Source organism: Rattus norvegicus, chromosome 10 (genome assembly GCF_021556685.1).
Source record: "Rattus norvegicus strain SHRSP/BbbUtx chromosome 10, alternate assembly SHRSP_T2T, whole genome shotgun sequence".
Classification (NCBI taxonomy): Eukaryota; Metazoa; Chordata; class Mammalia; order Rodentia; family Muridae; genus Rattus; species Rattus norvegicus.
This window is the reverse complement of record NC_141543.1, coordinates 85,915,001-86,122,006: the sequence shown is the minus strand read 5'-3', so window position 1 is coordinate 86,122,006 and position 207,006 is coordinate 85,915,001. Positions and strand designations below refer to the sequence as shown.

Here is a 207,006-nt window from a genome sequence, read left to right as displayed (position 1 = left end):
AAAGGATGCCCACTCCCTAACAGTGGACGGGGATGGTGTACATCAGAGGGAATAGGTGTTCAAGGCAGTTGTCTAGGGTAGGGTTCCACGAAGCACTACACAGTGTGATCTGCCCACTCTTTGTTGGGTTTTGTATTGGGAAAAGCACTTATCCAAAGCTACTTTTCCCTGCTCCTGATCTAGCACCCCCCCCCGCCCCCCAGGCTCATCTGGAAGAAGAGACAAGAGCCTAACAGGTGTGGACTGGTGACTGCCACATCAAGGGTCTGGGGTTCTGGTGGAGGCTAGGAGACTACTAGAATTGGGGGGGGGGTGCTTGACGTGTCTGTGCCGTGTGACAGCCTTCACCCCATGTCTGACTCCAGGTTTTTGCCCCAGGAGTTGTGGGCAGTGGGTTCCAAGCTTCCTTTACACGTGGCATGGAGCTGAAGCTCGGGACCTCCTCTGCCACTTCTCAACTTGAAACGATTGGCGGGTACCCAGCTCAGAGATGTGTCTTTAATTTCTGCAGCATGACAGCGAGAGGAAGAATGTGCTTGGGGTCTCCTCCCAGCCTGGCGGGGCCTCCCTGGCCAGGCTGAGGGCTGGAGACTGGGGGAGGGGGAGTTGGAGCTGGGAGAGGGAGGAGACTCGCCACGCCACCTCATCTTTAGGAAACTCTGAAGCCCTGGCTTCTTGTGGAATGTAGGGCTTTGTCCGGCACTTGGAGTGTAGGGGGAGCAAAAGCCAGAATCTCCACCCCCCCACCCCCAAGAATGGTAAAGTCATCAGCAGTTGGGGGAAAAAATTCCTCAAGAAGAAAAACAGAAAGAGGAAAGTGCTGAGCTCTGAGTTCTGTCTCTCTCCAAATTTCCCCAAATGTTTCCCCTCATGAGGGAGGGAGAGGACCCGTCTGGGCTCTGAAGTCTGGAACAGGAGCAGAGGCTGCCCAGGTATAAATGTACCAGGTAGGGCACATACCCGGGTCTCCTCTGCACTCCCTTCCCAGAGGTTCCAGTCCCTACTTGAGGCTCTCTTGCTTTTCTCACTCAAATCCTCCAGAAAGTTCTTCTGCCCCCAGCCTTGGCTGCAGACCAGGGATGGAGAACTGGTCTCTTGGGAGAAGGGCAGGGGAGAGAGAGAGCGAGCAGCTGTATGTGGGGGTGGGCATTTACGTCTGGAGTAAAGGGCACGGGGCATGAAGCATACCCCACCCTCCATCACAAAGCCCTACAGTCTCCAGACAGGGGTACCCAGAGCAAAATCTGTGGGTGGATCCTAGGTGTGTGGGTGGCTTTCTTCTTCCTTGTCTTCTGCACGGCTCAGTCTGGGTTCCCCCAGCTCACCTCCAGTCCTACTCCTTCCTTCTGAGCATTTTCTTCCTGTCTCCCTCTCTGCTTTCCTGGTTAGTCCAGTCAGAAGTGTGTAAGAAATCCCTGGTCGGGTAGTGGTGGTTCACGCCTTGAATCCTGAGCACCCAAGAGGCAGAGGCAGGCAGATCACTAAGTGTGAGGCTAGCCTGGTCTATAGAGTGAATTCCAGGACAGTCAGGGCTACAAAAGGAAACTCCATCTCAGGAAAAAGAAAAAGAAAAAAAGAAGAAGAAGAGAGAAAAGGAAACCCTTGAAATCCTTGGCTTCTATATTCTAGATTTTGGAGAAGAAATGATATGAGGGGACCCCAAGAACATGGAGACTGAAGTGTGTGTGTGTGTGTGTACACATGGAGTTGTCCCCAGAGAAAGCATGGGGGCGGGGGAGCTGAGGGCTAGAGTCAAGCCTTGAGCACCATCTTGATTTACTCCCTAGAGGACCCCTTCTACCCCAGCTCTATCTTTCTTCTTCCCCCTTCCCTTCCCTTTTGCATATCTTTTCCCCCTACCCTCCGCTCCTCTCCCTCAAACTCTCCTCATGCATTTTTCTCAGTGTCCTCTCTTTCCCTCTGCCCATTGTCCACACCTCTGCCCACACATTTTTTTCTCCTTGGTCTTCCCTTCTAGCAACCCCGTTTGGCGTCTCTGCTCTCAAGTCTCTAGTTCTCCAGTATCTGCATCCTTTCTCAAAAGGATTCCAGTTCAAACTACAAGGATATAAATGCAAAGAATCCAATGAGGCTTGATTTTCAAGTTTTAGAGTATGTGTATGAAGAGCTAGGTAGGGAGATAATGTTTGATAAATGTCAGGGGCTCCTATCCAGGTATTGTCCCATTCTCCACAGATGCCTTCAGTCTTACACTTATGTACCAGCTGCCAATGATCCCTCATTAGGGGTCTGGAGTTTTTCAGGTGAGGGGCCATCTTAGGGGTAAGAGAAAAACTCGGTCTACTCCCCTGTGTCAGCTCTGAGGAGAGGACCGGCTGGACAGAATCTGTCTTGCAGCAGAAAGAATCCAGTATAAAGGACGATGTCATGGTCCCATCTTCTTCCTCATAGCCTCCCCAACCCCTGCCACTTCCTCTGCTGAGGACTCAGGGTTCCCTTTCTGATGTAGTCACCCCACAGCGCTTAAACATCAAGGGTTTATCATCTTGGGAGTCAGTGAGCTGCAGAGACCCTGTGGCTGCCCCTCACGCATCTTACGTCTGGTAATGAGACAGACATAAATCTCATAACCAAAGACTTGCAACAGACCAGGTTGTGAATGAGGGTCTGCCCTAATCTTGGGACTCTGGGCAGGTACATGGCTGAATAGAGATGGGTTAGGTAAGGAACAGATGCAAGTGGGGAGTTGAGTTGGTAGATGTGGCAATATAGTCAAAGGTTCTGGTACAGGCAGGTTTCAGCTACTCAGGGAATCTCAAGAAGGCTACTGCAGTCATGTTGACTGTTTTTAATCCCAGCACTCAGGAGGCAGAGGCAGGTGGATCTGAGTTCGAGGCCAGCCTCCTTGCTCTATGGATAGCCAGGGGTATACATTGAAAGCCTATCTTGGGGGTGCAGGGGAAGCTAGGCTAGTAGGCTAGTGCTGAGCATGGTAAGCAGATCAGGCAGCCAAGTGCATTCAGTCCCCTATAGAGGCTCTGAGACTGGAGGGATCACAATTAAGCCTGTATCTGTGAAAAGTCACCACGGTCCCTGGATGGAGTGGGCTCCAAGCAGGCACCGTAGAGGAGTGGCTGAGAGGTGCCAGCGTGGCCCAAGTGAGGAGACGTGTACCAGGTTGGTGAGAGAAGGAACAAACCAGAGGAAGATGGCTAACAGACAGGCGTTAGGTTCCACCTAGAGCAGATGTGGGGTTGAGAGATGAGGGGTGGGAATGACTGGTTCCTGGGTCTGTCTGGGACACAACAGTGAGGCAAGAAGACCCTGAGTTGGGTGTCTTCTGGCAGACACTCTAGCTGATTCTATTCAACTGAACGATTCTGCAGGCCTCTGGGGATCAGCCCTGTGCTGGGAGAGTATTGGGACCAACAGCTTGTACCCTTAAGGGAAGGGAAGCAGGGAGGTCTGGGAAATGTAAACAAAAGTGCATCTGGCCAAACCCACTGGCTGTGTATTATTGACTGCTTCATGCTCTGAACTTTCTCTCCCCATTGGTAATATGGGGTAAGTGATTATGCCTCATACTCACTGGTCTTGAAAGGTAAAGATAAGCCTCCTGAGAGACCCAGGGATTAAGGACAATGCCCTGGGGGTGGAGGGTGGAGGATGGAGGGGGTAGGCTTCAGGAGGAGCAGGAGAGGCTTTAGAGCCAGCCTGGGAGTGCAGGCAATGATGCTGAATGCACCATTTGGAGAGGGAGGTACAGTCAGTTCAGAAAGGGAGGGGATGGGGTATGAATGATGACAAGCGGACAAGGGGTTGGACAAGGCTAGACGAGTCAGCTGGAGCTGATGTCTAGAGACCCGGAACTCTGGATTCTTCGTCCTAAGCGTCTCAGAGAGTTGGCGACCACTTCTGAGCAGGGCCTGGCTGTGACTTTTGACAGAGACTTGTCCAAAGCACTTTGACCTCCATGACATCAAAAAGACTCAGATATAAAGCTGGCGTCCTTGAACCCGGGAGGGGAGTTCTGAGAGTGGGAATGTGTGTTTGGGACTAACAGGAAGACCCAGCAGGAGAGTAGACAGGAGTTTGCCCCGCCCCGGCAAAATTACTGTCCAGCCTTTGCTGAGTTCCAGGGTTTTTAGGGTCTGGAGGTTGAAGTATCAAAATAAGTAAGACATGTTGCTGGGAAAAAAGTGTGTGTTCACGCCCCCACCCCCACCTCCTTAGTGGCGCGGAGGGGACCTCTGAGGTCCAGAGTAGGCAACTGACTCTCCGTGGCCACACAGCTGAGACCCAGGGCTCTCTCTGAGATCCAGTCTTTGTCATCTTTTTCAGGCCTTCCAGAGTTCACTCTGCCCATCTACAGAAGCAGCTGAGGTGGGAGAGGACGGCATGAGAGACAAGACCACCGTATCATTCCAGCCCCAATCGGAGAGTCCCAGACAACAGCTCCAGGCTCTCAGCTGGGCCCTGTGGCCCGAGGGGGAAGGGAGCATGGTGGGCAGGGAGGAACTGCCACCTGGAAGGGCTTGATGGGAACCAGCTGGCTGGGGTGGGGCCTTGGGAGTGTGGGTTGCGGGGAGGGCGGGGCCGGAGGCCACAGTGGGCGGGCAACTGACAGCTCAGGGCTGGGAGTGGCTGCTGGAGGCCCCCACCTTCCCTGAGGCTGGAGTCCAGATGCCTCCACAGCCGTCCAGGCTCTTCCAACCCGCTGACCTCATTCCCAGCTCCCTCCCGTGCAGCCCCCCTCAATTGTCTGCCACGTAGACTGGAGCCTCAGCAACAATCTCCGTAGGGGTGGCTGCGAGAGGAGCCAGGCACACTTAGCCCAGGAAACCTGCTAAGCCGGAGGGAGCTAGGGAAGGTAGCTGTGACCACTCGGTGCCTCAGTTTCCCCTCCCCAAACACGAGTCCCAGTGAATGGAGAAGAGCGAGGTGTGAAGCGGGTTACAGTTGCTAAACAAGACTCAAGGTGTTGGGGGACCCTAGAGGTCACCCCAACCATCCCTCAGTGTCTTGGGTCTGGAGTGTATTGCTCTCAAGAAGGGGCAGAGGTGCGTGCGCAGGCTGGGGGTGTGTGTGTGGGGTCCCTCCTTTGTCAAAGGAAGTTCCCAGAAAGTTTGAAATCCTTTGTGAAATCTAGCCCCCCCCCCCCCCCCCCCCCGCCACCTCAGGCTGCATTAGGCTACAATTTGCCATTTTATAGCAGAGATATAGTGAGACGAATGTAGTGTCCTCTCCCTAGGCACCTTAGGGACCTCACCGTGAGTCCCTGGACTGAGCTCTCTCTACCTCTGACCTCTGTTTCTCCCTTGCCTCCCTGTCTCAGAGTGAGTGTCCCAGTTGACCCTGACTGACCAGGAAGCCATCCCCATTCCTGCTGGCCCACAGAGTTCCAGGCTTGTGAGTCATCGGGGAATGTCTGTTCTGCCTGCAGCTCCCAAACTCTAAGCCAGGGACCCTCTTGTTTGACAGGAGTCCTGGAAGCAGAGAGGAAGTCTTGCTTAAAGGAAATCCACAAGTGAGCCAGAGGGCTTGGCCTCTCCCAGAGACGGTCCCTGCCTAATGGCCGGCTTCATCCAAGGTGGGGGAGCGGCAGGTATAGAGGGGCTTAGGACACTTTAGTGTCTGACCTGGCTGGGGGGGGGGGAAGCCATGAGCCTGGACCCTTCTAAAAGAATCCCTGAGCCCTGTGAGGTCACCTCCCAGCCCTCCTGCCCCTCTCCACAGCAGTGAGTCCTGTCTTCTTCAGGCAGACTGGAAGACATCTGGTTGGTGCAGTTCAGCGGCAAAGGGGGTTGGCTTTAGGGGAGTTCCCGATCCCAGGGCCTTCAAGGGACTCAGGAGCTTCACCCCTTACTCCCCTCTCCTTCCCAACCACGGCCAGGATGAGTTGGCTCTCTAGCTGTCAGCCTAGTGCTAGACTGACCTGGTAACTCTAGAGGGATTCATTTCTCTGCGCCTCCGTTTCCTTATCTGAAAAATATGAATACTGAACAGAAAAGTTCCTCCCCTCAAGTTGGACTGTTACTTGAGGAGCAGACAACAGACAGGCATAGTGGCCCATGCCTTTAGTCCCAGCACTTGAGAAGTAGAGGCAGATGGATCTCTGTGAGTTTGAGGCCAGCCTGGTCTACATAGTGAGTTCCAAGCCAGCCAGCTTCATGATGAGGCCCCATTTCAAACAAACAAAATAAGCAAACAGAAAAACAAAAGAGAACCAGACATACACTGGCTCTCTCTTCCTTCCTCCACTCTGCCCTTCTCCCCCCCATCCACAGTCCTCATCAGTAAGGACGTACAATCTCTGTTTCTACCTCTGACAGTGCTCCTTATCTTCTTATCCAATCACCTTCTCTCCCTTTATCACCCACCTCCTCCGGGGGTTACTGACAGATCATTGACAAGGGCAAGGAAAGGGGAGGGGGTGAGGAGAGGTGTGTAGGGGGTGGGAGGTGGGGGGAGGCTCAAGTTTGAACTCCAGTGTCAGCTCTGGTCAGGACCACTCCCCAACTTCAAGAGCCTTCAGGCTCCTCTGAGGTTTGTGAGGACAACACAGAGAGATGGGGTGCTTTTCCCTACGTACTGGGGGCATCAAAGCATCAGCCCTTACTTTTTCTTCCCTGCAAACCATTAGTGAAAAAACCTGTCCCCTTTGCCTCCCGGGGCTTAAGCATGACCATTGGAGCAGCTTGCCTTGGCTACTGCCTGAAGCTGCTCCCTTCTAGGAACTTCTGCCTCAGGGAGCCCATCCCGTCAGCTCTGAGAAGGGGTGTTCCAGAGGATGAGCTATCTGCTGGCTCCGAAAGGCGTGGGAATTGGGCGGCCAGCACAGCTAAAACCAAACATCTGTACCAGGCTGTGCTACAAGCACTTCACACGTTTATATTCCCGTTTGTACTCACACAAAGTCCCCGGGGAGGGTGTGCTTACTGTCTGCAATGTCAGAGAAAAGAAAGGCCCAGAGAGGCTAAGCCAGCTGTCCCAAGTCACAAAGCCAAGAGTCAAAATTCAAACTCTGACGGCCCGGCTCCAGAACCCTCCCACTTAACTGCTACTCTTGGTAGGGTCCCACAGACCCAGGATAGACAGTGAAGGGCACCATTGCACCTACTTGGAAGAGGCTGCTATGTCGGCAGACAGGCTCTCCTGTGCACACTCACCCAGGGAGATTGCAACTTAGAACCGTTAGAAATGGACAGACATTTCCTAGCTGCAGCGGCTAGAAGAGTCTGCCTCTCTCTCATCATGGAGGATGGCTGTAAAAAAAAAATGACACATTGGGCTGGAGGTATGGCTCAGTGGTTAAGAACACTGACTGCTCTTCCAGAGGGTCTGAATTCAATTCCCAGCAACCATATGGTGACTCACAACCATCCTTAATGGGGTCCGATGCCCTTTTCTTGTGTGTCTGACGAAGAAAGCAACAGTGTGCTCACATAAAATAAATAATACAAAAAACAAATCAAACAACAACAAAAAAAAAAAATCCCAGGACACATCCCGAAGCATCTCCGTGAATCCTCACAGCCCTGACATACCTTAATGTAGCCTTAATAGCTCTGTGGCATACAGAGACTAAGGGAGGCCTAGCGGGACTTAGGCAAACCCATGACAGCCCAGGGCTGTCTGAGGCAGGACATAGTCACGACCATTTGGGCCATGGTCTCCTGTGTTCCTTGCTTGCACATCTATCTACACAATTCCTGCTGCGGAATGTGTCTATGTGAGGAGACTGACAGCTTGCAGCTGGGGTGCAAGCAACCTTTTCTTCCTTCTCACTGAAGACTCCCCAGGAAAGTCATAGGCTTGCCTTATACATGCCAGGAAGCCCCCTGCTGGGGTCAACCCAGACGGGTAGTGATAGATGTTCTTCCCCTTTTGCCATCAGCCTAGCTACTCTGGCCGCCTACCGCACATGGGCACCTCAGTTAAGGGTTCTTGAGTGTTTTCTGGTGCCAGGCACCATTGGTAGGTCAGTGAAAGTCACAGCAATCCTGTGGTGTGGGTTTTATTTGCATTTTTATAGAAGAGTCAGTCTCAGAGGAATGAAGTGCTTCAGGTCACACAGCTAGGGAGCTGCACAGCTGAGACCAGAGCATAATACTATTATGTAATAGTTATTATAATATAATATATAAATATATTATAATTAAATCATAGAAACATAATACATAACATATAATAGTGTGCTAGTATAATCTCATTCTCTGATGCTGATGGGGTGTTTATGTTGCAGAGCCCACAACTGCTGACTGTTTTTTTTCTGTGTCCTTCGTTAGGCACACACAGGTGAGGGCCTCTCTTTCTCTGTCTTCTCCTGACTAGCAGGCTTCACGGTGGATGGGCTGGGCTTGCTCTTACCCTCCTCAGTAGCAAGTCTCCCTCGTAAGAGCCTAGGACCTATGAGTCTCTGGTTCCCAAACATTTGACACCTAGTGAGGGAAAACTTTGAGTGGTGCCTGAGCGGGAAGCTGGAGACCAGGAAATGTAACGGGGTGAGTTTCTAGAGACGAGGGCTGGGATCAGGGAGCCGGGACACATCTCTCAGCTTCTGGCTCCATTATGAACTTATGCTATCGTCTGGTCTGTATCCTCCTGAGACAATGTCTGTGGAAGCCAAAAGAGAGTATCTGATTTTCTGGAGCCCGGAAGTGCAGGCGGTTGTGAGTTGCCTGATGTGGGGGTCTGGAAACCAAGCTCATGTCTTCTGCAAGAGCAGCAACTCCTTTTAACTGCTGCCGAGCCCGTCTCTCCAGCTTCTGTGCAGTTCGTTTTGGTTGTCCATTTGATGGACCTGGAGATTCCCCAGCGGTTAGTAGTATAGCTTATTTCTGGGCATGTCTGTGAGGGTATTTCCAGAGAGAATTATCCGGAAGTTGGGAGACTTCTCCTGAAAGTAGACAACACCATCCCATAGGCTGGGAGCGTGGATGAAAGAAAAAGGAAGCCCAATGTGGCAGGCATTCCCTCTCTGCTGCCTGGCTGCTCTGTCCCCTCACATCCACCTCCTGCCCTGTCACCCCAGACCTGCAGCGATGGGACAGTTGATCGTGGAAGGAATCGGTGAGCCCAAGCAGATCTTCCCTCCTTCAAACCTTTTCAGGTATTTGCAGTATGGCGGACACATGTCCTCCATAGACCGTCTCTTCAAATTTGTTGTTCTGTTGATGCCCGCCATCTGTCTTGACTCCCTCTTGTCTTCCAGGGTACCCTCATCACTTACCAGTTTCTCTGTGCCCTGTGGGAACAGGAGAAGTTGGAAGTGCAGCCACCTATAATCAGAATGGACATCTATGCCTGAGTGGGGCCCATTCCTTGTGGGGCGGGTCAGAGGGTCTAGGTCAGCCCCAGGAAAGATCAGGGCCCCTGCGTGCTCACGTGTGCGCAATGTACTGTAGTATATATACAAGTATACACGTGTATAGGCGAGTGGGGGTGTCACCTGCCCATATATGTGTATGTGAAGGCCAGGGGTCAATGTTGGTTGTCTTTCTCACTTGCTTGTCACTGGGGAGATTGGCTGTCTAATAAAAAGCACCCAGAATCTTCTTGTGTCTGTCTCCCAGCACCGAGATGTAGCCACAGTGCCCTGCTTTTTCCATGGATGCTGGGGAATTTAAGCTCGGTTCTTTGTGCTTCATGCTACCCTCTGAGCTACCCCACCCCCACCCCCCAGTCATCCACTCTTAGCTTTTTTTGAGGTAGCTTCTCTCTATGTATTCTTTGCTGGACTACATATTCCACGATGTAGACCAGGCTGGGGTCAAATATGGGAATGCTCCTGCCTCTGCCTTGGGTATACCTACCACCATCCTTGGATCAATCTGTATGTCAGTTGGTGCTAGAGCGAGAGGCGCCAGGAGCCCTGACATGTGCAGTCTGGAAGGTATGGGGAAAACACTACAACTGTTTAAAAGCTCATAAAGTTTGTGAAATCTTTGGTAGTCTGGGGCATTTCCGGACATTCCCCTTAAAAGAAAGAAGAAATGATTTCATCGTGCTTTCCTCCACAAACCAGAAAGTGCATCTGACTAGTCTTCTCTAGCTCTGGGGCAAGGGTGGTCTACACTGGAAAATAGATTTACAGGGACACAAGTGTGCCACCACCTACCTGAGTGGTAGCCAGAGCAGGAAGGCACTCTGCCAGACTTTCAGGCAAGGTGGGATGGCTCTGCCACTTGGGCTGTATACTGCAGACCCTGCTGGGACATTTGTTTCGTCAAAATAAATAAATAAACAAATATTTAAAAAAGCATTTGAAGCCCACATGGTTAAATATACCTGTAGTCTCGAGACTCAAAAGATAGATGCAGGAGGATGGTGAATTCACGGTCACATACATCGTGAGGAAAAAATAAATACAGCAATGGGAGAGTTTCAGTGTAGTCCCCAAGTGCCAGTCAGTCAATACACGCGTCTAGCTGTATGTGGCCAGAAATCAGGGTAAGAGGAAAACTCTTCTCCATTGATGACCTCACTTCACGATGTAATCAGCAGTACATATAGATTTTTTTTCTAATATGGAGACTACACACCATGGTGTGCTCGGGGGGCATGTGTTCTCAAAATCTACAAACGGCCCACAGGTATTGGATATCTCCAAAGAAGAAATGAGTAACATAACCATGCATAAACCTGAAAGGCAATATGGATGACAATTTTAGAGTAGTCCCATTATGTTTTAAATAACTGCAATATCCTTTGACAGTACGCAGGCATTTATATGGATTCAATTGCTCTATCTTGCCAGTTTGTCTCAGGCAATCTATTTTCACGTAACTTATGAGGTTTTAGTGATTGGTGCCTTTTGTGCGGCAGAATATCCTCTGTCTAGTGAGCCAGTGACTCAGAAGTGCTTCATGAAGGCTTGGCACAGGGGACAATTCAAGATCTGGGACTGAAAGAAAGTACTAGTAAACTCTGATCAAGAATCCAGTTTCCAGGCAGGAGATGGTGGCACACACCTTTGAGCCTAGCACTCAGGAAGCAGAGGCAGGAGTTATCTCTGTGAGTTCCAGGACAGTCAGGCTACACAGAAAAACTCTGTCTCAAAAAACAAACAATCAAAAACAAAGCAAAAAAAAAAAAAAATCCAGTTCCTCACAAAGCCAATTGCTAAGAACTGGGACACCTTGGTTGGTTTCACACAGGCAGTAGTGGCAGAGAAAGGGTGATGGGGATGCTAAACAGCCAAGAGCAAGGCTCTCTGGAAGGGTGAGCCATGCCATCTGAGTCCCCAGGGTGCTGTGTGTTATGAAACTTTGTCAAGTAGCGGCAGAGAGCCCCTGAGTTTCTCAGATTCTCACATGGTTTTCAAACACAGCATAATGATCTTGCTGGTGAGTCACGGGAGTGCTTCCCCCCACCCCCAGAACAAAAGCAAAATAAACTTTCCAGGACAAAAATTAATGGATTTTTTTCTTCACCACTCCCGCCCCCAGAGGCTGGAAGAAAAACAAATCCCGGAGACTGGACTGAAAATCCACATCCTTTCAGTTGAACGGATACTAAGTAACTCGCTCCACAAAACTTGAGAGCGTCTGTGTTCGTTATCACACACATGAGAGAGCCGGAAGCCAGTTTTTGTTAATCCTTTATCAGGTGGCAGCATCGGATGTAAAGGGAATGAGTTAATTAGAATAACTCTCGCTATTGTTTATTTTATCTTTTGTCTGAGACAGGGTTTCTGTGTAGCCCTGGCTGACCAGGAACTTGCTGTGCAGACCAGGCTTGCCTTTAGATCTCAGAGATCTGCCTGCCTCTGCCTCCTAGTTGGTTGATAGTGTGTTCTTCCTATGGGGTTGCAAACCCCTTCAGCTACCTCAGTCCTTTCTCTAACTCCTCCATTGGGGACCCTGTTCTCAGTTCAATGTTTGGCTGCGAGCATCCGCCTCTGTATTTGTCAGGCTCTGGTAGAGAAATACTCCTGTCAGCAAGTATTTCTCGGCATCTGCAATATTGTCTGGGTTTGGTGGCTGTATGTGGGATGCATCCCCAGTTGGAGAAATCTCTGGATGGCCTTTCCTTCAGTCTCTGCTCCACACTTTGTTTCCGTATTTCCTCCTATGAGTATTTTTGTTCCCCCGTCTAAGAAGTTCTGAAGTATCCGCACTTTGGTTATTCTTCTTCTTGAGCTTCATGTGGTCTGTGAATTGGGTATTCCGAGCTTTTGGGCTAATATCTGCTTATCAGTGAGTGCATACTATGTGTGTTGCTATTTCAGGTCTTAAAGCTGGTCTCTAGCAACCTACTCAGGACTTGAAGCTTTTGTTGTTGCTGGGGTGGAGTTTCTTACCATGGGTGGTGGGAATGACTTTCTTTGGGGGAAGAGGTTTGAGACAGCACTTCTCTGTGTAGCCCTGGCTGTCCTGGAACTCACTATGTAGACCAGGCTGGCCTGCAACTCACAGAGATCCTCCTGTCTCTGCCTCTAGAATGCTGGTATTAAATGCCTCAATGCTTGGTCCAAGGTGGCAATGCCTTTAAACTTGTAAGAAATATCAAATATGAATCTTGTTTTAAATCAAATACTATCAAACTTGTGTTTAGGAAAAATTTTTTTTTCTTTTTTTGGAGCTGGGGACCGAACCCAGGGCCTTGTGCTTGCTAGGCAAGCGCTCTACCACTGAGCTAAATCCCCAACCCAGTGTTTAAGAAAATTTTATCTCCACAACTTTGTAGGACATTTATGCAAATGTTTTAATTTTCCCTAGTAAAACCTTTGTTTGCATGAAGGCTCACTGCTCTAATCCAGGAATGTGAGGGCCTGGAGCAGTGACCTGCACTTCAGTTCTTTTCAGGATAACCAACTGAATAAGACTGAGATTGGATCCAGAATGGGGAAAAGATATGGCCACCACCTGAGTTAGCATAAAAATCAAATGCACTTTCTATTCCTAGCATCCCTCTTGATGGCAAGTCAAGTGTGCCTCATCCAGACACTTCATTTGGAATGGCGGGCTCTTTCTCTGTGACCATGAACTTATTTCTTTTTCTTTTTTCTTTTTTTTTTTTTTTTGGTTCTTTTTTTCGGAGCTGGGGACCGAACCCAGGGCCTTGCGCTTCCTAGGTAAGCGCTCTACCACTGAGCTAAATCCCCAGGCCCGAACTTATTTATAACATAGCACTTGAGAGGCAGAGGTCAGGGGTTGGGGATTTAGCTCAGTGGTAGAGCGCTTGCCTAGCAAGCGCAAGACCCTGGGTTCAGTCCCCAGCTCCAGAAAAAAAAGAGAGAGAGAGAGGGGGGGGGTGGTGGGGCAGAGGTCTAGCCTGGTCTACATAGTGAGTTCCCAGCCATCCAGGGCTATGGAAAAAGACCCTGTCTCAAATAAAAACCAACCAAACTACCAACCAACCAATCAAACAACCAAACAAACCAAAACACTGCTCCCCCTAACCACCCCCCAAGACAGATCTCATTATGTAGCCCAGGTTGGCTTGTCACTCAAAATCCTGCCTTTGCCTACATGCTGTGATGACAGGCATGTGTCATGATGCCAGAAGGATCAAATAGCTGCATATCATCTTTCTTTCAACCATCTCCCGTGGGACCAGGCTTAAAGTTGGTTAGAGATCAGTGGTGGGCAGAGTCCAGACACACTTGGCGTATGTGTAGTTCAAAAGAGAAGACAGCATTTCAAAATGTTCAGTTCATCACCATGCTTTAGGAACAAAAGGACTGTTTGTTTGGTGATCGTTTTTGAATCATGATATGAGTTGATAAGCTGCTTTGGATGTCACAGCCTAGGGAGGACCAGTGACATTGGCCATCAGGCCGCTTCTCCAGGAAAGAAAGAGACCGCATGTAAAGCCAGTGAGTGTCTGTTTCCAGATTGCTCTTCAGGGTCTGGTAGTGTAAGCTGATGGCTAGGGTCTCCCAAGGTCCCCTGTCCCCTTCACTTCTTCTCTTCACAAAATTAGTGTCTCGATTTTAGCAGGACAGGTGACAATCTAGAATTCTAAGAACTACATTTCCCTTCCTCATTTTCAGCTGGATGTGGTCGCTATGACGAGGTGGCTGGTGGGATGTCATCTATAAAGTGTGGCTTTCAGGGTCTTATAGGAAGGGGGCCTGGCATTCCTCTCCAGCTCCCTCCCACTATTGCTTAGCACCATTTAGTGGTCAGCCATCGTGGAGCCTGCAGATGAAAACAGAACCTGCGGGTAGCCAAAACACAAGATGAAAGGAGTCCGGGTCTCTGAGGAAGTCAGTCAAGGAAAAAGAGTATCTTCCCAGTCTTGGGCTACTGTCTTCCAGATTATCAGATAAGAGAGAAACTGCTTGTCCTTTTTGTTATCTTTTTATTGCTTATTGAAATGTAGATTTGAAATGTAGCTCAGGCTGCCTTGAAACTCACTGAGTAGCCCAGGCTAGCCTGGAATCTGTGATCCTCCTGCTTTAGCCTTCAAAGTGCTAGGCTTGCACACATGTGCCACCATACCCAACCTTTACTGTGGCTGTTTTTACTTTTTTTCTTTAAAAAGATTTTTTTTACATTTATTTTGTGTGTGTGTGTGTGTGTGTGTGTGTGTGTGTGTGTGTGTGTATGTTTGTCTATCCATGCTGGGGCATGAGTGTGGAGGTCAGATGATAACCCCGTGGGTTCCCGTTAGTGAACTTGGGTGATCTGGGTTGGCAGCATGTACCTGAGCCATCCTGATGGCCTGACACTATTATGTTTTGACCTCAGTAAAGAAAGGTGCAGTCTAAATCCTCCCCAATAGGAGTTAAAGGGAATAGCAGAAATGGTAACTATGAGCCAGTCCTGTCCCTGGAAAAGAGTGAAGAAATAAACCTATGACTTCATGTTTTCAGAAGGTTACTCAAGATCACCACGTCCACAGTCTTGAGTGGCCCAAGCAGATAGCAGCAACACAGTCACCGGCTGAACCGCCCAGACATCACCAATCTACTACAGATTTACTGTTGAGTTTATGGTAGCAGACCGGTTTTCTTTATGGTTTGCATGGGGGTTGAACCCAGGGCCTCACGCATGCTCTGCTAAGCATAGCTGTAATTGAGCTACAACCCTAAGCACAGCAGAATGTCCTAAACCCAAAGTATTCCATTATGGGGGCACAGATCTCCCTCACCATTTGCAGAGTTCTGTTTCGGACCAGGGGACTGGAATCAATGACCTATTATTAAGACTATTTAAAAACCACATCCAAACATTACATCAGAACTTAAAGAATTCTTTCCACAGTCAAATTCAAGCAGAGAGCAGATTGCCGCACTGCACGGGGCTCCCTCTAAGCTACAGGAGACAGCTTAGGCCTTGGGTCTTTAGAAAACCTGGCATCTGCTGACCTCGGGTGCATAAGAGGGGAAGGTGGATGGTTCTCAGAGATGGATGCGGTCCAAATCCAAAACCACCTGACAGAGCCGCTAATATTTGCTGCCATGTTTAATGACCTGTAATTGTGGTTTGGGGTTTTCTAATTCAGTACAAATAGGAGAAAGAAAAGAAAGCAACAGACAGGATTTGAAAACCCTTCTTCTGCCTGCTTGTAATTGCTGTGTCCTCTCGTTACTTGGGGGTAATTATCCTTCATACTGCTTTTACAACGTTGCGTTTCGTTATTATTTTGGAAATAAATGCATCTAAAGTTGTCTAAGACTTGGTGGTTGCTGTGTAAGTTTAATGCTGACTGACCGATGTGAAAACCAGGCCTGAGTGGTAGCCCACCCCCTTTAAACCGAAGCACCCAGAAGGCAGAGACAGGCGGCTCTCTTTTGAGTTTCAGGCCATCTGGGTCTTCATAGAGAGTTCCAGGTCAGTCAGGAGCTGAAGATGAGAATGGAGGATGGGGTGGGGGTGGGGAGGAAGGAAGAAGAGAAGGAAAGCCTGAAATGCAAGTTGGATGTGTCAGTGCACACTTGTAATTCTAGCGCTTGGGAAGGGGAAGGTGGAAGTCTCAGGAGATCAAGGCCAGCCTCGGACACCTCAGGAGTTCACGGCTGTCCCAGCTACAAGAAAGCTCGCCTAAAAGAAGGTATTAGAAAAAGTTTCCCAGCTCACTTCCTGGGCTGCATTCCACAGTGATAAGGAAATCCCGAAATCCTAGTGGCCTTTAAGCTCCCTCAGCCTGCCCCGGCTCACTGTATACAGCCACACTGTGGCGGCTGGGCCCACACTCATCTGGACTTCTGCTAGTCTCTGGCAGCTAGTGGGAGGGGCTTACTCAGGATGCGGAGTCGGTTTGACTCGAGGACCCCAGTCCAGTGTTTCGCCCTAAAGCCGGCCACCTCATGTCTAAGGTGTTTCGTGGCTCCCTCCTCCAGGATCTGTCCTTCACATAACACACACAAGTTAACAATTGCTCGGTGGAAGCATTCTCGTGGTCTTCACAGCCAAACCCTTCTGGCTACCGGGGTCCTTAGCTGCATTCTAAAGGGGAGGACACTGAGGTCCAGAGAGATTAAGCAACCTGCCCTTTGCCTAGCTGCTGTTAAGGGGTAACACAGGCTCCACCCTGACGGCTTTGACTCCCACCACAGCTGGTCATGAAAGGGGCTTTCTAGTTCTACAATCACGCTCGTCCAAGCTATGGCTTCTTTATTCTGCTCCTCAGGCTCTGCGAAGACGTTATCATCTCCCTCTCCTCTCCCCTCCCAGCATCCCTCGTCCCTGGCCCACCTCCCACCCGGCGCTCTCCCACTCCGCAGCAGCCTGGTGGTCTTCCTGAGGTGCCTGATCTCTACTGTTTGAGCTTTTGGCCCCGTGCATAGTGGTCCCGTCCCCAAAGGGACTCAACTCCCAGCTGTCCCTCCCTCAGGTCCTGTTGCTGGAGTCAGCGCGGGTGCCACGTCCTGCAAAGTACTGGTGGCCTGCCAAGGCAGCTGGCCCTCCCTCCTCCCTGTGGTGGCGCAAGGCCTGGGTGTGTCCTGCCCAGCGCAGACCCTGCTTCAGAGCAGCATTGCACAGACAGTCCCTTCCCCTGTCTCCCCCTGCAGCTTCCAATGCCACACCAATGCTCCTCCTTCCCCAACTCTCAGGAAGTTTCAGAGACTCTTCTGAGACCCCACTTCTGCCCACTTCGCATCAGGTTCTCTCACAAGCGGGTCTCAATTGCACTGCTGGCTGCCGGACTATGGAGAACAAACAGGGCAGGGAGGAGGGCACGGGGGTTTTTAGTAGGAGTAAAAGAGGAGGGGGAAATGATGCAAATACATTTTGATTAAATATATAATTAAATGTCAAAAATAAAATTTAAAATTCAAATATTAAATTTAAATTAAAAATACACACTAGTAAGTATATAATAAATGGAAAATAATAACCACGGGGGTGGGGGCAGGGCAGATGATGCTGGGAGCCCTGGAAAGACTCCTGCATCCTGTTTCTGTCTCTTAGCATCTTGCCTAGTGGGTTTTGAATGCTCGGAGAATACTGGAGAGCTACTTCGACTCTGGCCTCAGATTTCCATTTCAAATCCCAGCCTCCCCTTTTCTCTGCCATGTGATCTTGCGCAAGTCTCTTTCCTTCTCTGTACCACCCTCATTTGCTCTGTCTCTAAATGGAGTGAATGATCCTTTTGTTTTATGGAAATGTAGGGGCCTCCATATCCAATCCAGTCAGTGCCAGGTGTACAGCTTCCCGTGTCCTCCTCTGGGAATGGACCCTCGTCCCCTGCCTGTCCCCAGTCAGCATCCCATCCCAAATCACACTCTCATCCCCTTCCCCTCTCCCAGAGACTCAAGTGTCCCTCTGCTACTGATTCAGGCCAAGGAGCTCTCACATCTAAGGAGAGACGTGGGCGGTAGAGGCAGGGGGATCGGGAGTTTAAAGTCATCTTTGACTGTATGGTTAGTTGACGGCTGGGCTGGGTCTCATGAGACTTTATCTCAAAAAGACAAAAACAGCAACAGCAAAACCAACCAACCCCAAACAAACAAACAAAAACAAACAAACAAACAAACAAACAAACAAACAAGAAGATGGCTGTTGCCTTTTCCATGAATGTAAAGGCCTTGGTCAGAGAAGAGAGCAGAAAAGAGCAGAATGCCCAAAGTGGCTGGCCAACCAGTGAGACACAGTTTCAGCAAGAGATTCATTTTCATCTCAAGAAAAAAAGATAGAGAGTAAGAAAAAAATACCCAATGTAACTTCTGTGCACACTTAAGTGAGTGCACACACACACACACACACACACACACACACACACACACGCACGCGCGCGCGCGCGCCCCTGCTCTTACATGTACACACGCACCTGTGCTCACATTCAGACACACACACAAAGTAAAACCCACAGTCGGAGGGGAGGAGTCTGTCTTTCGCTACATCTCCCACACTAACCAAGAGGCACTCCCTACAATCCATCTCAGAAATACGTCAGTCAAAAAGCCCTATAATGAGTTCTGGACTTGCATGGAGGTACCTTGTTCTCTAGTCACCTGGCAGTGTCACCAAATAGCCTTGAGACCACAGACCTCCCTGAGCCTTACTTTCCACTTCTGTATAATGGGTATGATCCCATCTAGCCCCCCTCTGGGGTCGTCCTTCAGTTCAGCCGCACAGACTGGTGGCCCTGTGCTTTGTAATTGTAGGCCAGGTGGAGAAATGGGAGGCCTGGTCATTACGGGGCTGGGAGGGAAGAGTGGACCAGGCCTAGGTATCTCTGCTCAGGCTGTGCCAGGGCGTGGTTACTGAGCTGAGAACTGGCCAAGGAGCTAGCTGTTCCAAGGTAGAATTGACTAGGTATAATCTTGCAACTAAACTTTGAGCAGGCACTCTGCTTGCTGTGACCTGCCACCTGCTCTCTCCCTGTCTCCCACGGCACCTTCAAAAACCTACCCTCGGAGAGGGAGGAGCAGGAACCCACATTGGCTCCTGATGCCCAGGGGCCCTGCCAAGTCTGGCTGTGGCTATAACTCCCCTCCCTCTCATCCTCTGAACTCCAGCCCTGTGGAATTAGGCATTTCCTAATATTAGTCATGATTCCTTCAGCCACAAGTGCCAACAGCCTAGCTCAAAGTGGCTTAAGCAGAAAATTAAAGATATTTGGCTTATTTTGCCAGAAAGGCCGGTGTGCCAGGCTCTGAGGGCTGGGAGGTTATCGTGAAGTGGTTCCTCCCTCTGTTGGATTTGCTTTTCTCCACAGCAATGGCTTTTGTCTGCCCAGTTTGGCTTCAGGAGGGAGGTCCACAGGCAGCCTCCTTAGCCTATTTTCTAAGAGCTTAACAATCCCAGGAGAAAAACAAAACCTCTTTCGCAATCGTTTCAAAAAAGGGGGAAAAATCCCAAAGATTGACCCACATTGAGCTGACCTAAGTCATATGTCCCTCTTGACCAGTGATCACAGCCAAGCAGATGAAGAACACTGACTGACTTGGGCAGACGCCCACACTAGCAGCATGTGGACAGAGAGTGGGGGAGGGCTGGTTCCCCCAAATAAAACTTGGATAGCTTTCTTGGAGTCAAAAAGAACGGATGCTAAAGTGTCTAAAAACACCACACCGCTTGGTGCCAGAATAGGTACACAGACTTTCCCATACACATCATTGTACAGCTCTCTTGCTATCATCTTACCTTTCTTTCTATTTTTGAAATACTTTGGTATTCAAAGTGCGGTGCCTCAGTACCCTCCCATACCTTAATGTGCGGTTTAGAGGCCATTCTCCCAAGTTGCCACAAAGCAAGTGGGGAAATCTAGCCACAGTGTTACAATTTATGTACATTTTGCCATTTGTTGTAATAACGTCCTTTGTAGCAAAAAGACCCAGTTGGCATCTTCGCTCTTGTCCTCAGCACATGTGAACGAATGTTCGCATTAAGGTTGTATTTCTGTGATAAACATTGGGATCAAAACGACTTTGGCAGGAAAGGGTTTATTTCATCCTGTGCTTCCGGGGAACAGCCTGTGGTTGAGAGGTGTCAAGGCAGGAGGAGCTCAAGCAGGAGCAAAGTCAGGATGAAGGAAAGCTGCTCCCAGGCTTGCCTGCCCACCTGTCTAGGAATGGTGCCACCCACTGTGCTCTGGCCGCTCCCACGTCAACCAGTAATCAGACTCCCACAGACAGGCTCAGAGGCCAGTGTGATGGAGTCGATTCCTTCTTCCCAGGTGTGTAAGCTTGTAAGATGTCAGACCATGATTCTGCAGTGTCTTTTAATGTGTTTGTCTAACATGTCCCATGAATAGTCTCCAGTTACGGATGTGGGGCAGGACCCTCACGGAGGAGACATTATGTTCTTCTCACTGACTTCTGACCTGTTACAGTCTCTGTTGACTGAGTTTGACTGAGGGAGTGTGTCAGATCTTTCCTTTCCCCATTGTAATTAGATGCATTTTGTGGGAAAGGGCTTTGAGTCATGTCGTCTCATTCTTTATCTACCCATTAGCTTAGCATGTGTTGACTCCGTTGTCTGTCGTGTTCTTTATCAGGAGGATTGGGCTGCCTTAACAATTCACTGTAAAGTCTGGTGGTGGTGGCGGTGGCATATGCCAATCCCAGCAGATCTCTGTGACTTTGATTGAGGCCAGCCTGGGGTCTTCAGAGTGAGTTCCAGGATAGCCAAGGCTACATAGAGAAACCGTGTCTCAAAAAACCAAGCAAACAAAATCAATGCATTAAAGACTGGAGAAGGGCTTGTCGGCAACAGAAGTTTCCTTCTCACAGATATGGAGACTAAAAATCCAACATTACGGTATCAGTAAGGCCTGGCTCAGGCTCAGGCTCAGGCACCGGAAAGCCTTCTTTTGGTGTCCAGCTCCAGCTTCTCATTGTGTCCTCTGCAGGAGAGAGCTACAGGGAAGGATCTGACAGAAGGGTGTGGTAATGCTGCTTGTTTCGTGGAGGCCAGGAAGCAGTTGGTGAAGTGGGAGAAGGCCACGGATGGAGTCTTCCCTGCGGAGATGCAACAGAGCTCAGTGGTTGGGAGCACTCGCTGATCTTATAGTTCCACATGTGTGTGTGTGTGTGTGAATGCCTGAGTGTGAGCCCGTGCATCACATGCACTGCCTATTGCCTGCAGAGGCTAGAAGAGGATGTTGGGCTCCCTGGAAAGGGAGATACAGGCAGTGGTGAGCCATGTGGATTCTGGGAATTGAACCCAGGTCTTCTCCAAGAGCAGCGAGTGCTTTTAACCATGGTGCCTTCCCTGCAGCAGCCCCACCAAGTCCATTATTTATCCAGAGGCCCAAGAGATCCAGATGCTGTTGCCGAGAACCTTTTCAAGTTGGCTTCTGTGTCATGTTAATGTGTTTCTCCCAACTGAAATAGACACGTTATAGTCCCAACTGTATTCAATAAACTATTCTTCAATAAACACAAGACGGGTCACCTTAGTGTTTTATTGCTGTGAAGAGCTCTTATAAAGGGAAACATTCAATTGGGGCTGGGCTTCCAGTTTCAAGACATTCAGTCCATCATCATCATGGTAGGAAGCCTGGTAGCTTCTAGGTAGACATAGTCCTGGAAGAGCTGAGAGTTCTGCCTCTTGATCCCAAGGCTGCCAGGAGGAGACCCTTTCCTCATTGGGTGGAGCTTGAGCATAGAACCTTAAAGCCATCTTCCATAGTGATGGCTTGCCCCAACAAAGGCCACACCCACTCCAACAAGGCCACGCCCACCCCAACAAGGCCACACCTTTTAATAGTGCCACTTCACATGGGCACTATTCAAACCACCACAGAGGTTATGGTTAAATGAAGCCATAAGGGTGGAGCCCTAATCCAATAAGACTGATGACTTTATAAGAGACATCATAGGGCCCACTCAGAGGATGGGTAATGGGCAGACATAGGAGAAGACATGGGGGAGAGGGTGCAGAGAGATTAGCTTGGTTAGCACCTTGACACTTCTGGCCTCTGGAACAGCATTGGGGAAATGTCTGCCGTTTCAGCTGCCCAGACTGTGATGCTTCATTACAGGAGCCGAGGCTGACTGAGGTGGACCAATTATTCTTCGAGGAGTTCCCTACTCTGGAACAAAATGTCACTAGTTTATTAGGCACATCATTTGCCCCCTGCCCCAAAGCCTGTCAGTTGCCCAGAGTTCCGCTTCTTTCTTGTTGGAAAATGATACCTGGAAGCTAAGACATGAGAGTAAGGTCTTGTGGCTATTGGAGCACCCATGTTGGGCTGGGTATCTCAGAGGTGGAGTGCTTGCCTAGAATGTACCAGATCCTGGGTTCTATCTCAGGCTCTACTCTCAGGATAAAACAAAACTAAACTAAAACGTTTTGGTACTTAACACTCTTGGTGGGCAGGAGTAGGCCGTGTCCACACTGCTACAGTGCTAGTCAGCACTGTATGCTTTTCTTTGTCTGCATGCACTGAGAGCTGTGGCTTCACATAGGCCCTACCAGTTCCAATGCCAGTTCATTCTGAATTTCTCTGGTTTCCAACAGGGAGAGACCTTAATGTATCTGCTTATACGGTCACCTCCTCACTTGTGACTTCACCTCTGCTGCCATCACCTCCCCTACAGATATCTACTTTTCTCTTCCAGGGCTCTCACATCCTACACCCTGCCACACTGACGAATAAAATCCCTCTTTTTTAAAAAAATTTTTTTTAATATAAAATCCCCCTTAAGCTCACTTCTGGATGTGCCCTTCCATGATACGCCAACTCTGCAGGACACCCTTTCCCATGTCACTGATAAACTGCCTAGGTCATTGCTGTACACAACACCGGCTCTCCCAGCGGCTGACCCTTACCCCACGACAGGTGCCTTGAGCTACTCTACAGTGCTTTTGACATCTCGTTCTGGTTACTGTGCCTCACCATCGGCACAACCACAGTGCCTACCCTGCTCTTACCATAACGCTGAACGGCCCAGTTATGAAGACAGGTAGGAGAAAGAAAAAAATAAATTAAATAAAGAGAGAAGAAGAAAAGAGAAGACGAGGGCTCTTACTTTAGTTTTTAATTTTTATTTCCTGGCGACAGCATGGTTAGTGCATGCCACAGCACACATGTGGAGGTCAGATGACGACTTGTCTGAGTTGGTTTTTTCTTCTACCTTCTGGATACTAGATAAGGAATTCAAGTTGTCAGGGTTGACAACGTGTGCTTTTGCCCTATAGTATCTTGCTGGATTTCCCATCCACCCCTCATTCTTTCCCGCCATGAACTTGCTAAGGAGAACAGGCTGGCCTGGAACTCAAAAAGATCCTCCTGCCTCTGCCTCCCAAGAAGTGGAGTGAAAGGTGTACACAACCATGTTGGAGGCCATATCTTTGCTTTCATTCCCAGGATTAATCATAGCAACAGAAAAGCACACTAGGACCTGAAATAGGACTTCAAAACTTCTGAAGAATGGCAGAATGAAAGGAATACCACCATGCGCAGCACCCTTCAGAAGTGAATGAAGGCAACTCAGGGAGGAAAGGGCTTATTTCAGTTTACAACTCTCAGGTCATCATCCAGCACTGAGTGATATCAGTGCAGGAGCTCATGTCAGGAACCTGGAGGCAGGAACTGAAGCAGAGACCAGAGGGCAATGCTTTTACTGGCTGCTCCCCATGGTTTGCTCAGCTAGCTAGCTTTTTCCTCCTCCTCTTCTTCCTCCTCCTCTTCTTCCTCCTCCTCTTCTTTTTCCTCCTCTTCTTCCTCCTTCTCTTCTTCCTCTTTCTTTTCTTCTTCCTCCTCCTCTTCCTCTTCTTCCTTCTTTTCTTCCTTCCCTTCCTTTTTCTCTTCCTTTACTTCCTCCTCCTCCTCTTTCTTCTTTTCCTCCTCCTCCTCTTCTTCCCTCTCTTTCCCTTCTTCCCTCTCTTCCTCTTCCTCTTCTTCCTCTTTTTCTTCCTTCTCTTCCTCATTCTACTCTTCCTCTCCTTCCTTTTCCTCTTCCTTTTCTTCATCCTCTTGTTCCTCCTCCTGTTCCTTCTCCTCCTCTTCATTTCCTTCCTCCTCCTCCATCACTTCCTCCTCCTCCTTCTCTCTCTTTTTTTTTCGGAGCTGGGGACCGAACCCAGGGCCTTGTGCTTGCTAGGTAAGCGCTCTACCACTGAGCTAAATCCCCAACCCCCTCCTTCTCTTCCTCTTCCTCTTCCCCTTCTTCCTTCCTCCCTCTTCCCCGTCTTCCCTCTCTTCCTCTTATTCCTCCTCTTCCTCTTCCCCTTCTTCCTCCTCTTCCTCATTTTACTCTTTCTCTTCTTCCTCCTTCTTTTCCTCTTCCTTTTCTTCCTCATTCTACTCTTCCTCCTCTTCCCTTTCCTCTTCCTTTTCCTCTTCTTCCTCTTCTTCCTCCTCCATCGCTTCCTCCCCTTCCTCCTTCTCTTCCTCCTTGTCTTCCCAGTTGTTTTAGTTTTTTTTGAGATATGGTTTCTCTGTGTAGCCCTGGCTGTCCTGGAACTCACTCTGTAGACCAAGCTGGCCTCAAACTCACAGAAGTCCACCTGCCTCTGCCTCTGAAGTGCTGGGATTAAAGGCATGTGCCACCACCATCTTAGCTAGCTTTCTTTTACAACCCAGAACCACTTCCCCACCTAGATCATCCATGGGATGGTGGTCCTGGGTTGTAGAAGACTTCTAGCTAAGTAAGCCACCTGAGTGTGGTGGCACAAGCCTTTAAGCCCAGCACTCGGGAGGCAGAGGTAGGTGGATCTCGGGCCAGTTGAGGTTACATAGTGAGATCCTATCTAAGAATAAAACAAACCAAAGCCTTTCTTTGCAGTGCCGGGGAACCACACTCAGGTTGCTGGGCACACTGGGCAAAAGTTCAGCTGCTGACTTACACCCCAGCCCTGTTTCTGTTTCTTTTTATTTATTTATTTTTTGTTTTGTTTTTTTCTGGAGCTGGGGACCGAACCCAGGGCCTTGCGCTTGCTAGCCAAGTGCTCTACCGCTGAGCTAAATCCCCAACCCCTCTGTTTCTTTTTAAAGACAGGTCTCACCATATAGCTCAGGCGGTCTTAGAACTTGGAAACTTCCTTTGGCCTCCTGAGTGCTGGGGCTGCAAGTGCATGCCCACACCTAGCCAGCCTTTTACATTTCTTTGGAAATTTTATTATCAGTTTGTCAGTTCCCACCAAAAGAAAAAAAATCATCTTGGAGGTTTGCTTGTGTTTTTAAAAGATTATTGAATTCACCCACTTTAATAAGTGTGTAATTCAATGGGGTTTGTTACATTCACAGAGCTGAGCAACCATCACCACAGTAGATTTAAATCATTTAACACGATCCAGAGAAAACCCCAGGCCCATTAGCCATCCGAGCCCTTTCTTCCCCATTCTACCTAAAACCCGAGGCAGCCACTAATTCTATTTAACCTTCACAGATAAGCTTATTTTGAACATTTCATTTAAATGGGATTGTCAGTCAGCTAGATGGCTCAGCAGGTCAAATTACTGTGCTTGATTGACATCTGAGTTCAAACCCAGGACCTACTTGGTTGACAGTTGCAGGAGAAACAACTTCAAGTTGTCTTCTGACCTCCACAGAGGCACACACACAATGCTCCCCCGTAGGTAAGAAATCGTAACTTTCTTACTTATTTACTTTCTTTCTTACTTATTTATAGACAGGGTCTCTCTGTGTGGCCCTGGCTGTCCTGGAACTTGCTCTGTAGACCAGGCTTGCCTCCAACTCAGAGATCTCCTCTTCTGTCTCCTGAGTGCTGGATTAAAGGTGTGCACTACCTGGCCTAGTACTGATGGCTTATTTAGAGCTATCCTTGACTACATGTACTCACCGCTTTCAGATTGGACGTAACATTGTAGCATGTTGTGGATTTCTTTTCTTTTCTTTTTTTTTTATTAACTTGAGTATTTCTTATATACATTTCGAGTGTTATTCCCTTTCCCGGTTTCCGGGCAAACATCCCCCTCCCCCCTCCCCTTCCTTATGGGTGTTCCCCTCCCAAACCTCCCCCCATTGCCGCCCTCCCCCCCCCCACAGTCTAGTTCACGGGGTTCAGTCTTAGCGGGACCCAGGGCCTCCCCTTCCACTGGTGCTCTTACTAGGATATTCATTGCTACCTATGAGGTCAGAGTCCAGGGTCAGTCCATGTATAGTCTTTAGGTAGTGGCTTAGTCCCTGGAAGCTCTGGTTGCTTGACATTGTTGTACATATGGGGTCTCGAGCCCCTTCAAGCTCTTCCAGTTCTTTCTCTGATTCCTTCAACGGGGGTCCTATTCTCAGTTCAGTGGTTTGCTGCTGGCATTCGCCTCTGTATTTGCTGTATTCTGGCTGTGTCTCTCAGGAGCGATCTACATCCGGCTCCTGTCGGTCTGCACTTCTTTGCTTCATCCATCTTGTCTAATTGGGTGGCTGTATATGTATGGGCCACATGTGGGGCAGGCTCTGAATGGGTGTTCCTTCAGTCTCTGTTTTAATCTTTGCCTCTCCCTTCCCTGCCAAGGGTATTCTTTTTCCTCATTTAAAGAAGGAGTGAAGCATTCACATTTTGATCATCTGTCTTGAGTTTCGTTTGTTCTAGGGATCTAGAGTAATTCAAGCATTTGGGCTAATAGCCACTTATCAATGAGTGCATACCATGTATGTCTTTCTGTGATTGGGTTACCTCACTCAGGATGATATTTTCCAGTTCCAACCATTTGCCTACGAATTTCATAAACTCGTTGTTTTTGATAGCTGAGTAATATTCCATTGTGTAGATGTACCACATTTTCTGTATCCATTCCTCTGTTGAAGGGCATCTGGGTTCTTTCCAGTTTCTGGCTATTATAAATAAGGCTGCGATGAACATGGTGGAGCACGTGTCTCTTTTATATGTTGAGGCATCTTTTGGGTATATGCCCAAGAGAGGTATAGCTGGATCCTCAGGTAGTTCAATGTCCAATTTTCTGAGGAACCTCCAGACTGATTTCCAGAATGGTTGTACCAGTCTGCAATCCCACCAACAATGGAGGAGTGTTCCTCTTTCTCCGCATCCTCACCAGCATCTGCTGTCACCTGAGTTTTTGATCTTAGCCATTCTCACTGGTGTGAGGTGAAATCTCAGGGTTGTTTTGATTTGCATTTCCCTTATGACTAAAGATGTTGAACATTTCTTTAGGTGTTTCTCAGCCATTCGGCATTCCTCAGCTGTGAATTCTTTGTTTAGCTCTGAACCCCATTTTTTAATAGGGTTATTTGTTTCCCTGCGGTCTAACTTCTTGAGTTCTTTGTATATTTTGGATATAAGGCCTCTATCTGTTGTAGGATTGGTAAAGATCTTTTCCCAATCTGTTGGTTGCCGTTTTGTCCTAACCACAGTGTCCTTTGCCTTACAGAAGCTTTGCAGTTTTATGAGATCCCATTTGTCGATTCTTGATCTTAGAGTGTAAACCATTGGTGTTTTGTTCAGGAAATTTTTTCCAGTGCCCATGTGTTCCAGATGCTTCCCTAGTTTTTCTTCTATTAGTTTGAGTGTGTCTGGTTTGATGTGGAGGTCCTTGATCCACTTGGACTTAAGCTTTGTACAGGGTGATAAGCATGGATCGATCTGCATTCTTCTACATGTTGCCCTCCAGTTGAACCAGCACCATTTGCTGAAAATGCTATCTTTTTTCCATTGGATGGTTTTGGCTCCTTTGTCAAAAATCAAGTGACCATAGGTGTGTGGGTTCATTTCTGGGTCTTCAATTCTATTCCATTGGTCTATCTGTCTGTCTCTGTACCAATACCATGCAGTTTTTATCACTATTGCTCTGTAATACTGCTTGAGTTCAGGGATAGTGATTCCCCCTGAAGTCCTTTTATTGTTGAGGATAGCTTTAGCTCGTCCTGGCTTTTTTGGTATTCCAGATGAATTTGCAAATTGTTCTGTCTAACTCTTTGAAGAATTGGATTGGTATTTTGATGGGGATTGCATTGAATCTGTAGATTGCTTTTGGTAAAATGGCCGTTTTTACTATATTAATCCTGCCAATCCATGAGCATGGGAGATCTTTCCATCTTCTGAGGTCTTCTTCAATTTCTTTCCTCAGTATCTTGAAGTTCTTATTGTACAGATCTTTTACTTGCTTGGTTAAAGTCACACCGAGGTACTTTATATTATTTGGGTCTATTATGAAGGGTGTCGTTTCCCTAATTTCTTTCTCGGCTTGTTTCTCTTTTGTATAGAGGAAGGCAACTGATTTATTTGAGTTAATTTTATACCCAGCCACTTTGCTGAAGTTGTTTATCAGCTTTAGTAGTTCTCTGGTGGAACTTTTGGGATCACTTAAATATACTATCATATCATCTGCAAATAGTGATATTTTGACCTCTTCTTTTCCGATCTGTATCCCCTTGATCTCCTTTTGTTGTCTGATTGCTCTGGCTAGAACTTCAAGAACTATATTGAATAAGTAGGGAGCGAGTGGGCAGCCTTGTCTAGTCCCTGATTTTAGTGGGATTGCTTCAAGTTTCTCTCCATTTAGTTTAATGTTAGCAACTGGTTTGCTGTATATGGCTTTTACTATGTTTAGGTATGGGCCTTGAATTCCTATTCTTTCCAGGACTTTTATCATGAAGGGGTGTTGAATTTTGTCAAATGCTTTCTCAGCATCTAATGAAATGATCATGTGGTTCTGTTCTTTCAGTTTGTTTATATAATGGATCACGTTGATGGTTTTCCGTATATTAAACCATCCCTACATGCCTGCATGATTGTTTTGATGTGCTCTTGAATTCAGTTTGCCAGAATTTTATTGAGTATTTTTGCGTCGATATTCATAAGGGAAATTGGTCTGAAGTTCTCTTTCTTTGTTGTGTCTTTGTGTGGTTTAGGTATAAGAGTAATTGTGGCTTCGTAGAAGGTATTCGGGAGTGATCCATCTGTTTCAATTTTGTGGAATAGTTTGGATAATATTGGTATGAGGTCTTCTATGAAGGTTTGATAGAATTCTGCACTAAACCCGTCTGGACCTGGGCTCTTTTTGGTTGGGAGACCTTTAATGACTGCTTCTATTTCCTTAGGAGTTATGGGGTTGTTTAACTGGTTTATCTGTTCCTGATTTAACTTCGGTACCTGGTATCTGTCTAGGAAATTGTCCATTTCCTGAAGATTTTCAAGTTTTGTTGAATATAGGTTTTTATAGTAAGATCTGATGATTTTTTGAATTTCCTCTGAATCTGTAGTTATGTCTCCCTTTTCATTTCTGATTTTGTTAATTTGGACACACTCTCTGTGTCCTCTCATTAGTTTGGCTAAGGGTTTATCTATCTTGTTGATTTTCTCAAAGAACCAACTTTTGGTTCTGTTGATTCTTTCTATGGTCCTTTTTGTTTCTACTTGGTTGATTTCAGCTCTGAGTTTGATTATTTCCTGCCTTCTACTCCTCCTGGGTGTATTTGCTTCTTTTTGTTCTAGAGCTTTTAGGTGTGCTGTCAAGCTGCTGACATATGCTCTTTCCTGTTTCTTTCTGCAGGCACTCAGCGCTATGAGTTTTCCTCTTAGCACAGCTTTCATTGTGTCCCATAAGTTTGGGTATGTTGTACCTTCATTTTCACTAAATTCTAAAAAGTTTTTAATTTCTTTCTTTATTTCTTCCTTGACCAGGTTATCATTGAGTAGAGCATTGTTCAATTTCCACGTATATGTGGGCATTCTTCCCTTATTGTTATTGAAGACCAGTTTTAGGCCGTGGTGGTCCGATAGCACGCATGGGATTATTTCTATCTTTCTGTACCTGTTGAGGCCCGTTTTTTGACCAATTATATGGTCAATGTTGGAGAAATTACCATGAGGAGCTGAGAAGAAGGTATATCCTTTTGCTTTAGGATAGAATGTTCTATAAATATCCGTTAAGTCCATTTGGCTCATGACTTCTCTTAGTCTGTCTACATCTCTGTTTAATTTCTGTTTCCATGATCTGTCCATTGATGAGAGTGGGGTGTTGAAATCTCCCACTATTATTGTGTGAGGTGCAATGTGTGTTTTGAGCTTTAGTAAGGTTTCTTTTACGTATGTAGGTGCCCTTGTATTTGGGGCATAGATATTTAGGATTGAGAGTTCATCTTGGTGGATTTTTCCTTTGATGAATATGAAGTGTCCTTCCTTATCTTTTTTGATGACTTTTAGTTGAAAATTGATTTTATTTGATATTAGAATGGCTACTCCAGCTTGCTTCTTCTGACCATTTGCTTGGAAAGCTGTTTTCCAGCCTTTCACTCTGAGGTAGTGTCTGTCTTTGTCTCTGAGGTGCATTTCCTGTAGGCAGCAGAATGCAGGGTCCTCGTTGCGTATCCAGTTTGTTAATCTATTTCTTTTTATTGGGGAGTTGAGGCCATTGATGTTGAGAGATATTAAGGAATAGTGATTATTGCTTCCCGTTATATTCATATTTGGATGTGAGGTTATGTTTGTGTGCTTTCATTCTCTTTGTTTTGTTGCCACGACGATTAGTTTCTTGCTTCTTCTAGGGTATAGCTTGCCTCCTTATGTTGGGCTTTACCATTTATTATCCTTTGTAGTGCTGGATTTGTAGAAAGATATTGTGTAAATTTGGTTTTGTCATGGAATATCTTGGTTTCTCCATCTATGTTAATTGAGAGTTTTGCAGGATACAGTAACCTGGGCTGGCATTTGTGTTCTCTTAGGGTCTGTATGACATCAGTCCAGGATCTTCTGGCCTTCATAGTTTCTGGCGAGAAGTCTGGTGGGATTCTGATAGGTCTGCCTTTATATGTTACTTGACCTTTTTCCCTTACTGCTTTTAATATTCTTTCTTTATTTTGTGCGTTTGGTGTTTTGACAATTATGTGACGGGAGGTGTTTCTTTTCTGGTCCAATCTATTTGGAGTTCTGTAGGCTTCTTGTATGTCTATGGGTATCTCTTTTTTTAGGTTAGGGAAGTTTTCTTCTATGATTTTGTTGAAGATATTTACTGGTCCTTTGAGCTGGGAGTCTTCACTCTCTTCTATACCTATTATCCTTAGGTTTGATCTTCTCATTGAGTCCTGGATTTCCTGTATGTTTTGGACCAGTAGCTTTTTCTGCTTTACATTATCTTTGACAGTTGAGTCAATGATTTCTATGGAATCTTCTGCTCCTGAGATTCTCTCTTCCATCTCTTGTATTCTGTTGGTGAAGCTTGTATCTACACCTCCTTGTCTCTTCTTTTGGTTTTCTATATCCAGGGTTGTTTCCATGTGTTCTTTCTTGATTGCTTCTATTTCCATTTTTAATTCCTTCAACTGTTTGATTGTGTTTTCCTGGAATTCTTTCAGGGATTTTTGCGATTCCTCTCCATAGGCTTCTACTTGTTCTCTAAGGGAGTTCTTCATGTCTTTCTTGAAGTCCTCCAGCATCATGATCACATATGATTTTGAAACTAGATCTTGCTTTTCTGGTGTGTTTGGATATTCCATGTTTGTTTTGGCGGGAGAATTGGGCTCTGATGATGCCATGTAGTCTTGGTTTCTGTTGCTTGGGTTCCTGCGCTTGCCTCTCGCCATCAGATTATCTCTAGTGTTACTTTTTCTGCTATTTCTGACAGTGGCTAGACTGTCCTATAAGCCTGTGTGTCAGGAGTGCCGTAGACCTGTTTTCCTCTCTTTCAGTCAGTTATGGGGACAGAGTGTTCTGCTTTCGGGCGTGTAGTTTTTCCTCTCTACAGGTCTTCAGCTGTTCCTGTGGGCCTGTGTCTTGAGTTCACCAGGCAGCTTTCTTGCAGCAGAAAAGTTGGTCTTACCTGTGGTCCTGAGGCTCAAGTTCGCTCGTGGGGTGCTGCCCACGGGCTCTCTGCAGAGGCAGCAACCAGGAAGATATGCGCCGCCCCTTCTGGGAGCTTCAGTGCACCAGGGTTCCAGATGGCCTTTGGTGTTTTCCTCTGGCGTCCGAGATGTGTGTGCAGAGAGCAGTCTCTTCTGGTTTCCCAGGCTTGTCTGCCTCTCTGAAGGTTTAACTCTCCCTCCCATGGGATTTGGGTGCAGAGAACTGTTTATCCGGTCTGTTTCCTTCAGGTTCCGGCGGTGTCTCAGGCAGGGGTCCTGCCACTCCTGGGCCCTCCCCCACGGGAGCCCAGAGGCCTTATACAGTTTCCTCTTGGGCCAGGGATGTGGGCAGGGGTGGGCAGTGTTGGTGGTCTCTTCTGCTCTGCAGCCTCAGGAGTGCCCACCTGACCAGGCGGTTGGGTCTCTCTCTCACGGGGTCTGGGAGCAGAGAGCTGCTGCAGGCCGGGATCCTCGGGTGTGGGACTCCCGGTAAACACAGGACGTGCCCGGTCCTAGAGGAATTCTGCCTCCGTGTGTCCCGAGCTCACCAGGCAGCTTTCTTGCAGCAGAAAAGTTGGTCTTACCTGTGGTCCCGAGGCTCAAGTTCGCTCGTGGGGTGCTGCTCACGGGCTCTCTGCAGCGGCAGCAACCCATGTTGTGGATTTCATTTGTGTGTATTTGTGTTTCATAACATCTAATAGTATTTCATTTTGACGATGAATGATATTTTTGTCCGGACATACTCCACTTATCTACTCATTAGACGTCTCTACATTTAGATTTTTATGAATAACGATGCTGTGAACATTTGTGCACAATTTTGTTTGGTTTTGTTTCTTTCTTTGTTTTTGTTTTTTTGTTTGTTTGTTTGTTTTGTTTGTTTTTTTGTTTTACTGGCAGGGTCCCTTGTTGTGCAGGGTGGCCTTGAACTTCTGATCGTCTGATTCTCCTGTCTCCAGCTCCTGAGGGCTGTTTTCACAGGCACATGTATATATTTTAGTGCAGGCATAAGATTAGTATTGTTGGGCCACTTTTTGACCTGATGTTTTGGGTTTTGTTTTCTAAAAAGATTTTACATTATAGAGTCCACCAACAGTGAGTTTTTTTGTTTTTTCTTGAATCAACAAATCAGTTGGAGAACAGAACTGACTGCTTTACAGTGTGGATATTACTGGTTAACAAACGTTTTGTTTTAGACAGGTCTCATTGGGAAGCCCTGGCCGGATTGGAACTTGCTACGTGATGCAGTCTAGTCTTGAACTCACAGCTTTTCATCTGACTCTGCCTTCTGAGTGCTGAGATTAAAGCCATGAACAGGAGCTGGAGAGATGGTTCAGTGGTTAAGAGCATGGCTGATCTTACAAAGTGTGATGGTTTGTATATGCTTAGCCCAGGGAGTGGCACTATTAGAAGAAGTGACCCTGTTCCAGTAGGTGTGGCCTTGTTGGAGTAGGTGTGGCACTGTGGGTGTGGGCTTTAAAACCCTCATCCTAGCCTGGAAGTCACTATTCTACTAGCTGCCTTCAGATGCAGATATAGAACTCTTAGCTCCTCCTGCACCATGCCTGCCTGGATGCTGCCATGCTCCTACCTTGATGATAATGGACTGAACCTCTGAACCTGTGAGTCAGCCCCAATTAAATGTTGTCCTTATGGAGTTAAGAGCACTGATAGCTCTTGCCAAGGTCCTGAGTTCAATTCCCAGCAAATACATGGTGGCTCACAACCATCTGTAATGAGATCTGATGCCCTCTTCTGGTGTGTCAGAAGACAGCTGCAGTGTACTTAAATAAATAAATAAATAAATAAATAAATACCTTAAAAAAAAAAGACTTGCCTTGGTCATAGTGTGGTCACAGCAGTAAAGCACTAACTGAGACACAGAGGATCCAGGTTCAATTCTCAACACTTAAATGTTAGCTCACAATCATTTCTAACTCCATTTCTGGGGAATTCAGTGTTGGCCTCTGAGAACACCAGGCACACTACTGGTGTGCAGACATACAGACAGGCAAAACAGGAAGTGAAATACAGGAAATACAGGAAATACAGTGAAATACAGGAAGCCAAGTGGTGGCAGCTCACGCCGTTCTTTAATCCTTGTACATCAGAGGCAGACAGATATCTGTGAGTTAGAGGCCAGCCTGGTCTACAGAGCTAGTTCCAGGAAAGCCTGTATGAATTTAAGGCCAGCCTGGTCTACAGATAGACAAATCCAGTCTCAATAAACCAAAACAACAACAACAACAACAACAACAACAACAACAACAAAAGCCCCAAAACAAGATACTACTACTACTACAATTCTGTTAACAAAATTACAAATCAATCAATGGTGATCAATGGTGTCTTCTGCCTTTAATCCCAGTGCTCAAGAGCCTCACAGAGATCCTTCTGCCTCTGTCTCTGGAGTGCTGGGATTAAAGGTGTGTGCCACCATACCCATTGAAAAACCCTGTATTTAAAAAAAAGGAAGGGGTTGGGGATTTAGCTCAGTGGTAGAGCGCTTGCCTAGGTTCGGTCCCCAGCTCCGGAAAAAAAAAAAAAAAGAAAAAAGAAAAAAAAAGTAAAAAAAGGAAAAATGTCTATTTTCTTAAATTCATTTGTTTGTTTGTTTGTTTTTTTTTTTGGTTCTTTTTTTTGGAGCTGGGGACCGAACCCAGGGCCTTGTGCTTCCTAATCCCCAACCCCTGTTTGCTTGCTTTCAAGACGGGGTTTCTCTGTGTAGCCTTGGCTGTCCTGGAACTCACTTTGTAGATCAGGTTGGTCTTGACTCATAGAGATCCACCTGTCTCTGCCTTCCAAATGCTGGGATTAAAGGCACGGACTACCATTTCCCAGCTTAAATTTTTTTTTAAAGAATTTTTTCCAATGTGTATGAGTTTCACCCGAAAGTATGTATGCACATCACATGTATACCTGGTGCCCTTGGGGGTCAGAAGAGGCCGTCAGATCCCTGGGAGCTGGAGTTACAGATGGTCGTAAGCTCCTGTGCAGGTGCTCGGAGTTGAACCTGAGTTCTCTGCTAGATCTAGGGGTGCTCTAACCACTGAACTCCTTCTCCAGCCCTTCTACCAACTTCCGATGGCAGCTGCCAGTTTATAGAAACATGGTTAGGTTTTGTGCACTGACTTATTTCTAGTAATGCTGCTAAATATATCAATCCAGGGGATACATCTGTACTTAAGAAAAATACAGTCCTGCCTATATAATCATGACATCGGCAGCCTTATGTCGCCACACCCCTTTCCACTCCAGCTTCCATTTCCATTTCTCCTTCTGAATAGCAGTGACCAGAGGTGACGGTGGTGGCCGTCCTCAGTGTGCTCCAATCTCAGGGGATGCCTTTCAATACTGTGTACACTAAGTGTAAAGTTTGCTATGGCTTTTCTTCATTACTGGACTAGGGACATCCTCTGACGCTTGCTAACGACTTCAGTTGCCGAGAGATGTTGCACTTTTATCAAGTATTTTTTAAAATTATCTAAGTACGACTTTATGCTTTTATGCCTTTCATGTGGTCGGTCACAAAGCTGAAGCCAAGCTCACATTCATGGACTGGGCTCGAATTGGTCCTGACACATAATCATTTTCCTATTATAGCCCCACATTTATTTTGCTGATACTTTGTTTGGGATTTTGTGTCTATGCCTTGACAGAAATTGCTTTGCCACTGTCCTTTCTCACAATGTCCTATTTTAATTCTAATATCAGGGTTATGCTGCCCTCATCCAAAAAGTTAGGAAATGTTCTCACTCTGTCTATTCTGTTCTATTTGGGTAAACTCATGCGACTTAATGTTTGGAAGAATTCAGCAGTCACGCCATCTGGACTTGAAATTTTTCTTGTGGAAAGACTTTCAAATTAGGGACATACTTTCTCTAATAAAGTACTATATAGTGTTTTCTGTAAGATTTAGTAGGCTATGTTTGTTTTATTTCATCAAACATTTCTAACATTGCCTGGGTGGGCTGACTCAGACCTTTTATCACAGCACTCGGGAGGCAGGAGTGGGTATTCCAGTTCTAGGTCAGCCTGGTCTACACAGCGATTCCAGGTAAACCAGGGCTACATAGATATATACTGCCAAAAGACCCCAAACAAACAGAAACTTTCTAATTTATTGACATAAAGTCATTACTATGTTTTAAACGTCAGTAGCAACGAGTTCCTTACCATTTTGGGTGTTGGTAGCTGATGACCTCTTTCTTGCTGAATTATTATTTCTTCCTCCTATTTATTAAATTTATTTCTGTCACTATTTATTGAATTCTTTTAGCCTTTACTCATTTCTAATATATGCAATTTCAGCCTGAACTTCTTACCAAGTACCATTTTAGTTACGGTTCACAATTTTTGACATATTTCAGTGTGAGTTGTTGAAAATGTCCCTGATTTCTAGCAGGACTTCTTGCTGAATGGGGGAGGGGTGATTTAGAAATGTTTTGCTTGGCCAGACATGGGTAGCATATGCTCTTAATCCCAGCACCGGGAGGCAGAGAGTGGGCGGGCCTCTGTGACTTTGAGGACAACATGGTCCACGTAGTAAGCTCTGAGCTAGCCAGGAATATATAATGAAAGTCTGTCTTAAAAAGAAAGAAAGAAACAAAAGGAAAAGAAATGTTTTGCTTAATTAATGTTGAAAATAGAGACTTTCAACTCATCTTGATGTTACAACTCCTGACCTTCTTTTATGGCCCTGACCTTCTTTTATGGCCCTGACCTTCTTTTTTGGGGAAACATGCTCTACAATTTTTATCCCCTGATACTTCCCAAGGCTTTGCTTTCTGGTTCAGAAAAGAACTTTATGCACATGCATAAAGGGACTGGAACCTCACAGTCCAATTAATAATACAATTTAAGATCACTTAAAACCACCTGATATCCTGCTGTGTGCCCGGCCTGTTTGTTTAACCTGCCCCTAAGAGAACAACGCGCCAATCAACCAAACTTGGCCTGTGTTTCCATGGAATCAGTTTTTACAACCTAAGTAAATGCATCGTCTTAACTTAAATTATATACTCTTCCATGCCCCTAACCCAGAGAGCAACACAAGTCTGTCATGGTAATTGTTGAAAAGCAGCAAACACGTTGAAAGCAACCTTATACAAGAAACATCCCCCATAAATATTGAAGCAACATGCAAATACTGTTAGATAACAGTATGTTTGTAGCCCTTAGTGCTGTGGAATAGTTGGGATCAGCTGGAGTAAAGAACTTAATCCTTTGTAAGACTCTATTAAAGATTTCTGCAAAGAATCCCTCATCCCATCCCCACAGGATGCTTTCCATGCTGCTCAATACAGGGCAAAGCCCTTTGTCAGGGATGTGTGGTGGCAAGCTGGCATAGAGACACACACAAATAGGTAATAGGAACAAAACGTGCACAACAGACACACTACAGACCAGTTAGAATCCAAAACCGCAAGAGAGACAGAAGACAAGAGGGAGGGAAGTGGAGAATTCAAACTTGGGCTTGCCCACCCTTGGTCAAATGAATCAAAGGGAAGTGTTGCGTTTTTCTTCTTCACGTGACACCAACCCATTTCGGTGCCTCCAGGTCATTACTGCATTTAACTGATGCAGTTACTGAGAGGCTATATTCAAATTTCTAATCCGCAGTGGGGGTTTGTGCAAGCCTACAGGGATTTCTATCTTTAATTCAAGTTGTCATTTAATGTATTTTAAGGCATTATCATATTCTTACAGATATGGAGAGAAGATTACATTATTGCATTTGCCTCTTCTAAATCAGAAAGGTCACAATTTATTACTAACCTGACTCCTTGACTTACAGCCTATTACAGAATATAGGCAAAGTGGCAAAACTTTACATAATATCTGTTGGATGCAGTGGTTCCACCTGTAATCCTGGCATTTGGGAGGCAGATCATGAGATTTACAGGCTCAAGATCAGCCCGGGCCACACAGCTAGAACAAATCAAAACCAAACCAAACAACATTTATATCTTTAATGATCTTACGTCTTTTGGTTAGTATTTACATAGCATAGCTTCACCAGCCTTCATTTTCAACACTTCTTTGTACTTAAATTTATGATGTTTTTCTCATGGTTGTAAAGCCCTCCCCACCCCCACCAATGTTCTGGAAATCTTTGTTTCAAACTCCTGTAAGTTGAAATCTGTTACTTTATTACTTGCTTTTTTAACTGTATCATTTGTTTAAGTTTTGTTTTTTGTTTTTGTTTGTTTCTGAATCTTTCTCTCACCTTCTTTTTGGATACAGGATTTCATTTGGTAGCTCACACTGGCCCCCGAGGTCACAGCATTCCTCCCACCTTAGCCTCCTGAATGCTGGGATTGCAGGCATGCGCAGTGGTTGCTTCCGTGCATTCTGCCGCAGAGTTTCATTCTTCCCTGTGTTATTTGCTTCTTCCGGCTCGCCTTGTGGTCAATTTCCTTTTTCTTTTTGGTGGTTGGAGACAGGGTTTCTCTGTGTAGCTCTGGTTGTCCAGGAACTCTATTTGCCAGGCTGGCCTCAAACTCAGAGATCTGCCTGCCTCTGCCTCACAAATGCCGAGATTGAAAAAAAAATTTTTTTTATTAACTTGAGTATTTCTTATTTACATTTCGAGTGTTATTCCCTTTCCCGGTTTCCGGGCCAACATACCCCTAACCCCTCCACCTCCCCTTCTTTATGGGTGTTCCCCTCCCCATCCTCCCCCCATTGCCGCCCTCCCCGCAACAATCACGTTCACTGGGGGTTCAGTCTTAGCAGGACCCAGGGCTTCCCCTTCCACTGGTGCTCTTACTAGGATATTCATTGCTACCTATGAGGTCAGAGTCCAGGGTCAGTCCATGTATAGTCTTTAGGTAGTGGCTTAGTCCCTGGAAGCTCTGGTTGCTTGGCATTGTTGTACATATGGGGTCTCGAGCCCCTTCAAGCTCTTCCAGTTCTTTCTCTGATTCCTTCAACGGGGGTCCTATTCTCAGTTCAGTGGTTGCTGCTGGCATTCGCCTCTGTATTTGCTGTATTCTGGCTGTGTCTCTCGGGAGAGATCTACATCCGGCTCCTGTCGGCCTGCACTTCTTTGCTTCATCCATCTTGTCTAATTGGTATATGTATGGGCCACATGTGGGGCAGGCTCTGAATGGGTGTTCCTTCTGTCTCTGTTTTAATCTTTGCCTCTCTATTCCTTGCCAAGGGTATTCTTGTTCCCCTTTTAGAGAAGGAGTGAAGCATTCACATTTTGATCATCCGTCTTGAGTTTCATTTGTTCTAGGCATCTAGGGTAATTCCAGCATTTGGGCTAATAGCCACTTATCAATGAGTACATACCATGTGTGTTTTTCTGTGATTGGGTTACCTCACTCAGGATGATATTTTCCAGTTCCAACCATTTGCCTATGAATTTCATAAAGGCATTGTTTTTGATAGCTGAGTAATATTCCATTGTGTAGATGTACCACATTTTCTGTATCCATTCCTCTGTTGAAGGGCATCTGGGTTCTTTCCAACTTCTGGCTATTATAAATAAGGCTGCTATGAACATAGTGGAGCATGTGTCTTTTTTATATGTTGGGGCATCTTTTGGGTATATGCCCAAGAGAGGTATACTGGATCCTCAGGTAGTTCAATGTCCAATTTTCTGAGGAACCTCCAGACTGATTTCCAGAATGGTTTTACCAGTCTGCAATCCCACCAACAATGGAGGAGTGTTCCTCTTTCTCCGCATCCTCGCCAGCATCTGCTGTCACCTGAGTTTTTTTTTTTTTTTTTTTTTTATTAACTTGAGTATTTCTTATATACATTTCGAGTGTTATTCCCTTTCCCGGTTTCCGGGCAAACATCCCCCTCCCCCCTTCCTTATGGGTGTTCCCCTCCCAACCCTCCCAACCCTCCCCCCATTGCCGCCCTCCCCCCATAGACTAGTTCACTGGGGGTTCAGTCTTAGCAGGACCCAGGGCTTCCCCTTCCACTGGTGCTCTTACTAGGATATTCATTGCTACCTATGGGGTCAGAGTCCAGGGTCAGTCCATGTATAGTCTTTAGGTAGTGTCACCTGAGTTTTTGATCTTAGCCATTCTCACTGGTGTGAGGTGAAATCTCAGGGTTGTTTTGATTTGCATTTCCCTTTGACTAAAGATGTTGAACATTTCTTTAGGTGCTTCTCAGCCATTCGGCATTCCTCAGCTGTGAATTCTTTGTTTAGCTCTGAACCCCATTTTTTAATAGGGTTATTTGTCTCTCTGTGGTCTAACTTCTTGAGTTCTTTGTATATTTTGGATATAAGGCCTCTATCTGTTGTAGGATTGTGAACCCCATTTTTTAATAGGGTTATTTGTCTCCCTGTGGTCTAACTTCTTGAGTTCTTTGTATATTTTGGATATAAGCCCTCTATCTGTTGTAGGATTGGTAAAGATCTTTTCCCAATCTGTTGGTTGCCGTTTTGTCCTAAGCACGGTGTCCTTTGCCTTACAGAAGCTTTGCAGTTTTATGAGATCCCACCAAATGCCGAGATTTAAAGCATTCACCACTACCCCTGGCCTTTTAAATCTTTCTTAATGTAGAAACTCAGATTGTTTATTTTAAGCCCTTTAAAAAATAATGTATTTTCTCTAAACATTGCAGAAAAGTACACCCCTATGTCCGCTCACTTGGATGCGGGCAAGACCAGCTATGGCTGGGAGGGGGGGATGGGAGAGGGAGGAGAGGTGGGGGAGGGGGGAAGCAGGAAGTCTGGCTTCTCCCAGAGTAGGGGTGGGTGCTACAACATTTGTGCTTAAGATGTGATCGCGTCTGCCTTATTTTACTGTGATTTAGACTGTTATAACTTGGCTATGAGGTATTCTTACGTGCTTTCTATTGCTGTGATAAAGACCACGACCAGAATTAACTTAAGGTTTTGGAAAGGTTTTTTTTTTTTTTTTTTTTTTTTTTTTATCCTACAGTTCACCGTCCATCACTGAGGGATGTCTGGGCAGAAACTCAAGACAGGCACCTGGAGGCAGGAACTGAAGAAGAGGCCATGGAGGAGTGCGGCCCAGTGGCTTGCTCCCACGGCTTGCTCAGCTTGTTTTGTTTTAAATACAACCTAGGACCACCCACTTAGGAATGGCACTGCCCACAGTGGACAGGCCCTCCCACGTCAACTTTAATCAAGAAAAGGCCTCCACCGTCTTTCTTACAGGCCAATCCAACGGAGATATTTTACAATTAAGATTCCTTCTTCCCAGATGATCCTAATTTGTTTCAAGCTGATAGAAACCTAGACAACACAGAGATGTCCCCACCCTGTAAAAGTATTTTTAAAGTAGATATTTTTCTTCTTGATCCCCAGCTTCCAAATAAATGAGACTGATTATAAGATTTATTTAATTACCTTACAACACAATAGCTGGACAGTCCTGATCTAGTCTAATCCTCTAAACTAATCTGGCTAACCCCCCCCCCAATATATTTGTATCAGGTGTGTTTTTCCATGATGCCTCTCTGGACCCCTTCCTCATGTGAAATCCTCTCTTCCTCTTTTCTCTCTTCCCCCCACCTTCCCACCCCCATGTAAGTTTCACCCCACATTTTCTATTCTGCCCAGCCATTGGTCAGCTTTTATTGACAAGCCATGTCTGAGTGCAAGGAGATAATGGGGCAGAGAAATCAGCATTTGAATAATACAAGGATAATCTTTATACAGTCCACAAAAACATCATGCATGTACCACTCCACACAGGCTCATGTGCTAAAGGCTTGGCCTCTATCTGGTGGCACCATTGATCCTGAAGCACTCGATCCTGAAGTCGCTAACTTTGTCAATGAGTCAATCCATCAGTGATTTCATATTGAATGGGCTGATATTAACAGGGCCTGACTGAAGTGTGCTTCCACTGGGGACAGCATTTCTGTCCCCAGACCCTTCCAGTCATTCATGTTGTTCTCTGTTTCTCAGTGCCACAAAGAAAGGAACTTTGTGGTATCATGCCGTCTGTGCCACAATGCCCTTTCTCATTACACTCCCTAGACAGAGAGGTGAAAGCACAACGTATACATTGTAAATGTAAAAATCTCAATTTCCCCAGATGAGAAGATGAGATGAGAGCAGTACCTAAGACAGCTTGGGCTGAACCCAGGGCGTTTCTAACTAACCATCCCTAGGTCTGGAAGCCTTTAGCCTCTGTACAATCTAATCTTCTGCAAGCCGAGACCTTGAAGGCTTCAGCTTCCAGCCTCCATCTGCCTAGAATGTTTCAGCCTCCAACCTAACTCCAACTCCAACCAATAAACTCACCCTTTCTAGCTCTTTCTGAGCTCAGGCTGGCCAGCTCAACTCCCCTGTTCTGGCTCAAACTCCTCTCCAAGCTGACTGATTCAAATTGGCTTCTCTTGGCTTCCGATTGAATTGTTTGCTTGGAAAGACTAAACTCCGTGAGCTGAACTGCTCTGAACTGAACTGGACTGAACTGAGCACAACTGAATTCAACTGCACTGAACTGAACTCAGCTAACTCCACCACATTGCCTGAACTCAACTCAACTGCCGTTCACTCCTGACTTACTCTGCGCTGCTCTTAAGTAGCCTTTTTCCCGTCTGTTCTCCTGAGAGTTGGGTGTATCCTATCTCTGATTCATCACTTTGTCTGCCCCTCAATTAGCATCATTTTCATACATGGCTGTTTCTTTCTACAAATTAAATTTGCCTTCGTCATTTGAGATTAAAGGGGTGCACTAAGGGGATGTCTTATTCCAACCAGAGGGATTAAAGGTGTGTGGCCTGGTTGCATTTCAGCCAGATCACACAGACCTAGAGGGTCTTTGGATGCGATCCCTTGCCAGAGAAGCCATGTTCCTAGATGAAGATTTTTCTACAGTACTTCACTTCCGTTCCTTTGAACCATCATAGTTCCGTCTGGGATCACTTCATTCACTTTTTTTTTTTTTTTGAAAACGTACTTTAAAAAAAAAAAAAGGAAAGAAAGAAAAAGAAAATCACTTGAGAGGCAGAGGCAGGTGGATTTCTGAGTTTGAGGCTAGCCTAATCTACAGAGCAAGTTTCAGGACAGTCAGCACTATACAATGACACTCTGTCTTGAAAAATCAAAACTAAAACAAACAAACAAAATAGTAAAAAAAAAACAAAAAACAAAAAACAAAACCCAAATCAGGTCTTTCTGCATAGCCCTGGCTGTCCTAGAACTCAGTCTGCAGACCAGGATGACCTCAAACTCACAGAGCTGTACCTGCCTCTGCCTCCCGAGTGTTGGTATTAAAGACATCTGCCACCCCACCTCCACCCCACCCCACCCCCACCCTTTGCTAGGATATAATTTTGATGTCCCTCTGCTGGTGATGAATAAGGACTCAGTTTTGATTGGTCTTTAAGTATCTCTGTTTCCTTCATTTTGTTGATTTACTGGCTTTACTTAATTGTATGCATCTGTTTTGCCTGCATGTATGTGTGTGCACTACATGCATGCTGGTGCTCGTAAGTCAGATAGGGAGTTAGATGCCCTGGACCTGGAGTTCTGGATGTTGTGAGCCACCATGTGGGTGCTGGGATCTGATCTCTGTCCTCTGCAAGAGCAGCAGATCCTCTCAGCCTCCGAGCCAACGCTCCAGCCTGGTTTTATTTTATTTTTGCATTTTTACTTATGAGTGTGTGTGTATGTGTGTGTGTATGCATTCTGAGGAGTTCATATGCAATAGTGTATGAACCGAGCTAGGCACACATGTGAAGGTCACAGGACATCTTTGGGGAGTTGGCTCTCTCTTTGCAACATGGACTCCCAAGACCAAGCTTAGACCTCAGGCTTATGAGGCAAGGGCTTTGACGTGACAAGTCCTCTTACCTGTACTTAGGGTTTTACTGCTGTGAACAGACACCATGACCAAGGCAACTCTTATAAGGACAACATTTAATTGGGGCTGGCTTACAGGTTCAGAGATTCAGTCCATTATCACCTTGGTGGGAGCATGGCAGCATCCGGGCAGGCATAGAGGAGCTGAGAGCTCTATATCTTCATTTGAAGGCTGCTGGCAGAAGACTGGCTTCCAGGCTGCTAGAGTGAGGGTCTTAAAGCCCACACCCACAGTGACACACCTACTCCAACAAGGCCACACCTTCTAATAGTGCCCCTCTCTGGGCCAAACGTATATAAACCATCATCACACCTGCCATTTTTTTATTTAAAGTTAAACATATGTATATTTAAGTTATAAAGTGTCTAACACAGGTAGATGTAGTGGTACTTGATTAGAAACTTTGCTTTTGGAAAGTGCAGGCTGGAGGATGAGGGATTCAAGGTGAGCCTCAGTTCCACATTGACTGTGAGGTGAGCCTGGGCTTGAGACCCTCTATCACAAACTAACAGCCTCTTATACAGAGAACTGCACTGTAGAGAGGCCATACCTCAACTCTTGGGTTAGAGATCACTTGCTTAATTTCCAATTTTCAAGTGTAACATAACATTACACAATTATTTTTTATTTTAAAACTTCCCAAATACACACAGTTTTTAAAAAGCTGAAAAAATGCAAAGGATACTTGAATACCCACACTTAAAATCAGCAGCTGTCCATGTTTTTGTCATTTGTTTGTGCGTGTGCATGTGTGTGTATGTGCAAGTGCATGTGTGTGTGTGCGCGCATGCGTGTGTGTGTGTGTATGTGTGTGTGTGCGTGTGTGAGTGCATGCGTGTATATGTGTATGTGTGTGTGCGTGCGTGTGTGTTCTTTTTTTTTTTTTTTCTTTTTTTTTTTCGGGGCTGGGGACCGAACCCAGGACCTTGCGCTTCCTAGGTAAGCGCTCTACCACTGAGCTAAATCCCCAACCCCGTGTGTGTGTGTGTGTGTGTGTGTGTGTGTGTGTGTGTTCTGAAGGACACAAAGCAACATTACAGATGCTGTGGTGTTTCTTGCTAAACACATCAACATAGTAGCATCTCCCACCTCACCTCCATTCCATAATCCTACTCAACAATACCAACAATCATTCTGAGTTACCACTACCACCCAATACACTGTCTACGAATTTGTCTCAAAACTGTTCTCCTCCAAATACTCTGCGAAGAATCGCTCACCATGTTTGATCACGATGTCTCTCATTTCATCTCTTTAAGCTTCGGTTGAACTGAGTTTATATTTTAGAGCAACTTTACGTTCACGGTGAATCTGAGCAGAAGGCCCGAGACTTTCTTCCTACCTCCTGCCTCTGAGGCTCACGGTCTATTCTATGCTCCAAGCCCATGCCAGGTACTCTGTGTGGTGAGCCTACTCCAGCTCAGCGTCTGCACCTAAAGTGCACACCCCTTTCTAGTTCTTACTCTTGGAGCTGTGCATTTCACAGGCTCTCACAAATCCGTATGACATCTATCCACCATTGCAGCACCGTACAGAATTGCTTTGACTTTCCCGAATTTTCTGTCAGGCTGACAAAAGTGCTTGCAAACCAGAGTTGCATCCCCAAAACTCAAGTAAGAAAAAAAATGGCTGTGATGGTGTGTTTGTAATTCTAGCACTAGGGAAGTGGAGACATCAGTATCCCCGAGGTTCACTAGTCAGCCAGCCCTACTTTGCAAAGTCTAAGCCAGTAAGAGACTCTGTCTCAAAAAGGGGGGAGGGACTGGAGAGCTGGCTCAGTGGCTAAGAGCACTTGCAGCTTTTGCAGAGGACAGAGCACCCACACGGAGGTTCACAACCATCTGTAACTCTGGTGCTAGGGAACCAGACACCCACTTCGTGTTTGCAACGGCATCAGGCACACACATGGTACACACATGTGTGTAGAAGGCACATACATACCTCACATACATACGTGCGGGCCAACACGCATACACAGAAAATAAAAATAAATATTTTTTAAAAGGTACTTGTTGCCTGAGAAATGACCCTGGGGCTGTCCTCTGCCCACTTGTACACACACACAAAGAAAAAGAGAAAAAAAAGAAAACTTGCCTTTTTTGTTCTGCAATGCCTCCCTCCCCCTGCCTCTGGCGACGACTGATGCTTTTGGTTTTTAAAGTTTTGCCTTCTTCAGAATGTCATATAATTGGAAACACGCAGTCCTCAGCCTCTTCAGGCTTCTTTCACTTGGGCTCCTGCACTGAAGTTTGCTGCGTGACTGTTCCTAGCCTGCTCATTCATTTCTCCTTAGCCCTGAGTATCATTTCCGTTGCCTTGGTCTTCCAAAGCCTATTTACCCATTCACAGAAGGACATCTTGGTTGCATCCAGCTTTTGGCACGAACAGAGCTGTTGTAAACATTTGTGTGCAGATTCTCATGTAGAATGGACTTTTTGACTCGCTTGGGTAAACACCATCCAGCGTGGGTTGCTGATCGTATGGTAAGACTATGTTTAGTTTTATAAGCAACCGCCAGCTGTCTTCCTACATGGTTGCAGCATCTTGTACTCCCACACCATGAGGGAACGAGAAACCTCGTCCCATACCCCGGCCAACATTTGCTGCTGGAAGTGCTTTGGATTTTAGCCATTCTATTTAGTGTGTAGCGCTATCTCATTGCTGTTTGAATTTACAATTATCTATGGATACACGACACCAGAACCATCTTTTTGTGTGCTCATGTGACAGATGTGTTTCTTCGCTGGTGAGGCGTCTAGAACTTTCGCCCATTTTCAAGCTGGATTGTTTTCTTATTGTTGAGTTCTAAGAGTTATTTGTATATTGTGGATAAAACCCCTTAATCAGAAAGTGTTTTCTCCAATAGCCTGTCTTCCTATTCTTTCTTTCTTGGGCGGTGGAGTGAGGATCATGGATGTATGTGCAGTGTGCATCCATGCGCAGGTTCAAATGTTATGTAGGTGCATGTGTGTGCTAGTGCACGCGTGTGCATTTGTAGATAGAGGCCAGAGGTTGACCTTGCATGTCTTCCTTGATCCTTTCTCCACTTTATTTATTGAAGCAAGACCTCTCCATGAGTCCAGAGCTCAGTGATTTTAGTCTAGCAGCCAGTTTGTCTCTGGGAATCCCACTTCCACTTCCTGTCTGTATGCTAGGACTACAGGAGGCTGTAATTCCCATGCAGCCTTTTCCATGAGGGTAAAGACTGTATTGATGTTGGCTGTCCCAGACTCTTTAGCTCTCCACATATGCTTTAGAGTCAGCTCAACCGTATCTGTGCTGAAATTGTTACTGCTTTACATCTACAGCTAAAGAGCTGATGTCATGGGGCTGGGGGTGTGGCTTAGATGGTAGACCTGCTTGCCTAGCATACATGGAGCCCTGGGTTCAATTATCAGCACTGGATAAGTCCAGAATGGTGTTGAACATCTGTAACTCTAGCACTTGGGGGACAGAGGCAAGAGGGTGAAGAGTTCAAGATCAGCTGGCTGGGGTTGGGGATTTAGCTCAGTGGTAGAGCGCTTGCCTAGGAAGCGCAAGGCCCTCGGTTCGGTCCCCAGCTCCGAAAAAAAGAACCAAAAAAAAAAAAAAAAAAAAAGATCAGCTGGCTGGTGGTGGCATGTGCCTTTAACCGGAGCACTCAGGAGGCAGAGGCAGGTGGATCTCTGTGAGTTTGAGGACAGCCTGATTTACCTAGAGAGCTCCAGGACAATAAGGACTACATAGAGAGTCCTGTTTAAAATAAACAAACAGTAAGTAAATAAACAAGGATATAAAAGAACAGTGTTATCTGTGAGGTTTTATGATGTTCCCAATCAAGTTGAAAACTAGTCATTTCTTGTGAGATTTTGTTTTTCATTTTTTCGGTCATGTGGCTTTCTGGGTTTGTTTGTTTGTTTGTTTATTTATTTATTTATTTATTGACTTATTTACTTATTATTGAGATACGATCTCTCTATGTAATCCTGGTTGTCCTGGAGCTCACTATGTAGACCAGGCTGGCCTAAAATTCAGAGATCCTTTGGCCTCTCCTGATTGCTGGGATTAAAGGTGTGCACCACCACATCCAGCCTCGGTAGCCACTGAGATGGTGGTGAGATTTCTTTCTCTGTGGGTCTGTTGATGTAATTAATCAGATTAATTACAGATTAACTGATTTTCAAGTGTCGAGACTGACTCCAGTGCTTGAGGTGACTCATGCTTGGCAACAGTTGCAGTCACACTCTGTCAGATCTGATTTGCCCTTGTGAAGGGGTTTCGCTGAACGCACTCGGCAGACGGCCCTTGGAAACTCAAGGGTGACTGTAGAGTGTTCCCCTTCGTACTCCAACAAGCATTTCCTTGATCAGACGTCAGATGAAGATACTATCTAAAGACAGAGTCCTTGGAAGACCAGGAACTACTTAAATACTCTTTGCAAGCAGTTGTTTGTTCCAGGATGCCCGCAGCACGAAGAGTATGTCTTTAAAAAGCATGTCCCCAGGAGATTTTGAAATTGGTTACATAGTAACAGATATGTTCATTTTGGTTACTATTCTAACACAAACACCTAACTGCCTTTGTAGGGCAAATCAATAGCTCAGACTTAGCTCCAGGCTCAGTGTACCTGCCCAGTTGAGTCCCGTGTTCTGCTAAATCTCATTTCAGGTGTCTGTTGTGTTTGCAGCCCCAGTCTCTCACACCTGACATGGAGCACATTTAAAGCATATGCTCACGAGAGATAATAGCTTATAGTTTTCTTCCTTTATGATGCTATTGGTTGGTTTGATTTGGTTTCTGAGAAAGTGTTTCCCTAGGCTAATCTTTTTTTTTTTTTTTGGAGCTGGGGACCGAACCCAGGGCCTTGCGCTTGCTAGGCAAACGCTCTACCACTGAGCTAAATCCCCATCCCCTCCCTAGGCTAATCTTGAATTTACTGCCTACCCAGGCTGCCTTAGGGCTCATCCTTCTCATATGTATTAGTTACTTCCCTTATTGCCAGGACGATTCCCTTATTGCCAGGACGAAACACCTGACAAAAGCAAGTTGGGAGGAAAGGGTTGATTTTTGCTTCACACTTCAAGAGAACGGTCTATCACGGCAGCAGGGTTGCCCGGTCGCACTGCATGGCACTCAGAAACCGGAAAGTTCAGCTTGCTTTCCTCTTTAAACAAAACAAAACACAGTATTTTAAAAAACATTTTTTTTCTGTTTTGGTTTGGCCTCAAATTTGCAACAACCAGGGATAACCTTGAACTTCTGATCCTCCTGCGTTGCTGGGATGGTGGGCACAAATCATCAATATGGGTTTACTCGGGAATGGGGTTGAAATCAGGGCTTCGTGCCTACCGGGTAAGCACTCTACGAACTGAGTTACCTCCTAGCCCCACACATTAGGTGTGCATCAGGTGTATAGTAGGGATGTTAATGTCTCCTTGGAGAATGGACATGGGCCCTTTTGTCTTTGTGTGATACTTTTGCTGTTCTTGATGACTCTCCTTGCTCTGCTGTCTGATCTCGCTGAGGTTAATTATAGTTTATCTTTCTCTATTTATTATTAATGTATATATTTCATTGTGTCTGTGCATGTGTGGGTAGATGCCTGTGGTAATTAGGCCAGAAAGTGTCAGATCTCTTGGAACTGGAGTTACAGGTAATATTGAACCATCTGACATGAGTCCTGGGGCCCAGACTCAGGCCTTCTGCAAGAATACTACACATTGTTAACCCTTAAGCCGTCTCTCTAGCCCTAGGCCTTGGTTTTTAATTCACTCTAATTTTTTTTGCTTGTGTTTGTTGTTTGGTTTTTGTTTTTCATGTCAGGATTTCTCCATGTAGTCTTGGCTGTCCTGAAACTCGCTCTGTAGACCAGACTGGCCTCCAACTCATAGAGATCCTCCTGCCTCTGCCTCTGCCTCTGCCACCTGAGTACTGGGACTAAAGGTGTGCCCCATCTTTTTTAAAAAAAGATTTTCTTTGAGTGTGTGTGTGAGAACAGTAGTTTATATTTTTGTGTACCGTATGCATGTAGGAACTCACAGAAGCGGGAAGATGGCCTTAGATACCCTTACATGGAGTTACAGGAAGTTGCAAGCTATTCAATGGGTGCTGGGAACCAAACCCAAGTCATCTGCAAGAATAGCAAGTGCTCTTATGCACTGAGCCTCCTCTGTAGCCCCGTGGGTACTGGTAGTCTTGTTCTGAACAAGCTATTATCTGTTTGATCAGTAAGGAAAAAGAAAAGTAAAACTTAATTCATCTTCACCCTTTCTTCTGGTTTTGTGTCTGAGCATGTGACTGTATGTGTTCATGTGGGTGTGTGCACACACACATGTGCAGGGAAAACATGCAGTTGATGATGTTGGTGTTTCCTCGATCCCCATTCACCTTAGTGTTTGAAACAGGGTCTCTCACTGAATCTAACACTCACAGATTTGGCTAGCCTGACTCACCAGTAAGCTCCCAGGATCCATTTGTCCTCCAGCCATCTCAGTGCCTGTCTCTTCTTCCACCCTGGCATTCTGTGACTGATTACGTCATGGGTGCTGGGATCCAAGTTCAGGTCCTCGAGTTTGCAGTGAGCCACGAGCTTTGCCCATGAGCTGGCGCCTACCCTCTTCAATGTTCTTCCTCTGTCCCTTCTCTTTCTCTTTTCCTTTTCTCTTTTCTTTCTATAAGTCAGTTTCTGACCTAGATAATTTTCCTTCTCACTAAGGAACTTTTTGTCTTTACCATTTAAAACAAAACAAAACAAACAAATCTGTTAGAAACCTATTCCCCATATGATCTATTTTTCTATTTTTTTTTCTTTTCTTTTTTCGGAGCTGGAGACCGAACCCAGGGCCTTGCACTTGCTAGGCAAGCGCTCTACCACTGAGCTAAATTCCCAACCCCAATTTTTTTAATTTTTGATTTTTTTTTTTTTTGAGGCAGGAACTCAATCTGGAGACAAGGCTCAAACTTAGAGATCCGTCTGCTCTGCCTCCCAAATGCTGAGATTATGGGCGTCGACCACCTTTAAGTACTGCATTGTGCTCTCTTCTTGGTCCAGTGTTCATTCTCTCTCTCTCTCTCTCTCTCTCTCTCTCTCTCTCTCTCTATCTATCTATCTCTCTCTCTCTCTCTGCCTTAAACTCATATAGCTCTGCCTGCCCCTGCCTGGAGAGTGCTGGGATTAAATGTGTGTGCCCGCACTCCGGCTAGCTCCATGCTTTTGAAGATGTCTGACATAACCCCTGTCTTTACTATCTCTATTCGATTCTCAGCAGTGCGAGTGGCCTCTGCCTCCGTGTAGACTTTGGTCTCTGCTTTTTCCATTTTCCAGCTAGTGTTCTCTGAGCTTCCTGGTTCTATACTTCAGCGTCTGGCATTAATTTGGGGAAATTTTCTGTCATGATTGCTTCAAATTCCTCCGCTCCTTTCCTTGCCTTCTGGTGCTCTCGTTACGTGTAAGTCACTGCAGCCGTCCCCCGGTTCTTGGATATCTGACTTGTCTGTTGTTTTTCTGTCTTCTTTTGGCTTTTCTGGTTTCTAAATTTCTTTCCGCATATCCCCAAACTGAGAGATTCTCTCCTTAGCGCTGTTCCACTGGCTCCGAGCCCAGCAAATGCATTGGTCATTTTTGTTACACTGTTTTGTTTCCTTTGAGACGGTTTCTCTGTGCAGCCCTGGCTGTCCTGGAACTCTCTTTGTAGACCAGACTGGCCTTGAATTCACACAGACCTGCCTGTGATCTGCCTCCCGAGCCCGGCAAGTTTTGTTTGTTTGTTTATTTGTTGGTTGGTTTTTATCCCCAGAACCGCTTTGTTTTGTGTTGTGTTGATAGTTTAAAAGAGGCTTACTACGTTTCTCTTTTGGCCTTTGTGCTTGCTCTCCTGTATGTGCGTTTGCATGCCGCAGTGTGTGTCAGAGGACAGGTCGCTGGGTTTGGTTCTCTTCTTCCGCCATGTGAGTTCTGGGTATCAAAACCTTGTCATCAGGGTTGGCAGCGCCTTGGTCTGCTGAGTCATCTCACTGACTTAGTGTCCTGTTCCCCCCACCCCAATCCCATGGGTGCCATACTGTAACCCAGGCCAGCCTAGAATTCATTAACACAGGCTGTCCTTAAACTCATAGTACTCCTCCTGCCTCGACTTCACAAGTGCTGGGATCACAGGCATGAGCCACCATTTCTGGCTCTGCTTTGTTTATTAGGAAGTTCATCTTTCTACTTACACTGACCATCCACCATCCCATCCATTCACCCACCCACCCATCTACCATTCATCCATCCATCCATCCATCTATTCATCCACCTACCCATCCATCCATCCATCCATCCATCCACCCATCCATCCATCCACCCACCCATCCATCCATCCACCCACCCACCCATCCACCATCCATCCATTCACCTACCCACCCACCCATCTACCATCCATCCATCTATCCACCCACCTACCCACTCATCCATCCATCCATCCATCCATCCATCCACCCATCCACCTATCCATCCATCCATCCATCCATCCATCCATCCATCCATCCACCCACCATCCATTCATCCATCCATCATCCATCCTCTATCAATCTATCTATCTATCTATCTATCTATCTATCTATCTATCTATCTATCTATCTGTTTTTTTCTAGACAGGGTTTCTCTGTATAGCCCTGGCTGTTCTGGAATTCCTCTGTAGACCCAGACTGGCTTTGAACTCAGAGACTTGCTTACCTCTGCATCCTCTGCTGGGACTAAAGGTGTTTACCACCACTACTAAACTGTCTAGCTGTTCTTTCTTTGCCTTCCTTTCTTCCTTCCTTCCTTCCTTCCTTCCTTCCTTCCTTCCTTCCTTCCTTCTAAACAGAGCGGATGTCAGCATGGCTGACACTGGTCTCACATAATCCTTTTGTCTCTGTGTCTCAAGTGCTGGAATTAATCTGTGTGGTGGTTTGAACAATGATGGCCCCATGGGGCTGGAGAGATGGCTCAGTGGTTAAGAGCACTGACTGCTCTTCCACAGATCTTGAGTTCAAATCCCAGCAACCACAAGGTGGCTCACAACCATCTGTAATGAAATCTGATGCCCCTCTTCTGGTGTGTCTGAAGACAGCTACAGTGTACCTATATATAATAAATAAATAAATCTTAAAAACAACAACAAAAAAAGGAATGGTCCCATAGGTTCATATGCGTGAGTACTTGGTCCCCAGTGGGTGGAATTGTTAGTGAAGAATTTAAGAGGCGTGGCCTGTGGGGGGAGGTCTTTCACTGGATGGACTTGCAGACCAGGATGTGAGTTCTCCCAGCTGTTCCTGCCACCATGCCTTTGCTCTGTTGTCATGGACTCTAACCCTCAGTAACCGTGGCCCAATTAAACACTCTCTTTACAAGTTGCCTTGGTCCTGGTGTTTTATCACAGCAATAGAAAAGTAACTAAAAGAGTCAGATCTAGTGGCATATGCCTGTAATCCCAGCACCTGGGAGGTAGAGACAGGAGGATCAGGAGTTTAAGGCTAGCCTGGGCTACACTAGACCCTGTCTTAAAACATAACAAAGGCAGGTGAGATGGCTCACTGAATAAGAAAGCTTGCAGAACAAGTCTAGAACCCGAGCCTGGAACCTAATGCTAGAAGACCAGAAGCAACTCACAAAAGTGCTTCGATCTCTATGGGCACATCAGCATTCATTCACGCACACAGTTAAAAAAAATTAAACAAAACAAACAAGCCAGATGGAGGATCACAGTGTGTGCCACCACAACCAGCTCCATCTGTCTTTACTCCTTTTACAGGAGTGGGACTATATTTTGCATTACTGGAGCTAGAACCCAGGACCTCTTGAATTTTCGGCAGTGCTATGTCCCAGCCTCGTCCTTCTCTTCTTTTTTTTTTTTTTTTTTTTTTTTTTGGTTCTTTTTTTCCGGAATGGGGACGGAACCCAGGGCCTTGCGCTTCCTAGGCAAGCGCTCTACCACTGAGCTAAATCCCCAACCCCCATCCTTCTCTTCTTGCAGGCCTTCTGCTTAATCCTTCAGAGGTTTTACTTGGTTAATTGTGACATCGAGATTCTTTTAAATTCATCGGTTTTGCTTTTCTTTGTTTGTTTTTGTTGTTGGGTATTTTTTTTTTTCCAGCTTGGTCTGATTATTCTAGCAACCGGGCTGCAGCTTCTCAGTTCTGCTACTTGCTTTGGCTTTTGTGTGTCTTAGTTTTCAGTATGTCTTTTCATTTTTTAAAAAATTGAATGTCATGCATGATACACGGGGTAAAAGAACTCAGAGTAAATGGTCCTTTGGTAATAAAAAATTAAACGTGGCATGCAGTAGCATTCTATAGTCCTTTAATTAGGTTTCAATAATTTTTAAAAGTATTGATTTATCATTTCTATTTTTAAATTTATTATTATTATTTAATCTTTTTTTTTTACAGTCCAGTTGTTATCCCCATCCTGGTCCGCCCTCCGACTGTTCCTCATCCCATTCCTCCTCCTCCTGTCTTCAAGAGGATAACCCCACCCCCCACTCTCACTGCCACCCCACAAGACCTCCCTACTCCCTGGGGCCTCAAGTCTCCCAAGGGTTAGGTGCATTTGTCTTCTCTCCCTGAGGCCAGACCAGGTAGTCCTCTGCTGTATATGTGTCCAGGAGTGGCGGTGGGGGCTCATATCAGCTAGTATATGCTGCCTGATTGGTGGTTGAGTGTTTAAGGGGTTCTAGGTGAGTTGAGACTGCTGGTGGTCTTCCTATGGGGTCACCCCCTCCTCTTCAGCTTCTTCCAGCCTTTTCCTAATTCAACCTCAGGTCTCTCCGACTTCAGTCCATTGGTTGGGTGTGAGTATCTGAGTCTGTCTCGGTCAGCTGCTTCTTGGGACTCTTGGGCGACAGCCATGCAAGGCTCCTGTATGTAAGCATGCCATACCGTCAGTAATAGGGTCGGCCCTTGGAGCCTCCCCTTGAGATGGATCTGAAGGTGGGTCAGTCACTGAACCTCTTTTCCCTCAGTCTCTTCTCCATTTTTGTTTCTGAAGTTCTTTTAGACAGGAACAATTCTGGGTCAGAGTTTTTGACTTTGGGATGGCAACACCATCCCTCCATTTGATGCCCTCTTTTTCTACTGGAGGTGGATTCTACAAGTTCCTTCTCCCCACTGTTGGGCATTTCATCTGAGGTCTCTCTCCCTTTGAGTCCTGAGCATCTCTGACCTGCCAGGTCTCTGGTACATTCTAGAGGATCTCCCCACCTTCTATCTCCCGAGGTTGCCTGTTTCCACTCTTTCTGCCCTTGATTTATTATTTCTTTGTTATTCATGCTCTGGTGCACACCTGTGTAAGAGTGAGCATGGGGCGGACAGAAGAGAGCACTGGGTGTCCTCCTCCTCCATCACTGTTAGCATTCTGTCTAAGCTCTGCCCCCACAGTTACTTGGCAACAGCCAGGTGTGCCTGACACTATAAAAGGGCTGCTTGCCCCCTCCTCACTCTCTTACTCTTGCTTTATTGTTCCTCTCTTGCTCTTCCCCTCTTCCCTTTTCTCCCCATTCCCCTCCCTGCTTCTCTTCACATGCTCAGCCTGCGCCTCTCTCTCTCTCTCTCTCTCTCTCTCTCTCTCTCTCTCTCTCTCTCTCTCTCCTCCCCATGCCCTGAAATTCTATACTATACCATCATGTGCCTGGTCCCTCAAGGGGAAGGGATGTCTCAGCATGGGTCCACTGAGGCACCTCCTGTCCTCATACCTCACCACACGTCCATCGAACATAACCTAATCTCTTTATCTTTTATAAACACAACAATCACTCTCCACCTATCGTTCGAGACTGGGTCTCTCCCTGCATCTAGGGCTAGGGTTCAGCTTCTCTTGGCTAGACAGGCAGCCAGTGAGGCTCCTGTTCCTGGTTCCCTCAGATCTGGGGTTACATGTGTGCTTGTGATGGCCAGCATGTTACATGGGTGCTGGAATGGAAAGACCAGTCCTCACAGTTGTAGGGAGCTACGTCTAGCCTCTGTTACATTGCATTCCTCAGGCTGACTGGCCCTCAGGGCTGACTCTCCTGTGTGGCTTTGCTCCTCTCCCATCTCAGCAGTAGGGATGCTGGGGTTACCGATGCATGCCATCTCCTGTGGCTTTTTTTTACATGGATTCTGAGGTGCAGGCATTCGGTCATCTAGCTTACATGGGAAGTTCTTTGACTTGCTGAGCCATCTTGCCAGCCCTGCCTTGTCAATCTTTAAAGTTCACCAAGGGCTTTCAAGTGGGGCACAGACATGATGGCTTGTGTCTGCAACCCCAGCACTCGGGAGGAGTTTGAGACCTCACAGGTCACGGGGACTGCCACCAGTCTGAGGACAGCCTGGGCTACATGGGAAGTTCTAGGTCAGTCTAGGCTACAAGTCTGAGGCTTCGTTTCAAAAATAAAGACAGTTTTATGGGGATATAATTTGCATGCCATACAAAATATACAGCTCTATAGTTCTATGGTTTTAAACACATTCATAGCTGTGTGCCACCATCACCAGGACTTCATCCTTCAGGTCCCCACTTGAGGCCCTGGCAGCCACCAGTCCAGTGAATTTCTGATTCTGGATGTGCTATAGGAATGGAGTCCCACAGCAGGGCCATGGTGGTGCACATCTTTCATCCCAGCACTCAGGAATCAGAAGGACATGGGTCTCTGAGTTCAAGGCCAGTTTGGTCTCCCTAAGTGAGTTCCACGACAGTCGGGACTGCACAGAGAATTCTGTCTTGAAAGACAAAGGAGGAGAAGGAGGAAGAGGAGGAAGAGAATGTAAGGGAGGAGAAGAGAAAAGAAATCACACAACATGTGAGCCTCTGAGACCATCTTCTTTCATTTAGACAATGCTTTTGGATTTGGCCGGACTCTATAATTACTTCGCTGTTGGTGAGTATTACCTTATTATTTGGTGTATAAGGGCATCTTTCCATCATTTCTTTTTAAGGCTGAATAATATTCCAATATTTGGATATAGCACATTTTGCTTTTGAGACTTGGTCCAACTGTATAATTACCTCACTGTCATTGGCTATTACCTTATTATTGAATGTTTAATAATTCTGCCATTCGTTTTTATGGATGGATAATATTCCAATATTTGGATAGAGCACATTTTGTTGACCTGCTCAGCAGCCGGACATTTCTGCTGTTGCTCCCTGTTCGCTGTGATGATCATGGCTGTTGCACATGCTCATGTGCAAGCCTTTGTGCGGACATGTTCTAGCTTCCCTTGAGAACACTTAGGGATGGGATTATCCGGTCATGCGTTAGCTCTGTTTTGTCATCCCTGAGATGATTCAGGCTTAGCTTGTACTTTCCTTAATCCCACCTTGACCCTGCGTTCAGACATTTCCTCAAGAAGCCCTGGTTGTTTCCGTCGACAGTGGCGTTTAGAAACACAGGTGGTTGCTGATGGTGGCTTGCTGCTGCTAAAGTCGTGTCTTCCCCACCCCCGCCCTGCACCCAGACCTTCTCAGTGGACGAAGATGGGAAATGCAATGCGTGTGCTCATAAGCTTATAGCACACATATAGACAACATAGACACGCCTATGCGTTTGCTGCGATCTATTCCCAGAGCTGATTTTTAAGGGGCCCTTTGATTTTTAGTTGGGGCATATGTGTGTGGGGTATGAGCATGTGGGGATGAGAAGACGCCAGCGGAGGTCAGAAGAGGGCATCGGATCCTTAGTGCTGGAGTTACAGACAGGTGCTAGAATCTGAGCTCAGGTCTTCTGCAAGAAGGGCAAGCACCCTCCCACCGAGTCATCTCTCCAGCCCCCTCCCACCCTCTTTTGAAAGCTGTTTTAAAGTCACAGATTCTCACCAACACCTTCACTCCCAGTCTGTGTGTGTGGGACTCGGGTTGCAACCCCTTTCCCATGCTTATGACACTCGGTATCAGTGACAACTCAGTCTCGTTTGTACTCCCCGGGTCTCCTTGGCTTCCTGAAACAGTCCCACTTCATTCAACCTGTATCCCAAACACCACAACTCACCCCTCCCTCTTACGGGACCCAGATCTGCCCCCAGTCTCAGGTTCCGACCCTGTGACTGAACCAGCCCATCGCTTGGATATACCTTGTCTGTTTGGGCTCCAGTATGCATGACTCAGCCCCAACACAGCCCTTGGAATCAACATTCTTTCCAAAGTGCATACCCCATGCAGAAGTGCCCTCACCTTACCGGGCTCTTGCTTCCCATACTAAGGTCCCAGTGTACCTTATAGATTCCTCCTCTGCTGGATTCCACTATGTGCTTGTCCAGGGGCCCTCTTCACCTTTCATGAGCTGATGGCTGTTGTAGCGCTGGGCCCAAGTGTACAGGGTCCTTACTGTGTTTGGACTCTGATGACCCACACCAGGCTGTCCTTCTGTCTACGTGCTCTCTTATGTGCCCACCTCCACCCCTATTGGAGATGTCCTTTTTACTTCATTTGCACCCCGCCCCAATAATATGTGGACTGCTGTATATTTCTATGCTAATACCTAGGCAACATTTACTTTGCTTGGAAGGACTTGGTTTGGGAAGAAAGAAGAAGGAAAGGGAGGTAAGGACAGGAATGAGAGGGAGGGGGTGGGGGAGAAAGGAGATAGGAAAGGAGGGAGAGAAGAAGGTGGGGGATAGAGAAAAGAGGAGCATAAAGAGCTGTCTGGCCATTTCCTGTGGAGTACTGAGCACTGTGTGTGTGTGTGTGTGTGTGTGTGTGTGTGTGTGTGTGTGTGTGTAGCAGGTAGGGGCTTCTGGTGGCTCTGGTTGCTAATGTCTTCTTTCAGAGAGAAATTAATTGCCTCTGGAAGCCAGCAAGAAAGCCACCTCAGTGCATACAACTTGTCTGGCTCTAGTTTTGGGCTATGGCTCACTCCAGAAACCCTGTGGTAAACCAGATTAAATTAGGTTGAGCCTTGAGCAGAAGTGGAGGGCTCCGAAAAAGGGAGTGGCTGGGAAGCTGGTCAGTGGTGGTGTAAACCTTTAATCCCAGCACTTGGGAGACAGAGGCAGCAGGATCTCCGAATTCAAGGCCAGCCTGGTCTACAGAGCAAGTTCTAGGACAGCCAGGGTTACACAGAGAAACCCTATCTGGGGGTGGGGGGAGGGAAGAGGTGGCTTTGAAGGGAAGAAGAGAGTCTAGAAGGTGAATTGGGGAATCGGAGGGAGGAGGAGGTGAACACTGGTGTCGAAGGAGTCAAGTAGGAGGGAGGTAAGGAACACTGATGCTGGGGGTTTCTGAGGTAGGAGGAAGAGACCTCAGTATGCGGCAGGATGATGGTTCATCAAAATGGAGATGTGAGATTTAGGGAGACTGCGTGCGTGCGTGCGTGCGTGCGTGTGTGTGTGTGTGTGTGTGTGTGTGTGTGGACCAGGGTGTGGCAAATGTTAGGAGCAGGAGTTGGATCACCGAGTCTGACAGAGAGAGGGTTTTGAGACAAGAACACCAAACCAGCTACTGGCGAAGGAAAATGCTCAGGTGGGTCAAGGGACAAAATTCCTGACAGAAGACTGCTGCTCACCACCCCCACACCCCAGGCATTTGTTTGTGAGAATGACTAGAAACAAGGCCTCTGCCTAGGGGCCTGATGAGATGAGCCTGCAGAGCAAGCCTGCGTGGTGGGGAAGGCAGGGCTGGTCAAGGGAGAGGACTTTCTGTAGAAAAGGACTCTGTAAAAGGGAGGGACTGGAAGGGATGGGGCCAGTGAGTGGAAGAGGCCTCAGAGATCTCATCCCTTCAGCCAGGGACTCTGACTACAAGCATGGGATCCAAGCTTATTCCTTGCGGTGAGGCCCCAGCCTGGAGAACTAGAATGGGGCAGTGGGGAGGAGCTTCTACAGTCATTCTCTTCACAGGAACCCGGGGGCGGGTGTGTGGGGGGGAGCCATACGTCAGTCGCCCCAATTTCCACTCCACAGTGAGGTCCCTCTTGCCTGACTGAGCCTTCTGCCTCTGGGGTCCTGGCATTGGAAGAGGTGAGGTCCCTCTCCCTCCCTCCATTCACCACAGGGGGTAGGCAGGGGACCGGCAGCTTCAGACTGGATTTGGTTCTCATTTTACTTTTGGCTCTACTGGTGGAAAAATCACTCCCCTCCGTGCATCTGAGGCAGAGGAGAGCATGGCGTGGCTTGGAGGCTGTCCTGGCTGGGACGCCTGGAGCGGGCGGGGCCTGGCTGGGGAGAGACTGCCCCCCTCCCCGTGAAGCCCCCGCCCTGCACCCTCTGCTTCTTCGACGTGGCTCTTTGGCCCCAGATTGAGCCTAGCCAGGAATCCTGAAAGGGGAGGGCCAGCCAGGGCAGAGGGAGGCATGGGGTCAGCCTTTGCCAGCAAAACTCTCCCTCTCCATACTCAATGGGGAGGGAGGACGATCTCACAAAGGAGACTTGGAGTCTCCCAGGAATCCAGGGGGAAACCAGGGAAAGACAATGAAAAGGTTTTCTCCTTATTGTAAGAATCCTGCCTAATAGTGAGGCTGCTGTGTGTCACTTCTAAAGCCATCCAAGATTAACGTTAAGCAACCCATTTTATGGATGGGGTAAGTGAGGTTCATGAAGTCAATATGCCTGATCAAAGGTTGTAAAGCCTCCCTGAGGCGGAGCAAGAATTTGAACCCGGATACCCGGACTGCTTCCATAAAACGGATGCTCTGGACCCTTCCCCCTACCAACAAGGCTCTGGCTGAGCTGTCAGGGAGGGTACCTCCAAGGAGTTCAGCAGACACACTCTTAGTAGCACAGCCACTCCTTTCTGTGTCTGTGCTGTCCTTAGCCCCTTATTTGGTAGTGAGGTGTCTCAGAGGTCTCCTCCATATGCCCTCCTTGGGGGGGAGGCTAGCACCCCCCACGCGTTCCATTTTCCCAGAGTCCTGCCCCAGCCCCCCTCCCCAGCCTGCTGCAGAGAGGAGCCCAACCGCTTTCCCTGGAATCTGCTGCCTCGGCTTTCTGATGAGGCACCATCTGGACTGCATTATGGGTTGAGGAGAAAACTGAGCAGGAACACGGAGCTGGCCCCCAGCTCCTGTCTGCAGGAAGGGCTCTGTGCTCTTCAAGGGTTGCGGGCCTTAGCTCTCACCTTCCTATCTCCCTAGAGAGTAGACACAAAATGTACCCAGAAGAAGGTGCAGATATCTGATTGAAACTGTTCATCTTACCAACTCTTCCTATTGCAGAGAAGACTAAGGTCCAGAGAGGGATAGTGACTTTCCCAGGTCACACAGGAAGCCACAAGAGCACATTGAAGCCAGATACACATTGTCAAAGCACGCATGTCCAGCCGAAGCAAGGACCCGAAATGCTGATTGTTTCCCCTGCAAGGAGGATCCTGAGTTTGTCCCCGGGAAAGGTTTAAGAGAACTGGCAGGAACCAGCCTTCATTCTTCTAGGTCTGGTTACCCTTGCTTTCTAAGCCCCACTTTCTGCCCGGGTGCCACACGCCCCTGGTGCCCCATTCCTGAGGTTGGCTAAGTCTTGGGGTGGGGACCTGCTGGTCTTTCCTGAAGCTCTCCCCCTGCCTAGCCCTAGCTCCAGACGTGGCAGTGTGAGAGCATGGAGTGGTTTCTCTGCTCCCTCCCAAGTGCTGTGCTGGCGGCTCCCGAAATAAAAATCGAATGTGAGCTTGGCAGAGGGAGAGGGTAGGAGAAGCCGCCGCAGCAGCATGCTGGCCCTTCATTCTTTCCATTGTAACTTCACCTCCTAACCTCTGGCATTTTAATTATGTCTCCTACCCGCTGACTGTGCCTGGGCCCGCCTGTGAGCTCACCCTTTCCTCTAACAGGGGAGGGGAGGGGGCAGCTGCTGTGGTCTTAGACCCCCAGCTTCCAGCCTGTTCTCTGGAAGCTGACTGGCTTCCTGGCCCTCACTACCTTTGTATCCCAGAAGGGTCTTGGGAGGGAATCTAGCTCCTGGCATCTCTCTGGGCCTTTGTATGACTCATTCCATCTTCACACCATTTAATGGCGTCCACTGTCTAAGGGGAGGTGCGACAGGTTTATTACCCTGTTTCATGGACTCAGCCTCAATTGGTCTATGCAGGGCAGAGTTGAGTCTAGGAAGAGGGGCTGGGATAGCCTAGGCTTGACATTTCCTCACATCTACACAGGAGGGCTGAGCAGGCAGTTCAGGGTGTAGGGTGGTAGGTAGCCTAGGATACGTAAAACCTGGGTTTCATCCTCAGCATTGCAGGATGAGCAGGATCAGAAATACAAGGTCATCCTCTGCTACATGAGGACAGCCTGGGCTACAAGAGACCTAGTCTCAAAAGAAAAAAAAAATCAACAGTGTGTGGTGAATCAGGATTTGCCGAAGGAGACAGTGACTGCAGGATCATGAGTTCAGGGCCAGCCTGGGCTATACATTTAGCCAGGTGACTGCACACCTTTAATCTCAGCACTTGAGAGGCAGAGGCAGGAGGATCTCTGTGAGCTTGAGGCTGGCCTGGTCTACACAGTGAGTTCCAAGACAGTCAGAGCTTCATAGTGAGAGACTGTTTCAAACAACAACAGCCAAACAAACCAACTGGGCCAGTGGGTAAAAGCACTTGCCACCGAGCCTAACTACTTGATTCAAGCATACACACACACACACACACACACACACACACACACACACACACACACGAAAGCACGCACACACGCACGTGCGCACACACAAATGATTTAATTAGAACATTAAAAAACAAACAAAGGGGAGGAGAGGTGGCTCAGGGATTAAGAGCTCTTCCAGGGGATCAGGGTTCGAGTCCCAGCACTCACAAAGCAGCACACAATTGCCTGTAACTCCAGTTCCAGGTGATCTGACATCATCTTCAGCCTCCACGAGCATGATATACTTACATACATGCAGGCAAAATACCCATACACATAACATAACGTAAAATAAATCTTTTAAAAAGCCAAACAATTAAAGACATAGGGATTAGGAAGTAAAGTACCTAAGGGGTTTTTGTTTTAAGTGAGAAAATTAAATTTAAAACAAGTTATAAGTATGAGGGTTTTTTTTGTTGTTGTTGTTTTGTTTTAGTTTTAAGAGCTTTTTTAATGTTTGGTTTTGATTTTGGCTTTTTGGGTTGTTTGTTTGTTTTGCCTGCACATAGTACATGTGTAACATGTGCGTCTGGTTCTCACAGGCTTCTGAAGAGGCCACAGGATCTGGCACTGGAATTATAGATGGCTGTGAACATCCATGTAGGTGGTGAAAATTGAACCCTGGTTCTTTGCAAGGGGAATGAGTGCTTATAACCAGTGAGCTGTTTCTCCCAACCTCTAGAAGTTTTTATTTTTTTTTTTAAGATTTTTTATTTTATTGTATATGAGTACACTGTAACTGCCTTCAGATGCACCAGAAGAGGGCATCAGATCTCTTTACAGATGGTTGTGAGCCACCATGTGGTTGCTGGGATTTGAACTCAGGACCTCAGGAAGAGCAGTCGGTGCTCCTAACCACTGAGCCATCTCTCCAGCCCCCTAGAAGTTTTTAAGGTAAAATAATCCTCAAAGGTCTCCACTGCGGGGTATGTTGAACTCTGGAAGTAACATCCTCCTCCCGGCATGGCCCAGAACAGGAATAAGATGCTACTATACCCTTCCTGGTTTGTTCAGCTCCAGGCTGCTGCTAAAACATGCCAGTGGCAGCTGATAAGGAATTCTGATCCTTCCTGCAGACAGGCCATGGGTGTGCTGGTGGGGGTCAGGGTGGGGAGCTTTGCTGGATCCCTGGAGGTCAGCTTCTCCAGGGCCAGCATGGGACAGCCTCAACTCTGACACAAGGTCCCTACCCCTGCTAGAACATCCTTGTTCTAGTACCCTAGACCCCAGAACTGCCACTGAGGGCAACCATCGTTGTCTTCTTGGAGGAAGGTCTCATCAATAAATGGCATACAACCTGTTGTGTCCCAGGACTTACTGGGGCCTATTATGGCCCTGGTAGAGTTTCCAGGTCTGGAGAGCCAAGACCCAACCAATATGCTGTATTGGGGGGATAGGACAGCTCCTTGAGGTGGCTTTGACCCAATCTTGGTTAAAGAGCTTCCAGGATATGTGACAACCAGACCCAAAAGAATCTGTATAGCTTGTGTAAGGTATGAGGATTATTGGAAGGCAGTCACTGTGGGATGTGGCAGACTCCTAGGAAGCTGCCACTGAGCTCCAGGTGACAGGCCATGGTAGACAGGTCCAGCCTGTAGTAACAAGATGGAAAAAGATAACCCATTGATGAGGTATAAGAGGCAGAAGCCTATAGACTTGGAAACTGACGACAGGAAGATAAGGCCTGAGGTTGGCTTCTAGGTTTCTAGTTTGAATCAGGCCAGGCAACATTTATGAAAAAGGTGAGCTCGGGTAGCCAAGTAGTGAGACTGCCAAGGAGGTTAGACACCCCAGACATCATGGAGAAAAGACAGAGAGGAGGCTGGTCCAGACCCCAGGAAAGATGGAGTAGGTGTGGCCAACAAAAGAGCTGGAGAGGGACCGGTCAGTGCTTCTGAGGCCACCATACATACAAGTCTGAGCTTGTATAGTCTAGTGACTCAAATGTCTTTGCCTCCCTCTGTCTCCAGTCCTTGTCCCTGTGCCCTCAGCCCATTCCCATTGCTGTCCTTTAGTGTCCCCTCACTCTTCCCCAGGCCTTTTGCACATCACCCTTTCTCTTCCTTCTCTACTTAGAAGGTTCAACATCTTTCCATCAACTCAGTCTCTGAAATCACCTCTTCCCCAGCAGACACCTACACCTCCCCTGGCTCCCTGGGGGCCTCATCTCCAGTTGAGCCTCTACAAGGTACCAAGCTCTGAGGCAGCTCCAGACCAACAGCCCACCCCCCGCCCCCAGGACCTTCATCCTAAAGGAGGAAGAAGTAGGAACTTCACAGAGGGAGAAGGGAGACCCACAAAGGAACCGGGTGGTCGTCAGGAAGCAGCAGGTGATGGGAGAGTTTGAAAGGACCAGCAGGATTTTATGGAAGAGGGGAGACGAAACAGAAGGAGACTGTGGATAGGAGACCAGGGCAAGATACTGAAACTCACAGCTCAGATTGGCCGCTGATCCCAGGAGAGGGTCAGAAAGGCCGCAAGCTACAAGGTGAAAGAACCATAGCACGTCTACCTGGCTTCTCTGTTGTCCACTACAGGGTCTTGCCCCCAGGGCTTTTAGGATCTGGTGCTACCTCTAGGTTCATTCAGGCGAGCAAAATCTCTGTTCTGTGCCTAGGCAAGTGCTGAAAACTCTAAAAGACCAAATAAAGTCTCAGAAGGCAAGGTTTAAGTTACAGTTGGGAGGCAGATCCTCAAGTTAAAATGTAAGTAAAAGCCAAAAGGATAGGAGAGATGACTCTTAGAAGACTGGGCCTGTGGATGAAATTCCCTGAAAGTGGAGCTCGTGTCTTTTCTGTCAGGCTACTGCAGGGCCTGTGACACCCGCCGCAGCAACCTGAGGCATCAGACTAGCGTTGTCTATGCCGTGCCTCTTCCCTCAGACTGTCACTGACCTTACACTTTCATCACCGGACGACAGCACAGCCTATGCTCTCTCCACTAGGCCAGAAGTACCCTGTGACCTAGGAAGGGCACAGCAGAACATCTGTGCCAGAAGCTGAGGCAACTCAGAAACTTCCAGAACATTCTGATCATCTCCATAGTGTCTCCAGTGATTCTCTCAGACCCCAGCTGTTCCTGTCCCTGTTGGTGGGAGTCGGGGGGTGGGGGGGGAGGACTAAGACCTGAGACCCAACTCCTCACCCTTTGGGAAGTACTGCAGATAGCTGCCCACTGCTAAGGAGCGGTGCTGGGGGAGGGGCAAGGATGAGGAGAGGGGACTCTGAAAGTTGCAGAAACCTTGGGGAGAAACCTCCATTGCCAACCACCCCGAATGGGAGGGTTTCCCTCTCTTCCTTCCTCAATCCATTAAACCCTTAAATTAACCTTAGCCCCACCCGGAGCTAGGAGAGAGTGCCCAAAATACACCCTAAATTATACGATGCTTGGGGGCAACCACAATTCTTCCTCTCTCACTAGCAGGCAGCCCAGTTCGACCCAGTGCTGGAGGCCTCCCCCCTGTAGGCTTATTTATATAGCGCCAGCTCCCCTTTTTGCTGTCTGGCCCTATTATGCTTGGGTGAAGCCCAAGCAGGCTCTACAGCTCTTCCCAGAGACCAGGGGAATGGAGGGTTATGACCTACCTGTCTGCTGGGCTGAGGATAATTTATGGCCTAACCAGGCTACTTTGGGGCACTGTTAATGATAACATCAGCCCTTGGGGATAGATCTAGCTAGTTCCAGACAAGCACCCTGAACACATGGTGGTCTTCCAGAGATGGGTCCCAGGCTCCAGGTTCCTTGAGTTCTGCAACTTGAAACACATGCACATATGCGCGCGCGCGCACACACACACACACACACACACACACACACACACACACACACACACACACACGGTGGAATCTGACTTCAGCCACTGGTCACCAAGGAAGCAGATCTGACTGTACCCCTTCCCACACCATCTGGCAAGGTCAGGGTTCTGACTCCAAGGACCCCAGACACAGGGGAGCTCTGAAGACCTCTGAGCAAAGGACAGAGCAAGCTGGCATAGCTATTTTGAGATCATGAATTGGGCCAAAGCCTCTCTGGGCAAAGCTGTTTTCCACCCTGGGAACATGGCTTCGCTGGCCCTAGCTTCTGGGGCTGCTGCTCTGACCAGTTAGAGCAGCTGAGGGAGAAGGCGAGAGGGGAAAGGGAAGAGATGGGAGGGAGAGACGGCTCCGTGTGTCACTGAAACAGGATAATGATAAATTGAGAATGAAGCAGGGATGGGGTAGGAAATCTGCTATTCCCTCATGACACCTGGAGACCTGCCCATGACTACTGGTCACTCTCTCCTGTCTCAGCCTCTCTAAGCTCGATGCTTCTCCCCTTAGTCCCTCACTGTCTCTCTAGTCTTAGGCAAACTGGGTCAGTACCTGCTCCCATTCTTGGAGTGGTAGAGTTCCTTTTTTTCTTCCTAACCTGACTATATTGTCCATCCCCCTGCGGTAGGCAGCCTGATCACATCTCTCCTTTTGGCCCAAGCCCCTCAAAGGCCTGACTCTTCTGGATCCAGCCTTAACTCTCCATGTTCTCCCTTAGGAGTTGCCCTGTGATATGGGAGTTGGCACACACTCTGGAGGGTAAAGAGGTCCCAAAGGCAAGGCAGGCTCAGGGAGTCTCTTCTCACCCGTGAATGAGGAGAAGGGACAGAGACTAGAGACCAATGGGACTTGCGTGGTGGCATTACGGGATCTAGAGACACATACATAGATCTAAGTTCATACCTCATAGGGGGGGTTTAGGAGATGGGGCTCAACCTCTCTGGCTTCAACCCCGCGCTGTAAAGAGTGGGACCTCAACAGAACACAGCAACTGGCAGGATCTCAGCCACTGAGCAAGCTCAGAGCGGGAGTACGCAATACTACAAGAGGAGCTGTGGGCTGTGTGTGCGCCATGGTGAGCGCATGACTGTGTGAGTGTGTTATGAGTGGGCATTTATTGGGAGACTAGAGAAACCCACCATGTCTGCCCTGAGAAGCCAGAACCCCTACATCAAGGGAGACAGTCGCCACAGCCCGCCCCCGGAGGTGACATGTTTTCTCCTTACTCAACTTGATTATCCGTCTGCTTGACAGTCCCCATGCCTCCCCACTTAACCAGAAAACACAATTTATGGGCCTGGGGTATCAGACCTGTCATTTGCTTAGAGGATGCAGCCCAGCCAGGCTGGGGTAGAGCTGTGTGTAAAGAACCAGTGCCCAGCCTGCCAGGCACCCGCCCAGACACTTAGTGCCCTGTTTACCCTGGCCTGGGTGGTTGGCACAGGTGGACCGCTCCAGGGAGTAGTCTGACAACTCTGTCAGCAGAGCCACCTGGAAGCCAAGGAGGAGACCAGGAGGGCAGGCAGAGAGCTGTACCTAGCTGCAGCACACCAGCATTGACGTGTATAGTGTGCCAGCCTCAAGCTTGGGTCCTCCAGCTACCTGGCTGGACCAATTGGCCTGCTGGACACTATGAAAGATGCTGCAGCTCCAAGAGGCTGGATGCTGCTTGGCTGATAGGAACCTAGGTCTTTGGAACCTTGGTCTGTAGCACCTGGCTCCCTCTGTCTGCCTCTCAGTCCCTAGGGGAGGAGTCTACCCTCAATGCCTGAAAGCATAGGGACTTGGCTTAAACACACTTGCTGCAACCCTCTGCCCACTATAGCCAGTGACTACTGTCTTCCTAATTTCTCTTCACCAAATGGACCAAGATGTTGCTCCTCCACCCAGTCATGTGCAATCTATGCAGCATCCCTCAGCAGCACAAAGGCTCACAAACCCCAGCAGACATAAGGTACTCATTCAATGTGGCCCCTTCCCTGAAACCCTCATACCTACATACACAGATCTGAATATCTACTCTGTTGCACACACACACACACACACACACACACACACACACACACACACACACAATGCTACAGTTCTAAAGCAGGCCCAAAGGAGGCCAGCACTTTTTTTTTTTTTTTTTACCCTGGGCTTCTCCCAGCCCCTTCCTTCTCACTCCTCCCTCCCACCTCCCCTATCACCACACCCCTTCTCCTTCTCTGACCCTTGGTGGTGATGTGTGAGGCTTTTTTCTTTTTCATCTCTGAGTATATAGTGGGGTGTGCAAGGCTGCGCACTGGGGTACTCCCACTCGACTGGTGGTGGAGGCAGGGGGATTGCTCTAGAGGGCAGGGAACAGCAGCTGGAAGTGACTTTGGGCCTCACACCCCCACCTCGACCGCCCACCCTATCCAGGGTGAGTCATCCCACATCTGGAGTTGAGCCATCTGGAGGCGCTGCGGCCTACACAGACAGCTCACAAGGCACCCCCTGCACCCCACTGCATCCCATCCTGTCTCCCACTGGCCATAGGGCCTTGCCTCTTACAACCCCCCACCCCCAACCTCTGCCACGAGTGGACTGGTCTTCTAGCATGCAGGCACCCAGTGACAGACTGGAGGAACGGTAAACCATACAGCTAACAGGGCCTCTCCCCAGTAGCAGTAACAGCTGCTGCTCGGGTGTCCACGACTTGGACAGACTGTGCAAGCAGCCTTGGAGGAGCCCAGACCTGGGCTGGGAGAGGCAGGAGCCTGGCAGTAAGGAGGCAGTGGTTTGGCTCAGAAGGCAGGGGCAGGCAGAGGGAGTTTATCCTGGCTCAAGGCCCCAAGCCAAACATCCTCCACTAACCTAGCAGACACATCAAAGCCTGAAGGAAAGGGGCCCTTCGGTAGAGGAAACCTGAAGTCCTGGACGCCTGACAACCTGGCTCCGGGCACAGGACCACCCTGCCCCACACAGTATCAGCTGGCTGGATCAGACTGGAAGCAGTTGTCTGGAAGGGTCATTTTTGCCTACACCTCCCACCCCCTCCTACCCCTATGGGCCATTTGAGGCTATGTCAGGGACAAAGCCAGCATCAGGTCCTATAGCTTTGATTCCCCAGAACAATCTTTTCTTAAACTGTATATGCCTCCCTGAGTCCCCTTCCTCTCTCCAGGCAGGAGAGGGTGATAGGAGACACTTTGCACCCTAATATTTCATCCACAGCTTGGAAGAAAAGGACCGTTAACTATGAAGGGACGAATTTCACTCACCAGGCGACCTTGCTCTCTCTGTAAAGACACTTCCTACATATGGACAAGGCAAGGACTGAGAGGGCAGGGGACTTAGAGGCTGGAATGAGAATCTAACATCGAAAAATAAAAAGCTCAAGTAGAATCAGAAGGCGAGAACTGGGCTGCGAGCCACAGGGTCTCTCTGGAGGCCCCGCAGGGGAAGAGGGAGGGAGCCCAGAGGCGAGGCGCTAACACTGGAGCTGGGGGGCGTTAACAGGGCCACTGCGGAGAGGGGGATCCTGGAGCCAACTTGGAGATAAGGAGGCTGGGCTGGGGTGAGGGGCGCGGCCACGTCAGCACAGACGCTGGCAGGGTGTACACAGCACGTGCACACGTATGTACTTGGACGCTCGCGCCTGAAGCCAAGTCTGTCCTCAATTGGGAGCCAGATGATGTGGCTGCTTTGCGAAGCCAGGATCACAGGAAGAATGCGTTCTCCACCCACCTCCTTCCTCCGCCCCTTTTCGTCCTCATTTAAAAAAAAAATAATTAATTTATTTTTTGCCTTCCTGGTTTCTTTCCTGGATGTTCCCAGGCTGTCCTCGGGTCCAAACTTAATCTGCAGCCCCAGACCATTAAGAGGCTCTCTCTTCAAAGTGCCCAGCCCTCAAAGGGTCTGTTTTTTTTTTTAGCTCTCAGCTTTTTTGGGACTTGGAGATTCTTGTAAATGTAACCGCAAGCCCCAGACACATCGTGGATTGTTGTAAGACAGCGTACAGACAGGGTACAGTAGAAGCCTCTTTCAAGGAGTAAGAATAGAGCTAAAAAGGAAAGAATCTAGGAATCTAAAATTCCTTATTTCTTTATGGCTCCAGGCATCTATTTCAAGAAATAAGGTGAGGGGGCAGCAGAGAGAGACCGAGAGGGTGGGAGTGGATTGAGGCTCAGCCTCTGAAGCCCGCCTCTTCGGTGGTTCTGTTTCTTCTGCCACGCCAGACAGCCAAAGTCCGTTAGCTCAACAGCCTCCTCTTGCAGCCACCATCCACTTCCTGGGCACTCCCCTCTCCCTCAGGTCTGGGCTCCAGAAACCTGCACTTTGGAAGTATAATAGTTCCCAAAATGTCTTTTATTTCCCCTCTGCTAAGCCTTGGGGAAGGTGAGCATTAGCAGAGACCCTCCAACCCAGTCATTAGGGTAATAAGCCCCCTGCGCCGACAGTTTCAGGCGGTTAGTCCTCCCTCTCTCTCTAGGCCCACAGATTGGCAGCTCTGACTTGGGGTCAACTCCAAAAGTCACTTAAGCCACCTGCACGTCTGTCATGCAGGAGGAAGGGCTAGTGGACTTCCAGAGTCAAAGGAATGTGGGGAAGGAGACTAAGACTCTGGTCCCACTGGCAAAACCTGGCTGGCTCTCCACCCCTCCTAGAAGGAGGGTCCGCAGTTGCTCCCCTAAACACCCTTAGAGTATCTCAATTTCTGGGGAGTTACTTTGCTAGGAGAAGGGATCATGAGCTTCAACATACTGTTGTGGGGACAGGAAGCAGAGGTAGATATTCCCAAACACATAGCAAGTAGGATCAGTCTGGAGGGTCCTTCACCAAAGACTTTGGAAACAAAACTTCTCTTCAGAGAAACCCATTCCTGACCCTGGAGGCTCCAACCAGCTTCCTCTGACAACACAGCCTCTGTTTACTTGGAACGAAGCATCATGGGAAATGAAGACTGAATCAGAGCTGGCTCTCTGCAGCCTGCTGGGAACAAAGAGGACTAGGTCCACGCATCTTCAAGAGAGAAGGGAGAGGCCCTAGAGACAGTGTGAAGGGAACTGAAGGGTTACTTTTACAAGACCCAAGTCTAAGAAGGCTTTGTGGAGGCAGTGGTAAGCAGGAATTATTGGGCTTGAGAAAGGTTTATTCCAGGGCAAGATTTATTCCAGGTGGGAAGTGACCCAGTATTAAGATCAGGAGGGAGTCAGAGAGTGGGGCGAAGGTCTCTAGAATATGATAGCAGGACAGGGAGAGCATGTTGGATGAGAGACAGATTTTTGGGGGGTAGGGGGCTGAAAGTCCTATCAGGGCCTCATGGAAGTGGCAGAGGGAGCCTCTGAAGGCAAAAGAGAAACATGTTCCATAGGGTCCACAGGGCACCCAGGCCAAAGATCTTATAGAAGATGGCTGTGATGTTCTCAATGAGCGAGGCTGCATCTCATAGGGGAGGTGAGAGCCGAGACAGTCTCCAGTCTCTGAGAGCTCTCCAGAGACCCATGGAGGACTATGGGAAAGGAGTAAACTAGAAAGAGCAGAAATCTTAGAGGCTAGATGTGGCAGTGGCACATGCCTGTAAGCCCAGCTCTTGGGAGGCAGAGTTAAAATCACATGCTTGTGAGTTCAAGGCAAACCAGGTCTACCTAATGAGTTCCAGGACAACAAGGACTCTGTAGAGAGACCCTGTCACCGAAGAGAGAGAGGTGGGGAGGGGGGAAGGAGGGAGGGAGGGAGGGAGGGAGGGAGGGAGGGAGGGAGAGAGAGAGAGAGAGAGAGAGAGAGAGAGAGAGAGAGAGAGAGAGAGAGAGAGAGAGAGAGAGATATCTCAGGGCTCTGTCCCAGTGTAACCTCCTGCCTTGTGTGGGAGGGGTCGGACCTGTCATCCTCCCAGGCAGGTCCCCGTCCTACCCCTTCTAATTTGACCATAGCTAGGTGCAGAACATATACTGGACAGTAGAGGGGGCTGCTGAACCCTAGAGGAGCAACAGTGCTTGTCTCCTGAAGCCTATATTGGAAAGAGATAAGTCCCTTAATTCCTGGGTACTTCATTCTGCTACAAACAAAATCAGCTCATGTTTATTTCTAGTGCTGCATGCCAGACAATGGGCAACTGGGGTTGGGGAGAAAGACCTTGCCTCTGACTACCCAGCTGGCCCTGGGTAGGGAAAAGTGAACTGTGTTCAGCTATCTATAAGATCCCTCAGTATGACGAAGCAATTCATGTCATCCTGTTACAGTCTGTCTGTGTCATTTGTCTCTGACTCATCAGTCCTCCCTTTGCATATGAATTTAGAGAGAGTGAGAGACTGCATGGCTTATGGTAACACAGCCAAGCAGCCATAAGGGGCATATCCGCTAAGATGACTCAATACTGCCCCTATAGGCAGAACCGCACTAACGCCAAGTAGTGGCCCTCCTTGGAAGAGGCCACAGCCCAGTGCTGTTAGGTGCCATAGATACAGAGTAGATTAACAGAATGATGAGAAGCAAGGGATGGTGGGATAAAATACAGAGTGATGAAACAGAGCACAGCCTAGCTGCTCCCCCTCGTCCCCCCGGTCTGCTAGGCATTTATAGCAAGGTCTCCCTGCTCCCAACCTGAGCTGAGTGTTCCTCCAAGAGAGCTGTGACCCCCTGGCTGAGTTGTAGTCACTTGAGCTGTGTGTGGGGTCTCAGAACCTGCACGGTTGTAATTGTGACTCAGCCCTCACGTCCTCTGAGAGTTTGCCTTCCTGACCTCTGGCTCCAGCTGCCTTCTCTGAGAAGGCGTGGGTGGCCCTCTGACCCCAGGCTCTTACAGCCAGACCCTATGAGGGACCACAGACAATCAAGTCCTTCTTCAGCCAAGAAGAGTGGATGAGAAGAAGGCCTGGGGACTTAGTCACCGTTAGGAAACCCAGGCTGGAATTTGGTGTGGAATACAGAGTGCCAGAAATTCTTCAGAAGTTCCCTGGGTCTTCCTGCCTCTGCTTCCCAGTAGGCAAGAGGATATCCATGCGTGCACACACATGGCTTGCCCCTGGGTGGGGTGAAGTGCAGTCCTAGAGTGGGCCCCTTGTTTCTTTTTTTTTTTTTTTCGGAGCTGGGGACCGAACCCAGGACCTTGCGCTTACCTAGGTAAGCGCTCTACCACTGAGCTAAATCCCCAGCCCCCGGGTCCCTTGTTTCTTGAACAACAGCAAATCCTCTGGCAGGCAGTGGGGGCATAGACCTAGCACTCAGGAGGCAGAGGCAGAGGCAGAGGCAGGTGCATTCTGTTCTCAAGGCCAACCTGGCCTCAGAGCAAACTGAAGGACAGCCAAGGCCACACAGAGAAACAGGCATGAGCTCCATCCCTGACCTTACCTACAGGAATGCTGAGCCTCAGTCTGGATGGATACTGACGAGGGACTTGGGCTCTTGTCCTAAGCAGGAATATCAACTTCCAGTCTTGTCCCTAACCTATCTGCAGGTAGGGACACAGAGGGACAATTTGGTATTATGGAAAAAAAAAAACAAAAACAAAAACAAAACTTCGACGCTAGAGGCAACCTCTAAGAATCCTTTGGACTCTGCCTGATGAGTCAAGTGTAGGTATCACACTTTCTTCTTTCAAAGTTGTGGGGCAGAGGATGGACTGGCTGTTCTCCGATGTCTGTTCCTCTGACATTTTAAATGTGAGCAGAGCCAAACACAGCCAGTAAATTCTAAGACACTGTGAGTTTCACATAACATATTTTTTTAGCATTTATTTGTCATGTTGATGTTATTTAGTGGAAAGGTAGTGAACTTTAATCCTAGTATTCAGGAGGCAGAAGCAGGCAGATTTCTGAGTTCAAGGCCAGCCTTGGAACTGAGTGAGTTCCAGGATGCCATGGCTACCAAAAAAAAAAAGTTATTTTGAATTTCACGTAACAAGTTGTGGATTGCTGTTATATGCAGGTGACAGTGGGCACAAAATAAGGCAAGAGCCTGTGATTGATCAGTGGGGGGGGGGGAAGGCAAGCTAAGAGTTTTAGAGAAGAGTAGAGACAGAGGAAGAGATGGAGAGGAGACAAGACAGAACCTGTAGGAGAGGAAGAGCATTCAGAACCACACGGTCCTGGGACCCATAAGTCCCAGGGGGGGAATCTTAGATAGATGATGAAATAATAAGGAGGGCGAGTTTGCCCCATCTAGGTGTGTAGCCTGTGGTTATATCAACTGAGTTTTGAGTTCATTGTGGGCACTTTCTGACTTGAGAATTTACTAAGATAAATCTGATAAATTACAAGCCTCCAGACTTTCGATTTTACCTGGTTAAGGGAATTTGGGACAGCTAACCACAGTGGGCAAGCCCTCTGGGAACGTGAGCAGAATCCACAGCAAGAGAACCTCCAGGTGGGCGGCCTCTGTATGGAGCGAGCCACGGAGACTGTGAGACTGCCTGGGCCAGAGATTAGCCTGCATCAGCATGGGATGGTGCCTTTTTTTTTTTTTTAATATTTCACACAACAACAAGATGTCTTAGTAAGGGTTTTGCTGCTCTGAACAGAAACCATGACCAAGGCAGCTCTTATGAGGAGAAGCTGAGAGTTCTACATCTTCATCTGAAGGCTGCTAGCAGAATACTGGCTTCCAGGCAGCTAGGATGAGGGTCTCAAAGCCCACACCCACAGTGACACATCTGTTCTAACAATGCCATACCTTCCAGAGTGCCATTCCCTGAGCCAATCACATATAAACCATGATATTCCACTCCCCAGACCACATAAGCTTGTTCAAACATGTGAGTCTATAGGGGTTATATCTAGCCATGACATAATAAAGAAAGGACATTTAGTCCTACTTCCAAATTCTCTATAGTTTATAGGAGTATCAACAATGTTAAAAGTCCAAACTTGAAAGTCTCTTCTGAGATCCATCCAATCACTTAACTGTAATCCCGGAAACAAGCAAGAAACCAGCAGGACAGACTCCAAACTCTGCATCATCATGCCTTATGTCAAAGCACTTTTCAGACCTCTAACGTGTTTTTCATCTTTGTTGACAGCAACATGTTCTATTCCTGGGATCTTTCTACTCCCTGTTAGCAGCTTTCCTCAGCAGATATCCTATGGCTCTGACATCTTGAAAATCTTGGGGTCTCCAAGGCAGTTTCAATGTTATAGGTTCTCATTTCAATGTCTGGGATCATCACATGATCTTCTGGGCTCCTCCAAAGGGCTGGCATCACTTTTCCAGCTCTGCCCTCTGTAGCACTCTATGCTCAGGTTGATCCACTCCATTGCCACTGCTGTTCTTGGTGATCATCCCATGGTATTGGCATCTCTATTATACTGGGGTCTTCCACTGCAACTAGGCTTCACCATAGCGTCTCATAGCTCTCTTCATCGTGCCTCAATACCTTTACATGATCCCTTCAGTCCTGGGCCATCAATTGTAACTGAGACTGCTTCACCAATGGCCTTCCATGGCCTCTCACAGTGTCAAGCCTCAGCTGCTCTTCATGGCTGCTTCCTGCCTTCAAAACCAGTACCACCTGGGTGACTCTCACACATTAGCAAGTACAGCTGCAGCATGAGGAACAACCTTGGCTAACACTGAAACACAGCTTCTTTGTGTTCTTAGGAAACACTTCCCCTCACCTCAGTGACCTCAGTGTTTTTTTTTTTTTTTATATTAACTTGAGTATTTCTTATTTACATTTCGAATGTTATTCCCTTTCCCGGTTTCCGGGCAAACATCCCCCAACCCCTCCCCCTCCCCCTCTATATGGGTGTTCCCCTCCCCATCCTCCCCCCATTATTGCCCTCCCCCCAACAATTACGTTCACTCGGGGTTCAGTCTTGGCAGGACCAAGGGCTTCCCCTTCCACTTGTGCTCTTACTAGGCCATTCATTGCTACCTATGAGGTTGGAACCCAGGGTCAGTCCATGTATAGTCTTTGGGTAGTGGCTTAGTCCCTGGAAGCTCTGGTTGCTTGGCATTGTTGTACATATGGGGTCTCGAACCTCTTCAAGCTCTTTCAGTCCTTTCTCTGATTCCTTCAACGGGGGTCCCATTCTCAGTTCAGTGGTTTGCTGCTGGCATTCACCTATGTATTTGCTGTATTCTTGCTGTGTCTCTCAGGAGAGATCTACATCCGGTTCCTGTCTGCCTGCACTTCTTTGCTTCATCCATCTTGTCTAATTGGGTGGCTGTATATGTATGGGCCACATGTGGGGCAGGCTCTGAATGGGTGTTCCTTCTGCCTCTGTTTTAATCTTTGCCTCCCTATTCCCTGCCAAGGGTATTCTTGTTCCCCTTTTAAAGAAGGAGTGAAGCATTCACATTTTGATCACCCGTCTTGAGTTTCATTTGTTCTAGGGATCTAGGGTAATTCAAGCATTTGGGCTAATAGCCACTTATCAATGAGTGCATACCATGTGTGTCTTTCTGTGATTGGGTTACCTCACTCAGGATGATATTTTCCAGTTCCATCCATTTGCCTGTGAATTTCATAAAGTCATTGTTTTTGATAGCTGAGTAATATTCCATTGTGTAGATGTACATTTTCTGTATCCATTCCTCTGTTGAAGGGCATCTGGGTTCTTTCCAGCTTCTGGCTATTATAAATAAGGCTGCGATGAACATAGTGGAGCACGTGTCTTTGTTATATGTTGGGGCATCTTATCCCTTCTGTTTTTAATGGAAGCCAGAGCCGCATGGAAGAACCAGCTGAGTTCTGCTGCTTGCAGGATCTAGACCATGTCCCGCTCCCCTATTCCATTCCTAGCTTTCTCTTTCCCATGTCCCTCTCTGCCTAAGCTTTGCTTTCCCAGAACTTGCTCTGTAGATTGGCCTGGAACTAAGAGATCTGCATGGCTCAGTCTCCTGTCACGCTGGGATTAAAGGTGTGTGCTGCCATGCCTGGATTTGTACTTTTCTTCACCTAGAAACTGCTTTGTCCCAGGATGCTGGGCCTTTCATCCTGGGATTAAAGGCGTGTACCACCATTCCTGGATCTAAATTTTGCCGGGTAGGATCTTAACCAAAGGTCCCCACACCCTTAATTCAATTTAATAACTTTGAACACAGAATTCAGCTCCATATCACTTCCTGATGCCCCTTTAATACTCCAACCATATATTTTATATTTTTCTTTTCTAAGCTTGCTACACTTGTTCAAATGCTCTCCATGAGACTCAACCAGAGAACAAAGTCTCTGCTGGGCTTTTTTTTTTTTTTTTTGAGAATTCCTTTGTCAATGCATTTAATCGGAGTTTCTTCACCTTAGCCTCAGGCCGGCTTTTCAGACAAGGGCAAAAAGTAGCCACCTTCTTCACCAAAATACTATAGAAGCAGTCTCAAAGCCACATATTGATTCTTCACCGAAACCTCTTGGGCAAGGTCCGCACAATTCAAAGCATTCTGAGCAACAAATTCTTCCATATTCCTGCTAGGATGGCCCATTAAGCCTGATTTAAAGCATTCCACTGCTTTCCAAATCCAAAGTCTGAAAATCCACACTCTACCAAACAAAGGTATGGTCAGGCCAATCACAAAAAAAAAAAAAAAACAAAAAAACAAAAAAACAAAAAACAAAAAAAAAACCCACTCCTGGTAGACTTCTCTTAGTTAAGGTTTTACTGCAGTGAATAGACACCATGACCAAGGCCGCTCTTATACGGACAACATTTAATTGGGTCAGGCTTACAGGTTCAGAGGTTCTGTCCAGTATCATGAAGGTAAGAACATGATCTCATCCAGGAAGGCATGGTTCAGGAGAAGCTGACAGATCTACAACTTCATCTGAAGGCTGCTAGCTGAATGCTGGCTTCCAGGCAGCTAGGATGAGGGTCTCCAAGCCAACTCTCACAGTGACACTCCTACTCCAACAAGGTCACAGTTTCCAATACTGCCAAACTCTGGGGCAAGCACATATAAACCATCACACAAGTAAACATTTCTGTTATCTAAATACAACTTTAGTCTCCTCCCGTTTTCTTCAGGAAGCAGGTTAGATGGATGCTAGACACTCACAGAAAATAACACCTGCTCCATTCTGCCCATCAGGGACACGGGTACTAGACACTTCCCTTCATTTCTCCAGCCCACCCGCTACAACGCTCTTCTCAGCTACACAGGGTGCCTGGCCTTCTCCTCTTTCCTGAGACATAATTCCAGAGGGGGCTTCCAGCCAGGACAGGGTGGCAGGCAGCAGGGAATGAAGGACCACAGAAGTCTCTCTCAGGACACAGACAGAGACAGTGGGGCCTGGGCAGAGGCAGGAGGGCCAGAAATCCAACTTAGCAACCATTTCTCTCAAGAGGGCAGAAGTGTGAATGTTGTTGGGAAATATGAGCACTGTCCCAAGTGGGTTCCAGCTCAGCTGGGGACAGGGGCCTCACTCAGACTCCATTACTAACTACAGGGGGTTGACAAGAGGTGTACTCCCCCCTCTCTGCTTTTCTATCCCTAGATTCAGTCACCAGAGATTGCAAGTCGAGAGAGGATCTCTGGGGCCAGATCTCAGTTGCACGTGGCTTGGCTCTGGAAGTTTCTGATTTTAAGCACTAAAAGGGCCAAGAGATAATGAGAAACAGAGGCAGAAAGTGGGGGAGAGACCACAGGCCAATTCCTTGCAGGAGAACGAGGGAGCTTCAGGGTCCCTGAGCCCCAGGAGTGCGGGAACCAAAACAGTCAAGTCTGGTAAAATCAAAACCAAAACAGTCTTGCTCCACTGACTAACAGTGGGTGTCAGTAACGGGAGGTAAAACAGAGGGGTCCAAATAGATGCTTTTGGACATGGCACCCATTAGGACAGTAAAATTGGAAAACAGAAACTGGGAGAAAAGTCGAGGTTTGGAGAGTCTCTCAGGAAGACAGAGAATAAAGGAACCAGAAGTAAGGGGAGGTTTCCAAGAAGTTACCTGTATCCCACAGCCAAGTTACAGAGGACAGGGAACAGGGGATGTGAGATGCACATAGCATTCACAGCAGAGCCTCCAAGGGTCACCTTTCTGTGTCACCAGACCAGACAGCAACTCAGTCACTGAGTCCTTATGCCCCCCTTCCTCTAGCTCAGATGCCACACACATGTCTCTCTTCCGCCCTTGACAGTCATCATACATACACCAGTCTGCCTGCTTTCTTGCAAGGGGCCTCAGAGCCTCTCAGGTCAAGACCCAAGTCTCTGAGCGTACTGAGGGGCTGGCCGATACTGCCACCTCCTGGCCATAATCTCACTCCCTGAGTCTGTACATGAATCCCACTTGGACTGCTCATGCCCTTGAGGGCCACCAACATTTTGGCCACCTGGCCTGCTCATCCCTTTGAGGGCCACCAATAGACAAAATGCTTAGCCATGATTTTTCTTTAGACAGAAAGGAAATGTGCCAACATCTCCCCCATAAATTGCAAAACAGAGGGAACACTAACATCCCAGTACTGTGGGGAATGCTGTGCCAATGGGTTTCCTCCCCAACTCAGGGTCTTTTCCTCCTCTGTTGGACAAAGCACAAAGGAATGGCACCTTTTATGTGACATATACCACATTATCCTTTGTGTGCCCTGGCCTGCCTTTCCCACAATCTCTGCCTCCCTCCCTTACCATATTTCCCTTGTGTCTGGCAAGGACTGCACCCTCCAGTGTTGAGAGGATCTCTCCAATTTTTTCCTTTACTTTGATTTTATTGAAACAGGATTTCTCTGAGTAGCCTTGGTTGTCCTGGAAGTCACTCTGTAGACCAGGCTGGCATTGAACTCAAACATCTACTTGTCTCTGCCTCGAAAGTTCAAGGATTAAATGTGTATGTCACTACTTCTTGGACTGAATTTAAATTTCTTACTTAAAAGGTATTTTATGTAACGTAGGCGTGTGATAGAGTTTGAGCCCCTCTCGTGCACCAGGCACTTGTGTCCGGCTTTCCAGCGCCTGCAGTGAAGACGTCCCACCCATCCCCAGCAGCCAAGCCCTCCAATTCCAAGAACCCGAGAGTCTTCTTTGACGTGGACATCGGCGGGGAGTGAGTTGGACGAATTGTTTTAGAATTGTTTGCAGATATTGTTCCTAAAACTGCAGAAAATTTTCGTGCATTGCGTACAGGAGAAAAGGGCACTGGATGGACAGCTGGGAAACCTCTGCATTTTAAAGGATGTCCTTTCCACCGAATTAATAAGAAGTTTATGATTCAGGGTGGAGACTTCTCAAATCAGAATGGGACAGGTGGAGAAAGTATTTATGGTGAAAAATTTGAAGATGAGAATTTTCATTATAAGCATGATCGGGAGGGTTTGCTGAGCGTGGCAAATGCTGGCCCCAATACAAATGGTTCTCAGTTCTTTATCACAACAGGCCCAACTCCTCATGTGGATGGGAAACGTGTGGTATTTGGTCAAGTAATGAAAGGACTCAGTGTGGCAAGGATGCTTGAAAATGGAGAAGTGAATGGTGAAGAACCTGCCAAACTGTGTGTTATTGCAGAATGTGGAGAATTGAAGGAAGGGGATGACTGGGGAATATTCCCCAAAGACGGCTCTGGTGACTGTCATCCAGATTTCCCCGAGGATTCAGACATAGACTTAAAGGATGTAGATAAAATTTTATTAATATTCGAAGACTTAAAAAACATTGGAAATACTTTTTTCAAGTCTCAACACTGGGAGATGGCTATTAAAAAATATGCAAAGGTTTTAGGTACGTGGATAGTTCAAAGGCTGTTATTGAGAAAGCAGATCTAGCCAGACTGTAACCTAGAGCCTTAAGTCATGTGCGGCTGAATATTGGTGCTTGTGAATTGAAGATGTCAAATTGGCAGGGGGCGATTGACAGTTGCTTGGAGGCTCTTGAAATGGACCCTTCAAACACTAAAGCGCTATCCCAAAGAGCGCAAGGATGGCGAGGATTGAACGAATATGATCAAGCATTGGCTGATCTTAAGAAGGCGCAGGAGATAGCCCAGGAGATAAAGCTGTCCAGGCAGAATTGCTTAGTCAAACAAATGATAAAGGCACAGGAAGATAAAGAGAAGGCAGTGTATGCAAAAATGTTTGCTTAATAAGGATTAAAGTTTCCTTAACTATTATACATTGATTATATAAAGGACAATGTATATTACTGTCTACATAATCCCTGATGTGTTTTTCTTGACCTTTGTCATTGTTTACATAGCAGCGCTGACATCGGTTCCTTCTTAATAAAGCTATGAATTACAGTGAATCTCATTTAAAAAAAAGGGTATTTTATATCAGAAGTTTGAGGCACACACATTTAATCCCAGTACTCTGGATACAGACATAGGTGGATCTTGAGTAGAAGGCCAGCCTGGCATACACAGTGAGTTCTAGGACAGCAAGGGCTACACAGAGAAACCCTGACTTGACAAACTAAAACAATAATAAAAAATATTTTAATTACACTTATTGATTTCCATACACTCTCACAAGCTCTCTCCCTCTCCCTCCTTGTTCTCATTCTCTCTCTCTCTCTCTCTCTCTCTCTCTCTCTCTCTCTCTCTCTGTGTGTTTGTGTGTGTGTGTGTGTGTGTGTGTGTGTGTGTGTTTGCAGGCAAGGGCATGGACTTGAATTTCTCATTCCACTAGAAGGGGCCCAGAGATAAAATTCAGTTTTCCAAAGTTAGATGGGGTGGAACATGTCTTAATCTCTATATAGAGTAGGCAGAGGCAGGGGGATCTCTGTGAGTTGGAGGATTGACTGGTGTAAGTAGTGAGTTCCAGGACAGCCAGGGCTTTTAAGGGAGACCCTGTCTCAAGGAGCAAAACAAAAGAAAAATTCAGGTTTTTGGGCCTGGAAGTAAGGACATTTCCCCACTGAATCACCTGACTGGCCTTCAAGGTTTGTTTTGTTTAAGGTATATTTATGTCATTTTTATTTCTATGAGTATTGATTGGCCTCATGTATGTACACCATATGCATGCATGTTGCCCTCAGAGTTCAGAAGATGGGATGATCTAAAAGTAGACTTTCAGATGATTATGAGCCATCTTCTATGAAGATGCTGGACACAGAATCCAGGTCCAAGGACAGCTGCTCCTAACCCCTGAGTCACCTCCCCAGACATTTCCCCTCCTGACACCCAAAGGGTTTCTGTGTGAAGTCTTGGCTATCCTGGAATCCCCTCCGTAGCCCAGGCTAGCCTCAGAGATCCACCTCTTTCTGTCCTGAGTGCTGGGGAATTAAAGGCTTGTGCTAACAGTACTGGGCTTTTGAAATTTAACCCTGGCTGTCCCGGATCCAATATTTGTAGTTTTGAACTCACAGAGCTGTGCCTGCTTAGAGATGGGATTAAAGGTGTGTGGTCTTGCCCTGCTCTAAACACTATTTAAGCACAGAACAACAGACTAAGTTCTAGAGTGCTCTGCTCCATCCAACTCACCAAGTTGGTAAATCAAACTCTGCTAACCTCCCAATTCCTCCATCCTCAAACTCAACAAGGCCAGCTCCTCTCTACTTCTCTTCCCTAAGCTCTGGCTAGGCTCTAAGATCTGGTCCAGCCCAACACCACTGCTGGCCCCCATAGGTGGAGAGAAGTTGGTAAGGTCTTGCCAAGTTCCTGGGTCCTTACACATCTAAGCTCATTGGCCCTCCTGACAGGATGCAGGAATCCTGGGTCCCAGGAGCACTCACCATGATCTTCGGAACACTATTCGGATTGCAAGGAGTAAGCTCCAATGAGGTAAGCAGGACTCTGTGACTTTGGAGGACTCTTTGGGGGCAGAGGCTTGCCTTGGAGCCCTGTCCCAGCTTTATCTGGACAGGAATTCCCTTAACCACAGGCATTGGTAACTTCCTTCCTACTCTGTTTGGGGAAAGTGGAAGTAGGGTCCACAAGGAGGCCCTGGGTAAACCTGGGCCCCTATTTTGGGCAGGACTGTGTTGTTAACTGGGAACTGGCTCCAACCACAACCCTGAATAGGGGCTCTGACCCCCGGTTTAGCCTTTGCATGACTCTGAGTCAGGCTGAGGATCCTGAGGTCTTGCTTGTCTGGATTAGGTGTCTCTGCTTCCCTGACCCTGCATGGCTGGTGACCTTGGGATGTAGTTTATTGGTTCACTCTGACTTATCTGCTTGTGTACCAGGGAGGTGGAGGTTCTCTCACTTCTCTAATTAGTTTGAATTTGATCACACAGTCAACATGGCTTCCTAGGCTGGGTGACCTCCTGCTGTGATCTCAGGGAGGCAGGATTGGAGCTCTCTTTCTCTTCAAACTCTTTAAGTGACTTGGGTTGGCAGGTTTTCCTGAGAAGTGGTCAGAAGAAGCCTTTTAAACCTACAATCTTTTGGTTTCTTTTGTTTTTTGACACATGGTTCCTCTAGCTGAGGATATACTAGAACTCGTTAGTCCAGGATGGCCTCAACTCTGTCTCTGCCTCTGGAGTACTGGGATCAAATTTACAATCTTGGTTGATAATATTCTGGGTGGTGGGCCTGAGGTAAGTGACTTCCCAGGTCAGCTCCCCAGAACAGTGCTCATTGGCTGTTTGAAGCCCCTAATTCTCCATCCAAGGCCACGTATGAGTGAACCCAGGTTCAAGACGCTTCCCATCTGGGACCTCCCCATCCTTTTTGACCCTCTCTGCAGATCCAATTACAAGTGTTGTCAAAACACCAATCAGATCTGATAAATCCATGTTTACTAATATTCCGGCTCCCAACCATCCTGATCTGACCACATGGTTAAGGTGGGTCAGGGAATAATCTGGATACAGATTATTAAACCTGTCATTTTTTTTTTTTGACACAGGCTGACACTATGTAGATTGTATTAACTGTGAATTCACTACAGATCTGCATTGGTATCTCACCATTTGAATTAAAAGGAGTGAGAGGCTGGGTCTACCATGCCTGCCTTAAGTGCTGTTTAAATGTAGTTAGCAGAGGAGCCCAGTGGTGTCAGCAGCACACACCTTTATTCCCTGCACTGGGGAGGCCGAGGCAGGTGGATCTGACTCCTAGGCCAGCTTGGTCTACAGAGCCTGTTCCAGGACAGCCAGGGGTGCACAGAGAAACCTTGGCTTGAAAAAAATACAGTCCAAGACAAGACAGTGTTATTTGCACAAGTGGGGAGAGAGGAGAGAAGAGAGAGAGAGAGAGAGAGAGAGAGAGAGAGAGAGAGAGAGAGAGAGAGAGAAGAATGTAAGAATGGAGTAGGAGGGAGGAGGAGGGAGAGACGGGGAGGGAGGGAGGGAGAGAGCGAGAGAAAGGAGCATGTGTATGAGTTCCTGGGCCCTTGTGTCTTCAGCATACTGTACCCATCCTTACCAAAGAACACAGGGACTGTGAACATGGAGAGTAGATGACCCAGGTGTGACTGTCACCTGTCCTTTCCTCTTCTCTTTAACAAGAGAAAGGCTACTGTAAGGATCATTAGAAAAGCCAAGCTGCCTTCCTAGTCTTCATTGGTTGGCGAGGGTAGCTAACCTAGAAACTGTGGAGTTCTCAGATTGGAGGCATGCACCACCACACATGGTGATGGTTTGAAGTGAAGTAGCCAGAGAGGGCAATGCCTTAATACCTGGAGGAAGAGAGTTCTAATTAAGAGCTTACACAGTACTGCTAATGACAGCATGGGATTCTGTATGGAGACCCTGAGCGTCTCAAAATACTCAAGGATACAGGGCAAGGGTTTGCAATGGGGACCTGAGGATGGATAGGACATGAGTGTGTTTAGTGAACTCCCAGAGTGGTGTCGACTGATGACAGTGAGTCAAGGGTGTAGGTGCAACGTGGTGCTTAGGTTGCTTTCTGGGAGTCTCTGAATCTAAGGATCCACTATGGGAAGCTTCATAGGACAATTTCCAAGAGGGAGCCAGTGTTAGGGTGACCATCTTTAATCCAGAAGATGGAGGCAGAGACAAGTAGATCTCTGAATTCCAGGCTAGCCAGGACAAGCCAGGAGACCCTTGCCTGTGTCAATACAAACTTGTTAGGGGGCTCCCTTGCTAAGTCAAGATTTCAAGCCTAGCACTTGGGTAGGCAGAGGTAGGCTTCTGTTTTTGAACCTGGACATGGTAGTTGGAGGGAGGGCCTGTCTGAAAGGATATACTATATCTAGCTTTAGTTCTTATTGAGACATAGTTTCTTGTTTCCTATATGGCCACACCTTGCCTGTGCAGCCATGGAGAGTCCAGCCTTCTCTTGAGTTCTGTACTAAATAGCAAGTACTATTGCCATGCTGAACAAGCACTCTAATATCCCAGACCCAACTCCCAGGCTTTGACCTCTGACCTCTGTCTTTTTCCTCCCACAGACTGTGAATAACTGTGAAGACCTGTAAGTATGGGATGTTGTCGATGATGTCAGTAAAGGCAAGGGGGTCAGGTGTGTGCTCAGATTCGGCCCTGGATAAGGTGACAGACACCTAATTAGAATCACTTTGCTGAAACCACAGCCCCTGTCACCTTACCCAACCATGGGATCTGCAGGTCTGTAACTCTTGCTAATTCCCAACCTTCCATAGGTGGGAGGAGGGAGACAAATGGTCAGTATCGCACTCCTGCCTCCTGTGTAAGATCCTCAGCAGACCAGTCTGCCTGAGGAACAAGGGCACACTACTGCCATGGAGAACTGTGAACCCAGGTCTCAGGTCCATACCCCAATCCCTCCCAGGGAGCCCCAGAGGGATCGGTACCCCCACACACTAAGGGTGACTTGCACTTGAGGGCCTAGGTGTCTAGGAAAGCAGGGACGCTTTGCTTTGAGGCTGCGATGTCATCAGTATCTCCCCATGCTTGTTCGTCCTGACTAGACACTGCCCCAAAGGATTCGGATGCTGTGGGAATGAATGCTGTCAGGAAAGCAAGATCTTGGATCCTGAAAATGACCCCCTCAAGTAAGCACAGGTTCACCCCTCCAGGGCAACATTCACTGAGGGCTGGGTTCACCAGAGAGAGGGTGAGGGTGAGGGAGGGAGGAGGTTGAGCAAGGGAGCATGGCCTCGGCACTTATGACAATACTATGCCCACCTCCCTAGGATCGTGTTCATCACCTTATTGGTCATTATCGTCCTCCTGTGCATCTGTGGCCTTGTGATGTCCAAGTGCAAACGACTACACCATGACCCCAGAGCAGCTGATCATCAGACTCCTCCAGATGCACCCTCCATCGTGCCCCTAGAGAGCATTTGGGTCACCTCCTTGGATCCCCTACCAACCTACAGTCAGGTGGGACTTTCTGTCCCCATACCTAATGTGTTTCATAGCTGGCTGTCCAACCTGCTGAAATAATGCTTTGCAGGCTGAGGGACTATGGACTGGGAAGGGCTCTGCCAACGACATTTGTCCTTTATATAAGCAGACTCCAAATAAAGCAAATGTGCCTCTTCTCCTGCAGGTTGTCCTGAACTCAACACCCACAGAACCACCTCCTCCCTACAGTCTTAGGCCTGAGCGCCCTACAGGCCAGAGGAGAGGGACTCGATATGCAACCATTTGAGCTACGTCACACACAAACCTCTTTCTTGGAGGAAGCCAAAGACCATGGAATGACTGCCCATCCCATCCTGTCATTTGTCCTTTGAATTAATTTATTGATTTTGTATACCACTGTCCCATCCCCTTTTGTCATGGGAACTATCCTGAATCTGTAATCTCTGTCCCAAAATAAAAGCTGTTCAATTTTAATAATTGGCGGAGTCTGTGGTGGATATAAAAAATCATTGGCTGTAGTCTTCAGTCTAGACTGGACAGCTCACTCTGCCATTCTAGAGCAGCGAGGCTGTGCCTGGAAGACAGTGAAGACTGAACTGGTCAGACTCTCTGAGACTTTTTCCTCCATACCTGTGCTGAGAGGATCTCACTGCACCTCTATAGCAATGCAAAAACCACAGGTGCCAAGGTTCTGTCTGGCTGCTGAGTGCTGATGGGGACCTGTTCAGAGGCTAAGGGGACACTTCAGCTTCTTCCAATGGTGACTGACTGACCTGAGCACCTGCTGGGAGGATGGAGAATCCAAGATGTGAAGGAAAGCTTAGACCTTGTGTTTCCTGGGATCTTGGGGGTCAAAAGAAATGAACTGGAAAGACAATACAATTCTACACTATTCCTGTGACATGATTTCCTAGCAGACAAGAACAAGATTAATCATGGGACTTTTAGGGAGTAACAATTTAGAAAACAGCCTTCCAGAGAAGGTAAAGTTGGGAGAAGCCTGGAGAAGCATGAATAGAAATGTGTGGAGTGAGGTCTAGGGAACACTTCTTTTCACCTCCTTTCCTAGAATCCCTTGGATGTAGTGGGGGGCTGACCCCACCTTGTACCTTCTGTTGAGAGTGGGTTCCAGGCACTAATGCTACAGCCCACCCAAGGTGAACTCCTAAAGAGAAGAAGGGTTTGTCCAGAGGCTGAGGTACTGAGGCCATCTTGGAGCTTGGAGTGTCCACAGGCTGTGGAAGGGAATGGAGACAGTTCCTGTTGGAGGTGCCTGGACACCTACTGTTGTCTTTACTGTGGTTCCTGCAGGGGGCTGACGGCCAATGTTTCTCTGCAGACAGACAGCACTAGGGAAACTCACTGCTTAGGTGTGCAGGCAGGGCAGGGGGCTGTCCTGGACTCACTCTGTAGAGCAGGCTGGCTTCCAGTGCGGGATCCTCTGGCTGCCACAGAAGATGGCAAGACAGGGAATCCAGGGACATTCAGGCTCTGAGCGAGAGCAGTAGATGCTGACAAAATGTTACTGTGCAGGGAAAAGAAGTCGTGATGGAGGGAGTGTGGGTAGACAGGTTAGTTTTGATGTGGGAGTCTTTCTAAAGAAGGAGGGACTCCTCAGCCTCCTTCTCCCCCACCATATTGAAGATGGTCTAGGGCTTTCCAATCAGTGCTTGGCCTGCAGAGAATGGCTCTCCTGAAATTCATTGGCTGGAAAATCATGTTTAAAATGTGCATTCATCGGTGTTGTGGGAGGGTCACAGGTCCCCCTGGTGTTTCAGATGGTTATGAACTGCCATGCAGGTGTTGGGAATTGAACTTAAGTACTGACAAGTAGCAGGCATTAATAACCACTGAGCCTTCTCTGCAGGCGTCTGACAGAGTCTTTTCCCACTCAATTTCAGAGGGTTTCGAGAAGTGGGTGAGGGTTTAGAGAAGTCATGGTGTCACAGGTGAGCCTACCCTGTAGCGCTCTAAGCTCAGGTTGATCCACTGAACATCCACTGCTGTTGTTGGCGATCATCTCATATTCCTGGCATCTCCACTATGCTGGGGTCCTCACAATGAAGTAGGCATCACCCATATCCTCTCATAGGCTCTCTTCATGGTGCCAAGCCTCAGTCCCTTTATATGACCTCTTCTGTCCTGGACCATCAACTGCAACTGAAGCTGCACCTTCATCAACGGCCTTCCATGCTCTCTCACAATTCCAAGCCTCAGGTGTTCTTCATGACTGCTTTGTGCCCTCAAAACCAGTACCACCTGGGTGACTCTCACACATTAGCAAGTACAGCTGCAGCATGTGGTACAACCTTGGCTATCCCTGAACACAGCAACTTTGAGCTCACTGGAAATACTTCCCCTCACCTCAGCGACAATGGTCTCTTCTTAATCACAGCTCATTTCTCAGCTCCAGTTAAACAACATCAGTCGTCCCTGTCATCCATTCTGTTTCTATCTGTGAAGCCAGAGCCGCATGGAAGAACCAGCTGAGTTCTGCTGAGCGCCATCAAGACAACGACCCGCTCCCCCATTCCATTCCCAGCGTTCTGTTTCCCATGTCCCACTCTGCCTAAGCTTTGATTTCCTGGAACTTGCTCTGCAGGCTGTCCTGGAACTAATAGATCTGCAGGGCTCAGTCTCCTGTAACCCTGGCTTTCCTGGATCTAACATACGTTATCATAGTAATTTTGAACTCAGCAGAGCTGTGCCTACTTAGTGATGGGATAAAGGTGTGTCACCACGCCCTGCTCTAAACTCTGTTTAAGCACAGAACAACAGAGGCAATTCCAGAGTGTTCTGCTCCTTCTAACTCACCAAGTTGGTAAATCTAAGTTTGCTAACCTCCCAATTCCTCCATTCTCAAATTCCAGCAGGGCCAGCTCCTCTCTACTTCCCTTCCCTGAGCTCTGGCTAGGCTCTAAGCCCTGATCCAGCCCAATTCCAGTGTGTTAACTCTGCATTTATCTAAGCTCCTAGGCCTCTTGCCAGGATGCAGGACTCCTGGGTCCTGGGCACACTCACTCTGAACTTTGGCCTGCTTTCCAACCTGCAAGGAGTAAGCGGCAATGAGGTAAGCAAAAGTCTTTGACTTTGGAGGACTCCATGAGGCAGAGGCTTTCCCTGGAGCCCAATGTCTCAGCCTTACCATGTCTGGAATTCCCTTAACCACTGGCAATCCATAACTTGTTTTCTGATCTGTTCTGGGAAAAAGGAGGGAGGGAACTCTGACGGAGGCCCTTCAGAAATCTGTGCCTGTAATCATGGCAGGATTGTGTTGTTACCTGAGTATTTTTCCCAAGTAGAGCCCTGAATAGAATGTTTAACCCCCGTTTTAGTCTTGATATGTCTTATTAAAGTCTGAGTCAGATTGAGGAACCTGACTTGCTTGTCTGGGTGAGTAGAATTTCCTTCCCTGTTGCCTTAAGGCTCGTGATCTTGGGGTGTAGTTCATTGCCCCTATTAGGCACCTATCTGAGTGTGTCGGAGGGAAGTGGAGGCTACTGGAATGATCTTTACCGAAGCCAAAGCTGCCTTCCTAGTCTTCATTGGATGGCACAGGGTCTGCTTCTAGCTGTCCTAGAAACTGTGGAGTTCTCAGATTGGAGGCATACCCCACCACACATGGCGATGGTTTGAGGTGAAGTAGCAATGCCTTGATAACTGGAGGAAGAGAGTCTGATTAAGACTTTATGCAGTACTGCTTTGGTCAGCATGGGATTCTGTATGGAGACCGTGGGTGTCTCAAAAGACTGAATATTACAAGGCAGGTGTTTCCCACGGGGACCTGAGGATGGATAAGACATGAGTATGTTTAGTGAACTCCCAGAGTTGTCTCTACTGATCACAGTGACTGGTGGGTGTATGGGAAGTGAGGGGCTTAGGTTGTCCCTGGGGGAGGGGAGCTGTGGAGCTAAGGATCCACTAAAGGTGGCTTCATAGGCCAAGTTCCAATGATGTGTGTGGAATCCAAGGGTAGTGGGGCATATCTTTAATTCAGAGGTCTTTGGCAAAGATCTGTAGATCTCCATATTCCTGGGCGAGCCAGGGTAACACGGTGATCCCCTTGCCTGTCTCAATAAGAAACGGGTGAAGGAGCTTCCCTGGTTCTTCAAGCCTTTAATCCCAGCTAGTGAGGGAGCAGAGAGAGGCTGCTGTTGTTGCCCTGGACATGGTAGTTGGAGGGACTGAGATTCTGAGACCCACGGTCTGGAACAGTGTCTGAGCAGAGAGTAGCCCCAGTTCTTTCTGAGGCAGATATTCCTTTACGGTATTAGGCCTCGCCTTGGCTGTGTATCTTGAAGTCCTGCCTTCATTTGAGTTCTGTACTGATGGTCATCAACTCCTGGTTTACCCACATCTACCTGATTCATTGCACCGCTGGACAAGCATTCAGCACCTGAGACCCAAGTCCCAGGCTGTGAACTCTGACCTCTGTCTTTTTCCTTCCGCAGACTGTATACAACTGGGAAGACTTGTAAGTATGGGACGTTGTCGATGATGTCAGTAAAGGCAGTGGGGATTGGTGTGTGCTCAGATTCTGTCCTGGATATGAGGAGAGATATGTAATTCATATCACTTTTAATGAAACCACAGCCCTTATCACCTTGCCAAAGCTTGAGATCTGCTGGTCTGTAACTCCTGCTAATTCCCAAACTTCCATAGGTTGGAGGGGGGAGACAAAAATGATCTGTGTGGCACTCCTGCCTCTCCTGTAATATCCTCAGCAGATCACTCTGCCTGAAGAAAAAGGGCCCCTTACTGCCATGGAGAACTTGACCTCAGGTCTCAGGTCCACAGACCAATTCCTGCCGGTGAACCCAGGATAGATCTGTACCCCACACCCACTGAGGGAGGCTTGCACTTGAGGTCCTAGGTGTCTAGGTAAGCAGGGAACCTTTGGTTTGAGGCACCGATTTCATCAGTATCTCTCCATTCTTGTTTGTCTTCACTAGATACTGCCCCAAAGGATTCGGATGCTGTGACAATGAATGCTGTCAGGAAAGCAAGATCTGGGATCCTGATACTGAATGCTTTAAGTAAGCCCAGGGCTTCATCCACTGAGGGCTGGATTCATTAGAATCAGGGTGGGTTGGAGAATAGAGGAGGTCCAGCAAGGGCACATGGCTTAGGAACTTATGACAATACCATCCCCCACCTCCCTAGCATTGCACTGATCGTCTTTTGGATCATCTTCGCCCTCCTGTGCATCTGTGGCCTTGTGATGTCCAAGTGCAAAGGACTACAGCATGACCTCAGACCAGCAGATCATCAGACTCCTCCAGATGCACCCTCCAAAGATCCTCTAGAGAGCATTTGGGTCACCTCCGTGGATCCCCTACCAACCATTCGTAGTTTGGGTCTTTCTGTCCCAATACCTAATGTGTTTCATAGCCGGCTGTCCAACCTGCTTAAATAATGGTTTGGAGGCTGGGGGACTATAGACTGGGAACGGCTCTGCCCACCATATTTGTCCTTTTTTTACCGAGATATTAAGAAAAACAAATGTGCCCGTTCTCCTGCAGGTTGTTCTGAATTCAACTGGGACTGAAACATGTCCTCCCTACAGCCTCAGGTCTGAGGGACCTACTGGCCAGATGAGAGGGACTCGCTATGGAACCCTTTGAGCTACCTCACACAAAAACCTCTTGGAGGAAGCCAAAGACCATGGAATGACTGCATATCCCATCCTGTCTATTGGGACTACTAGGGAGTAACAATTCAGAAAACAGCCTTCTAGAGAAGGTAAAGTTGGGAGAAAGCCTGGAGAAGCACGAATAGAAATGTGTGGAGTGAGGTCTAGGGAACACTTCTTTTCACCTCCTTTCCTAGAATCCCTTGGATGTAGTGGGGGGCTGACCCCACCTTGTACCTTCTGTTGAGAGTGGGTTCCAGGCATTAGCTACAGCCCACCCAAGGTGAACTCCTAAAGAGAAGAAGGGTTTGTCCAGAGGCTGAGGTACTGAGGCCATCTTGGAGCTTGGAGTGTGCACAGGCTGTGGAAGGGAATGGAGACAGTTCCTGTTGGAGGTGCCTGGACACCTACTGTGGTCTTTACTGTGGTTCCTGCAGGGGGCTGACGGCCAGTGTTTCTCTGCAGACAGACAGCACTAGGGAAACTCACTGCTTAGGTGTGCAGGCAGGGCAGGGGGCTGTCCTGGACTCACTCTGTAGAGCAGGCTGGCTTCAAGTGCGGGATCCTCTGGCTGCCACAGAAGATGGCAAGACAGGGAATCCAGGGACATTCAGGCTCTGAGCGAGAGCAGTAGATGCTGACAAAATGTTACTGTGCAGGGAAAAGAATTCGTGATGGAGGGAGTGTGGGGAGACAGGTGGATGTGGGTGTCTTTCTTTCTTTCTTTCTTTCTTTCTTTCTTTTTTTTTTTTTTTTTGGTTCTTTTTTTCGGATTTGGGGACCGAACCCAGAGACTTGTGCTTCTTAGGCAAGTGCTCTACCCTTGAGCTAAATCCCCAACACCATGGGAGTTTTTCAAAATGAGGAGGGACACCTCAGCCTCCTTCCCCTAAACCATACTGAAGATGGTCTAGGGCTTTCCAATCAGTGCTTGTCCCGCAGTGAGTGGCTCTCCTGAAGTTCATTGGCTGGAATATCATGTTTAAAATGTGCATTCATCGGTGTGAGAGGGTCACAGGTCCCCCTGGTGCTTCAGATGGTTATGTCCTGCCATGTGGGTGTTGGGAATTGAACCTAAGTACTGCCAAGTAGCAGGCATTAATAACCAGTGAGCCCTCTCTCCAGGCCTGTGCGTGAGTCTGTTCCCACTCAGTTTCTACTGTGTCTGAGTGTTTAGAGAAGTCATGGTGTCACAGGTGAGCCTACACTGTAGCCCTCTATGCTCAGGTTGATCCACTCAACAACCACTGCTGTTCTTTGTGATCATCTCATGCTACTGGCATCTCCTATGTGCTGGTGTCCTCACATTGAAGTAGGCGTCACCCATATCCTCTCTTCATTGTGCCAAGCCTCAGTTCCTTTGCATGACCTCTTCTGTCCTGGACCATCAACTGCAACTGAAGCTGCACCTTCATCAATGGCCTTCCATGCTCTCTCACAATTCCAAGCCTCAGGGGTTCTTCATCACTGCTTTGTGCCTTCAAGACCAGTACCACCTGGGTGACTCTCACACATTAGCAAGTACAGCTGCAGCATGTGGTACAACCTTGGCTATCCCTGAACAGAGCAACTTTGAGCTCACTGGAAATACTTCCCCTCACCTCAGCGACAATGGTCTCTTCTTAATCACAGCTAATTTCTCAGCTCCAGTTAAACAACCTCAGTCTTCCCTGTCATCCATTCTGTTTCTATCTGTGAAGCCAGAGCCGCATGGAAGAACCAGCTGAGTTCTGCTGAGCGCCATCAAGACCATCCCCCTGCTGACACGCTCCCCCATTGCATTTTCAGCGTTCTGTTTCCCATGTCCCACTCTGCCTAAGCTTTGATTTCCTGGACCTTGCTCTGCAGGCTGTCCTGGATCTAATAGACCTGCAGGGCTCAGTCTCCTGTAACACTTGTATTAAAGGTGTGTGTTATTATCCCTGGGATTAACCTTTTCTTCACCTAGAGCCTGCTTTGTCCCAGGATGGTCTTGAACTCATGTCCTGGGCCTTTTCTCCTGGGATAAAAGGTGTGTACCACCATGCCTGCATCTACATTTTGCTGTGTAGGATCTTACCCAAAGGTAAACACAAAATTAAATTAAATTATCTTTATCATAGAATTCAGCTCCATAGCACCTCCTGGTGCTCCTTTATTACTCAAAGTGTACATTTTTTTTTTTATTTTTCCTTTTTCAGCTTGCTAAGCTCATTGAAAAGTCTGTTCAGGAGAAATAACCAAAGAACAAAGATTTTGCTGAGACTTCCCATGTCAAAGAAATTTATCTGAGTCTCTTCCTCTGAGCCTGAGATAGACTCCTCAGTCAAGGGCCAAAAGTAGCCACATTCTTCTAAACCAAAACAGTACATAAACAGTATCTAAGACACATGTTGAAATACTTCACTGGAACCTCATGGCCCAAGTCTCAACAAGTCACATCAGTGTCAGTACAAAATTCTTCCATATTCCTACTAGGATGGCCCAATGATCCCCATGTAACACAGTCCAGTGCTTTGGATTTTTAAAGCTCTAAAATCCATATTCATCCAAACAAAGGCATGTTCAGACGTATGACAGCAGTACCCCAGTTCTGGTACCGACTTCTCTGTTAGTTAGGGTTTCACCTCAGGGAACGGACACCATGACCAAGTCACCTCTATAAAGACATTTCACTGGGGCTGGGTAACAGGTTCAGATGTCCAGTTCATATCATGGAGGCAGGAATATGGCAGCCCCAAGGCAGGCATACTGCAAGAAGAATGGAGGACTTCTTCATCTTCATCAGAAACAAGCTGAATAGTAGCTTCAAGCCAGATAGGATGAGGGTCTCCAAGCCAAATGTCACAGCGACACTCCTACTCCAATCTCGACACAGTTTGCAATACTGCCAATCTGGGCCAAGCACATGCCAACCATCACACAAGAAAAACTTTCTGTTATCTCAATACAATTTTAATCTCCTCCCCTCTCCTCTGACACGAATACATGGAGGTTGGATGGATGCCAGATACTCACAGGAAATAACCCCTGTTCCATACTGCCATCAGGGACACGGGTACTAGACACTTCCCTTCATTTCTAGAGCCCACCCACCCCAACCGTCTTGTCAACTACACAGCGTGTCTGGCCTTCTCCTCTTTCATGAGACCTAATTCCAGAGGGGGCTCCCGGTCTGACAGGGTGGCAGGCAGCAGGGAATGAAGGACCACAGAAGTCTCTCTCAGGACACAGACGGACACAGTGGGGCCTGGGCAGAGGCCGGAGGGCCAGAAATCCAACTTAGCAACAATTTTTCTCAAGAGGGCAGAAGTGTGAATGTTGTTGGGAAATATCAGCACTGTCCCAAGGGGGTTCCATCAAGAGGCACACCCACCTCCCCCCTTTTGAATCCCCAGCCTCAGTCTCCAGAGATTTAAAATAGAGACGGGATTCTCTGGGAACAGATCCCAATTGCACTTGGCCTGACTCTGGAAGGTTCTGATTTTGAGCATTAAAGGAAACAAGGGATAATGAGAATCAGAGGCAGATAGTGGGAGAGAGACCACAGGACATTTCCTTGCAGGAGAATGAGGGAGCTGCAGGGTCCCTGAGACACAGTTGGTGATGGAAACAGCAGGACAGCAGAGGGGCCCAAATAGATACCTTTGGAAGTGGCACCCATAAGGACAGTAAAGCTGGAAAAGAAAGACTGGGAGAGAAGTTGAGGCTTGGAGAATCTCTCAGTATGACAAGTAATAAAGGGACCAGAAATAAGGGGAGGCTTCCTAGAAGTTACCTGTATCCCACAGCCAAGTTCCAGAGGACAGGGAACAGGGCATGTGAGATGCACATGGCATTCACAGCAGAGCCTCCAAGGGTCACCTTCCTGTGTCAGCAGACCAGACAGCAACTCAGTCACTGAGTCCTTATTCCTCTTCCTCTAGCCCAGAGGCCACACACATGTCCGTCTTCCACTCTTGTCAGTCATCCTACATCCACCAGTCTGCCTGCTCTCTCGTAAGGTCTCAGAGCATCTCAAGTCATGACCTAAATGCCTGGGCCCACCTAGCTGCTTGCCTATGCTGTTACCTGGTGGCCATATACTCACTCCGTGATTATCTACATGAATCCCACCTGGCCTGCTCATCGCCTTGAGGGCCACCTACTTTTTGGCCACAATGGACAAAGTGCTTAGCCACGATTTTTTCTTCAGACAGAAAGGAAAGATACCAACATCTCCCCACAAATTACAAAACAGAGGGAACACTAATAACCCAGTGATGTGGGGAACGCTGTGCCAAAGTTTTTCTTCCCCAACTCAGGGTCTTTTCCTCCTCTCTTGGTCAAAGCACAAAGGATTGGCACCTTTTATGTGACACATACCCCATTATCCTTCTCCTGCACTGACTTGCCTTTCCCCAGTCTCTGCCTCCTTCCCATCATATGCCTCCCTGTCTCTGGGCAAGGACATCACCATTCAGTGTTGAGAGGATCTCTCCTGTTTTATGTATTGATTTTGATTTCTTCAGACAGGGTTTCTCTGAGTCGCCTTGGTTATCCTCCAACGCCCTCTTGAGAGCAGGCCTGCATTGAGCTCAAAGATCTGCCTACTTTGGCCTCCCACATTCTGGGACTAACGCTGTGTTTCACCACCGCTTTGATTGAATTTAAAATTTTCATTTAAAGGGTATTTTATATGGGATAGATGTGGCACATGTGTTTAATCCCCATCCTCTGGACACCTAAGGGTTGTGTATCTTCAGTTGGAGGCCTGCCTGGCCTACAGAGTGAGTTCCAGGACAAAGAGAGCTACACACAGAAACACTGAATGGAAAAAGTAAAAGAATAATAAGAATTATTTAAATGATAATTTTTCATTCATGCACACCCTCAATTGCTCTCTCCCTCTTCACCTTTTTTTAAAGATTTATTTATTTTTTATATATAACTACACTGTTAACTGTCTTCAGTCATACCAGAAGAGGGCATAAGATCCCATTTCACATAGTTGTGAGCCACCATGTCAACTCAGAGCTTGCCACGATGTCAACTCAGGACCTCTGGAAGAGCACTGAGTGCTCTTGACCACTGAGCCATCTCTCCAGCCCTCTCACTCTCCACCTTTTGTTCTCCCTCTTCCTATCTCTCCATCCCCACTGAGTCACCTGACTGGCCTTAAAGGTTTGTTTTGTTTAAGGTATATTTATGTCATTTTTATTTCTATGAGTATTGATTGGCCTCATGTATGTACACCATATGCATGCATGATGCCCTCAGAGTTCAGAAGATGGGATGATCTAAAAGTAGACTTTCAGATGTTTATGAGCCATCTTCTATGAAGATGCTGGACACAGAATCCAAGTCCAAGGACAGCTGCTCCTAACCCCTGAGTCACCTCCCCAGACATTTCCCCTCCTGACACCCAAAGGGTTTCTGTGTGAAGTCTTGGCTGTCCAGGAACCCCCTCCGTAGCCCAGGCTAGCCTCAGAGATCCACCTCTTTCTGTCCTGAGTGCTGGGGAATTAAAGGCTTGTGCTAACACCACTGGGCTTTTGAAATTTAACCCTGGCTGTCCCGGATCCAATATATTGTAGTTTTGAACTCACAGAGCTGTGCGTGCTTAGAGATGGGATTAAAGGTGTGTGGCTTTGCCCTGCTCTAAACACTATTTAAGCACAGAACAACAGACTAAGTTCTAGAGTGTTCTGCTCCATCCAACTCACCAAATTGGTAAATCAAACTCTCTAACCTCCCAATTCCTCCAACCTCAAACTCAACAAGGCCAGCTCCTCTCTACTTCTCTTCCCTGAGCTCTGGCTAGGCTCTAAGATCTGGTCCAGCCAAACACCACTGCTGGGCCCCATAGGTGGAGAGAAGTTGGTAAGGTCTTGCCCAGTTCCTGGGTCCTTACACATCTAAGCTCATTGGCCCTCCTGCCAGGATGCAGGAAGCCTGGGTCCCAGGAGCCCTCACCATGATCTTCGGAACACTATTCGGATTGCAAGGAGTAAGCTCCAATGAGGTAAGCAGGACTCTGTGACTTTGGAGGACTCTTTGGGGGCAGAGGCTTGCCTTGGAGCCCTGTCTCAGCTTTATCTTGACAGGAATTCCCTTAACAGCAGGCATTGGTAACTTCCTTCCTACTCTGTTTGGGGAAAGTGGAAGTAGGGTCGACAAGGAGGCCCTGGGTAAACCTGGGCCCCTATTTTGGGCAGGACTGTGTTGTTAACTGGGATCTGGCTCCAAGCACAGCCCTGAATAGGGGCTCTGACCCCCGGTTTCGCCTTTGCATGCCTCTGAGTCAGGCTGAGGATCCTGAGGTCTTGCTTGTCTGGATCAGGTGTCTCTGCTTCCCTGACCCTGCATGACATTGTGGTGTAGTTTTTTGGTTCACTCTGACTTATCTGCTTGTGTACCAGGGAGGTGGAGGTTCTCTCACTTCTCTAATTAGTTTGAATTTGATCACACAGTTAACATGGCTTCCTAGGCTGGGTGACCTCCTGCTGTGATCTCAGGGAGGCAGGATTGGAGCTCTCTATCTCTTCAAACTCTTTAAGTGACTTGGGTTGGCAGGTTTTCCTGAGAAGTAGTCAGAAGAAGCCTTTTAAACCTACAATCTTTTGGTTACTTTTGTTTTTTGAGACATGGTTCCTCTAGCTGAGGATATACTAGAACTCGTTAGTCCAGGATGGCCTCAACTCTGCCACTGCCTCTGGAGTACTGGGATCAAATTTACAATCTTGGTTGATAATATTCTGGGTGGTGTGCCTATGGTAAGTGACTTCCCAAGTCAGCTCCCCAGAACAGTGCTCATTGGCTGTTTGAAGCCCCTAATTCTCCATCCAAGGCCACGTATGAGTGAACCCAGGTTCAAGACGATTCCCATCTGGGACCTCCCCATCCTTTTTGACCCTCTCTGCAGATCCAATTACAAGTGTTGTCAAAACACCAATCAGATCTGATAAATCCATGGTTACTAATATTCAGGCTCCCAACCATCCTGATCTGACCACATGGTTAAGGTGGGTCAGGGAATAATCCGGATCCAGATTATTAAACCTGTCATTTTTTTTTTTTGATACAAGCTGACACTATGTAGATTGTACTGACTGTGAATTCACCATAGACCTGCATTGGTATCTCAGCATTGGAATTAAAAGGAGTTACATGCTGGGTCTACCATGCTTGCATTAACTGCTGTTTAAATGTAGTTAGCAGAGGAGCCCAGTGGTGTTAGCAGCACACACCTTTATTCCCTGCACTGGGGAGGCCGAGGCAGGTGGATCTGACTCCTAGGCCAGCTTGGTCTACAGAGTCTGTTCCAGGACAGCCAGGGGTGCACAGAGAAATCTTGACTTGAAAAAAATACAATCCAAGACAAGACAGTGTTATTTGCACAAGTGGGGAGAGTAGCGAGAGGAGAGAGAGAGAGAGAGAGAGAGAGAGAGAGAGAGAGAGAGAGAGAGAGAAGAATGTAAGAATGGAGTACGAGGGAGGAGAAGGGAGACGGGGAGGGAGGGAGGGAGGGAGGGAGGGAGGGAGGGAGGGAGGGAGGGCCCGAGAGAAAGGAGCATGTGTATGAGTTCCTGGGCCCTTGTGTCTTCAGCTTACTGTACCCATCCTTACCAAAGAACACAGGGACTGTGAGCATTGAGAGGAGATGACCCAGCTGTGATTGTCACCTGTCCTTTCCTCTTCTCTTTAACAAGAGAAAGGATATTGTAAGGATCATTAGAAAAGCCAAGCTGCCTTCCTAGTCTTCATTGGTTGACATAGGGTCTACGTCTAGCTACCCTAGAAACTGTGGAGTTCTCAGATTGGAGGCATGCACCACCACACATGGTGATGTTTTGAAGTGAAGTAGCCAGAGAGGGCAATGCCTTAATACCTGGAGGAAGAGAGTTCTAATTAAGAGCTTACACAGTACTGCTAATGACAGCACGGGAATCTGTACCGAGACCCTGAGCGTCTCAAAATACTGAAGGATACAGGGCAAGGGTTTGCAATGGGGACCTGAGGATGGATAGGACATGAGTGTGTTTAGTGAACTCCCAGAGTGGTGTCGACTGATGACAGTGAATCAAGGGTGTAGGTGCAACGTGGTGCTTAGGTTGCTTTCTGGGAGTCTCTGAATCTAAGGATCCACTATGGGAAGCTTCATAGGACAATTTCCAAGAGGGAGCCAGGGTTAGGGTGACCATCTTTAATGCAGAAGTTTGAGGCAGAGACAAGTAGATCTCTGAATTCCAGGCTAGCCAGGACAAGCCAGTAGACCCTTGCCTGTGTCAATACAAACTTGTTAGGGGGCTCCCTTGGTAAGTCAAGATTTTAAGCCTAGCACTTGGGTAGGCAGAGGTAGGCTTCTGTTTTTGAACCTGGACATGGTAGTTGGGAGGGAGGGCCTGTCTGAAACGATATACAATATCTAGCTTTACTTCTTATTGAGACATAGTTTCTTGTTTCCTATATTGCCTCACCTTGTTTGTGCAGCCGTGGATAGTCCAGCCTTCTCTTGAGTTCTGTACTAAGTAGCAAGTACTATTGCCATGCTGAACAAGCACTCTAATATCCCAGACCCAACTCCCAGGCTTTGACCTCTGAACTCTGTCTTTTTCCTCCCACAGACTGTGAATAACTGTGAAGACCTGTAAGTATGGGACATTGTCGATGATGTCAGTAAAGGCAAGGGGGTCAGGTGTGTGCTCAGATTCGGCCCTGGATAAGGTGACAGACACCTAATTAAAATCACTATGCTGAAACCACAGCCCCTGTCACCTTACCCAACCATGGGATCTGCAGGTCTGTAACTCTTGCTAATTCCCAACCTTCCATAGGTGGGAGGGGGGAGACAAATGGTCAGTATCCCACTCCTGCCTCCTGTGTAAGATCCTCAGCAGACCAGTCTGCCTGAGGAACAAGGGCACACTACTGCCATGGAGAACTTTGAACCCAAGTCTCAGGTCCATACCCCAATCCCTCCCAGGGAGCCCCAGAGGGATCTGTACCCCCACACACTAAGGGTGACTTGCACTTGAGGGCCTAGGTGTCTAGGGAAGCAGGGACCCTTTGCTTTGAGGCTGCGATGTCATCAGTATCTCCCCATGCTTGTTCGTCCTGACTAGACACTGCCCCAAAGGATTCAGATGCTGTGGGAATGAATGCTGTCAGGAAAGCAAGATCTTGGATCCTGAAAATGACCCCCTCAAGTAAGCACAGGTTCACCCCTCCAGGGCATCATTCACTGAGGGCTGGGTTCACCAGAGGCAGGGTGAGGGTGAGGGAGGGAGGAGGTTGAGCAAGGGAGCATGGCCTCGGCACTTATGACAATACCATGCCCACCTCCCTAGGATCGTGTTCATCACCTTATTGGTCATTATCGTCCTCCTGTGCATCTGTGGCCTTGTGATGTCCAAGTGCAAACGACTACACCATGACCTCAGAGCAGCTGATCATCAGACTCCTCCAGATGCACCCTCCATCGCACCCCTAGAGAGCATTTGGGTCACCTCCTTGGATCCCCTACCAACCTACAGTCAGGTGGGTCTTTCTGTCCCAATACCTAATGTGTTTCATAGCCGGCTGTCCAACCTGCTGAAATAATGCTTTGCAGGCAGAGGGACCATGGACTGGGAAGGGCTCTGCCAACCACATTTGTTCTTTTTATAAGCAGACTCCAAATAAAGCAAATGTGCCTCTTCTCCTGCAGGTTGTCCTGAACTCAACACGCACAGAACCACCTCCTCCCTACAGTCTCTGGCCTGAGCGCCCTAGAGGCCAGAGGAGAGGGACTCGATATGCAACCATTTGAGCTACGTCACACACAAACCTCTTTCTTGGAGGAAGCCAAAGACCATGGAATGACTGCCTATCCCATTCTGTCATTTGTCCTGTGAATTAATTTATTGATTTGGTATACCACTGTCCCCTCCCGTTTTGTCATGGGAACTATCCTGAATCTGTAATCTCTATCCCAAAATAAAAGCTGTTCAATTTTAATAATTGGCGGAGTCTGTGGTGGATATAAAAAATCATTGGCAGTGGTCTTCAATCTAGACTGGACAGCTCACTTTGCCATTCTAGAGCAGCGAGTCAGTGCCTGGAAGACAGTGAAGACTGAACTGGTCAGCCTCTCTGAGACTTCTTCATCCATACCTGTGCTGAGAGGATCTCACTGCACCTCTATAGCAATGCAAAAACCACAGGTGCCAAGGTTCTGTCTGGCTGCTGAGTGCTGATGGGGACCAGTTCAGAGGCTAAGGGGACACTTCAGCTTCTTCCAATGGTGACTGACTGCCCTGAGCACATGCTGGGAGGATGGAGAATCCAAGATGTGAAGGAAAGCTTAGACCTTGTGTTTCCTGGGATCTTGGGGTCTCAAAAGAAATGAACTGGAAAGACAATACAATTCTACTCTATTCCTGTGACATGATTTCCTACCAGACCAGAACTTGATTAATCATGGGACTATTAGGGAGTAACAATTCAGAAAACAGCCTTCTAGAGAAGGTAAAGTTGGGAGAAAGCCTGGAGAAGCATGAATAGAAATGTGTGGAGTGAGGTCTAGGGAACACTTCTTTTCACCTCCTTTCCTAGAATCCCTTGGATGTAGTGGGGGGCTGACCCCACCTTGTACCTTCTGTTGAGAGTGGGTTCCAGGCATTAGCTACAGCCCACCCAAGGTGAACTCCTAAAGAGAAGAAGGGTTTGTCCAGAGGCTGAGGTAACGGAGGCCATCTTGGAGCTTGGAGTGTGCACAGGCTGTGGAAGGGAATGGAGACAGTTCCTGTTGGAGGGGCCTGGACACCTACTGTGGTCTTTACTGTGGTTCCTGCAGGGGGCTGACGGCCAATGTTTCTCTGCAGACAGACAGCACTAGGGAAACTCACTGCTTAGGTGTGCGGGCAGGGCAGGGGGCTGTCCTGGACTCACTCTGTAGAGCAGGCTGGCTTCAAGTGCGGGATCCTCTGGCTGCCACAGAAGATGGCAAGACAGGGAATCCAGGGACATTCAGGCTCTGAGCGAGAGCAGTAGATGCTGACAAAATGTTACTGTTCAGGAAAAAGATGTCGTGATTGAGGGAGTGTGGGTAGACAGGTTTGTTTTGATGTGGGAGTCTTTCTAAAGGAGGAGGGACACCTCAGGCTCCTTCTCCCCAACCATATTGAAGATGTTCTAGGGCTTTCCAATCAGTGCTTGGCCTGAGAGAGTGGCTCTCCTGAAGTTCAGTGGATGGAAAATCATGTTTAAAATGTGCATTCATCGGTGTGGGAGGGTCACAGGTCCCCCTGGTGTTTCAGATGTTTATGACCTGCCATGCAGGTGTTGGGAATTGAACTTAAGTACTGACAAGTAGCAGGCATTAATAACCACTGACCCCTCTCTCCAGGCCTCTGAGTGAGTCTGTTCCCACTCAGTTTCTACTGTGGCTGAGGGTTTAGAGAAGTCATGGTGTCACAGTTGTGCCTACACTCTAGCGCTCTAAACTCAGGTTGATCCAATCAACAACCACTGCTGTTCTTTGTGATCATCTCATGCTACTGGCATCTCCTATGTGCTGGAGTCCTCACATTGAAGTAGGTGTCACCAATATCCTCTCTTCATGGTGCCAAGCCTCAGTTCCTTTGCATGATCAAGACCATGACCCGCTCGCCCATTGTATTCCCAGCGTTCTGTTTCCCATGTCCCTCTCTGCCTAAGCTTTGATTTCCTGTAACTTGCTCTGTAGACTGTCCTAGAACTCATAGATCTGCTGGGCTCAGTCTACTGTAACGCTTATATTAAAGGTATGTGTTATAATCCCTCGGATTAAGCCTTTCTTCACCTAGAGCCTGCTTTGTCCCAAGATGATCTTGAACTCATGTTCTGGGCATTTTCTCCTGGGATAAAAGGTATGTACCCTGGGGTTGGGGATTTAGCTCAGTGGTAGAGCACTTGCCTATCAAGCGAAAGGCCCTGGGTTCGGTCCCCAGCTCCGGAAAAACCAAAACCAAAACCAAACAAACAACAACAACAAAAAAAGGTGTGTACCACCATGCCTACATCTGCATTTTGCTGGGTAGGATTACCTCAAGTTCAACAGTCAATTCAAGTGAATAATCTTTATCACAGACTTCACCTCCATAGCACTTCCTGGTGCTCATTTAGTACTTGAAGTGTACCTTTTTTTTATTTTATTTTTTCTTTTTCAGCTTGCTAAGCTCATTGAAAAAGCTCTTCAGGAGAAATAACCAAGGAACAAAGACTTTGCTGAGACTTCCTATGTCAAAGAAATTTATCTAAGTCTCTTCTGAGCCTTAGGTAGGCTCTGAGGTCAATGGCCAAAAGTAGCCATATTCTACTAAACCAAAACAGTACATAAACAGTATCTAGGACACATGTTGAAATACTTCACTGAAACCTCATGACCCAAGTCTCAAAAAATCACATCACTCTCAGTACAAAATTCTTCCATATTAATAGTAGGATGCCCATTGATCCCCATTTAAAACAGTCCAGTGCTTTGGATATTTAAAGCTCTAAAACCCATATTCATCCAGACAAAGGCATGTTCAGGTCTAAAACATCAGTACCCCACTTCTGGTACCTACTTCCCTGTTAGTAGGGTTTTACCTCAGCGAACAGACACCATGACCAAGGCAACTCTATAAAGACATTTCACTGGGGCTCGGTAAAGGGTTAAGATGTCCAGTTCCTATCATGAAGGCAGGAATATGGCAGCCCCCAGGCAGGCATACTGCAAGAGGAATGGAGGACTTCTTCATCTTCATCTGAAGTAAGCTGAATAGTAGCTTCAAGCCAGATAGGATGAGGGTCTCCAAGCCAACTGTCACAGTAACACTCCTATTCCTATATCGACACAGTTTGCAATACTGCCAATCTGGGCCAAGCACATGCCAACCATCACACAAGAAAAACTTTCTGTTATCTAAATACAACTTTAATCTCCTCCCGTCTCTTCAGACAACAATACATGGAGGTTGGATGGATGCCAGACACTCACAGGAAATAAGCACCTGCTCCATTCTGCCCATCAGGGACACGGGTACTAGACACTTCCCTTCATTTCTCCAGCCCACCCACCCCAACACTCTTGTCAACTACACAGGGTGTCTGGCCTTCTCCTCTTTCATCAGTCATAATTCCAGGGCGGGCTCCCAGTCTGGCAGGGTGGCAGGCAGCAGGGGATGAAAGACCACAGACGTCTCCCTCAGGACACAGACAGACACAGTGGGCCCTGGGCAGAGGCCAAGGGACAGAAATCCAAGTTAGCACCAATTTCTCTTAAGAGGGCAGAAGTGTGAATGTTGTTGGGAAATATCAGCACTATCCCAAGGGGGTTCCAGTAAGAGGCATACCTACCTCCCCCCTTTTGTGTCCCTAGCCTCAGTCTCCAGAGATTTAAAACAGAGAGGGTATTCTCTGGGAACAGATCCCAATGTACTTGGCCTGACTCTGGAAGGTTCTGATTTGAGCATTCTAGGAAACTAGGGATAATGAGCATCAGAGGCAGATAATGGGAGAGAGACAACAGGACAATTCCTTGCAGGAGAATGAAGTAGTTGCAGGGTCCCTGAGACACAGTTGGTGATGGAAACAGCAGGACAAAAGAGGGGCCCAAATAGATGCCTTTGGAAGTGGCACCCATTAGGACACTAAAGTTGGAAAACAAAGACTGGGAGAGAAGTTGAGGCTTGGAGAATCTCTCAGTATGACGGGTAATAAAGGGACCAGAAATAAGGGGAGGCTTCCTAGAAGTTACCTGTATCCCACTGCCAAGTTACAGAGGACAGGGAACAGGGGATGTGAGATGCACATGGCATTAACAGCAGAGCCTCCAAGGGTCACCTTTCTGTGTCACCAGACCAGACAGCAACTCAGTCACTGAGTCCTTATACCCCTTCCTCTAGCTCAGATGCCACACACATGTCTGTCTTCAACTCTTGTCAGTCACCCTACATCCACCACTCTGCCTGATATCTTGTAAGGTCTCAGAGCCTCTCAAGCCATAACCTAAATGCCTGGGCCCACCTAGTCGCAGGCTTATGCTGTTACCTGGTGGACATATTCTGACTCCATGATTCTGTACATGAATCCCACCTGGCCTGCTCATCACCGTGAGGGACACCAACTTTTTGGGCACAATGGACAAAGTGCTTAGCCACGATTTTTTCTTCAGACAGAAAGGAGAGATACCAACATCTCCCCACAAATTACAAAACAGAGGGAACACTAATAACCCAGTGCTGTGGGGAACGCTGGGCCAAAGTGTTTCTTTCCCAACTCAGGGTCTTTTCCTCCCCTCTTGGTCAAAGCACAAAGGAATGGCACATTTTATGTGACACATACCCCATTATCCTTCTCCTGCAGTGACTTGCCTTTCAACAGTCTCTGCCTCCTTCCCATCATATCCCTCCCTGTCTCTGGGCAAGGACATCACCATTCAGTGTTGAGAGGATCTCTCCTGTTTTATGTATTGATTTTGATTTCTTGAGACAGGGTTTCTCTGAGTAGCCTTGGTTATCCTCCAACTCCCTCTTGAGACCAGGCTAGCATTGAGCTCAAAGATCTGCCTACTTTGGCCTCACACATTCTGGGACTAAAGCTGTGTTTCACCAACCCTTGGATTGAATTTTAAAATTTCATTTAAAGGGTATTTTATATGGCATAGATGTGGCACATGTGTTTAATCCCCATCCTGAACACCTACGGGGTGTGTATCTTCAGTTGGAGGCCTGCCTGGCCTACAGAGCGAGTTCCAGGACAAACAGAGCTACACATAGAAACACTGAATTGAAAAAGTAAAAGAATAATAAGAATTATTTAAGTTATAATTTTTCATTCATGAACACCCTCACTAGCTCTCTCCCTCTTCATCTTTTTGTTTTAAAGATTTATTTATTTTTTATATATAACTACGCTGTTAACTGTCTTCAGTCACACCAGAAGAGGGCATCTGATCCCATTTCACATAGTTTGATCCACCACCTGGTTGCCACGATGTCGACTCTGGACCTGTGGAAGAGCACTGAGTGCTCTTAACCACTGAGCCATCTCTCCAGCCCTCTCCCTCTTCATCTTTTGTTCTCTCTCTTTCTATCTCTCCATCCCTGTCTCTCTCTCTGTTCCTCTCTCTCTCTCTCTCTCTCTCTCTCTCTCTCTCTCTCTCTCTCTCTCTCTGTGTGTGTGTGTGTGTGTGTGGGGGGGGTATCTGTGTGTGTGTGTGTGTGTGTGTGTGTGGGTGTGTGTGTGTGTGTGTCTGTGTCTGTGTCTGTGTCTGTGTGTTTGCAGTCAAGTGCATGGCCTTGACTTTCTCATTTCACTAGAGGGGTCCCAAAGATCTTATTTAGTTTTTTTTTTTTCCTCCACAAAACCCCCTCGAATTCAGTTTTAAAAAGTAGATGGGCGGGCACATGACTTTAATCAGTATATAGAGGGGGCAGAGGCAGGGGGATCTCTATGAACTGGAGGATTAACTGGGCAATGTAGTCAGTTTCAGAAAATCCAGAGCTATTTAGAGATACCCTGTCTCGAAAAGCAAAGTAAAACAAAATTTAGATTATCAGGATTGTATTTCAGCACATTTCCCCACTGAATCCCATGGCTGTCCATAAAAGGTCTGGTTTGGTTTGTTTAAGGTTTATTTATGTCATTTTAATTTGTATGAGTATTTATTGCCCTGATGAGTGTGCATCATATGTATGCCTGATGCCCTCAGAGTTCAGAAGATGGTATGACCTAAAAGTAGACTTTCTGATGATTGTGAGCCATCTTCTATGTAGATGCTGGACACAGAATCCAGGTCCAAGGAGAGCTGCTCTAACCCCTGAGTCACCTCCCCAGACAGTTTCCCCTCCTGATATCCAAAGGGTTTCTGTCTGGAGTGTTGGCTGTCCAGGAACCCCCTCCGCGGACCAGGCTAGCCCCAGAGATCCACCTCTTTCTATGTCCTGAGTGCTGGGGAGTTAAAGACTTGTGCTAATACCATTGGGTTTCTGAAATTTAAACCTGGCTGTCCCGGATCCAACACATTGTATCATAGTAGCTTTGAACTCACAGAACTTTGCCTGCATAGAGATGGGATTAAAGGTGTGTCGCCACGCCCTGCTCTAAACACTATTTAAGCACAGAACAACAGACTAAGTTCCAGAGTGTTCTGCTTCATACAACTCACCAAGTTAGTAAAGCAAATTCTGCTAACCTTCCAATTCCTCCATCCTCAAATTCCAGCAGGGCCAGCTCCTCTCTCCTTCCCTTCCCTGAGCTCTGGCTAGGCTCTAAGCCCTGATCCGGCCCAACTCCAGTGTGTTAACTCTGCCCTTATCTAAGCTCATAGGCCCTCTTGCCAGGATGCAGGAATCCTGGGTCCTGGGCACACTCACTCTGATCTTTGGCCTGATACCCAGTCTGCAAGGAGTAAGGGGCAATGAGGTAAGCAAAACTCTTTGTCTTTGGAGGACCCCCTGAGGCAGAAGCTGTCCTTGGAGCCCAGTCTCAGCCTTACCATGTCAGGAATTCCCTTAACCACAGGCAATCGTTAACTTTATTCTGTTCTGTTCTGGGAAAAAGGAGGGAGGGACCTCTGAGGGAGGCCCTTGGGAAACCTGGGGCTGTAGTCATGGCAGGACTGTGTTGTTAACTGAGCATTTTTACCAAGTAGAGCCCTGAATAGAATGTTTGACCCCCGTTTTAGTCTTGATATGTCTTATTAATGTCTGAGTCAGATTGAGGAAACTGACTTGCTTGTCTGTGTGAGGAGAATTTCCTTCCCTGTTGCCTTAAGGCTGGTGACCTTGGGGTGTAGTTCATTGCCTCTATTAGGCACCTGTCTGAGTGTGTAGGAGGGCGTGGAGGCTACTGGAATGATCTTTACCGAAGCCAAAGCTGCCTTCCTAGTCTTCATTGGTTGGCACAGGGTCTGCTTCTAGCTGCCCTAGAACCTGTGGAGTTCTCAGATGGAGGCATGCTCCACCACACATGGCGATGGTTTGAGGTGAAGGAGCCAGAGAGGGCAAGGCTTTGATACCTGGAGGAAGAGAGTCTGATTAAGACTTTATGCAGTACTGCTATGGTCAGCATGGGATTCTGTATGGAGACCGTGGGTGCCTCAAAATACTGAAGAATACAGGGCTGGGGTTTCCCACGGGGTCCTGAGGATGGATAGGACATGAGTATGTTTAGTGAACCCCAGAGTTGTCTCTACTGATGACAGTGACTGGTGGGTGTATGCGAAGTGAGGGGCTGAGGTTGTCCCTGGGGAAGGGGAGCTGTGGAGTTAAGGATCCACTAAAGGTGGCTTCCTAGGCCAAGCTCCAATGATGTGTGTGGAATCCAAGGGTAGTGGGGCATATCTTTAGTTCAGAGGTCTTTGGCAGAGATCTGTAGATCTCCATAGCAGGCTAGCCAGGGTAACACAGTGATCCTCTTGCCTGTGTCAATAAAAAAAAGGGTGAAGGAGCTTCCTTGGTTCTTCAAGCCTTTAATCCCAGCTAGTGAGGGAGCAGAGATAGGCTCCAGTTGCTGCCTCTGGACATGGTAGTTACAGGGACTGAGATTCTGAGACCCACGGTCTGGAACAATGTCTGAGCAGAGAGTACCCCCAGTTATTTCTGAGGCAGATATTCCTTTACGGTATTAGGCCTCGCCTTGCCTGTGTATCTTGAAGTCCTGCCTTCATTTGAGTTCTGTACTGATGGACATCAAATCCTGGTTTACCCACATCTACCTGATTCATTGCCCGGCTGGACAAGCATCTAGCATCTGAGACCCAACTCCCAGGCTGTGACCTCTGATCTCTTTCTTTTTCCTCCCACAGACTGTATGCACCTGGGAAGACTTGTAAGTATGGGACATTGTCGATGATGTCAGTAAGGCAGTGGGGACTGGTGTGTGCTCCGATTCTGCCCTGGATATGGGGACAGATATGTAATTCATACCACGTTTAATGAAACCACAGCCCCTGTCACCTTGCCAATGCTTGAGATCTCCTGGTCTGAAACTCCTGCTAATTCCCAACCTTCCATGGTTGGGAGTGGGGAGACAAAAATGATCCATGTGGCACTCCTGCCTCCCCTGTAAGATCCTCAGCAGAGGGGCTGGAGAGATGGCTCATCAGCTAAGAGCACTGATTGCTCTTCCAGACGTCCTGAGTTCAAATCCCAGTAACCACGTGGTAGCTCACAACCATCCGTAATGAGATCTGATGCCATCTTCTGGTGTGTCTGAAGATTGGTACAGTGTACTTATATACAATAAATAAATAAATCTAAAAAAAAAAAAAAGATCCTCAGCAGATCACTCTGCCTGAGGAAAAAGGGCCCCTTACTGCCAGGGACAACTATGACCTCAGGTCTCAGGTCCACAGACCAATTCCTGCCGGTTAACCCAGGATAGATCTGTACCCTCACCCACTGAGGGTGGCTTGCACTTGAGGTCCTAGGTGTCTAGGGAAGCAGAGAACCTTTGGTTTGAGGCACCGATTTCATCGGTATCTCCCCATTCCTGTTTATCCTGACTAGACACTGCCCCAAAGGATTCAAATGCTGTGACAATGAATGCTGTCAGGAAAGCAAGATCTGGGATCCTGATACTGAACGCTTCACTTAAGCCCAGGGCTTCATCCACTGAGGGCTGGATCCACTACAATCAGGGTGGGTTGGGTAATGGAGGAGGTCCAGCAAGGGCACATGGCTTAGGCACTTATGACAATACCATCCCCCACCTCCCTAGCATCGCACTGATCGTCTTTTGTGTCATCACCTTCGCCCTCCTGTGCATCTGTGGCCTTGTGATGTGTAAGTGCAAAGGACGACAGCATGACCTCAGACCAGCAGAACATCAGACTCCCACAAATCCACCCTCCAAAGATCCTCTAGAGAGCATTTGGGTCACCTCCGTGGATCCCCTACCAACCATTCGTAAGTTGGGTCTTTCTGCCCCAATAACTAATGTGTTTCTTAGCCGGCTGCCCAACCTGCTTAAATGATGGTTTGGAGGCTGGGGGACTATAGACTGGGAAGGGCTCTTCCTACTGTATTTGTCCTTTTTTTTGTACCAAGATATTAAAAAAACAAATGTGCCTCTTCTCCTGCAGGTTGTTCTGAATTCAACTGGGACTGAAACACGTCCTCCCTACAGCCTCAGGCCTGAAGGCCCTACTGTCCAGATGACAGCGTCTCGCTATGCAACCCTTTGACCCACCTCACACACAAACCTCTTGGAGGCAGCCAAAGACCATGGAATGACTGAATATCCCATCCTGTCTATTGTACTGTGATTGCATTGATTGTACTTTTATACTGCTGTCCCTTTTTGTCATGAGAGCTAAACTAGATCTGTAATCTCTGTCACACAATAAAGGCTGTTGATTTTTTTAAGAATTGCCGGAGTCTGTGGTGGATATAAAAAAAATCATTGGCAGTGGTCTTCCCATCTAGACTGGACAGCTCACTCTGCCATTCCACAGAAGCCAGTCTGTGCCTGGAAGAGAGTGAAGACTGAACTGGTCAGCCTCTCTGAGACGTCTTCATCCATACCTGTGAAACTCACTGCTTAGGTGTGCAGGCAGGGCAGGGGGCTGTCCTGGACTCACTCTGTAGAGCAGGCTGGCTTGAAGTGTGGAATCCTCTGGCTGCCACAGGAGATGGCATGACAGGGAATCCAGGGACATTCAGACTCTGAGCGAGAACAGTAGATGATGACAAAATGTTACTGTGCAGGGAAAAGAAGTCATGATGGAGGGAGTGTGGGTAGACAGGTTTGTTTTGATGTGGGAGTCTTTCTAAAGGAGGAGGGACACCTCAGCCTCCTTCCCCCCCACCATAATGAAGATGGTCTATGGCTTTCCAATCAGTGCTTGGCCTGCAGAGAGTGGCTCTCCTGAAGTTCAGTGGCTGCAATATCATGTTTAACACGTGTATTCATCGGTGTGGGAAGGTCACAGGTCCCGCTGGTGTTTCAGATTGTTATGAACTGCCATGCGGGTTTTGGGAATTGAACTTAAGTACTGACAAGTAGCAGGCATAAATAACCACTGGCCCTTCTCTCCAGGCGTCTGACAGAGTCTTTTCCCACTCAGTTTCTGAGGGTTTCGAGAAGTGGGTAAGGGTTTAGAGAGGTCATGGTGTCACAGGTGAGCCTACACTGTAGCGCTCTAAGCTCTGGTTGATCCACTCACCTGCCACTGCTGTTGTTGGCGATCATCTCATATTCCTGGCATCTCCAATATGCAGGGGTCCTCACAATGAAGTAGGCATCACCCATATCCTCTCATAGGCTCTCTTCATGGTGCCAAGCCTCAGTCCCTTTATATGACCTCTTCTGTCCTGGACCATCAACTGCAACTGAAACTGCACCTTCATCAACGGCCTTCCATGCTCTCTCACAATTCCAAGCCTCAGGTGTTCTTCATGACTGCTTTGTGCCTTCAAAACCAGTACCACCTGGGTGACTCTCACACATTAGCAAGTACAGCTGCAGCATGTGGTACAACCTTGGCTATCCCTGAACACAGCAACTTTGAGCTCACTGGAAATACTTCCCCTCACCTCAGCGACAATGCTCTCTTCTTAATCACAGCTCATTTCTCAGCTCCAGTTAAACAACATCAGTCTTCCCTGTCATCCATTCTGTTTCTATCTGGGAAGCCAGAGCCGCATGGAAGAACCAGCTGAGTTCTGCTGAGCGCCATCAAGACCATGACCCGCTCCCCCATTCCATTCCCAGCGTTCTGTTTCCCATGTCCCACTCTGCCTAAGCTTTGATTTCCTGGAACTTGCACTGCAGGCTGTCCTGGATCTAATAGATCTGCAGGGCTCAGTCTCCTGTAACACTTGTATTAAAGGTGTGTGTTATTATCCCTGGGATTAAGCCTTTCTTCACCTAGAGCCTGCTTTGTCCCAGGATGGTATTGAACTCATGTCCTGGGCCTTTTCTCCTGGGATAAAAGGTGTGTACCACCATGCCTGCATCTACATTTTGCTGGGTAGGATCTTACCTGAAGGGAAACACACAATTAAATTCAATCATCTTTATCATAGAATTCAGCTCCATAGCACTTCCTGGTGCTCCTTTAGTACTCGAAGTGTACATATATATTTTTTTTATTTTTCCTTTTTCAGCTTGCTAAGCTCATTGAAAAGTCTGTTCAGGAGAAATAACCAAAAAAGAAAGACTTTGCAGAGACTTCCCATGTCAAAGAAATTTATCTGAGGCTCTTCCTCTGAGCCTGAGGTAGACTCTTCAGTCAAGGGCCAAAAGTAGCCACATTCTTCTAAACCAAAACAGTACATAAACAGTATCTAAGACACATGTTGAAATATTTCACTGGAACCTCATGACCCAAGTCTCAACAAGTCACATTAGTGTCAGTACAAAATTCTTCCATATTCCTACTAGGAGGGCCCATTGATCCCCATTTAAAACAGTCCAGTGCTTTGGATATTTAAAGCTCTAAAACCCATATTCATCCAAACTAAGGCATGTTCAGACGTATGACAGCAGTACCCCAGTTCTGGTACCGACTTCTCTATTAGTTAGGGTTTTACCTCAGGGAACGGACACCATGACCAAGGCACCTCTATAAAGACATTTCACTGGGGCTGAGTAACAGGTTCAGATGTCCAGTTCATATCATGGAGGCAGGAATATTTGCACCCCAAGGCAGGCATACTGCAAGAAGAATGGAGGACTTCTTCATCTTCATCAGAAACAAGCTGAACAGTAACTTCAAGCCAGATAGGATGAGGGTCTCCAAGCCAAATGTCACAGCGACACTCCTACTCTGACAAGGCCACAGTTTGCAATACTGCCAATCTGGGCCAAGCACATGCCAACCATCACACAAGAAAAACTTTCTGTTATCTCAATACAACTTTAATCTCCTCCCCTCTCCTCTGACAAGAATACATGGAGGTTGGATGGATGCCAGATACTCTCAGGAAATAACCCCTGTTCCATACTGCCTTTCAAAGACATATGTACTAGATCCTTCCCTTTTTTCTCCAGCCGACCCACCCCAACACTCTTGTCAACTACACAGGGTGTCTGGCCTTCTCCTCTTTCATGAGACCTAATTCCAGAGGGGGCTCACGGTCTGGCATGGTGGCAGGCAGCAGGGAATGAAGGACCACAGAAGTCTCTCTCAGGACACAGACAGACACAGTGGGACCTGGGCAGACGCCGGAGGGCCACAAATCCAACTTAGCAACAATTTCTCTCAAGAGGGCAGAAGTGTGAATGTTCTTGGGAAATACCAGCACTGTCCCAAGGGGGTTCCAGCATGAGGTGTACCCACCTCCCACCTTTTGTATCCCTAGCCTCAGTCTCCAGAGAATTAAAATAGAAAGAGGATTCTCTGGGAACAGATCCCAATTGCACTTGGGCGGGCTCTGGAAGCTTCGGATATTGAGTATTAAAGGAGCCATGGATAATGAGAAAGAGAGGCAGATAGTGGGAGAGAGACGACAGGACAATTCCTTGCAGGAGAATGAGGGAGCTGCAGGGTCCCTGAGACACAGTTGGTGATGGAAACAGCAGGACAACAGAGGGGCCCAAATAGATGCCTTTGGAAGTGGCACCCATTAGGACAGTAAAGTTGGAAAACAAAGACTGGGAGAGAAGTTGAGGCTTGGAGAATCTCTTAGTATGACAGGTAATAAAGGGACCAGAAATAAGGGGAGGCTTCCTAGAAGTTACCTGTATCCCACAGCCAAGTTACAGAGGACAGGGAACAGGGCATGTGAGAGGCACATAGCATTCACAGCAGAGCCTCCAAGGTTCACCTTCCTGTGTCAGCAGACGAGACAGCAACTCAGTCACTGAGTCCATATTCCTCTTCCTCTAGCCCAGATGCCACACACATGTCCGTCTTCCACCCTTGTCAGTCATCCTACATCCACCAGTCTGCTTGCTTTCTCGTAGGGTCTCAGAGCCTCTCAAGTCATGACCTAAATGCCTGGGCCCACCTAGCCGCTGGCCTATGCTGTTACCTGGTGGCCATATTCTCACTCCCTGATTCTGAACATGAATCCCACCTGGCCTGCTCATCGCCTTGAGGGCCACCAACTTTTTGGCCACAATGGACAAAGTGCTTAGCCACGATTTTTTCTTCAGACAGAAAGGAAGATACCAACATCTCCCCACAATTTACATAACAGAGGGAACACTAATAACACAGTGCTGTGGGGAACGCTGTGCCAAAGTGTTTCTTCCCCAACTCAGGGTCTTTTCCTCCCCTCTTGGTCAAAGCAGAAAAGAATGGCACCTTTTATGTGACACATACCCCATTATCCTTCTCCTGCACTGACTTGCCTTTCAACAGTCTCTGCCTCCTTCCCATCATATGCCTCCCTGTCTCTGGGCAAGGACATCACCATTCAGCGTTGAGAGGATCTCTCCTGTTTTATGTATTGATTTTGATTTCTTGAGACAGGGTTTCTCTGAGTAGCCTTGGTTATCCTCCAACTCCCTCTTGAGACCAGGCTAGCATTGAGCTCAAAGATCTGCCTACTTTGGCCTCCCACATTCTGGGACTAACGCTGTCTTTCACCACCCCTTGGATTGAATTTAAAAATTTCATTTAAAGGGTATTTTATATGGGATAGATGTGGCACATGTGTTTAATCCCCATCTCTGGACACCTACGGGGTGTGTATCTTCAGTTGAAGGCCCGCCTGGCCTACAGAGTGAGTTCCAGGACAAAGAGAGCTACACATAGAAACACTGAATTGAAAAAGTAAAAGAATAATAAGAATTATTTAAATTATAATTTTTCATTCATGCACACCCTCACTAGCTCTCTCCCTCTTCACCGTTTTGTTTTAAAGATTTATTTATTTTGTATATATAACTCCGCTGTTAACTGTCTTCAGTCACACCAGAAGAGGGCATCAGATCCCATTTCACATAGTTGTGAGCCACTGTGTCAACTCAGAGCTTGCCATGATGTCAACTCAGGACCCCTGGAAGAGCACTGAGTGCTCTTAACCACTGAGCCATCTCTCCAGCCCTCTCCCTCTCCACCTTTTGTTCTCCCTCTTCCTATCTCTCCATCCCCACTGAATCACCTGACTGGCCTTAAAGGTTTGTTTTGTTTAAGGTATATTTATGTCATTTTTAATTCTATGAGTATTGATTGGCCTCATGTATGTACACCATATGCATGCATGATACCCTCAGATGTCAGAAGATGGGATGATCTAAAACTAGACTTTCAGATGATTATGAGCCATCTTCTATGAAGATGCTGGACACAGAGTCCAGGTCCAAGGAAGCTGCTCCTAACCCCTGAGTCACCTCCCTAGACATTTCCCCTCCTGACACCCAAAGGGTTTCTGTGTGAAGTCTTGGCTGTCCAGGAACCCCCTCCGTAGCCCAGGCTAGCCTCAGAGATCCACCTCTTTCTGTCCTGAGTGCTGGGGTATTAAAGGCTTGTGCTAACACCACTGGGCTTTTGAAATTTAACCCTGGCTGTCCCGGATCCAATAGATTGTAGTTTTGAACTCACAGAGCTGTGCCTGCTTAGAGATGGGATTAAAGGTGTGTGGTCTTGCCCTGCTCTAAACAGTATTTAAGCACAGAACAACAGACTAAGTTCTAGAGTGTTCTGCTCCATCCAACTCACCAAGTTGGTAAATCAAACTCTCTAACCTCCCAATTCCTCCAACCTCAAACTCAACAAGGCCAGCTCCTCTCTACTTCTCCTCCCTGAGCTCTGGCTAGGCTCTAAGACCTGGTCCAGCCCAACACCACTGTTGGGCCCCATAGGTGGAGAGAAGTTGGTAAGGTCTTGCCCAGTTCCTGGGTCCTTACACATCTAAGCTCATTGGCCCTCCTGACAGGATGCAGGAAGCCTGGGTCCCAGGAGCACTCACCATGATCTTCGGAACACTATTCAGATTGCAAGGAGTAAGCTCCAATGAGGTAAGCAGGACTCTGTGACTTTGGAGGACTCTTTGGGGGCAGAGGCTTGCCTTGGAGCCCTGTCCCAGCTTTATCTTGACAAGAATTCCCTTAACCACAGGCATTGCTAACTTCCTTCCTACTCTGTTTGGGGAAAGTGGAAGTAGGGTCCACAAGGAGGCCCTGGGTAAACCTGGGCCCCTATTTTTGGCAGGACTGTGTTGTTAACTGGGAACTGGCTCCAACCACAGCCCTGAATAGGGGCTCTGACCCCCGGTTTAGACATTGGATGCCTCTGAGTCAGGCTGAGGATCCTGATGTCTTGCTTGTCTGGATTAGGTGTCTCTGCTTCCTTGACACTGGATGGCTGGTGACCTTGGGGTGTAGTTTATTGGTTCACTCTGACTTATCTGCTTGTGTACCAGAGAGGTGGAGGTTCTCTCATTCTCTAATAGTTTGAATTTGATCACACAGTCAACATGGCTTCCTAGGCTGGGTGACCTCCTGCTGGGATTAAGGGAGGCAGGATGGGAGCTCTCTTTCTCTTCAAACTCTTTAAGTGACTTGGGTTGGCAGGTTTTCCTGAGAAGTGGTCAGAAGAAGCCTTTTAAACCTACAATCTTTTGGTTTCTTTTGTTTTTTGACACATGGTTCCTCTAGCTGAGGAGATACTAGAACTCGTTAGTCCAGGATGGCCTCAACTCTGCCTCTGCCTCTGGAGTACTGGGATCAAATTTACAATCTTGGTTGATAATATTCTGGGTGGTGGGCCTGTGGTAAGTGACTTCCCAAGTCAGCTCCCCAGAACAGTGCTCATTGGCTGTTTGAAGCCCCTAATTCTCCATCAAGGCCACGTATGAGTGAACCCAGGTTCAAGACGCTTCCCATCTGGGACCTCCCCATCCTTTTTGACCCTCTCTGCAGATCCAATTACAAGTGTTGTCAAAAAACCAGTCAGATCTGATAAATCCATGTTTACTAATGTTCAGGCTCCCAACCATCCTGATCTGACCACATGGTTAAGGTGGGTCAGGGAATAATCTGGATCCAGATTATTAAACCTGTCATTTTTTTTGACACAGGCTGACACTATGTAGATTGTACTAACTGTGAATTCACCATAGACCTGCATTGGTATCTCAGCATTGGAATTAAAAGGAGTTAGGTGCTGGGTCTACCGTGCCTGCCTTAACTGCTGTTTAAATGTAGTTAGCAGAGGAGCCCAGTGGTGTTAGCAGCACACACCTTTATTCCCTGCACTGGGGAGGCCGAGGCAGGTGGATCTGACTCCTAGGCCAGCCTGTTCTACAGAGCCTGTTCCAGGACAGCCAGGGGTGCACAGAGAAATCTTGACTTGAACAAAATCCAGTCCAAGACAAGACAGTGTTATTTGCACAAGTGGGGAGAGAAGAGAGGAGAGAGAGAGAGAGAGAGAGAGAGAGAGAGAGAGAGAGAGAGAGAGAGAGAGACCAAGAGAGAGAGAGAGAGAGAGAGAGAGAGAGAGAGAGAGAGATAAGAATGTAAGAATGGAGTAGGAGGGAGGAGGAGGGAGAGAGCGAGAGAAAGGAGCATGTGTATGAGTTCTTGGGCCCTGGTGTCTTCAGCTTACTGTACCCATCCTTACCAAAGAACACAGGGACTGTGAGCATTGAGAGGAGATGACCCAGCTGTGACTGTCACCTGTCCTATCCTCTTCTCTTTAACAAGAGAAAGGCTATTGTAAGGATCATTAGAAAAGCCAAGCTGCCTTCCTAGACTTCATTGGTTGGCACAGGGTCTACGTCTAGCTGCCCTAGAAAATGTGGAGTTCTCAGATTGGAGGCATGCACCACCACACATGGTGATGGTTTGAAGTGAAGTAGCCAGAGAGGGCAATGCCTTAATACCTGGAGGAAGAGAGTTCTAATTAAGAGCTTACACAGTAGTGCTAATGACAGCATGGGATTCTCTATGGAGACCCTGAGCGTCTCAAAATACTGAAGGATACAGGGCAAGGGTTTGCAATGGGGACCCGAGGATGGATAGGACACGAGTGTGTCTAGTGAACTCCCAGAGTGGTGTCGACTGATGACAGTGAATCAAGGGTGTAGGTGCAACGTGGTGCTTAGGTTGCTTTCTGGGAGTCTCTGAATCTAAGGATCCACTATGGGAAGCTTCATAGGACAATTTCCAAGAGGGAGCCAGGGTTAGGGTGACCATCTTTAATCCAGAAGATGGAGGCAGAGACAAGTAGATCTCTGAATTCCAGGCAAGCCAGGACAAGCCAGGAGACTCTTGCCTGTGTCAATACAAACTTGTTAGGGGGCTCCCTTGGTAAGTCAAGATTTTAAGCCTAGCACTTGGGTAGGCAGAGGTACGCTTCTGTTTTTGAACCTGGACATGGTAGTTGGGAGGGAGGGCCTGTCTGAAACGATATACTATATCTAGCTTTAGTTCTTATTGAGACATAGTTTCTTGTTTCCTATATTGCCTCACCTTGTTTGTGCAGCCGTGGATAGTCCAGCCTTCTCTTGAGTTCTGTACTAAATAGCAAGTACTATTGCCATGCTGAACAAGCACTCTAATATCCCAGACCCAACTCCCAGGCTGTGACCTCTGACCTCTGTCTTTTTCCTCCCACAGACTGTGAATAACTGTGAAGACCTGTAAGTATGGGACGTTGTCTATGATGTCAGTAAAGGCAGGGGGGTCAGGTGTGTGCACAGATTCGGCCCTGGATAAGGTGACAGGGACCTAATTAAAATCACTATGCTGAAACCACAGCCCCTGTCACCTTACCCAACCATGGGATCTGCAGGTCTGTAACTCTTGCTAATTCCCAACCTTCCATAGGTGGGAGGGGGAGACAAATGGTCAGTATCCCACTCCTGCCTCTTGTGTTAGATCCTCAGCAGACCACTCTGCCTGAGGAACAGGGGCACACTACTGCCATGGAGAACTTTGAACCCAAGTCTCAGGTCCATACCCCAATCCCTCCCAGGGAGCCCCAGAGGGATCTGTACCCCCACACACTAAGGGTGACTTGCACTTGAGGGCCTAGGTGTCTAGGGAAGCAGGGACCCTTTGCTTTGAGGCTGCGATGTCATCAGTATCTCCCCATGCTTGTTCGTCTTGACTAGACACTGCCCCAAAGGATTCAGATGCTGTGGGAATGAATGCTGTCAGGAAAGCAAGATCTTGGATCCTGAAAATGACCCCCTCAAGTAAGCACAGGTTCACCCCTCCAGGGCATCACTCACTGAGGGCTGGGTTCACCAGAGACAGGGTGAGGGTGAGGGAGGGAGGAGGTTGAGCAAGGGAGCATGGCCTCGGCACTTATGACAATACTATGCCCACCTCCCTAGGATCGTGTTCATCACCTTATTGGTCATTATCGTCCTCCTGTGCATCTGTGGCCTTGTGATGTCCAAGTGCAAACGACTACACCATGACCCCAGAGCAGCTGATCATCAGACTCCTCCAGATGCACCCTCCATCGCGCCCCTAGAGAGCATTTGGGTCACCTCCTTGGATCCCCTACCAACCTACAGTCAGGTGGGTCTTTCTGTCCCCATACCTAATGTGTTTCATAGCCGGCTGTCCAACCTGCTGAAATAATGCTTTGCAGGCTGAGGGACTATGGACTGGGAAGGGCTCTGCCAACGACATTTGTCCTTTTTATAAGCAGACTCCAAATAAAGCAAATGTGCCTCTTCTCCTGCAGGTTGTCCTGAACTCAACACCCACAGAACCACCACCTCCCTACAGTCTCAGGCCTAAGCGCCATACAGGCCAGAGGAGAGGGACTCGATATGCAACCATTTGAGCTACGTCACACACAAACCTCTTTCTTGGAGGAAGCCAAAGACCATGGAATGACTGCCCATCCCATCCTGTCATTTGTCCTTTGAATTAATTTATTGATTTTGTATACCACTGTCCCATCCCCTTTTGTCATGGGAACTATCCTGAATCTGTAATCTCTGTCCCAAAATAAAAGCTGTTCAATTTTAATAATTGGCGGAGTCTGTGGTGGATATAAAAAATCATTGGCTGTAGTCTTCAATCTAGACTGGACAGCTCACTCTGCCATTCTAGAGCAGCGAGGCTGTGCCTGGAAGACAGTGAAGACTGAACTGGTCAGACTCTCTGAGACTTTTTCCTCCATACCTGTGCTGAGAGGATCTCACTGCACCTCTATAGCAATGCAAAAACCACAGGTGCCAAGGTTCTGTCTGGCTGCTGAGTGCTGATGGGGACCTGTTCAGAGGCTAAGGGGACACTTCAGCTTCTTCCAACGGTGACTGACTGACCTGAGCACCTGCTGGGAGGATGGAGAATCCAAGATGTGAAGGAAAGCTTAGACCTTGTGTTTCCTGGGATCTTGGGGGTCAAAAGAAATGAACTGGAAAGACAATACAATTCTTCTCTATTCCTGTGACATGATTTCTTAACAAACCAGAACTTGATTAATCATGGGACTATTACGGAGTAACAATTCAGAAAACAGCCTTCGAGAGAAGGTAAAGTTGGGAGAAAGCCTGGAGAAGCATGATAGAAATGTGTGGAGTGAGGTCTAGGGAACACTTCTTTTCACCTCCTTTCCTAGAATCCCTTGGATGTAGTGGGGGGCTGACCCCACCTTGTACCTTCTGTTGAGAGTGTGTTTCAGGTGTTAATGCTACAGCCCACCCAAGGTGAACTCCTAAAGAGAAGAAGGGTTTGTCCAGAGGCTGAGGTACTGAGGCCATCTTGGAGCTTGGAGTGTCCACAGGCTGTGGAAGGGAATGGAGACAGTTCCTGTTGGAGGTGCCTGGACACCTACTGTGGTCTTTACTGTGGTTCCTGCAGGGGGCTGACGGCCAATGTTTCTCTGCAGACAGACAGCACTAGGGAAACTCACTGCTTAGGTGTGCAGGCAGGGCAGGGGGCTGTCCTGGACTCACTCTGTAGAGCAGGCTGGCTTCAAGTGCAGGATCCTCTGGCTGCCACAGAAGATGGCAAGACAGGGAATCCAGGGACATTCAGGTTCTGAGCGAGAGCAGTAGATGCTGACAAAATGTTACTGTGCAGGGAAAAGAAGTCGTGATGGAGGGAGTGTGGGTAGAAGGGTTTGTTTTGATGTGGGATTCTTTCTAAAGGAGGAGGGACACCTCAGCCTCTTTTCTCCCCACCATATTGAAGATGGTCTAGGGCTTTCCAATCAGTGATTGGCCTGAGACAGTGGCTCTCCTGAAGTTCATTGGCTGGAATATCATGTTTAAAATGTGCATTCATTGGTGTTGTGGGAGGGTCACAGGTCCCCCTGGTGTTTCCGATGGTTATGTCCTGCCATGTGGGTGTTGGGAATTGAACCTAAGTACTGGCAAGTAGCAGGCATTAATAACCACTGACCCCTCTCTCCAGGCCTCTGAGTGAGTCTGTTCCACTCAGTTTCTACTGTTGCTGAGGGTTTAGGGAAGTCATGGTGTCACAGGTGAGCCTACACTGTAGTGCTCTAAGCTCAGTTTGATCCAATCAACAACCACTGCTGTTTTTTGTGATCATCTCATGCTACTGGCATCTCCTATGTGCTGGAGTCCTCACATTGAAGTAGGTGTCACCCATATCCTCTCTTCATGGTGCAAAGCCTCAGTTCCTTTGCATGATCATGAGCATGACCCGCTCGCCCATTGTATTCCCAGCGTTCTGTTTCCCATGTCCCTCTCTGCCTAAGCTTTGATCCTGTAACTTGCTCTGAAGACTGTCCTAGAACTCATAGATCTGCTGCACTCAGTCTCCTGTAATGCTTATATTAAAGGTGTGTGTTATTATCCCTCGGATTAAGCCTTTCTTCACTGAGAGACTGCTTTGTCCCATGATGGCTTGAACTCATGTTCTGGGCATTTTCTCCTGGGATAAAAGGTGTGTACCACCATGCCTACATCTGCATTTTGCTGGGTAGGATTACCTGAGGGTCAAGAGTCAATTCAAGTGAATAATCTTTATCACAGAATTCGGCTCCACAGCACTTCCTGTTGCTCATTTAGTACTTGATGTGTACCTTTTTTTTTTTCCTTTTTCAGCTTGCTAAGCTCATTGAAAAAGGTCTTCAGGAGAAATAACCAAAGAACAAAGACTTTACTGAGACTTCCTATGTCAAAGAAATTTATCTGAGTCTCTTCTGAGCCTTAGGTAGGCTCTGAGGTCAAGGGCCAAAAGTAGCCATATTCTACTAAACCAAAACAGTACATAAACAGTATCTAAGACACATGTTGAAATACTTCACTGAAACCTCATGACCCAAGTCTCAACAAATCACATCACTCTCAGTACAAAATTCTTCCATATTAATACTAGGATGGCCCATTGATCCCCATTTAAAACAGTCCAGTGCTTTGGATATTTAAAGCTCTAAAATCCATATTCATCCAGACAAAGGCATGTTCAGGTCTAAAACAGCAGTACCCCACTTCTGGTACCTACTTCCCTGTTAGTAGGGTTTTACCTCAGCGAACAGACACCATGACCAAGGCAACTCTATAAAGACATTTCACTGGGGCTCGGTAAAGGGTTAAGATGTCCAGTTCCTATCATGAAGGCAGGAATATGGCAGCCCCCAGGCAGGCATACTGCAAGAGGAATGGAGGACTTCTTCATCTTCATCTGAAGTAAGCTGAATAGTAGCTTCAAGCCCCATAGGATGAGGGTCTCCAAGCCAACTGTCACAGCGACACTCCTACACCAATATCGACACAGTTTGCAATAGTGCCAATCTGGGCCCAGCACATGCCAACCATCGCACAAGAAAAACTTTCTGTTATCTAAATACAACTTTAATCTCCTCCCGTCTCCTCAGACAACAATACATGGAGGTTGGATGGATGCCAGACACTCACAGGAAATAAGCACCTGCTCCATTCTGCCCATCAGGGACACGGGTACTAGACACTTCCCTTCATTTCTCCAACCCACCCACCCCAAACCTCTTCACAACTACCCAAGGTGTCTGGCCTTCTCCTCTTTGATCAGTCATAATTCCAGGGCGGGCTCCCAGTCTGGCAGGGTGGCAGGCAGCAGGGATGAAAAGACCACAGACGTCTCCCTCAGGACAAAGACAGACACAGTGGGGCCTGGGCAGAGGCCGAGGGACAGAAATCCAAGTTAGCACCAATTTCTCTTAAGAGGGCAGAAGTGTGAATGTTGTTGGGAAATGTCAGCACTGTCCCAAGGGGGTTCCAGTAAGAGGCATACCCACCTCCCCCCTTTTGTGTCCCTAGCCTCAGTCTCCAGAGATTTAAAACAGAGAGGGGATTCTCTGGGAACAGATCCCAATGTACTTGGCCTGACTCTGGAAGGTTCTGATTTGAGCATTCTAGAAAACTGGGGATAATGAGCATCAGAGGCAGATAATGGGAGAGAGACCACAGGACAATTCCTTGCAGGAGAATGAAGTAGTTGCAGGGTCCCTGAGACACAGTTGGTGATGGAAACAGCAGGACAACAGAGGGGCCCAAATAGATGCCTTTGGAAGTGGCACCCATTAGGACACTAAAGTTGGAAAACAAAGACTGGGAGACAAGTTGAGGCTTGGAGAATCTCTCAGTATGACGGGTAATAAAGGGACCAGAAATAAGGGGAGGCTTCCTAGAAGTTACCTGTATCCCACTGCCAAGTTACAGAGGACAGGGAACAGGGGATGTGAGATGCACATGGCATTAACAGCAGAGCCTCCAAGGGTCACCTTTCTGTGTCACCAGACCAGACAGCAACTCAGTCACTGAGTCCTTATACCCCTTCCTCTAGCTCAGATGCCACACACATGTCTGTCTTCAACTCTTGTCAGTCACCCTACATCCACCACTCTGCCTGATATCTTGTAAGGTCTCAGAGCCTCTCAAGCCATAACCTAAATGCCTGGGCTTACCTAGTCGCAGGCTTATGCTGTTACCTGGTGGACATATTCTGGCTCCATGATTCTGTACATAAATCCCACCTGGCCTGCTCATCACCGTGAGGGACACCAACTTTTTGGGCACAATGGACAAAGTGCTTAGCCACGATTTTTTCTTCAGACAGAAAGGAAAGATACCAACATCTCCCCACAAATTACAAAACAGAGGGAACACTAATAACCCAGTGCTGTGGGGAACGCTGGGCCAAAGTGTTTCTTTCCCAACTCAGGGTCTTTTCCTCCCCTCTTGGTCAAAGCACAAAGGAATGGCCCCTTTTATGTGACACATACCCCATTATCCTTCTCCTGCACTGACTTGCCTTTCAACAGTCTCTGCCTCCTTCCCATCATATCCCTCCCTGTCTCTGGGCAAGGACATCACCATTCAGTGTTGAGAGGATCTCTCCTGTTTTATGTATTGATTTTGATTTCTTGAGACAGGGTTTCTCTGAGTAGCCTTGGTTATCCTCCAACTCCCTCTTGAAACCAGGCTAGCATTGAGCTCAAATATCTGCCTACTTTGGCCTCACACATTCTGGGACTAAAGCTGTGTTTCACCAACCCTTGGATTGAATTTTAAAATTTCATTTAAAGGGTATTTTATATGGCATAGATGTGGCACATGTGTTTAATCCCCATCCTGAACACCTACGGGGTGTGTATCTTCAGTTGGAGGCCCGCCTGGCCTACAGAGTGAGTTCCAGGACAAAGAGAGCTACACATAGAAACACTGAATTGAAAAAGTAAAAGAATAATAAGAATTATTTAAGTTATAATTTTTCATTCATGAACACCCTCACTAGCTCTCTCCCTCTTCATCTTTTTGTTTTAAACATTTATTTATTTTTTATATATAACTACGCTGTTAACTGTCTTCAGTCACACCAGAAGAGGGCATCTGATCCCATTTCACATAGTTTGATCCACCACCTGGTTGCCACGATGTCTACTCAGGACCTGTGGAAGAGCACTGAGTGCTCTTAACCACTGAGCCATCTCTCCAGCCCTCTCCCTCTTCATCTTTTGTTCTCTCTCTTCCTATCTCTCCATCCCTGTCTCTGTCTCTGTTCCTCTCTCTCTCTCTCTCTGTGTTTGTGTGTGTGTGTGTGTGTGGGTATCTGTGTGTGTGTGTGTGTGTGTGTGTGTGTGTGTGTGTGTCTGTGTCTGTGTCTGTGTCTGTGTGTTTGCAGTCAAGTGCATGGCCTTGACATTCTCATTTCACTAGAAGGGTCCCAAAGATCGAATTAAGTTACTTTTCTTTTTCTCCACACCACCCCCTCGAATTCAGTTTTAAAAAGTAGATGGGTGGGCACATGCCTTTAATCAGTATATAGAGGGAGCAGAGGCATGAGGATTTCTATGAATTGTTGGATAAACTGGGCAATGTAGTCAGTTTCAGAAAATCCAGAGCTATTTAGAGATACCCTGTCTCTAAAAGCAAAATAAAACAAAATTTAGATTATCAGGATTGTATTTCAGCACATTTCCCCACTGAATCCCATGGCTGTCCATAAAAGGTCTGGTTTGGTTTGTTTAAGGTTTATTTATGTCATTTTAATTTGTATGAGTATTTATTGCCCTGATGAGTGTGCATCATATGTATGCCTGATGCCCTCAGAGTTCAGAAGATGGTATGACCTAAAAGTAGACTTTCTGATGATTGTGAGCCATCTTCTATGTAGATGCTGGACACAGAATCCATGTCCAAGGAGAGCTGCTCTAACCCCTGAGTCACCTCCCCAGACAGTTTCCCCTCCTGATACCCAAAGGGTTTCCTTCTGGAGTGTTGGCTGTCCAGGAACCCCCTCCGCGGACCAGGCTAGCCCCAGAGATCCACCTCTTTCTATGTCCTGAGTGCTGGGGAATTAAAGACTTGTTCTAATACCATTGGGTTTCTGAAATTTAACCCTGGCTGTCCCGGATCCAACACATTGTATCATAGTAGCTTTGAACTCACAGAACTTTGCCTGCATAGAGATGGGATTAAAGGTGTGTCGCCACGCCCTGCTCTAAACACTATTTAAGCACAGAACAACAGACTAAGTTCCAGAGTGTTCTGCTTCATACAACTCACCAAGTTAGTAAAGAAAATTCTGCTAACCTTCCAATTCCTCCATCCTCAAATTCCAGCAGGGCCAGCTCCTCTCACCTTCCCTTCCCTGAGCTCTGGCTAGGCTCTAAGCCCTGATCCGGCCCAACTCCAGTGTGTTAACTCTGCCCTTATCTAAGCTCATAGGCCCTCTAGCCAGGATGCAGGAATCCTGGGTCCTGGGCACACTCACTCTGATCTTTGGCCTGATACGCAGTCTGCAAGGAGTAAGGGGCAATGAAGTAAGCAAAACTCTTTGACTTTGGAGGACCCCCTGAGGCAGAAGCTTTCCTTGGAGCCCAGTCTCAGCCTTACCATGTCAGGAATTCCCTTAACCACGGGCAATCGTTAACTTTATTCGTTCTGTTCTGGGAAAAAGGAGGGAGGGACCTCTGAGGGAGGCCCTTCGGAAACCTGGGGCTGTAGTCATGGCAGGACTGTGTTGTTAACTGAGTATTTTTACCAAGTAGAGCCCTGAATAGAATGTTTGACCCCCGTTTTAGTCTTGATATGTCTTATTAATGTCTGAGTCAGATTGAGGAAACTGACTTGCTTGTCTGTGTGAGGAGAATTTCCTTCCCTGTTGCCTTAAGGCTGGTGACCTTGGGGTGTAGTTCATTGCCTCTATTAGGCACCTGTCTGAGTGTGTAGGAGGGCGTGGAGGCTACTGGAATGATCTTTACCGAAGCCAAAGCTGCCTTCCTAGTCTTCATTGGTTGGCACAGGGTCTGCTTCTAGCTGCCCTAGAACCTGTGGAGTTCTCAGATGGAGGCATGCTCCACCACACATGGCGATGGTTTGAGGTGAAGGAGCCAGAGAGGGCAAGGCTTTGATACCTGGAGGAAGAGAGTCTGATTAAGACTTTATGCAGTACTGCTATGGTCAGCATGGGATTCTGTATGGAGACCGTGGGTGCCTCAAAATACTGAAGAATACAGGGTAGGGGTTTGCCACGGGGACCTGAGGATGGATAAGACATGAGTATGTTTAGTGAACCCCAGAGTTGTCTCTACTGATGACAGTGACTGGTGGGTGTATGCGAAGTGAGGGGCTGAGGTTGTCCCTGGGGAAGGGGAGCTGTGGAGTTAAGGATCCACTAAAGGTGGCTTCCTAGGCCAAGCTCCAATGATGTGTGTGGAATCCAAGGGTAGTGGGGCATATCTTTACTTCAGAGGTCTTTGGCAGAGATCTGTAGATCTCCATAGCAGGCTAGCCAGGGTAACACAGTGATCCTCTTGCCTGTGTCAATAAGAAAAATGGTGAAGGAGCTTCCTTGGTTCTTCAAGCCTTTAATCCCAGCTAGTGAGGGAGCAGAGATAGGCTCCAGTTGCTGCCTCTGGACATGGTAGTTACAGGGACTGAGATTCTGAGACCCACGGTCTGGAACAGTGTCTGAGCAGAGAGTAGCCCCAGTTCTTTCTGAGGCAGATATTCCTTTACGGTATTAGGCCTCGCCTTGGCTATGTATCTTGAAGTCCTGTCTTCATTTGAGTTCTGTACTGATGGACATCAAATCCTGGTTTACCTACATCTACCTGATTCATTGCCTGGGTGGACAAGCATTTTAGCACCTGAGACCCAACTCCCAGGCTGTGACCTGTGATCTCATTCTTTTTCCTCCCACAGACTGTATGCACCTGGGAAGACTTGTAAGTATGGGACATTTCGATGATGTCAGTAAGGCAGTGGGGACTGGTGTGTGCTCCGATTCTGCCCTGGATATGGGGACAGATATGTAATTCATATCACTTTTAATGACCACAGCCCCTGTCACCTTGCCAATGCTTGAGATCTCCTGTCTGTAACTCCTGCTAATTCCCAACCTTCCATGGTTGGGAGGGGGGAGACAAAAATGATCCGTGTGGCACTCATGCCTCCCCTGTAAGATCCTCAACAGAGGGGCTGGAGAGATGGCTCAGCGGCTAAGAGCACTGATTGCTCTTCCAGACGTCCTGAGTTCAAATCCCAGTAACCACGTGGTAGCTCACAACCATCCGTAATGAGATCTGAGGCCCTCTTCTGGTGTGTCTGAAGATAGGTACAGTGTATTTATATACAATAAATAAATAAATCTAAAAAAAAAAAAAAGATCCTCAGCAGATCACTCTGACTGAGGAAAAAGGGCCCCTTACGGCCATGGAGAACTCTGACCTCAGGTCTCAGGTCCACACACCAATTCCTGCCTGTGAACCCAGGATAGATCTGTACCCCACACCCACTGAGGGAGGCTTGCACTTGAGGTCCTAGGTGTATAGGGAAGCAGGGACCCTTTGGTTTGAGGCACAGATTTCATCGGTATCTCCCCATTCCTGTTTGTCCTGACTAGACACTGCCCCAAAGGATTCAAATGCTGTGACAATGAATGCTGTCAGGAAAGCAAGATCTGGGATCCTGATACTGAACGCTTCACTTAAGCCCAGGGCTTCATTCACTGAGAGTTGGATCCACTAGAATCAGGGTGGGTTGGGGAATGGAGGAGGTCCAGCAAGGGCACATGGCTTAGGCACTTATGACAATACCATCCCCCACATCCCTAGCATCTCACTGATTGCCTTTTGTGTCATCACCTTTGCCCTCCTGTGCATCTATGGCCTTGTGATGTGCAAGAGCAAAGGACTGCAGCATGACCTCAGATCAGCAGATAATCAGTCTCCTCCAAATCCACACTCCCAAGATCCTCTATAGAGAATTTGGGTCACCTCCGTGGATCCCCTACCAACCATCGTATTTGGGTCTTTCTGTCCCAATAACTAATGTGTTTCATAGCCAGCTGTCCAGCCTGCTTAAGTAATGGTTTGGAGGCTGGGGGATTATAGAAGGGGAAGGTCTCTTCCTACCGTATATGTCCTTTTTTTTGTACCAAGATATTAAGAAAAACAAATGTGCCTCTTTTCCTTCAGGTTGTTCTGAATTCAACTGGGACTGAAACACGTCCTCCATACAGCCTCAGGCCTGAAGGCCCTACTGGCCAGATGAGAGGGACTCGCTATGCAACACTATCACCCACCTCACACACAAACCTCTTGGAGGCAGCCAAAGACCATGGAATGACTGCATATCCCATCCTGTCTATTGTACTGTGATTGCATTGATTGTACTTTTATACCACTGTCCCTTTTTGTCATGAGAGCTAAACTAGATCTGTAATCTCTGTCACACAATAAAGGCTGTTGATTTTTTTAAGAATTGCCGGAGTCTGTGGTGGATATAAAAAAATCATTGGTCGTGGTCTTCCCATCTAGACTGGACAGCTCACTCTGCCATTCTACAGAAGCCAGTCTGTGCCTGGAAGACAGTGAAGACTGAACTGGTCAGACTCTCTGAGACGTCTTCATCCATACCTGTGAAACTCACTGCTTAGGTGTGCAGGCAGGGCAGGGGGCTGTCTGGACTCACTCTGTAGAGCAGGCTGGCTTGAAGTGTGGAATCCTCTGGCTGCCACAGAAGATGGCAAGACAGGGAATCCAGGGACATTCAGACTCTGAGCGAGAACAGTAGATGGTGACAAAATGTTACTGTGCAGGGAAAAGAAGTCATGATGGAGGGAGTGTGAGGAGACAGGTTTGTTTTGATGTGGGAGTCTTTCTAATGGAGGACAGACACCTCAGCCTCCTTCCCCCTGACCATATTGAAGATGGTCTACGGCTTTCCAATCAGTGCTTGGCCTGCAGAGAGTGGCTCTCCTGAAGTTCAGTGGCTGGAATATTATGTTTAAAATGTGCATTCATCGGTGTGGGAGGGTCACAGGTCCCCCTGGTGTTTCAGATGTTTATGAACTGCCATGCGGGTGTTGGGAATTGAACTTAAGTACTGACAAGTAGCAGGCATAAATAACCACTGACCCTTCTCTCCAGGCGTCTGACAGAGTCTTTTCCCACTCAGTTTCTGAGGGTTTCGAGAAGTGGGTGAGGGTTTATAGAAGTCATGGTGTCACAGGTGAGCCTACACTGTAGTGCTCTAAGCTCTGGTTGATCCACTCACCTGCCACTGCTGTTGTTGGCAATCATCTCATATTCCTGGCATCTCCAATATGCAGGGGTCCTCACAATGAAGTAGGCATCACCCATATCCTCTCATAGGCTCTCTTCATGGTGCCAAGCCTCAGTCCCTTTATATGACCTCTTCTGTCCTGGACCATCAACTGCAACTGAAGCTGCACCTTCATCAACGGCCTTCCATGCTCTCTCACAATTCCAAGCCTCAGGTGTTCTTCATCACTGCTTTGTGCCTTCAAAACCAGTACCACCTGGGTGACTCTCACACATTAGCAAGTACAGCTGCAGCATGTGGTACAACCTTGGCTATCCCTGAACACAGCAACTTTGAGCTCACTGGAAATACTTCCCCTACCTCAGCGACAATGCTCTCTTCTTAATCACAGCTCATTTCTCAGCTCTAGTTAAACAACATCAGTCGTCCCTGTCATCCCTTCTGTTCTATCTGGGAAGCCAGAGCCGCATGGAAGAACCAGCTGAGTTCTGCTGAGCGCCATCAAGACCGTGACCCGCTCCCCCATTGCATTCCCAGCGTTCTGTTTCCCATGTCCCACTCTGCCTAAGCTTTGATTTCCTGGATAGTGCTCTGCAGGCTGTCCTGGAACTAATAGACCTGCAGGGCTCAGTCTCCTGAAACGCTTGTATTAAAGGTGTGTGATATTATCCCTGGGATTAAGCCTTTCTTCACCTAGAGCCTGCTTTGTCCCAGGATGGTCTTGAACTCATGTCCTGGGCCTTTTCTCCTGGGATAAAAGGTGTGTACCACCATGCCTGCATCTACATTTTGCTGGGTAGGATCTTACCTGAAGGGAAACACACAATTAAATTCAATTATCTTTATCATAGAATTCAGCTCCATAGCACTTCCTGGTGCTCCTTTAGTACTCGAGTGTGCATTTTTCTTTTTATTTTTACTTTTTCAGCTTGCTAAGCTCATTGAAAAGTCTGTTCAGGAGAAATAACCAAAGAACAAAGATTTTGCTGAGACTTCCCATGTCAAAGAAATTTATCTGAGTCTCTTCCTCTGAGCCTGAGGTAGACTCTTCAGTCAAGGGCCAAAAGTAGCCACATTCTTCTAAACCAAAACAGTACATAAACAGTATCTAAGACACATGTTGAAATACTTCACTGGAACTTGATGGCCCAAGTCTCAACAAGTCACATCAGTGTGAGTACAAAATTCTTCCATATTCCTACTAGGATGGCCCAATGATCCCCATTTAAAACAGTCCAGTGCTTTGGATATTTAAAGCTATAAAATCCATATTCATCCAAACAAAGGCATGTTCAGACGTATGACAGCAATACCCCAGTTCTGATACCGACTTGTCTATTACTTAGGTTTTTACCTCAGGGAATGTACACCATGACCAAGGCACCTCTATAAAGACATTTCACTGGGGCTGGGTAACAGGTTCAGATGTCCAGTTCATATCATGGAGGCAGGAATATGGCAGCCCCAAGGCAGGCATACTGCAAGAAGAATGGAGGACTTCTTCATCTTCATCAGAAACAAGCTGAACAGTAACTTCAAGCCAGATAGGATGAGGGTCTCCAAGCCAAATGTCACAGTGACACTCCTACTCCAATCTCGACACAGTTTGCAATACTGCCAATCTGGGCCAAGCACATGCCAACCATCACACAAGAAAAACTTTCTGTTATCTCAATACAATTTTAATCTCCTCCCCTCTCCTCAACAAGAATACATGGAGGTTGGATGGATGCCAGATACTCAAAGGAAATAACCCCTGTTCCATACTGCCATCAGGGACACGGGTACTAAACACTTCCCTTCATTTCTCCAGCCCACCCACCCCAACACTCTTGTCAACTACACAGGGTGTCTGGCCTTCTCCTCTTCTTGAGACCTAATTCCAGGGGGGCTTCCGGTCTGGCAGGGTGGCAGGCAGCAGGCTATGAAGGACCACAGAATTCTCTATAAGCACACAGACAGACACATTGGGGCCTGGGCAGAGGCCGGAGGGCCAGAAATCTAACTTAGCAACAATTTCTCTCAAGAGGGAAGAAGTGTGAATGTTGTTGGGAAATATCAGCACTGTCCCAAGGGGGTTCCAGCAAGAGGCACACCCACCTCCCTCCTTTTGAATCCCCAGCCATAGTCTCCAGAGATTTAAAATAGAGGGGGGATTCTCTGGGAACAGATCCCAATTGCACTTGGGCTGACTCTGTAAGGTTCTGATTTTGAGCATTAAAGGAAACAAGGGATAATGAGAGTCACAGGCAGATAGTGGGAGAGAGACCACAGGACAATTCCTTGCAGGTGAATGAGGGAGCTGCAGGGTCCCTGAGACACAGTTGGTGATGGAAACAGCAGGACAACAGAGGGGCCCAAACAGATACCTTTGGAAGTGGCACCCATTAGGACAGTAAAGCTGGAAAACAAAGACTGGGAGAGAAGTTGAGGCTTGGAGAATTTCTCAGAATGACAGGTAATAAAGGGACCAGAAATAAGGGGAGGCTTCCTAGAAGTTACCTGTATCCCACAGCCAAGTTACAGAGGAGAGGGAACAGGGCATGTGAGATGCATATAGCATTCACAGCAGAGCCTCCAAGGGTCACCTTTCTGTGTCACCAGACCAGACAGCAACTCAGTCACTAAGTCCTTATGCCCCTTCCTCTAGCTCAGATGCCACACACATGTCTGTCTTCCACCCTTGTCAGTCATCCTACATCCACCAGTCTGCCTGTTTTCTCCTAAGGTCTCAGAGCCTCTGAAGTCATGACCTAAATGCTTGGGCCCACATAGGCGCTGGCCTATGCTGTTACCTGGTGGCCACACTCTCACTCCCTGATTCTGTACATGAATCCCACCTGGCCTGCTCATCGCCGTGAGGGACACCAACTTTTTGGGCACAATGGACAAAGTGCTTAGCCACGATTTTTTCTTCAGACAGAAAGGAAAGATACCAACATCTCCCCACAAATTACAAAACAGAGGGAACACTAATAACACAGTGCTGTGGGGAAAGCTGTGTCAAAGTGTTTCTTCCCCAACTCAGGGTCTTTTCCTCCTCTCTTGGTCAAAGCAGAAAGGATTGGCACCTTTTATGTGACACATACCCCATTATCCTTCTCTGCAATGACTTGCCTTTCCCCAGTCTCTGCCTCCTTCCCATCATATGCCTCCCTATCTCTTGGGAAGGACAGCACCATTCAGTGTTGAGAGGTTCTCTCCTGTTTTCTGTATTGATTTTGATTTCTTTGACAGGGTTTCTCTGAGTAGCCTTGTTTATCCTCCAAATCCCTCTTGAGACCGGGCTAGCATTGAACTGAAAGATCTGCCTACTTTGTCCTCCCACATTCTGGGACTAAACCTGTGTTTCACCACCACTTCGATTGAATTTAAATTTTTCATTTAAAGGGTATTTTATATGGGATAGATGTGGCACATGTGTTTAATCCCCATCCTCTGGACACCTACGGGTTGTGTATCTTCAGTTGGAGGCCTGCTTGGCCTACAGAGTGAGTTCCAGGACAAAGAGAGCTACATATAGAAACACTGAATTGAAAAAGTAAAAGAATAATAAAAAATATTTAAATGACAATTTTTCATTCATGCACACCCTCATTAGCTCTCTCCCTCTTCATCTTTTTGTTTGAAAGATTTATTTATTTTTTATATATAACTACGCTGTTAACTGTCTTCAGTCACACCAGAAGAGGGCATCCGATCCAATTCACATAGTTGTGGAAAACCACCTGGTTGCCACGATTTGAACTCAGGACCTGTGGAAGGGCACTGAGTGCTCTTAACCACTGAGCCATCTCTCCAGGCCTCTCCCTCTCCCTCTTTTGTTCTCTCTCTTCCTATCTCTCCATCCCTGTCTCTGTCTCTGTTCCTCTCTCTCTCTCTCTCTCTCTCTCTCTCTCTCTCTCTCTCTCTCTCTCTGTGTGTGTGTGCGTGGGTGTGCATGCGTGTGTGTCTCTGTGTGTCTGTGTCTGTGTGTCTGTGTCTGTGTGTTTGCAATCAAGTGCATGGCCTTGACTTTCTCATTTCACTAGAGGGGTCCCAAAGATCGAATTCAGTTTTTTTTTTCTCCACACAACCCCCTCGAATTCAGTTTTAAAAAGTAAATGGTTGGGCACATGACTTTAATCAGTATATAGAAGGGGCAGAGGCAGGGGGATCTCTATGAATTGCAGGATTAACTGGGCAATCAGTGAATTAACTGGGTAGTCAGTTTCAGAAAATCCAGAGCTATTTAGAGATACCCTGTCTCGAAAAGCAAAATAAAACAAAATTTAGATTATCAGGATTGTATTTCAGCACATTTCCCCACTGAATCCCATGGCTGTCCATAAAAGGTCTGGTTTGGTTTGTTTAAGGTTTATTTATGTCATTTTAATTTGTATGAGTATTTATTGCCCTGATGTGTGTGCATCATATGTATTCCTGATGCCCTCAGAGTTCAGAAGATGGTATGACCTAAAAGTAGACTTTCTGATGATTGTGAGCCATCTTCTATGTAAATGCTGGACACAGAATCCAGGTCCAAGGACAGCTGCTCAAACCCCTAAGTCACCTCCCCAGACAGTTTCCCCTCCTGATATCCAAAGGGTTTCTGTATGTAGTGTTGGCTGTCCAGGAACACCCTCCGTAGACCAGGCTAGCCCCAGAGATCCACCTCTTTCTATGTCCTGAGTGTGGGGGAGTTAAAGGCTTGTGCTAACACCACTGGGCTTTTGAAATTTAACCCTGGCTTTCCCGGATCCAACATATGGTATCATAGTAGTTTTGAACTCAACAGAGCTGTGCCTGCTTAGTGCTTAGTGATGGGATTAAAGGTGTGTCGCCACGCCCTGTTCTAAACACTATTTAAGCACAAAAGAAGGGAGGAAGTTCCAGAGCCTTCTGCTCCATCCAACTCACCAAGTTGGTATTCAAGCTCTGCTAACCTTCCAATTCCTCCATCCTCAAACTCAAGCAGGGCCAGCTCCTCTCTCCTTCCTTTCCTGAGCTCTGGAGAGTCTCTAAGCCCTGATCCGGCCCAACTCCAGTGTGTTAACTCTGCCCTTCTCTAAGCTCATAGGCTCTCTTGCCAGGATGCAGGAATCCTGGGTCCTGGGCACACTCACTCTGATCTTTGGCCTGATATCCAGTCTGCAAGGAGTAAGCAGCAATGAGGTAAGCAAAACTCTTTGGCTTTGGAGGACTCCATGAGGCAGAAGCTTTCCTTGGAGCCCAGTCTCAGCCTTTCCATGTCAGGAATTCCCTTAACCACTGGCAATCTGTAACTTTCTTCTGTTCTGTTCTGGGAAAAAGGAGGGAGGGACCTCTGAGGGAGGCCCTTGGGAAACCTGGGGCTGTAGTCATGGCAGGACTGTGTTGTTACCTGAGTATTTGTCCCACGTAGAGCCCTGAATAGAATGTTTGACCCCCGTTTTAGTCTTGATATGTCTTATTAAAGTCTGAGTCAGATTGAGGAAACTGACTTGCTTGTCTGGGTGAGGAGAATTTCCTTCCCTGTTGCCTTAAGGCTGGTGATCTTGGGGTGTAGTTCATTGCCTCTATTAGGCACATATCTGATTGTGTAGGAGGGAAATGGAGGCTACTGGAATGATCTTTACCGAAGCCAAAGCTGCCTTCCTAGTCTTCATTGGATGGCACAGGGTCTACTTCTAGCTGTCCTAGAACCTGTGGAGTTCTCAGATGGAGGCATGCTCCACCACACATGGCGATGGTTTGAGGTGAAGGAGCCAGAGAGGGCAATGCTTTGATACCTGGAGGAAGAGAGTCTGATTAAGACTTTATGCAGTACTGCTATGGTCAGCATGGGATTCTGTATGTAGACCGTGGGTGCCTCAAAATCCTGAAGAATACAGGGCTGGGGTTTCCCACGGGGACCTGAGGATGGATAAGTCATGAGTATGTTTAGTGAACTCCCAGAGTTGTCTCTACTGATGAAAGTGACTGGTGGGTGTATGGGAAGTGACGGGCTGAGGTTGTCCCTGGGGGAGGGGATCGGTGGAGCTAAGGATCCACTAAAGGTGGCTTCCTAGTCCAAGTTCCAATGATGTGTGTGGAATCCAAGTGTAGTGGGGCATATCTTTAATTCATAGGTCTTTGGCAAAGATCTGTAGATCTCCATATTGCAGGCTAGCCAGAGTAACACGGTGACCACCGTGCCTGTCTCAATAAAAAAAGGGTGAAGGAGCTTCTTTGGTTCTTCAAGCCTTTAATCCCAGCTAGTGAGGGAGCAGAGATAGGCTCCAGTTGCTGCCTCTGGACATGGTAGTTGGAGGAACTGAGATTCTGAGACACCCTGTCTGTAACAGTGTCTGAGCAGAGAGTAGCCCCAGTTCTTTCTGAGGCAGATATTCCTTTACGGTATTAGGCGTCACCTGGGCTGTGTATCTTGAAGTCCTGCCTTCATTTGAGTTCTGTACTGATGGACATCAACTCCTGGTTTACCCACATCTACCTGATTCATTGCCCCGCTGGACAAGCATTCTAGCACCTGAGACCTAACTCCCAGGCTGTGACCTCTGACCTCTGTCTTTTTCCTTCCACAGACTCTACAGAACTGTGAAGACTTGTAAGTATGGGACGTTGTGGATGATGTCAGTAAGGCAGTGGGGACTGGTGTGTGCTCAGATTCTGCCCTGGATATGAGGACAGATATGTAATTCATATCACTTTTAATGAAACCACAGCCCCTGTCACCTTGCCAATGCTTGAGAACTGCTGGTCTGTAACTCCTACTAATTCCAAACCCTTCATGATTCGGAGGGGGGAGACAAAAATGATCCGTGTGGCACTCCTGCCTCCCCTGTTAGATCCTCAGCAGATCACTCTGCCTGAGGAAAAAGGGCTCTTTACTGCCATGGAGAACTCTGACCTCAGGTCTCAGGTCCACACACCAATTCCTGCCGGTGAACACAGGATAGATCTGTACCCCGCACTCACTGAGGGAGGCTTGCACTTGAGGTCCTAGGTGTCTGGGGAAGTAGGGACCCTTTCATTTGAGGCATGGATTTCATCGGTATCTCCCCATTCCTGTTTGTCCTGACTAGACACTGCCCCAAAGGATTCATATGCTATGAAAATGAATGCTGTCAGGAAAGCAAGAACTGGGATCCTGATACTGAACACTTCACGTAAGCCAAGGGCTTCATTCACTGAGGGCTGGATCCACTAGAATCAGGGTGGGTTGGGGAATGGAGGAGGTGCAGCAAGAGCACATGGCTTAGGCACTTATGACAATACCATCCCCTACCTCCCTAGCATTGCACTGATCGTCTTTTGGGTCATCTTCGCCCTCCTGTGCATCTGTGGCCTTGTGATGTCCAAATGCCAAGGACTACAGCATGACCTCAGACCAGCGGATCATCATACTCCTCAAAATCCACCCTCCAAAGCTCCTCTAGAGAGCATTTGGGTCACCTCCGTGGATCCCCTACCAACCATTCGTAAGTTGGGTCTTTCTGTCCCAATAACTAATGTGTTTCTTAGCCGGCTGCCCAACCTGCTTAAATGATGGTTTGGAGGCTGGGGTACTATAGACTGGGAAGGGCTCTTCCTACCATATTTGTCCTTTTTTTTGTACCATAATATTAAGATAAACAAATGTGCCTCTTCTCCTGCAGGTTGTTCTGAATTCAACTGAGACTGAAACACGTCCTCCCTATAGCCTCAGGCCTGAAGGCTTACTGTCCAGATGAGAGGGACTCGCTATGCAACCCTATCACCCACCTCACACACAAACCTCTTGGAGGCAGCCAAAGACCATGGAATGACTGCATATCCCATCCTGTCTATTGTACTGTGATTGCATTGATTGTACTTTTATACCGCTGTCCCTTTTTGTCATGAGAGCTAAACTAGATCTGTAATCTCTGTCACACAATAAAGGCTGTTGATTTTTTTAAGAATTGCCGGAGTCTGTGGTGGATATAAAAAAATCATTGGTCGTGGTCTTCCCATCTAGACTGGACAGCTCACTCTGCCATTCTAGAGCAGCGAGGCTGTGTCTGAAGACAGTGAAGTCTGAACTGGTCAGACTCTCTGAGACTTCTTCCAACCATACCTGTGCTGAGAGGATCTCACTGCACCTCTATAGCAATGCAAAAACCACAGGTGCCAAGGTTCTGTCTGGCTGCTAAGTGCTGATGGGGACCAGTTCAGAGGCTAAGGGGACACTTCAGCTTCTTCTAATGGTGACTGACTGCCCTGAGCACCTGCTGGGAGGATGGAGAATCCAAGATGTGAAGGAAAGCTTAGACCTTGTGTTTCCTGGGATCTTGGGGCTCAAAAGAAATGAACTGGAAAGACAATACAATTCTACTCTATTCCTGTGACATGATTTCCTAGGAGACCAGAACAGGCTTAATCATGGGACTATTAGGGAGTAACAATTCAGAAAACAGCCTTCGAGAGAAGGTAAAGTTGGGAGAAAGCCTGGAGAAGCATGAATAGAAATGTGTGGAGTAAGGTCTAGGGAACACTTCTTTTCACCTCCTTTCCTAGAATCCCTTGGATGTAGTGGGGGGCTGACCCCACCTTGTACCTTCTGTTGAGAGTGGGTTCCAGGCATTAGCTACAGCCCACCCAAGGTGAACTCCTAAAGAGAAGAAGGGTTTGTCCAGAGGCTGAGGTACGGAGGTCATCTTGGAGCTTGGAGTGTGCACAGGCTGTGGAAGGGAATGGAGACAGTTCCTGTTGAAGGTGCCTGGACACCTACTGTGGTCTTTACTGTGGTTCCTGCAGGGGGCTGACGGCCAATGTTTCTCTGCAGACAGACAGCACTAGGGAAACTCACTGCTTAGGTGTGCAGGTGGTAGGGCAGGGGGCTGTCCTGGACTCACTCTGTAGAGCAGGCTGGCTTCAAGTGCGGGATCCTCTGGCTGCCACAGAAGATGGCAAGACAGGGAATCCAGGGACATTCAGGTTCTGAGGGAGAGCAGAAGATGCTGACACAATGTTACTGTGCAAGGAAAAGAAGTCGTGATGGAGGAAGTGTGGGTAGAAGGGTTTGTTTTGATGTGGGAGTCTTTCTAAAGGAGGAGGGACACCTCAGCCTCCTTCCTCCTCACCATATTGAAAATGGTCTACGGCTTTCTAATCAGTGCTTGGCCTGAGAGAGTGGCTCTCTTGAAGTTCAGTGGACAGAAAATCATGTTTAAAATGTGCATTCATTGGTGTTGTGGGAGGGTCACATGTCCCCCTGGTGCTTCAGATTGTTATGTCCTGCCATGCAGGTGTTGGGAATTTAACCTAAGTACTGGCAAGTAGCAGGCATTAATAACCACTGAGTTATTAATGCCTCCAAGCCTGTGAGTGAGTCTGTTCCCACTCAGTTTCTACTGTGGCTGAGGGTTTAGAGAAGTCATGGAGTCACAGTTGAGTCTACACTGTAACGCTCTAAGCTCAGGTTGATCCAATCAACAACCAGTGCTGTTTTTTGTGATCTTCTCACCCTACTGGCATTTCCTATGTCCTGGAGTCCTCACATTGAAGTAGGTGTCACCCATATCCTCTCTTCATGCTGCCAAGCCTCAGTTCCTTTGCATGATCAAGACCATGACCCGCTCGCCCACTGTATTCCCAGCGTTCTTTTCCCATGTCCCTCTCTGCCTAAGCTTTGATTTCCTGTAACTTGCTCTGTAGACTGTCCTAGAACTCATAGATCTCCTGGGCTCAGTCTACTGTAATGCTTATATTAAAGGTGTGTGTTATAATCCCTCGGATTAAGCCTTTCTTCACCTAGAGCCTGCTTTGTCCCAAGATGATCTTGAACTCATGTTCTGGGCATTTTCTCCTGGGATAAAAGGTGTGTACCACCATGCCTACATCTGCATTTTGCTGGGTAGGATTACCTGAAGGTCAACAGTCAATTCAAGTGAATAATCTTTATCACAGAATTCACCTCCATAGCACTTCCTGGTGCTCATTTAGTACTTGAAGTGTACCTTTTTTTTTTTTATTTTCCCTTTTTCAGCTTGCTAAGCTCATTGAAAAAGGTCTTCAGGAGAAATAACCAAAGAACAAAGACTTTACTGAGACTTCCCATGTCAAAGAAATTTATCTGAGTCTCTTCCTCTGAGCCTGAGGTAGGCTCTGCAGTCAAGCGCCAAAAGTAGCCACATTCTTCTAAACCAAAACAGTACATAAACAGTATCTAAGTCACATGCTGAAATACTTCACTGAAACCTCATGGCCCAAGTCTCAACAAGTCACATCAGTGTCAGTACAAAATTCTTCCATATTCCTACTAGGATGGCCCAATGATCCCCATTTAAAATACTCCACTGCTTTCAATATGTAAGCTCCAAAATCCATATTCATCCAGACAAAGGCATGTTCAGGTGTAAAACAGCAGTACCCCAGTTCTGGTACCAACTTCCCTGTTAGTAGGATTTTACGTCAGTGAACAGACACCATGACCAAGGCAGCTCTATAAAGACATTTCACTGGGGCTGGGTAACAGGTTCAGATGTCCAGTTCATATCCTGAAGGCAGGAATATGGCAGGCCCCAGGCAGGCATACTGCAAGAGGAATGGAGGACTTCTTCATCTTCATCTGAAGCAAGCTGAACAGTAGCTTCAAGCCAGATAGGATGAGGGTCTCCAAGACAACTGTCACAGCAACACTCCTACTCTGACAAGGCCACAGTTTGCAATACTGCCAATCTGGGCCAAGCACAGGCCAACCATCACACAAGAAAACTTTCTGTTATCTAAATACAACTTTAATCTCCTCCCATCTCTTCAGACAACAATACATGGAGGTTGGATGGATGCCAGACACTCACAGGAAATAACCCCTGTTCTATACTGCCCATCAGGGACACGGGTACTAGACACTTCCCTTCATTCCTCCAGCCCACCCACCCCAACCCTCTTCTCAACTACACAGGGTGTCTGGCCTTCTCCGTTTCATCAGTCATAATTCCCCATCCGGCTCCCAGTCTGGCAGGGTGGCAGGCAGCTGGGAATGAAGGACCACAGAAGTCTCCCTCAGGACACAGACAAACACAGTGGGGTCTGGGCAGAGGTAGGAGGGCCAGAAATCCAACTTAGCAACAATTTCTCTCAAGAAGGCAGAAGTGTGAATGTTGTTGGGAAATATCAGCACTATCCCAAGTGGGTTCCAGCAAGAGGTGTACCCACTTCTCACCTTTTGAATCCCTAGCCTCAGTCTCCAGAGTTTTAAAATAGAGAGGGGATTCTCTGGGAACAGATCCCAATTGCACTTAGCCTGACTCTGGAAGCTTCGGATATTGAGTATTAAAGGAAACAAGGGATAATGAGAATCAGAGGCAGATAGTGGGAGAGAGACCACAGGACAATTCCTTGCAGGAGAATGAGGGAGCTCCAGGGTCCCTGAGACACAGTTGGCGATGGAAACAGCAGGACAAAAGAGGGGCCCAAATAGATGCCTTTGGAAGTGGCACCCATTAGGACAGTAAAGTTGGAAAACAAATACTGGGAGAGAAGTTGAGGCTCGGAGAATCTCTTAGTATGATGGGTAATAAAGGGACCAGAAATAAGGGGAGGCTTCCTAGGAGTTACCTGTATCCCACAGCCAAGTTACAGAAGACAGGGAACAGGGCATGTGAGATGCACATGGCATTCACAGCAGAGCCTCCAAGGGTCACCTTCCTGTGTCAGCAGACCAGACAGCAACTCAGTCACTGAGTCCTTATTCCTCTTCCTCTAGCCCAGAGGCCACACACATGTCTGTCTTCCACCCTTGTCAGTCACCCTATATCCACCACTCTGCCTGCTTTCTCGTAAGGACTCAGAGCCTCTCAAGTCATGACCTAAATGCCTGGGCCCACCTAGTCGCTGTCCTATGCTGTTACCTGGTGACCATATTCTCACTCCATGTTTCTGTACATGAATCCCACCTGGCCTGCTCATCGCCATGAGGGACACCTACTTTTTCGCCACAATGGACAAAGTACTTAGCCACGATTTTTTCTTCATACAGAAAGGAAAGATACCAACATCTCTCACAAATTACAAAATGGACGGAACACTAATAACCCAGTGTTGTGGGGAACGCTGTGCCAAAGTGTTTCTTTCCCAACTCAGGGTCTTTTCCTCCTCTCTTGGTCAAAGCACAATAGAATGGCACCTTTTATGCGACACATACCCCATTATCCTTCTCCTGCACTGACTTGCCTTTCCCCAGTCTCTGCCTCCTTCCCATCATATGCCTCCCTGTCTCTCGGCAAGGACATCACCATTCAGCGTTGAGAGGATCTCTCCTATTTTATGTATTGATTTTGATTTCTTGAGACAGGGGTTCTCTGAGTAGCCTTGGTTAATCCTCCAACTCCCTCTTGAGACCAGGCTAGCATTGAACTCAAAGATCTGCCTACTTTGGCTTCACATATTCTGGGACTAAAGCTGTGTTTCACCACCACTTGGATTGAATTTAAAATTTTCATTTAAAGGGTATTTTATTTGGCATAGATGTGGCATGTGTGTTTAATTCCCATCCTCTGGACACCTACGCGGTGTGTATCTTCAGTTGGAGGCCCGCCTGGCCTACAGAGTGAGTTCCAGGACAAAGAGAGCTACACACAGAAACACTGAATTGAAAAAGTAAAAGAATAATAAGAAATATATAATTACAATTTTTCATTTATGCACACCCTCACTAGCTCTCTCCCTCTTCATCTTTTTGTTTTAAAGATTTATTTATTTTTTATATATAACTACGCTGTTAACTGTCTTCAGTCACACCCGAAGAGGGCATCAGATCCCATTTCAGATAGTTGTGAGCAACCACCTGGTTGCCACGATTAGAACTCAGGACCTCTGGAAGGGCACTGAGTGCTCTTAACCACTAAGCCATCTCTCTTTCCCTCTCCCTCTCCCTCTTTTGTTCTCTCTCTTCCTATCTCTCCATCCCTGTCTCTGTACCTGTTCATCTCTCTTCCTCTCTCTCTCTCTCTCTCTCTCTCTCTCTCTCTCTCTCTCTCTCTCTCTCTCTCTGTGTGTGTGTGTGTGTGTGTGTGTGTGTGTCTGTGTCTGTGTGTTTGCAGTCAAGTGCATGGCCTTGACTTTCACATTTCACTAGAGGGGTCCCAAAGATCAAATTCAGTTTTTTTTTCCTCCACAAAACCCCCTCGAATTCAGTTTTAAAAAGTAGATGGGCGGGCACATGACTTTAATCAGTATATAGAGGAGGCAGAGGCAGGGGGATCTCTATGAATTGGAGGATTAACTGGGCAATCAGTTAATTAACTGGGTAGTCAGTTTCAGAAAATCCAGAGCTATTTAGAGATACCCTGTCTTGAAAAGCAAAATAAAACAAAATTTAGATTATCAGAATTGTATTTCACCACATTTCCCCACTGAATGCCATGGCTGTCCATAAAAGGTCTGGTTTGGTTTGTTTCAGGTTTATTTATGTCATTTTAATTTCTATGAGTATTTATTGCCCTGATGTGTGTGCATCATATGTATGCCTGATGCCCTCAGAGTTCAGAAGATGGTATGACCTAAAAGTAGACTTTCTGATGATTGTGAGCCATTTTCTATGTAAATGCTGGACACAGAATCCAGATCCAAGGACAGCTGCTCCTAACCCCTGAGTCACCTCCCCAGACAGTTTCCCCTCCTGATACCCAAGGAGTTTCTGTATGGAGTGTTGGCTGTCCAGGAACCCCCTCCGTAGACCAGGCTAGCCCCAGAGATCCACCTCTTTCTATGTCCTGAGTGCTGGGGAGTTAAAGGCTTGTGCTAACACCACTAGGCTTTTGAAATTTAACCCTGTCTTTCCCAGATCCAACATATGGTATCATAGTAGTTTTGAACTCAACAGAGCTGTGCCTGCTTAGTGATGGGATTAAAGGTGTGTCGCCACACCCTGCTCTAAACACTATTTAAGCACAGAACAAGAGAGGAAGTTCCAGAGCCTTCTGCTCCATCCAACTCACCAAGTTGGTATTCAAGCTCTGCTAACCTTCCAATTCCTCCATCCTCAAACTCAGGAAGGGCCAGCTCTTCTCTCCTTCCCTTCCCTGAGCTCTGGATAGGCTCTAAGCCTGATCCAGCCCAATTCCAGTGTGTTAACTCTGCCCTTATCTAAGCTCATAGACCCTCTTGCCAGGATGCAGGAATCCTGGGTACTGGGCACACTCACCCTGATATTTGGCCTGATATCCAGTCTGCAAGGAGTAAGCGGCAATGAGGTAAGCAAAACTCTTTGGTTTTGGAGGACTCCATGAGGCAGAGGCTTCCCTTCGAGCCCAGTCTCAGCCTTTCCATGTCAGGAATTCACTTAACCACTGGCAATCGTTAACTTTTTTCTGTTCTGTTCTGGGAAAAAGGAGGGAGGGACCTCTGAGGGAGGCCCTTGGGAAACCTGGTCCTGTAGTCATGGCAGGACTGTGTGGTTACCGGAGTATTTGTCCCACGTAGAGCCGTGAATATAATGTTTGAGCCCTGTTTTAGTCTTGATATGTCTTATTACACTCTGAGTCAGATTGAGGCACCTGACTTGCTTGTCTGGGTGAGGAGAATTTCCTTCCCTGTTGCCTTAAGGCTGGTGACCTTGGGGTGTACTTCATTGCCTCTATTAGGCACATATCTGATTGTGTAGGAGGGCGTGGAGGCTACTGGAATGATCTTTACCGAAGCCAAAGCTGCCTTCCTTGTCTTCATTCCTTGGCACAGGGTCTACTTCTAGCTGCCCTAGAAACTGTGGAGTTCTCAGATTGGAGGCATACTCCACCACACATGGCAATGGTACTTGATGCAGTACTGCTATGGTCAGCATGGGATTCTGTATGGAGACCGTGGGTGCATCAAAATACTGAAGAATACAGGGCACGGGTTTCCCACGGGGACCTGAGGATGGATAGGACATGAGTGTGTTTAGTGAACTCCCAGAGTTGTCTCTACTGCTGACAGTGACTGGTGGGTGTATGGGAAGTGAGGGGCTGAGGTTGTCCCTGGGGGAGGGGGGCTGTGGAGCTAAGGATCCACTAAAAGTGGCTTCCTAGACCAAGTTCTAATGATGTGTGTGGAATCCAAGGGTAGTGGGGCATATCTTTAATTCGGAGGTCTTTGGCAGAGATCTGTAGATCTCCATATTGCAGGCGAGCCAGGGTAACACGGTGATCCCCTTGCCTGTCTCAATAAGAAAAAGGGTGAAGGAGCTTCCTTGGTTCTTCAAGCCTTTAATCCCAGCTAGTGAGGGAGCAGAGAGAGGCTGCTGTTGTTGTCCTGGACATGGTAGTTGGAGGGACTGAGATTCTGAGATCCACGGTCTGGAACAGTGTCTGAGCAGAGAGTAGCCCCAGTTCTTTCTGAGGCAGATATTCCTTTACGGTATTAGGCCTCGCCTTGGCTTTATATCTCAAAGTCCTGCCTTCATTTGAGTTCTGTACTGATGGACATCAACTCCTGGTTTACCCACATCTCTCTGATTCATTGCACCGCTGGACAAGAATTCTAGCAACTGAGACCCAACTCCCAGGCTGTGACCCCTGACCTCTTTCTTTTTCCTCCCACAGACTGTGTGCAACGGGGAAGACTTGTAAGTATGGGACGTTGTCGATGACATCAGTAGGCAGTGGGGACTGGTATGTGCTCAGATTCTGCCCTGGATATGAGGACAGATATGTAATTCATATCACTTTTAATGAAACCACAGCCCCTGTCACCTTGCCAATGCTTGAGATCTGCTGGTCTGTAACACCTGCTAATTCCCAACCTTCCATGGTTGGGAGGGGGGAGACAAAAAAGATCTGTGTGGCACTCCTGCCTCCCCTGTAAGATCAGCAGATCACTCTGCCTGACGAAAAAGGGCCCCTTACTGCCATGGAGAACTCTGACCTCAGGTCTCAGGTCCACACACCAATTCCTGCCGGTGAACACAGGATAGATCTGTACCACACACCCACTGAGGGAGGCTTGCACTTGAGGTCCTAGGTGTCTGGGGAAGAAGGGATCCTTTCATTTGAGGCACGGATTTCATTGGTATATCCCCATTCCTGTTTGTCCTGACTAGACACTGCCCCAAAGGATTCATATTCTGTGAAAATGAATGCTGTCAGGAAAGCAAGAACTGGGATCCTGATACTGAACACTTCACGTAAGCCAAGGGCTTCATTCACTGAGGGCTGGATCCACTAGAATCAGGGTGGGTTGGGGAATGGAGGAGGTCCAGCAAGGGCATATGGCTTAGGCACTTATGACAATACCATCCCCTACCTCCCTAGCCTTGCACTGATCGTCTTTTGGGTCATCTTCGCCCTCCTGTGCATCTGTGGCCTTGTGATGTCCAACTGCAAAGGACTGCAGCATGACCTCAGACCAGCGGATAATCAGAGTCCTCCAAATACACCCTCCAAAGCTCCTCTAGAGAGCATTTGGGTCACCTCTGTGGATCCCCTACCAACCATTCGTAAGTTGGGTCTTTCTGTCCCAATAACTAATGTGTTTCATAGCCGGCTGCCCAACCTGCTTAAATGATGGTATGGAGCCTGGGGGACTATAGAGTGTCAAGGGCTCTTCCTACCATATTTGTCCTTTTTTTTTTGTACCAAGATATTAAGATAAACAAATGTGCCTCTTCTCCTGCAGGTTGTTCTGAATTCAACTGGGACTGAAACATGTCCTCCCTACAGCCTCAGGCCTGAAGGCCTAACTGTCCAGATGAGAGGGACTCGCTATGCAACCCTATCACCCACCTCACACAGAAACCTCTGGGAGGCAGCCAAAGACCATGGAACGACTGCATATCCCATCCTGTCTATTGTACTGTGATTGCATTGATTGTACTTTTATACCGCTATCCCTTTTTGTCATGAGAGCTAAACTAGATCTGTAATCTCTGTCACACAATAAAGGCTGTTGATTTTTTTAATAATTGGCGGAGTCTGTAGTGGATATAAAAAAGTCATTGGTCGTGGTCTTCCCATCTAGACTGGACAGCTCACTCTGCCATTCTAGAGCAGCAAGTCAGTGCCTGCAAGACAGTGAAGACTGAACTGGTCAGACTCTCTGAGACTTCTTCATCCATACCTGTGCTGAGAGGATCTCACTGCACCTCTATAGCAATGCAAAAACCACAGGTGCCAAGGTTCTGTCTGGCTGCTGAGTGCTGATGGGGACCTGTTCAGAGGCTAAGGAGACACTTCAGCTTCTTCCAATGGTGACAGACTGCCCTGAGCACCTGCTGGGAGGATGGAGAATCCAAGATGTGAAGGAAAGCTTAGACCTTGTGTTTCCTGGGATCTTGGGGACTCAAAAGAAATGAACTGGAAAGACAATACAATTCTACTCTATTCCTCTGACATGATTTGTTAACAAACCAGAACTGGATTGATCATGGGACTATTAGGGAGTAACAATTCAGAAAACAGCCTTCGAGAGAAGGTAAAGTTGGGAGAAGCTTGGAGAAGCATGAATAGAAATGTGTGCACTGAGGTCTAGGGAACACTTCTTTTCACCTCCTTTCCTAGAATCCCTTGGATGTAGTGGGGGGCTGACCCCACCTTGTACCTTCTGTTGAGAGTGGGTTCCAGGCATTAGCTACAGCCCACCCAAGGTGAACTCCTAAAGAGAAGAAGGGTTTGTCCAGAGGCTGAGGTAACGGAGGCCATCTTGGAGCTTGGAGTGTGCACAGGCTGTGGAAGGGAATGGAGACAGTTCCTGTTGGAGGTGCCTGGACACCTACTGTGGCCTTTACTGTGGTTCCTGAAGGGGGCTGACGGCCAATGTTTCTCTGCAGACAGACAGCACTAGGGAAACTCACTGCTTAGGTGTGCAGGTAGGGCAGGGGGCTGTCCTGGACTCACTCTGTAGAGCAGGCTGGCTTCAAGTGGGGATCCTCTGGCTGCCACAGAAGATGGCAAGACAGGGAATCCAGGGACATTCAGGTCTGATCGAGAGCAGTAGATGCTGACAAAATGTTACTGTGCAGGAAAAAGAAGTCGTGATGGAGGGAGTGTGGGTAGAAGGGTTTGTTTTGATGCGGGAGTCTTTCTAAAGGAGGAGGGAGAGCTCAGCCTCCTTCCCCCCACCATATTGAAGATGGTGTAGGGCTTTCCAATCAGTGCTTGGCCTGAGAGAGTGGCTCTCCTGAAGTTCAGTGGGTGGAAAATCATATTTAAAATGTGCATTCATCGGTGTGGGAGGGTCACAGGTCCCCCTGGTGTTTCAGATGGTTACGTCCTGCCATGCGGGTGTTGGGAATTGAACCTAAGTACTGGAAAGCAGCAGGCATTAATAACCACTGAGCCTTCTCTCCAGGCGTCTGACAGAGTCTGTTCCCACTCAGTTTCTAAGGGTTTAGAGAAGTGGGTGAGGGTTTAGAGAAGTCATGGTAGAGTTTGGGGATTCAGCTCAGTGGTAGAGCACTTGCATAGCAAGCGTAAGGCCCTGAATTCGGACCCCAGCACCGGAAAAAAAAAGAAAAAAGAAAAGAAAAGAAAAAAGAAGAGAAGTCATGGTGTCACAGGTGAGCCTACACTGTAGCGCTCTAAGCTCTGGTTGATCCACTCAACAACCAGTGTTGTTCTTGGCGATCATCTCATGCTACTGGCATCTCCAAAAGGCTGGGGTCCACACAATGAAGTAGACATCACCCATATCCTTTCAAAGGCTTTCTTCATGGTGCCAAGCCTCAGTTCTTTTGCATTACCTCTTCTGTCCTGGACCATCAACTACAACTGAAGCTGCACCTTCACCAACGGCCTTCCATGCTCTCTCACAATTCCAAGCCTCAGGTGTTCTTCATGACTGCTTTGTGCCTTCAAAACCAGTACCACCTGGGTGACTCTCACACATTAGCAAGTACAGCTGCAGCATGTGGTACAACCTTCGCTATCCATGAACACAGCAACTTTGAGCTCACTGGAAATACTTCCCCTCACGTCTGCGACAATGGTCTCTTCTTAATCACAGCTAATTTCTCAGCTCCAGTTAAACAATATCAGTCTTCCCTGTCATCCATTCTGTTTCTATCTGTGAAGCCAGAGCCATATGGAAGAACCAGCTGAGTTCTGCTGAGCGCCATCAAGACCTTGACACCCTCCCCCATTCCATTCCCAGCGTTCTGTTTCCCATGTCCCTCTCTGCCTGAGCTTTGATTTTCTGAACTTGCTCTGTAGACTGTCCTAGAACTAATAGATCTGCTGGGGTCAGTCTCCTGTAATGCTTATATTAAAGGTGTGTGTTATTATCCCTTGGATTAAGCCTTTCTTCACCTAGAGCCTGCTTTGTCCCACGATGGTCTTCAACTCATGTTCTGGGCATTTTCTCCTGGGATAAAAGGAGTGTACTGCCATGCCTGCATCTACATTTTGCTGGGTAGGATCTTACCCGAAGGTCAACAGTCAATTCAATTGAATAATCTTTATCACAGAATCTCAATACAATTTTAATCTCCTCCCCTCTCCTCTGACAAGAATACATGGAGGTTGGATGGATGCCAGACACTCACAGGAAATAACCCCTGTTCCATACTGCCATCAGGGACACGGGTACTAGACACTTCCCTTCATTTCTCCAGCCCACCCACCCCAACACTCTTGTCAACTACACAGGGTGTCTGGCCTTCTCCTCTTTGACGAGACCTAATTCCAGAGGGGGCTCCCGGTCTGGCAGGGTGGCAGGCAGCAGGGAATGAAGGACCACAGAAGTCTCTCTCAGGACACAGACAGACACAGTGGGGCCTGAACAGAGGTAGGAGGGCCAGAAATCCAACTTAGCAACAATTTCTCTCAAGAGGGCCAAAGTGTGAATGTTGTTGGGAAATATCAGCACTGTCCCAAGGGGATTCCAGCAAGAGGTGTACCCACTTCTCACCTTTTGAATCCCTAGCCTGAATCCCTAGCCTCAGTCTCCAGAGTTTTAAAATAGAGAGGGGATTCTCTGGGAACAGATCCCAATTGCACTTAGCCTGACTCTGGAAGCTTCGGATATTGAGTATTAAAGGAAACAAGGGATAATGAGAATCAGAGGCAGATAGTGGGAGAGAGACCACAGGACAATTCCTTGCAGGAGAATGAGGGAGCTTCAGGGTCCCTGAGACACAGTTGGTGAAGGAAACAGCAGGACAACAGAGGGGCCCAAATAGATGCCTTTGGAAGTGGTACCCATTAGGGCAGTAAAGTTGGAAAACAAAGACTGGGAGAGAAGTTGAGGCTGGGGAATCTCTCAGTCTGACAGGTAATAAAGGGACCAGAAATAAGGGGAGGCTTCCTAGGAGTTACCTGTATCCCACAGCCAAGTTACAGAGGACAGGGAACAGGGCATGTGAGATGCACATGGCATTCACAGCAGACCCTCAAGGGTCACCTTCCTGTGTCAGCAGACCAGACAGCAACTCAGTCACTAAGTCCTTATTCCTCTTCCTCTAGCCCAGAGGCCACACACATGTCCGTCTTCCACCCTTGTCAGTCACCCTACATCCACCAGTCTGCCTGCTCTCTTGTAAGGTCTCAGAGCCTCTCAAGTCATGACCTAAATACCTGGGCCCACCTCGTCGCTGTCCTATGCTCCTACCTGGTGGCCATATACTCACTCCCTGATTCTGAACATGAATCCCACCTGGCCTTCTCGTCGCCTTGAGGGCCACCAACTTTTAGTCCACGATGGACAAAGTGCTTAGCCACGAATTTTTCACCACCCCTTGGATAGAATTTAAAATTTTCATTTAAAGGGTATTTTATATGGGATAGATGTGGCACATGTGTATACTCCCCATTCTCTGGACACCTACGGGGTGTGTATCTTCAGTTGGAGGCCCGCCTGGCCTACATAGTGAGTCCAGGACAAAGAGCGCTACACACAGAAACACTGAATTGAAAAAGTAAAAGAATAATAAGAAATATTTACATTACACTTTTTCATTCATGCACACCCTCACTAGCTCCCTCCCTCTTCATCTTTTTGTTTTAAAGATTTATTTATTTTTTATATATAACTACGCTGTTAACTGTCTTCAGTCACACCAGAAGAGGGCCTCAGATCCCATTTCACATAGTTGTGATCCACCACCTGCTTGCCACGATGTCAACTCAGGACCTCTGGAAGAGCACTGAGTGCTCTTAACCACTGAGCCATCTCTCCAGCCCTCTCCCTCTCCACCTTTTGTTCTCCCTCTTCCTATCTCTCCATCCCCACTGAATCACCTGACTGGCCTTAAAGGTTTGTTTTGTTTAAGGTATATTTATGTCATTTTTATTTCTATGAGTATTGATTGGCCTCATGTATGTACACCATATGCATGCATGATGCCCTCAGAGTTCAGAAGATGGGATGATCTAAAAGTAGACTTTCAGATGATTATGAGCCATCTTCTATGAAGATGCTGGACACAGAATCCAGGTCCAAGGACAGCTGCTCCTAAGCCCTGAGTCACCTCCCCAGACACTTCCCCTCCTGACACCCAAAGGGTTTCTGTGTGAAGTCTTGGCTGTCCAGGAACCCCCTTCGTAGCCCAGGCTAGCCTCAGAGATCCACCTCTCTCTGTCCTGAGTGCTGGGGAATTAAAGGCTTGTGCTAACACCACTGGCTTTTGAAATTTAACCCTGGCTGTCCTGGATCCAATAGATTGTAGTTTTGAACTCACAGAGCTGTGCCTGCTTAGAGATGGGATTAAAGGTGTGTGGTCTTGCCCTGCTCTAAACACTATTTAAGCACAGAACGACAGACTAAGTTCTAGAGTGTTCTGCTCCATCCAACTCACCAAGTTGGTAAATCAAACTCTCTAACCTCCCAATTCCTCCAACCTCAAACTCAACAAGGCCAGCTCCTCTCTTCTTCTCTTCCCTTAGCTCTGGCTAGGCTCTAAGACCTGGTCCAGCCCAACACCACTGCTGGGCCCCATAGGTGGAGAGAAGTTGGTAAGGTCTTGCCCAGTTCCTGGGTCCTTACACATCTAAGATCATTGGCCCTCCAGCCAGGATGCAGGAAGCCTGGGTCCCAGGAGCCCTCACCGTGATCTTCGGAATACTATTGGGATTGCAAGGAGTAAGCTCCAATGAGGTAAGCAGGACTCTGTGACTTTGGAGGACTCTTTGGGGGCAGAGCCTTGCCTTGGAGCCCTGTCCCAGCTTTATCTTGACAGGAATTCCCTTAACCACAGGCATTGGTAAATTCCTTCCTACTCTGTTTGGGGAAAGTAGAAGTAGGGTCCACAAGGAGGCCCTGGGTAAACCTGGGTCCCTATTTTTGGCAGGACTGTGTTGTTAACTGGGAACTGGCTCCAAGCACAACCCTGAATAGGGGCTCTGACCCCCAGTTTAGCCTTTGCATGCCTCTGAGTCAGGCTGAGGATCCTTAGGTCTTGCCTGTCTGGATTAGGTGTCTCTGCTTCCCTGACCCTGCATGGCTGGTGACCTTGGGGTATAGTTTATTGGTTCACTCTGACTTATCTGCTTGTGTACCAGAGAGGTGGAGATTCTCTCACTTCTCTAATTAGTTTGAATTTGATCTCACAGTCAACATGGCTTCCTAGGCTGGGTGACCACCTGCTGTGATCTCAGGGAGGCAGGATTGGAGCTCTCTTTCTCTTCAAACTCTTTAAGTGACTTGGGTTGGCAGGTTTTCCTGAGAAGTGGTCAGAAGAAGCCTTTTAAACCTACAATCTTTTGGTTTCTTTTGTTTTTTGAGACATGGTTCCTCTAGCTGAGGATATACTAGAACTCGTTAGTCCAGGATGACTTCAACTCTGCCTCTGCCTCTGGAGTACTGGGATCAAATTTACAATCTTGGTTGATAATATTCTGGGTGGTGGGCCTGTGGTAAGTGACTTCCCAAGTCAGCTCCCCAGAACAGTGCCCATTGGCTGTTTGAAGCCCCTAATTCTCCATCCAAGGACACGTATGAGTGAACCCAGGTTCAAGACGATTCCCATCTGGGACCTCCCCATCCTTTTTGACCCTCTCTGCAGATCCAATTACAAGTGTTGTCAAAACACCAATCAGATCTGATAAATCCATGCTTACTAATATTCAGGCTCCCAACCATCGTGATCTGACCACATGGTTAAGGTGGGTCAGGGAATAATCCGGATCCAGATTATTAAACCTGTCATTTTTTTTTTTGACACAGGCTGACACTATGTAGATTGTACTAACTGAGAATTCACCATAGACTTGCATTGGTATCTCAGCATTGGAATTAAAAGGAGTTAGATGCTGGGTCTACCATGCCTGCCTTAACTGCTGTTTAAATGTAGTTAGCAGAGGAGCCCAGTGGTGTTAGCAGCACACACCTTTATTCCCTGCACTGGGGAGGCCGAGGCAGGTGGATCTGACTCCTAGGCCAGCTTGGTCTACAGAGCCTGTTCCAGGACAGCCAGGGGTGCACAGAGACATCTTGACTTGAAAAAAATACAGTCCAAGACAAGACAGTGTCATTTACACAAGTGGGGAGAGAAGAGAGAAGAGAGAGAGAGAGAGAGAGAGAGAGAGAGAGAGAGAGAGAGAGAGAGAAGAATGTAAGAATGGAGTAGGAGGGAGGAGGAGGGAGACGGGGAGGGAGGGAGGGAGGGAGGGAGAGAGGGAGGGAGGGAGGGGGGGAGAGAGCGAGAGAAAGGAGCATGTGTATGTGTTCCTGGGCCCTTGTGTCTTCATCTTACTGTACCCATCCTTACCAAACAACACAGGGACTGTGAGCATTGAGAGGAGATGACCCAGCTGTGACTGTCACCTATCCTTTCCTCTTCTTTTTAACAAGAGAAAGGCTATTGTAAGGATCATTAGAAAAGCCAAGCTGCCTTCCTAGTCTTCATTGGTTGGCACAGGGTCTATGTCTAGCTGCCCTAGAACCTGTGGAGTTGTCAGATTGGAGGCATGCACCACCACACATGGTGATGGTTTGAAGTGAAGTAGCCAGAGAGGGCAATGCCTTAATACCTGGAGGAAGAGAGTTCTAATTAAGAGCTTACACAGTACTGCTAATGACAGCATGGGATTCTGTATGGAGACCCTGAGCGTCTCAAAATACTGAAGGATACAGGGCAAGGGTTTGCAATGGGGACCTGAGGATGGATAGGACATGAGTGTGTTTAGTGAACTCCCAGAGTGGTGTCGACTGATGACAGTGAATCAAGGGTGTAGGTGCAACGTGGTGCTCAGGTTGCTTTCTGGGAGTCTCTAAATCTAAGGATCCACTATGGGAAGCTTCATAGGACAATTTCCAAGAGGGAGCCAGGGTTAGGGTGACCATCTTTAATCCAGAAGATGGAGGCAGAGACAAGTAGATCTCTGAATTCCAGGCTAGCCAGGACAAGCCAGGGAGACCCTTGCCTGTGTCAATACAAACTTGTTAGGGGGCTCCCTTGCTAAGTCAAGATTTCAAGCCTAGCACTTGGGTAGGCAGAGGTAGGCTTCTGTTTTTGAACCTGGACATGGTAGTTGGAGGGAGGGCCTGTCTGAAAGGATATACTATATCTAGCTTTAGTTCTTATTGAGACATAGTTTCTTGTTTCCTATATGGCCACACCTTGCCTGTGCAGCCATGGAGAGTCCAGCCTTCTCTTGAGTTCTGTACTAAATAGCAAGTACTATTGCCATGCTGAACAAGCACTCTAATATCCCAGACCCAACTCCCAGTCTTTGACCTCTGACCTCTGTCTTTTTCCTCCCACAGACTGTGAATAACTGTGAAGACCTGTAAGTATGGGATGTTGTCGATGATGTCAGTAAAGGCAAGGGGGTCAGGTGTGTGCTCAGATTCGGCCCTGGATAAGGTGACAGACACCTAATTACAATCACTTTGCTGAAACCACAGCCCCTGTCACCTTACCCAACCATGGGATCTGCAGGTCTGTAACTCTTGCTAATTCCCAACCTTCCATAGGTGGGAGGGGGGAGACAAATGGTCAGTATCGCACTCCTGCCTCCTGTGTAAGATCCTCAGCAGACCAGTCTGCCTGAGGAACAAGGGCACACTACTGCCATGGAGAACTGTGAACCCAGGTCTCAGGTCCATACCCCAATCCCTCCCAGGGAGCCCCAGAGGGATCTGTACCCCCACACACTAAGGGTGACTTGCACTTGAGGGCCTAGGTGTCTAGGAAAGCAGGGACGCTTTGCTTTGAGGCTGCGATGTCATCAGTATCTCCCCATGCTTGTTCGTCCTGACTAGACACTGCCCCAAAGGATTCGGATGCTGTGGGAATGAATGCTGTCAGGAAAGCAAGATCTTGGATCCTGAAAATGACCCCCTCAAGTAAGCACAGGTTCACCCCTCCAGGGCATCATTCACTGAGGGCTGGGTTCACCAGAGAGAGGGTGAGGGTGAGGGAGGGAGGAGGTTGAGCAAGGGAGCATGGCCTCGGCACTTATGACAATACCATGCCCACCTCCCTAGGATCGTGTTCATCACCTTATTGGTCATTATCGTCCTCCTGTGCATCTGTGGCCTTGTGATGTCCAAGTGCAAACGACTACACCATGACCTCAGAGCAGCTGATCATCAGACTCCTCCAGATGCACCCTCCATCGCGCCCCTAGAGAGCATTTGGGTCACCTCCTTGGATCCCCTACCAACCTACAGTCAGGTGGGACTTTCTGTCCCCATACCTAATGTGTTTCATAGCTGGCTGTCCAACCTGCTGAAATAATGCTTTGCAGGCTGAGGGACTATGGACTGGGAAGGGCTCTGCCAACGACATTTGTCCTTTTTATAAGCAGACTCCAAATAAAGCAAATGTGCCTCTTCTCCTGCAGGTTGTCCTGAACTCAACACGCACAGAACCACCTCCTCCCTACAGTCTTAGGCCTGAGCGCCCTACAGGCCAGAGGAGAGGGACTCGATATGCAACCATTTGAGCTATGTCACACACAAACCTCTTTCTTGCAGGAAGCCAAAGACCATGGAATGACTGCCCATCCCATCCTGTCATTTGTCCTTTGAATTAATTTATTGATTTTGTATACCACTGTCCCATCCCCTTTTGTCATGGGAACTATCCTGAATCTGTAATCTCTGTCCCAAAATAAAAGCTGTTCAATTTTAATAATTGGCGGAGTCTGTGGTGGATATAAAAAATCATTGGCTGTAGTCTTCAGTCTAGACTGGACAGCTCACTCTGCCATTCTAGAGCAGCGAGGCTGTGCCTGGAAGACAGTGAAGACTGAACTGGTCAGACTCTCTGAGACTTTTTCCTCCATACCTGTGCTGAGAGGATCTCACTGCACCTCTATAGCAATGCAAAAACCACAGGTGCCAAGGTTCTGTCTGGCTGCTGAGTGCTGATGGGGACCTGTTCAGAGGCTAAGGGGACACTTCAGCTTCTTCCAATGGTGACTGACTGACCTGAGCACCTGCTGGGAGGATGGAGAATCCAAGATGTGAAGGAAAGCTTAGACCTTGTGTTTCCTGGGATCTTGGGGGTCAAAAGAAATGAACTGGAAAGACAATACAATTCTACTCTATTCCTGTGACATGATTTCCTAGCAGACAAGAACAAGATTAATCATGGGACTTTTAGGGAGTAACAATTTAGAAAACAGCCTTCCAGAGAAGGTAAAGTTGGGAGAAGCCTGGAGAAGCATGAATAGAAATGTGTGGAGTGAGGTCTAGGGAACACTTCTTTTCACCTCCTTTCCTAGAATCCCTTGGATGTAGTGGGGGGCTGACCCCACCTTGTACCTTCTGTTGAGAGTGGGTTCCAGGCACTAATGCTACAGCCCACCCAAGGTGAACTCCTAAAGAGAAGAAGGGTTTGTCCAGAGGCTGAGGTACTGAGGCCATCTTGGAGCTTGGAGTGTCCACAGGCTGTGGAAGGGAATGGAGACAGTTCCTGTTGGAGGGGCCTGGACACCTACTGTTGTCTTTACTGTGGTTCCTGCAGGGGGCTGACGGCCAATGTTTCTCTGCAGACAGACAGCACTAGGGAAACTCACTGCTTAGGTGTGCAGGCAGGGCAGGGGGCTGTCCTGGACTCACTCTGTAGAGCAGGCTGGCTTCCAGTGCGGGATCCTCTGGCTGCCACAGAAGATGGCAAGACAGGGAATCCAGGGACATTCAGGCTCTGAGCGAGAGCAGTAGATGCTGACAAAATGTTACTGTGCAGGGAAAAGAAGTCGTGATGGAGGGAGTGTGGGTAGACAGGTTAGTTTTGATGTGGGAGTCTTTCTAAAGAAGGAGGGACTCCTCAGCCTCCTTCTCCCCCACCATATTGAAGATGGTCTAGGGCTTTCCAATCAGTGCTTGGCCTGCAGAGAATGGCTCTCCTGAAATTCATTGGCTGGAAAATCATGTTTAAAATGTGCATTCATCGGTGTTGTGGGAGGGTCACAGGTCCCCCTGGTGTTTCAGATGGTTATGAACTGCCATGCAGGTGTTGGGAATTGAACTTAAGTACTGACAAGTAGCAGGCATTAATAACCACTGAGCCTTCTCTGCAGGCGTCTGACAGAGTCTTTTCCCACTCAGTTTCAGAGGGTTTCGAGAAGTGGGTGAGGGTTTAGAGAAGTCATGGTGTCACAGGTGAGCCTACACTGTAGCGCTCTAAGCTCAGGTTGATCCACTGAACATCCACTGCTGTTGTTGGCGATCATCTCATATTACTGGCATCTCCACTATGCTGGGGTCCTCACAATGAAGTAGGCATCATCCATATCCTCTCATAGGCTCTCTTCATGGTGCCAAGCCTCAGTCCCTTTTCATGACCTCTTCTGTCCTGGACCATCAACTGCAACTGAAGCTGCACCTTCATCAACGGCCTTCCATGCTCTCTCACAATTCCAAGCCTCAGGTCTTCTTCATGACTGCTTTGTGCCCTCAAAACCAGTACCACCTGGGTGACCCTCACACATTAGCAAGTACAGCTGCAGCATGTGGTACAACCTTGGCTATCCCTGAACACAGCAACTTTGAGCTCACTGGAAATACTTCCCCTCACCTCAGCGACAATGGTCTCTTCTTAATCACAGCTCATTTCTCAGCTCCAGTTAAACAACATCAGTCGTCCCTGTCATCCATTCTGTTTCTATCTGGGAAGCCAGAGCCGCATGGAAGAACCAGCTGAGTTCTGCTGAGCGCCATCAAGACCGTGACCCGCTCCCCCATTCCATTTCCAGCGTTCTGTTTCCCATGTCCCTCTCTGCCTAAGCTTTGATTTCCTGGAACTTGCTCTGCAGGCTGTCCTGGAACTAATAGATCTGCAGGGCTCAGTCTCCTGTAACCCTGGCTTTCCTGGATCTAACATACGTTATCATAGTAATTTTGAACTCAGCAGAGCTGTGCCTACTTAGTGATGGGATAAAGGTGTGTCACCACGCCCTGCCCTAAACTCTGTTTAAGCACAGAACAACAGAGGCAATTCCAGAGTGTTCTGCTCCTTCTAACTCACCAAGTTGGTAAATCTAAGTTTGCTAACCTCCCAATTCCTCCATTCTCAAATTCCAGCAGGGCCAGCTCCTCTCTCCTTCCCTTCCCTGAGCTCTGGCTAGGCTCTAAGCCCTGATCCAGCCCAATTCCAGTGTGTTAACTCTGCATTTATCTAAGCTCCTAGGCCTCTTGCCAGGATGCAGGACTCCTGGGTCCTGGGCACACTCACTCTGAACTTTGGCCTGCTTTCCAACCTGCAAGGAGTAAGCAGCAATGAGGTAAGCAAAAGTCTTTGACTTTGGAGGACTCCATGAGGCAGAGGCTTTCCCTGGAGCCCAATGTCTCAGCCTTACCATGTCTGGAATTCCCTTAACCACTGGCAATCCATAACTTGTTTTCTGATCTGTTCTGGGAAAAAGGAGGGAGGGAACTCTGACGGAGGCCCTTCAGAAATCTGTGCCTGTAATCATGGCAGGATTGCGTTGTTACCTGAGTATTTTTCCCAAGTAGAGCCCTGAATAGAATGTTTAACCCCCGTTTTAGTCTTGATATGTCTTATTAAAGTCTGAGTCAGATTGAGGAACCTGACTTGCTTGTCTGGGTGAGTAGAATTTCCTTCCCTGTTGCCTTAAGGCTCGTGATCTTGGGGTGTAGTTCATTGCCCCTATTAGGCACCTATCTGAGTGTGTCGGAGGGAAGTGGAGGCTACTGGAATGATCTTTACCGAAGCCAAAGCTGCCTTCCTAGTCTTCATTGGATAGCACAGGGTCTGCTTCTAGCTGTCCTAGGAACTGTGGAGTTCTCAGATTGGAGGCATACCCCACCACACATGGCAATGGTTTGAGGTGAAGTAGCAATGCCTTGATACCTGGAGGAAGAGAGTCTGATTAAGACTTTATGCAGTACTGCTTTGGTCAGCATGGGATTCTGTATGGAGACCGTGGGTGTCTCAAAAGACTGAATATTACAAGGCAGGGGTTTCCCACGGGGACCTGAGGATGGATAAGACATGAGTATGTTTAGTGAACTCCCAGAGTTGTCTCTACTGATGACAGTGACTGGTGGGTGTATGGGAAGTGAGGGGCTTAGGTTGTCCCTGGGGGAGGGGAGCTGTGGAGCTAAGGATCCACTAAAGGTGGCTTCATAGGCCAAGTTCCAATGATGTGTGTGGAATCCAAGGGTAGTGGGGCATATCTTTAATTCAGAGGTCTTTGGCAAAGATCTGTAGATCTCCATATTCCTGGGCGAGCCAGGGTAACACGGTGATCCCCTTGCCTGTCTCAATAAGAAACGGGTGAAGGAGCTTCCCTGGTTCTTCAAGCCTTTAATCCCAGCTAGTGAGGGAGCAGAGAGAGGCTGCTGTTGTTGTCCTGGACATGGTAGTTGGAGGGACTGAGATTCTGAGACCCAATGTCTGGAGCAGTGTCTGAGCAGAGAGTAGCCCCAGTTCTTTCTGAGGCAGATATTCCTTTACGGTATTAGGCCTCGCCTTGGCTGTGTATCTTGAAGTCCTGCCTTCATTTGAGTTCTGTACTGATGGTCATCAACTCCTGGTTTACCCACGTCTACCTGATTCATTGCACCGCTGGACAAGCATTCAGCACCTGAGACCCAAGTGCCAGTCTGTGAACTCTGACCTCTGTCTTTTTCCTTCCGCAGACTGTATACAACTGGGAAGACTTGTAAGTATGGGACGTTGTCGATGATGTCAGTAAAGGCAGTGGGGATTGGTGTGTGCTCAGATTCTGTCCTGGATATGAGGAGAGATTTGTAATTCATATCACTTTTAATGAAACCACAGCCCTTATCACCTTGCCAAAGCTTGAGATCTGCTGGTCTGTAACTCCTGCTAATTCCCAAACTTCCATAGGTTGGAGGGGGGAGACAAAAATGATCTGTGTGGCACTCCTGCCTCTCCTGTAATATCCTCAGCAGATCACTCTGCCTGAAGAAAAAGGGCCCCTTACTGCCATGGAGAACTTGACCTCAGGTCTCAGGTCCACAGACCAATTCCTGCCGGTGAACCCAGGATAGATCTGTACCCCACACCCACTGAGGGAGGCTTGCACTTGAGGTCCTAGGTGTCTAGGTAAGCAGGGAACCTTTGGTTTGAGGCACCGATTTCATCAGTATCTCTCCATTCTTGTTTGTCTTCACTAGATACTGCCCCAAAGGATTCGGATGCTGTGACAATGAATGCTGTCAGGAAAGCAAGATCTGGGATCCTGATACTGAATGCTTTAAGTAAGCCCAGGGCTTCATCCACTGAGGGCTGGATTCATTAGAATCAGGGTGGGTTGGAGAATAGAGGAGGTCCAGCAAGGGCACATGGCTTAGGAACTTATGACAATACCATCCCCCACCTCCCTAGCATTGCACTGATCGTCTTTTGGATCATCTTCGCCCTCCTGTGCATCTGTGGCCTTGTCATGTCCAAGTGCAAAGGACTACAGCATGACCTCAGACCAGCAGATCATCAGACTCCTCCAGATGCACCCTCCAAAGATCCTCTAGAGAGCATTTGGGTCACCTCCGTGGATCCCCTACCAACCATTCGTAGTTTGGGTCTTTCTGTCCCAATACCTAATGTGTTTCATAGCCGGCTGTCCAACCTGCTTAAATAATGGTTTGGAGGCTGGGGGACTATAGACTGGGAACGGCTCTGCCCACCATATTTGTCCTTTTTTTACCGAGATATTAAGAAAAAGAAATGTGCCCGTTCTCCTGCAGGTTGTTCTGAATTCAACTGGGACTGAAACATGTCCTCCCTACAGCCTCAGGTCTGAGGGACCTACTGGCCAGATGAGAGGGACTCGCTATGGAACCCTTTGAGCTACCTCACACAAAAACCTCTTGGAGGAAGCCAAAGACCATGGAATGACTGCATATCCCATCCTGTCTATTGGGACTACTAGGGAGTAACAATTCAGAAAACAGCCTTCTAGAGAAGGTAAAGTTGGGAGAAAGCCTGGAGAAGCATGAATAGAAATGTGTGGAGTGAGGTCTAGGGAACACTTCTTTTCACCTCCTTTCCTAGAATCCCTTGGATGTAGTGGGGGGCTGACCCCACCTTGTACCTTCTGTTGAGAGTGGGTTCCAGGCATTAGCTACAGCCCACCCAAGGTGAACTCCTAAAGAGAAGAAGGGTTTGTCCAGAGGCTGAGGTACTGAGGCCATCTTGGAGCTTGGAGTGTGCACAGGCTGTGGAAGGGAATGGAGACAGTTCCTGTTGGAGGTGCCTGGACACCTACTGTGGTCTTTACTGTGGTTCCTGCAGGGGGCTGACGGCCAGTGTTTCTCTGCAGACAGACAGCACTAGGGAAACTCACTGCTTAGGTGTGCAGGCAGGGCAGGGGGCTGTCCTGGACTCACTCTGTAGAGCAGGCTGGCTTCAAGTGCGGGATCCTCTGGCTGCCACAGAAGATGGCAAGACAGGGAATCCAGGGACATTCAGGCTCTGAGCGAGAGCAGTAGATGCTGACAAAATGTTACTGTAGAGGGAAAAGAAGTCGTGATGGAGGGAGTGTGGGTAGACAGGTGGATGTGGGTGTCTTTCTTTCTTTCTTTCTTTTTTTTTTTTTGGTTCTTTTTTTCGGATTTGGGGACCGAACCCAGGGACTTGTGCTTCTTAGGCAAGTGCTCTACCCTTGAGCTAAATCCCCAACACCATGGGAGTTTTTCAAAATGAGGAGGGACACCTCAGCCTCCTTCCCCTCCACCATATTGAAGATGGTCTAGGGCTTTCCAATCAGTGCTTGTCCCGCAGTGAGTGGCTCTCCTGAAGTTCATTGGCTGGAATATCATGTTTAAAATGTGCATTCATCGGTGTGAGAGGGTCACAGGTCCCCCTGGTGCTTCAGATGGTTATGTCCTGCCATGTGGGTGTTGGGAATTGAACCTAAGTACTGCCAAGTAGCAGGCATTAATAACCAGTGAGCCCTCTCTCCAGGCCTGTGCGTGAGTCTGTTCCCACTCAGTTTCTACTGTGCCTGAGGGTTTAGAGAAGTCATGGTGTCACAGGTGAGCCTACACTGTAGCCCTCTATGCTCAGGTTGATCCACTCAACAACCACTGCTGTTCTTTGTGATCATCTCATGCTACTGGCATCTCCTATGTGCTGGTGTCCTCACATTGAAGTAGGCGTCACCCATATCCACTCTTCATGGTGCCAAGCCTCAGTTCCTTTGCATGACCTCTTCTGTCCTGGACCATCAACTGCAACTGAAGCTGCACCTGCATCAATGGCCTTCCATGCTCTCTCACAATTCCAAGCCTCAGGTGTTCTTCATGACTGCTTTGTGCCCTCAAAACCAGTACCACCTGGGTGACTCTCACACATTAGCAAGTACAGCTGCAGCATGTGGTACAACCTTGGCTATCCCTGAACACAGCAACTTTGAGCTCACTGGAAATACTTCCCCTCACCTCAGCGACAATGGTCTCTTCTTAATCACAGCTAATTTCTCAGCTCCAGTTAAACAACATCAGTCGTCCCTGTCATCCATTCTGTTTCTATCTGGGAAGCCAGAGCCGCATGGAAGAACCAGCTGAGTTCTGCTGAGCGCCATCAAGACCGTGACCCGCTCCCCCATTCCATTCCCAGCGTTCTGTTTCCCATGTCCCACTCTGCCTAAGCTTTGATTTCCTGGAACTTGCTCTGCAGGCTGTCCTGGAACTAATAGATCTGCAGGGCTCAGTCTCCTCTAACGCTTGTATTAAAGGTGTGTGTTATTATCCCTGGGATTAAGCCTTTCTTCACCTAGAGCCTGCTTTGTCCCAGGATGGTCTTGAACTCATGTCCTGGGCCTTAACTCCTGGGATAAAAGGTGTGTACCACCATGCCTGCGTCTACATTTTGCTGGGTAGGATTTTACCCGAAGGTAAACACACAATTAAATTCAATTATCTTTATCATAGAATTCAGCTCCATAGCACTTCCTGGTGCTCCTTTAGTACTCGAAGTGTACATATTTTTTTTTAATTTTTCCTTTTTCAGATTGCTAAGCTCATTGAAAAGTCTGTTCAAGAGAAATAACCAAAGAACAAAGATTTTGCTGAGACTTCCCATGTCAAAGAAATTTATCTGAGTCTCTTCCTCTGAGCCTGAGGTAGACTCCTCAGTCAAGGGCCAAAAGTAGCCACATTCTTCTAAACCAAAACAGTACATCTACAGTATCTAAGTCACATGTTGAAATACTTCACTGGAACCTCATGGCCCAAGTCTCAACAAGTCACATCAGTGTCAGTACAAACTTCTTCCATATTCCTACTAGGATGGCCCAATGATCCCCATTGAAAACCTTCCAGTGTTTGGATATTTAAAGCTCTAAAATCCATATTCATCCAAACAAAGGCATGTTCAGACGTATGACAGCAACAGCAATACCCCAGTTCTGGTACCGACTTCTCTGTTAGGTAGGGTTTCACCTCAGGGAACAGACACCATGACCAAGTCACCTCTATAAAGACATTACACTGGGGCTGGGTAACAGGTTCAGATGTCCAGTTCATATCATGGAGGCAGGAATATGGCAGCCCCAAGGCAGGCATACTGCAAGAAGAATGGAGGACTTCTTCATCTTCGTCAGAAACAAGCTGAACAGTAACTTCAAGCCAGATAGGATGAGGGTCCCCAAGCCAAATGTCACAGCAACATTCCTAGTCCAATCTCGAGAAAGTTTGCAATACTACCAATCTGGGCCAAGCACAGGCCAACCATCACACAAGAAAAACTTTCTGTTATCTCAATACAACTTTAATCTCCTCCCCTCTCTTCTGACAAGAATACATGGAGGTTGGATGGATGCCAGACACTCACAGGAAATAACCCCTGTTCCATACTGCCATCAATGACATGGGTACTAGACCCTTCCCTTCATTTCTCCAGCCCACACACCCCAACACTCTTGTCAACTACACAGGGTGTCTGGCCTTCTCCTCTTTCATGAGATGTAATTCCAGAGGGGGCTCCCGGTCTGGCAGGGTGGCAGGCAGCAGGGAATGAAGGACCACAGAAGTCTCTCTCAGGACACAGACAGACACAGTGGGGCCTGGGCAGAGGCCGGAGGGCCAGAAATCCAAGTTAGCAACAATTTCTCTCAAGAGGGCAGAAGTGTGAATGTTGTTGGGAAATATCAGCACTGTCCCAAGGGGGTTCCAGCATGAGGCACACCCTCCTCCCACCTTTTGAATCCCCAGCCTCAGTCTCCAGAGATTTAAAATAGAGACGGGATTCTCTGGGAACAGATCCCAATTGCACTTGGCCTGACTCTGGAAGGTTCTGATATTGAGTATTAAAGGAAACAAGGGATAATGAGAATCAGAGGCAGATAGAGGGAGAGAGACCACAGGACAATTCCTTGCAGGAGAATGAGGGAGCTGCAGGGTCCCTGAGACACAGTTGGTGATGGAAACAGCAGGACAAAAGAGGGGCCCAAATAGATGCCTTTGGAAGTGGCACCCATTAGGACAGTAAAGCTGGAAAACAAAGACTGGGAGAGAAGTTGAGGCTTGGAGAATCTCTTAGTATGACAGGTACTAAAGGGACCAGAAATAAGGGGAGGCTTCCTAGAAGTTACCTGTATCCCACAGCCAAGTTACAGAGGACAGGGAACAGGGGATGTGAGATTCACATAGCATTCACAGCAGAGCCTCCAAGGGTCACCTTTCTGTGTTACCAGACCAGACAGCAACTCAGTCACTGAGTCCTTATTCCTCTTCCTCTAGCTCAGATGCCACACACATGGCTGTCTTCCACCCTTGACAGTCACCGTACATCCACCAGTCTGCCTGTTTTCTCCTAAGGTCTCAGAGCATCTCAAGTCATGACCTATATACCTGGGACCACCTCGTCGCTGGCCTATGCTGTTACCTGGTGGCCATATACTCACTCCCTGATTCTCTACATGAATCCCACCTGGCCTGCTCATCGCCTTGAGGGCCACCAACTTTTAGGCCACAATGGACAAAGTGCTTAGCCACGATTTTTTCTTCAGACAGAAAGGAAAGATACCAACATCTCCCCACAAATTACAAAACAGAGGGAACACTAATAACCCAGTGCTGTGGGGAACGCTGTGCCAATGTGTTTCTTCCCCAACTCAGGGTCTTTTCCTCCTCTCTTGGTCAAAGCACAAAGGAATGACACCTTTTATGTGACACATACCCCATTATCCTTCTCCTGCACTGACTTGCCTTTCCACAGTCTCTGCCTCCTTCCCATCATATGCCTCCCTATCTCTGGGCAAGGACATCACCATTCAGTGTTGAGAGGATCTCTCCTGTTTTCTGTATTGATTTTGATTTCTTGAGACAGGGTTTCTCTGAGTAGCCTTGGTTATCCTCCAACTCCCTCTTGAGACCAGGCTAGCATTGAGCTCAAAGATCTGCCTACTTTGTCCTCCCACATTCTGGGACTAAAGCTGTGTTTCACCACCACTTGGATTGAATTAAAATTTTCATTTAAAGGGTATTTTATATGGGATAGATGTGGCACATGTGCTTAATCCCCATCCTCTGGAGACCTATGGGGTGTGTATCTTCAGTTGGAGACCCGCCTGGCCTACAGAGTGAGTTCCACAACAAAGAGAGCTACACACATAAACTCTGAATTGAAAAAGTAAAAGAATAATAAGAATTATTTCAGTTATAATTTTTCATTCATGCACACCCTCACTAGCTCTCTCCCTCTTCATCTTTTTGTTTTAAAGATTTATTTATTTTTTATATATAACTACGCTGTTAACTGTCTTCAGTCACACCAGAAGAGGGCATCTGATCCCATTTCACATAGTTGTGATCCACCACCTGCTTGCCCCGATGTCAACTCAGGACCTGTGGAAGAGCACTGAGTGCTCTTAACCACTGAGCCATCTCTCCAGGCCTCTCCCTCTCCCTCTTTTGTTCTCTCTCTTCCTATCTCTCCATCCCTGTCTCTGTCTCTGTTCCTCTCTCTCTCTCTCTCTCTCTCTCTCTCTCTCTCTCTCTGTGTGTGTGTTTGTGTGTGTGTGTGTGTGTGTGTATGTGTATGTGTGTGTGTCTGTGTCTGTGTGTCTGTGTTTGTGTGTTTGCAATCAAGTGCATGGCCTTGACTTTCTCATTTCACGAAAGGGGTCCCAAAGATCGAATTCAGTTTTTTTTTTTTCTCCACACAACCCCCTCGAATTCAGTATTAAAAAGTAGATGGACGGGGACATGACTTTGATCAGTATATAGAGGGGGCAGAGGCAGGGGGATCTCTATGAAGTGGAGGATCAACTGGGCAATCAGTTAATTAACTGGGTAGTCAGTTTCAGAAAATCCAGAGCTATTTAGAGATACCCTGTCTCTAAAAGCAAAATAAAACAAAATTTAGATTATCAGAATTGTATTTCAGCACATTTCCCCACTGAATGCCATGGCTGTCCATAAAAGGTCTGCTTTGGTTTGTTTCAGGTTCATTTATGTCATTTTAATTTGTATGAGTATTTATTGCCCTGATGTGTGTGCATCATATGTATGCCTGATGCCCTCAGAGTTCAGAAGATGGTATGACCTAAAAGTAGACTTTCTGATGACTGTGAGCCATCTTCTATGTAGATGCTGGACACAGAATCCAGATCCAAGGACAGCTGCTCCTAACCCCTGAGTCACCTCCCCAGACAGTTTCCCCTCCTGATATCCAAAGGGTTTCTGTATGGAGTGTTGGCTATCCAGGAACCCCCTCCGTAGACCAGGCTAGCCCCAGAGATTTACCTCTTTCTATGTCCTGAGTACTGATGAGGTAAAGGCTTGTGCTAACACCACTGGGCTTTTTAAATTTAACCCTGTCTTTCCGGGATCCAACATAGGGTATCATAGTAGTTTTGAACTCAACAGAGCTGTGCCTGCTTAGCGATGGGATTAAAGGTGTGTCGCCACACCCTGCTCTAAACACTATTTAAGCACAGAACAAGAGAGGAAGTTCCAGAGCATTCTGCTCCATCCAACTCACCAAGTTGGTTATTCAAGCTCTGCTAACCTCCCAATTCCTCCATCCTCAAACTCAGGAAGGGCCAGCTCCTCTCTCCTTCCCTTCCCTGAGCTCTGGATAGGCTCTAAGCCTGATCCAGCCCAATTCCAGTGTGTTAACTCTGCCCTTATCTAAGCTCATAGGCCCTCTTGCCAGGATGCAGGAATCCTGGGTCCTGGGCACACTCACTCTGATCTTTGGCCTGATATCCAGTCTGCAAGGAGTAAGCGGAAATGAGGTAAGCAAAACTCTTTGACTTTGGAGGACTCCCTGAGGCAGAAGCTTTCCTTGGAGCCCAGTCTCAGTCATACCATGTCAGGAATTCCCTTAACCATGGGCAATCGTTAACTTTTTTCTGTTCTGTTCTGGAAAAAAGGAGGGAGGGACCTCTGAGGGAGGCCCTTGGGAAACCTGGGGCTGTAGTCATGGCAGGACTGTGTTGTTACCTGAGTATTTGTCCCACGTAGAGCCGTGAATAGAATGTTTGACCCCCGTTTTAGTCTTGATATGTCTTATTACACTCTGAGTCAGATTGAGGCACCTGACTTGCTTGTCTGGGTGAGGAGAATTTCCTTCCCTGTTGCTTTAAGGCTGGTGACCTTGGGGTGTAGTTCATTGCCTCTATTAGGCACCTATCTGAGTGTGTAGGAGGGAAGTGGAGGCTACTGGAATGATCTTTACCGAAGCGAAAACTGCCTTCCTAGTCTTCATTGGTTGGCACATGGTCTACTTCTAGCTGCCCTAGAAAGTGTGGAGTTCTCAGATTTGAGGCATACTCCACCACACATGGCAATGGTACTTGATGCAGTACTGCTATGGTCAGCCTGGAATTCTGTATGGAGACCGTGTGTGCCTCAAAATACTGAAGAATACAGGGCACGGGTTTCCCACGGGGACCTGAGGATGGATAAGACATGAGTGTGGTTAGTGAACTCCCAGAGTTGTCGCTACTGCTGACAGTGACTGGTGGGTGTATGGGAAGTGAGGGGCTGAGGTTGTGCCTGGGGGAGGGGGGCTGTGGAGCTAAGGATCCACTAAAGGTGGCTTCCTAGACCAAGTTCTAATGATGTGTGTGGAATCCAAGGGTAGTGGGGCATATCTTTAATTCGGAGGTCTTTGGCAGAGATCTGTAGATCTCAATATTGCAGGCGAGCCAGGGTAACACGGTGACCACCTTGCCTGTCTCAATAAGAAACGGGTGAAGGAGCTTCCTTGGTTCTTCAAGCCTTTAATCCCAGCTAGTGAGGGAGCAGAGATAGGCTGCTGTTGTTGCCCTGGACACGGTAGTTGGAGGGACTGAGATTCTGAGACCCAATGTCTGGAACAGTGTCTGAGCAGAGAGTAGCCCCAGTTCTTTCTGAGGCAGATATTCCTTTACGGTATTAGGCCTCGCCTTGGCTTTATATCTCGAAGTCCTGCCTTCATTTGAGTTCTGTACTGATGGTCATCAACTCCTGGTTTACCCACATCTGTCTGATTCATTGCACCGCTGGACAAGCATCTAGCATCTGAGACCCAACTCCAAGGCTGTGACCCCTGACCTCTGTCTTTTTCCTCCCACAGACTGTGTGCAACTGGGAAGACTTGTAAGTATGGGACGTGGTCGATGACGTCAGTAGGCAGTGGGGACGGTGTGTACTCAGATTCTGCCCTGGATATGAGGAGAGATATGTAATTCATATCACTTTTAATGAAACCACAGCCCCTGTCACCTTGCCAATGCTTGGGAACTGCTGGTCTGTAACTCCTGCTAATTCCCAACCTTCCATAGGTGGGAGGGGGGAGACAAAAATGATCCGTGTAGCACTCCTGCCTCCCCTGTAAGATCCTCAGCAGATCACTCTGCCTCACGAAAAAGGGCCCCTTACTGCCATAGAGAACTCTGACGTCAGGTCTCAGGTCCACAGACCAATTCCTGCCGGTGAACCCAGGATAGATCTGTACCCCACACCCACTGAGGGAGGCTTGCACTTGAGGTCCTAGGTATCTGGGGAAGCAGGGACCCTTTCATTTGAGGCACGGATTTCATCGGTATCTCCCCATTCCTGTTTGTCCTGACTAGACACTGCCCCAAAGGATTCATATGCTGTGAAAATGAATGCTGTCAGGACAGCAAGAACTGGGATCCTGATACTGAACACTTCACGTGGGCCAAGGGCTTCATTCACTGAGGGCTGGATCCACTAGAATCCGGGTGGGTTGGGGAATGGAGGAGGTCCAGCAAGGGCATATGGCTTAGGCACTTATGACAATACCATCCCCTACCTCCCTAGCATTGCACTGATCGTCTTTTGGGTCATCTTCGCCCTCCTGTGCATCTGTGGCCTTGTGATGTCAAAGTGCAAAGGACTGCAGCATGACCTCAGACCAGCGGATCATCATACTCCTCAAAATCCACCCTCCAAAGCTCCTCTAGAGAGCATTTGGGTCACCTCCGTGGATCCCCTACCAACCATTCGTAAGTTGGGTCTTTCTGCCCCAATAACTAATGTGTTTCTTAGCCGGCTGCCCAACCTGCTTAAATGATGGTTTGGAGCCTAGGGGACTATAGAGTGGGAGGGGCTCTTCCTTCCATGTTTCTCCTTTTTTTTGTACCAAGATATTAAGATAAACAAATGTGCCTCTTCTCCTGCAGGTTGTTCTGAATTCAACTGGGACTGAAACATGTCCTCCCTACAGCCTCAGGTCTGAAGGCCTTACTGTCCAGATGAGAGGGACTCGCTATGCAACCCTATCACCCAACTCACACACAAACCTCTTGGAGGCAGCCAAAGACCATGGAATGGCTGCATATCCCATCCTGTCTATTGTACTGTGATTGCATTGATTGTACTTTTATACCGCTGTCCGTTTTTGTCATGAGAGCTAAACTAGATCTGTAATCTCTGTCACACAATAAAGGCTGTTGATTTTTTTAAGAATTGCCGGAGTCTGTGGTGGATATAAAAAAATCATTTGTCGTGGTCTTGCCATCTAGACTGGACAGCTCACTCTGCCATTCTACAGAAGCTAGTCTGTGCCTGGAAGACATTGAAGACTGAACTGGTCAGCCTCTCTGAGACTTCTTCATCCATACCTGTGCTGAGAGGATCTCACTGCACCTCTATAGCAACACAAAAACCACAGGTGCCAAGGTTCTGTCTGGCATCTAAGTGCTGATGGGGACCAGTTCAGAGGCTAAGGAGACACTTCAGCTTCTTCCAATGGTGACTGACTGCCCTGAGCACCTGCTGGGAGGGTGGAGAACCCAAAATGTGAAGGAAAGCTTACCTGGTGTTTCCTGGGATCTTGGGGGCTCAAAAGAAATGAACTGGAAAGACAATACAATTCTACACTATTCCTGTGACATGATTTCTTAACAGACCAGAACTTGATAAATCATGGGACTATTAGGGAGTAACAATTCAGAAAACAGCTTTCGAGAGAAGGTAAAGTTGGGAGAAGCCTGGAGAAGCATGAATAGAAATGTGTGGAGTGAGGTCTAGGGAACACTTCTTTTCACCTCCTTTCCTAGAATCCCTTGGATGTAGTGGGGGGCTGACCCCACCTTGTACCTTCTGTTGAGAGTGGGTTCCAGGCATTAGCTACAGCCCACCCAAGGTGAACTCCTAAAGAGAAGAAGGGTTTGTCCAGAGGCTGAGGTACTGAGGCCATCTTGGAGCTTGGAGTGTGCACAGGCTGTGGAAGGGAATGGAGACAGTTCCTGTTGGAGGTGCCTGGACACCTACTGTGGTCTTTACTGTGGTTCCTGCAGGGGGCTGACGGCCAATGTTTCTCTGCAGACAGACAGCACTAGGGAAACTCACTGCTTAGGTGTGCAGGCAGGGCAGGGGGCTGTCCTGGACTCACTCTGTAGAGCAGACTGGCTTCAAGTGCGGGATCCTCTGGCTGGCACAGGACATGGCAAGACAGGGAATCCAGGGACATTCAGGTCTGATCGAGAGCAGTAGATGCTGACAAAATGTTACTGTGCAGGGAAAAGAAGTCGTGATGGAGGGAGTGTGGGTAGACAGGTTTGTTTTGATGTGGGAGTCTTTCTAAAGAAGGAGGGACTCCTCAGCCTCCTTCTCCCCCACCATATTGAAGATGGTCTAGGGCTTTCCAATCAGTGCTTGACCTGCAGAGAATGGCTCTCCTGAAGTTCATTGGCTGGAAAATCATGTTTAAAATGTGCATTCATCGGTGTTGTGGGAGGGTCACAGGTCCCCCTGGTGTTTCAGATGGTTATAAACTGCCACGCTGGTGTTGGGAATTGAACTTAAGTACTGACAAGTAGCAGTCATTAATAACCACTGAGCCTTCTCTCCAGGCGTCTGACAGAGTCTTTTCCCACTCAGTTTCTGAGGGTTTCGAGAAGTGGGTGAGGGTTTAGAGAAGTCATGGTGTCACAGGTGAGCCTACACTGTAGCGCTCTAAGCTCAGGTTGATCCACTGAACATCCACTGCTGTTGTTGGCGATTATCTCATATTACTGGCATCTCCACTATGCTGGGGTCCTCACAATGAAGTAGCCATCATCCATATCCTCTCATAGGCTCTCTTCATGGTGCCAAGCCTCAGATCCTTTGCATGAACTCTTCTGTCCTGGACCATCAACTACAACTGAAGCTGCACCTGCATCAATGGCCTTCCATGCTCTCTCACAATTCCAAGCCTCAGGTGATCTTCATGACTGCTTTGTGCCTTCAAGACCAGTACCACCTGGGTGACTCTCACACATTAGCAAGTACAGCTGCAGCATGTGGTACAACCTTGGCTATCCCTGAACACAGCAACTTTGAGCTCACTGGAAATACTTCCCCTCACCTCAGCGACAATGCTCTCTTCTTACTCACAGCTCATTTCTCAGCTCCAGTTAAATAACATCAGTCTTCCCTGTCATCCATTCTGTTTCTATCTGGGAAGCCAGAGCCGCATGGAAGAACCAGCTGAGTTCTGCTGAGCGCCATCAAGACCGTGACCCGCTCCCCCATTCTATTCCCAGCGTTCTGTTTCCCATGTCCCTCTCTGCCTAAGCTTTGTATTCCTGGAACTTGCTCTGCAGGCTGTCCTGGAACTAATAGATCTGCAGGGCTCAGTCTCCTGTAACCCTGGCTTTCCTGGATCTAACATACGTTATCATAGTAATTTTGAACTCAGCAGAGCTGTGCCTACTTAGTGATGGGATAAAGGTGTGTCACCACGCCCTGCTCTAAACTCTGTTTAAGCACAGAACAACAGAGGCAATTCCAGAGTGTTCTGCTCCTTCTAACTCACCAAGTTGGTAAATCAAACTTTGCTAACCTCCCAATTCCTCCATCCTCAAATTCCAGCAGGGCCAGCTCCTCTCTCCTTCCCTTCCCTGAGCTCTGGCTAGGCTCTAAGCCCTGATCCAGCCCAATTCCAGTGTTTAACTCTGCATTTATCTAAGCTCATAGGCCTCTTGCCAGGATGCAGGACTCCTGGGTCCTGGGCACACTCACTCTGAACTTTGGCCTGCTTTCCAGTCTGCAAGGAGTAAGCGGCAATGAGGTAAGCAAAAGTTTTTGACTTTGGAGGACTCCATTAGGCAGAGGCTTTCCCTGGAGCCCAATGTCTCAGCCTTACCATGTCTGGAATTCCCTTAACCACGGGCAATCCATAACTTGTTTTCTGTTCTGTTCTGGGAAAAAGGAGGGGGGGAACTCTGACGGAGGCCCTTCAGAAATCTGTGCCTGTAATCATGGCAGGATTGCGTTGTTACCTGAGTATTTTTCCCAAGTAGAGCCCTGAATAGAATGTTTGACCCCCGTTTTAGTCTTGATTTGTCTTATTAAAGTCTGAGTCAGATTGAGGAATCTGACTTGGTTCTCTGGGTGAGTAGAATTTCCTTCCCTGTTGCCTTAAGGCTGGTGATCTTGGGGTGTAGTTCATTGCCTCTATTAGGCACCTATCTGAGTGTGTAGGAGGGAAGTGGAGGCTACAGGAATGATCTTTAGCGAAGCCAAAGCTGCCTTCCTAGTCTTCATTGGATGGCACAGGGTCTGCTTCTAGCTGCCCTAGAAACTGTGGAGTTCTCAGATTGGAGGCATACTCCACCACACATGGCAATGGTTTGAGGTGAAGTAGCAATGCCTTGATACCTGGAGGAAGAGAGTCTGATTAAGACTTTATGCAGTACTGCTATGGTCAGCATGGGATTCTGTATGGAGACCGTAGGTGTCTCAAAAGACTGAAGAATACAAGGCAGGGGTTTCCCACGGGGACCTGAGGATGGATAGGACATGAGTATGTTTAGTGAACCCCAGAGTTGTCTCTACTGATGACAGTGACTGGTGGGTGTATGGGAAGTGAGGGGCTTAGGTTGTCCCTGGGGGAGGGGAGCTGTGGAGCTAAGGGTCCACTAAAGGTGGCTTCCTAGGCCAAGCTCCAATGATGTGTGTGGAATCCAAGGGTAGTGGGGCATATCTTTAATTCAGAGGTCTTTGGCAGAGATCTGTAGATCTCCATATTCCAGGCGAGCCAGGTAACACGGTGATCCCCTTGCCTGTCTCAATAAGAAACGGGTGAAGGAGCTTCCTTGGTTCTTCAAGCCTTTAATCCCAGCTAATGAGGGAGGAGAGATAGGCTCCAGTTGTTGCCCCTGGACATGGTAGTTGGAGGGACTGAGATTCTGAGACCCACGGTCTGGAACAGTGTCTGAGCAGAGAGTAGCCCCAGTTCTTTCTGAGGCAGATATTCCTTTACAGTATTAGGCCTCGCCTTGGCTATGTTTCTTGAAGTCCTGCCTTCATTTGAGTTCTCTACTGATGGACATCAACTCCTGGTTTACCCACATCTACTTGATTCATTGCACCGCTGGACAAGCATTTTAGCACCTGAGACCCAAATCCCAGGCTGTGAACTCTGACCTCTGTCTTTTTCCTCCCACAGACTGTATACACCTGTGAAGATTTTTAAGTATGGGACGTTGTCGATGATGTCAGTAGGCAGTGGGGACTGGTGTATGCTCAGATTCTGCCCTGGATATGAGAACAAATATGTAATTCATATCACTTTTAACAAAACCACAGCCCTCGTCACCTTGCCAAAGCTTGACATCTGCTGGTTTGTAACTCCTGCTAATTCCCAACCTTCCATAGGTGGGAGGGGCGAGATAAAAACGATCCATGTGGCACTCCTGCCTACCCTGTAAGATCCTCAGCAGATCACTCTGCCCGACAAAGAAGGGCCCCTTACTGCCATGGAGAACTCTGACCTCAGGTGTCAGGTCCACACACCAATTCCTGCCGGTGAACACAGGATAGATCTGTACTCCATCCCACTGAGGGAGGCTTGCACTTGAAGTCCTAGGTGTCTAGGGAAGCAGGGACGCTTTGGTTTGATTTCATTTGTATCTCCCCATTCCTGTTTGTCCTGACTAGACACTGCCCCAAAGGATTCAAATGCTGTGACAATGAATGCTGTCAGGAAAGCAAGATCTGGGATCCTGATGCTGAACACTTCACGTAAGCCCAGGGCTTCATTCACTGAGGGCTGGATCCACTAGAATCAGGATGGGTTGGAGAATAGAGGAGGTCCAGCAAGGGCACATGGCTTAGACACTTATGACAATACCATCCTCTACCTCCCTAGCATCGAACTGATCGTCTCTTGGATCATCTTCGCCCTCCTGTGCATCTGTGGCCTTGTCATGTCCAAGTGCAAAGGACTACAGCATGACCTCAGACCAGCAGATCATCAGACTCCTCCAGATCCACCATCCAAAGATCCTCTACAGAGCATTTGGGTCACCTCCCTGGATCCACTACCAACCATTCGTAAGTTGGGTCTTTCTGTCCCAATACCTAGTGTGTTTCATAGCCGGCTGTCCAACCTGCTTAAATAATGGTTTGGAGTCTGGGGGACTATAGACTGGGAAGGGCTCTGCCCACCATATTTGTCCTTTTCTTACCGAGATATTAAGAAAAACAAATGTGCCCGTTCTCCTGCAGGTTGTTCTGAATTCAACTGGGACTGAAACATGTCCTCCCTACAGCCTCAGGTCTGAGGGCCCTACTGGCCAGATGAGAGGGACTCGCTATGGAACCCTTTGACCACCTCACACACAAACCTCTTGGAGGAAGCCAAAGACCATGGAATGACTGCATATCCCATCCTGTCTATTGGGACTATTAGGGAGTAGCAATTCAGAAAACAGCCTTCTAGAGAAGGTAAAGTTGGGAGAAGCCTGGAGAAGCCTGCATGAATAGAAATGTGTGGAGTGAGGTCTAGGGAACACTTCTTTTCACCTCCTTTCCTAGAATCCCTTGGATGTAGTGGGTGGCTGACCCCACCTTGTACCTTCTGTTGAGAGTGGGTTCCAGGCACTAATGCTACAGCCCACCCAAGGTGAACTCCTAAAGAGAAAAAGGGTTTGTCCAGAGGCTGAGGTACGGAGGCCATCTTGGAGCTTGGAGTGTGCACAGGCTGTGGAAGGGAATGGAGACAGTTCCTGTTGGAGGTGCCTGGACACCTACTGTGGTCTTTACTGTGGTTCCTGCAGGGGGCTGACGGCCAATGTTTCTCTGCAGACAGACAGCACTAGGGAACCTCACTGCTTAGGTGTGCAGGCAGGGCAGGGGGCTGTCCTGGACTCATTCTGTAGAGCAGGCTGGCTTCAAGTGCGGGATCCTCTGGCTGCCACAGAAGATGGCAAGACAGGGAATCCAGGGAAATTCAGGTTCTGAGCGAGAGCAGTAGATGGTGACAAAATGTTACTGTGCAGGGAAAAGAAGTCGTGATGGAGGGAGTGTGGGCAGACAGGTTTGTTTTGATGTGGGAGTCTTTCTAAAGGAGGAGGGACACCTCAGCCTCTTTCTTGCCCACCATACTGAAGATGGTCTAGGGCTTTCCAATCAGTTCTTGGCCTGAGAGAGTGGCTCTCCTGAAGTTCATTGGCTGGAAAATCATGTTTAAAATGTGCATTCATTGGTGTTGTAGGAGGGTCACAGATCCCCCTGGTGTTTCAGATGGTTATGTCCTTCTATGTGGGTGTTGGGAATTGAACCTAAGTACTGGCAAGTAGCAGGCATTAATAACCACTGACCCCTCTCTCCAGGCCTCTGAGTGAGTCTGTTCCACTCAGTTTCTACTGTGGCTGAGGGTTTAGGGAAGTCATGGTGTCACAGGTGAGCCTACACTGTAGCGCTCTAAGCTGTTTGATCCAATCAGCAACCACTGCTGTTTTTTGTGATCATCTCATGCTACTGGCATCTCCAATGTGCTGGAGTCCTCACATTGAAGTAGGTGTCACCCATATCCTCTCTTCATGGTGCCAAGCCTCAGTTCCTTTGCATGATCATGACCATGACCCGCTCGCCCATTGTATTCCCAGCGTTCTGTTTCCCATGTCCCTCTCTGCCTAAGCTTTGATTTCCTGTAACTTGCTCTGTAGACTGTCCTAGAACTCATAGATCTGCTGCGCTCAGTCTCCTGTAATGCTTATATTAAAGGTGTGTGTTATTATCCCTCGGATTAAGCCTTTCTTCACCAAGAGACTGCTTTGTCCCATGATGGCTTGAACTCATGTTCTGGGCATTTTCTCCTGGGATAAAAGGTGTGTACCACCATGCCTACATCTGCATTTTGCTGGGTAGGATTACCTGAGGGTCAAGAGTCAATTCAAGTGAATAATCTTTATCACAGAATTCAGCTCCACAGCACTTCCTTTGCTCATTTAGTACTTGGTGCGTACCTTTTTTTTTTTTTTTTCCTTTTTCAGCTTGCTAAGCTCATTGAAAAAGGTCTTCAGGAGAAATAACCAAAGAACAAAGACTTTGCTGAGACTTCCTATGTCAAAGAAATTTATCTGAGTCTCTTCTGAGCCTTAGGTAGGCTCTGAGGTCAAGGGCCAAAAGTAGCCATATTCTTCTAAACCAAAACAGTACATAAACAGTATGTAAGACACATGTTGAAATACTTCACTGAAACCTCATGACCCAAGTCTCAACAATTCACATCACTCTCAGTACAAAATTCTTCCATATTCCTACTAGGATGGCCCATTGATCCCCATTTACAACAGTCCAGTGCTTTGGATATTTAAAGCTCTAAAACCCATATTCATCCAGACAAAGGCATGTTCAGGTCTAAAACATCAGTACCCCACATCTGGTACCTACTTCCCTGTTAGTAGGGTTTTACCTCAGCGAACAGACACCATGACCAAGGCACCTCTATAAAGACATTTCACTGGGGCTGGGTAACAGGTTCAGATGTCTAGTTCATATCATGAAGGCAGGAATATGGCAGCCCCCAGGCAGGCATACTGCAAGAGGAATGGAGGACTTCTTCATCTTCATCTGAAGTAAGCTGAATAGTAGCTTCAAGCCAGATAGGATGAGGGTCTCCAAGCCAAATGTCACAGCAACACTCCTACACCAATATCGCCACAGATTGCAATACTGCCAATCTGGGCCAAGCACATGCCAACCATCGCACAAGAAAAACTTTCTGTTATCTAAATACAACTTTAATCTCCTCCCATCTCTTCAGACAACAATACATGGAGGTTGGATGGATGCCAGACACTCACAGGAAATAAGCACCTGCTCCATTCTGCCCATCAGGGACACGGGTACTAGACACTTCCCTTCATTTCTCCAGCCCACCGAACCCAACACTCTTGTCAACTACACAGGGTGTCTGGCCTTCTCCTCTTTCATCAGTCATAATTCCAGGGCGGGCTCCCAGTCTGGCAAGGTGGCAGGCAACAGGGGATGAAAGACCACAGACGTCTCCCTCAGGACACAGACAGACACAGTGGGGCCTGGGCAGAGGCCGAGGGACAGAAATCCAAGTTAGCACCAATTTCTCTTAAGAGGGCAGAAGTGTGAATGTTGTTGGGAAATATCAGCACTGTCCCAAGGGGGTTCCAGTAAGAGGCATACCCACCTCCCCCCTTTTGTGTCCCTAGCCTCAGTCTCCAGAGATTTAAAACAGAGAGGGGATTCTCTGGGAACAGATCCCAATGTACTTGGCCTGACTCTGGAAGGTTCTGATTTGAGCATTCTAGGAAACTGGGGATAATGAGCATCAGAGGCAGATAATGGGAGAGAGACCACAGGACAATTCCTTGCAGGAGAATGAAGTAGTTGCAGGGTCCCTGAGACACAGTTGGTGATGGAAACAGCAGAAAAACAGAGGGGCCCAAATAGATGCCTTTGGAAGTGGCACCGATTTGGACAGTAAAGTTGGAAAACAAAGACTGGGAGAGAAGTTGAGGCTTGGAGAATCTCTCAGTATGACGGGTAATAAAGGGACCAGAAATAAGGGGAGGCTTCCTAGAAGTTACCTGTATCCCACTGCCAAGTTACAGAGGACAGGGAACAGGGGATGTGAGATGCACATGGCATTAATAGCAGAGCCTCCAAGGGTCACCTTTCTGTGTCACCAGACCAGACAGCAACTCAGTCACTGAGTCCTTATACCCCTTCCTCTAGCTCAGATGCCACACACATGTCTGTCTTCAACTCTTGTCAGTCACCCTACATCCACCACTCTGCCTGATATCTTGTAAGGTCTCAGAGCCTCTCAAGCCATAACCTAAATGCCTGGGCCCACCTAGTCGCAGGCTTATGCTGTTACCTGGTGGACATATTCTGACTCCATGATTCTGTACATGAATCCCACCTGGCCTGCTCATCACCGTGAGGGACACCAACTTTTTGGGCACAATGGACAAAGTGCTTAGCCACGATTTTTTCTTCAGACAGAAAGGAAAGATACCAACATCTCCCCACAAATTACAAAACAGAGGGAACACTAATAACCCAGTGCTGTGGGGAACGCTGGGCCAAAGTGTTTCTTTCCCAACTCAGGGTCTTTTCCTCCCCTCTTGGTCAAAGCACAAAGGAATGGCCCCTTTTATGTGACACATACCCCATTATCCTTCTCCTGCACTGACTTGCCTTTCAACAGTCTCTGCCTCCTTCCCATCATATCCCTCCCTGTCTCTGGGCAAGGACAACACCATTCAGTGTTGAGAGGATCTCTCCTGTTTTCTGTATTGATTTTGATTTCTTGAGACAGGGTTTCTCTGAGTAGCCTTGGTTATCCTCCAACTCCCTCTTGAGACCAGGCTAGCATTGAGCTCAAAGATCTGCCTACTTTGGCCTCACACATTCTGGGACTAAAGCTGTGTTTCACCAACCCTTGGATTGAATTTTAAAATTTCATTTAAAGGGTATTTTATATGGCATAGATGTGGCACATGTGTTTAATCCCCATCCTGAACACCTACGGGGTGTGTATCTTCAGTTGGAGGCCCGCCTGGCCTACAGAGTGAGTTCCAGGACAAAGAGAGCTACACATAGAAACACTGAATTGAAAAAGTAAAAGAATAATAAGAATTATTTAAGTTATAATTTTTCATTCATGAACACCCTCACTAGCTCTCTCCCTCTTCATCTTTTTGTTTTAAAGATTTATTTATTTTTTATATATAACTACGCTGTTAACTGTCTTCAGTCACACCAGAAGAGGGCATCTGATCCCATTTCACATAGTTTGATCCACCACCTGGTTGCCACGATGTCTACTCAGGACCTGTGGAAGAGCACTGAGTGCTCTTAACCACTGAGCCATCTCTCCAGCCCTCTCCCTCTTCATCTTTTGTTCTCTCTCTTCCTATCTCTCCATCCCTGTCTCTGTCTCTGTTCCTCTCTCTCTCTCTCTCTGTGTTTGTGTGTGTGTGTTTGTGGGTATCTGTGTGTGTGTGTGTGTGTGTGTGTGTGTGTGTGTGTGTGTCTGTGTCTGTGTCTGTGTCTGTGTGTGTTTGCAGTCAAGTGCATGGCCTTGACATTCTCATTTCACTAGAAGGGTCCCAAAGATCGAATTAAGTTACTTTTTTTTTTCTCCACACCACCCCCTCGAATTCAGTTTTAAAAAGTAGATGGGTGGGCACATGCCTTTAATCAGTATATAGAGGGAGCAGAGGCATGAGGATCTCTATGAATTGGAGGATAAACTGGGCAATGTAGTCAGTTTCAGAAAATCCAGAGCTATTTAGAGATACCCTGTCTCTAAAAGCAAAATAAAACAAAATTTAGATTATCAGGATTGTATTTCAGCACATTTCCCCACTGAATCCCATGGCTGTCCATAAAAGGTCTGGTTTGGTTTGTTTAAGGTTTATTTATGTCATTTTAATTTGTATGAGTATTTATTGCCCTGATGAGTGTGCATCATATGTATGCCTGATGCCCTCAGAGTTCAGAAGATGGTATGACCTAAAAGTAGACTTTCTGATGATTGTGAGCCATCTTCTATGTAGATGCTGGACACAGAATCCATGTCCAAGGAGAGCTGCTCTAACCCCTGAGTCACCTCCCCAGACAGTTTCCCCTCCTGATACCCAAAGGGTTTCTGTCTGGAGTGTTGGCTGTCCAGGAACCTCCTCCGTGGACCAGGCTAGCCCCAGAGATCCACCTCTTTCTATGTCCTGAGTGCTGGGGAGTTAAAGACTTGTGCTAATACCATTGGGTTTCTGAAATTTAACCCTGGCTGTCCCGGATCCAACACATTGTATCATAGTAGCTTTGAACTCACAGAACTTTGCCTGCATAGAGATGGGATTAAAGGTGTGTCGCCACGCCCTGCTCTAAACACTATTTAAGCACAGAACAACAGACTAAGTTCCAGAGTGTTCTGCTTCATACAACTCACCAAGTTAGTAAAGCAAATTCTGCTAACCTTCCAATTCCTCCATCCTCAAATTCCAGCAGGGCCAGCTCCTCTCACCTTCCCTTCCCTGAGCTCTGGCTAGGCTCTAAGCCCTGATCCGGCCCAACTCCAGTGTGTTAACTCTGCCCTTATCTAAGCTCATAGGCCCTCTTGCCAGGATGCAGGAATCCTGGGTCCTGGGCACACTCACTCTGATCTTTGGCCTGATACCCAGTCTGCAAGGAGTAAGGGGCAATGAGGTAAGCAAAACTCTTTGACTTTGGAGGACCCCCTGAGGCACAAGCTTCCCTGGAGCCCAGTCTCAGCCTTACCATGTCAGGAATTCCCTTAACCACGGGCAATCGTTAACTTTATTCTGTTCTGTTCTGGGAAAAAGGATGGAGGGACCTCTGAGGGAGGCCTTTGGAAACCTGGGGCTGTAGTCATGGCAGGACTGTGTTGTTAACTGAGTATTTTTACCAAGTAGAGCCGTGAATAGAATGTTTGACCCCCGTTTTAGTCTTGATATATCTTATTAATGTCTGAGTCAGATTGAGGAAACTGACTTGCTTGTCTGTGTGAGGAGAATTTCCTTCCCTGTTGCCTTAAGGCTGGTGACCTTGGGTGTAGTTCATTGCCTCTATTAGGCACCTATCTGAGTGTGTAGGAGGGAAGTGGAGGCTACTGGAATGATCTTTACCGAAGCCAAAGCTGCCTTCCTAGTCTTCATTGGTTGGCACAGGGTCTGCTTCTAGCTGTCCTAGAACCTGTGGAGTTCTCAGATGGAGGCATGCTCCACCACACATGGCGATGGTTTGAGGTGAAGGAGCCAGAGAGGGCAATGCTTTGATACCTGGAGGAAGAGAGTCTGATTAAGACTTTATGCAGTACTGCTATGGTCAGCATGGGATTCTGTATGGAGACCGTGGGTGCCTCAAAATACTGAAGAATACAGGGCAGGGGTTTGCCACGGGGACCTGAGGATGGATAAGACATGAGTATGTTTAGTGAACTCCCAGAATTGTCTCTACTGATGACAGTGACTGGTGGGTGTATGGGAAGTGAGGGGCTGAGGTTGTCCCTGGGGGAGGGGATCGGTGGAGCTAAGGATCCACTAAAGGTGGCTTCCTAGACCAAGTTCCAGTGATGTGTGTGGAATCCAAGTGTAGTGGGGCATATCTTTAATTCATAGGTCTTTGGCAAAGATCTGTAGATCTCCATATTGCAGGCTAGCCAGAGTAACACGGTGACCACCGTGCCTGTCTCAATAAAAAAAGGGTGAAGGAGCTTCCTTGGTTCTTCAAGCCTTTAATCCCAGCTAGTGAGGGAGCAGAGATAGGCTCCAGTTGCTGCCTCTGGACATGGTAGTTGGAGGAACTGAGATTCTGAGACACACTGTCTGTAACAGTGTCTGAGCAGAGAGTAGCCCCAGTTCTTTCTGAGGCAGATATTCCTTTACGGTATTAGGCGTCACCTGGGCTGTGTATCTTGAAGTCCTGCCTTCATTTGAGTTCTGTACTGATGGACATCAACTCCTGGTTTACCCACATCTACCTGATTCATTGCCCCGCTGGACAAGCATTCTAGCACCTGAGACCGAACTCCCAGGCTGTGACCTCTGACCTCTGTCTTTTTCCTTCCACAGACTCTACAGAACTGTGAAGACTTGTAAGTATGGGACGTTGTGGATGATGTCAGTAAGGCAGTGGGGACTGGTGTGTGCTCAGATTCTGCCCTGGATATGAGGACAGATATGTAATTCATATCACTTTTAATGAAACCACAGCCCCTGTCACCTTGCCAATGCTTGAGAACTGCTGGTCTGTAACTCCTACTAATTCCAAACCCTCCATGGTTCGGAGGGGGGAGACAAAAATGATCCCTGTGGCACTCCTGCCTCCCCTGTAAGATCCTCAGCAGATCACTCTACCTGAGAAAAAAGGGCCCCTTACTGCCATGGACAACTCTGACCTCAGGTCTCAGGCCCACACACCAATTCCTGCCGGTGAACACTGGATAGATCTGTACCCCGCACTCACTGAGGGAGGCTTGCACTTGAGGTCCTAGGTGTCTGGGGAAGTAGGGACCCTTTCATTTGAGGCATGGATTTCATCGGTATCTCCCCATTCCTGTTTGTCCTGACTAGACACTGCCCCAAAGGATTCATATGCTATGAAAATGAATGCTGTCAGGAAAGCAAGAACTGGGATCCTGATACTGAACACTTCACGTAAGCCAAGGGCTTCATTCACTGAGGGCTGGATCCACTAGAATCAGGGTGGGTTGGGGAATGGAGGAGGTCCAGCAAGAGCACATGGCTTAGGCACTTATGAGAATACCATCCCCTACCTCCCTAGCATTGCACTGATCGTCTTTTGGGTCATCTTCGCCCTCCTGTGCATCTGTGGCCTTGTGATGTCCAAATGCCAAGGACTACAGCATGACCTCAGACCAGCGGATCATCATACTCCTCAAAATCCACCCTCCAAAGCTCCTCTAGAGAGCATTTGGGTCACCTCCGTGGATCCCCTACCAACCATTCGTAAGTTGGGTCTTTCTGCCCCAATAACTAATGTGTTTCTTAGCCGGCTGCCCAACCTGCTTAAATGATGGTTTGGAGGCTGGGGGACTATAGACTGGGAAGGGCTCTTCCTACCATATTTGTCCTTTTTTTTTGTACCATGATATTAAGATAAACAAATGTGCCTCTTCTCCTGCAGGTTGTTCTGAATTCAACTGAGACTGAAACACGTCCTCCCTATAGCCTCAGGCCTGAAGGCTTACTGTCCAGATGAGAGGGACTCGCTATGCAACCCTATCACCTACCTCACACACAAACCTCTTGGAGGCAGCCAAAGACCATGGAATGACTGCATATCCTATCCTGTGTATTGTACTGTGATTGCATTGATTGTACTTTTATACCGCTATCCCTTTTTGTCATGAGAGCTAAACTAGATCTGTAATCTCTGTCACACAATAAAGGCTGTTGATTTTTTTAAGAATTGCCGGAGTCTGTGGTGGATATAAAAAAATCATTGGTCGTGGTCTTCCCATCTAGACTGGACAGCTCACTCTGCCATTCTAGAGCAGCGAGGCTGTGCCTGGAAGACATTGAAGACTGAACTGGTCAGACTCTCTGAGACTTCTTCATCCATACCTGTGCTGAGAGGATCTCACTGCACCTCTATAGCAATGCAAAAACCACAGGTGCCAAGGTTCTGTCTGGCTGCTAAGTGCTGATGGGGACCAGTTCAGAGGCTAAGGGGACACTTCAGCTTCTTCTAATGGTGACTGACTGCCCTGAGCACCTGCTGGGAGGATGGAGAATCCAAGATGTGAAGGAAAGCTTAGACCTTGTGTTTCCTGGGATCTTGGGGGCTCAAAAGAAATGAACTGGAAAGACAATACAATTCTACTCTATTCCTGTGACATGATTTCCTACCAGACCAGAACTTGATTAATCATGGGACTATTAGGGAGTAACAATTCAGAAAACAGCCTTCGAGAGAAGGTAAAGTTGGGAGAAGCCTGGAGAAGCATGAATAGAAATGTGTGGAGTGAGGTCTAGGGAACACTTCTTTTCACCTCCTTTCCTAGAATCCCTTGGATGTAGTGGGGGGCTGACCCCACCTTGTACCTTCTGTTGAGAGTGGGTTCCAGGCATTAGCTACAGCCCACCCAAGGTGAACTCCTAAAGAGAAGAAGGGTTTGTCCAGAGGCTGAGGTAACGGAGGCCATCTTGGAGCTTGGAGTGTGCACAGGCTGTGGAAGGGAATGGAGACAGTTCCTGTTGGAGGGGCCTGGACACCTACTGTGGTCTTTACTGTGGTTCCTGCAGGGGGCTGACGGCCAATGTTTCTCTGCAGACAGACAGCACTAGGGAAACTCACTGCTTAGGTGTGCGGGCAGGGCAGGGGGCTGTCCTGGACTCACTCTGTAGAGCAGGCTGGCTTCAAGTGCGGGATCCTCTGGCTGCCACAGAAGATGGCAAGACAGGGAATCCAGGGACATTCAGGCTCTGAGCGAGAGCAGTAGATGCTGACAAAATGTTACTGTTCAGGAAAAAGATGTCGTGATTGAGGGAGTGTGGGTAGACAGGTTTGTTTTGATGTGGGAGTCTTTCTAAAGGAGGAGGGACACCTCAGGCTCCTTCTCCCCAACCATATTGAAGATGTTCTAGGGCTTTCCAATCAGTGCTTGGCCTGAGAGAGTGGCTCTCCTGAAGTTCAGTGGATGGAAAATCATGTTTAAAATGTGCATTCATCGGTGTGGGAGGGTCACAGGTCCCCCTGGTGTTTCAGATGTTTATGACCTGCCATGCAGGTGTTGGGAATTGAACTTAAGTACTGACAAGTAGCAGGCATTAATAACCATTGAGCCCTCTCTCCAGGCCTCTGAGTGAGTCTGTTCCCACTCAGTTTCTACTGTGGCTGAGGGTTTAGAGAAGTCATGGTGTTACAGTTGTGCCTACACTCTAGCGCTCTAAACTCAGGTTGATCCAATCAACAACCACTGCTGTTCTTTGTGATCATCTCATGCTACTGGCATCTCCTATGTGCTGGAGTCCTCACATTGAAGTAGGTGTCACCAATATCCTCTCTTCATGGTGCCAAGCCTCAGTTCCTTTGCATGATCAAGACCATGACCCGCTCGCCCATTGTATTCCCAGCGTTCTGTTTCCCATGTCCCTCTCTGCCTAAGCTTTGATTTCCTGTAACTTGCTCTGTAGACTGTCCTAGAACTCATAGATCTGCTGGGCTCAGTCTACTGTAACGCTTATATTAAAGGTATGTGTTATAATCCCTCGGATTAAGCCTTTCTTCACCTAGAGCCTGCTTTGTCCCAAGATGATCTTGAACTCATGTTCTGGGCATTTTCTCCTGGGATAAAAGGTATGTACCCTGGGGTTGGGGATTTAGCTCAGTGGTAGAGCACTTGCCTATCAAGCGAAAGGCCCTGGGTTCGGTCCCCAGCTCCGGAAAAACCAAAACCAAAAACAAACAAAGAACAACAACAAAAAAAGGTGTGTACCACCATGCCTACATCTGCATTTTGCTGGGTAGGATTACCTCAAGTTCAACAGTCAATTCAAGTGAATAATCTTTATCACAGACTTCACCTCCATAGCACTTCCTGGTGCTCATTTAGTACTTGAAGTGTACCTTTTTTTTTATTTTATTTTTTCTTTTTCAGCTTGCTAAGCTCATTGAAAAAGCTCTTCAGGAGAAATAACCAAAGTACAAAGACTTTGCTGAGACTTCCTATGCCAAAGAAATTTATCTGAGTCTCTCTGAGCTTTAGGTAGGCTCTGCAGTCAAGCGCCAAAAGTAGCCACATTCTTCTAAACCAAAACAGTACATAAACAGTATCTAAGACACATGTTGAAATACTTCATTGAAACCTCATGGCCCAAGTCTCAACAGATCACATCACTCTCAGTACAAAATTCTTCCATATTCCTACTAGGATGGCCCATTGATCCCCATTTAAAACACTCCACTGCTTTCAATATAAAAGCTCCTAAATCCATATTCATCCAGACAACGGCATGTTCAGGTCTAAAACAGCAGTACCCCACTTCTAGTACCGACTTCCCTGTTAGTAGGGTTTTATGTCAGCGAACAGACACCATGACCAAGGCAGCTCTATAAAGACATTTCACTGGGGCTGGGTAACAGTTTCAGATGTCCGGTTCATATCATGAAGGCAGGAATATGGCAGCCCCCAGGAGGCATACTCCAAGAGGAATGGAGGACTTCTTCATCTTCATCTGAAGCAAGCTGAACAGTAGCATCAAGCCAGATAGGATGAGGGTCTCCAAGCCACCTGTCACAGCAACACTCCTACTCTGACAAGGCCACAGTTTGCAATCCTGCCAATCTGGGCCAAGCACATGCCAACCATCACACAAGAAAAATTTTATCTTATCTAAATACAACTTTAATCTCCTCCCATCTCTTCAGACAACAATACATCGAGGTTGGATGGATGCCAGACACTCACAGGAAATAGCACCTGCTCCATTCTGCCCATCAGGGACAGGGGTTCTAGACACTTCCATTCATTCCTCCAGCCCAAGCACCCCAACCCTCATGTCAACTACACAGGGTGTCTGGCCTTCTCCTCTTTCATCAGTCATAATTCCAGATCCGGCTTCCAGTCTGGCAGGGTGGCAGGCAGCAGGGAATGAAGGACCACAGAAGTCTCTCTCAGGACACAGACAGACACAGTGTGGTCTGGACAGAGGCCGGAGGTCCAGAAATCCAAGTTAGCACCAATTTCTCTCAAGAGGGCAGAAGTGTTAATGTTGTTGGGAAATATCAGCACTGTCCCAAGGGGGTTCCAGCGAGAGGCACACCCACCTCCCCCCTTTTGAATCCCCAGCCTCAGTCTCCAGAGATTTAAAATAGAGACGGGATTATCTGGGAACAGATCCCAATTGCACTTGGGCTGACTCTGGAAGGTTCTGATTTTGAGCATTAAATGAAACAAGGGATAATGAGAATCAGAGGCAGATAGAAGGAGAGCGACCACAGGACAATTCCTTGCAGGAGAATGAGGGAGCTGCAGGGTCCCTGAGACACAGTTGGTGATGGAAACAGCAAGACAACAGAGGGGCCCAAATAGATGTCTTTGGAAGTGGCACCGATTTGGACAGTAAAGTTGGAAAACAAAGACTGGGAGAGAAGTTGAGGCTTGGAGAATCTCTCAGTATGACGGGTAATAAAGGGACCAGAAATAAGGGGAGGCTTCCTAGGAGTTACCTGTATCCCAGAGCCAAGTTACAGAGGACAGGGAACAGGGCATGTGAGATGCACATAGCATTCACAGCAGAGCCTCCAAGGTTCACCTTCCTGTGTCAGCAGACCAGACAGCAACTCAGTCACTGAGTCCTTATTCCTCTTCCTCTAGCTCAGATGCCACACACATGTCTGTCTTCCACCCTTGTCAGTCATCCTACATCCACCAGTCTGCCTGCTTTCTCGTAAGGTCTCAGAGCCTCTCAAGTCATGACCTAAATGCCTGGGCCCACCTAGTCGCTGGCTTATGCTGTTACCTGGTGGCCATATTCTCACTCCCTGATTCTGAACATGAATCCCACCTGGCCTTCTCGTCGCTGTGAGGGACACCTACTTTTTGGTCACAATGGACAAAGTGCTTAGCCACGATTTCTTCTTCAGAAGAAAGGAAAGATACCAACATCTCTCACAAATTACAAAACGGAGGGCCCACTTATAACCCAGTGCTGTGGGGAACGCTGTGCCAAAGTGTTTCTTCCCCAACTCAGGGTCTTTTCTTCCCCTCTTGGTCAAAGCACAAAGGAATGGCACCTTTTATGTGACACATACCCCATTATCCTTCTCCTTCACTGACTTGCCTTTCCCCAGTCTCTGCCTCCTTCCCATCATATGCCTCCCTGTCTCTCGGCAAGGACAGCACCATTCAGTGTTGAGAGGATCTCTCCTGTTTTCTGTATTGATTTTGATTTCTTGAGACAGGGTTTCTCTGAGTAGCCTTGGTTATCCTCCAACTCCCTCTTGAGACCAGGCTAGCATTGAGCTGAAAGATCTGCCTACTTTGGCCTCCCACATTCTCGGACTAAAGCTGTGTTTCACCACCCCTTGGATTGAATTTAAAATTTTCACTTAAAGGGTATTTTATATGGGATAGATGTGGCATATGTGTTTAATCCCCATCCTATGGACACCTAAGGGGTGTGTGTCTTCAGTTGGAGGCCCGCCTGGCCTACAGAGTGAGTTCCAGGACAAAGAGAGCTACACACAGAAACACTGAATGGAAAAATTAAAAGAATAATAAGAATCATTTAAATTATAATTTTTTATTCATGCACACCCTCACTTGCTCTCTCCCTCTTCACCTATTTTTAAAGATTTATTTATTTTTTATATATAACTACGCTGTTAACTGTCTTCAGTCACACCAGAAGAGGGCATCAGATCCCATTTCACATAGTTGTGAGCCACCATGTCAACTCAGAGCTTGCCATGATGTCAACTCAGGACCTCTGGAAGAGCACTGAGTGCTCTTAACCACTGAGCCATCTCTCCGGCCTTCTCCCTCTCCACCTTTTGTTCTCCCTCTTCCTATCTCTCCATCCCCACTGAATCACCTGACTGGCCTTAAAGGTTTGTTTTGTTTAAGGTATATTTATGTCATTTTTATTTCTATGAGTATTGATTGGCCTCATGTATGTACACCATATGCATGCATGATGCCCTCAGAATTCAGAAAATGGGATGATCTAAAAGTAGACTTTCAGATGATTATGAGCCATCTTCTATGAAGATGCTGGACACAGAATCCAGGTCCAAGGACAGCTGCTCCTAACCCCTGAGTCGCCTCCCCAGACATTTCCCCTCCTGACACCCAAAGGGTTTCTCTGTGAAGTCTTGGCTGTCCAGGAACCCCCTCCGTAGCCCAGGCTAGCCTCAGAGATACACCTCTTTCTGTCCTGAGTGCTGGGGAATTAAAGGCTTGTGCTAACACCACTGGGCTTTTGAAATTTAACCCTGGCTGTCCCGGATCCAATAGATTGTAGTTTTGAACTCACAGAGCTGTGCCTGCTTAGAGATGGGATTAAAGGTGTGTGGTCTTGCCCTGCTCTAAACACTATTTAAGCACAGAACAACAGACTAAGTTCTAGAGTGCTCTGCTCCATCCAACTCACCAAGTTGGTATATCAAACTCTGCTAACCTCCCAATTCCTCCATCCTCAAACTCAACAAGGCCAGCTCCTCTCTACTTCTCTTCCCTGAGCTCTGGCTAGGCTCTAAGACCTGGTCCAGCCCAACACCACTGCTGGGCCCCATAGGTGGAGAGAAGTTGGTAAGGTCTTGCCCAGTTCCTGGGTCCTTACACATCTAAGCTCATTGGCCCTCCTGCCAGGATGCAGGAAGCCTGGGTCCCAGGAGCCCTCACCATGATCTTCGGAACACTATTCGGATTGCAAGGAGTAAGCTCCAATGAGGTAAGCAGGACTCTGTGACTTTGGAGGACTCTTTGGGGGCAGAGGCTTGCCTTGGAGCCCTGTCTCAGCTTTATCTTGACAGGAATTCCCTTAACAGCAGGCATTGGTAACTTCCTTCCTACTCTGTTTGGGGAAAGTGGAAGTAGGGTCGACAAGGAGGCCCTGGGTAAACCTGGGCCCCTATTTTGGGCAGGACTGTGTTGTTAACTGGGATCTGGCTCCAAGCACAGCCCTGAATAGGGGCTCTGACCCCCGGTTTCGCCTTTGCATGCCTCTCAGTCAGGCTGAGGATCCTGAGGTCTTGCTTGTCTGGATCAGGTGTCTCTGCTTCCCTGACCCTGCATGACATTGTGGTGTAGTTTTTTGGTTCACTCTGACTTATCTGCTTGTGTACCAGGGAGGTGGAGGTTCTCTCACTTCTCTAATTAGTTTGAATTTGATCACACAGTTAACATGGCTTCCTAGGCTGGGTGACCTCCTGCTGTGATCTCAGGGAGGCAGGATTGGAGCTCTCTATCTCTTCAAACTCTTTAAGTGACTTGGGTTGGCAGGTTTTCCTGAGAAGTAGTCAGAAGAAGCCTTTTAAACCTACAATCTTTTGGTTTCTTTTGTTTTTTGAGACATGGTTCCTCTAGCTGAGGATATACTAGAACTCGTTAGTCCAGGATGGCCTCAACTCTGCCACTGCCTCTGGAGTACTGGGATCAAATTTACAATCTTGGTTGATAATATTCTGGGTGGTGTGCCTATGGTAAGTGACTTCCCAAGTCAGCTCCCCAGAACAGTGCTCATTGGCTGTTTGAAGCCCCTAATTCTCCATCCAAGGCCACGTATGAGTGAACCCAGGTTCAAGACGATTCCCATCTGGGACCTCCCCATCCTTTTTGACCCTCTCTGCAGATCCAATTACAAGTGTTGTCAAAACACCAATCAGATCTGATAAATCCATGGTTACTAATATTCAGGCTCCCAACCATCCTGATCTGACCACATGGTTAAGGTGGGTCAGGGAATAATCCGGATCCAGATTATTAAACCTGTCATTTTTTTTTTTGATACAAGCTGACACTATGTAGATTGTACTGACTGTGAATTCACCATAGACCTGCATTGGTATCTCAGCATTGGAATTAAAAGGAGTTACATGCTGGGTCTACCATGCTTGCATTAACTGCTGTTTAAATGTAGTTAGCAGAGGAGCCCAGTGGTGTTAGCAGCACACACCTTTATTCCCTGCACTGGGGAGGCCGAGGCAGGTGGATCTGACTCCTAGGCCAGCTTGGTCTACAGAGTCTGTTCCAGGACAGCCAGGGGTGCACAGAGAAATCTTGACTTGAAAAAAATACAATCCAAGACAAGACAGTGTTATTTGCACAAGTGGGGAGAGTAGCGAGAGGAGAGAGAGAGAGAGAGAGAGAGAGAGAGAGAGAGAGAGAGAGAGAGAGAGAGAGAGAGAGAATGTAAGAATGGAGTACGAGGGAGGAGAAGGGAGACGGGGAGGGAGGGAGGGAGGGAGGGAGGGAGGGAGGGAGGGAGGGAGGGCCCGAGAGAAAGGAGCATGTGTATGAGTTCCTGGGCCCTTGTGTCTTCAGCTTACTGTACCCATCCTTACCAAAGAACACAGGGACTGTGAGCATTGAGAGGAGATGACCCAGCTGTGATTGTCACCTGTCCTTTCCTCTTCTCTTTAACAAGAGAAAGGATATTGTAAGGATCATTAGAAAAGCCAAGCTGCCTTCCTAGTCTTCATTGGTTGACATAGGGTCTACGTCTAGCTACCCTAGAAACTGTGGAGTTCTCAGATTGGAGGCATGCACCACCACACATGGTGATGTTTTGAAGTGAAGTAGCCAGAGAGGGCAATGCCTTAATACCTGGAGGAAGAGAGTTCTAATTAAGAGCTTACACAGTACTGCTAATGACAGCACGGGAATCTGTACCGAGACCCTGAGCGTCTCAAAATACTGAAGGATACAGGGCAAGGGTTTGCAATGGGGACCTGAGGATGGATAGGACATGAGTGTGTTTAGTGAACTCCCAGAGTGGTGTCGACTGATGACAGTGAATCAAGGGTGTAGGTGCAACGTGGTGCTTAGGTTGCTTTCTGGGAGTCTCTGAATCTAAGGATCCACTATGGGAAGCTTCATAGGACAATTTCCAAGAGGGAGCCAGGGTTAGGGTGACCATCTTTAATGCAGAAGTTTGAGGCAGAGACAAGTAGATCTCTGAATTCCAGGCTAGCCAGGACAAGCCAGTAGACCCTTGCCTGTGTCAATACAAACTTGTTAGGGGGCTCCCTTGGTAAGTCAAGATTTTAAGCCTAGCACTTGGGTAGGCAGAGGTAGGCTTCTGTTTTTGAACCTGGACATGGTAGTTGGGAGGGAGGGCCTGTCTGAAACGATATACAATATCTAGCTTTACTTCTTATTGAGACATAGTTTCTTGTTTCCTATATTGCCTCACCTTGTTTGTGCAGCCGTGGATAGTCCAGCCTTCTCTTGAGTTCTGTACTAAGTAGCAAGTACTATTGCCATGCTGAACAAGCACTCTAATATCCCAGACCCAACTCCCAGGCTTTGACCTCTGAACTCTGTCTTTTTCCTCCCACAGACTGTGAATAACTGTGAAGACCTGTAAGTATGGGACATTGTCGATGATGTCAGTAAAGGCAAGGGGGTCAGGTGTGTGCTCAGATTCGGCCCTGGATAAGGTGACAGACACCTAATTAAAATCACTATGCTGAAACCACAGCCCCTGTCACCTTACCCAACCATGGGATCTGCAGGTCTGTAACTCTTGCTAATTCCCAACCTTCCATAGGTGGGAGGGGGGAGACAAATGGTCAGTATCCCACTCCTGCCTCCTGTGTAAGATCCTCAGCAGACCAGTCTGCCTGAGGAACAAGGGCACACTACTGCCATGGAGAACTTTGAACCCAAGTCTCAGGTCCATACCCCAATCCCTCCCAGGGAGCCCCAGAGGGATCTGTACCCCCACACACTAAGGGTGACTTGCACTTGAGGGCCTAGGTGTCTAGGGAAGCAGGGACCCTTTGCTTTGAGGCTGCGATGTCATCAGTATCTCCCCATGCTTGTTCGTCCTGACTAGACACTGCCCCAAAGGATTCAGATGCTGTGGGAATGAATGCTGTCAGGAAAGCAAGATCTTGGATCCTGAAAATGACCCCCTCAAGTAAGCACAGGTTCACCCCTCCAGGGCATCATTCACTGAGGGCTGGGTTCACCAGAGGGAGGGTGAGGGTGAGGGAGGGAGGAGGTTGAGCAAGGGAGCATGGCCTCGGCACTTATGACAATACCATGCCCACCTCCCTAGGATCGTGTTCATCACCTTATTGGTCATTATCGTCCTCCTGTGCATCTGTGGCCTTGTGATGTCCAAGTGCAAACGACTACACCATGACCTCAGAGCAGCTGATCATCAGACTCCTCCAGATGCACCCTCCATCGCACCCCTAGAGAGCATTTGGGTCACCTCCTTGGATCCCCTACCAACCTACAGTCAGGTGGGTCTTTCTGTCCCAATACCTAATGTGTTTCATAGCCGGCTGTCCAACCTGCTGAAATAATGCTTTGCAGGCAGAGGGACCATGGACTGGGAAGGGCTCTGCCAACCACATTTGTTCTTTTTATAAGCAGACTCCAAATAAAGCAAATGTGCCTCTTCTCCTGCAGGTTGTCCTGAACTCAACACGCACAGAACCACCTCCTCCCTACAGTCTCTGGCCTGAGCGCCCTAGAGGCCAGAGGAGAGGGACTCGATATGCAACCATTTGAGCTACGTCACACACAAACCTCTTTCTTGGAGGAAGCCAAAGACCATGGAATGACTGCCTATCCCATTCTGTCATTTGTCCTGTGAATTAATTTATTGATTTGGTATACCACTGTCCCCTCCCGTTTTGTCATGGGAACTATCCTGAATCTGTAATCTCTATCCCAAAATAAAAGCTGTTCAATTTTAATAATTGGCGGAGTCTGTGGTGGATATAAAAAATCATTGGCAGTGGTCTTCAATCTAGACTGGACAGCTCACTTTGCCATTCTAGAGCAGCGAGTCAGTGCCTGGAAGACAGTGAAGACTGAACTGGTCAGCCTCTCTGAGACTTCTTCATCCATACCTGTGCTGAGAGGATCTCACTGCACCTCTATAGCAATGCAAAAACCACAGGTGCCAAGGTTCTGTCTGGCTGCTGAGTGCTGATGGGGACCAGTTCAGAGGCTAAGGGGACACTTCAGCTTCTTCCAATGGTGACTGACTGCCCTGAGCACATGCTGGGAGGATGGAGAATCCAAGATGTGAAGGAAAGCTTAGACCTTGTGTTTCCTGGGATCTTGGGGTCTCAAAAGAAATGAACTGGAAAGACAATACAATTCTACTCTATTCCTGTGACATGATTTCCTACCAGACCAGAACTTGATTAATCATGGGACTATTAGGGAGTAACAATTCAGAAAACAGCCTTCTAGAGAAGGTAAAGTTGGGAGAAAGCCTGGAGAAGCATGAATAGAAATGTGTGGAGTGAGGTCTAGGGAACACTTCTTTTCACCTCCTTTCCTAGAATCCCTTGGATGTAGTGGGGGGCTGACCCCACCTTGTACCTTCTGTTGAGAGTGGGTTCCAGGCATTAGCTACAGCCCACCCAAGGTGAACTCCTAAAGAGAAGAAGGGTTTGTCCAGAGGCTGAGGTAACGGAGGCCATCTTGGAGCTTGGAGTGTGCACAGGCTGTGGAAGGGAATGGAGACAGTTCCTGTTGGAGGGGCCTGGACACCTACTGTGGTCTTTACTGTGGTTCCTGCAGGGGGCTGACGGCCAATGTTTCTCTGCAGACAGACAGCACTAGGGAAACTCACTGCTTAGGTGTGCGGGCAGGGCAGGGGGCTGTCCTGGACTCACTCTGTAGAGCAGGCTGGCTTCAAGTGCGGGATCCTCTGGCTGCCACAGAAGATGGCAAGACAGGGAATCCAGGGACATTCAGGCTCTGAGCGAGAGCAGTAGATGCTGACAAAATGTTACTGTTCAGGAAAAAGATGTCGTGATTGAGGGAGTGTGGGTAGACAGGTTTGTTTTGATGTGGGAGTCTTTCTAAAGGAGGAGGGACACCTCAGGCTCCTTCTCCCCAACCATATTGAAGATGTTCTAGGGCTTTCCAATCAGTGCTTGGCCTGAGAGAGTGGCTCTCCTGAAGTTCAGTGGATGGAAAATCATGTTTAAAATGTGCATTCATCGGTGTGGGAGGGTCACAGGTCCCCCTGGTGTTTCAGATGTTTATGACCTGCCATGCAGGTGTTGGGAATTGAACTTAAGTACTGACAAGTAGCAGGCATTAATAACCACTGACCCCTCTCTCCAGGCCTCTGAGTGAGTCTGTTCCCACTCAGTTTCTACTGTGGCTGAGGGTTTAGAGAAGTCATGGTGTCACAGTTGTGCCTACACTCTAGCGCTCTAAACTCAGGTTGATCCAATCAACAACCACTGCTGTTCTTTGTGATCATCTCATGCTACTGGCATCTCCTATGTGCTGGAGTCCTCACATTGAAGTAGGTGTCACCAATATCCTCTCTTCATGGTGCCAAGCCTCAGTTCCTTTGCATGATCAAGACCATGACCCGCTCGCCCATTGTATTCCCAGCGTTCTGTTTCCCATGTCCCTCTCTGCCTAAGCTTTGATTTCCTGTAACTTGCTCTGTAGACTGTCCTAGAACTCATAGATCTGCTGGGCTCAGTCTACTGTAACGCTTATATTAAAGGTATGTGTTATAATCCCTCGGATTAAGCCTTTCTTCACCTAGAGCCTGCTTTGTCCCAAGATGATCTTGAACTCATGTTCTGGGCATTTTCTCCTGGGATAAAAGGTATGTACCCTGGGGTTGGGGATTTAGCTCAGTGGTAGAGCACTTGCCTATCAAGCGAAAGGCCCTGGGTTCGGTCCCCAGCTCCGGAAAAACCAAAACCAAAACCAAACAAACAACAACAACAAAAAAAGGTGTGTACCACCATGCCTACATCTGCATTTTGCTGGGTAGGATTACCTCAAGTTCAACAGTCAATTCAAGTGAATAATCTTTATCACAGACTTCACCTCCATAGCACTTCCTGGTGCTCATTTAGTACTTGAAGTGTACCTTTTTTTTATTTTATTTTTTCTTTTTCAGCTTGCTAAGCTCATTGAAAAAGCTCTTCAGGAGAAATAACCAAGGAACAAAGACTTTGCTGAGACTTCCAATGTCAAAGAAATTTATCTAAGTCTCTTCTGAGCCTTAGGTAGGCTCTGAGGTCAATGGCCAAAAGTAGCCATATTCTACTAAACCAAAACAGTACATAAACAGTATCTAGGACACATGTTGAAATACTTCACTGAAACCTCATGACCCAAGTCTCAAAAAATCACATCACTCTCAGTACAAAATTCTTCCATATTAATAGTAGGATGCCCATTGATCCCCATTTAAAACAGTCCAGTGCTTTGGATATTTAAAGCTCTAAAACCCATATTCATCCAGACAAAGGCATGTTCAGGTCTAAAACATCAGTACCCCACTTCTGGTACCTACTTCCCTGTTAGTAGGGTTTTACCTCAGCGAACAGACACCATGACCAAGGCAACTCTATAAAGACATTTCACTGGGGCTCGGTAAAGGGTTAAGATGTCCAGTTCCTATCATGAAGGCAGGAATATGGCAGCCCCCAGGCAGGCATACTGCAAGAGGAATGGAGGACTTCTTCATCTTCATCTGAAGTAAGCTGAATAGTAGCTTCAAGCCAGATAGGATGAGGGTCTCCAAGCCAACTGTCACAGTAACACTCCTATTCCTATATCGACACAGTTTGCAATACTGCCAATCTGGGCCAAGCACATGCCAACCATCACACAAGAAAAACTTTCTGTTATCTAAATACAACTTTAATCTCCTCCCGTCTCTTCAGACAACAATACATGGAGGTTGGATGGATGCCAGACACTCACAGGAAATAAGCACCTGCTCCATTCTGCCCATCAGGGACACGGGTACTAGACACTTCCCTTCATTTCTCCAGCCCACCCACCCCAACACTCTTGTCAACTACACAGGGTGTCTGGCCTTCTCCTCTTTCATCAGTCATAATTCCAGGGCGGGCTCCCAGTCTGGCATGGTGGCAGGCAGCAGGGGATGAAAGACCACAGACGTCTCCCTCAGGACACAGACAGACACAGTGGGCCCTGGGCAGAGGCCAAGGGACAGAAATCCAAGTTAGCACCAATTTCTCTTAAGAGGGCAGAAGTGTGAATGTTGTTGGGAAATATCAGCACTATCCCAAGGGGGTTCCAGTAAGAGGCATACCTACCTCCCCCCTTTTGTGTCCCTAGCCTCAGTCTCCAGAGATTTAAAACAGAGAGGGTATTCTCTGGGAACAGATCCCAATGTACTTGGCCTGACTCTGGAAGGTTCTGATTTGAGCATTCTAGGAAACTAGGGATAATGAGCATCAGAGGCAGATAATGGGAGAGAGACAACAGGACAATTCCTTGCAGGAGAATGAAGTAGTTGCAGGGTCCCTGAGACACAGTTGGTGATGGAAACAGCAGGACAAAAGAGGGGCCCAAATAGATGCCTTTGGAAGTGGCACCGATTTGGACAGTAAAGTTGGAAAACAAAGACTGGGAGAGAAGTTGAGGCTTGGAGAATCTCTCAGTATGACGGGTAATAAAGGGACCAGAAATAAGGGGAGGCTTCCTAGAAGTTACCTGTATCCCACTGCCAAGTTACAGAGGACAGGGAACAGGGGATGTGAGATGCACATGGCATTAACAGCAGAGCCTCCAAGGGTCACCTTTCTGTGTCACCAGACCAGACAGCAACTCAGTCACTGAGTCCTTATACCCCTTCCTCTAGCTCAGATGCCACACACATGTCTGTCTTCAACTCTTGTCAGTCACCCTACATCCACCACTCTGCCTGATATCTTGTAAGGTCTCAGAGCCTCTCAAGCCATAACCTAAATGCCTGGGCCCACCTAGTCGCAGGCTTATGCTGTTACCTGGTGGACATATTCTGACTCCATGATTCTGTACATGAATCCCACCTGGCCTGCTCATCACCGTGAGGGACACCAACTTTTTGGGCACAATGGACAAAGTGCTTAGCCACGATTTTTTCTTCAGACAGAAAGGAAAGATACCAACATCTCCCCACAAATTACAAAACAGAGGGAACACTAATAACCCAGTGCTGTGGGGAACGCTGGGCCAAAGTGTTTCTTTCCCAACTCAGGGTCTTTTCCTCCCCTCTTGGTCAAAGCACAAAGGAATGGCACATTTTATGTGACACATACCCCATTATCCTTCTCCTGCAGTGACTTGCCTTTCAACAGTCTCTGCCTCCTTCCCATCATATCCCTCCCTGTCTCTGGGCAAGGACATCACCATTCAGTGTTGAGAGGATCTCTCCTGTTTTATGTATTGATTTTGATTTCTTGAGACAGGGTTTCTCTGAGTAGCCTTGGTTATCCTCCAACTCCCTCTTGAGACCAGGCTAGCATTGAGCTCAAAGATCTGCCTACTTTGGCCTCACACATTCTGGGACTAAAGCTGTGTTTCACCAACCCTTGGATTGAATTTTAAAATTTCATTTAAAGGGTATTTTATATGGCATAGATGTGGCACATGTGTTTAATCCCCATCCTGAACACCTACGGGGTGTGTATCTTCAGTTGGAGGCCTGCCTGGCCTACAGAGCGAGTTCCAGGACAAACAGAGCTACACATAGAAACACTGAATTGAAAAAGTAAAAGAATAATAAGAATTATTTAAGTTATAATTTTTCATTCATGAACACCCTCACTAGCTCTCTCCCTCTTCATCTTTTTGTTTTAAAGATTTATTTATTTTTTATATATAACTACGCTGTTAACTGTCTTCAGTCACACCAGAAGAGGGCATCTGATCCCATTTCACATAGTTTGATCCACCACCTGGTTGCCACGATGTCGACTCTGGACCTGTGGAAGAGCACTGAGTGCTCTTAACCACTGAGCCATCTCTCCAGCCCTCTCCCTCTTCATCTTTTGTTCTCTCTCTTCCTATCTCTCCATCCCTGTCTCTCTCTCTGTTCCTCTCTCTCTCTCTCTCTCTCTCTCTCTCTCTCTCTCTCTCTCTCTCTGTGTGTGTGTGTGTGTGTGTGTGTGTGTGTGGGGTATCTGTGTGTGTGTGTGTGTGTGTGTGTGTGTGTGTGTGTGTGTCTGTGTCTGTGTCTGTGTCTGTGTCTGTGTGTTTGCAGTCAAGTGCATGGCCTTGACTTTCTCATTTCACTAGAGGGGTCCCAAAGATCTTATTTAGTTTTTTTTTTTTCCTCCACAAAACCCCCTCGAATTCAGTTTTAAAAAGTAGATGGGCGGGCACATGACTTTAATCAGTATATAGAGGGGGCAGAGGCAGGGGGATCTCTATGAACTGGAGGATTAACTGGGCAATGTAGTCAGTTTCAGAAAATCCAGAGCTATTTAGAGATACCCTGTCTCGAAAAGCAAAGTAAAACAAAATTTAGATTATCAGGATTGTATTTCAGCACATTTCCCCACTGAATCCCATGGCTGTCCATAAAAGGTCTGGTTTGGTTTGTTTAAGGTTTATTTATGTCATTTTAATTTGTATGAGTATTTATTGCCCTGATGAGTGTGCATCATATGTATGCCTGATGCCCTCAGAGTTCAGAAGATGGTATGACCTAAAAGTAGACTTTCTGATGATTGTGAGCCATCTTCTATGTAGATGCTGGACACAGAATCCATGTCCAAGGAGAGCTGCTCTAACCCCTGAGTCACCTCCCCAGACAGTTTCCCCTCCTGATATCCAAAGGGTTTCTGTCTGGAGTGTTGGCTGTCCAGGAACCCCCTCCGCGGACCAGGCTAGCCCCAGAGATCCACCTCTTTCTATGTCCTGAGTGCTGGGGAGTTAAAGACTTGTGCTAATACCATTGGGTTTCTGAAATTTAAACCTGGCTGTCCCGGATCCAACACATTGTATCATAGTAGCTTTGAACTCACAGAACTTTGCCTGCATAGAGATGGGATTAAAGGTGTGTCGCCACGCCCTGCTCTAAACACTATTTAAGCACAGAACAACAGACTAAGTTCCAGAGTGTTCTGCTTCATACAACTCACCAAGTTAGTAAAGCAAATTCTGCTAACCTTCCAATTCCTCCATCCTCAAATTCCAGCAGGGCCAGCTCCTCTCTCCTTCCCTTCCCTGAGCTCTGGCTAGGCTCTAAGCCCTGATCCGGCCCAACTCCAGTGTGTTAACTCTGCCCTTATCTAAGCTCATAGGCCCTCTTGCCAGGATGCAGGAATCCTGGGTCCTGGGCACACTCACTCTGATCTTTGGCCTGATACCCAGTCTGCAAGGAGTAAGGGGCAATGAGGTAAGCAAAACTCTTTGTCTTTGGAGGACCCCCTGAGGCAGAAGCTGTCCTTGGAGCCCAGTCTCAGCCTTACCATGTCAGGAATTCCCTTAACCACAGGCAATCGTTAACTTTATTCTGTTCTGTTCTGGGAAAAAGGAGGGAGGGACCTCTGAGGGAGGCCCTTGGGAAACCTGGGGCTGTAGTCATGGCAGGACTGTGTTGTTAACTGAGCATTTTTACCAAGTAGAGCCCTGAATAGAATGTTTGACCCCCGTTTTAGTCTTGATATGTCTTATTAAAGTCTGAGTCAGATTGAGGAAACTGACTTGCTTGTCTGTGTGAGGAGAATTTCCTTCCCTGTTGCCTTAAGGCTGGTGACCTTGGGGTGTAGTTCATTGCCTCTATTAGGCACCTATCTGAGTGGGTAGGAGGGTGTGGAGGCTACTGGAATGATCTTTACCGAAGCCAAAGCTGCCTTCCTAGTCTTCATTGGTTGGCACAGGGTCTACTTCTAGCTGTCCTAGAAACTGTGGAGTTCTCAGATGGAGGCATGCTCCACCACACATGGCGATGGTTTGAGGTGAAGGAGCCAGAGAGGGCAATGCCTTGATACCTGGAGGAAGAGAGTCTGATTAAGACTTTATGCAGTACTGCTATGGTCAGCATGGGATTCTGTATGGAGACCGTGGGTGCCTCAAAATACTGAAGAATACAGGGCTGGGGTTTCCCACGGGGTCCTGAGGATGGATAGGACATGAGTATGTTTGGTGAACCCCAGAGTTGTCTCTACTGATGACAGTGACTGGTGGGTGTATGCGAAGTGAGGGGCTGAGGTTGTCCCTGGGGAAGGGGAGCTGTGGAGTTAAGGATCCACTAAAGGTGGCTTCCTAGGCCAAGCTCCAATGATGTGTGTGGAATCCAAGGGTAGTGGGGCATATCTTTAGTTCAGAGGTCTTTGGCAGAGATCTGTAGATCTCCATAGCAGGCTAGCCAGGGTAACACAGTGATCCTCTTGCCTGTGTCAATAAAAAAAAGGGTGAAGGAGCTTCCTTGGTTCTTCAAGCCTTTAATCCCAGCTAGTGAGGGAGCAGAGCTAGGCTCCAGTTGCTGCCTCTGGACATGGTAGTTACAGGGACTGAGATTCTGAGACCCACGGTCTGGAACAATGTCTGAGCAGAGAGTACCCCCAGTTATTTCTGAGGCAGATATTCCTTTACGGTATTAGGCCTCGCCTTGCCTGTGTATCTTGAAGTCCTGCCTTCATTTGAGTTCTGTACTGATGGACATCAAATCCTGGTTTACCCACATCTACCTGATTCATTGCCCGGCTGGACAAGCATCTAGCATCTGAGACCCAACTCCCAGGCTGTGACCTCTGATCTCTTTCTTTTTCCTCCCACAGACTGTATGCACCTGGGAAGACTTGTAAGTATGGGACATTGTCGATGATGTCAGTAAGGCAGTGGGGACTGGTGTGTGCTCCGATTCTGCCCTGGATATGGGGACAGATATGTAATTCATACCACGTTTAATGAAACCACAACCCCTGTCACCTTGCCAATGCTTGAGATCTCCTGGTCTGAAACTCCTGCTAATTCCCAACCTTCCATGGTTGGGAGTGGGGAGACAAAAATGATCCATGTGGCACTCCTGCCTCCCCTGTAAGATCCTCAGCAGAGGGGCTGGAGAGATGGGTCATCAGCTAAGAGCACTGATTGCTCTTCCAGACGTCCTGAGTTCAAATCCCAGTAACCACGTGGTAGCTCACAACCATCCGTAATGAGATCTGATGCCATCTTCTGGTGTGTCTGAAGATTGGTACAGTGTACTTATATACAATAAATAAATAAATCTAAAAAAAAAAAAAGATCCTCAGCAGATCACTCTGCCTGAGGAAAAAGGGCCCCTTACTGCCAGGGACAACTATGACCTCAGGTCTCAGGTCCACAGACCAATTCCTGCCGGTTAACCCAGGATAGATCTGTACCCTCACCCACTGAGGGTGGCTTGCACTTGAGGTCCTAGGTGTCTAGGGAAGCAGAGAACCTTTGGTTTGAGGCACCGATTTCATCGGTATCTCCCCATTCCTGTTTATCCTGACTAGACACTGCCCCAAAGGATTCAAATGCTGTGACAATGAATGCTGTCAGGAAAGCAAGATCTGGGATCCTGATACTGAACGCTTCACTTAAGCCCAGGGCTTCATCCACTGAGGGCTGGATCCACTACAATCAGGGTGGGTTGGGTAATGGAGGAGGTCCAGCAAGGGCACATGGCTTAGGCACTTATGACAATACCATCCCCCACCTCCCTAGCATCGCACTGATCGTCTTTTGTGTCATCACCTTCGCCCTCCTGTGCATCTGTGGCCTTGTGATGTGTAAGTGCAAAGGACGACAGCATGACCTCAGACCAGCAGAACATCAGACTCCCACAAATCCACCCTCCAAAGATCCTCTAGAGAGCATTTGGGTCACCTCCGTGGATCCCCTACCAACCATTCGTAAGTTGGGTCTTTCTGCCCCAATAACTAATGTGTTTCTTAGCCGGCTGCCCAACCTGCTTAAATGATGGTTTGGAGGCTGGGGGACTATAGACTGGGAAGGGCTCTTCCTACTGTATTTGTCCTTTTTTTTGTACCAAGATATTAAAAAAACAAATGTGCCTCTTCTCCTGCAGGTTGTTCTGAATTCAACTGGGACTGAAACACGTCCTCCCTACAGCCTCAGGCCTGAAGGCCCTACTGTCCAGATGACAGCGTCTCGCTATGCAACCCTTTGACCCACCTCACACACAAACCTCTTGGAGGCAGCCAAAGACCATGGAATGACTGAATATCCCATCCTGTCTATTGTACTGTGATTGCATTGATTGTACTTTTATACTGCTGTCCCTTTTTGTCATGAGAGCTAAACTAGATCTGTAATCTCTGTCACACAATAAAGGCTGTTGATTTTTTTAAGAATTGCCGGAGTCTGTGGTGGATATAAAAAAAATCATTGGCAGTGGTCTTCCCATCTAGACTGGACAGCTCACTCTGCCATTCCACAGAAGCCAGTCTGTGCCTGGAAGAGAGTGAAGACTGAACTGGTCAGCCTCTCTGAGACGTCTTCATCCATACCTGTGAAACTCACTGCTTAGGTGTGCAGGCAGGGCAGGGGGCTGTCCTGGACTCACTCTGTAGAGCAGGCTGGCTTGAAGTGTGGAATCCTCTGGCTGCCACAGGAGATGGCATGACAGGGAATCCTGGGACATTCAGACTCTGAGCGAGAACAGTAGATGATGACAAAATGTTACTGTGCAGGGAAAAGAAGTCATGATGGAGGGAGTGTGGGTAGACAGGTTTGTTTTGATGTGGGAGTCTTTCTAAAGGAGGAGGGACACCTCAGCCTCCTTCCCCCCCACCATAATGAAGATGGTCTATGGCTTTCCAATCAGTGCTTGGCCTGCAGAGAGTGGCTCTCCTGAAGTTCAGTGGCTGCAATATCATGTTTAACACGTGTATTCATCGGTGTGGGAAGGTCACAGGTCCCGCTGGTGTTTCAGATTGTTATGAACTGCCATGCGGGTTTTGGGAATTGAACTTAAGTACTGACAAGTAGCAGGCATAAATAACCACTGGCCCTTCTCTCCAGGCGTCTGACAGAGTCTTTTCCCACTCAGTTTCTGAGGGTTTCGAGAAGTGGGTAAGGGTTTAGAGAGGTCATGGTGTCACAGGTGAGCCTACACTGTAGCGCTCTAAGCTCTGGTTGATCCACTCACCTGCCACTGCTGTTGTTGGCAATCATCTCATATTCCTGGCATCTCCAATATGCAGGGGTCCTCACAATGAAGTAGGCATCACCCATATCCTCTCATAGGCTCTCTTCATGGTGCCAAGCCTCGGTTCCTTTGTATGACCTCTTCTGTCCTGGACCATCAACTACAACTGAAGCTGCACCTTCATCAGTGGCCTTCCATGCTCTCTCACAATTCCAAGCCTCAGGTCTTCTTCATGACTGCTTTGTGTCTTCAAAACCAGTACCACCTGGGTGACCCTCACACATTAGCAAGTACAGCTGCAGCATGTGGTACAACCTTGGCTATCCCTGAACACAGCAACTTTGAGCTCACTGGAAATACTTCCCCTCACCTCAGCGACAATGGTCTCTTCTTAATCACAGCTCATTGCTCAGCTCCAGTTAAACAACATCAGTCTTCCCTGTCATCCATTCTGTTTCTATCTGGGAAGCCAGAGCCGCATGGAAGAACCAGCTGAGTTCTGCTGAGCGCCATCAAGACAATGACCCGCTCCCCCATTCCATTCCCAGCGTTCTGTTTCCCATGTCCCTCTCTGCCTAAGCTTTGAATTCCTGGATAGTGCTCTGCAGGCTGTCCTGGAACTAATAGATCTGCAGGGCTCAGTCTCCTGTAACGTTGTATTAAAGGTGTGTGTTATTATCCCTGGGATTAAGCCTTTCTTCACCTAGAGCCTGCTTTCTCCCAGGATGGTCTTGAACTCATGTCCTGGGCCTTTCTCCTGGGATAAAAGGTGTGTACCACCATGCCTGCATCTACATTTTGCTGGGTAGGATCTTACCTGAAGGTAAACACACAATTAAATTCAATTATCTTTATCATAGAATTCAGCTCCATAGCAGTTCCTGGTGCTCCTTTAGTACTCGAGTGTGCATTTTTCTTTTTATTTTTCCTTTTTCAGCTTGCTAAGCTCATTGAAAAGTCTGTTCAGGAGAAATAACCAAAGAACAAAGATTTTGCTGAGACTTCCCATGTCAAAGAAATTTATCTGAGTCTCTTCCTCTGAGCCTGAGGTAGACTCTTCAGTCAAGGGCCAAAAGTAGCCACATTCTTCTAAACCAAAACAGTACATAAACAGTATCTAAGACACATGTTGAAATACTTCACTGGAACCTCATGGCCCAAGTCTCAACAAGTCACATCAGTGTGAGTACAAAATTCTTCCATATTCCTACTAGGATGGCCCAATGATCCCCATTTAAAACAGCCCAGTGCTTTGGATATTTAAAGCTATAAAATCCATATTCATCCAAACAAAGGCATGTTCAGACGTATGACAGCAATACCCCAGTTCTGGTACCGACTTGTCTATTACTTAGGTTTTTACCTCAGGGAATGTACACCATGACCAAGGCACCTCTATAAAGACATTTCACTGGGGCTGGGTAACAGGTTCAGTTGTCCAGTTCATATCATGGAGGCAGGAATATGGCAGCCCCAAGGCAGGCATACTGCAAGAAGAATGGAGGACTTCTTCATCTTCATCAGAAACAAGCTGAACAGTAACTTCAAGCCAGATAGGATGAGGGTCTCCAAGCCAAATGTCAGAGCGACACTCCTACTCCAATCTCGACACAGTTTGCAATACTGCCAATCTGGGCCAAGCACATGCCAACCATCACACAAGAAAAACTTTCTGTTATCTCAATACAATTTTAATCTCCTCCCCTCTCCTCAACAAGAATACATGGAGGTTGGATGGATGCCAGATACTCACAGGAAATAACCCCTGTTCCATACTGCCATCAGGGACACGGGTACTAGACACTTCCCGTCATTTCTCCAGCGCACCCACCCCAACACTCTTGTCAACTACACAGGGTGTCTGGCCTTCTCCTCTTCTTGAGACCTAATTCCAGGGGGGCTCCCGGTCTGGCAGGGTGGCAGGCAGCAGGCTATGAAGGACCACAGAATTCTCTATAAGCACACAGACAGACACATTGGGGCCTGGGCAGAGGCCGGAGGGCCAGAAATCCAAGTTAGCAACAATTTCTCTCAAGAGGGAAGAAGTGTGAATGTTGTTGGGAAATATCAGCACTGTCCCAAGGGGGTTCCAGCAAGAGGCACACCCACCTCCCCCCTTTTGAATCCCCAGCCATAGTCTCCAGAGATTTAAAATAGAGGGGGGATTCTCTGGGAACAGATCCCAGTTGCACTTGGGCTGACTCTGTAGGGTTCTGATTTTGAGCATTAAAGGAAACAAGGGATAATGAGAGTCACAGGCAGATAGTGGGAGAGAGACCACGGGACAATTCCTTGCAGGAGAATGAGGGAGCTGCAGGGTCCCTGAGACACAGTTGGTGATGGAAACAGCAGGACAACAGAGGGGCCCAAACAGATACCTTTGGAAGTGGCACCCATTAGGACAGTAAAGCTGGAAACAAAGACTGGGAGAGAAGTTGAGGCTTGGAGAATTTCTCAGAATGACAGGTAATAAAGGGACCAAAAATAAGGGGAGGCTTCCTAGAAGTTACCTGTATCCCACAGCCAAGTTACAGAGGAGAGGGAACAGGGCATGTGAGATGCATATAGCATTCACAGCAGAGCCTCCAAGGGTCACCTTTCTGTGTCACCAGACCAGACAGCAACTCAGTCACT

The 207,006-nt window shown here is 47.6% G+C and overlaps 9 protein-coding genes and 1 pseudogene across 27 annotated transcripts in view; all 10 read left to right on the top strand.

Moving 5' to 3' along the window:
* The first annotated feature begins 645 nt into the window (after positions 1 to 645).
* On the top strand, positions 646 to 86,272 carry LOC102556395 (uncharacterized). 19 transcript variants are annotated; one of them, XM_087575016.1, is made up of 7 exons: positions 8,886 to 9,073; positions 79,543 to 79,658; positions 82,247 to 82,328; positions 84,904 to 84,926; positions 85,402 to 85,485; positions 85,627 to 85,816; positions 85,986 to 86,272. In XM_087575016.1, the coding sequence occupies exons 3-7, from the start codon at positions 82,248 to 82,250 to the stop codon at positions 86,085 to 86,087; spliced, it is 480 nt and encodes a 159-aa protein (XP_087431142.1). In that variant the 5' UTR covers positions 8,886 to 9,073; positions 79,543 to 79,658; position 82,247; the 3' UTR covers positions 86,088 to 86,272. The 19 variants fall into 19 exon arrangements, 1 of the variants encoding a protein (XP_087431142.1); XR_015631988.1 differs by lacking the exons at positions 79,543 to 79,658; positions 82,247 to 82,328; positions 84,904 to 84,926; ... (1 more) ...; positions 85,627 to 85,816; positions 85,986 to 86,272 and adding exons at positions 794 to 932; positions 4,303 to 4,464; positions 5,443 to 5,551; positions 8,207 to 8,259; positions 9,176 to 9,518 and having other exon boundaries at positions 8,888 to 9,073; XR_015631993.1 differs by lacking the exons at positions 79,543 to 79,658; positions 82,247 to 82,328; positions 84,904 to 84,926; ... (1 more) ...; positions 85,627 to 85,816; positions 85,986 to 86,272 and adding exons at positions 794 to 932; positions 4,303 to 4,464; positions 5,443 to 5,566; positions 8,207 to 8,259; positions 9,176 to 9,518 and having other exon boundaries at positions 8,996 to 9,073.
* Ppid-ps13 (peptidylprolyl isomerase D, pseudogene 13) lies at positions 79,804 to 80,768 on the top strand (annotated as a pseudogene).
* Positions 86,273 to 97,335: 11,063 nt separating the features above from the next.
* LOC148003072 (transmembrane protein 92-like) lies at positions 97,336 to 100,994 on the top strand. The gene is made up of 4 exons (XM_087575171.1): positions 97,336 to 97,416; positions 100,019 to 100,041; positions 100,517 to 100,600; positions 100,742 to 100,994. Exons 1-4 carry the CDS (start codon positions 97,336 to 97,338, stop codon positions 100,992 to 100,994), a joined length of 441 nt encoding a protein of 146 aa, XP_087431297.1.
* Positions 100,995 to 107,741: 6,747 nt separating this feature from the next.
* On the top strand, positions 107,742 to 120,096 carry LOC148003071 (transmembrane protein 92-like). Its single transcript, XM_087575170.1, has 4 exons — positions 107,742 to 107,822; positions 118,914 to 118,936; positions 119,636 to 119,825; positions 119,995 to 120,096. The coding sequence occupies exons 1-4, from the start codon at positions 107,742 to 107,744 to the stop codon at positions 120,094 to 120,096; spliced, it is 396 nt and encodes a 131-aa protein (XP_087431296.1).
* Positions 120,097 to 144,378: 24,282 nt separating this feature from the next.
* On the top strand, positions 144,379 to 146,883 carry LOC148003070 (transmembrane protein 92-like). The gene is made up of 4 exons (XM_087575169.1): positions 144,379 to 144,459; positions 145,786 to 145,808; positions 146,494 to 146,678; positions 146,858 to 146,883. The coding sequence occupies exons 1-4, from the start codon at positions 144,379 to 144,381 to the stop codon at positions 146,881 to 146,883; spliced, it is 315 nt and encodes a 104-aa protein (XP_087431295.1).
* A 5,305-nt stretch (positions 146,884 to 152,188) lies between these two features.
* LOC148003069 (transmembrane protein 92-like) lies at positions 152,189 to 155,855 on the top strand. Its single transcript, XM_087575167.1, has 4 exons — positions 152,189 to 152,269; positions 154,880 to 154,902; positions 155,378 to 155,461; positions 155,603 to 155,855. Exons 1-4 carry the CDS (start codon positions 152,189 to 152,191, stop codon positions 155,853 to 155,855), a joined length of 441 nt encoding a protein of 146 aa, XP_087431293.1.
* A 2,911-nt stretch (positions 155,856 to 158,766) lies between these two features.
* On the top strand, positions 158,767 to 161,193 carry LOC148003068 (transmembrane protein 92-like). Its single transcript, XM_087575166.1, has 4 exons — positions 158,767 to 158,847; positions 160,229 to 160,251; positions 160,730 to 160,813; positions 160,941 to 161,193. Exons 1-4 carry the CDS (start codon positions 158,767 to 158,769, stop codon positions 161,191 to 161,193), a joined length of 441 nt encoding a protein of 146 aa, XP_087431292.1.
* An 11,795-nt stretch (positions 161,194 to 172,988) lies between these two features.
* Positions 172,989 to 182,882, top strand: LOC148003067 (transmembrane protein 92-like). The gene is made up of 4 exons (XM_087575165.1): positions 172,989 to 173,069; positions 174,870 to 175,024; positions 175,152 to 175,336; positions 182,866 to 182,882. The coding sequence occupies exons 1-4, from the start codon at positions 172,989 to 172,991 to the stop codon at positions 182,880 to 182,882; spliced, it is 438 nt and encodes a 145-aa protein (XP_087431291.1).
* Positions 182,883 to 190,131: 7,249 nt separating this feature from the next.
* On the top strand, positions 190,132 to 193,798 carry LOC148003066 (transmembrane protein 92-like). Its single transcript, XM_087575164.1, has 4 exons — positions 190,132 to 190,212; positions 192,823 to 192,845; positions 193,321 to 193,404; positions 193,546 to 193,798. Exons 1-4 carry the CDS (start codon positions 190,132 to 190,134, stop codon positions 193,796 to 193,798), a joined length of 441 nt encoding a protein of 146 aa, XP_087431290.1.
* A 6,749-nt stretch (positions 193,799 to 200,547) lies between these two features.
* The window catches only part of LOC148003065 (transmembrane protein 92-like), an 11,656-nt gene continuing 5,197 nt past the window's right edge, over positions 200,548 to 207,006 (top strand). Inside the window, exons 1-3 of the mRNA XM_087575163.1 lie at positions 200,548 to 200,628; positions 202,013 to 202,035; positions 202,926 to 202,990. Coding sequence (XP_087431289.1) covers positions 200,548 to 200,628; positions 202,013 to 202,035; positions 202,926 to 202,990 — 169 coding nt within the window. The remainder of the gene's footprint in view (positions 200,629 to 202,012; positions 202,036 to 202,925; positions 202,991 to 207,006) is intronic.

Coding starts and splice junctions, on each gene's coding strand:
- LOC148003066 (XM_087575164.1), top strand. CDS start 190,132: ATGCAGGAAGCCTGGGTCCCAGGAGCCCTCACCATGATCTTCGGAACA. Junction 190,213..192,822: donor AAGGAGTAAGCTCCAATGAG/GTAAGCAGGACT, acceptor TTCCTCCCACAG/ACTGTGAATAACTGTGAAGA. Junction 192,846..193,320: donor GTGAATAACTGTGAAGACCT/GTAAGTATGGGA, acceptor CGTCCTGACTAG/ACACTGCCCCAAAGGATTCA.
- LOC148003072 (XM_087575171.1), top strand. CDS start 97,336: ATGCAGGAAGCCTGGGTCCCAGGAGCCCTCACCATGATCTTCGGAACA. Junction 97,417..100,018: donor AAGGAGTAAGCTCCAATGAG/GTAAGCAGGACT, acceptor TTCCTCCCACAG/ACTGTGAATAACTGTGAAGA. Junction 100,042..100,516: donor GTGAATAACTGTGAAGACCT/GTAAGTATGGGA, acceptor CGTCCTGACTAG/ACACTGCCCCAAAGGATTCA.
- LOC148003067 (XM_087575165.1), top strand. CDS start 172,989: ATGCAGGACTCCTGGGTCCTGGGCACACTCACTCTGAACTTTGGCCTG. Junction 173,070..174,869: donor AAGGAGTAAGCGGCAATGAG/GTAAGCAAAAGT, acceptor TTGAAGTCCTAG/GTGTCTAGGGAAGCAGGGAC. Junction 175,025..175,151: donor CCTGATGCTGAACACTTCAC/GTAAGCCCAGGG, acceptor CTACCTCCCTAG/CATCGAACTGATCGTCTCTT.
- LOC102556395 (XM_087575016.1), top strand. CDS start 82,248: ATGCAGGAATCCTGGGTCCCAGGAGCACTCACCATGATCTTCGGAACA. Junction 82,329..84,903: donor AAGGAGTAAGCTCCAATGAG/GTAAGCAGGACT, acceptor TTCCTCCCACAG/ACTGTGAATAACTGTGAAGA. Junction 84,927..85,401: donor GTGAATAACTGTGAAGACCT/GTAAGTATGGGA, acceptor CGTCCTGACTAG/ACACTGCCCCAAAGGATTCG.
- LOC148003071 (XM_087575170.1), top strand. CDS start 107,742: ATGCAGGAATCCTGGGTCCTGGGCACACTCACTCTGATCTTTGGCCTG. Junction 107,823..118,913: donor AAGGAGTAAGGGGCAATGAG/GTAAGCAAAACT, acceptor TTCCTCCCACAG/ACTGTGAATAACTGTGAAGA. Junction 118,937..119,635: donor GTGAATAACTGTGAAGACCT/GTAAGTATGGGA, acceptor CCACCTCCCTAG/GATCGTGTTCATCACCTTAT.
- LOC148003069 (XM_087575167.1), top strand. CDS start 152,189: ATGCAGGAAGCCTGGGTCCCAGGAGCCCTCACCGTGATCTTCGGAATA. Junction 152,270..154,879: donor AAGGAGTAAGCTCCAATGAG/GTAAGCAGGACT, acceptor TTCCTCCCACAG/ACTGTGAATAACTGTGAAGA. Junction 154,903..155,377: donor GTGAATAACTGTGAAGACCT/GTAAGTATGGGA, acceptor CGTCCTGACTAG/ACACTGCCCCAAAGGATTCG.
- LOC148003070 (XM_087575169.1), top strand. CDS start 144,379: ATGCAGGAATCCTGGGTACTGGGCACACTCACCCTGATATTTGGCCTG. Junction 144,460..145,785: donor AAGGAGTAAGCGGCAATGAG/GTAAGCAAAACT, acceptor TTCCTCCCACAG/ACTGTGTGCAACGGGGAAGA. Junction 145,809..146,493: donor GTGTGCAACGGGGAAGACTT/GTAAGTATGGGA, acceptor CTACCTCCCTAG/CCTTGCACTGATCGTCTTTT.
- LOC148003068 (XM_087575166.1), top strand. CDS start 158,767: ATGCAGGACTCCTGGGTCCTGGGCACACTCACTCTGAACTTTGGCCTG. Junction 158,848..160,228: donor AAGGAGTAAGCAGCAATGAG/GTAAGCAAAAGT, acceptor TTCCTTCCGCAG/ACTGTATACAACTGGGAAGA. Junction 160,252..160,729: donor GTATACAACTGGGAAGACTT/GTAAGTATGGGA, acceptor TGTCTTCACTAG/ATACTGCCCCAAAGGATTCG.